General features: G+C 36.2%; 1 protein-coding gene across 2 annotated transcripts; it reads right to left on the bottom strand.

Moving 5' to 3' along the window:
* Window positions 1–97,731: 97,731 nt before the first annotated feature.
* Window positions 97,732–104,166, bottom strand: LOC146762748 (uncharacterized). 2 transcript variants are annotated; one of them, XM_085553157.1, is made up of 3 exons: window positions 101,498–104,166; window positions 98,918–100,699; window positions 97,732–98,076 (listed from the first exon to the last, which is right to left on the bottom strand). In XM_085553157.1, the coding sequence occupies exons 1-3, from the start codon at window positions 102,114–102,116 to the stop codon at window positions 97,754–97,756; spliced, it is 2,724 nt and encodes a 907-aa protein (XP_085409283.1). In that variant the 5' UTR covers window positions 102,117–104,166; the 3' UTR covers window positions 97,732–97,753. The 2 variants fall into 2 exon arrangements, with proteins under 2 accessions (XP_085409283.1, XP_085409279.1); XM_085553153.1 differs by having other exon boundaries at window positions 98,918–101,633.
* Between the last annotated feature and the right edge of the window lie 184,192 nt (window positions 104,167–288,358).

Genomic DNA, 288,358 nt, shown 5'->3' with positions numbered 1-288,358 from the left:
CTGTATGCCAAATAAGGAAGCAAAGGCAGGAAAGTTAAATTATTTCCTCATGTTTACCAAGAGATATGTTAAAATAATAACTACAAAGTAGGAGTTCTTTCGGAAAAAATCATGAAACTTTAGCAATCTACATAGCCTACATCTTATCCATTTAGGACTCAATTCAAATACTTAAGCTCAGGTTAACCAGTGACATTTGACATTACTTTGGATACTTATGGCATGCTCACATGGCAGTGATATCCAAGTCCTTCTGAAGGGCAACACACCATACTCTGTTATCTGAAAAGATAATTTATAAATATGCTTTAGTCTTCCTTTCTTTGTGCTTTTATCAAAGAATTACCTTGGATAGTAGACTACCTGATACATTTGTTTATGTAACACAGAGAAATATCTTAAAACACCTCTAGTGACCTTAGCAATTGCCAAGGTAATGATGCCACAATTTTGGAATATTCTGGAGTCCCGAGTACAAAATTGAAGTACCATTAACTGGACCTTCATAAATGCATTAGCGCACACCTACCCAGGCACAGATGAGCCCTGGATTCCCATTCTCCTGATTGTATATAAAGTACTGCTCTCCCTCATGAAACACATTTCTGTTTCTTTTCATTGTCACATACAGACAAGTAAGGAAAGGCTGAGCTGACATGTACCTGATTACTGTCTGTGTAGGATGCTGGGATATTGGTAAGCACCGCACACTAACATAAAATAATCTTGCCTGAATGATGTGACACAGACACAGCTACAACCAATTGAAGAAATCAGCTTTCTTATTCTTTCAGCAGTATTTGAACTAAACCAACAGAATTTACAATTATTGTATTTTCTGCAAACATTTCAAAAGCAGAAGAATGAACTAGAGACTTTAAAAAAGAAAAAAGGTAAAGCATTTGACATTTCTAGGAAACAGAAACAATAACTTAGTAATTCTCCTGGTTTGAGTCTGAGAAAGTAGTTCTTTTCAGCCTAACAACATTAAGGAAAACCATAACAACAAAAAAACTACCTACAAATCAAAGATTCATCCAGATCTGTATCATGCTATCAGTTATGAGAGACAACAGACACCATGGTAAGAACATGACAAAGCAATCATGTAAATGTATCCTGCAGTACATTCCCTGTCTAAAACTATCTTGGGTTCTACAAATAGATGACTTTTATACTGTGAAAGAAATATCTCAAAAAGAAAACCACACAGAAGTACACAGAGGCACTGTCTTTGTTTTTAATAGTTCTTGATAGATTCCTGTTCCCTCCCTCCTGTGAGAAGGACATCAACAGCAAAAACACACCTTATTTAAAGAATTACTTCCTTTTCGTTCTGAAACCAATCTCTTTAGTCCCCATGACACTGGAAAGTACTCTTCAGGGTATTTGTAGCACTGTTAATGAAGGAGATTTTAGGATAATCATTAACAAATGGTTAGTCTAAACTCATTTTACATAGGGAACTAAAATGTCTCTGTGTAGCAGTTGGTATCTACTGCGCCTGAGCTTTTGCTGGGAACAGAGAGGTGAAAGGCCCTTTATTCTGTTCTTACTAAGTCTCCCGAGCCACACAGCCCTCCAGGATACAGGGTTTAAACATTCAGTAAAATGATTTCCACAAATACGACAAAACTTTACATGGTTAAAGCCCAGCTGGAGAGTTGCACCTTTTATAGGAGTCGAACACTGTTATTACTAGCATCCTGAAAGCAATTTGTGACAATAAGAAAAGAAATAGGGGCTATCAATCAGACTGTCAGTTCCTGTTTCAGCCAGAACCCATTCAAACAACATATTGTAAACCCAGATCTTTCAGAGTTCCTGTTTAGGAAACCTTTTATTGCTGATTTGCAGCCTAAGGAAGAAGAACTTATTAGAAGCTGGTAGCATTCTCTCTCTTATGTTTTTTTTTTTTTTTTAAACTCGGTGTAAGTTCATAAAATAAATTACTCGGATAATTGGCTATGTCCTCAGTCCACGTGCACCCAGGCTGTATTTTTTTTTTTTTTTTTTTTCCATAGAGGCAAAACAGATTTACAGCTTAAAAGTAAGTGGAACAATGAAGGAATATGACTAGTAATAGGCTTGTGCCAGGTTTTATGATCAACTACAATAAATCAGGAGTTCGATAATGTGTTTTGTCAGATCCCACTCCCTGCTTCCTTGATCTTGATGGAAAACTGAAGACTAACATACAGAGTATTAATCTGATTCTTTCTACAAAATGGAGCACACAGGCAGTCTTGCCTGTGGCAGGGGTGCAGAAGCTTGATGATCCTTGAGGTCCTTTCCAGTCCAAGCCATTCTATGATTCCATGATTTTAGGATACACACAGTATTACTTTTTAAAAACAGTAATGAAAAAAAAAAAAAAAAAGCTGAAATTAAAAAGAGGTAAATCGTTTCTCAAACTTTATTTTACATCCTGTGTATTAGCCCTCTCAGCCAAATCTTGGATTTTCTTGTTTTCAAATTGAAGCCTATTCAGTCTGAAATTATATGCTGTAAACTATGTTGTTAATAGAACTTAACCTTTTGCAATCCAGCACATTGTACTGTAGAGGTATGACTATATTAACAATATTCTTGTCATATAAATGTATCATAAATAATACTTGGTCACTGATTAAAATTACAATGGGATAAAAATCAAGCTAGCAGAAACAACTATGCAAAAGACAAAATATCAACAATATAACAGAATGTATTGATCTAAACAGGGAAGCAAAGCTCAATTCACAAAGTAATATTATTTTAATTAAAAAAATGAAGAAATCTGTAAAAAACAAGTACATTTCTCATTACATTTTTTCCATGCTAAGAACAGCAGTTCTTAGTTCTTGAGAAATATTTTCTTCTCTGTATGAATGGCAATGCCTAATATCTTTAATTAGACAGATAGAGTTTAGAGCTTTCTCTCTCTCTCTCTCTCTCTCTTTTTTTTTTTAATTATAACTAGTGATACAGTAAAATAATTCATCTTTCTCTACTAATGTTGTTGCATTTGTACAAAGCAGTACATCGAAATGCACTGAATATTTTATCTGTTCATTACTAATTTTTATCTGTTCATTACTAAAGGATCTCCTGCTGAAGCTTGTGAAGTAACCACTGATTGGGATGGGATTCTCTGGGAACAGAATGTCTCCTGAATCATATAATCATAGACTCACCAGCATTGGAAAAGTCCTGTAAGATCATCCAGCCCAACTGTCAGGTGCACCTATCACTAACATTTCCCACAAAATCACCATGAGAAGAGGCCAACTCCCACCTCACTGCTGCATCCCTTCAGTTAGTTGTAGAGAGTGATAAGTTCTGCCTTGAGTCTCCTCTTCTCCAGACAGAACAATTCCAGTTCCTTCATTAAATTTGTGCTCCAGAACCATTACCAGCTTCACTGCCCTTCTCTGGACATGTTCCAGGGCCTCAATATCTTTTTTGTAGTGAGAGGCCCAAAACTGAGCACAGAATCTGAGGTGTGTCCAGGTGCCTCCCACAAGCAGCGCTACACTGCACTGCAGCAGAGGGACTTTAGGGACTTTCACTGCAGAAATGCACCTTGCATTTTCTGTTTTTCATTCAGACAGCTTGTCCTAAGGACCTCCAACTTTCTAAGCTATGAATTTGCATAATTTCACAGACCAACCTAAATAATGTTTTAGCCTGTTTTTCACAAGGATATACTTACAAGAGGGTTATTTTGTGTCACTACTGGCCAGACATTCATGGGAGTGATATACCTAGCATTTTGCTGTAAATGATCTGCTGTCTTACTTTACTGTCAAAAGTTTCAGGCCTGTAAATAATCTGAATTTAAAGAGAAGAAATGATTTCTTCAGAAAATTTGTATTGCAACAACTGAAATTAAAACAAAACAAAGCAAAAAACCCAACATCATAACTACACAACAACAAAAGCCTTCTGAAAAGCTACATTACATTCTATGAAGAATATAATGAATAATATAATAGCTCTTTCTCAGGTATGATAAAGGAAAGAAATTCTCAGCATTTCTGTCTTCAACCTTAAGTGAACTTTTTTTTTTTTTTCCTCCCACTAGCTTTATAGAGAACCTTCCTTTCTTTTACATTGAGTCTCAGCATTAGTCACATTACATTACATTCCCGCTTCCTACATTTATTTTACAAATTTGGCTGGGGTGTGACGGATCTTGCCACATTTGGCAGGACTTGTTTTGATGATGAATGGCTCTGCAAATCTTTGCTTGCAAAGCTGCGCAGTCCACATGCATATTCTTAGCTCTCGCACTATGTATTAATTTACTTATGTATGTTTTTACACATTTTTGTTTTGTATTATAATTAAGATCTGGATATCAAAAAGCACATTTCTTTGGAGTCTGAAAAGCAATATTTGTCAATTTCATTGAATTTGGAAGAGAAAAACAATTTTTCTTAAACAAAATCATTTTCTAGTCATTGATTTAGAAATCTATTGTCTTCCGAAGGAACAGATACCACATTATGTGATGTAAGCAGCTTAAAGAAAAAAAGCAACTGTTTTTGTGAATGAAAATCTAAGATTTATAAATTAATTGTTTATAAAACCTGATGTGTAGAGTCCTTGTTTTCATTTTGGTGAAAATCTGAACAACTGTATCATTGTCTGTAGTAGAATTTCTTACATATCAAAGCAGTTACCAGCATCAACAATCAATTCTAGGCAGTTCTTGTTAGTGGGAAGAAACAGTTTTCTTATTTGTTACAAACGACTGAACTAACATTGTTGCACGGAGCACTGATTTTTTTTTTTTTTTTCTTTAGACAGATAAGAAAGTGATGTATTTTCTTTACATACCATTTTCATCTTAACTAATTACAAGGAGCATTCTGAAATGAAAACAAGCTCCTCACTGAGCACTTATAATAATCTTTAAAAGAATAGCAGTCATTTTCCAAATTGAAAGTATTACATTTTCTTCTAATCTTCCCATACTCAAAGTGAATTACCTAGAATTTGAAACAAGCTATCTACCATCAAATTTGTTCTATGCTTCTGGGTCAAAATATTCACAGATAATTCATAAAATCAGGTAAAGATCTGGAACAATTATCTGTTATCAGTTTGACAGCAATATCAGCAGCTCCCCAAACAGCTCTGGGCAACAGCTGAAAGAATAATCACATTACCATGTGAGATTCAAGCTATCTGGGAAGGGAGCATTGAAATCACCAATACATTGCTCCAGTAAACTGGACCCTGAACGTTACAGAAACAAAACAGCAGAAACAGTAGAATTGGCAGCAGCTACATCATGTTAAATCTCATTAGAATGTATAATGTGAATTAATCACTGAACTAGAAATGAATACTTACCTAGCAGAATTAAGAATTGGTTTCATCTTTTATATATAGGCAAAAAGTGACCCAGGCTAATAATGCAAATACCTCTTCTGAATGTGAATTTCACAAAACTAAAAGCAACTGCTGGCACTACTGAGTAAAACAAATGAACAAACAAACAAAAATGCAAACCCCAATATTAATGCACTATTTGTTAGATCTTCATGCCTTAAAAGCCCAGGTTTATTATCACAAAACATAACTCCTTTTAACAAAAGATAGATTAAAAAAGGATAGCCAAGAAAAAAAAAAAAAATGGAAAAGAGAAACACGTAGAAGCTAAACATTAGAGACTGCAACTAAAAATACTGATATTGGATAAGGGAAGCTAAAGATACAAAAGTAAAAATAAATGCATGCCTCATTTGTGTAAGGAAATGAGAGAAGCCATTTATATTATTAGAAACAAACCTCTTCTATGTATAGGTCCTGTATGAGAGAAAAGCTACTGCAACTGTTCAGAAAAGGCAAAAATATTTCATAAAAGCAGTTCTCACACCTTTTCAATATAACAGATATACTCAGTAAAATTTTCCTATATTTGAAGTAAGAGCATTCCTACCTTGCAATGCTAATGAAGGACATCACATTTCACCTGTGTGTCAGATTGGGCAGACACTAAATGCCAAAAAAAGTGAAACATTTTTAGACCCAGTAAACTGGATACATTACAGCCAAGACTGTTAAAAGAATTTTCAAATGAACTCTCTAAAACATTCATATTGATTTTAAAGAAGCTGTAAAACATGAGGGGATTCCAGGAACCTGAAAAAAGGTAATGCTGTTCTAATGTTTTTAAAACAACTAATTTTTGACCTGATTGAGTATATGGCTCTGATACTGATTCTGAGCAAGAAGGTGAAGCAGTCACTAGGGAATTATAGGACACTCGCATAATCAATTCCAGTTAACCTTGAGAAACATGAGAAACACAGATCCTTTTTCAATGAGCAGCAAGCTTATTCAGCCTCAGTGGTCTGACAGACATTTATGTTTGTACTGTATTTGACTTTGTTTCATATGACATCTGAAAAGTTGCTCTGAAAGTAATGCCTCCTATTCACTTCTATGGAAATCACGGCAGATAGATAAGAGGAACACAATATCATTGTTTCTTTGAGCAAATTATAAACTACAAAACACTACTTTTCAGCACACTTCCCTCTTTTATCTGATTTGCAGCTAATCGAGAACTCTTAATTCTGTGGTGTGACAGCCGTGCATGATCATCTGGATGCATCATGTCTTTCAGCATTTCACCACTTCTGAAATGCACCAGCCACTGCCTCATTGTGCTCACATCCAATGTTTGGTCCCCATAAACATTCAGGAAGCATCAATGAATGTCAATGTGAGTCATTTTTTCCATGTGGGAGAATTCAGAGACATCTCTTTGCTTCATACACACTTCTATGTCAGATGCCATTTAGTCAGTTTGCCTCTCTGCTGCCATCAGTCACATGGCAACAAAATGTAATGGAAAACTGGCAAGGTTTAACCTCTACTGCCACATCACCAACATATGCTTCTGATGTCATGGACCAACATGATAAAATGGGAGGCATTACTGTCAGAGCAGTCCCCATAGTAAAATCAAGAAGGACAATATTAGGCACACTGAACTCTGATTAACGGATTACAGAATGTATCTTTAAGTATAGAGATATGTGTTTTTAAAGAGATGATACCAAGATATGTGTTTCTTTCAATTTGATGGCAACAAATTAAGAATATGATTAGTGATCTTAAAAAAGTACAGATTATTTTTGGCAAATGTAGATGGTGAAAAATAAAAAAAAAATAAATTAAAAAATCCTCAGTACATGATATGGTATTTCTTCTGTATAACACAAATACAGTAATTCAACTGGAAGAAACGGTAGTCTCCTTACTTCAAAAGGATTTTGAAAAATATGGAAAAAAATGAGAAGAACTGAGTTGTACAGTGGACCAGAAACCTCTTTTCACAAAATCTGTGCAAACACATTTACTAATTTTGTTTCTTTCTTCACAAAAATAAGAGTCTTCTTTTTCTTTAATATCCTCTGCTTCACGCAGTCTCACCATAGTTAAGGTATATATACAAGCACCTAATACTGCTGTTCTTTCACATTAGCAGAATTAGTGATACCTATGCGAGAATCTTTGGTAGGAGTGTTAAAGCACAGGAGTGGAAGTCAAGGTTCGTATCTAGGGACTTAAAAAAACGTACTGGAATTCAAAGAAAAGGAGAATTGGCTTTCAGCTTGGTCCATGAATAAGACCAATGCAACAAATGAAAACATATAAATTAATCTATTCATGTGTGTCAGGAAGGGACAAGAAGTAATGGACATGGCTACATAATCTTAGAAGTTTTGGAACCAATTTTTGTTTATAGTTGCAGTGTCCTTTCCCTGCCTACACATGGACCTCACTTGTACCCTAGCCTGCAGTGAGTGAGTTGGAACTCTAGTCAGGGAAAATCAGGTTTGCGGAGTGGGAGACAGGAGAGGGAGAGTAGAGTTTGCCCTTGGTCTTTGCCTCAGCAGACTGAATGGATGCAGCTAAATCAAGCCACATATTTGTGCAGACTCAACTTTGAACTCAAGTACAGCTACCAAAACAAGTTTTATTAACCCTAATTAGAAGTGGGTAAACATTTTATGTTTCAAATTCGTAACTACTCTACATCCCATATTATTCTTCTTTTCCCAATTGAACTGAGAAGAATTTCCTCCTAACTAACAGCTGCTCTCTATAGCCCAGCTGGTGGTCTTGTAAAGACAATGTTGGAGAAAACTGGTAAGTCTGTGCGCCTGGCACCTTTGAGCTGATATGTGCTAGGTTTGCAGAGATGAAATTCAGCTTTTCTATGGAGCTCATAGGTTTTTTTTTGTTTGTTTGTTTGGTTTTTTTTTCCCATCCACATCTCACTAGGAGATAAGTCCTTTGCTCTGGAGAGGAGTAAGTAGCGAATCTTACTTGCAGGTACTGCAGGTGAGACTCCAGCAAACTACATCTCTTCCCTAGGATTCTCAGGAGGAGAGACAACTGATATGACAGTATGCAAGCAAAAGATTCTTTCTCAAACATGTCAAGAAATGATGATCATTACACAATAGAGAAGCCTACCAGAACCCAAGGGAAGAGTTGTATTTAGTTATGTCAACACAAGGGGCTGAATGGTCACACAACACATACTTCAATTTTTGGCTGGCCTTTCTTTGCACCTTCACTTTCAGCCTCCCAACCAATTCCCCTCTCACTCTTCTGTTATCCAGCAAAATCTGCAAAGAAGTCATATAACCACATGGCAGTTCCAATAGCAGCTGTCTGCAAGACAGCCCTGGGAGTTCATGGCAATTCCTGTACTCTGCAGGGCTGTTCAGTGGTTTCATATGTGTCCCTGGCAGCTCTCCACTCTTAACTCCACCAGAACAAAGTTGTGTGCAATCTCTGCAAAAAAAAAAAAAAAAAAAAAAAGTATAAAGCAAAAATGGAAAGAAGAGGCCAGTGTGGCTCTTTGAATAAATTACCCATGTACAGGAGAGCTACTGCTTTTAATGTGACATAATTTCTTCTTATTTCCTTTGTCTTTATGTTTTGTTGTTGTTGTTGTTGTTGTTGTTGCTTGATTTTTTTCTTTATCTTTTTATTTTGTGTTAATACCTACCTGACACCCTTTTTGCATTCTTCTCTCTTTCCCTTTCTCTCTCCTTTTTTAGAATCAGATTTTTCTTGCTTTTAGAAATATTTATTACTTACCTCAACTTCCTTACCTATTTTATATCTGTCTCTTCTTCTGCTCTCTTCCTTCTTCCTTTGTCTGCCTTTGTTCTACTCTCTTCTGCACTGCTCCCTTCCCCCCAAATCCCCTCTCCATTGTTCCCCATCTCTAGCTGCAGGTGCTGCAGCTGCAGGAATCTGAGACACTCCCAGGGTGGGGGGAAAGCACCACATGTATCACTCCCACCCTGCAAGAGGGGAGGAGGGTGCTGCGTATGCAGGTCTTGGGACAATGGGTCTTGTCAACAGGATGTGGGAGTTTTGTTTAAATGTGGGAATGTCCCATGAAAATTAGGACATCTGGCACCCTTACATTCCATGTCTGACTTCAGCTTCATCTGCTGCTGTTATGAGTGTCATAAACATGGGTAATTTGACAAGCCTTAGGAGTCAGAGCACACAATAGATTGCACTGCAGACAGTATGCCTGTCCTTAAAAGGACTGGGTCTAGGAAAGTTAGAGAGATTTTGATTTGGCATATGCTGGAAAGAAAAACATAAGCTCAGGAACAACAGATTCCACCACTGTCATCATGTCAAACCCAGAAAGTTAAAAATATTGCAGGCATGCTTTACAGCCTGATTTAAACACAGAAAGGAAAGAGATAAACCATTCAAATTAAAAGGAAAGAAAACAACAGAGAAGCATTAGAATAAGGCATATCACACAGTATTGGACTTCATAACACTCCATACACTAAATTATAGGTTACTTATTTATATGCCTAAATCAGGAATTTCCCAACAGTCATTCTAGAATGATTGAAGAAAGTTAGGTATCTCAAGAAGACCATTTGGAGCAGACAGGCTTGTCTTCTGAGTTTGCCAGGATCCTTGATGGGAATGTCTCTCTTCTAGTATACCTTGTCTTTGCTTCTAGCTCAAGAACCTCTCTAACGTGATTTAAGTTAGTCATCCTCTTCCTTCTCATTTCAGTGGTTTACAATTCTTCATAATTTCCTGGATATTTTTTCCACTAGAAATAGGCAGATATTTTTCTGTATGTATTTGCAGTTCTGATCCTGTTGAGGGCTCTACAAGGTTCAAAGTGGTTTCCACTGTGTGAATCACAGAATCACAGAATCACAGAATCACAGAATTACCCGGGTTGGAAGGGACCTCAAGGATCATGTAGTTCCAACCCCCCTGCCTAGCAGGGCCACCAAACATACACCTTTACTAGATCGGGTCGCCCAGGGCCCCGTCCAACCTGGCCTTGAACACCTCCAAGGACGGGGCATCCACAACCTCACTGGGCAGCCTGTTCCAGGACCTAACCACTCTTCTAATAAAGAACTTTCCCCTAACATCCAACCTAAATCTTCCCTCCTTCAACTTGAAACCATTTCCCCTAGTCCTGCTATTATCAGCCCTTTCGAAGAGTTTACTCCCTTCCTGGGAGTAAGTTCCCTTCAGGTATTGAAAGGCTGCAATGAGGTCACCCCGCAACCTTCTCTTCTCCAGGCTGAACAAACCCAACTCCCTCAGCCTGTCCTCATAGGGGAGGTGCTCCAGCCCCCTGATCATCTTTGTGGCCCTCCTCTGGACCCTTTCCAAAATCTCCATATCTTTGTTGTACTGAGGGCTCCACACCTGGACACAGTACTCCAGATGGGGCCTCACATATATATGAATATGGTGATGGAGTGGCTTGCAGGTAACTGTCCAACTTCTAGCCTCAGTTATTTTTGATTTGTAGCCCCTCAACCAATGAGACAGCCAGCAAGGGAGCATAAATTAGCTCACCCTGTGCCTGTGAATGTTAGTGCTAGTGAAAAGAAATGGTTCTATGTAAATAGCAAAGAATGTTCATTTAACATTGATATGGCTAACACAATAGAGGAAATTTGCAAGAAAGATGAGACTAGAATCATAGAAACACAGAATCACAGAATCACAGAATCAAAGAATCATAGAATCACAAGGTTGGAAAGGACCTACAAGATCATCTAGTCCAACCATCCTCCCATTACCATTGCTACCACAAGGCACTAAACCATATCTCGTAGCTCCTCATCCAGATGCTTCTTGAACACTGCCAGGGATGGCAACTCTACCGCCTCCTTGGTCAGGCCATTCCAGCACCTGACCACCCTCTGAGAGAAAAAGTTTTTCCTTATGTCTAATCTAAACCTCCTCTGGTACAATTTGTGGCCATTTCCTCGGGTCCTGTTTGTTGCCTGGGAGAAGAGGCCATACCCCTCCTCATCACAGCATCCCTTCAGGAAGTTGTAGAGTGCAATGATGTCTCTCCTGAGCCTCCTCTTCTCCAGACTGAACAATCCCAGCTCCCTGAGCCGTTCCTCATAAGACTTGTGCTCCAGACCCCTCACTACTTGTATTGCCCTTCTCTGGCCTTCTCAGTGGTCACATTCCCCTTTGCATCAAGTACATTTTCCTTGGTTCTTCTCTTACCACTGATACATTTGTAAAAGGATTTCTTATTCTCTTTTACTGTATGAGAATATATATGAGCCATCAGTGTGCCCAGGCAGCCAAGAGGGCCAATGGCATCCTGGCTTGTATCAGGAATGGTGTGATGAGCAGGACTAGGGAAGTCATCCTGCCCCTGTACTTGGCATTGGTGAGGCCTCACCTCTAGTACTGTGTTCAGTTTTGGGCACCTCAGCACAGGAAAGACATGGAGGTACTGGAGCAGGTCCAGAGAAGGGCAACGAAGTTCGTGAAGGGCTCAGAGAATCAACAATATGAGGAGAGGCTAAGGAAGCTGGGGCTGTTTAGTATGGGGAAAAGGAGGCAGAGGGGAGACCTTATCGCCCTCTTCCAATACTTGAAAGGTGCTTACAGTGAGAGTGGAACAAGTCTCTTCTCACTGGTGATGTGACAGGACAAAGGGAAATAGCCTCAAGTTGTGCCAAGGTAAGCTTAGGTTGGATGTTAGGAAACACTTCTTTACAGAAAGGGTAGTTAAGTACTGGAATAGGCTCCCAAGGGAGGTGGTTGAATCACCATCCCTGAATGTGTTTAAGAGCCATTTGGATGTGGTGCTCAGGGATATGATTTAGCATAGGGTTTTATAGAGTTAGGGTACTATGATTAGGCTGTGGTTGTACTTGATAATCTTCAAGGTATTTTCCAACCTGAGTAATTCTATAATTCTATGTAGTGGCCAATCTGAGTTCAAGCTGGCCTTCTGCATTTCTAACTTTCTCTCTGCATACCTTAGCAACTTCCTTGTAATCTCCCCAAGTATCCTGACCCTTCTTCCTGCAGACATAGATTATCTTTTTCTTCCAGAGTCTCAATAATAGTTCTTGGTTCATCCACACTTGTCTTCTTCCCCTATGGAATGCCTTATGGCATTCAGGGACACTCTGTTCTTGTGCCTTTAAGATTTCCATCTTGAGGAGCATCTAGGCTTCCTGGACCCTTAAGGAGAAACTTCCAAGGGACCCCTGCAACAAGTGTCCTGAACAGGTCTAAGCCCACCCTCTGAAAGTTCAAGAGAGCAGTTTCACTAGTCACCCATCTGACATCTCCATGAATAGAGAATTCTACAATTTTATGGTCACTCTGCCCAAGACAGTCCCCAACCTTCACATCACCCACCAGTCCTTCACTGTTAGTGAAGAGCATGACTAGCAGGGCACCAGCCCTGGTAGGCTCACGTACCAGCCATGTAAGGAAGCTATCTTCCACACACTCTAGAAACCTCTTGGACTGCTTCCTCTGTGCTGTATTATATTCCCAACATATATCAGGGAAGTTGAAGTCTCTCAAGATAACAAGTGTTGTCAATTGTGTAACTTCCACAAGCTGTTCATAGAGTGCCTCATTCATCTCTTCATCCTGATTAGGCAGTCTGTAACAGACCCCCACCAAGATGTTACCCCTACAGGCCTTCTCCCTGACCCTTACCCACAGACCCTCAACTTATCATTCTCAAAACCAAGCTCTTCAACATCAAAACAGCATTTGATATAAAGGGTCACACCACCACCCTTCCTTCCTTATCTATCCCTTCTGATGATCTTGTAACCATCCATCACAGCACTCCAGTCACTGGAGTGGTACCACCATGCTTTGGCAGTAGCAACTAGGTTAGAGTTAACCTGCCTCACAATCACTTCCAGCTCCTCCTGCTTGTTGCCCAAGCTGCATGCATTGGTGTAAACATACTTCAGATGAGTCAACTGCCTCACTGCCAGCTCAAGCATTGTTCCCCTAGGCTCATCTCTTGTGAGCACTGTTTCAACCCTTTCCCCCACCACAGCTAGTTTAAAGCTCTTTTGATAAGCCTCATTAGCTCCTGTGCTAGAATCTGTTGACTCCTTTGAGATAGGCAGGTTCTATCAACGGTGTGGATGTGACAGTTGGAGAAAGTCAGTCACCAGGATCATACCATGACTGATTGATAGATCTGGAAGCACAGGTGTATATGAAACACTTCTGCCACTGATAAGAGAGATAGCAGGCTTCCTTTGGAGATCTACATTTCTTGTGGGTTTTCTGTGAAACTCGGGGTCACTATGACTTGTGGGGACCAATACTTACATTTATTTCAGAAGAAGGGAACTGATTAATTATTGTTTTCACTTATCTTGTTTGTTAGTCTCTAATGACTTCCTACAGAATAAATGTCCAGGGAATAATTTATTTTCCCTTGTTTTCACACATGATTACTTTGCATTACTCTTCTGCCCAGACAAACCCACTGGTGCTATAGTTCCTTTTGTTACTGTAAGACTTATGCAGTGAGGTAAAACAGTGAAAAAGCTTATCACTTACCACTTGCAAAAGGCAGTTTTCCATCTATCCCAGCTAGACAATCAGTGAAAACATAATAAATCAGTGTGTGAAACATTTTTCTAAGGTAGCAATTTTCCAACTGTGTAATGTGGGGAACTGCCTGGTAACATTGTGCTAACTCTACTTGTTTTCTGCTGCTAAATTGCATTAAGGACACTTTTCTAATATTTATTTTCCACATTTACTGTAATGACTACAGAGGTTTTCTGTGGGTTATGCATGGTTATGGCGGTACATGCCTGTGTGATTCTGATGTCCACGCAATTTTGACTGTCTTTACCACAGATATTTGAAAATCTGAAGTTCGTAGCACAGTTAGATTTCATAACAAGATTTTCCTTTTCCTTCCTATAACATGCTAATTTTAAAGACACTACCGTCTAGTGTTCTCTCCACCTTTCCCTGATATTTCCATGAAAACTAAGGATTTCTAAAAGAGGATTATTTTTTAAATGGAGAACTTGTAGTAATGTCATGAATACACAAGGAAATGAGTTTCATTATTTTAGAGAATTCAAATCTGAATTTATGCCCTTGAATGTGTATCACTATTTGGAACAGAGATTAAAAGACCTAAATAAAATCAACTTCTCCTTTCCATATATTATAAACGAATTCTGTAGCAATGGCTCCAATACACAGTACAGTACTGAACTGTACACATCATCTTTTTGTCACATGCACGTTAGAAACACACTTTCACCAAACATTCACCAATTGCAATATTGTTTATCAATATCTCCATTCAAATAAATAAAGCTAAAAAGGAATGCCAAATGCAATTAAAGAAGTGGGATGCGTTTCTCTTATGGCTGTGAAAATACTAGCTTAGACTGAAGTGAGGCAACAGATGTATAATTAAAGTATTTTCTGTTTTGCTTTGCTTTCAGGATCCTATCAGAGGAGAACAATCTAATCTGAAGGCTGCAGTGTCAGACTACTGTTTTTCAATATTTTTTTCAGTGCTGTTTGCAGAACTAAGGTTCAGGTTGAGCAGGTAGACCATGCTTCTTCTGACTACTGCTTGGTTTTATGATAGCTTATCTATCAGATACTGCAGGCTGAAAAAAGATTTGAATCCAGTGGCTTTCTGGGAAACTGCTCTCACTGTGAAGTTATTATGAAAGGAGTAGGAACCACATGCTATTCTGGCTACATTTTGAAGTGAGTACAATCCTTTTAATAAGTGCTGTCTGTGGTCTTAATATGGGAAAAACGATGTCCTTTCAGTGATAGAGACCTGTTTCATTTATGAGTTCAGAAAGCTGAGTAAGCACTCAACTGTTTGGATCAGAGAATAATATATTCTCTTTAGTTATGTTCAATAACAGGATACTTAGGCTTTGGAGTAAGTTCTTCTTGGGCTCTTGCCCAAGGCTTTTTGGAGGACGCTCTGGGACTTAGATGCCTGAAACCCATTGATGCTATACTGCATGGACTGTTATGAAGTGTTGGATTCTAGCTTTAACCATCTTTTCTTTTGTATCTTTTGATACAGTAATCTTTATCTGTATAACTTTACTACAGGAATAATGTCAAGCCTGAAGAGCTTCAAGAATCTCTCAGTGAACTCACAATGAAAAGCCTAAATTCAAGCAATCTGTGCAATCCCTGTGCCCTATGGAAAGTCAGGGGGCTTCAGGGAAGACTGTGGTCACTCACATCTTGATATTGGATGGGTGACGCTGTCATAAAAAGACATAGAATAAATACAGGCAATTGTATTGGAAATAACTGTCTATATTTTAAGTTTCCCTACATCTTGTTCAGACTGTTAATAAGGCTAAAACACAACCTTGTGCTTATTGCTGAATGAGTGCTTGAACAGGTAATCCATATGAAAAAGTGACTGCTCCTTCACTACAGTTAAAACATAGCAGTGAGGCTAACTGTACTTATTATTAGCCAGGACGTACTCTTGGGCCTGATATCTCAAATGGAAGTGAGGTGAAATTTTCAATACCCGAGCCCCAAATTAATTATTTTCAGGACATTTACCTTGGTCTTCAATTATAGTACGGCTGACTTAAAAATGTATTTCTGTATATTTTTTTATTCATTTTGAAACACTCTGGAAGCCTCACCATTATGATTTTCTCTGTTTATGTATTACACCATGAGAGGGAAATCTAGAGCAGATAAGAAATTAGTTCTGTGAACATTTATTAAAGAATAGGATGGTATAAAAGCAGAAAAATGTTTTCTGTGCAAAATCTGTATGGGAATTGGTTATGCTTACTGTAAAACACAATGATTTATGAGAAGAAGCATTTTATGTCCAAAACAATAAGCTAAATGTGTCCCTGTGTAGGAGAACACATCAATTTCTCAGCTGGATGAGTCTGCAGGGCCATCTGTATTTATTCCCCTGAATAAGTTAAAGCACCCCTCACTTACTCTTGCTTGTGGCTTTTAAACAGGAAGGAAGTATCATTTTCTTCTCTCCTAGCACAAAGAGAGCTCTAAGCATCTAATTACAGTTTCTGTGAGCAAATGGAACCAGAAAAGCATTTCCCTGTAGCTAAAATGCCCAAGCAGAGCTCTCACTCTCTGTTTTCCCAGACTAAGGTTGAAAATCTGGTCTCTAAATTATTTCATTGCTTTACAGAGGAAGTATTAATTACACAACTGCAAATGTAGATCAGGGTGGGATGTAATTACAGGGCTGGCTTTGTGTCTGTTGTCCAACAGAATTAGACAGGAAGTGTTTGCAATGCCAGCAGTTTCAGGTGTTTTGCAGCCTATTATATTTGCCAGTTCTCACCAGGTCTCACAGATGGATCAGGTGACTTTCTGCTGCCCGATTGTCTGGAAAGTCCACAAAGCTGCTATTACCGCAGGTTTTGATTTGTACAAGGCTGATGGTTTTAGATTTTTAGAGAAGGAGAAGAAAGTAAAAACCCATTCTGGATTTTCACGTCTTGCCAAATTTTGCCTTCTTCCTTTCTTCAAAGACATATTTGTTTTGTTTTCAAGTCTTTTAATTCTAGTCCTCTATTTCCTTTGGGAACTTCTTTCTTGCTGGGAGAGAAAACATGTGTGTGTGTGTGCTTGAAAGAACTCCAGCAGACAAAATCCTCACCTGGTGCTATGGATGAGAAGTGTGCTGCAGAAAGCTCTTGTCTTCCAGCTCAGCACAGCTTGGATTTTTTTTTTTTTTTTTTTTTTTTTTCTCCCTGGTTTATGTCTTTCAGGAAGACACCTCCATGTTTTCTGTTCTCATTGGGTGGTGGGAAGGAAATAGAATGTCTATGGTGCTTTCACCAGGTACTATTTTTGGCCACAGCTCAACATGAATTTCCCCCTCAAAAATTCATCAGGAGTTAACTCAGATGGAGGCCATTCTCTGTAGGTATCTTCATTGTGGATTCTTTGTGTGGATGCAAAAGAGTAATTGTACAGATAGAGGCTTTTCTGAGCCAGTAGTAGGTGAAATTTGATACTCCAGACATAGTTCCCTTATTCACATACAGACATAAGGAAGTTCCAATATAACTCGAGATCTGCAGAGAGGTGAACTGGAATACAAATAATGAATAGAAGCAACTTATGTTTAGGTGCTCTATTTGGACATCTTTGAGATGACAGTGTATCAAGAAATGACATTTTTAAAAGGGGATCTTATCCTATTTGGGTAATTTTTGATACATAAGAAACCTATTTGTACTAACTGCTGTGCACAAACACCACACTCTGTTACATTTTCCTCCTGTCACCAAATATTTACAATTAATTACTTCATGGTCACTACAGCCGAGATGGCTACCAAATGTCACTTCACCCACAAGACCTTTTCTGGTCACAAGAAACAGACCCAAGAGGGCACCTTTCCTCATCAGCTCCCATAGTACTTCTAACAGGAAGCTGTCATCAACAACCGAAGTGGGTTTACCTGCCTATGGGGAAAAACAGGACAGAAGGAAATGAACTGTGATTTTTAACTGGGACAACCAACACAATGGTAGCTGCAGAAAGAAAGAGTAAAGGCACTGCATCTGTATGTATTTCTGGCACTATTACTAGTTATTTTATTTAAAGGAACAAGTCCTAAAACCAACTTTCTGGTACTTTGGTTTTGTTCAGTTCTGTGAGATCCTAAGGTAAAGATCAAGCCTCATAAAACATTAATTATCTTGACTCTTAGTACAAACATAAGCACACTGTGTATACTCCAGGCCCACCCATTTCTCCTGTGGCATTCATCTTTAATAATGTAAACATTCAGAATTTGTGAACATCAATTTGTCACGGCAGTTACAAAGTTTTGCATATAGTTTTCAGTTTAAATGCTATGCTATCAAATGTAGAAGAAATATACTAGGTTTCTTTTAGTCCTTAAATTTAAATAATTACAAATGGTAATTAGATGCCAAAGCAACATGGGCCTTCAAAATTCCTAAAATAGATAGAATAGCTATTACGTATACACAGACTCAATGAATGCCAGCATTTAAGATGTATATTCATGCATATCCTGTACCTGGTGTAATGAAATGTGGAAAAAATGTATATTCATTCTTGAAGGAATGACTTTAATAATTCATTTTGGACTCCACCTATCTTGACTTACAGTTGCCTCACTTGTGGAATATTTTCCATATCTTGCAATGACCCTAATAAATTCTAATATTTTCCTAAGTTTGAATATAGTCAGTAGTTTATGATGTCACAGATTTGCAAACTCTTTTCATAATTGTGATTGTAGGACACATTTATTTCCTCTCTGTTCCCTGGTGTTTAACTATATTTTACATTTATTTCAGTGAGAACTCACTATTTAAAAATATTTATTTATTTATTTATTTTTACAGAGATGCGGTGTTTACTTCAAATGTTATTGCAATTAGCAGGGGAATTTGTATGGAAAATGACTATTTAAATAAGATATTAATGATAAGAGAATCAGGATGGGAGAATCCTGATTCTAAGGACTATTACAATATAGTTTTAGGCATTATTCCAAAGATGGCTTTTCTAATTTATCTGAAAAGTTATGTGTTTGGTATGAACTGGTTATGCTAATTACAGATCAGAATGTTATAATTCTGTAGACTTAATGAAGACATTATTTTATTTCTAAACTTTGAATATTACTGGAAGAAGTAAAAGGAATTCATTTTCTGACAGTTACCAAAAAATAAACACAAAAAACCCAAAAACCAAAAACAGAGAAAATCCCTCTGGAATGAGGCTTACATTTTAATTTTAAACTGAACTAAGTGAAACTTTACTTTGTCTGAATTTTAGTGGTTCAACGTGAAATTAAGCATCTGTGGGTGCTCATTTTCGAACATGTATTGGGTATGGGAATGCGGGACTCTGTGTGGCTGTCATTCAGGTGTGAATGCATGCGATTGCAAGCTAAGGACAGAGAAGGGTCAAGAAAAAGTGACACTGTATAAGGGAGTTCATCAAATGAGTAAATATGATATTCTGATTTGATCTATATAAATATGGTGCTGAGAAAAGGAGTGTGTGCTCCTATCCAAAGTCAGATTCTCATCTTGTTTCTGTAACTTACTGAAAGGCATCTACAGATGAGAGAATTTCAGTGTGTCATCTTTTTTGCATGCGAAAAGAAGTTATTTAAGAAGAGAATTTTCTGGCCACTATGCACACTTCTTTTGCACTCATATGGCTATTGATAAAGCTTAAATATTTGCTGAAAGTGGATTAGAAGCAGGCATACCAATTTCAGGTATGTCAGTGGAGTAAATACGTATAGCTATATTTTTAATCTCTGTATATTTACTTCCATTATGACAGTTCCACAGATTTGCATCTCTCTCTCTCTTTCCCTTCCCTTCCCTTCCCTTCCCTTCCCTTCCCTTCCCTTCCCTTCCCTTCCCTTCCCTTCCCTTCCCTTCCCTTCCCTTCCCTTCCCTTCCCTTCCCTTCCCTTCCCTTCCCTTCCCTTCCCTTCCCTTCCCTTCCCTTCCCTTCCCTTCCCTTCCCTTCCCTTCCCTTCCCTTCCCTTCCCTTCCCTTCCCTTCCCTTCCCTTCTCCTCTCCTCCCCTTACCTCCCATCCCTTCCCTTCTGTGTATTCCAGATGAGGCCTCACAAGTGCAGAGTAGAGGGGGACAACCACCACCCTCTCCCTGCAGGCCACTGCTCTTCTGCTGGTACCCAGGACATCATTGGCCTCTATGCTGCAAGCACACCCTGCTGGTTCATCAAGTTTTTCATCAACCAGGACCCCTAAGTCCTTCTCAGCAGGGCTACATTGAGATTTTCTCCCAGTTTGTATACATGTGTGCCCCGGTGGCGCAGTGGTAGGAATGCCGCGTTGCAATACCGGAGGCCCTGGGTTCGAATCCCCCCCTGTGGAGCAAGTGGTAGAAGTGCCGCTCTGCTACACAGGAGGCTCGAATCCCAGGGGGTTGGACTCGATGATCTCTAAGGTCCCTTCCAACCCGCACAAGACTATGATACTATGATACATATCTGGGATTACCTTGACTCAGTTGTAAAACCTTACACTTTGCTTTTTTGAACTTCCTTAGGCTCACAAGGGACCACCTTTCAAGTTTGTCAAGGTTACTCTGGATGGTATTCCTTCCTTCTGGTCTGTCAATCATACCACTAAGGTTGGTGTTATCAGCAAACTTGCAGAGAGTGCATTTAATTCCATCTTCTGTAATTGCTAAAGATGTTAAAGAGTACTGGTCCCAGTACAAATCCCTGAGAAACACCACTCATTACTGGACTCTACCTCGATGAAGAACCATTGATCACAAGCCTCTGGCTGTGACTGTTCAACCAGTTCCTCATCCACTGAATAGTCCACCTGTCAAATCCACATCTCTCCAACTTAGAGATAAGGATGTGGTGAGGGACCACATCAAAGACCTTGCAGATGTCCAAGTAGATGGTATTATTTGCCTTCCCTTTGTCCACCAATGCTGTCACTCCATCAGAGAAGGCCACCAGATTGGACAGGCACAACCTTCCCTTGGCAAAGCCATGCCAGTTGTCTCACTCACTCACCCCTCACGTGCATTAACATGCCTTCCAGGAGGATCTGTTCCATGGTCTTCCCCAGTATAGGTGAAGCTTTCTGACCTATAGTTCCCTGGGTCCTCCTTCCTCCCCTTTTTGTAAATGGGAGTGATGTTTCATTTTTCCAGTTCTGAGTTACTTCACCTGACAGTCACAAGTTTTCAAATATGATGGAGAGCAGCTCAGCAGCCACATAGCCAGCTCCCTTAGGACTCTGGGATGCCTTTCATCTGGCCCCATGCACTTGTACACATTCAGTCTCAAGAGACAGTCTCATACTTCCCTTCCTTCCCTTCTTTTCTCCTATTTTTTTTTCTTCCCAATCTTTCTCTCCATCTTCCTCATTCTCCCTTTCTTTTCTCTGTTTTTTTGTGGGGTTTTTTTTGTTTTTTTTTGTTGTTGTTGTTGTTTTTGTTTTCCTCTCTCTCTCCCCCTCCCATCTTGTCTCTTTTTCTCTTCTCTTTTATTACCTTCTCTCTCTTATTTTTTCCTCATAGAAGCAGGTATGCTGACTTTTTAGACAGAGTCAGTGACAGAGAAAGTTACCAGCCATTCTATAAACATGTACATGGCCCACTAATAGAATAGTACTGTATTAATAAGAAATAAATAAATAACTGGGAATGTCAGGGAAACGTGAAAAGACACATGTAACATGCAGGCTACTAAACAAAGACCATCTTGTGTAGAGTGTAAAAGAAACATAATGACTACAACCTGCCCTAGGGTTTGAAAACAATTTACTAAGAGGTCTTTGACAGTGGCCAGCTTTGGAGCCACTCCTAATTAGCTAGCAGGTAATTCAAAGTCTGTTTAAGTGTGCTTGATAAATTTCCTTCAGTGTTTCTGTGTTATAAATCTGTCAAGATGATTTTTTGGATCTTCAAGAATTAACAGATCCTAATCACAGAACTAAAACTCGGTTATATTTCATGCCAGTATGTTTCCTAGACTGATACGTTTCTTTAAGAAAACTCATCCAAACTACTAAACTACACCTGAAAGATATGCATACAGCAACATATTTTGGGAATGATTCACTTCTTGCAATTTGAATACTTACTTTGTGTCTTGATAGGAAAATACTAAAATTGCCAAAAAACTTTAATTTTAAGTATGCCTTTTGATTTTGCCTAAGGAAAATGTGATTTTTCTCAAAGCATCTGTGTATGCTATGTGAAAATAATTCAGATGATACTAGAAACCTACCTAAGTGATTCTAAATGAATGACATCCTCTGCATAATATCTGTTGCATGATTAGGTCATCTAAGTTAGCCTGGTTCCAGCTTTTAACCTTTCTTTTTCCTTTGACCTGGTACCTTGTAGAGAGTCAAAGAATCTCCAGTGCCTCCTCCATAAACTTTTAAATTAATTTTCTATAGGTAAAAATAAGTTGTAGGGACAGGCACTTGACACCTGTGTTCCTGACATATTTCAGAGCTTTTGGTACAGCATTACAGCACCATAATTCTACTATTACACTTCCTATCTAATCCTTTCCTGCCCTCACAAATACCACTATAATTATCTATAAGATCTTAGAGATGTTATAGAGGTCTTCCAGTATTTGAAGTGCAGCTACAAGAAAGTTTAAGAGGGACATTTTGTCGGGGACTGTTGTGATGTGACAGAGTAATGGCTTTAAACCATAAGTCAGATTTAGATTACGTATTATGAGGAAATTATTTACTACAAGGGTCCTGAGGCATTGGAATGGGTTGCCCAGAGAAATTGTGGATGTCCCCTCCCTGGAAGTTTTCAAGGCCAGATTGGATGGAGCTTTGAGCAGCTTGGTCCAATGTGAGGTGACCCTGCCCATGGTAGAGGAGTTGGAGCTAGATTCTTTAAGGCTCCTTCCAACCCAGAATGTTTTGTGATGATTCTGTGATTTTATTGTGATTTTATTTTAATATTAAATTACAAAAATTTGAATTTTAACTAATGGTGGCTGGGCCTGAAAGTGTTTCAATTAAATTTTATTACAAATTATAAGGTTGAAAACATATATACCTATCACTGTCTGAATGAAGATAACTGTCATTTGTCAAAGGGACAAGGTGGAGGTGGTGGAGTTTCCTTCTCTGGAGATGTTCAAGCCCCGCCTGGACGCCTACCTGTGTGACGTGGTGTAGGGAACTTGCTTTGGCAGAGGGGTTGGACTCCATGATCTCTAGAGGTCCCTTCCAACCCCTACAGTTCTGTGATTCTGTGATTCTGTGTGATTCTGTGATTCTGTGATATAAGAGCCAAGTAAAAAGATATAATTACAAAGTGGGAAATTGTTGTATTATGTTATTTATGCTTTGTAATATGTTTTCTCATATTTGAATGTTGTTGGATCCCTTCTTAAGTACACTACATTCACATGAACAGTAGTTTCTAAGTTTGAAAGTTAAAAGTTTTAGAATGTCATGGTCAATATTTCAGCTCTCCCATAATTTGGAAACATCCTGACAAATATGAGAAACAATATGATGTTATTGTCTTTGATACTGGAGTAATACAGCTGGGCTTTCCCTTTCAGTTCCATGTTGAAGACTCAGATGAAATGCCATCATAAGTGAGCACTATTTTAATGGATTATACTCTTATGCTAGTTGCTAATTTTACTCTCTGTGTTTACTGGCCAGCATGATTTTTTACCTCCCTTGCTGTAAACATTCATATTCCCTCCTTTATGATCCCAACCACTTTTAGAGGCCAAAAACTTACAAATCCTTCATTCATAGCCCAGCAGGATTCTTGATTTATTATAAAATAAATCAATGCGTTTTCATCAAGAGGGTAAAAACACGATAAAATTCTTTTTCCAGTCCCACTGACATAAAGCCAAATACTGTATTTTTCAAATTTTAAATTACATGTATTACTCATTAAAATGGATCCTCTCATTTTTCAGATGTTACTTAACATTTTTTTTCAGCTGTCTCTGGTAATAATAATCCATGAGATCTATTTAATAATCTCAGATTTCTCTAATTTTTTTTTTTTTAAATGTCGTAGAAAGTACATCTTATTAAAAAAGATATAATAATTCTGTTTTATTATCAGTGAAAAAATCACACATATGCATTAGAAGGAAGGAAGGAAGGAAGGAAGGAAGGAAGGAAGGAAGGAAGGAAGGAAGGAAGGAAGGAAGGAAGGAAGGAAGGAAGGAAGGAAGGAAGGAAGGAAGGAAGGAAGGAGGGAGGGAGGGAGGGAGGGAGGGAGGGAGGGAGGGAGGGAAGGAAGGAAGGAAGGAAGGAAGGAAGGAAGGAAGGAAGGAAGGAAGGAAGGAAGGAAGGAAGGAAGGAAGGAAGGAAGGAAGGAAGGAAGGAAGGAAGGAAGGAAGGAAGGAAGGAAGGAAGGAAGGAAGGAAGGAAGGAAGGAAGGAAGGAAGGAAGGAAGGAAGGGAAGGAAGGGAAGGAAGGGAAGGAAGGGAAGGAAGGGAAGGAAGGGAAGGAAGGGAAGGAAGGGAAGGAAGGGAAGGAAGGGAAGGAAGGGAAGGAAGGGAAGGAAGGGAAGGAAGGGAAGGAAGGGAAGGAAGGGAAGGAAGGGAAGGAAGGGAAGGAAGGGAAGGAAGGGAAGGAAGGGAAGGAAGGGAAGGAAGGGAAGGAAGGGAAGGAAGGGAAGGAAGGGAAGGAAGGGAAGGAAGGGAAGGAAGGGAAGGAAGGGAAGGAAGGGAAGGAAGGGAAGGAAGGGAAGGAAGGGAAGGAAGGGAAGGAAGGGAAGGAAGGGAAGGAAGGGAAGGAAGGGAAGGAAGGAAGGAAGGAAGGAAGGAAGGAAGGAAGGAAGGAAGGAAGGAAGGAAGGAAGGAAGGAAGGAAGGGAAGGAAGGAAGGAGGAAGGGAAGGAAGGGAGGAAGGGAGGAAGGGAGGGAAGGGAGGAAGGAAGGGAGGAAGGAAGGGAGGAAGGAAGGGAGGAAGGGAGGGAGGAAGGGAGGGAGGAAGGGAGGGAGGAAGGGAGGGAGGAAGGGAGGGAGGAAGGAAGGGAAGGAAGGAAGGGAAGGAAGGAAGGGAAGGAAGGGAAGGAAGGGAAGGAAGGGAAGGAAGGGAAGGAAGGAAGGAAGGAAGGAAGGAAGGAAGGAAGGAAGGAAGGAAGGAAGGAAGGAAGGAAGGAAGGAAGGAAGGAAGGAAGGAAGGAAGGAAGGAGGAAGGAAGGAAGGAAGAAGGAAGGAAGGAAGGAAGGAAGGAAGGAAGGAAGGAAGGAAGGAAGGAAGGAAGGAAGGAAGGAAGGAAGGAAGGAAGGAAGGAAGGAAGGAAGGAAGGAAGGAAGGAAGGAAGGAAGGGAGGGAGGGAGGGAGGGAGGGAGGGAGGGAGGGAGGGAAGGGAGGGAGGGAGGGAGGGAAGGGAGGGAGGGAGGGAGGGAAGGAAGGAGGGGAGGGAGGGAGGGAGGGAGGAAGAAAGGAAGAAAGAAAAAAGGAGGTATTACAGATTAACATCCACACAGACACACCAGCCAATGTGGGCCTTCTCCCTCCTCCAGGAAAGAGGTTGACCAAATTTACTCTATTCACCACGTTCACTGAAGTAGAGTTTATGCTGGCATAAAGATTAGAATCAAAGTGTGACAAATTAATATGCAACTTCTTATTGAGATTCTTAGGTTAGCCTATCACAAAATATTACTGATGATGCAGTCTCCCATTTTCTGGGCACAAAGGAAGCTCTGACATCATGGTTCTCTGTCATCCTGGAGCTGTTTGTAACCTATCCCCAGATATGTTACATCAAACTTATCTGCAGTAAGAGTGAAACACTCCAGAGTATTTACCTCACTACTGGTGAAAATGCTGTGTTCTGGGGTTTGAATTTTAAAGTATTTTTCCATCCTGTTTATGTGTATGTGTCTGCTCTTGAATATTAATATGAGATAGATGAGAAATATTATTGGAGGTCACGAACACGTGAGCTTGAACTACCAGGGCAACTGTTTTTGTGTACCAATGGCAGACTGTAAAGTGTGTTTGTCAGGAAGGATGCTAAGGAGGTCAAGTTAAGTAGCCAGTGTTGCAGTGTGTTCTCAGGAAAACAACAACAACAACAACAAAAAACAAACAAACAAACAAAAAAATCTTAGCTGAGGGCAGAGGAACTCAAATATATTAGTCTGGTGAATATCCACTAGAATTCTACAGCACAAAGGAAGCTAGAAGCAGAGATATTTACTACTTTTATATAGTTTTATTCTATTTTCTCCTGAACTATTTCTCTCACCAATCACTCAGGCCATAGGAGAAGCTTTTTATCAGCTGTGTGGATAATTTTTAAGTTGTGCTATATTTTTTAATGTTTATATCTCCCTGGGTAGATTGTACGTACTTAAAGCCTCTTTGGCAAGATTCATATAAATTTAGCTGCCCAAGAATTAAATATCATGCTCAAATCTAACTTCTCTTTGATCAGAGCCAAGACAACCAGCATCAAACAGAAGCCTGACTTTTTTTGACTCATGAGCTTTTTCAAGGCTCTGGAGGTGGATAATTTCCCTATGCTGATATAGTTGTAAACAGAGACTTGTCCTTTTGCTGAAGCTTAAGCATTACAGACTGAACTATAGTCATACTGCTGAGGAATGGAAAGCTGTATTATAGTCTTGTAGTCTGCTATTCAGAATGTTCTCAAAGACAAGGTAGTGAGCTAACTATGAGCAGTATGAATAATTAGGCACAATTTTTCTTCTCAGTCCTTTTTGTTAAGAAGTCTCAAAAGACCCACTCATCTGTGTGAAAAAATGATACTAATATGTTAAACAAAAGTACAGTAGGGTTGGGTCAGCAGTCACCTCAGTTTCTTTTCACAGACACAGCATGAAATAAAATAAATCTAAGGCACGGGAAGGAATGCAATGGTGAGTGAGTTATACCATTTTATCAACCTCTTTTAATCTTGTTGTGTTGTATGTGTTGTCATGAAGATAAAGTTTAAGACTAGACTAATTGGTTGGCATCAGTTTTGAGGAAGTTATCTTCTTCAAAAAGACACCAGTGGATATAAATGATGGTTACGTTTGGAAAATTAAAGTCAATATATAATGTTAATTTTGGAAAATTAAAGTCAATATATAATGTTAATTAGAGATCACAGAATGCAATATAAGGAAAATGCAATTTTAAAAGTCTTTTCCCTGGAGCATTAAGGATTGAATTTAATGATCCATATCTGAAGGACATGCTTGAGTCTGACAAGGTCAGAACTAATTTTACATGTGGTACACAGATTCAAAATAACTCTCCTGAACCATAGAATGAATGATCCATTCAACTCTCCTCAGAAGCAAGATTCAGTGAATAGCAGCAGATTTTCATGCTGTTTCAGGTGTAACTACAGAATCACACAGGTAGTATTCAGTCTTGCTGTAATTTAATAAAGCAAAAATTATTCATGTTGCCCAGACTTTCTTTGTAAAATTTGGTTGGAAAAATAAAAGCAAAAGCAAAACGCAACAAGTTCCTATTTTGTGGAGAAGGGATTATGTTTTGTGCTGTTTGTTTCTAAAGTTAGAAATTTTATGCAGACCAAAAAATAAAGGGTTAGTGCGTTACCTGGAGAAACTTGTTACGTTTGTGGTAAGTTATGAACATGCATGTGATCATATAGTCCTTTCTCATGATTTATTCAACATCACTTCAAGCAGGTTCTAAATTCTTACATTTTCTTCATGAATGCAAATGTCTGTTGCTTGTTCTTTAAAGCACCAGAGCTGTACCAAGCATGTCAGATATTCAGGAGAAAAAAAGAGATGATTTAGCTGGAAATAGGTTTATAGTGGTGGTTTTACCCTGATGTAAAAATTTTTTTGTACAAAGATTTTTATTTTTTTTTTGTCAATAAAAACATTTAAGAAGTTTGTATATTGTTTGATAATTACATATTGTTCATTTATTTACCTTCATTTATATAATATAACTTCTATACTGATAATTCTACCTGTATTACTTGTTTATGAATATATACACATGTTTTTATGGATGAATTTATCCTATCCTCAGTTTTATTTGTATTTATGCTTTACCTTCAGATCTCAGATCTTTGAGTAGTTTTTTCAGAAATACATGCTACAGGTTGTCCCTGGTATTTGGCAATGGTTACATGTCAGTGTTTTTTCCAGGAAAACAATGATGATCTGGCCTACACCCTCAGTTCTGCACAGCTTCAAGTTGGGAAGTAAGTTTAGATCATGAAACGTATATACCAGTGTTAACACAGTTTTGCAGTTGAACTAATAATCATATCTCTCAACAGGACTAATTAATGTAGGCTCAATAACATGCTGATGCAGCTATGTTGCCTTCCAGTTCTCAGATAAGATAAATGTGTGCCCCGGTGGCGCAGTGGTTAAAGACGCCGCCTTGCAACACTGGGGCCCGGAGTTCGAATCCCCCCTGTGGCGCAAGTGGTAGAAGTGCCGCTCTGCTACACAGAGGCTCGAATCCCGGGGGCTGGACTCGATGATCTCTAAGGTCCCTTCCAACCCGCACGAAACTATGAAACTATGAAATGTGGGCTAATTTGTAGGTTTTTAAACAGCAATCCATTGCTCTTAGTCAAATTCTACTAAATTGCAACATATTATTATCTTACAGATCTTAGAGTAGAACAGCAGAGCTTCTACTAAACAAATCATGTTTTTAATGTTGACTGGCTCTAAGATATTGAGTAAGTCACTTAACATGCTGTCTGGAATCTTGCAAGAAGAACCCAAGCTAGTCATGGTACACTGAAACACTAATTAGGTACATAAAGGTAGATAATTTCATAACTAACTGTTTTCTTAAGCTACATTTTGTGAAGATGCTCCAAGAATCAGCTGAAAATAAAGCTAAAAATAAATAAGGAGAAATAAAAGGTCAGAATAAAACCTGAAGGTATAATGTAAGTGGCATGAAGAACAACATATGGAATTGCTGGAGACAGCTGTAGCCAATGAATCTCTTTTCAAAAGTGACTTCAGATCTGATGACCCTTCGCTTTTTGCTACCTCATTCACAGACATAATTAAGTATTCCTCTGTAATAAGTAGTTCTAAGGCTATTCAAAAGAACAGTGGCTGGTTAGGATTCCTTGGAAGTTATTTTGCCTGCCAATGACTTCCTGAATAGACTCACCTCTGTGACCAGAGATGTGCATAGCAATGCAGTGTTAGAAAATAACAACAACAAAAAAACAACCTTGTGTTTTGTAAAACAGCTTTGACCAAGATTTTAAAGTTAAGCTGGCCTATGATGGCCTATGAAGACCTTCCCATCAGAGGAAACACTTAGCTGCCTAGTTGAAGGACTTTTGATGAATTTTGTGTTGCTAGAGTAGTGAAAACAGAGCCTCAGACCTCAGTATATAATTGTAGTAACTACACTTAACTGAAAAGATATCTCTTCCTTCCTCTGTGAAATAAAAAGTTGAAGGTCTGCCAAAAAAGTTGGAGTGCCAGAAATCCTGTCAGTGTGAGGGCATCTTTCCACCTTTAAATCAGCCACACATTTAAATTACTTCCTTTCATAATCTACTACAATAATTTTGGCACAGCTGTTCTCAGTGCAATGTTTATTGCATAATTTCATTTCTTGTCTTCAACTGTTATTATTAAATCTCAAATACTATTGAAGGAGGATTTGTATCTTATTCTGTGGATGACAAAAATGATTGGAAGCATATTTTAAAAGTTAAATTGAGATGATTATCCTCGTTATTTAACCCACTTGATGTGTTTACCATTCAGACATAACTGGAACAAGGCTCTTCATGCACAATTAGCTACTTTTTAAATGATAGTAAGGTTGTGCATGGAATTCCTTTGTCATTATTTCAAATTATATGGACCTGCTGTTCATCAGGAAATGCTGAGGCTTAGTCCAAAATCACTGAAACATCGCTCCTGAATTCACAGAAAGTAACAGAAAGCAAACAGAATAATTTTTGTATGTGCTTGAAGAGTTAGTTATGGAATTTATATAATACATTTTTATCTATCTCTTACATTGCTTTCAGGAAAAAAGATTTTAAAATGATCAGCCTATTAAGCCACAGTAGCAAGAGAATAATTCACAAAGTTGCACACAGTAGAAAAGAAGAAATGAAGCTACAATAACGTGTTCTGTAGGTTATTTGATTGATGAATGGAATGAATGAGTTCAGTGTTGGAACAAATGTACCTGTTTCCTCCTATAAGGTTTCAGTGTATAGTGAAGGATCCCTTTCTTTCTCTTCAAACTACAAGGACTGCTCTGGAAGAAATGAGTCCTATTTTACTATGTTCACCCACTACATCAGAGGTGGCACTGCAGTAGATGCTGAACCTTTCTGCCAATATTCTATTACATTTTGTCACAGTGTGACAGATGGCAACAGAAGGGCAGTCTGACAAAGGGGCATCTGACGTGACAGTGCATATGAAGCAAAGGTGTGTCACTGAATTCCTCACTGTAGAAAAAACTGTACCCATTGACATTCATTGGCACTATGTGAATGCTTATGGAGACCAAACACTGGATGTCAGCTCAATGAGGTGGTGGGTAATGAACTTCATTTCAGCAGTTGCAACTGCAATGTGAAAGACAAACCACATTCCAGAAGGCTGTGCACAGGATTCACACAACAAAAAAGATCATCTTTCCAGCACAAATCAGTGGATTATGACCATGGAATTGTTTACAGGGCTGAATATCATTTTCGGTTCTTTGGAAATGATGGTGGCAACGCTGGAAAAATCACAACATTTACATCAGGTGGTTCCCATGAATGCTTATGTAAGAACAGAAAGAACACTGTGTGTAAGTTTGTCAGGACCTGTGAAGATAAAAGGGACAGTTTCCTGGATCACATCGTTACTGGGGACATAGTGTCATTACTATGAGTCTGAATAAAAACAACAGAACATGGAGTGATAGCATGGCCATGGGAATTTCCCATCAAAAGAAAAATTAAAGACACAGCCCTTAGTAGGTGAAGTGATTTGCACCACCTTTTGGGATAGGAAAGGGGTGATTTTTTGGGATCCTTTTTAGATTTCCTGGAACTCAGCCAAACTCTGTCTGCTACATTGTAATACTGACTAAGCTGAAGGCTCAAACTTTCCATCAGGCCAGGAAAGGAGAACAGTCTTCCCCTTGCAACACAATAACACCAGGCTCTATATGAGTTTGAAGATGATGGAGTACATTACTAGTCTTGACTGGACTGTCCTACCACACCCACTGTATAATCTGGAATTGGAGCCTACTTTCATCTGTTTGAGCTGATGAAAGACGGACCACTTGGGCAATGTTTTCCTAGCAACAACACCGTAATAGCAGCTATGAATCATAGAATCATAGAATCACCAAGGCTAGAAAAGACCTAAAAGATCATCCAGTCCATCCGTTCACCTATTACCAATAGCTCCCACTAAACCATGTCCCTCAACACATCATCCAATTGTTCCTTGAACACCCCCAGGGTCAATGACTCCACCACCTCCCTGGGAAGTCCATTCCAGTACCTGACCACCCTTTCTGAGAAGTAATATTTCCTAATGTCCAGATGGAATCTCCCCTGCCACAGCTTGAAACCATTCCCTCTAGTCCTAAACAAACAATGGGGAAACAATGGGTAACCCCTGTTGGTGCAGATTTTTACAAGTGCGGAATGCAGGTTCTTGATCATAGTGGCAAAAATGCATAGCTAATGCTGGTGTCTATTTTGAAAAATAACATTTTGCAGTTGAGAATGTGTTGTATTGAACAGTGTTACTGAGCTCTTTGAATCTATTGTAGTTTTCCAGGAGATAAAAACAAGACATTGCTTCCAGAGTGTCCTACAGATATGGGCAGCTGACAAGAAGTAGGATTTTGTAATCCTTAACTGTAGGGCAGTGAGAAAGACTTATCAGAAATTTTATCATTTTATTTTATTTCATTTTACTTAGGAAAAGATTTTCAGAGTATTAAGGGATTCATCAAATCAGATGTAATCATCTTCATGTTATCTGTGGAAAGACACAGAAAACATCCAGTCAGTGAAGATGTACATTTTAGGAAATGATTGATCTCATCCAAAAATACAGAGATATCTGTCAGCTGAATCATTCAGTAGAGCATCTGTTTTACTGTGCTGTATGTAAGTAAATACAGAGTTACTGTACAACATACATAGTGTTCACTCATTTTTAGAGAGAAGGGATTTAATCTAAGTAAGGCAAGTCGCAGTCCTCATACTACTTTTGCTTGTAAACTTTTAAAAGCTTAGCATAGATTCCAACACAGTAGAAATTCTTTTTATAGCTTTATAAAAACAATAATAATTTAAAGTATTAAAATGAAAAAGAATAGTGGAAAAAAAAAATCAAAATTAACTAAGGACAGGATCTAATTACCTAAATACAGAAGTCCAGTGGCATATAAGATAAGATGTCATGGGATAAAAATTAGCAGTAGACTCTTAAATTTCCTGGCAACTGAAGTCAGGCAAATGAATAGATAGCAGAATGTAAGTAGATGGTTGTGTTTTGACAATTGGATCCTGCTCCAGAGATGAGATTCAGCCTGTGATTAAAGATATCTATATTTCAGTAAGTTTACACTCTCTTTATAGCCAATTGAGAGCTAGTAAAAAAAGCCATAAATTAAACACCACCAATGTAGCCTAGAAGACAATGCATCTTCTAGACTTCCTAGAATTTACTCACTAGATTTACTAGTCTGATTATTCTTATCTGTAAGTTTGACATTTCCTGTGTCTTATCCTATGCCAAGACATATGGATATCTTGGATGATATGGATCATTTCAACTGACATTAAACACCTAATGTAAAATTAGATTTGTTAGTCTGAGCTGCATCCTACCCTAAAGTGTCATTGATACCCAAATGGTCAAAGATGAAAAGATTCCTTCCAGCTGCACAAAATAAATAAATCTGAAATAACTGAAGCAAATGCTATAGCTGTGGTTTAACCTGGAAGGCAAGCAAGCAAGCACCAAATACCATTTACTCCCCTCAGTGGGATGAGGGAGAAAATAATAAAAAACAAATTAAACTCATAAGATTTTCATAAGACAGGAAAGAAACGTAAAATACTAGTAATAACATGTATGTGCATTATATGTTATAATTTTATTTATATATTTATACAAACAAGAATAAAACTGCACAGTGAAGTTGCTTACTACCTGCCGTCTGACGCACAGTCAGTTCCTGAGCAATAGCAACTCCCTTTGTTAACTCCTTCTAGTTTATTGTTCAGCAATATGTCATGTATCACAGGATAACCCTCTAGCCAGTTTGGGTCAGTTGTCCTGGTTCTGTCACCTCACAGCTACTTGTGAACCCTCTGCCCCTTGCTTTCAGAGCAGTGAGAGAAGCTGAAAACTCCTTGACTGAATGCAAGCACTACTCAGGAAAAACTAAAACACTGGTGTGTTATCAACATTATTCTCATTCTAATTCCAGAACATGACATCATACTAAACATCATAGAGAAAATTATCCCAGCTGAAACCAGGACATAGAATCAAATTATATTTTATGCCTTGTCCATGACAGAGTTATCCATGAATGTAGGTAAAAATAGAGATATAAATAAATAAATAAATAAATAAATGTACACAGATATCTGTATACAGTTAATTATTTAAGAGAGGTGGAGTGCAAAATTCTTCTTCAGGTACCATTAAAATCACATCCTAACTGTATTTTGTAACCAATAGAAGTATCCATATCAAACTCTTAGAAAAATAACTTCTTTAAAAGAATAAATCTTTTTTTTTGTATTTTTTTCCCCTTAATTATTTACTATGTTTCTAAATAATGTTAAAAAGTGATCCTGAATACCTCTAGCTATGGTTTCCTATTATTTTTTCCTATTACTTTTAATAATAAAATATTTAATAATATTTTTAATTCCATCAAGAAAAAAAAATGATTACTGCTATCAGTGAGATTGACTTTCAACCTGAATATTGAGTGAAGATAATATTTGTTAATAGAATATTAATGACAGAAAAAATAATAATAAAATATGGGTATGCAACTACAGCATCAGTGTCTAAAATGAATTATTAAATTATAAAATAGTATATTAATTAGACATATGTATATATTAATTAAAGGGATTTTTTGAAATGAAAAAGAAAATCATATGACTTTCAATGTTAAGTATTTTCTTCTGTACATGTACTGCATTTGTGATAGAGGAAGGTACAGTATAGCTGATCTGTTTGAAGGAAAATATCTCTGGTATTACATGGTCTTGGGAAAATGATTACATCTCTTTAGGGCAATGACCATTGAAAAAAGCCAAGTCTTTTATTCCTAAAATGCTTTTTCTTACTCTTGAGATTCACAGAAACTGGCTTAATGAAAAAGACTAGCTCCAACAGTGTTGAGCTCTCATTCAGATTCCAGTTCTGAATTGCTGAAGACAAACAAGATGCTGCGTAATGAAGACAAACATTTTATTTTCTTGTGCTTGAATACTTACCATTCATTCTGAACAGCTCAATTTCAGTGTAAGGCATGGAAAAACTGTACAGTATTGGCATGAAAGTCCACATTTGTAAGAAAGTAAAAGCTCAGAATAGAAATAAGAATATGCAGTTTAACTGATAGTAGCTTTCAAAATTCTTTGAAAGAACAGAGTGCCTGCACTGACTGAAAAGTAGACAGGAATTTGTAGTAATTTAATATGTGGTGATTTCCAGGTAGTAAGACACAATACTTGATGTTTGCACAGTAACATACAAAACTCTTATAAAAACATAAGTTTATACTCTTTAAAACATAGGGAACCTGACTGAAAAGTTTATGTTTTACCAATTTTGTTTCACTGTAATTGTACTGCCACTATGTAATTGGTGCTAACATACACTGATGTAAAAGAAGAATCAGTCCAAATAATTTTGATTTTAGCTTCTTGTTTTATATTAAGTATATTTGAACATCAACTGTAGTTACATAAATCTTTTAAATCATATAATCAGATCATTGTAATAATCTAATGAATTAGACATCTAAATATAAAAGAAATTCTCTTTGCTAGGTGAGTTAAAGCTGTTTTAATCATCACCTCTGCGCATAGCAAGGGAGTTGTACCAGATGACCTTTAAATATCCCTTCCAACTCAAACAATTCTATGAGCCTATATAAGGAATGAAGAACTAGAAAGGAATGTTTGTTTCTTTTTTTCTTAGCAGACTGCATCAGAAATTCTCAGTCTAGCTTTTCATTCAGCTCAAATTAGAAAAAATGAATGATGTTATGGGGTGGGGAGGGCATAGAATGAGGAGAGGTGAAATGTAAGAAGTGGAAACACTACCAAAAAGACCAGAAAGCTGCCAACAAGCATACTATAAAATATGAATTAAGTGAACCGGCCTCCTTGTTCCCCAGTGACCTGTGAACAAGCTAAATGTGAATCTAAGTTAGGAATTATAAAGATCTTTCCCCTTGTCTGCTTTTCAAATTGACACCCCTATTGATTCTGCTTAGATCTTTATACTTTATGTTCCAGTTATCTCTCTTTCCAATTGTGTAAGAGAGACATAAGCTCTTTCTACATGGCTAAATGTATCCACTCAGGGAATGATTCCTGGCTCCAAATTGGTACAAACTGCTTATATCTACCCTGTTTAAGGCTCTACTCTACAGAGCAGGTACACTAAGGCTGCACAACATAGCAGCTAGTGAGGCAGCCTCAGGGCTCTATAATGTTTTTCTTTATTTATTTTGACGTTAATTTTACTTTAAACTATCTGATATAATGTTATAAATATTCTCAGAAATATTTAATCTGAATGTCTGGATGAGTCTTAAGAGAAATGTATGAAGAAAACCCTTTCAGGAAAGAGCAATGGGAATAACTCAGCTTGATTCAGTCTTGTTTGTAAGCTCCTAAAGTGGACTATACTGAGGAATATATCTGGGTTTAGTTTCCAATAGGTTATCCAGTGTGGCACAAACAATATCCGAAGAATAGTACATATATTTTACATACTATACCCTGCAAAGCTAGGAGAGGTGTAATCGAAGACACCACAACAGCATAAGGAAAGAGCTTTACTTAAAGTAGTGACACACCTGGAATTTAACAGATATAAAAATCAATCCGTTAATTAATTGATTATTGACTGTTATTTCAGATGGACCATACTCTGCATTGAGATGAGGAGGAAGGGGCTAGATGATTGCTTGATGTCTTTTCTACCAGCAGTATCTCTAAAAATTTTGACTTCTCTTTGTTCCTGGTTAATAAGCTGGTCTTTTACCCAGAATCACAGAATGTTTTGGGTTAGAAGGGACCTTTAAGATCATCTTGTTCCAGCTCCCCTGCTATAGGCAGGGACACCTCCTTCTAGACCAGGTTGCTCAAAGCCCTCTTTTGCTTGCTTCTTCCATTTGTTTTGACAGCACATTTAGAATCTGAGAAGAAATCACTTCCTCTAATTCAGTGGTATATTTTGTTAGATGAATTTAACCTGTTCTGATTTTAGGCCAGTGGAAGTTTTACTTACACTGATTATAAAGAACGTTTTGCTCAGGATTGGGTATTTTAGGTCTCTGAACTTGGCGCTTCAGGACATAGGACACTTTATATATATATCTGTTTCTCTGAGTTCTATCCTAAAAACAAGCTGCAAATATTCTCCAAAACAAATATGTGAATAATATAATAGTTGACAGGAAAACAAAGAAACTATTATTTTAGAAGTATTACATAGTATTTCTGTTTTACTCTTTCTCATTTTGGAAGTTTTCTGATGCCTTCTTGTCCTTAGAGACATTTCTTTTTCATCTCCTCAATTTTCATTTAAGATTTGCCACTGGGGAAAGCTTTTTCTTCCTCTCAGCCAAACACCTGTTGTGTTTTTGTTTGTTTGTTTGTTTTTACTGAAGAGGTCAACATCATCTTTGGTAATGTTCCACATTTGCTCCCATCATCAGAAAAAAATAAAAATAAAAAATCCCACAGTCAGGCAACAAAAACCCAACTACCTTAAAAAATCATGTAAATTTCAAAAGGAAATGTGTCAAAAGGTCTATCTATATATATATTATAACTAAACCATGTTTAATCTTTGTCCCTATTCTTACCATACCACTGCCTCTTTATTTGGTCTTTTATTATTATTATTTTTTCTAATGTGTTTGTATATGTATGTGGCTAAAAATCTTTTACTACTTATTTTAATTTCATTTTCAAGGTCCACATCAGCTTGAGAGTTGGAAGGTCTCACTTTTCTTCTATGTGTTCTGACTTTCAAGACATAATTTCTGCTCAGTCAATCTGTTCATGCTACTGCTCATACACTCCAAGCTTACCTCTGTAAATCCTTTTTAACACTGACATGATGAATGTCAGTAATGGGTAAATGGACGTCTCATATGAGTAGTACAGTATTCACCCACATCTCAACAAGTGCTGTGAAACATCACACAGAGGAGTTTATTTTCTCCTCAACTGAGTAGAACATAATTCCCAGCATGAAGTGATTAGTCATTTAGTTAGATCCTGGGTATTTTCCTTTCAGTCATTTCTCATTTGCTTGTAGTACACACATCAGATTTTACATCTGTGATTTGAAGTAGTTCCAGTCTTCTTATTTTAAACTTTCTGAATGCACTAGTCTTTCACAGATTTCCTTTATTCTTTTCAGTTATTAAAATACACCTTCTTAATAATTTTGCTTTTAATTCATTTGCAGTGTAACTTTAAAGCGATCGGCTCATCATCACTTAATTCAAGATGATTATTCTTTATCCAATTTTCTTAGATTCTCATTACATCCTGGCAATGCACACTCAGATATTGTTTTCTGTAGCTTTGTTGTATAGAAAATATTTGCGTTACAAAATATTTTATTTATTTATTTTGGAATATAGTCTTCAGTCTATATATGGGATACCAACAATATATTAATCTATGTCTGTAATAGTATTAATTAGGTCTTTATCTATATTGAATTTGAATCCTGGTTGTTTAGAACAAATACTTAAGAAAGATCTTTCTCAAACTGTTTCGTACTTTTCTAAACTGTTTCAAAACCATTTTTGTTGAGTATTAATATTGTCCAAAAAAAAAAAAAAAAAAAGGAAATAAAACCTGAAAAATTGCATATTAAATAGCCTTCACTCAGCAGAGCTCCTGTGAGGCAGACTGTGTGTTCTATCAAATGGGGTTAAAGTCCCACTGCAAGAAAGTTCATATCATAGGTGCCAAAAGAAAGCGCTCAAAATGACTCCTGTGTTTACTAATTAGGGGATTAGAGATGTAAGTTGGGATGTTGTGAACAAATACATCTTTCAGCAAATAAAAAGCCAGAAAGCCAGACACTTAGAGTGTGTATAGCTATGGGTGATTCTCTTGCACCTCTCTAGGGAAACCTGCATCCTCTGTCCCTTTTATTTTCAGGAGTGGTTGTATATCAACACACATAGCATGGGGAATAAACAGAAACAACTGGAAACCTGTGTGTGGTCATGGAACCACGATCTCATTGCAGTCATGGAGAAATGGTGAGACAGCTCACATGACTGGAATGCTCTCATGGATGGCTATGTCCTTTTTAGAAAACAAGTGGGCAAGGTGAGGCAGGGGAGCTGCTCCTTGTGTGAGAGAACAACATGAGTGTATCATGCCTGGGGATGAATAGTGAATGAGTGGAGTGCTTACCAATGCATATTAAGGGGCAGGTCTACTATGGGTGACACAGTTGTCAGTGTTTACTACAGGCCACCTGATCAGGAAGAGGAAGTTGATGAGCTCTTCCACAGACAGCTGAAAGTAGACTCAGGATCACAGGCACTGATTCTCATGGTGGACTTGAACTACTCTAAGATTTGACGAGAAAAAAAACAATCAACAACAGTACAACACTTCCAGGCCCACACGGAACAGTGGAACAGGCTGTCCAGAGATACTGAAAGTGAAGATATTTAAAACCTTCCTGGATGCTTCCATGTGCAAACATATTCCAGGCAACATGCTGTATCAAGGAGTTAGACTAGTTGTCTTTGTAGGACCATTCCAAACTTTTTTTCTGTGGAAATTCCAGGTCTTTCTGTGGACACAGAACACAAGTAGAATGTCCTTGCTCAACCTGAGTTTATACCTAAAAAGGCAGGGCTATTTGGACATTTTCTCACATTTTCACAAGTATGAGCATGCTCAAGGTTATAGGAAAAGAATTTATATGTTAGGAACTTTTTTTTTTTTTCTTTTTTCTTTTTTTTTCTTTTTTTTTTTTTTTCCATAATTAGGCACATCACCTATCAATATATAAATGAGCAAAGAAAAAAATCTCAGACACTGGGAGAGTACAGTAACTTTTGAAGAAACACAAAATTGAAGAATCTAGAAACTATCTTGAGAATGTCTACAATTTAAATTAATCATATTTGCTTATCATAGCAGCATTTACTCTAAAAGTGTTATCAATAAGAGCAGTATGTAGCATTGAAAAGCAAGCAAACAGCAACAGAAACAAAAAAATAATTCTTTAACTGCATTGTTGCAAACAACTATTCAGAACACCGGAAAATCAGAAGAGAAATTTGCATCTGTCCACAAAAATTAGAGTAAAAGCTCTTTATTGATCTATGTTAACATTTGTGTTACTCGAAGTGAAAAAGAGCTCCTCACATGAGACTTGTTCAATGAACCTTTATGTTCATATTGCCAAGTACCACTCAATATGGTGTTTTTCCAAATAACTTAGTTAACCACATCAGATTCAGAAGGATTAAGCTGAATCTTCTTTTGATATCTAATGTGCTATACTTCCAAAGCAATTCAGTGGCGGAGACAAATAGTTAAAGTGCAGGAAATTCACATGCATCCCCAGTGGCAACTGATCTTCAGGGCAGTGAGCATGGGAAATAAAGAATTCTCATTTGTGTTTCTTCCAATTTCTTGCCATGTTTCCTCATCTCAGCCAGAATTGCATTGCTAAAGATTCCACAGTGGCCAGTGAAAGGATGAATGGAATTTAGTTCTCTTTTGTGAGTTGTGTGAGGAAAGAGAAAGGACACAGTAAAGCTTTTATTGACCCAACTCCAAATCCAGTGTGTCTAACTAGGAAATTGTTCATTCAGATGGAAGCCAAAAAAGCATCTGTGCTTCAATGTGGCTGAGACAGCAAAATCAATTCAGAAAACAACAGTCCTGTTTAGTAAGTATTAAAAGGAAGTACCTAAATCAATAAATAATGTACAGAATAAGGCATTTATACTGCATAATATTTTCTTAAAATGTTAAGAAATAGAAAATCTATCAGGCTCTGCAAATGCTGCCCTTTCATAAACAAAGAAGGGCCTAAGTAATTTTAAAAATTCAAAAAAAGTACTTTTAAGGTACAGAAATATTTATGCAATTTTTCATTGTCTTTCATTCAGGAAGATTTTCTTGTGTTCTTCAACTGTAACAAATACTTACAAAGTCCCAAATTCTAAAAGTGTTAAGAATTTTCAGATAACCTCTCTAATCACCTCCCTGGGAATTTTGTATCTTTTAACGTGAAAGCAAAGTACATCAATGATATTGATGATCAGCTGTGTAATATATGGCTGTATAACTGTCCTAGACAGTTTTGAAAGGTTTGTATTCTTAAACACAGAGACATAAGCTGGTCTTTAGATTATTTATTTAAAAATTAATTTATTACCATGGATGTTCACTAATTAAAACAAGTCAATTCATGGTTACTGCTATCTTCTCAGAAAGACAAAAAGACAAAATTGCAACCCATATTTACAAATTCTTATATTTCTAACAGTTTGTTTGGTTGTTTGTTTATAAGAGAGATTACATTTTATAAATATTTGGAAAGCAGGAATGTCCTACATTGTTTTCTTAAGCCTTCAGGCGAACTAAATGCAGGGCACACAGTGACCTGCTTTCATCTAAGGTTGGTGTAACCAAAACGTGTCAATTTTTTCCTCTCAGCTATAGGGAAGTCTTACACTGAAGGTAACACCTTTCTAAAGCATCTGAGTTGAGGAGATTGGTGTTAGAGAGGTATAAACTGTCTCAGTATTCATACCTGATTGTTGAGAATTTCTGTGTAAATATTGTTGCCTTTATCAGTCCTAAGTAGGATAGCAGAACATGAAGCTAACATAATTAGCCGTTAATTTAGGATGTAACTGCAAAATGCTTAGAAAATCCACCTTTTCCTCCACCGTAACAGTGATTACTGTGTAGGACATAGTGAATGAGAAGGTTGAAACAGTCCTCATGAAAAAGAGAAAGTGAAGAATAATGAACCTCTCCCTTGGCATTAGGCTCAGTTATCTCCTTACAGAAGGAACAAGATTTGTAGCTTGTCTTCTGCATTAATATTTATGCTCCTGTTCTACTACCTACCTGTGGCAGGGGTTATCTTAGGGATTTCCTTATCCTCTCATCTACTTATTTTTTCCTAGTCCTACATCTAATCATCCACTCTTTTTATCCTATTTATATATATGTCCAATTTTATCGTACTTACTTCAAATAAGTCATAGACTCTGTGATTGACATTAAATTGCATAGTAAGTTATATTGAAAGCAAGTATGGGTTATGTTAAAACAAATATCTTTTGTTCTTCTTGGAAAACAGGCTTTACTAATCACTGCATGTTCTTCTTTGAACCTTCTTTGGTTTGTAATCATCTTCCTTTAGATAGGTAAATGAGGTTTTACACAGTGATGTCCCTCCAGTTTTTCTGCATTAATGCTTTACAGGGAAATCTTTGTTAATAGGTCCCACAATCACACCTACTTTTTCTACAGTAAATGCAAAACAGCAATTCACATACACAAGATCTCTGATTTCTGAGTTTGTTTCAGCATTAATTGTCTCACTGGATCAATCACTTCATTTTTCAAATGCACCTAACCCTTGAAGGAAGGCTGTTTTAAAAGAACAATAACTCTACAGGTCTTTTGAGTAAGAAACAACAATATCCAGTTAAACTATTTGTTTATCAGGAGGCAAAGATCTGTGGTAGTGAGCAAGGTTTTGGTGGTTTCATTGTAACAATTTAAATCAAGACATAGAAATTAAATTAAAATTATATAATACCTTACCTAGAAAAATAAAAATGTTTTTAATATTTTTCCAAATATGTAAGGGAGATCATAAGTTTTAATGTAAATCAAACTGAAGATGCAGAGTACCGGGATTACAGGTTCTCTGGGAAATACAATTAGAAGTGAAATTATATGAAGGATCTGAACAGGAGTGACATGCCTACACACCAGCTGAAAAGTAAGGAAAGAGAAGGTGAGGGAAGGGAAATCACATTGTCTGAAACAAGAAGCATGTAATGAATGGGACTGAAGATCATGTTTTTTTTTGTTTTGTTTTGTTGTTTGTTTGTTTGTTTGTTTTTAACAGGATGTTTTTCCTATCAGTTTTGAGGGAAAAGAGGAAATGTAACAAAGAGAATATTTATAATGTCAGTTTCAACTTAGCTTCTGGAAATGAATTTCCTAGGAACTTCCTGATCATGAGTTGTATCCAGACCATGATGTAGTAGCCATTGATGGATCCATCCTCTATGAATTATTAAACTCTTTTTCAAACTCCTAATTTTAGTTGCCAGAACATCTTGTAATAAAGAGTCCCACAGACTATCCATCATACAAAATTGCTCCATATTTTGTTTAGCAGTGGTAATTCAGTCCCTGCCCACTCCTCCTCCTCCTTCTTCTTTAAACATTTTATATAGTGAATAACTGTTCTCTCTCTCCTCCAATTTGCCTTACTTACACCCATCATTTTCTTTCCCGTTACCTCTTATTCAGACTGAGAAGTCATGTTCTAATAAGTGTCTCCAAGGTTTTTATCCAAGCAATAGTGACTAGTTTAGAGCAAATTAATGTCAAAATTTATATAATTTATAGTCACTTTTTCCAGGTGACTTCAGTGATGAATATCATTTACCATTCTACTATCATTTCACATGAGATTATTTGAACACTTTCAGACAGTTTTGTACTTAACTGTTCTGTCTATCTGAAATAAACTCTGTACTGGGACATCACTAAATATACTGAAAAGTAAATAATTGAAGAATATACTAAAATTCTGCTTATTTTGTGGAAATGTTTCTAAATTTGTTCATCTTTCTATTCCAATTTCATGGTGTTTTTCCGCTGTAATTTTTTCCTTACTTTACGTTGCTGTGTAATCCAGTAGCATAGAGAGGGTCTCAAAGACAGAAAGACTCATCCATCAGTTCTGAAACCTGTCCTAGTTATACCTGTAGCCTTCCTACTTATCTTTTACTGTATTTTATTTATATTAAAAAGTGTGAGATTTTTATTTTGCACTGAAATCATCAACTTGTGCAATGACAAGTCCAGCCCTCATGTTTTCCTTTAGTACAGAGTCTGTAAATGTCTCATGATGCTCACAATGGATGTCTCCCTCTATGTCTCTCCTACGATCATTAATATCTCTTTCCTTTTTTTCTTGCCTGTGCTCTTTGCTCCAAGCTCCTCCAAATGTTGCTGACAATGACCTCACATAGAAGAAAGCTGAAACTTCTCCAGAAGAAGAATGTATCTCTGTCTAAGAGCTTGGTATATTTCATATAAAACAGCATGGAGATGTTTGCAATTCATATGACATCTAAAGGTGAAAGAATAGTGAACTCCAGAGAATGGTGTTCATACATGACACCACAGCAGGGCTCAGAGTATATGTCATTTCTAAATCCCATAGGCATTTAGGAAATGTCTATAAATACACACATGATCTTATTTTAGGTTTTTCAGCCTTTCGCTTCCCTCAAAATCTCCATTTGCTCATGAACATATATAGCAGCAAAATTAGGTTCATAAAAAGAAGTTCTGCAGTAAACAAAATGAACTTTCTTCCATAGGCAGATATCAGTTCATGCCCCATTTTGTGATTGTGGTGTCTGATTTCTGCAAGTGAGTACGTAAACGGTTTATAACATATAAACAGAGTATATAAAAATTAAGCTATTGTCATCTTCATATTTTCTGATATCCTGTCTTTAATTTACCTAAAACACAATTACATATCTGTATTGTGTACAGAAATGCAGAAGAATGTTTGAGTCTGAAGAACTGCTGTCAAAGCCACAATATGGTATCTGCAGATCATATAGGCCACTCACTTGAATGCTATTGCTTATTCTACTACAATGTACATTTGGTTTTTGTTGCAGCCTCCTAGCTTTCTTTATGCAACCTCTTGTCTATAAAAACTAATTTAAGCATCACTTCAGTTGAATACATTCTCTCTCCTTTCCAGTCAACTCTTTGCAACTTATAATCCAATGAATTAATTTCTACTGCTTTTTTTTTTTGCTTTTTTTTTTTTTTTTCTCAGATTCCATTATTTTTTCCTCCTGAGAAGTGAATAAATGAAGGTAAAGTGTTTTGTGATTACATGTACCATGGACTGTAAAAAACAACAGTTCTGTATTTTCAAAATGGCCATTCCAAACACTATTGTTCAAACACAACTGATATTTTTTTCTCACTAATAACAGTGCACTTCATCTTATGTTAGCAAGAACATTTTTTTAATCAAACAAATTATTCTTTAATGTGTATTAGCTTTTTGAGATCATAAAGTTATTCTTATAACATTGAATAAAAAGCTAAGATTGTGAGAACTAACTTTCACTTATTACCTATGTGAAATATAAATTTTTTGTTCTTTTTAATATTTCTTTGGTGTGAGGGAGGGGGGAAGGAATGTGAAGAGTTAAACTCTGGTAAGGGAAATAAACAAAATCTTTGTCAATTCAAGACATAATAATATGAGCTTCAGCTTTATTGAATGACTATTTTGGAATGCCTGAATTCATCTGAATGCTTTCTTTACACAGAGTTTGGTGTAATTATTTAATTAATGGAAATGAAGTATTGCAGCACTGAAGGGATTGAATAAGTGTTGAAGGACACTGTGGATAAGACCCATGGCTTGGCTGCAGCTTGTGGTAATTCACATATTTAAATAATGAAATAGTGAATTTTCATTGCTTGTCTTTCTGTTCCTTCTTTCAGCTTTGTATCATGATGGAACCAAAGAAATCTGTCCTCTGCCAGAAAACAAGAATCGAGGTTGCTGGGGTAACTAGTTGACTGCAAAAAAAACCAAAAAAAACAAACAAAAAAAACCCTTTAAAATAAGAGGTGGCTCATTTTCAAGTAACCATTTTTCAGGTTTTTTGTTTGTTTGTTTGTTTGTTTGTTTTTGTTTTGTTTTGTTTTGTTTTTCTTCATAAGAAAGACCCACCCTGGCAAGAATGCCTTGCAGGAGGTTTTATAATCAATAAACCTGTTGTTTGTAAAGGGGTTATGAAACAGAAATGAATGCTAAGCTGATGAGAAATGTGTACTAGTATTTCTCAACTTAAACAATATGAAAACCCATGGAAGAAGAACATGAAAAGTTTATGGAAGATATAAATAACCTATTAAGAAAGCATCTGCTTAACTAGGAACTGGTTGCTAGGATTTACAGAGATTGTCACAAACTTGTTCCAAAATCTACTTCACTGAAATGCCAACTAGCTAAAAAACATGTTCTTAATGTAAAAGAACAATTGTATAGGATTAAGCTGCACACTTCTCATTCAAACAGATGGAATTTGTGGTTAAATTTAAGTTAGTCCTTTTGAAACATTAATTATTCACTAACAGTACAGCAACTTTTCAAGTACAGAAGGGGAAAAAATTCTGTATTTCAGTAACAAAGGTATGAGTCAGAAAAAGAAGGAAAGGAAAAGAGAAAAGGAAAGGAAAAGGGAAAGGGAAAGGGAAAGGGAAGGAAAGGAAAGGGAAGAAGTGGAAGAGGAGGAAAGAAAAGAAAATAGAGGAGAGGAGAGGAGAGGAGAGGAGAGGAGAGGAGAGGAGAGGAGAGGAGAGGAGAGGAGAGGAGAGGAGAGGAGAGGAGAGGAGAAAGGAGAGGAGAGGAGAGGAGAGGAGAGGAGAGGAGAGGAGAGGAGAGGAGAGGAGAGGAGAGGAGAGGAGAGGAGAGGAGAGGAGAGGAGAGGAGAGGAGAGGAGAGGAGAGGAGAGGAGAGGAGAGGAGAGGAGAGGAGAGGAGAGGAGAGGAGAGGAGAGGAGAGGAGAGGAGAGGAGAGGAGAGGAGAGGAGAGGAGAGGAGAGGAGAGGAGAGGAGAGGGGGAAATAATGGGAGGGGAGAGGAAGGGAAGGGAAGGAGACCAGCATCTAGCTTCAAATGTATTATCCTCTTCTTACATAAGAACAACAAATTCCATTAACAGTAATGTCACAATGGTAAAGAATGTTCACAGAATGTAAAGCTCAATATGCTGAGGTGTTGACTAGTTTTCAGGTGTTTTTTGTTTGTTTGTTTGTTTGTTTGTTTGTTTTTGTTATAAAATGAATCTACAAAGACACTGTAAAAATTTTTGAGAATTAGATCTTTCTTGAATTACAACACATCACAATCTGACTGACTTTTCTGGACCTGATAAAGACCCAAGTCTGTATTGCAGCATGTATCCCATCTGATCTGGGTGCCTGTCTCTTTATTCAGTGCTGGAAAACAGATTGAAATGCTTGCAGAACATATTAACTTAAGGGCAGTTCAGAGCATTCATCCAAGGGCCAGTGATATATAGAAAAGAGCATGTGGTACTCAATCTTTTGCATATAGCGCAGAGGTTAGAGTGCTAATCTGAAGACATGGAGCCTGGGCTATATTGAAATTAAAGAAAATAAAAACTCACACTGTAGAATGAGGTAGCAGTCCTCATTGTAATCACGTGCATAACTCAGTGGAAATGGTGGACAAGACCAGACAGTGAGGGAAAAAAAATAAAAGACTTTAGAGTCATTTCCTGTTTTGGAGCCAAGAAAGTTCATACCACTGTGTAACAATCTGTGACAAACTGAGTTGATTTTTGTATGAATATGCTGATTATGAGGTTCAATCCTTCTGTGACATTGTGACTGACACATCTCACAAAGTCCTGCTATTTTCTGTGCAGCATGAACAAAATATACCCCAGAGTACAGCACAGTGGGATCCCTAACTCTGATGCAACATGTGCAAAGATTTAAAACTACAGAGATAGGTGCCAGAACAGTGGAAACAATTAGACACGTAAACAAAGGAGTTCAGCTGCAATACAGGATGGACTCTTGCCTATGTATTATGGTGTCTCATCTGCAGTCACATTCTAGTAATTTTTTTGCTTATGTTTAGTCAGCAAGATGAGCCTCTTCATCCCAGCAACATTTCCATGCATTCTTACCCACCCCTCAGTAGAAGAAACTCTCATGATCTCAAATGTTCACAGCAATTCTGCTACACCACTTTTATATAAAAGAACTCATATGAAAGCCAGGATTGGGGAAGAATGTGGCCTGCAAACAGGAAGACTGTCCAATTAGAATGACAACCTTGGGCTGAGGAAGAGAGAATGGCTGAGAAGGAAATAGTGGTGAAGATGTCACAGCTACGTCTGTGCTGCTTAATAACAGCAAGCCAGGTCTGATTCTTAGCCTTGATACCATCTTGGAATCCTTCAGGCATACACTGACTGTGTTTATGCTATGTTGCATAAACACCAATTCTCTGGACTTCTTATTTACAGGACACTTACCACTTTAGTGTCAGCCATACTGCCTTTTGGAAGTGTTCCTTGGAATGAGCAGTCTAGTTTGGTAGTGTGAGCAGTCAGGCATCTTTTTTTCCCTATTCTGCAGTACTTTTTCAATGTAGACATTGTTAGCAGGGATTGGAAGCATAGAAGTCGAACTTTTCAGTCTGTGTACATCAAGACAGGATGAAAGACTGGTACTGAACTGACATTAGGGCAAAAGTTTCTGTGTAGCATTGTCCAGTTTAGGCCTTGTGATACTGTTGTCATACTGGCATGTGGCACAGATACCATAAGAGCTAAGTGGGAAACTCAGACAAAAGCCCTAGTGGACTTTGTCTCTAACCAAAATTGATGTTGTTGTGTTAAGTGATAAAGTGTAAACAGTTTCATCATTCTGTTTAGTTTTTATTATTTTGCTTTTTCAGACATTTCTTAAACTAAAAGTTGCCACAAAAAAAAAAAGTTCATCCTTATTCATGTGTCAGAAATGTTTTCTTCTCCTTATGTTCCTATTATCTCTTTGAAATACTTTTGAAATATTATATTGTTTCTATAAATAATACTCTAATTTTAGAAATATTTTCTATAAATGGGACTATAAATTTCTATAAATCTAACTACAGTAAAGCTTTCTAACTTTTTTTTTTCTTTTTCTTTTTTTTTTTTTCTTTCCCCAAGATATATATATATATATATATATATAAAAATATCTCAGGAAGTGCTTCTTGAATGATTTTAAGTTGTTCTCTCCTTTCAGAACCACAGACAACTAACACTGCTAGTGTAAAGCATTTGGGCACACCTCATTGTTTTCTTCCTTCAGCAGACATGAATCTGTCCAAAGTAACTGAGGAAGAAAGAGAATTATATTGGTGACAGATAGATAAAAATATACTGAACTAGCTCTTTAGCTTTTATAGTTATCATAAGAGCTGGTTGCACTATTTCCCTAAATAATCATTTCTATATTTTGCAGTAAGTTGTATCTTCTAGGTAGAATTCTCTGTCAATTGATCTTAGCATCACAAGAGGAGTGTTGGTGTACAGTTTAGCTTTTCACCAGTGAAAAGGCGCTTATTTGTTTCTACTCTTTTAGAATGTGTTATCACAGTGCTATCACTGCATTGGTACAGGATATAGGTAACTGAAGGATTTGGGTGCAATTAGAATTCTAAGTTACACAGTTACATAGTGATAGAAACACAATGCAGAAGCATAATGCACACATAATGTGACACAGCAACTGAAAACCAGAAAGCATCAAAACCTCTATTAAACTGGTTGGGGTTCTAGGGTATAAATCTTACAATATTATCCATGCTGTAGTATCACTTTGTCTGTTGCACCATGGAATAGATTCCCCTGGGCTAGATTGGAAAATACGCATTCAAATATTTGGAATGGAAACTGCTAACATCTCATACTGGTTAACCAAAAATGAAGAAGTTTTTTAATGAATTTTATAGCAAGAAAACATGTAAAAGTGCTATAATATTAAGTTAGTGGGTAGATCTAATAGGAGTATTCATACTTCATAGCAGAACAGTATCAATACTGCTTAGTATGCTCAGAGAAAAAAAAAATCAATGCCATGAAATTTTAAGATTTTAATCTGTAAATTTGATGAAAAAATATTGTTTCTTGAAGTGTTCTAGTCTAGTGGATACACAATGAACAAAATTCTTGTCTTTCTTTTTTTATACACTTATTTGTTTAATCACACTTCTGTAACATCATGTGAAGAGTCTGCAATCAGGTCTTATACATAACTGTTACTCTATCTTTAGTTGTAATAAACTTCTCTGTGGAAGGCAGTTAAAACATTAACTTGGGTAAATTACACTTTGGGGTAGCATCTGTTTCCTTCATTTACTACATATGAAGTTAATAATAATCAGACTATGGTAGATTTCATCTGATAAAATGCCTTAGCTCTTCAGAGATGATTTCCTCCCATTGTAATGCAAAGATTTAAGATGTAACAGCGTAATAATTCTCTAAAAGTGCAATTTTTTTTTCTAGTGCCTGTAAAAATTTCCATTAAATATGACTGATCCGTGTGTAAGCACCTAATCTTTAATTGTCCAAAGTTAGGTGAGTTCAGTCTATCATTCTCTTCTCCAATTGAACATTTAAAATTACATGGCTTTAAAGCTTGTCTAAATTTTCTTTTTTTTTTCTTTTTTTTTTTTTATTTACACATTGTCATTTGGATAGAAATTGCTTTATATTTATTTCTGAAGTGAAGCAGATAGGATTAACATTAACATAGGTAAAGAAAGAATTTAAAGATTTCTATCTGAAGGAGAGGGATGAGGAAGAAGAAAAGGAAGAAGATGGGGAAGAAAAGAGAATAACAAAATAAACATTGGAATGAATTATGAATAATAATATTACATGAACAGTGTCCCATATTCTTTGCAGCTGTGTCCACAAATACTTCAGTCTGTCATTTTTATTTAAAAAAAACCAACAACAAACAAATTAATTATATATGAGATTTATGTTTTTCTTGAACTGTTCTCAGCAATGTATTAGTCTGATGTTTTGCTGCTTTCAGAACAATGAAAGCCAGAAAATGAAAACATATCTACAGATATCAGTGTGTTACGAAGCTGATATGCTTTCAGTCCTTTTAAGGGAAAAATGTATGATTATGGCATTTCAATGTACCAATAGGCACCATGAAGAAAACTTTTCCTTTACAGTATAATGCTTTCCTTTTTATCAGCCTATATTTCCACTTCTTGTCTCCTTTATCAAATGAGTGAACTCAATACATCTCAACATAAGCATAACATGCACTGAAATAATTTGTTTTATAGTTTAGGGATTGGGCCCATACTCCCAATCACTACACAATGAAGGGATTATACATTTAAAAAAAACCTTATGCAATCAAGAAGAAATTTTAATTAATCATAAATAGAGCAGGTTTTGTGGAAATAATTTGACCAGACAGTTCAAGTTTTGATCAGCACATCACAGAGATTAAGAAAACTTTTAATTTGAACAGACAGAGTCCCAGAGAGTCACTGCAGTTTGAAAAACGTTAGAAAAGCTAGTGTGTACAGATCACACAATGTCATTGTTTCTCTTAGTGCTTCCATTCCATTAGGAACCAATGTAGGACTCTTTTAACTTCCGAGAAACCCTACAATATCATGCTGTCCTGGTCAACACTGAAGCAACAGAGATTACAAGACATCAAACTACAACCTTTTATCCCGTGTTCTGTGTGTATAAAACAAGGAGTCAGCTTCTCTTTGAAGTACTAATTGACTGTCTGTATCAATCAGCACCTAATCCCTTTCCTGCATGCATTTAGGTCTCCACAGTAACTGAGCTGGCTTTCTCTGGGGTCTAGGCTGTGAAGCATTTACAGTAAACATGCAGTATGCAAAGGCAGTAATTGATCTAATTCTTAGAAAACCGTAAAAGGAACTAAAGCTCTTAATTTGTGCTTCAGTCTAAAAGCAAGAAGGCAAACATGACTTAAAAGAACACTAGAAAAGAGTACATTAATTAATAAATGCTGAAGAGGTAGCTGGCCTTATAGGTTTTTATTTATGTATCTATTTCCAGCACAGATTACCCAGGAACATGGTGGCACCATAAATTTACTGATTGTAACAGGTCTTTATATTTAAGGTTGGAGATATGGTCACAGATAATTTGCTTAATGTTGCCAGGCACAGCTTTAATCACTACTTTTTCATTACAAGAATTGTTAGTACAAGACCTTAAGGGTGCATTTCACCTATGGAAGCTGATCTTTCAAGGTTGATCACCTCACACTGTAGTGACCAGGCGCCTGAAGAAAGCTGCCCTACAATTTCTGCTCCTCCCATGGAATGCAGAACAAGGAGAAGTCCACTTGGAATGTCAGCTTGTAAAAGGAGAATGAAAGGAAGACAGTAAAGGGTGCTTGTCAGATTTTTGTCCCAGAAAATACTGGCTCTGTGGATTAGGAGAGAGAAAAGGGCTGAAGTAAATGAACAAAGATTTAGATCTTCAGGTGTTCTCCAATAAATAAATAAATAAATAAAATAATGACAACTTCTGGGTAGTAAAAGTTTAGATTTAATGAGCTCTGACTATAGAAAGAATGTTTTTGTTTTTTTTTAATAAATTGTTAGAAATATTTATATTTTAGAACTGAGATCAAAGTATAATAATTATTATTATTTTAAAAAGTTTTTTAAAAAGTGAATATTTCCCTAAGGAAATAATAAACTGGTAGTATTAATTCCTACCATACAGCATCTATAACCAGTACTTAACCCTTAATATAAAGTAAAAGGCAGTATTGTTTATTGTTTTTTTTGTTTGTTTGTTTTTTAAATAATGCTAAATTATTAATCTTTCAGATCCAAGATAGGGAGGTTTTATATTTGTTCAGACATCTGCTTAAGAGCAACCAAGCCTGCTCTTCGCAGTAATGTCACTGGAGAACTTGGTGTGGATCCATGATAGAACATTTTGAATACTGAATAGAAGCTTCAGAATAATCTTTACCTATTTAAGCATTTAGTTTTATAGCTTATGTCGATTTAATTTTCTATCATTTTCAGGCTTCATTTTGTTGGTTGAATTAAAATAAACATCAATTTTGTGTGCCTCAGGGTACCTGATTCATCATAGAATAACAAAAGATTTTGTTATTAGGAAATAGTGCTTTCTGGAAAGTCAGTTCTACTGCTCCTGTTTGAAAACCTCTTTCCAGCTTTTTGTTATATGGTCACACGAGATTCATTTACACTTTAACTGAAATATTGAATTAGGTTATTACTGGGCAATTATTTTCAAATGGATTGTGATGGTTCCACAACTGCTTTATTTTCATCTTTTCATAAATTCTTGCTCTTAGAGGTGAATTAGTTTTGCTGATCTCTTGGGTGGTCACTTAAAACAGGTTTCTGTATATGACCATAAAGACAGACCATATAGCTGCATAGTGAGGAGGTCAAGACAGAGAGGACTGTAGAAAAAACAAACAAATCAAGAAAAGAAAACAAACCCACTTGTGCTACAGCTGCTTAAACCTCAACAATGTATTTTCTCTGCAGCTCCTTGAGCAGCAATACTCAATACTAATCTATGTGACAGTTTCCTCCCCTTTCAGGAACTGTCTAAATGGATTGTTTTGAAAAGATGAAACCTGAAGCCACTCCACCCCCCTGTCATACCCACCTTGTTCTGACCCTGCTCTATTCAGATTTGTTAGTTTAGGGAGAGTACTTGTAGCTCAGCCTGTTTGGGCAGAGAAGGGCTCAGCTGAAGAAGGAGGGCCCATCCTGTAGAACAGAAAGGTCCCTGTGAGGATGGCTGGAAAAATTGGTACCTCTAGTCTGGTCACACTAACAACTAATTTATTTGTGGTTTCTGACAGACTTCTCTGAAAACTCTTGCTTTGTGAAGGAGATGATGCTGACTGGTGTTAATTTCATGGAGGTGTAGGAGAGGGAAAGAATGACCCAAATTATGTTCAGACAATGAGCACTACTGATTATTGTCCCTTCCTTGCCCATATAAAAATGGCATTTGGTGAGTCTTTGCTTCACTATCAACCTGCATCGTTTGGGAGTCTGAACGGATTCCTTATTTTTTCCCCTAGGGAACTGGATGAAGAAACTTTAGCTCCAGTTCAGCCATCTGAATTAGGTCTAGACTGTCAATCCTGGTGTGAGCTGAATATGACTACCTTCACACTTTCAAGGGCAGAAATTTTATATAAACAGAATCCTTGACATAAATATATTGAATCTGAAGATAATTCTAATTCTGATGATAGAATTAAAAGTATGTTATTGTGTTGACTTGCAACAATAACTATTAAAATTATATGGTAGATAGAATAGAAAGAATATATAAAATGGAACACTTCATAGTTCTGATCATAAGATGTGAGTGGCCCTAAGAATAGTCTGAAAAAAATGATGGATGTTAGGCAATGAATTACTTGTAATGTAAAGGTGATGGACAAATCTAAATAACCTTGAGCTAAAATGACTAGAGTTTTAATAGAAAAATAATATCTTAGTTCATGGCCTGAAGGGTTTGTTTTATAATTGTCATGGCAGATGGAAAACTCTGAGATTTTAAAGCCAGAAGTGCTCATTCTGGGTGACTTCCATAAGTATTCTTCTTACAGTTTTCACAAAGATTAAAGTACTGATTAACCAAGTGTAAGTAGGGAAAATGAGTTTCTTAGACAATCACACAAGACTAATTTATTTTGTACCTTGATGTTTTACTTCTTCATAGCAAACAAGTACTCAGCAGCATTTCACAAAGGTATTTTCATATTTACAACTTTGATTATTGCATGATATTCCTGTCCACTCAAACCATAGCTTAAAAAATCAATTTATCAAACCCAAAATGTACTTCAGTTTGGATCAGCTATGAAAGTAAATAGCTAAATTCCTCATACTTGGTTTGGAAACTGTAACATGCTTGTCTTCACTTTGCTGCAGTGCCAGAGATTGAAGACAAGTATTTATTATTGGTTTCTGCATGTTATTAATCTTGGTTTGAAATGGAGAAACTGACTTGTGTATGTATTGAGTGGTACAAAGGTTTCACTAATCAGTGCTTTATAAAATATCTGTAACTCACATGTTTTAAGAATGGATGCATTGTGTTTCAAGGAAATACACCCAATATTATCTTAGTAAGTTTCCATTCAATATTTTATCAGCAAGAAATTTTTCAAATCATCAAATGAATTCCAGCTGTTGGTGTCATGATGGATCACATGTGAGTGGTGTATTTCACAACAGATTGTAAGGAGGTAAGTTATTAAAGGGCCACAAAGACCACTTGGTCAAGAAGAAACTGTCTTTGAGAAGACACTAGAGCATTAATGATGGGTCACCAAGTAAGAGATTTATTCTGAGGTTGCTTTAAGAGAAAGATCAAGGAAATGGAGGATGTAGAGTTGGATCCTAAGGTGAACCTATGAAGGAGAGGTGGAAAACATATTCCAATGAGTCCATGACTGTGTTTTAGTTTCCTTCTCCCAATTTGCTGAGGAATGGTGAAGTGACAGACTATTTTTCACACATTAATCTCCTTCAAGGTGATCACAGTAGGGAATGATTCAACTGTGCGATGGGGAAGCCTCTTTAGAAAGCAACCATGTGAAAATTATGTGATACGAAGGATTAGCCAAGGGTATTACTGTCAGCAAGGGAGTGCTCTGAACATGCTTTTAGACTACTGTCAGGAAAATTGGGGCAAAAGCGTTAGGAGGTATACTTCTTATCTCACATGCTTCTGTATTCTTATCCATCACACACACACACACACAAACACACACACACATATATATACACATTAAATAAACCTTTTTCTAAAGGAGACATCCATCATTACATTGCATATAGAGATCAACAGGTTTTGCATTCCTTGTGTCGTTATCATGCCCTTTCATCACCTAACCAGATAATTTACACTACCACAGTCTTCCTGTTACAGATAGAAGGAAGAATTTGATGTAACTTGAAACACTAACTCAGTCACTACCCAGCAGAGGGTCACTCTGCTACAATACTGAAAGCAAAGAATGTAAAAGCACGTTAATGGAAACCTTTCCTGCAGCTGGAGAACATCATTCTGTTTAAATACTTCTTGGTAAACAGGCATTTTCCTAAACATAAACATTTGGTTTTTAAGTGAATATTTATTCTGTTTCACTCTACATTTATTTGTAAAAAGGAAATGTCTTTATAAATACATGATTAAGATCTAAAGAGCATATTACCAAAGATGGATTGAAGCTTTTTCCTGTTCGCTGTAGGAAAAAACATTCTGAACTTGAGATGGTCAAAGCAAACACATTATTTCAAGCTTCTTTTAGTACATTTGAAGTGGGAGAATGTATTTTTGCATGTTCAGAGCTTTAAGCACTTCTACCTTTTTATAATGCATAGGGCATGCACATAATCACAGAGCACAAGTTAGAATCATTTGCGAAGCTGTAGAGCTCATGCTTCCTCATAGTTGGCCTGGTAGATGGCAAGCAGAGAAGGAGAAAGAAGGTAAGAGTAGCCTACCTTGCATATCAGTCAGTGCCCTCAGTTACTGTTTTTGCTCTCCCTGAACATGTACAAAAAAGGGATATTCACTCATTTGCCAAGGTGTTTTTTATTACATTAACTACATGAACTCTCACACATTTGCTTTTTCATATGCTTATGGTGGTCTTTACTTTTAATATTTGATGGTAAGATGATGTTTCAACTAAGGAAATACCAAAGATTTTGCTCATTTCTGGCTTCTATGCAATGAAGACTTGTTACCAGTGAATAGTCTTGAGCTGACCATCAAACTGTATCACATAGTCCGAGAGTACAAGCAACAACTAAATCAGGTATCTGACCAATATAACCCACATTTGATTGATCCATTTATAGTCCATACAACTAAGCGCATGGGTAAACACAAGTAAATTATTTTTTAAAAAGTCCCCAGATATGCATTTACATGAAACTTTCAAAGAAGAAATATAAAATATCAAAATAATTGCTTTCATAAGGGGAAGGTACCCAGAAAGTGGGTTTATTTCTTCCTGTTGTAATTTTGGACTTGCTTCACTGTCTGGTAATTATCCACAGTCATGTGTATTGCAGGCTGGTCTAATAGCGTGAAGAACCTGTGTGGCTCTGTATGACTCCTGTCTAATTCTTCTTGCTGAGAAATTTCCATTACCCTCTTGAAGGAATTTAGGAATGCTTTGTAATACCACATGTAGAGCTTTTCAGAAGTTATTTTCAAATTCAAATGGAACTAAGAGTTCAATTAAGATTAAAATACCTAGGAAGAGTGGAGTTTTTCACAAGTCAAAATGCTTAACATATATTGTTTTATGGAGGTCTGTAGCTTGCTGAAGAAATAATTCAGAACATGCCCTTCTTACCTTATTGCTCTGTATTTTGCAAAATAAATGGAATTAAGGAGGGACTTCAAACAGCATTTTTGCCTTGATCCAATTTCTGTACAATACACATTTAACATCTTTCACTTGAGTCACCCTTTTATGTTAACCAATCAGAGTTTTTACAGAGACATTTGTAGGAAGGGATTGCTGTTGCGTTCTGTGTATATTTTATTTGTATCTATTAAATTGTTATAGTTCTTGAACTGTAACTGATGGATTAGTATCTGGAAAATAAATAAATAAATAAATAAATAAATTTGTTCAGTGTTCCAGTCTTAGATTTTGGTCATTCTCATCTGTTTTATTAAAGGCCATTTTAAACCAGAGCAAGCTCATAATGTTGTCTAAAAAAGTAAATGACATTCAAGGCCAAAATCATCTAAAAATAAAAGTTACCTTATGTGAGCGAACATTTAAATGTTTAATCTATTAACCTCTGCTGACTATGCATTTCTTCAGAATAATGTGAATTGTGTTAAAAATTATTTCCTTCCTTTGAATGCTTAAAAAAAAAGACAACAACGAAAAACTGATAATATTAATAGTAAAACTACTATATATTCCTCTGCTAATGGATAAATTTGGAGCAAATACACAGAAATGACAGCACACGTATCACGTTTTTTCAAACTCAGATATCACAGCAATCTGGGGATGAAAAGACATAGAAGATGCTGAGTTGAACCAAAGAGATAGTAGAAGTCATCTCATTGGCTATTTTCAAACTGTCATTCTGCAAAGTTCCAAAAAGCCTTCATATGCCATTTCTTGAGAAGGGAAGATGTTCCCCATAAGTCCACCTTTCATGTTGCTATAGTTATTAATTCTAAAATATTGAGGACACATCTATATTGCTAAGGGAAAAAAAGAAAAAAAGAAAAAAAAAAGCCACCTTGTTCTTCACACTACTAAATTATTAATTCTTTGCTCTACTTTGGGCTAATAAAACTCTCCTTTGCTCTGTTTGAGTTTAGAGTACCTTTGAGCTGTGAGTGTCATTTGAGCCAGTTGGTGTCATTTGGCCTAAGAACCTGGAGTTAACTCCTATTCCCTTTTACCTAGTGGAAAATACATGGGAACAGTGGATGTAAAATACATGTACAAACCAGGACTTGACAGCTTTCCAGATCTTGAACAAACAATTAACAGTAGAAGATCCTCATTAAAGCAATTTAAAATATAGATATAATTTAATCTGTTGATACAGTCTGAAGAACAAGACATAATATTTGGTCTGACAGGTAAAGCTATTTATAAACACCAGCTATATAGCAGTATATAATTTTAGTATGCTTCAGCCAAAAAAAACCAAAAACAAAACATTTTAAAGAGGGATTAAGAAAATTTATGTACTGCTAGACAATATTCTTGCTGTGTCTGATGAAAAACTATGAAGAATGATGAGTACAAAAATATTTTTATATTTTTTCCTACAGTTAAGGGGAGAAGATGAAAAACCTTAGAATTCTACAGAGAATAAACCTTTATTTCCTGATACTGAATTCAGCAGTGTAAGTTTAATACAGGAAGGGCTCTGAGGAGCAAAGACAAGATCATCACTCTTGACACCAGGGGGAGTAAAGAACGAGTCATGCAAAACATAGTGTGGTGATATTATTCAAGCCATACTTAAAGAAAGGTGAACAATTTTCATTTTATGTTAGCATTCCAGATGGGTATTATGTTACACTGAAAAGGGCTAGTTATAGCTAAGAGGTACTGACTAGGTAGATATACAGACCTATACATTCAATGTTAGTCCAAATAAGCTTTAACACTGCAACAGAAAAGAAAATAAGAATTATTAGTAGCAGCTGCACTAACGTTTATAGTCTGAATTAATATGTAAAAGTCTCATCAAATTAATTTCTGTTACATCAGAAAACTTACTAGTACCTACTCTTTGCATTTGTTGCCATATTCTTCCCAAACTTCTGGATTCTAGGGATGACAGCATTAGTAATCCTCAAGCAGGAAGGTGAGACATCCACAGCTCAGAACTAGAGTGCCAGTTCTCCCTGTTTAGGTCTCTGTATTTTTGTTTGTGAAATAGACAGATAGGCTTGAAACCTGTTCCACTGAAGATTTAAGATAATTTGCTTTATCTGATTTTTTTTTTTTTTTTTTTTTTTTCCTGACAGGCATATCCTATGCATACTTTAACATCTAGTTGCACATTCCCCAGAAGGTTAGCCATTTATTTAACAGTATATTAAATGCTAGCATTTTTTTTTTTAAACACTGTCAGCTTTTTGATGCTGTTCCATCGTAATGTATCATATGGCCTCAAGTTTCTAATCAGCTTTTTAAACTATTGGGTGATCTGTACATCAGTATCATGTTGTCTAAAACACTCGGGTTAGTACGGTTAGTCACGTACCTTTTTGAAGTGCAAATGTTTGTTTCATCTCCTACTTTAGCAGTTTTTATTTTTACACTCTCAAAAAAATCAAATGTGTTAAGTGTGACTCCTTAATAATCTGTACTTTTACCTGTATTTATTTTTTGATATTCCATTCTGCCTGGTTCTTGAAGATGTTAACTTTCAAATCTTTTGTACATTAGAAATGTAGTATTTTAATTTGTTACTCTTTGTTTTGAATGAGAAGTGGTGCCTTGGACATAGGAACTTACAGTAAACTCTGTCGCAGCTGGCTTGTTTCTGATAGTTTTCCCATCATCTATTTATTTATTTATTTATCTATTTATTTATTTATTTTCCATTAAAAAATCCCAAATTCTCAGCAGCTTTCATGTACAAGGAGCCTAATGGCAAATCCTTTAAGAGCAGGTAGAATTGCTTTTGAATATATAAATAAATAAATAAAATTAACTTTAATAGGATCTGTTTCTGTTAATGAAGTTAATTAGATTTTTCTCTACTCTGTATTTTTGCATTTTATTTTAATAAAATTATAAATTTTCCTCCATCCCACTAAATCTAAAAAAGGGAAAAACAAACAAAAAAAAAGTGTGAAACACAAATAATTTTACAGGAGCAAATTTAGGTTCTGCTTTTAAAAATAATAATTATTATTATTATTTAATTTAATTTAATTTTTTTTGCAGCAGAAACAATCTGTTTGAAATATGGTAAATCACTTCCTTCACTTGCATGTCTCTTTGCATGACTATATGTTCTCATTTTCTTCATGCTCTTTCACTTATGGAACAGATGTTGCTTGCTCCAACAGGAAAGGAAAGGTGCTAGCAGTCTCTCTCAGACTAGCTGGGTATGCAGAATACATTATACTCCTGCAACAGTGTATTTTCCTTGTGACTGACTTATTGTTTTCTACTTTGTATGCAAAACTTCCTGTAGCCAGAGAAAATTTAACCTTGAAAAATTTATGTTTATAGGATCAGAGTGCTAAATTTAGCTCTTTTCTAATCTCAAAGTATTTCTCTCCTAAAATATCATCCATTTTAAAATTTGAAGTCATGCAAAAGACTTTGTAATGAAAATCGTGGCATGGACAAGAACTTTTAACTATGATTTTCTGTAGGTCATTTCGTTAATCTTTAAATTAGCAGACTGAAAATCTTTTCCATGGATATTTTTTTGAGGTTGTGTCTGAATTTACTTAAATGAAATGAATGTCAGCATAACACTGTAGATAAGCATTATCTCAAGGCAACCTCCATATAGCTAGTGACTAAGTATTGGAGCTGAATATCACTTCAGAAATTAAAAGTTCTATGAAGTAAGGATCAGACCTGGATTTACATTCTCCACTGTCTGCACAAAGGAAAACTGAGGAAAGAGCTTCATAATTTGTTTAGACCAAATACGTGAACAAATATTTGATTTTTATCTGGTTGTTAAAGATTTCCCCAAGATTGTCTGACTCAACAGCTAAAGAAAATCAGAATATTTTGGTAAATCTTTCTTACATAATTTTGACAATATTATCCTAGACATTAAATTAAATATCTTTGCTTTGCTGAGCAAGTCTTCTTTTCTGGTGGACATGAAGGATGGACAGTGTTTCTGAATTGTGCTATTTCCTGGGTTGTTTTTGCACAATTGCTAGTAACAGAAACATGACTAAAACTACCTAAAAATTACTCACATGGGCTATATGAAATGCCAATTAGCATTCTGATGCTGCTCCTGAAAATTCCATACCACCTTCAATATGGCCATAAATAATAATTGGGCAGGTAGCACCAACCAGAGTCTAAGATACATTGTATTTAGAGGGACAAAAACATTTTATGTTGTTATGTACTTTTTTTTTCCTCTACATGTTTTAAAAGAAGTAGAACATTGACTGAAGGAAAAAATTAAAAATCTTCCTACCTTCCATGTTTACATGTTACATTACAGTTTGTATTATGATTTCCACATAAGAACCACATGGAATCTAAACAAATGCATATAAATATGGGAAGATGTATTTCCTTTTCTTTAGTACTTACGTAAATAGGTAAAATAAAATATGCTCTAGAATTATTCAGTTAAACCTTAACATATATTTGATGTTAGAAATATATTTTCCATGTTTGATTCTTTGAAATCCATTCAGAACTTCAGAACAGGAAAGTTTGTTGAAATTTATAGTGCATAGAATTGCTATTCATACAAAAAAAACCTTGAATTTCCAAAAATACACTTATTAAAGAAGAAAATGAGAGAAAACCTGTTTATATAATATCTGTTTGACTGTGTGTAAGTGGTTGCATCTGCATGAAATTTTGTTTATGTGTTTGATAGCAAAGAGCTGGTGTAGGAGCTTTAAATGCTCTTAAGCATTGTTAAGAGGCCATGACAGCATCAGAAAAAGAAGTATAAAATAAAAAAAACACATACAAAGAATAGGAATCAAATTACTTTGACTCCCTGAAGGGGGGTATATATATATTTTTCACTTAATGCAGGGAAATAAATAAATGGAATGTGCATACTAGGAATATTCTCTTGTTACCCTGAGACTATCGCCTTTGGTAGGAAAATTATTTAGCTTTGAAAATAAAATGGAAATTAATTTCAAAGTAATTTCCTCACGTAATTTATTAAGTGCCTTTTTGAATACTTTCAGCACATCTCCGAAGGAGAGCAATGAACTCTTGCAGTTCTCAGTGATCAGTGCACAACTTTCATATGAAATAAGCAGGAGCAGAAAGAGGCTGATGCAGAAATGGATGTGTTTCCCAGTTGCAGCTTTCTGTGACTCATCCTGAAAGGTCAGGATTGTATAGTAGTCCTTTGACTTTATCATACTGGGTAGCTTCCTCCTCATGTCACAAATGCAGGCAGAAAACCTCTCCAGAGAGATTACCTGGGTGGCAAATCAGTGCCTCAGTGTCCTTCAGTACAGAGTCCCAAGCTACTAAAACCCTTCATCTTTTTTTGGCAGCATTGTTTCTAACTTGAATTCTTGCTTAGATCATCTTGATGTGGTTGTCCCTTTCTGTGTCTGCATCATTATCTACATCCTCTTGTCTTTCCATTCCCAAAGCTTTCTATCTGTTGTTAAGAGATGCTGCAGTGGCAAGAAGGAGACTTCTGTTCCTGGCAGAGACAAAGATTCAGTAGTCTTCCTCATCTTGCATGTTATTGCAGTTCATCTGTTCAAGTTGGGAAGCAAGATTCTTCTTGCAGGGATCTAAGACAGGACAGTCAGTCTGCCCATGTCACAGTACAATACCATGCATCAATATCTCTCTCAGATTTCTGGGTACTGTGCTGCATGCTAATTTCCTCATACAACTTAGCCCCTTTCTTGAAAAGCTTGTCCACCTGAGCACACTTGCACCCATGACACCCTCCTCAGCCCTCAGACCTCTTGGGGACTTCTAGATTCTGGGATTTCCCACCACTGAAGTTCTGGGCAGCTCTTTCTGTCCTTGGGAGATCTGTCTGAGTGCATGCATTTGTCTGGAAAAGTTTTGGCCTGCCAGTCTGTGTTTCCACTTGAGCCCAGCCACTGTGTTGTGTGGTCACCATGACTGTTTCAATAGAAGGCAGCACCCTGCTGCTCGCAGAAAAGTGAAAGCAGTCTGCTTCCCGCCCTCCTTCCGCATGCTACTGCTCTCTTGACTGCTGCACAAACTGGTGCCACTGATGTGTCACACCCTGTTTGCCCATCCTACTCACCTGCTATCTTCTAAATCAGATTACCCTTATTATTTGCCCATGTTAATGAGTGCAGCTCCATTAGCCTTGTTGAATCATGCCAAGTTTTTCATGATAAGATCTCTCTCTGTTCAGCAGGGCTATATTGTAAAACTGTGGTATAACTTTCATTCAAACTCATAAAAGTTGGCAATAAAGAAAACTGGGCAGACAAACAACTGAAAAAAAACACCCCAAAAGACACCCAACTTTGCCTGTGGACATTATTACAAAGCAAAAATCACAAGACGTGATTTAAGTAACCTCAGTTTGTGGCCCCATATGTTTGGATAACTACAAAGATCAAAGGTAGAAAATAATAGGAAATCATTTCCATTAGAAGAAAACACTACTTGCCTGTAGCATGGGGTGAAATGAGGCCTGGATTTTTATCAAGACTACAATGAAACAAGTGGAGTAATTGATTTTTATGATACGGAACATCAGTGTGGAGGATTAATTGAATCTGGATTTTATTTCATCATCCTTTGCCAATAATACAACTGTTAACTATGGGAAGCACATTTCTGTGTTAAGAGATTAAAAACATTCTGACTGAAAGCAGCTGCCAACTGCTGGCAAATTATATCTTTCATAGCTGCATTAATTTTGTTTGAAATACTGGTGACATTTCTGAAGCATTTATCATTAAAATAAATGACTGTTTTATTAAAAAATAAATAAATATATATATATAAATAAATTATGTTATTGCAAAACTAATGAGTGTACTGGAACACTGGCTACTTCTCCAGCTTGTAATAGAACATCTTGTCACTAGGTTGGATTTTCATGACCATATCAAACCTGCCTTCTAAGGAACAGCTTAACAATCTACTTCATGATGAATTTAACACAGACTCTATTGGGAAAACATACACATACAGAAAAAAACCCATTCTACAAAAGAGATAAGCTGTGGAGTAAAACATATTTTCTCAGTGCTTATCACAGATTTTGGGATGAGTTCCTGCAAAACAAAGGACTACAGTAGTGCTCACTGTGATCGGATGATATTTGAGGTCCTTTTCAACACAGACCATTCTATAACTTTTGGTTTTAAATACTTCACAGAATTTCATTTTCAGTTATTTTTTCTTTAAACCTGCCACTGTGCATCTGGCCCATATATCCACTCTCTTCTCCAGGCTTGATTAGGAGAACACAAAACTGTTTCATATCTCATTACATTGATTCATATGCAGGGAATTAATTTTTTTGTTTATTGTTTGTTTTTTGCTTGTTTTTGTCTGCTTCTTGCATTTTATTGGGCATGGTTTTCATCTTAATATTAGATACCTACTAAAATATAGACAATACACCTCAATAAGCTGAACATAATAGTGATTACTTGAAGAGGATGATCTATAAATTGCATTATTAGAATGTTTTTCTGTGTTTCAGGGAAAGGCAGATTTCATTACTGATGTTTACTTCCACATTAACTTGACAGCATTCATCTAATGAATACAAATTAACTAAGAGTAAAAGTAATGTGATATTCAGATACTAAATAGAAGATACGAGACTTAGTTTTTGCTTTTCATTAAACCAGTAAAATGTTAGTGTCAGCAGAGTTGCACTACCTTACTATTATTCTAAACTAATAGTAGTTCCTACTGTATTCATCCAGTCATATAATGAAACACTCTGTCTGACCTAAAAGTATTTCTATTGAAATTAACTATGGTATTAGCAGAGCACAGGAAGGATGCATTTCACAGAAATATCACCTGAGAAGAAGTGAGCTGTCTAATATATATCCATCATTTTACAGCATGTAAGCATGTTGTATCACTTGAGACAACACTTGTTACCTAGACATCAACATTTAGCCAACAGATATGACAAACACGTGTTCTTCCAAAAAAGCAGTTGGATGCCAGAGATAACACCTGAAAGTGTCTCAGTGACACTACATACTTAAGTCTGAAGTTGCACAAATTAAAATCTCTCTTGCTGTGAAGACCCCCTAATTTTAAGGGAATTATTCATCCAAGCTAAAGATCCTTTATCCCTACACTAACTATAGGGGAACCAAGAGGGATGTGGTGGACAAGATGTCCAAGTCTGAAACACTGAAATTAAACAAGATTGTTCTTACATTAGTTGAGATAACATAACTTAATAGTGATAAGCACAAGTGAATGCTGCAAAGATAAAATGATATACCTTGCACTTTTTTTTTGTTTGTTTAGAAATGTGTTTTGAACTAAAGAATGGATCAAATTGACAGTATCCTTAAATTGAATTAGGAACAAATCATACCATAATATTAGAGACAAAGGGAAAGTAGATGAAAGATGAAAAGGCCTTTTTTCCTCTCTTTAAAGTAGTGTGAATTAACAATACCATGTCTCATACTGAATTCCTAGTGAATTCAGTGATGACTCTACCACAGCTTTGTTGATGATTTAATCTCAGTTATTTGGGCAAAATACAGTTGGCTATTTGAAGTTATATAATAGGAAAGTTCAGTAAAAATAGAAAGAAGCCTTTCTACCTTAAAACAGCTACAGCTCCTTCAGTTTATCTGACAGAACACCTGAATTAAGGAAAAAAAAAAAAAAAAAGAAAAAAAAAAAAGAAGGAGATGGCGAGAGAGAAAAAAGGGTCTGGTCTTAATCTCCAGGCCTGTCATTTATTTCTTTCACACAAAAAGTATGGGACACAGGTGTCTGAATGTCAAAGATCGTACTCTGTCTCCATGCTTCATAAGGCATGGACGTAAGGACAAATATATGAAACAGGCTGGGTGAACAGAAAAAAATCACAAGTGGGTGCAGTTTCAGTGACCCAGGTCAAAGGTTGCATTGCTTTTGGTGTTTTACAAATGTTTGACAGATTAAATGCTCACCTCCCATGGTTAGCAAATAAGCCATGCAAGTTAGAGTATTCATAAGAAATAAAACTTCTTTCAGTGCCCTTGTTGTGTGGGATCAGGGTCAATTAGCATAAGTAGCACATGTATGCTCTGTGTACACACACACGCTCCTGGATTATCCTGGATTTTGAAAAATACATCTTAAAATATGTTGGTAATTGTAAAATAAATCCCTCTTGAAAAAAGGTTAGAAGTAGGCAAATAGGTTGCTTACATACCATTACTGGGGAGGTGATAATTGTATAAGTTCCTGTGTATGTATTTATATCATTTATATCCTTTCTGATTAAAAGCCAAGTTAATGCCATTTCTGTTTTGTGTGGAAATGGAAATTGCTAAAAAAAATACGCAAATTTCAATATATTATAGTCTGCAGACTACTTGCCATATTTTTCAGATTAGTCCTTGTTTGGTTCACGTTGTATTCAGGCTTCTTCTCAATGGTCGTAATTTTGACAGTCAAGGTGAAACTCTGTGATTATTTGAAAGAACATATTTTCATGTAGTGACAACACATGAAGTTCTTGGTAGGCCCAGGAGAATACTGTAAATGCACTTGTGAATCAGTGAACTGTATAGACAACTGTTTGTACAAGTGTTGATCCTTATGCATTTTAGTACCGTGGCAATGAATCATTCCTGAACAGTTGGCCTTATTCCTTCAAATAATGCCATAGGTGCTATTACAGAGACTCTGGCATTTGTGGTTATCTATGCCAGTCTATTATTTTCTTTCTGCTTTTTGGCAATGACTCAAAGTATAAAATATCTGCTTTAGTTTTGGATTTTTGCCTCCATAGTGCATGAAAATCTACTGGTATTATCTTCTCCAAGAAAGTTTGCTTGTTCAGAAGCAATGGTTATGGAATCATAGTATCACAGAATACTTAAGAGTTTGAAGGGACCTCTGAAGGCCACCTGGTCCAACTCTCCTGCAGTGAACAGGGACACTACAGCTGAATGGCCCTCACTTTTAAAATGTTTCTTAAAGAAATCTGAATGTATCCTTTTCTGTTCTTTCCTTCTCTCCTTATATCAAGTAAGTAAAGTCTAGATCTACAATCTGAAAAACTATAGCCGTTTTCAATTAAACTGAACATACAGGAGAGTTCTAACAGATGAAAGTGTTTCTTTAAGAAATACAGTTAAAATAATAAAAAATAGCATTAGAAACACTGATGAACTGTGAGCAATATATTGACTACAGTTAATTCTGCAACAAATAAATAATTGGAGTGTTTTTGATAGGTTTATTCACATAATGTGTATCCATGTTTATGTCTATCCTACAAAGAATCACAGAATTTCTTGGGTTGGAACATCAAGGTACACCATGTTCCAACCCCCCTAACACAGGCAGGGTTGCCAGCTGCTAGATCAAGTACTAGATCAGATTACCCAGGATCTCATCCACCCAGGCCTTAAACACCTCCAGGGACTGGTCATTAGCAACCTCTCTGGGCAGCCTGTTCCAGCATCAAGAAGAGAGAAAAAGAAAAAGAAAAAGAAAAAGGAAAAGAAAAAGAAAAAGAAAAAGAAAAAGAAAAAGAAAAAGAAAAAGAAAAAGAAAAAGAAAAAGAAAAAGAAAAAGAAAAAGAAAAAGAAAAAGAAAAAGAAAAAGAAAAAGAAAAAGAAGAAGAAAAAGAAAAAGAAAAAGAAAAAGAAAAAGAAAAAGAAAAAGAAAAAGAAAAAGAAAAAGAAAAAGAAAAAGAAAAAGAAAAAGAAAAGAAAAAGAAAAAGAAAAGAGAAAGAAGAAGAAAGGAGAAAGAAAATAAAAGAAAAAGAAAAAGAAAAGAAAAGAAAAGAAAAGAAAAGAAAAGAAAAGAAAAGAAAAGAAAAGAAAAGAAAAGAAAAGAAAAGAAAAGAAAAGAAAAGAAAAGAAAAGAAAAGAAAAGAAAAGAAAAGAAAAGAAAAGGGAAGAGAAGAGAAGAGAAGAGAAGAGAAGAGAAGAGAAGAGAAGAGAAGAGAAGAGAAGAGAAGAGAAGAGAAGAGAAGAGAAGAGAAGAGAAGAGAAGAGAAGAGAAGAGAGAAAAGAAAAGAAAAGAAAAGAAAAGAAAAGAAAAGAAAAGAAAAGAAAAGAAAAGAAAAGAAAAGAAAAGAAAAGAAAAGAAAAGAAAAGAAAAGAAAAGAAAAGAAAAGAAAAGAAAAGAAAAGAAAAGAAAAGAAAAGAAAAGAAAAGAGTGGGATGAGGTTTCTTTGATACTTTCCAAATATAAAATAAGAAAAAAATCCTGAGGTAAAAGACTTCTGTGAAGGGTTATGGCAGAATACAATATTATTTCCTCTGAAATTATACATGTAAAAGCAAAATCTTTTCAAGTGAGTCCTTTTTAAATGGGCCTCTCAATTTCAGAAGCAGTGTATGTAGCTCAGTGCATGCAAAGAAGTGTTGCCAATATAAACATTTTTTTTTTTTTCCACTGATATAAAAAGCCAGAAAGAACATTATTGACATAAAACCCATATAAATAATCGGTGTTCACATATACTACTGAGCTTGAGAGGTTCATTCTTCTTCAGAAATTTTTATATGTTCAGGTACGTATCTATTTGAACGTATACTCATATGTGCTCCTGCACATCTGAAAGTAACGAGAATATCTGTTTGCATTCATGTCTGAGTGGTAGTGAAACAAAGGTACTGAACCATGAACTAAGAACTTTGCATTTCAGTCAACTGGTAATAGATCAGAAATTTATACCACTCTTAAGCCCACATACACTTATATATATAATAAAATATAATAATAATAATAAATATAAAAATTAATATGTCTGTATATAAATACAAAATATATATGTATATATATTCAGAATTATTTAAGGCAAATATCTGGGGAGGAAAAAAAAAATAAAAAAATTCATCTCTTTTAATCATTAAAACAACAACAACAACCAACCAACCAACCAAACAAACAAACAATCAGAAACTCAAACAACTGAAAGAAGAAGTATCTCTCATATGCTTGGGTACTCAAGCAGCAGGATGCTGATTCAAGATTCACTTCACTCTGCATGAATGGTTTCAAATTCACATCTTGTTCTTCTAAATGCTCACCCAGAACTTTAAACTAACTTAACAGGGCTTTCTCAGTGTCTCACATTGACACTGTTCTACAGTGTATAATTATTAAAATATTTACGAGCAAGCAGCAGTCCACATGCTTCCATCTCCTGGGAGAGTGTCCTAGCTAGAAGGCAGGAGAAACACTCTAGTTCTTCATCTCAATAACATTTGGAGAATTTTATCTAAAGTGGAACAGTATCAAAAGGAATGGTTTAAGCATCCTAAGAACATCCTGCTAATTGTTCATATCTTTGTCTAATATAGAATGGGTACTAAAACATCAAAAGTAACCTCTCAGGTAAGTTACCTAATATTCATCAGTATTTTGAAATGTCTTCTTTAATGTCTCTTTCTGAAGTAACTTTTAAAAAAATTACTTGTATGTAAATTGATCTGTAATAGAATGACCCTGTTAACTGATAATTGAAATGTGTGGCAAACTAAGAGACACTTATTCAAATCTATTTGGGCAAAGGTAGAATTGAGATGCTGAGCAGAACATTTTATAGTGTACATTTTATCACAGTTAAGAAAAAAAATAGATATTAAATTTCTTTTGAAATAAATTCCTCGTTAGGAAAATAAATTATCATTTATAAACCATGTGCTCCCTGAAAAAAACAGATTTTGTCATATATTTACTGTCAGAACATAAACCTGTCATATAAATGTTTTTCTATAGGTGTAAGTGCCTCATAACCAGTTACCTCACATCATGAAGTTAGATTTACTCTCCCTCACAAAAGCAGCTAGAACTGTATTGCTTAACCAGAAATAATTTCAGTTTTGATCTCAAACTGGCATATTAGAGCGTCTTCGGGATTAATAGCCTTGAAAATTGAATGATTACAGGAGATTCTGAAAAGGAAACAAACCTCCAAGAGAAAATGCATCTCTTGTGTACTCTATCATTTTTGAAAAAGGCCTTGGAGTTTTCCATGCCTCATGTTATTAGCAGTACCAGGTTGGTGGTTTTGTCTGTGAGCCAGACTATAAATCATCATCAGTGTTAGGCATGATATTCACTATTAATGCCTTGTTTTTGCTACTGAAATGTCTTTTTGTGCTTATTTTCTCTTGATCCTTGGCATTCTGCTCACCATCAATCAAAAGAAGTTGGACATTCCTCTCTTTTTTGCCTCAGTGAACTCCTGATTTTCTTGACCATTAACCACTCTCTGGAATGTAAATTTCCTGTGTGCATCTTTAGCACCCGTATTCTCTTCTCCCAGCTACATTGCCTTCCTGGCACTGGGTTTCATAGCTGTATTTCCCATATACTGAATGCAGAGCATGTCATAGGATGTTCGATATGGTCTGGGAGCCCACAGAAAACCATTGATGCACAACTCACTTTTATTCCACAAGCCTATGGGAGCCCAGAGGAATAAGAAGTCTTTCTGCTAGGCCAAACACACTGCTTCACTCACACAAAACAAATATTCCTGCCTCTACTGCTTGAAAGGTCTCATATTCATGGAGGGGGAAAAAAAAAGGAAGAAAAAAAAAAAAAAAAGGGGGGGGGGAGGGAAATAAAAAGATTGTAGTTCAGTGTTTATCTGAAGATGTATCCTGAGAGAAGTTTCCTTGAAATGTATGAGTAAGCTTGATTTCATGCACCAGCTGTTTTCTTTCTTTTCAAAAATGCAGTGTTTACTGGGCTGAGAAACAGTCTACATTCATTATTCAGGAGCAAGGAAGTTTTGACTGTTTCTTGAGCCTCTGAAGAGCCCTTAAAAGGAAAGGAAAAGGAAACTGGCTCGACGTAACTTCAGTTATATGGTTGAATAATTTATCATGGTATTTCCCTAAAGGTTGCTAAAGATTTTCTTTTATATAAGAGATCTGTCAATAACCTTTTTTTTTTTTTTTTTTTTTTTTTTTCTTAATTGGACTGCTTGGTTTTCATGGCTTGAAAACTAATACATATCTTTTTCTATATTACTTCAAGAATAGTCTATCAGTCTGCAAGCAGGATCTTAATCATGTTCATTGATGAAACAGATAATTGACTGTTCCAAGTGCGAGGCCAAGAAAAGTTTCAGAGGTTTGTTGTTCAAAACAGTTTAACATTTTTTTTTTTAATAGATGTTAAAACTTGACATAATTCAGTGTTTCTGATGAAGACTTGAGGATTAATTCTAAATGTAGTCTACATGATTTTAAAGGTTTTTTTTTTTTTTTTTTTTTTTACAACATTGGATACTAAGGAATGGTCCTTCTTTTATAATTGATTTGGAAGTATACAGGTAACAATATTACCCAATCCAGTACTAGTCCAGGCTTGATACTTTTCTTGCTCAGAAATGTAACTTCTCTAGCTATCCAGTCAAATGCACCTTAGTTAAACAAAAAAAACCCTTTAATCACATTCAAACAACATTTTGAATCAATTACAAATAAGAACTGCAATCACTTTTTAGTCAGCTGCCAGTGCTACAGAGGGAGGTTGGCTGAATTACCACTACCAGTATTGTGGCTTATATATCCACTGCCTGCTTAACTGTTATAGCCATAACTTCTTAATACTTTGTGCCACATCAGCAATACAGAACATTCATAAAACTGCCTTAAATAACACTTAAAGTGAAGTTTCTGACTGCTTTTAATTGCAGAAACTCTAAGCAGCATCTGCCATGTAACTCTGAGCTTGAACTTTGCCACTCATGTTTTGTAATTTATAGAAACAGTGGAAGTGTGTGTGGAATTCTTAGAGAAATCTTACACATACTTGCAGGTGTTAAAAAGTCATTCTTAAATTAGCCCATACACAAAAGTCCATGTTTCTATAGTGGAATGCCTAAGCATTGAAGATAGAGCTCATCTGCCTATGTACCCTTTGTCGAGACTGGAAAGAAACAAGCAAGAGTTGATTTTACATCTTTAAAACTCTCTTTTAGGATGAATTGAACTGCCTTTTGGAGTTACCTATTACAGAGAACATTCTGAATTAGACTTACACTTCTAACTTTTTGGTGTGCGAATTATAGGTTCTTATCCTCATATTGTTAACACTTGCACCTTTACTGAACAGCAGTGGTTGAACAGCGAGCATTAGATGAGTCAGCTATGAGGATCTTCTACAAGAGAAAATGTTATATGTAATGAGATTTGTCTGTTTGCTTCTCTTTGTTCCTTACTGAGCATGTTTTATCAATAGATTTAAAAAAAAATTAAAAAAAATTTATTTATTTATTAATAATATCTGAGGGCTTGCTGGAATAATGTTCTTTAATTAAGTGGAAGATATATTGTGTGTTTTACAGAATGATATGAGAACAGCTGGGGTGCTGGAGTGCAAAAAAAACTACTAAGGATGATGAGTGCTGTAGGAGAGGTGGAAAACTCCCTTTCTCTTCTCAAAGGTAGTCTGGAGATTAGTCTTTTCCAGAACAAGATAACTCTTTCTTTCATCCTAGAGAAAGTTATTGTTTTTCTTTCTGAGAGAGACCAGGGATTGAGTTGTCAGTATAATAAAGATGATATAGGAACAAGGATCTGAGCTGGAATAAACTGGAAGTAAACTATAGAGGTAAGTTATGGGACTTTCTAGACAAAATTGCTACTCTCCACCTAGGAAAGTAAAGAGTTTTGATCCTGAATGTTACAGGTCTTAAAGGAGCTCCAGATAATTGTTATTCCTCAGTTGATTTCTATGCTTATGCTCCTGAGATTGGATTTACCCTACTTGATATTTTCACCACATTTCTCCATATAATTCTTACTTTACTCCTCTTTTCTATCCTCCTCGTTACCCTGAAAACATTCACTGCAGTTTGTGAATCACAGATTCACAAAAAATCCCAAGTTGGAAGGGACCCACAAGGATCATCAAGTCCAATTCCTGGCTCCACACACGACTACCTAAAAGTTAAACCATATGTCTGAGAGTGCTGTCCAAACACTTCTTGAGCTCCAGCAGGCTTGGTGCCATGACCACTTCCCTGGGGAGCCTCTTCCAGTGCCAGACCACCCTCTCAGAGGAGAACCATTTCCTAGTACCCAACCTGACCCTTCCCTGACACAGCTCTGTTCTGTTCCCGCGGGTCCTGTCACTGTCACTACAGAGCAGAGATCAGTGCTGCCCCTCCACGCAGTGTGAGGTGCTGCAGACGACATAAAGCCTCCCTTCAGCTGATTTGCTCTGGGCTGAACAAACCAAGTGAACTCAGGCTGATCTTCACACATCTTCCCTTCTAGACCTTTCACCTTTTTTGTTGCTCTTCTTTGCTCCTCACCTCTCTTATAGTAACAAACTTCTTCATTATATCCAATCTAAATCTCCCCTCTTTTCATTTGAAACCATTTCCCCTTGTTCTGTCACCAAAGACCCTGCTAAAGAGTCTGTCCACTTCTTTCTTATAGCTTTCACTTTAGATACTGAAAGGCTGTTATGAGGTCTCTCTGGAGCCTTTTCCAGGATGAACAGCCCCAACTCTCTCTGCCCATCTCTTAGGAGAGATGTTCCATCCCTTATATCATTTTTCTGGCTCTCCTCTGGATGTGCTTTAACAGGTTCACATCCCTTCTGTACTGAGGACTCCATATCTGGATGCAATACTCCAGGTGAGGTCTCACCAGTGCAGAGTAGAGGGGCAGAGTCACTTCCCTCAACCTGTTTACCATGCTGCTTTTGATGCAGCCCAGGATATGGTTTGCTTTCTGGGCTGTGAGGGAGCATTTCTGGTCCATGTCCAGCGTCCCATCCACCATTATCCCCAAGTCCTTTCTGACAGTGCTGTTCTCCATTACACTTACATTCCTCTAACTTGCACTGACAGAAGGAGTTGCCATAAACCATGTGAAAGGTCTTGTACTTGGAGTTGTTATTAAACCTCATGATGTTACCCTGATCCCACTTCTCAAGCCTATGTAGGTGCCTATGGATGGTGTCCCACCCTTCAGGAGTGTCAACCACACCACACAGCTTACTGTCATCTGCAAATTTGCTGTGGGTCAGTCACATTGTCAGTAACACCTATGCAGACGTTGAAGAGAATTTGCCCCAGTACTGACTGACCCCTGAGGGTCACCACTCATCACTGATTTCCATTCAGACATTGACCCATTTACCACTACTTTCTGGGTATGATCTTGCAACTAATTCCTTGTCTATTGAACTATCCATCCATCAAATCTCTATCTCTCCAATTTAGATAGCAGAATGTTATGGGGGACCGTGTTAGAGGCCTTACTGAATTAGGATATATGACATCAGTGGCTCTCCATTTGAACACTGATGCAGTTATGGCATCACAGAAAGTGACAAGGTTGGTCAGGCAGGATCTAACCTTGGTGAAGCCATGTTTATCATCCTGTATCATGTCCCTCACTTTTGTATGCCTTAGTATAGTTTCCAGGAATAAATACACTATGATCTTCCCTGGAACAGAGGTGCAGTTGACAGATCAGTAGTTCCCTGGGTCATTTCTACCCTTCTTAAAAATGGATGTGACACGGGTGTTTTTGTTTTTGTTTTTGTTTTTGTTTTGTTTTGTTTTTTTTCCCCAGACACCAGGGACTTCACCTGATCACCATTACTTTTCAAATATCATTGAGAGTGGCTTGGTTACTAAGTCAGCCAATTCCATGAGGACTCTTGGTGTGTCTCATTGGAACCCATGGATTTATAGATGTCTAGTTTCCTCTGGCAGTTATGATATTGATCTTCACTTACAGGAGGAGAGGCATCGCTCCCCCAGTTCCCACCTTCCGTGTCACCTGCTCAAAGGCTGTGTGTAGAACAGTTGCCAGTGAAGACTGAGGCAAAAAAGTTGAATAACTCAGTCTTCTCCTTGACTTCTGTTGCTAGCCTGCCTGTGATGCCCATTAGGGAATGTACATCCTCCTGGACTTTCCTTTTCCAGTTGATGGACCTACAGAAGACTTCCTTATCATTTGCTCCCCTTGTCAAGTCCCGTTCCAGCTGGGTCTTGGTCTTCCTGACCCCATCTCTATACAGCCTAGTAGCATCCCAATACTTGTCCTAGATTACCTGTCCCTGCTTCCACTGCCTGTGCATTTTCTTCTTGCTCTCCAGTTTGATGAGCAGGTCCCAGCACAGTCATACCACTTTCTTGCCTTCCTTTCCTGACTTCATCCACATGGGGATGGAGAACTCTTGTAATTTAAGGAAAGCTGCAAAGATCTGCCATCTCTGCTCTTCACCCTTGACCTCGAGGACAGATTCTCAGGGGGTTCTGTTGACTAACTCCCTGAAGAGCTGGAATTTGGCTTTCTTAAAATTGAGCTTCCTGATTTTATTCTTTGTAGGTACAGTATCCCTCAGGATCCCTTAAGATCCTTTTTTTAAAAATAATTTTCCATAGAAAAATGTGGAACGTTTCTAGTAAATAATTCACTTAATGCATCCCTTTTTATTTTTATTTTTTTCTCATTTCTACTGGAATAGGAAGTAAACCAACCACTGGCAGTGAGCAGACAAATATTGGTTGTATCTGTGTTGATGGAACTAAACTGTTAATCATAAATGATAAGAAATAATTTTGGAAGGATCCGATGGAAGGTTGTTTTCTGCTCATACTGGAGCACTGAATGTTAAAAGTTAGAAATATTTATATGCTTTTAAAATCTTTAAAATTAATGGGATCCTGAGGTAATAAAAGTCTACAAAAGTGAAAAATTTAAGATTAATAAAAGGTGGCCTTAGTCTTGATGACATGTAATCCCCTAATAATTGGATGAGATGTTCATTATTTGAGTACTTACCATTTGCCAGTGCATTCTTGGCAGACTTTTTAGTAATATCAGCAGGAAAAAAGGAAATGAGCTGGACAGCATAAAAAATAATATTTAGGCATTTGATCCTCTTACGAACTTCACAATGAGCTATTAAAATGTACTCTCTAAATTCTTTAAAAAAAAAAAAAGAAAAAAACCAAGTAACATGTTGTACCAAGAAGAGAGGATTTAAATGTGATTGAATAGCTTTAAACAGACAAAATCTTTTTCTTAAGGAATTTACTTTTGAAAAAGTCAAAAACATGCCATTCAGATTTTCCACTGTATTATGTTCAAGCAAGTCATTTATGGATGCAGTAGCATTTAACAACCACTTCCCTTCCCCTCCCGCTCCCTCCCCATTTTATTTATTTATTTTTGTGGCTGCATTGCTAATTAATTGGGGACAGTAATTGTTTCTTTGTCTCTTATGACATAGCGCTTTTAAGACTCAGCAAGGCAAACAGTTCTCATCACCTATTAGATGTCACCGCTCCAGAGGTGACATCCAGATGTCACTCACCAGAGCAATCCCATAAAGAAGTCCCATGACCTTCCTATTTATTTGCCTGTGCTCATGCCCTGGAGAGCATTCTGTTGCTTAAAATCTTGTTCTGAACAAAAGAAGAAACATATAAAAAGCCAAGAGATTGTATAACTGAAATCTTAACAGTTTTGTTACAGAATTACTGTTAGTCCAGATCTAAATATTACATGAAAAAAAAGAAAATCCTATTATACAGAAAATATATTAATAAAAATACATTCACAATAGTCATACAGTTAAAATTATCATATGCACACTTCCTAGATTCTGGTTCTTCTGTTGGTGTATTGTTTTCTTCTCCTTGTGTAATGATAACTTTGGACTTTGGCGGAACACAAGAAGTCAAGCACTATTCTAAGTATTTTACTAGGAGGACCCTGATGTTGATCTTTTCAACATCACTCTAGGGTCCACTTTTTGTATGCTTGTTAACATACAATATATTATAGTTTGCTCTTTCTCCACCTCTCTACAATTCTGTTATGAATCTTTTTATACAGTACACATTTACTGTATATGGTGCATTTACATAATTATATACTTGCTCCTTGTTATGTGTTAGCACTGAAGCCAGTTTTGTTCAGAACCAGATACGCATTTCTTTTAGTGACTGCTGGAGGGTTCAGAGCTAAAGGGTTTCCAGAGTCAGACTGTGCCCATACTCTAATCACTCTAATCTGTGCTCCTCTGTCCTCTACCCTACTTCTTATGTCCTCGTTTCTCAAGTATCTGCATCCATACAAGGCCTATATTTCTGTATGTTTCTCTATATGTCTGTTAAACTCATAAATAACTTTTCCTGTACAGAAAAGCTACCAGTTATTTTTATATATATAAAATTTTGGCTATACCATATGAAAAGCAAAATATACAAATTAGGCATAGCCAACTCATCATTAGAGAAACCTGCTGTTACAGCTAAGCCAAGTGCAAACAGAGTTCCAGTCAGGACAGGAAATTTTGGATAAAGCAAACCTAACAAGTTGCAGTCCTGAGGCCTGGCAATGTACTTTCTGTTGGGTTGCAGATTACAGTGACAAAGCTGAGTTCAAGCCTCTTAAGAAAGTCAAGACTGCCACCTCCAGCAGGCAGCTTATTTCTTAGGTGCTAAAGCCTGGATTAATTTTGGTGTGGTAATTAAATTTTTAAGATAAACAAAGTGAGTACAGGCCTTTATGCTTACTTAGTGCCAATGTGATGATTACAGGAAATGAATAGCAGGGGATTAAAAAAAGAGACAAAATCTGATGGATTATACAAATAAATAGTAGGTTGTTTTTCCAGGATGTAGCTGGGACGTGACTCTCCTTAAGGCTGAGTTCCCTTATTCCTAAGCTACTGGGCATAGAATAATTGGCACTCTGCTGAATCAGCTTCTAGTGCAATAGAATTTAGCAAGATGCAATGAAAATACAACAGTACAGCAAACTTGAAAGTGCTCATCTTCCAACTGTTATCTGTATAACTATCATTCATTGTAGAAACAACATTCAGCTGGCTACTCAGCAATAATCAGTTTCACAGTCCCTGGGTGGATGAATTGGGCAGGTCTTGTGACACCTGAAAGGCTAAATATTTAGAAGAATGACAAAAATTGTGTTTACTTCCACTTAGAAGTTCCTTGATACAGCAGGTTAACAGTTCTATAATATAAATAATTACTATTGTCTCTTCTATGCAATCTTTTCTTTCTATAAATAAAGCTATTAAATAGCATTGCATTGACTTCAGTGGAACTAATATTAACCAGATTGTATCTAGGAACTTCAACTGTTACTTTTTTTACAGTAGAAGTTGCACACCAAAAAGTGAATAACAGCCATTCCTTTTTCTTTTTTCTTTCCATTCATTTCTTGTTCTTGTTCTTCTTTAAAACAAGTTCCCCTACATACTTGCTTTTCAGTTACAGTTTTCCTTTCTCACTGATGTTTCCTACTTAAAATTGCAATATATATACGATTAAAGCAGTGTTTTACCAATTTCTATGAATGTGCCTATAGTCAGGGGTAATCCCATTTATTCTAAAATAAGAGTTGAATCTTTCTTCCCACCTGACCCCTGTAACCCCAAGGGACCCATCCCCTCATGTCCTAGTAAGACAGCATTTATTTGCTCATCTTCCCTAAACATCTATATGGCAGTTTAATGTGAGAAAATTAAGAATTTGTGTTGCAAGCTACAACAGAATTCAGAACCTTCTGAGGTTGAAGTTAAATTTATCTCTGGCAAATGTTCAAGCATTCTCTATGAAAATATAGAACATACCTTTTAGCTGTCTTAAGAATAAAGCAATAATTATATCCAAATAAACATCTTTATTGGTGGCTTGCCTAAATCCCCTACAATGTTAAACAGACAAACAAATAGCAGATTTTAGTAGATATGTCTTACATGAAAAACAATGGTTTAAATGATGCAAAATCATATTTTTGAAAATAGATCAAATTTCTTCATTCTTCTGTTGCACAACAGATTTTTTTACTTTTTTCTTCTGTTATAAATACTTTTTGCTGTTCTGTGTCTCTTAATCAATATATTTGTCTTGGTTATCTGTGGTAGAAATCTCAACAGGGAACTGAGCTAAGAGAATGGAACAAGAACAAGAAAGTAACACCTTCAGTGAGCTGTAACAATATTTCGAATCACAACAGGCCTTTTTTTCTCTTACAAAAAACATTGTACTAATTGTCTAAAAAGTGAATAATTTATTTTTCACATAATTTTTGGAGATTTTTTTTTCCTCTAAAGAAGGCAAAATCAGAAGATATAATTACTCTGATAAAAGTAACAGATAAGAAGTTAGCTTTGCTATTGTTATTCGCATCTTCACTGTATTACAAGACTGTTTGTAAGAAAGATTATCCACTGCTTTTCCATGTCCCTAGGCCCTGCCAGAAATGCAAAGGTTGTTTCTCAGTGGAGTGCTGAGGTTAACTATGTTAATAAAACAGAAATAAAAGGAAAATATCCAGACAGAGGGAAAACTGCATAGTGTTGGGAAAAAAGTGACATTTTCCTATTCTTTTTATTTCCCCTTTTAGGACTATCTTCAACTTATGTGTGCTATGTATGTTTCAAAGTGAACAGTTCATCATACTTCTGTAAGGTCTAGTTCCATATCAACACATGTATACCTACCTTTTGCTATTTAAGCCTTTTTAAGTTGCTTAATACTATACTGAAAGGAGTAGTGGCAACCCATTGTACTTGCATAACTAACTAACAATGAGAAATTAAATTAGAATTCATTATTATAATTCTAGTCATGACAAGATAAAATTGTATTAAACTGTACATAATTGTCATTTAACACTGAACAGTGTCCGACACTGCCAGTTATATCTGTATATAGATCTAAAACCAGATTTAAAAAAACAAACAAAGAGTTTTTACTAATTTAAATAAATAGTTTTCTCTAGTCCAATTTGCCAGCCTGCCTAGTCTGTCATGTTTGCTCTACAAGAGTCCCATATTCATCTTGTCTTTGCATATATACTGTACCTGCCAGTTTTACCATTTGATTCCTTTCTAAAACCTAGAAAGTGTTCAGCCTGTCATTAAAAAAGTGTTTGTTTATATGTTCATTTATTTTTTGCTGTGGTCAATACCTCTTCTAACCTTACACTCTTAGTATGCAAGGTGTACAGAAAGGGAGTGACTAGCCTAGATGCAAACACTTGCACTGAATCTCCCCATTCTATAGGTAGACTGAATCCTAACCAGTAGGCCTAAAAGAGCACTTACCATCAGTAATTTAATTGTTGTTCTAAACATTACCCCTACAGACCCGACCAACAGAATTAAATGTCAAGGTTCTGGAGTTTCAAGATTCCTTTACTACTGAATTCTATCAGCTGTGCAATTTCTAACAATTGGTAAAAGCACCTCCATTATACATGTATTTCATAAAGAAAAAGGAACAAGTTAAACTATTTTGTTGTTGTTGTTATTGTTTTGTTTGTTTATATTTAAAAGCTGAATTGCAAACCCATAACAAATTTAAAATTTGAGCTTCTTGTCCTCATTTCTGTACTTGAACAAGATTTAAGGATTGAAATAGATAAATGTAAGAAAAATAATACAGGCACCCATCTTACTAAAGGATCAGTTCCTAATTGGTGAACATTTGCATATTGTTCTTCAAATTATTACTCATTCATAATTACAGCTTTTATTCAGAGAAGTATTACTTGCCTTGCTCCTTCCAGATGAATTATTGAACATGTAAAATTAAAGTATTTGGAACAATATTTTTTCCTTTCCTGATTTCTTTATGAAAAACTCAGTGGAAAAAAATGTTTTGTCTGACTTTTGCATGTTTGAAACAATACCCAGAGCTGCTTGTTTCATCCCCCATCAACTTGGTGAGACTCTTAAAAACTGAAGCAAAAAAAAAGATACTAATTTCCTCAGACATAACTGTTAGGAGTTTCAAACATGCTTTATAAATTGCACATAATTTGAAAGCCTTACTGGGATGACACGCACCTGCAAATTGTTAGCTAACACCCACAGACACATTTTATGGCTCACGTTCTGGTCTTTTAACAACTCACAGTTCAGGCTGGAAAAGTCACAGAATGGTGAATGCCTGAAATTTGTCCTAAGTGGTGTTGACATTGCAGTGACTGAAAGAAACGATCCTCTCCCTTACTCCCCTGACAGGATTTTTATTTATTTATTTATTTATTTATTGAGAAACATCCTATCTCATCCAACAGAAAAACAAAAACAGACTAAGCAGTATCTCTGGGACTGCAAATCATAGCCAACAATACAGCTGCAAAGTTATGAAACAACCCCAGAAGTACAGATGATTATCAGTGTCTGGAATTTTTCCAGGCTTAATGGCCTCCTCCTCATTGGTAAAAATGCTAAAACATTCCACAAGTCATTCTTTTTGTATATCTCTAATGCACTTGTGTGAATGAGAATACTGAAGCTGTGGAGTTGTTGAGTATGAACCACGGACTTATACTGCAATATGAAAAAGACTGAGCTACATGTTAGTCCTTATTTGTTTTTAAATGAGAGGATGGGGAAAAAAATAAAAAAAAAATAAAATAATTCTGTTGGCAAAAAGAATACCAAATCAACAATCTCCTATTTATACAGCCTGGACAAAAAGATGTGCAAATACTACCTAGGATCAGAGTGCTTTTAGAAAATTAAATTCCCTCTCTATAGTTCATTAGTATAATGGATCCCACGGGTTCCTTTTTCTTCCATCTGAAATACAGTAAATACATAAATATTTACATGGTAGCTGTTCTGTTTTTTTTTTACTAATCTGTATATAATCAGTAGCTGAGCAGACTGGAAAACTCCCATGGAGTTATTTTTCATGTAAGTTAAATGTGTATTTTCAGTACATAGTCATTCCATACGTACAAGATTTTCAAACAATAAATATGATCATAGAAAAGTTTTCTTGATCTTAATAGAATTAGGACAACTTGTTTTCAAGTTGTTTTCAAAAATTTAAATAGAAGTCCCTTTTCATTTTCCAGATTTAGAACTTCTAACCTCTTCATAAAAATGTTAAAATAACATCTAGTAATTGAAAGAGAAATATATTACTCTTCCTGCATGTTATTATTTTACAGATGCTACAGAATATGGCAATTCTTTGCAGAAAATATGTTTTTGTTCAAGGGATTTATTTATTTATTTATTTATTTATTTTAATCTCAAAAGATGATTCAGAAAAGAGAACACTGAATAGACTATAACCACTTCAAAATCCTAGAATAGATATTCTATATTAATCTATCCAAATTGTCTGATACAGAGCAGAGAAAGAGGCGGGGAATTGAGATGATGACAGATTTGCTGTTCTGATTAAATTTTGAAAGAGCACTGTATATATGCATTTTACTCTGTGGCAAGAGTATTAATGTGCCAAACACACTGATAATTAAATCTCCTGTATCCACCCTACATGTGACACTTCCATCACTGAGAACATGTTATGCCATTATTACTTCCAAATGAAAATAAAGTAAGAACCTTTATTTTAGTTCCAGCATGCCTTATATGCTCTCAGTTTGTCATGTAGTATAGCATAGTTTTGTAGCTTAAACAGGCTTGGCAAGTCCTCTTGTATTTATTCAAATTTCCCTCACCCACTACAGACGTAGGTAACTAACACTGAGCAAATACTTCCAACTGTCTTCATAATGGGGCAGAGGTCATTCCAGTCGGAAAACAGGGGCTTCAGATGGTATTTCCTCTACTCCAGCTAATTACAACCATATGTTTTCTCTATCAGAAAAGGAGGTATGCAAGTATCAGACCTATTGGCCAAGTTAACTGCTCATTCTACAGCTGATACTCTGTGGCTAGCTTTTGTCTAATAGTTTAGTGCAGTCAGTGCTGTCTGGTTTTAATTATTTTGCTGTTGTTTCTGCCCTGTTTCATTTATTGCCAGTAATGGTTTGCCAGAAGGTATTCAGGTATTTTTGCTTGATACGATAGTTTACCCTGAATTTTGCAGATCACTTTTAGTTGTTTTCTATGTTAGGATGGACAATTTGGAGTATAAACAGCAGAGAATCCAGGATGGTGATAGGAAAGATAAAATACATATGCAACTTTTTGTGTGATAAAGAATTTCACAGTTCTTGGCTATAATTCCCCTCAACTCAGTAGATAAATACAACCACTAGTTTAGATGATCACTTTGGTGTAGTTAATGCACATTTGAAGAAAATCCCTTGGTGTCCAAGAAAACAAAAGTGATCTTCATGAGAACCACAGTGAACTCCAACTTTAGATTGCCTATTTTATTCTTTTCCCTGAAGTTATAGAATCTGGAGAGGCTGAACTTCTCCATTTTCTGAATCACAGATCCCAGGGAGGATCCATATGATCAAGGTAAACATGACTTGATCTACACCAGTAGCTTTCTGCACTGGCTGTAATATATTCTTAACATTGTCTTCTGCCACCTGTACTCAGCATGTTGTCACACAGTCATTAACTTAGAAAATTAACATGAGACAAACAGAAACCCCTGGAATTAATGATTTGCTATAAGAAAACAATTTCAAAGTCACCTGTTGTGAATCTAACATGGGTAAAGAGACCACCTAAGATTAGCTAAAGTTGATGTGTTTTTTTTTTTCTTTCTTTTTTTTTTTTTTCTCCTCTTCTCAAGCATGCTATTTACGATTAAAGTGAATGAATATAGGTAGTGAATTTTGAAGGACTAGAATGATGACATCATCTAAAATGTTTTCACTCTCTGGATACTACACAGTGATATATTACTATTGTTTTTAACAAACCAAAAAGTAGAAGTAGATAATAATGTCTTCTTATTTTTTAAGTGTCTCTTTATTTTTAATCTAACCCAGAAAAGAAGAATTCTTTTGAGAATTTGTACTCAGAGAGAAAAACTATAACTATGGGCTATAAAAATGAAATGAAATGACGACTTGAAGGGAGACTCGTCTTGAAGCATACTTGTCTAAGAATCAGTGAGGCCAGGAAGAGCTAAACAGTGGGATGGAAAAGTGAGAGGGTGAGAAAAGTGAAAAGGTGAGTGATCTGAATCCTGAAACACACAGAAGAACAAGGGGTAAGACTGTTTCTACATGCAATATGATCACAGTGGTCATGAAGGATGATGGGGACAGGCTGCTAATGGGAAGCCTGGTAATAGTGAACGGAGTCGGGAGTGGGGAGGGCTGAGCTAGTTTCAGTGAGTCACTAAAGAAGGGACATAGATAAATCTAGATAACTCCGTGACACCAAGCCAAAGAAAATGCTTGAACTGCAGGCAAATATAAACAGGTACAGAGAAACTAAGCACTATGCTGTAGAGTGCAAGGTAAATAAATTTCTAGCAGAATTAGAAACTAGGTTTAGTTCTTTGGCCATTGACAGTTTTTATGCAGCTCTGGGTTTCCCTTAATTTCTCAAGAAAAATACTGGGAGAGTTGTAATGGATATAGGTAAGTTAAAGGGAAGAAAAAAAAAAAAAAAAAAAAAAGGAAATAAGAAAGAAAAAAAGAAAATGTACTTTCTCTTTGATAGAAAGAACTTTATATAGGTGAGCAGTTTAGAAGGTTTCACTGAAGAACTTAAACATGAATATTTGTATTTCTTTATTATTCATCTAAAAATCGATGTCCCTACATATTTTTGACCACTTCACTTCTAAGAAATTTTATCTCAGTCAGAGGCCACAATTTTTAACAGCCTTTGAGTCAAAGTTCCATGATCAACTCAGGTGGTGGTATGATTACTGTCATTTTATTTAAATGAAGATGCAGACAGTAACAGGCTCCCTTGTGTTAGCTGAAGATCCAGTATAGGATGTTTCTATGTCTGTTATTTCTCTACTAAAAATATTTCCTTTTCCTTAGTGGTTTAAATTCACTAGATATATTCTATTTGAATTGAAGTGGGCTGAGGAGAGACTTGCTTTGCCGCTGGCAAGGTTTAATGTCATTCCCAGATGCAGATGGGCCAAACACCGAATCTTGTATCCAAATCTCTGAAATGTCAGGGAGAACGGATAAGACATAAACACTCAGTTCTAAACCCATCACTGCAGCTTTGATCCCTGGTCAAATCCAAAATTAGAAGGGGCCTCTTTTATAGCTCCAATTTGGATGCAACCAAAATGTTTTCATCAGATTGTGCTCCAAGAAGGAAGAAAGTGTATGTGAGTTTGCCACTGCTATGTATAAAGGCAAGCATGAAATCCAACCTTAATTTTGCCTCAAAGTCAAACTTTAAGCTGTACACCAAATTAATGCATATTTGAGTCTGATTTCCTTATTCTACCTGAAACCATTTTTCATAAAAATGTGTTTCTGAAAAATAACTTTTTTGTAATGCACTACGTTATATCTAATTGCAAATACTTGCTAAAAACAAACAAACAAACAAAAACAAACAAACAAAAAAAAAAAACAAACAAAAAAACCCAAAAAAAACCACACGTTGGAATGCTGCACAAGATGCATGTATGGTAAAGTTCATTCTTACTCATCTGTAAGGTACTCAGTTTGAACAGTGATTATGTAACTAAAACCAAAATAATAAGTAAAAAACAAGAATAATAGACATTTAAGTTTTCCCCATTTTGCTGGGAGAACTCCAGAAACCAAAAATAAATGAGGGAGAAGCAGCAGCAGAGACCACCGGCAAACAGCAGCTGTGATGCAAAGCATCAGGACAAAACTACTCACAAGAAGAAAAAGACCTGCTCCTCTGTAGCAGAAGTTTGTGTAAACATGAAAGCAAAGACAACAAGCAAACATTTCCAGTAAAAGAAAGGTTCAATTCAAAAGCATTGAATAACTAAAAAGATTAAGGAAAATCTAGCTTTGTGACAGAAATGACCAGCAATGATTCATATAACTTTTTGGAAGGTTAGGTCTAGCAGGAGGTAGGAGGGTAAAATGAATATCTTTCAATCACACTGAGGCATTGTACAGATAAACATTTTAGTATTATTTCCCACTGAGAATACTTTCCATGGCCTAGAAGAAAGCTGAGCTAGTCAGGCTTTTTTTCCTCGAGGTGATAAATAAAAATAGTAATGTCAGTGCAATCTAATGGGGGACATTTATCCAGTAATGCCTCTTTTTCTGGAGAAAAGTTAATAACCGCAATACAAAAATATTTTTATAAGTCATATATGAACCAATTGATATGTAAGCATTATAAAGGATGAACTAGGAAGAAGAATCTCTTACAGCTGGTGGAAACTGAGGGTAGCTACTAGAAAGCCAAAATGTTGGTCTTGTCTTGCCTTTTCTTTCTATTTTTAAGAGCATACAATTAATTGATAGATTAAAAGGACATTATTAACGATATATGCATTAAGACCATAGAAAGATGAATTTGTACAAAATGATTCTGCAAAAAATAAATTGCCTTCTAATGAAACTCACTCTGCCTTTTCCTAGGCCAAGTTCTGAACTGAGCAATTATCTTTTGTAATGACATCTACAGCATCTGAAGGTCAAAAAAGAAAAAAGTTTGGAAGACTTCATGAAGTTCTGCTAAGTTCCACAGTTAGTACAAATGTTATTTGGAATGTTTGTATAATGGAAGATCTTGTAGCATTTTCTGATTAAAAATAATCACTTATTTATCATTTGGCAGACTGTAGTTTCCCTTCCAGCTATACCTTATGAAATAAATAAATGATCACTATGACCTCAAATTCACTTACCATCAAAATTTCTCTGAAAAAATAAATGAATAAGATTAAAATGTAAATAAATTAAAATATGTTAAAATAGCATACGTTTATTGTTGTTGTTGTTTCTGTTTTGCTGTTGTAATATTCAGGACTGCTCTCTTTTACTTACCTTATTTAATTCAGAAACGATTTCTTTGGGCATTTTTACTACAGCACTTGTTACTTACACTGTGCCTCATTTCAAATTTGGCTTTGGGTTCTGATGCACTTTCTTCCTTGACTGCTGTGACCCTATACACTTAGCCTTGCTGGATGTCATGTGATTGGATCTAGCTTATTCAGATATCTCTGCAAAGACTTCCTACCCTCAAGCATATCAGCAGTCCCACCTTACTTGGATTTGTCTTCAAACTTACTGAGTAAACACTTGATCCCTTTATCTTCTTACTGAGAAAAAAGTTGAACAAAACTGGCCTTTCCAGTGATTGATTAGCAGCTAGTTAAAAACCATTCCTGATGATTCTTTGAAGCAAGCTATCCAGCCAGCTTCACCCAGCAAACTGTTCAACTGTCCAGGCTATGAGCAGGTTCTGATATTCATGTACCTATGCCTCTTCTTATTACTCAGTTGCCCCATATGTTCTGTGTGATGACTTGCAATAACTTTCCCTTGGACCAAGGTCAGACTGACAGGCCTGTAACTCTCTGGAGTTCTCTCGGATCCTCACTCTTGCTTATTTTTTGGAGTCACATTCATTACAGCCAGTCAGCTGGGACATCCACAGTTAGCTGGTAAATTATTCAGAGTGGCTTAGTGAGCACTCACAGCAGCCTTTGTCTTCCTCTATGTATTCAGATGATACAGCAGGTCACCTACAGTTTCCCATTGGATTACAGATGCTTCATCTTGCTCTCTGTCACTGTCTTCCAACTCAGAGGCCTAGACACCCTGGAAACAACTGGACTTACTAATGAAGACAGAATATATATAAAGAATTAAGTAACTCAGTCTTATCCTCATCTTCCATCACTACATTTTCCCTCACATCCAATAAAGGCTGAACATTCACTTTAATCCTTTTTCTTTTGATGTATTCATAAAAGCTTTTTTTACTGTCTTTTACTGCACTAGACAAACTGAGTTCCAGTTGGACTTTAGCCTTCATAATTTTTTTCCTGAACAACTTAACAGCATCTCCATTGCCCTCATATGTTGCCTCCCCATTCTTCCTGAGCTGATAACTCTATTCCAAATGAAGGTCTCTGGTCAGCCAAGAAGATGAGAGTTCTTGAAGAAGTTCCAGCCTCCTTTGACTCCTTTGTCAAAGATAAAAAATGTCATTTTTTGTTTGTTCTGCCTGAGAAAATCTCTATCACATTACCATTAAGTTATTGTCTGGTTGTAAACAACAGGTGGGACACTGTTCACAGTTTATATATATATATGTGTGTGTGTTTATGTAAAGCACTAATCACTTTGTTGATAAACATTCTTTGGAACTGTTCTGTTTGCAGGGGTAAGAACAGGTGTCAGCCTGCTTTAATCTCAGTATCTCTTCTAACCAATTAAAAAAATAAAAAATAAAAAAAAATCCACAAGACTTTGCTACCAGCCTGGCTTGTTGGTGCTTAATAGAGCTACTCTGTCAGGGTTGGAGGGAGACCTATATTGTCTAGCAACAGCTTGAACTGTTAATTCTACAACTGTTCTGCAGAACTGGGTCTTCTACCAACTTCTCTCATTTTTTGGCACATGAGGATGGTCTGCTCCTGAACATTTAAGGTTTCATTCTTGAAGAAGTTCCAGCCTTCCTTGACTCCTTCCCCAAAGATCAAAATGTGTCCCTCTGCGATTGCTCTGCCTGAGAGAACCTCTGACCAACACATCACCCATGAGATCTTCTCTGTTAGCAAACAACAGGTGGGGCACTGCCCCATGTTAGGTCCCTCACCACCTGTGTGTCAGAAAGTTGTCCTCCACACACTGCAAGATTATCTTGGCATATTTCCTCTGTGCTATATTGTACTTCTAGTAGATACACAGGAAATTTAAATCCCCTGTTACTACAGGGGTTAGCAATTATGAGACTTCTAGTTGTCTACCAAACATTTCATCTATCCCCTTTCTTGTCAGGTAGTATATAACAGATTCCTATTATAATATCAACCTTTTTATCCTTTCCATGACTTAGTCAGCAAATCTCAACCATTTAATCACTGTTGTGCCAGCTCCATACAGTTAAGGCAGTCACTAATATAAGGACTACATTTCTTTCTCTCCTTCCCCGTCTCTCTGTCTTGAAGAGCATAAAGCAAGCTATCACAACATTCCAGGCATGCAGTTTGTCCCACTGTGACTTACTGAGGTAATAGCACAATAGACAATTTGAGGTCTACAGTACAGCTTCCCCCTTCAGCAGCTGTTTGGCTGGAAATGTCTGACAGCTCTGGGTTAGGTGAAAGATGGATCCCAGATGGAGAGTCAACCTTTACTTTGAGTGCTCATCTGGACCAAGTGTCCAGTCAATTATTACTGGAGCTTGCAGTGTCAATTAGCAGTGTGCACCCCTTCTCTTTCAAACCCTGGTTTGAAACAAGGTACGGTGCCCTCCCTGTGCCTTCTTTTGCATCCTGATTATTAGCACTACCCAATGCTGCCATTTGTACAATTAGGTTTGGCTGACTCTGCCTTGTCAGTCTCTCCTGTAGAAGCTGCTGGCTCCAGGTTGGCTGGTCTGCTATCATGGAGTTTCCCTGGTTCAGAAACAACCCCATGGTCCATCATTCATGTGTTGACCTGACCAGCTATGACAGAGTGTGCCTCAAATTGTGGAAGGGGCAGTTCTTAGTGGGTCAGACATAGCCATCAGGCTATTGTGTATCCTCTTGTTCAAAGATGGGCACCTGCATTACTCCAGATATCACAGGATCGATTATTATACTGTTCCATAAATACTCCAGTTATAACTGTTTGTATGTACCTCATGGCTGCCCTCTCCTACTGTGTGCATATTTTTTCTTCTCCATTTCTCATTTTTATCATCAGGGAAGTAATTAGAGCTATAATACATAAAAATGAGTGAGAGAGGATTACAAAGGTTTCTTTCTCACTGCTGTTTTCCTTTATTCTTTTCATCTATTTCATCTAATTCCTGTTATCCTCCAGGCATCTCTAAATTGTTTAGAATTGTAATTAATGATGAAAAACCTTCCAGTTGTTACATGCATGTGGTCATGCATACACACTTCAGTGCTCTTCAAAGGAAGAGCTCTGATACAAATATGTATATACACACAGAAATAAATTTGACCAGCTTTTCTACTGTGACTGATAATAGTTTTTTAAAAACTCTTTTATTTGCTAAGAGCAATTCAAATACATGTAACAGAACCTACCATACAAGGATATGATATAAAGTAGCAGGATAAAGTGGCAATCAGAAGAGGAAATGTTATAACCCCGTGTAGCTCAAGGGCAGATGGCTCTCCCACATTGCTTCCTTCAGGACTGTTTCGAGTTTTGGTTTCCTAAAAGGGGGTTTCCGTATGGAAATTCAGCAAAGAATAAAGCAAAACTAGCCAAAACAGCAAGAAGTGTATGAAGTGTCAAAGTGTAGGTGAACATAATAACAAGACAATAGATATACACTCTTTTAAGTGGGGGCCATTTATCTTAAGTCCTGTATTTATCAGTAATCAGTAAGTAATATGTTCTCAGTTGATAGCATTTTGTCCTTTCTTGTGATTGCTTAAAACGTGCAATAAAAAAATCTATGGGATACTGGAAATAAAATAAAATTTTACTTCCTCAAAAAATGTGACAGACAAATAACTTCTCATTACATCTCCTATGAAAATGAGGCACTGGGACCAGCTGAGACAGGCTGATGAGTGTTTAGCTGCAGGGAACTGTGATTTCCTGGGATGTGTCCACTGCAAGAAATATCACAAGTTATTTTTCAAGCTATGGAATTAACAGTCTGATGGCTTAGTGGGGGGCTGTGCAATGGCAAGGATAGGCCTTAGAGGTCCTCCTCTGGCTTTATATGACCCACTGCATGGGGCAGTCACTGCTGTCTTTTGACCTAGAGACCCTGACATCTGTAGGCTTAGTAGCAAGTCACAGGAGGGTTTATGAGTCAGATTTATGCTTAAATAACGTGCTCATGAGTATTTTTTTATAACTACCAGGATTCCTCTCTCATACCTGGTAAAATATAAAGTAATAAAATATTAAAAGAAACTGCAATCAGCCAACCAGATCTTTGTACCATGGACTGCCTCATAAGCATCCAAAAATATCTGATTATGCAGAGACTTCACAAAAATTTCACTATTAACATCTGCTACTGCACCGACTACCAAAACCGGATGTTAGCTCTCTATATCTGGAGTAATAATTATTTCAGGACACAATATATGCATAGAAATATATATTTATTGTTCCTTTTTGAATTTACTGATAATATTCTGATCCTCAGGCAGGCAAATACACAGATCTTTCCTGATTTATATGCAGCCGGTGTGTCTATATGTATGTGTGCATGTCTAGAGAATGTACCTTCAGCCGAAACATCTAGTAGTGTGTAGAGCTTTTACTACTTACAGTGCTAAGGCCTGTGACTGTAGGAAACACATAGGTTGCTCTGAAAGTTTGTTACTTCATATATGGGACCAGAACTACGAAATTAAAAAAATCTGTGGTTACATTCATTACCGTTTTCCTTTATCTTACCAAAGTATATATTGGATGTAGGTAACTATTTATCCCTATTAGTAATGTGAATGGCTGAAATTAGTAATCTGAACGGCTGAAAAGGGACAGCTGTGAAAATTCAGATGGCCATCAATACAAACTCTTCCTTCTATATCTTATCTTCCTAAATCCCATCTGGCCAAAATGACAGTTATAACAATTTATTATTGTTAATCACAGTTATTTGGCCCAAACTTGTCACTTTTAGGATTCATATAACATCAGTGCTGGCAGTGCCTAAACTCTTAGTGAAAGTAAGAAGAAGAAAATCCCCATGTGTCATTACATATTTCATTCTCTTACTCTTGAATGAAGTTTGGCTTTGACTGTGCACAAATTTCTATAAACTCTGCTAAAAAAAAAAAAGCTATTTCATAAGAATTTGTTCTTGTGCAAAATCACAGGAGGTTTCCATTTGGATTCAAGGATGTTTACACAGAACTGTACTCTACCCTGGAACTGAAGCTTCAAGAGTTTTACTTCAATTCTGCACTATTTCCATTTCTAACTTAGAAACCACATACAGTTGGTAGGAGCTCTTTCCTTCCTTTCCCCTCCATTCCACACTGAGGTCAAAATTCTGAATGCATCAGCAATGCCTGGACCATGGAATATAATCCCCTTCTGTGGAATATTCTGTAGGAACAAAATTCACAAAAATTGTCTGTAGCAGGTGATAGGAAAGTGGCCACACATTGTTTTACTTGTTCCATCACACATCAAGCTGGAACTGTGCAGAATAAAAGGGGTGGCTTACACTGGTTGAAATTAAGTAAAGATGAGTTTATGTACATTGTCTGATTTTTTTTCTAGCAACAAATAAGGATCTTATAAATTTCAGAATCAGTTATCTAGCAGAAGAAATGGCAACTATTATCTTTTACAAATTCAGAAAAGGTACGAGATAAATTGCCATTTGTTCCTTGACAGAATTTAGAGAATACCAGATGAATAGTAAATCCTTTAGAAGTCCTTCTCTACTCATTTGTAGATATGATCACTCAGATTAGCCAGCAGTGAAAAGGTGAATGCTCAGCAGCTTGCATGATCAGGTCCTTTATGAGAAGACAGAACTGAAAATTGTGACTGCAGAATTCTTTCTTAATGGATATTGGTTAGGATATCCATTAAGACATTTAAAACAAACAAACAAGCAAACAAACAACAACAAAAACAGATAGGTTTCTGTGAAGATTTGTTCTCTTTAAAACAATTGCTGTCTTACAGCTAATTGCAATTTGATGACATATGTTACCACGTGTATCATCAGATGTTTTTTATTCATTATAATAAAAATAAAATCTTATATTTCATGAAATCTCAAATAAAGAGAACAAAGACTTGAGTACTCGATACCTGTAATACTAAGCTATTTATTTTCCTTCTTCTTAACAAAGGATGCTCTCACTAACATAAAACAAAGCACAGTTTAATACACATTTTCATTTTTTATTTTAAGGAAAATGTTTTTAGATGATAGTGCTTTGTCTGTTACTCTTTGCTATTTCTTTAGGATTCAGCTGGACTTGAACATTTTGACTTCTAAATTCTCTATTTGGTCATAACTTGATGAGTCACTTGTTTGATTAATTCCAGTCTTCCAATATTTTTTTTTTCTCATATTTCTTTCTGACAGTGTAATTATCAGTTACATTACAGATGAATATGAATGGTTATATTTTTCAGATTGGAATGAGAAAAATATATAGGCTTACAATAATGGTAATATGGCTTCTGCTATATTTTGTGAACATATCTCTTGATTTATTCTGTTTTTCAAACTACAGTGATAACATTCTTGGAAGTAAACATAGTGAGGTTTTGTTACTCTCAGTGTCATTCTAAAGACATATTTGAGTTTGCTGGAGCCTGTGGCTGCAGCTGTCTCTACTTCATTACACCACTTCTAGCACCTGCAGCTTTATGAAATAACTAAGATTTCCAGTTGACAACTTCTAGGCATTTATTTATGCTGCAACTTAAAATGATATAATCTGTATGCTAGAAGGAAGTGCTCTTTTGTTAAGGGTAGAAATCGATGAGAAGAAAATATAACCTGTAAATGAAAAGCAATCATTTATATCACCCTACACAGGAAGAAAAGTGAGGCTAAACTAATGTTAATCTAACAAGCAGACAAAGATAATGATTATCTCATATTTATATAGCCATTCTTCTTTATTTTTCCCTTTGCAATTTAGGGGATTCTTAGGAATATAGCTATAACATACCACACTGCTTGTTTTTAAATACAAGATAATAAATTAGAAGTGTTGGCACAGTCTTTAATTAAAGATCTATTTTCTTTTGGCATTTGAATTCTTCTTTAAAGAAATGCTCTTTCTGACCTTTCATCAATATTACATTAAGATTATTCATTCTTTTAGCTTTTCGAATATGAATAGTCAAACTGGTGCTGTCTGCACCATTCCTAAAGTCAAGCCAAATTTAAGGTGTAGTTGGGACGGAGGATCCAAGAAATACAACCATGTTCTACTGTCTTTGGGGATATAATGAAAGGGGATTCAGCAGGGAATCAATCTCTATTATATCAAGTATTTAATAAATATTGTAACAATTTTAGCAAACATTCAAATTCACTTTAGTTCTTTACATTATAACATGAAGTGTATTCTTAAAGAAGCACATTAGCATAATTACTTTTCTCTGTTAGTGTAGTGCAAAGATGAGTTTCAAAGATCTCCCTGGTAATCTCTGTTTAAAATTATATTAACTGAAAATAACATGTTTTGTTACAAGGAATCCACTGAGCCATTGGAGAACAAAAACCTCATTGAAAACTTGAGAAAAAGTATTTTAAATATGTAGTGACAACAGTATTTGCAAACATTAGGTGTAAGATAAGCTCCTATCAAAATTGAATAAATTTTTAAAATCTGAAAATCTTAATGTATTTTTGATATTACCCAATTTCACTCAACAGGGGGCTCTTCATAAGTCTTGTTCTCCAGACTCCTCACCAGTTTCAGGTGTATTGTCATTCTCAAAGGATATTTAGTCCTTGGGAATAGTTAAGTATTATGATTTCTTTGTGATATCTCAGTTTTCACTACTGAGGATGAAAAATAACTGTGGTGACTCAGATATTATCCCACAAAAGCCATAGATAATCATTTTCTGTTTCATAAACAATTAGAAGTAATCAGAATGTATATTGTTTTGGGGGAGTGGATTTCCTGGAAGGCATGCAGGTGCCTTGGACCCTTCTGCAGCAATTATCTGTATGAAAATAAACATAATATTTGGTCAGAACATTCGTAATGTATCAATTACTAACTTATGTCATTTTGAGCAGAATAGAAGCAGGAAGTAATATTCTGAAAAGTACATAAAGAAGGAGAAAGACGTCTATTTTTTATATTGTTTCATGTATAATTGACATTGTTAGAAATCTTGGAAAATTAATCACAGATCACAGAATCACAGAATTACCCGGGTTGGAAGGGACCTCAAGGATCATGTAGTTCCAACCCCCCTGCCTAGCAGGGCCACCAAACATACACCTAATCCTCTATGTGAAAGTCATTGTTTTGGATATGCTCTCTTGGTTCCTTTACAGAGTAGGAGAGTAAATGTCTCATTATGTGAAATATATGCACAAAATTAGAATCTGTAGATATTCCCTCAATACAGTAAACCTTGTATAACTTGAAGAGATGAAAGACAGAATAGAGTGTACAGTTTTAAAATAGATTTTGTTATTTTTCCAAGCCACATTTTGATGAGAGGAAAAAGGAAGCAGAGAGTGGGAAAGCTCAACCATTTAGAAAAATAATTTTGAGAACAGTTTTGCACTTAATGTTTATATTTATAAGCATAGTATTTTGTAAGATTTTAAAGACAATGACAAGAACAAGGAGAAACATAAATAATAATTGTAATGCATGATTTCTTCTTTGAAAGTATTTGGAAACATTTTATAAAATATTTTGTAATTTCATTGCATAGATAGAGGATAACAGGAATTACAGACGTTGCTAGAAAGGAACTGTGTGTCATAAGAGATCACAAACTGAACATAATCAACAAAATATGTTTATTGCACAGACTGCATACAGAAAAGACAAACACAATAATGAAACATAAACACAGTATACAATGTTTAAATTATATATGAAGTAGCTTGTAAATTCTGTTTGGCCAAGAAAGTTACAAAACTATTGGATTAAGTCCAAAAGAAAGTAAGAGGAATGATTATAGGTTTAGAAAACATAACCTTTGAAGAAAAAAATGAAGGAATTAGTCTTGTTTAGTCTAGACCTCAGATGGAAGGGAATTATGACAGCAGGTTAAAAGGGGCAAAAATAGGAGATGATAGGAATAAATATTTTACCATATCCAGTGTGAACGGCAGCAATGTAAAACAAAATTAAAGCAAAGGCTAAACATTAGTAAAACATTTTCAGCAGCTCATCTAATTGAGCTATATATAGGGCTGAAAAGGGAGAGTCTGAAGCAGTGCCGTCTTACACAGAAGCAGGCAAAAAAATATGTTTCAGGAACTGTACCTGAATACTGTATCTTTACAGAACAAATAGGTTTCATATCTCCTTGTGATTCTCTCTAGCTCCAGTTATTACATTATCTGATTTCTTCTTTTATATACTTTTTATAATTACACTGTATCACATATTGAACACCTAGAAAGGAGAACAATGGCTGGTAGAGGAGAGCTATCAGCCAGTCACTGGTCCATCTCCATGAGCACAAAAGAATACAAAGGTCCAGAAACATGTGGAAATCCAACTTATAGACTCAAAGGAAACAAAAACCTGTCCAGATAACTCCCAGATCTGCTGCAGGAGATCCTCAGCTCCATTTTCCAGGAATAAAACCCACATAGATGAGATGATGGTAGAGCTGATTTAGAACTGAGTAGAGTCCTTCTTGGGGATTTGGAACTCGTAGTGACACCCAGAGGAAGAGCATTTTGGGATTATTATTTAATCTTTCTATGGCATGGTTAAGGAAAGAACAAAGGGTGGGAAAAGGAATAGTTTTAGATGATTTGGGGAGGAACTGAGTATAAGAGGCCTTGCTTTTGCACTATTGTCTCAAAGTTTGCTGAGGATGGACAAGTCCAAGCAAGTCCTGGGCAAGGGTTGAGAAATCCTTTGTCTGAGGGACACAGATGGACGAGGCCAGGGGCAACGAGAGAGGGATAAGCTGCAGATGAATGTCTGTGAAGTGGTCTTTTATGTGGGCTTATCTCAAGGAAGATGGCCATCTGTTGTGCTGCACATGACTCTTACCCAAGCACCCAGGAATGTCACGTAGGCAGGAAAAAGGAGGATAAAAGAGGCATGCTGCTCTGCTGCTGCTAATGGACTCTCGTGGGCCTGCTGTGTGAGACCCTGCTGCTTCTTCCACCACCTGCTCTGAGCTGACTGGCTTGCTGCTTGTGGCCAGCCACTCTTCTGATGCTCCCTTATGCTGCTGCTCTCCCCTGTGCCTTGGACCAACAGAACAATATGTGATGGGATGCTGCTGCATCCAGGTGATGACTATCCCTGCTTTATGCAATTCTTGCTTCCTTCCTACCTTTCCTATTGCCTGCTTTCCCCTCCCCATCACCCTCATTCTCAGTAGCCGCCTCTCTCCCTTCCCCATCTTCTTGGTTGATTATTATTTGTATTAAACTGGTCAGAACAACAGACCTTCAAGCATGAAGCTGCATCACCTCCATCAGGCTACTGGACTGGACTTCAGCTGCCAGCGACCTTGTTATGTCAGTCTGTTTTATGTGCTTTCTTGTCTTCTGCATTGATAAAAAGCATATAGATATTCACTGTATTACATTTTCTAAACTCTTGAGAAAACACCAATGCACCTTTCTTGTCCGGTTATCTCTATCATCCTTGTTTTTCACACATCCCCTTTTATATTTTCTTGATAATGGTGACTTTCTGTAGAACAATATTGGGCCTTCTGTGATGATGATGACAGTGATGACAGTTTAGAACTCTGTTGCCTTCAGCACACACTGTTAGTTTCCTCAGAGACTAGTTTAAGTGTTTCTGTTGCAAACACATCTTTTCTATATTTAATAATTCCTTACACCTGGAAATTAATTTCTTTGAAGAAAAAAGTGGAATAACCTACTTTTTATAGGTTACAGTGGAGTGGATGTTTGTGTTGCAGTATGTTTTCTATGTATTACATGATGGTAATAATAGTATAATATAATAAAAAGAAACTGACAGTACAAAGACCTGACAGTCTCAGAATCTCTTCTCAATACACTTTCAAGATTTACTTATATTTTCCTGTTGTAGACACTTTTCTGAAGAGCGAATGCTTTGAAATGGAAGAAAAGCCTGATATTACATCAGACATACTTTTCCTGTACTTTGAAGATACCAATGTATTGCATTATGTGTATATTCTTATTTGTAGTTTATCTTGTCTGTTTGCTCCAAACTCCTTCTGCCTCTTCCCTCACAGCTGCACCATTTCAACCTCACTTGAGCTGGCCTCCCTATATGCATTCGTTTCATCTTATTCCCCTTTCATTGTTTCCATGATACTCTCTCAACTCCCAACAAAGTCACAGAAGCATAGAATGGCCTGGGTTGAAAAGGACCACAATGACCATTTTGTTTCAACCCCCCTGCTGTGTGCAGGGTCTCCAACCACTAGACCAGGAGCTGTTGAACTGAAATATTTCATGTGCAGGAATGCTGCCTTTCATTCTATGAGAATTCTCAATAGTGCTGAGATTTGTACCAGACAAAGCTTATCATAGAATCATAGGAGTCAACAAAGACAAAGCAAAACAAATAGAGAGGAGCTAATATGACAACTGCAAAACATTAATGAACCTTCTGTCTTCTATGTTACTTCTCTTCCCTCTTAACCCTTTATTTATTTACCTATTTATAAACTGTTTAAAGACTATCCCTTCCTCTTTGTCATTGTCACGGGTTACTTAGATTTACCTATGCCCGTGACAGGGGAAGCCACCCCACGCCCCCCCCCCGGGGCCCGGAAAGGAGGGGGAAAAGGGGAGTGGGATAAAACAGTGACAATCTAAGGAGGAAAAACTTATTTTACTAAATATGATATCGAAATACAAGATAACACAATATAATATAATTAAGGCTAACAAAATCGAACGAAACAGAGAGAGAGAGAGAGTCTCCGAAAACCGAGAGGCCTACTGTGAACTCTAGGCGACACGGCTGGAACGCTTCCCACTCTCCGAGAAGTTCGAGAGAAGAAGGAGGGCACTCCAGCCTGGGAACGAGATTATATAGAGTCCTGGTCCCGTGACTTATTGTTACTCCTGTTGTTCTCTGGGATATGTAGTCTTCTTCTGTGGACTGCACATTCAACAGAAGTATCCATACTTGACATGATGTTATGATGTGGAATACTGATAGCAAAATTACAAAATTACAAAACCATGACATTCCACCCCTTATTCTACATTATTACATCATGGTTAATATATACATATATATACATATATATACACGTATGTAAAATTGTGATAGCTAAATAGTAGAATTGCATGTAACATAACTAAATGTACAACTATAATAACTAAAATACACTACACATGCAAACATATATATATATATATATAGATACATAAAATTATTGACTGCACTCCCCCAGCATCAAATTCCCTTGTGGCACACATTGAACATCCCCATCCTTCTGCATTACCCACCAAGTGCACCCAGGTCCCTGGGCAAAGACAGTTCCACGGATAGGTTTGCCCTTTCCAGAAGCTGGAAGGACCCAAACAGCTTTTCCCAACATGTTCTTTACATGTATAACAGGGACCTTATCTCCTTCTACAGTGTGTAGGGGGCTAGATTGACTAGGACCATCACGATTGACAGATCCTCTAGTATTCACCAACCAAGTGGCTTCTGCCAGATTCTTCTCCCAGTGCTTAAATGTTCCACCACCCATTGCTTTCAACATAGTTTTCAACAACCCATTATATCGTTCAATTTTACCAGAAGCTGGTGCATGGTAGGGAATATGATAAATCCACTCAATGCCATGATCTTTGGCCCAAGTATTTATAAGAGAATTTTTGAAATGTGTCCCATTATCAGATTCAATTCTTTCTGGGGTGCCATGTCGCCACAAGACTTGTTTCTCAAGACCTAATATGGTGTTTCGAGCAGTTGCATGGGGTACTGCGTATGTTTCAAGCCACCCAGTGGTTGCCTCTACCATAGTGAGTACATAACACTTACCACTGCGAGATCGTGGCAAGGTGATATAATCAACCTGCCACGCCTCCCCATATTTATACTTTTGCCATCGCCCTTCCTCCCAGAGAGGTTTCATCCTTCTGGCTTGTTTAATTATGGCACATGTTTCACAATCATGAATAATCTGCGCAATAGCGTCCATGGTTAAGTCCACCCCTCGGTCTCTGGCCCACTTATATGTTGCGTCTCTTCCTTGATGGCCTGAGGTCTCATGAGCCCATCGAGCTAGAAATAATTCACCCTTATTCTGCCAGTCCAAGTCAATTTGAGCCACCTCAATTTTGGCAGCTTTATCTACCTGATGGTTGTTTTGTTGCTCTTCAGTAGCCCGACTTTTGGGCACATGTGCATCCACATGACGCACCTTTACAACCATATTCTTTGTTCGGGAAGCAATGTCCTTCCATAGTTCAGCGGCCCAAACAGATTTTCCCCTCCGTTGCCAGTTATTTTGTTCCCACCGCTGTAACCACCCCCATAAGGCATTTGCCACCATCCATGAGTCAGTATAAAGATACAGCATTGGCCACCTCTCCCGTTCAGCAACATCTAAGGCCAGCTGGACAGCTTTTACCTCTGCAAACTGACTTGATTCTCCCTTACCTTCAGTGGCCTCTGCAACCTGTCGTGTGGGGCTCCACACAGCAGCTTTCCATTTGCGATGCTTCCCTACAATGCGACATGATCCGTCAGTGAATAGGGCATATTTCTTTTCATTTTCTGGTAATTCGTTGTATGGTGGGGCCTCTTCAGCACGTGATACCTCTTCTGCTGGTGATGTTCCAAACTTTTTATCTTCAGGCCAGTCCATGATTACCTCTAGGATTCCTGGACGATTGAGGTTTCCCATTCGCGCTCGCTGTGTAATCAGCGTAATCCACTTGCTCCAGGTGACATCGGTAGCATGATGGGTGGAGGGAACCTGTCCTTTGAACATCCAGTTCAGCACTGGCAGTCGAGGTGCCAAAAGGAGCTGTGTTTCAGTCCCGACTACTTCGGAAGCAGCCCGAACCCCCTCATACGCGGCTAAGATCTCCTTCTCAGTTGGAGTGTAGCACTCTTCAGACCCCTTATATGATCGACTCCAGAATCCCAGGGGTCGGCCTCGGGTCTCTCCTGAGGCTCTTTGCCACAAACTCCAAGTGGGGCCTTTCTCTCCAGCAGCAGTATAGAGGATGTTCTTTACATCCTGTCCAGTCCGTACTGGCCCCAGGGCTACAGCACGGGCTATCTCTTGTTTAATCTGTTCAAAAGCCTGCTGCTGCTCAGGGCCCCATGCAAAATCATTCTTCTTCCGCGTTACCTGATAAAGGGGGCTTACAATGAGGCTGTAGTTTGGAATGTGCATCCTCCAAAAGCCCACTGCACCCAGGAAAGATTGTGTCTCTTTCTTGCTAGTTGGTGGAGACATGGCAGTGATTTTGTCGATCACATCTGCTGGGATGTGACGACGTCCATCCTGCCACTTTATACCTAAGAACTGAATTTCCTGGGCAGGTCCTTTTACTTTGCTTCGCTTAATAGCAAAGCCAGCTTGTAGAAGAATCCGGATTATCTGCTCTCCTTTTGTGAAAACTTCTTCTGCTGTATCACCCCACACAACAATGTCATCAATGTACTGCAGGTGTTCAGGAGCACCACCCTGTTCCAGTACAGTTTGGACCAACCCATGGCAAATGGTTGGGCTGTGTTTCCACCCCTGGGGCAAACGGTTCCAAGTATACTGAATGCCCCTCCAGGTGAAGGCAAACTGTGGCTTGCATTCTGTGGCCAAAGGAATAGAAAAGAAGGCATTGGCAATGTCAATGGTGGCATACCATTTGGCTGCTTTTGACTCCAGCTCGTACTGGAGTTCCAACATGTCCGGCACAGCAGCGCTCAATGGGGGTGTGACCTCATTCAGGCCACGGTAGTCTACTGTCAGCCTCCATTCTCCACTGGCTTTACGCACTGGCCATATGGGGCTGTTAAAAGGTGAGTGAGTTTTACTGATCACTCCCTGATTCTCCAGCTGGCGAATCAAATCATGAATGGGGAGCAAGGAATCCCTGTTGGTGCGATACTGCCGTCTGTGCACTGTCTTTGTAGCAATCGGTACCTGCTGCTCTTTTACTCGTAGCAGCCCCACAACAGACGGGTCCTCTGACAGGCCAGGCAAAACAGACAGCTGCTTAATGTTGTCCATGTCTACAGCAGCTATCCCAAAGGCCCATCGATACCCCTTAGGATCCTTGAAATGCCCCCTTCTGAGGTAATCAATACCCAGTATACATGGAGCCCCTGGGCCAGTCACAATAGGATGTTTTTGCCAGTCTTTGCCAGTGAGGCTTATTTCAGCCTCCAGCACAGTCAATTCTTGAGAGCCCCCAGTCACTCCAGAAATATGGATTGATTCTGTCCCTTCATGACTGGAGGGCATTAGGGTGCACTGTGCACCGGTATCCACCAGCGCCTTATATTCCTGTGGTTCTGATGTGCCAGGCCATCGAATCCACACAGTCCAATAAACTCTATTATCCCTTTCCCTCCCCTGACTGAGGGCAGGGCCCCTCTATTGGTTACCTGTGATGACTGGAGCAACTCCACTGGTGGTTGGTATGTCTAGTAGTTCTTTCACCCGTGCTCGTAGTGCAGACGTGGGCTGATCATGCCACTTCCTCATGTCTTCTCCACGGTCACGTAGGTAGCGCCACATGGAAACACGCGGTGCAATCGTACTGTTGTTCTTTGCTCGAGCTGGGAAGCGTGTGCATTTAACAGCTGAGACTTTTGATGATGCAGGTGGGGAGTAGGACTGGACTAGTTTGATCAGATCCTTCATTAGACCTGGTGGCCCGCACGAGGATTGACCTTCATCAGTTGTTTCTGATACTATTACGGGATCATTACAATTAGTTGATGGAAACAATTTCTTGCACATTTCATCTACTCGGTTTTCTAGCCGTGAGATGGCAGAAACTGCGGCATGCAGTTGGGGGAGCTGCTGATCGATGGTTTGAAGCATTATAATCAGCTCAACAACTCGGGGCCATCTGTCCACGAATCCTTTAGATCCTGATACCAATGACTGTGCAATTCTCTCTGGTGCTGTACTTGTGATTTTCTGCCACATGTCAGGATCGGCCCTCACTCTCTCAGGGTCAAGTTCGCTTGGATCAGGGCTGTACAACATTTTCGCCATGGCCAATTCCCTCAGGCGCTGAATACCTTTTTGGACGGTATTCCAACTATCAAATTTAGGCTTCAAAGCATCCTTATAGGGGTACCTTTCTCTCACGGCTTCTAACAGCCGCAACCAGAGAGTAGCAGCTCCATCCGAACATCTGCTAATCCCTCTGTCGATACCTGCATCTTGGGCAATGCTTCCTAGTTGGCGAGCTTCATTACCATCTAGAGACAAGCTGTTGGCCCCGTTGTCCCAGCAGCGAAGCAACCAAGCAAGGATACCTTCATCTTGACGCCGTGTAAACTCCTTTCTTGAGCCTTGGATTTCAGTCAGCTTCAGAGGTCGACAATAGGTGATTTCCTCCTCATCATCAGTCTCTTCTTCATGCCTCTTGGTTTTTGCCTTTGCTTTTTTCGGTACTGCTCCATGCCCGGCACCTGGGTCTTCTGCTGCCCCCCCCCTGTGCTTCTCCTTCTTTTCGTTCTAGACGCGTGGACACCCGTTTCCATTTCTTGCCTTCCACAGGGGCAACTGATATTGCTACTGATGCCTCCTGTGACTGATCAGAATTAACTTGGGCTTGAATCTCAGATCGGAAACTCTCTCTCTCCAGAATAGTATGATACAAAGCACGGTATGCATAAGCCAAACCCCACATAAGGTTTACCTCCTTAGATCTCTGACCCAAATACTCACTTAATTTCTTAGGGTCCCTTAGGTGTTCAAGAGTGAAATCCCATGACACTGCGGGTCCCCATGCTTCTAAGACTTTTCCTAAACCTTTCCATATTCCCTGCCAGTCATCATTCTCTGGTTCTGGAGGAGACTTCCGCATAGAACGAATGCATAGGAACATATATGCATGCATTGATAGTGATAACATGAATGCAAGTATGAACCCTATCTCAGTTATTGAAAAGCGTGTGGAAATCTGAGAGTACAACCTAAATAAAAAGGGTTTTTTTAGCCTGTACAATGAATTAAACATGGTGGTGTTTGTAAAATTGCCTGTTCCATCTGGGATGCAAGTATTTGTAAAATTGCCTGTTCCATCTGGGATGCAAGTGTTAGTAAGATTCACAATTGCATCTGAGGTGTAGATGCCAAAATTCTGACCATACCACATCTCGTAAAAGTACCAGGCAGGTGTCTCCATCAGTATCCACCTTATTAGGCTATATATCTGCACAATTCCACAACACCAAATTATGGTGTTAATAGTTGACCAATACTTTAAGAAGATCATAATTGCTTTCAATCCCTTAAACAGAGCAACTGGGATGAAGAGTGGATTCATAGCTGGCAGGCTCTGTAAAAGTCAGAGCTAGCTAGCTTTGCTCTAAGGGAGAAAGAAATCCCTTTGTTTTCTACACAAAAGTTAGATAGCAATGCTGAGAATGTGCAGCAGCCCTTAATGTTGACAATTTGTCTGGTATTTCAAGGTCACGTTCTCCGTAAGCAGCTACGGAAAGATAACACTCCCAACACTCCCGTAACGAAGCTCTTTAAGAGCAAAGAGAGAGTTGTTCTAAAAGCTAAAAAGCTCTATGCCCGCATTCTCCACCAAAAAATCTGTCACGGGTTACTTAGATTTACCTATGCCCGTGACAGGGGAAGCCACCCCACGCCCCCCCCCCCGGGGCCCGGAAAGGAGGGGGAAAAGGGGAGTGGGATAAAACAGTGACAATCTAAGGAGGAAAAACTTATTTTACTAAATATGATATCGAAATACAAGATAACACAATATAATATAATTAAGGCTAACAAAATCGAACGAAACAGAGAGAGAGAGAGAGTCTCCGAAAACCGAGAGGCCTACTGTGAACTCTAGGCGACACGGCTGGAACGCTTCCCACTCTCCGAGAAGTTCGAGAGAAGAAGGAGGGCACTCCAGCCTGGGAACGAGATTATATAGAGTCCTGGTCCCGTGACTTATTGTTACTCCTGTTGTTCTCTGGGATATGTAGTCTTCTTCTGTGGACTGCACATTCAACAGAAGTATCCATACTTGACATGATGTTATGATGTGGAATACTGATAGCAAAATTACAAAATTACAAAACCATGACAGTCATCAAGGTTAGTGCCATGGCCCTTTGCTGGAGTGGAATATCTATGCTTTTCTTTAACACAGACTGTGCCAATATCAGTGTTTGACTGAAATGAGAAATAAACCTGCATTTTAATTGAATGAAGGTCTTGCTTTGTGCAACAAATAAATACTATATTTTATCTGAACTTGCTGCTCTAGGTAGATATTGTGTTCTGTATTGTTCCTTGCTGATGTCAACTACTATTTTTACATCAGGTTTTATATCAAGATTGTTAAGAATTTCATATTTACATGATTATGTATCTTAACTTAAATGCAGGACTCTTATGTTTCTTGATTCAATTCACACCTCATGAATAGTCATTAATATGGCATTCAGAGTACCGCCTTGATATTATCTTTGTCTGTGCAAGATACCTCTGATATTCTTACAGTGTACAGAATGATACATTGAGAATCTGTTGAAATGAACACTCACTTCCTGTATTCACACTCTCTAAACACTCTAATGTAACTTTTGAAATGTCAGTATAAAGGTCTGGACTTCTCTGTTCATATGAAGGTTTTGGGATTAAAAACTGAAGTTATACCAGGAAGTTCACAGGGATTTTGAATGGGTAAAAGACAGAAACATACTGCTGTCTTGTTGAGTGCTATGTTGACATTTGACTCTGCTCTAACCTGCTGAGGCTACACCTGGAGTATTGCGTTCAGCTCTGAACTCCACAGTTCAAAAAAGACAGGGATCTCTTGTCCAGAACAGAGCCACAAAGATGATTAAGAGGTTGGAACCCAACATTTCCTCATTAGGAAATATTGAGAGACCTGGCATAGTTCAGATTGGAGAAGTGATTGCTGAAAGTGTGTCTCATAACTGTTTATCTGAAGTGCAGGAATCAAGTCAATGGGACAGACTTTTTTCAGTGGCATGCAGCAATAGAACAAGAGGCAATGGGCAGAAACTGGAACACAGGAAATTTCATACAAACACAAGGAAGAATTTCTTTACTGTCAGAGTGACAGAGCCCTGGAATAGGCTTCTCAAAGAGGTTGTGGAATCTCCTTCTCTGGAGATATTCAAGACCTGTCTGGATGTCTATTTGTGCAACTCGTAATTCTGTGTGATTCTGTGTACATAAAATCTCAATAAATATTAATGAAAAAAAAATAGTAAGTTTCAATTTGCCACACGATTCTTATTTCATTAATTCAGTATTTTTGAAAATAATGTCAAATGGAAAACTCAATTTATTTTACTAATCTCCTAAAAAGTTTTGGAAGAATGTTCAAGCAAAAAAAGGTTTACTTATTTGATTAATGATGGCAAGCATTAAACCTATCTATTTGCTGGTGCTGATCAGATGCCCACAAAAAACAGAATTCTTCCTCTCTCCACATTGATGTGATTTATTAGTTTACTGACACATTCAAGACTTAGATGGTTGCTTACCACTGTTATGACTTGAATTGACTTTAGCAATAAATACCATGTACAATTAAGGCTATTGTGTGGTTCCAAGTCATAGCCTGTTTGTTTACATTAGAATAAGAATTGTATATATTCCATTCAGTAAACTTATTTGTGAAAATCTTAGTGGTTTAGCCATGTTAATCCCAAAGGAGTAGTGAGGATATAAGAATTGTCTACATCCTTACATTGCATTAAACAGTAGACCACACTATATAAACACCACAAATCTCATTTGAAACTCATTTTTACTCATGTTTGGGTTACAAAAAGTCTTAAAATCTTTCAAGTATCTCTTAACCTAAATGAGTGCATATATAAGACTTATAAATGAGTGTTCTGTACATTAATGTCTTGTACATCCCCTGTATGAAACAGATGGGATTTTTATTTCCTATTTAAATGGTCTAACTTTATTTGTTTCTCTCTGGAAGAAAATAGGTTCTGAGTTCATGTTTCAAAAAATACATGAAATACATTACCTATCTGCTTAAAAATTAGAAAAACGGGTTACTTGTATAAAACTCTGAAGATGAAATTACAGACTCAAAGTACTGTTCTTAGCCTCAGTAGATTAAAATATCTTTATAGTGAGGGGAAAAAAGAAAATAACATGTTGAAAAGGGGAGGGAAAATTATTTTGAAATGAACAAAAATGAAATGAAGAACAGGGAAAGGAAAGATGAGTACACAATAAAACAGGTCTAAAGCAACTAATTGATGTGAGATTGAAATCAGCAGTATTATAAATTTTTATACTTATTTCTTCTACTTTGGTTAAATCTATGTCCAAAATGAAACTGTAGTCATATGTTTTCATAGAATTATAGAATCCTTACAGTTGGACCTTTAATGGTTATCTAGCCCAACTACCCTGCAGTAAAGAGGGACATGTGGGCAACAATCTTGCTACCTCTCATTTCACTGTTTTGAGTTTATTCCTCAAAAGTTTAATTTTTTTTGCAATTACATTCATGTGTTTTATTGCTAGTTTGATAAGAAGCTCTTTTGTAGCTACTGATGCCAATAAAAATAAGTGATACACCCCAGGCTGCAGGGGCTTAACCTGCTTCATCACACTTCATCACAGTCCCACAGGGAACGTTCTGATCCAGTGCCCGGAACATCTCCTTCTTCACTGAGCTTGGTGTCTTCATGACTGTTTCTCTCCATATTTTCTCCCTCCTCTCTCAAAACTTCTGTTTGTTTTTATCCTATCATCTTAAATACTTTACCGCAGAGGTGCAACTCATTAACTCAGATTTGGCCAGCAGCTGGTCCTTTTTGGAGACATCTGGGAGTGGATTAATACCAGTTAATTATTGAGACAGGGTTAATACCTCTAAGTCAATGAAAAAGAAAATATAAAAATGGAGAGAGATTTAAAAAAAGGAACAAACGTAACTATGTTCAGGGGGAGGAAGCTGAATTAATAGCAGTACAAAGTGTTTTCCTTTTGGTTCCTTGTAGAGTATAGTAGTCTTGGGAAGTTTTGAGAAATCCCTAACCTTCATTTACTGACATTAGTATTTATCTGAAGAGGACTTATTTCCTCCAATGAATATAAAACTCAGGAGAAATTGTAACAGTCTTATGAATATGAGGTAGTTACACTAATTCAGGTGTAATTTCACTACCTCTTGCCCAGCCAAAATATTCATATTGCTCCAAGGCTTTTCAACTGATGTTTAAAGGGAACTCATTGCCTCAATTTGAACATGACATTTGAGCAAGCTATTTCAAATTATCTTCACACAGTATTTCTAAGCCAGTTTAAAGAAAGAGAGATATATATCTTCATGTATTTTCTGATTAGCATAGAGGTAGAAAGAGATTGAGAAATGACGAGACAAAAACTAGAAGACTGCAAAAGACAAAAGCATAGATGCAAAGAATTAGTCTGTCACAAATTCAGGGGTCAGGACAAAACTATGTGCTTTACAGTTATGTATCTCTATCTATAGAATCTTTCATCACTTAGTGACACAAGAAGAACTTTACTGAAAAAAAGAGTGAACAAAAAGGGAAAAATAAAAAAGGTTAGTGCCTTCGTAACAGTCTGGGCAGCAGAGTATGATGGAAAAAAGACATACACATGAGCCATTCTGAAACCAGGTATCCCCATCTGGAGCTTTCCAGCTGTTCTGTGTGAAGGAAATAGATCAGGGTATATTGGGATTGGTGTTTAGTTATGAGTGAGGTGGTTCTGTTCTCTCAGGCCCAAATAAATTTTGAACATAGATGTCTAAAAATCATAATAAATTGTGTCCAGAACACTAACAGTTTATATATACTTTATATTTTAAAATACATTTCTATATACAAATCCACTGTTTGCATAACTTCACTTTGTAGCCGCTGAGATCATTATAACATTTCATACTATTAAAATGTTAATAAATTGAAAGTTGGTAAGGGAATTCTATAGCAACTTATTTTGTAGTACAATATAGCTACTTTTTAATGCAATTGGTACATAGAACATTAAGAATATGACTTGAAAATAATTCCTAAAATGACTCACCATTTCTAACCTATTCACACACACACACACAAAAAATCTTCAGCCACCAAACTGGTTTACAAATCTTTGTGTATTTTACAACCTGTCTAATTGTGTGCAAATCTGTTAGAGGAACATGGCTAAGGTTCCAGGCTCTGGAAGCTCTTTCTACTGATGTTTTCATACTATTCACTTAGAATGAACATGATCTTACAAAATAAATATTCTCCAGCTGTTTGTAAATTCTCGAACTGTCACTAGTAAATTGTTGTATCTTCAAATCAATGGAAAGCTTTTTTATTATTATTATTTTTTCAATATTTTTCCCTTCCCTCCTTCTCCAAATCCCTCTACTCATCTTCTCCCTTTTATTTCTTCATTACTTTTGGCAAAGTGTTTAAGTAACTGGCAGAAACTTGCTAAACATTGTATGATCAATTGCAAACAATACTCAAAGGACTTCTGAAGTAATTACAGACTGTCTTCTAGATATTCTTTAATGGTTTGCAGAAGTGTACTGATTTGGTTGGATATTAAAGAATGTGAAACTAGATCAAATAGTTTGTAGTTTTAGATAAATTGTTCATGGAATTCTAATATTCAGACATATAAATTCAGACAAAACTCTCAATAAGTTTGTGTTACATTCTGCAGCATGCACACTGCTTCCCCATATCTTAGACACATTTTTTCACTCCTCTGTAGGAGGTATTTGGTATTGTTCATGCTAACCTTGAATTTCTAACACATATACTTTTTTCTTGTAAAATATAAGCACTATGTGTCCTAATAGTAGCTTAAGTAATCTTACATGTTATTTGAATTATGAATCTTTATTCTTATTCAGTTTTCTAGACAAATTACTTTCAGAATTTATATTTTGTGCTTCCATTTTTCTATCATCTCAGTAGTTTTGGTTTAGAAGGACTAAGTTGTCTGATTTCTGGCTTACATTTTTTAAAATTTAAATTCTGGTTAGGAAATCATAGAGAGGGAGTTCATGCTGTTTTTCCTATTCACTTTCAAAACAGTCTTTTAGATTTTAACATTTGCAGAACAGCTTATGTTTTCTAATTGTAGAATTTCACATCTGATCAGGCCTGTAAGAGACTATTTCTGCATCTTTGTCTCAAAGCTGGCTGTTAGACAGATGAACAAGTCAAGGCAAGTACTGGAAATGTCCAAGACAGTCTTTACCCTCACCTCAAAGCTTGCTATTGGTCAGCTTCAACAGCTGGACAAGAAATCTTTTATCTGAAGACTAGCAGGGCAGGGATGACCAGAGAAAAGCAGCTGTTGAATGGACGATGAACAGCCTTGTGTAGGCAAATCTCAAGAGAGATAACCATCCAGAGAACCTTTATGCCCACAGGTGCTGCAGATGACTCACTGAATCATAGAATCACAGCATCACAAGGTTGGAAGGACCAACAAGATCATCTAGTCCAACCGTCCTACCATTACTGTAGCTACAGCAAACCACTAAACCATATCTCGTAGTTCCTCATCCAGACACCTCTTGAACACTGCCAGGGATGGTGACTCCACTTCCTACCTGGGCAGCCATTCCATTGCCTGACCACTCTCTGAGAAAAAGAGTTCCTTCGTACGTCCAGTCTAAACCTCTTCTGATACAACTTGTGGCCATTTCCTCCTGTTTGTTGCCTGGGAGAAGTGGCCAAGCCCCTCCTCAACACAGCCTCCCTTCAGAAAGTTGTAGAGAGCAATGAGGTCTCCCCCGAGCCTCCTCTTTTCCCAGCTCCCTGAGCCGCTCCTCATAAGACTTGTGCTCTAGACCCCTCACAAGTTTTGTTGCCCTTCTCTGGATATGTTCCAGGGCCTCAATGTCATTCTTGTAGTGAAGAGCCCCAAAACTGAACACAATCCTTGAGATACAGACACACTAGAGCTGACTCTAACCCAAGTTCTCAGGAATGCTGCACAGGCAGGAGATAAGGATAAAAAGAGGCACCTATAACCAAGGAGAATTGTGCCTGATTTCATGATGCTTCATGACCTGATATTTGCCTGCTGCCTGATTCTCCTGGGACTGCTACCTAAGACGTGTTTCTCCTGGACCCACTGTTGATTGCCTACTTCTTACCCGCTGGCTAAGACCAGCCATTCTGCCACTACCTTCTTCTGTGCCTTTACTTCTGCATCTGTCTTGGACCATCAGCTGGTGCGCAAAGGATGCCCCTGGGTCCTTGGTGGTGACTCTATCCCTGCTTTACATAATTCTTGCTCTTTTCCTGTCTTTCCTGTTGCTTGCCTTCCCTTCCCCATCAACCTAATTTGTAATAATCACCAACCTTTCCCTTCTCCATCACTTTAATTGTTAATAAACCAGGTGGACAGCATTTGATTTTGCTTGGGTCTCAGTCTCACTCTAGGTATATCAAAGAATCTCCCCTCTCACTGATAATTGGAGTGTCACACCTGGTAAGGCCACATCTGGAGTAGTGTGTCCAGTGCTGGGTTCTTCAAGAAAACAGGGGACTTTTAGTGGGAGTTCAGCAGAGAGCCACAAAGATGACTAGGGTACTAGACCATCTCCTTTATGAGGAAAGGTTGAGAGGCCTGGGATTCAGGAGGGATCTCAACAGCATGCATGAAAATCTAAAGGATAGGTTTCAAGTGGATGGGTCCAGGATCCTTTCAGTGGTGCTCAGCAACAGAATACAGGTTAATTGGCACAAATTAAAACACAGGAAGTTTCATAGAAACATGAGGGAAAATATTTCTGTGACAGAGCACTACAACAGGCTGCCTAAAAAGTTTGTGAAGTCTCCTCTGGAGAACTTCAAGATCTGACTGAATGCTTTCCTGCATTACCTGCCAAATGGCCAAGAAGGCTGGTAGCATTCTGCTTGTATTAAAAATAGTGTCGCCAACAGGAGCAAGGAAGTGATCATCCCTCTCTACTCAGCACTGATGAGGCTGCATCTCAAGTACTGTGTTCAGTTTTTGGCTCCTCACTACAGAAGAGATGTCTAGGCCACGGAGCATGTTCAAAGAACAGCAACAAAGCTGGCAAATGGTCTGAAGCACAAGCCTTATGGGGAGGGGCTGAGATCTGAGATTGTTTCATCTGGAGAAGAAGAGGTCCAGGGGTGAACTTATAACTCCCTACAACTACCTGAAAGAAGGTTGTGGTAAGATGGAGGCTGGCCTCTTCTCCCATGTAACTACCAGTACGACAACAGGGAATGGCCTCAAGTTGAGCCAGGTAATATTCAGGTTGGATGTCAGGAAATACTTCTTCTCCAAGAGATTGGTCAGGCATTCGAACAGGCTGCCCAGGGATGTGGTTAAGTGGGAAATATTGGTGATAGGTGAACGGTTGGACTGGATGATCTTAGAGGTCTTTTCCAACCTTGATGATTCTATGGTTCTATGAATGAAGGAATGAACAGATAGAGGGCAAGAGGCTTAGAAAAATGTTTTGCGGGATGTAGAGGAACTCATTTTAACATGAAGTCATGTGAAAGGATTTTAAAGAGAAAAAGATATATGCTTGCACATTCATTGCAGTTAAGAAAAAATAATGGATTTAAATTGCTTTAAGGAAGATTTTGCCTAGATATAATAAGAGAGAATTCAAACAGAAAATGAAACAAAACAAAGCAAAACAAAACAACAAAAATCTAGGATAGATTGCCTGGAGATAATGCAAAGTTTCCACAACCCGGAGATTAGATTTCTGCAGCTGAAACAATTCCCAGCCCTGTTATTTCTAGGTGAGCCCAGACTTTGTGGAACATATACTGTAAAAGGGTGTTATGTATCTATGTTTTATTTAGAAAGATAATTCAGAAATGTTTTTGCTTGTTTTTTTTTTTTTTACTAATATTTGGAGGTAAGTAACAAGAGCATATGTACAGTTCTTGACAAAATCAGTTACTTGGTTTTCATTGTATAAACATTGCTGAGGCTCCATAATTTTCTTGCCAGTTTTGTGGATCCCAATTTGACAGCTTGTCTATGAGAATTAGAGTTTGATTCCAACCCCAAGATAAGTTACTGCTTAGCCACTTTTCTGGACCTGTAGACAAGAGTATCAATGGATACCAAATGTGACTGTGGTTTATGCAAACTAGATATTGATTGAGACCAGTACTTCATTTACTTCCAGTAGGCTGGAAAACTGATTCCAGATAGTAATACACTACGATGGACCAGAATCATAACTGAAAATAATCTACATCTTGTTACAAATCTTTTGAATAAACTTTCCCCTTAATTTCTATTCTATTCTATTCTATTCTATTCTATTCTATTCTATTCTATTCTATTCTATTCTATTCTATTCTATTCTATTCTATTCTATTCTATTCTATTCTATTTAAATATATTCTATATAAATACAAGGCATATCCCTTGGAACAGCAATTTCTTTTTTTTTTCCCCCCACATAATTTGGTGGTAATTCTAGATAAAATCTTTAGAATTCTGTAGAAATAAAACAAAACCTGCTAACATAATTTTGTGGCTGGACGAAGCTTAGTTTCAAGTTTCTGGTTATAATTTAGAAATATGCATCAGAGAAACAAAGTATGTTGTTTATAGCTGCCGACATTTTTTTCTGCTTAAGATTTTAATGACAGCTCAGTATTTGAAAGACACAGGAAGCCAGTCACATCATGCTTTAAAGTATTTTACACTAGGAAAATGACCTACTTTTTATATTTCTTTTTCAGTTGAGAGCATACATCGGCCAACATACAGTGAGTTATACAAGAAACTCTAGAAAGAAGTATCAAATTTATCTTTTGAGTTTGACCTGTGTAAGCTTATAAATTATGCTCACTTGACAGGCTTTCTCCTAAGGACTTTATTTCTGTCACAATATATCAGCTATAAAACATAGAGTTTCATCCAGCAGTCAGGACTCCTTCCTATTCAGAAGTACATTATTTCACCTATTTAATTAGTATATCAAAGGGAATGTGACAAATCACCACCTTCCTACATTTTTTTAAAATTGTTTATTATTACATTAAATTGAGAAGGAAAAATCTAGTTATTTTATGTGTACAGCATTATATTATATACAAATTTTCAAAGGCTATGTTATTTTAGGAATGTAAAACAAAAACTGTAGTGGTCAGGTCATGTTTCCTATCCCACAGCATTCTGTATGTGGTAGCAGGCATTTAAGAGAGGAAAAGTGAAATGAAATAACCTTTACAGCCTATCTTCTCAACCTTAGAAATCTTCAGGTTAGGATCTTGCTGATCTGAAGCCTGGAAATGTGAGTACATTATCAGTAACCCCAAGTTAACCTATAAATAAGGATTTTCTCTGATTACACAGGTTGTTCTGAACGTAATGCTTCCCATTTATTACTATGGGAACTACAACAGATACAAAGAGCATCAGAACACTATTTGTAGAGCAAATTCTTAGCTACAAAAACAACTTTTTCTATTTGTTGCCATGAATAGCTTTGTCTTTCACCAGTGACAAGAGCCTGCATACTGCATTCATAAAAGTCAGCACCAATAGAGATGACTCACTTCTTCATAGCTGCTATGATGGCTTCAGTGCTAGGAAAATGTTTCTGTTTTTAATCAGCCTGAACACATGGAAGTCAGAAGGTATGAAATCAGGACTAGACAGCGGATGTGGTAGGACTGTTCAACCAAGAGTGTTCCACACTCAGTGTCTTCAAACTGACACATAGCCCTGTATTATTGTGTCACAAGAGAAAGGTTGACTTTGTCCTTAGTCTGCAGTTTGTCCTGACTGTTCACCTTCATCAGCATGGCAACAAAATGTAGCAGATTATTGGTGTGAAGGTTCAGCCTCTACTGTCATACCACCAACATCTGCCTCTGACATCGTGGGCCAACATACTAAATAGGAGCCATTACTTTCGGAGCAATCTTTGCAGTTTATGTATAAAAATATGCTTCTGGTTACTAGAGCAAATTTAAGTTCTACTGCTTAACTATATGCTAAATCAGATCTTGCACAGTGTAGGGGATGAGGAACATATATCCTGGATTTGATCTGCTCTACAGCTCAATTTTCATGATTTCTGAGAACATCTGTGGTTATCTCGTTTGGCTACAATATAACATGGCTCATAGACAGAATCTGCAAACATTTGGGGTTTGCTTAGTCTAAAAAACCGCAAATACTTTGTCTTGAGTGTACCATGAGCATATTTAGTAATAGAAAGGATATAGTCTTAGTAATAGAAAGGATAAGGTCTTAGGAAAACAGTAGCAAGTTTACTTCAAAATACATAAATACTTAAAGGTATGGAAAAAAAAAAAAAAAAAGATGATGCTGTTATCAAATATTGTCAGAATTAACTTACAGAATGAAAATACTGCTTTCCAACCAAAACAAAACAAAGCAAAACAGACAAACAAAAAAAGTAGGCCTAATATCACAGCTTTTACCATGATCATGGGAAGTCTTAAAGGCAATGAAATACTGTCTCTGAATTTAATCATTACCATTTTGTTTGTAGGAATAGCACACATGCTCTATATCCCATATTGCTAGTCTGTATTTATATATACGCAGTCATATATACATATTCACACACACATATATATATATACTAGTCTGTATCTATATATATAAAGAATATAAGAAAGACTGAAAAATTAATGCAACTTTCTGCAGCTTCAGATATGACTTAAAGAATATTGATCAATTAATTGTTCAGGGTTTAACACAGTGGTCTTGATTAGGTCTAGAACAGAAAATAGTAAAAATATTTTTTCCAGTTTCAGATAATATTAGCTGGTGTTCCTATTTTTAAAGGATCATTTTTTTGTGCCTCTGTATGACAACAAACGGAAAGAACACTTAAGATCAGAGATAAGTTATTAAGGTCTATTTAAGTTAAAAATCTAACATTTATTTGTCTAAAGATAATATTCATATTTCTTTAAAATAAAGACAGTGGAGAAGAATTATTTAAATCACATAATGAAAATATGTGGAGATTTTAACAGTTTGCCTTATTATTCTGTCTTTCACTGGATACATTTATTTGAAATCTACTTCAAAACAATATAATTAAAATGCAAAATAGTTACGTGATTTCTAAATCCTGTGGAATTATACTGATTCGTCTAAATTTTACATAGTAATAATTAATCTAAACTGCTAAAAGTTGGAAAGATAATAATAATAATAATAATAATAATAATAAAGCAGTAATGTTAAATTATAACATTAAATCCAAATAATGGATTCTGTCAAACGCTTGCAAAATTTAACTATGATGAACAAAGGAATAAGAAAACTATATAAACTTCATTTTTAGAGTTTTGCTTTTCTTCTCCACCTGTTCTCTCAAAGCTAATAATGGAATGAAGGATGTGTGGGCTTGGGCAACACAAATTTTATGTGGATGAAAATGTTATCGATAAAGACAGACTATAAATATTAACAACATTTATTTCATTGATGAAAAATTAAAAAGAATCTCCTATTTGAAAGTTACATTGAGTATTGTAATTGTTTGCTTTTAAGAGGAAAGTATTTTTTAAAATGGATTGTATTCACAACATTCGGAGTGACTAGAGTGTAAAACTTCAAAGTATTTTGAATTGATATTGGTATGTATGTAAATATTAGGGGAATATCCTAATGAATAGAAAAAAATATGTTTTTTCCTATATTTTATTTTAAGAAGGCTTGTTCTGGCTATATTTCCCTTTGTGTATAAATATGTTGTATATGACAGTGTTAATTGAACAGTAAACTTTTACAAATTTAACATTGTTTTTTTTCAATGGCATTTTTACTTAGACATTTTAAAAAAGAAAAAAAGGAATAGCTTTCTTAAAATGAAAAAAACTAGATCTTTCCCATCTCTAGTTCCTTATATTCTCAACATAACATCAAAGATAGTTTTAGGTGAGATGAAAAAGTTATTAATTTGAAAAATAATTCATCAGGATTTTCCAGGATAAATTAGTCACTGTCTGTCTTATTCCACAAAACATCCTTGTTTATAGCTGTTCCAAAAATCTGCTCTCTCTTTAATATCTTATACTTTATCACAGAAAAGTTAACTTTTAGATTCTTCACATACCCATTTTTCATTCTAAGCAAGTTTGCTATTTTCAATTGTTTTTACAGTGTTGTCCAGACAGGGTATGTTTAAATTGATAAGTAGTGAAGATCCACAGTTATTTTCCTAATGATTTAGGAAAGCTTCCAAGAAAACAAATAAAAAATAAATCTTCAATTACTAATTTTACCTGGTTAAAGTAAAACAAGTTTATTTTTATTTATTTTTTTTATTTCAATATTCTTCATCAAAAGCTGACTATTTTTGAACAACAGCAACAAAAAAATCAATACAGAAATTCAAGGAAATTAGTAAGCCTTTTTGGCAAAGCCAATCACATGCAATGATGTGTTGATCAGTTACTCAGTGTGTTTTTTGGAGGTATAAATTATAGGTGGACATAAAGCTGGAAATGTGCTTCACCTTCCATGGATGATAGATGAACACCTTTTTGTGCAACTAACACAGGGATTGTGATCAGCTGGTTTTGTTTCTTTGCCAACTCAAGGACTAAAATTTCTCTCTGAATATGAGATGCCTGCTTACTATGCATTGGCAATTTTAAACGTAACTGTTTTTGTCTTATCTTGCTTGTATTCACTCTGCTAGGGAAGATGCGATGATACAGTCTGTGTGGCCCTGTAGGCCTTGCGTGCACATGAATACAGCAAAAAATATATAATTATCTTTCTATGAACTCCAACTTGCACGCCAAGATTCTTCTCCAGCGCATGAAATCTTACGTATTCCAATTAACTACCATTTTTTCCTAACACAGGAGGACAACCAGACTTGAGAAGTGTTAATTTCTCCCATCTCTAAGGAGTATATATTCCAGTAATAGTCTGCTTTTGTTGAGGAACGTTCTCACCAAGTTTTGATTGCATAAAAGAATGGTTCTGTAACATCACAGCTGTACACAGTCAGTAATCTAAATAGCATGCTGACATTTAATGGGATTTCTTACATCAGAGTGCAAAGCAAACAAAGTGATTAGGGATGGTTTAGATTAGAAACAACAACTTTATATTTTTACAATGTATTTCCTAATAAAGACAGTCTTGCTGTTAAACATATATAATCTGTCATGTGATAGAATGCTTGACATCTTTTCTCTGTAAATTTTTATTAAGATTTCTGAATTTAAAAAAAAAAAAAAGACCTAAAAATCAATGTTATCAGTGTGACTGTTAGTTATTTGTGAGTAGCATAGCATCAGTGAAATTTTGATTACTCAGCATAGCAAGTACTGCTAACATCTTATTCAGTTCTCATAATCAGAACATGGCCTTAAATGGCTACAGAACTTCTAAACTTTTAGGTAAAGCATGCTGAAACTTATGTATATCTGACAGGCATATACTGCTATGAAGCAATCAGTATTTTGTGACTTATGTGTTTCTTCTTTTATTTGCCTGCAAATTGGAAAATTAAGTTTAAAACATATCACTAATGTCTTTACATATTAATACATTTTGGAAAGATTTTAAGTCATGTTACTGTGTACTCAACTCTCATAAAACTTGTGCAGTATAAAGTCATGAAACATAAAACAGCTTTTGTAGTTCATAGGAAATAGACTGGAAGCTCTGTAAACACTGAAACCTAAGTTAAAACCGAAGTGATTCTGTTCAGTACTGTAGGGCACTTATCAATTACATATGCAAACAGAAAATCTTTTTACAGAACTCACTTCTAAATGAGCTTCTGTTTTTGGTTGAAAATGAAATCTTTGTAGGCATCCATATTGCAGAAATCAGAGAGTAAGATGATATTTTTGTGCTTAAATCATTAGTGCTTTAATCTTCTCTTACCTTTTGCCACTCCAACTGGTTTGCTTTATCAACTACTTCTTCATGTGAGGGGTCAGTTCTTCAGGGTCTTATTGTGGGGTTCTATTTCCTACCTCCCTCATTGTGTTTATAGTGAATGCACTGTTTGTATATAGAGAGAGGACATCAGAAACTCCACAACTTACTGGAGTTTAGTCTATGAAGAGCTGGTTGTAAACAAAAATGAGAAAAGACCAATTTGCTTTGCACAGGAATGCTGTGTGCTGCATAGATTTGTTGTTTTTTTTCCTTTTTATTTTTGGCTTTAAATATTCTTCTTGCAGTCTGTTACTGGTTATTTTAACCATTCAAACAACCCATAAATACTATCTGTATGAAATATGATGGATTATAAGTAATCACATATATTTTTATATTCCATTGTGTTTTAATTAGAAAGAAAACTTTCTGTAAGTACACTTCCTGCAGTCATACCTTCTTGTCTCAGCACAGAAGCTCAAAAGACTACAACATAACCTAACTACTCCAAAAAAAAATCTACTCTGTGCTTACAGCTTGTAACTATTATACAAATTCTCAACTGAAAATTCTGAACACAGATACGCATCTTTAGGACAGATCTGTCCCTGACTACATTTCACTTATTATTTCAAAACTGCTGTTGCAGCAGACTGTATTGCTGAAGAAAAGTAACACAGTTTAGAAGAATAAAGAACTTAGTACAGAAAATTATGATTCATTCAGCATTCTTAAAAGGGGCATCCAAGATGCATTAATTGTAATTCTCACAAACTAAGTATTAGTGTTTGCTAATTGTGGAGCTTATAATCTTCTATAAGATATATTTATCTGATATAGTTTTTGTTTGCTTGTTTTTGAGTTACTAGCACGCTTAGCAAAAATCACCAGGATACACAGACAATATGCTTTATGGCATGTAGCCTCAGTGTAAGACTCAGACATAGCTGGTCTATCTGAGACCTTAATGTATGTGGTCTACTCTGACTTGCTTTGTACAGTTTATGGACCATACTAGGAGCTGCCTGCAAAACTCTAAGATGGATGAGGCTTTCCTGTCAGCAACAGCAGCCTCCTCTCCACCTCTATCTTCAGATATTTTTGAAATCATGCAGCTACTTCTTGCATATGTTCTCCATGTGTTCAATGGAACTGCTCTGTGCATGATCAGGAAGCAAGAGACTACTTAGCAAGTGGTCTTCCTGTTCATTTGATCAGGGTATGTCTTAAAACATGTTCAGACAACCTGGAAAATGCAGTAATGTCTGAAGATGTGCAGAAAGAACACAACTTATTTTCCACATTTTCCCTCCTAAATATTTTATTTCTATTGAAAAAGTTTATAGTAAAACTTCCTAATTTCCAAAGGCCCCTCTTTGGAAGAGGTGTGTTTTGATGTATGGATGTAGTAATAAAGAACAGTGATACTGTTGGGAAATTCCAGGGGATTTTTGCTGAACAGCTCATTATAGGAAGACATAATTATCTCAACTTGACCCATCCAAAAATTCAAAAAATAAAAAAAAGAAAAAATTCACAGAACCAATAGGGGTTACAGATATGCTGATATATTTTAAAAGGGCCCATTAAGATAATATGGAAAAGATTTATTATCAGACTTTTAGGAAAATCCAAAATGTCTGTATTTTTTACCTTTGGGAGTTTATCTTATCTGTAGAACTGTGCCTAGCCCTTTCTGAGGAAAGAAATTACAGATAAGTGTAATAAAATAGTTTAATTTCAGTCACATTGTCAGCTATGAAGAGAAGCTATGGCTCAGTATTTCCAGTGTATAATTTTAACAAATAGTTTATAGATTTAAAAGTCTGTAGAAGTCAATTAGAAAAGCTCAGAGACCTTTTTTCTTTAAGAGATGATCTCTCTGGATTTAGACATACACATACACACAGCTGTAAGAACACACACATGTCAACACCACACAGTTTTCTAACTGTGCTAATAGAAAAAGTTCAGTTTTTAAGATGAGGAATTTTAAGATGAGGAATTTGAGATGATGATGCAAATTAAATAAAGGGTAGTTTCTTTGATTGCCAGGGAGTACCGATGTCTGATTTTCCATAAAACAGATTGATAATTTGAAATACCTGCAGAGCTGGAAGGATGTAAAACAAGAGATTGAAGGAGAGATAGTAATGAAGAAGAAAAATTAGTAATTACTAGGCATGAAGACAGACATGCAAGAAATGCTAAGTTACTCCAGGCATCTGTGAGAAATAAAATAATGCTAAGGAAAGTTTCCTTTGCATACTATTATGTAATGGGGGTTTGGGCATTCTCATTTATATTTGTTCACAGACTTCTGTCCAAATAGGTCCGTGATTTGCCTTAACAAAAATGTTTAAGCTTCTACAATTCAGAGAATCACAGAATCACAGAATCGTAGGGATTGGAAGGGACCTCCAGAGATCATCAAGTCCAACCCCCCTGCCAATGCAGGTTCCCTACACCAGGTCACACAGGTAGACATCCAGGCAGGTCTTGAATATCTCCAGAAAAGGAGACTCCACAACCCCCACTGGGCAGCCTGTTCTAGTTCTCCGTCACCCTCACTGTAAAGAAGTTCTTCCGCACATTCGTGTGGCATTTCCCATGCTCTAGTTTCTGGCCATTTCCCCTTGTCCTGTCTCCACACACTGCTGAAAAGAGTCTGGCCTCACTACTTTGCCCCCTATACCTTAGATATCTATAGACCTGGATCAGGCCCCCTCTCAGTCTTCTTTTCTCAAGGCTAAACTCACCCAGTTCATTTAGCCTTTCTTCACAGGGGAGATGCTCAAGGCCCTTCACCATCTTTGTGGCTCTCTGCTGGACACTCTCCAAGAGATCCCTGTCTTTTTTGTACTCCACATGAGGCTTTACCAGGGCAGAGCAGAGGGGGAGCTCTGCCCTCCCTAGAGCTGCTGGCTGCGCTCTTTTTAATGCACCCCAGAATGCCATTGGCCTTTCTGGCCATGAAGGTACACTGCTAGCTCATGGCCAACCTGTCATCCACCAGGACACCCAGGTCCCTCTCAGCAGAGCTCCTCTCCATCAGGTCATCCCCCAACCTGTACTGGTGCATACAATTATTCCTCCCTAGGTGCAAGACTCTACACTTGCTTTTGTTAAACCTCATCTGGTTTCTTACCACCCAGCTCTCCAGTCTGTCCAGGTCTCGCTGAATGGCAGCACAGCCTTCACGCATGTCAGTCAATTCTCCCAACTCCATATCATCAAACTTGCTGAAGGTGGCCACTATCCCTTCGTCAAGGTCATTGATGAAGATGTTGAACAAGACCAGCCAGTGACAACATCATAGAAGGCTACAAGGTTGGTCGAGCATGACCTTCCCTTGATGAATCCATGCTGACTACTCCCAGTAACCTCCTTTTCTTCCAATTGTCTGGAGATGGCATCCAGCACAAGCTGTTCCATCACCTTTCCAGGGACAGAGGTGAGGTTGACTGGCCTGTAGTTACCTCGATCTTCCTTCTTGCCCTTTTTGAAGACCGGAGTGACACTGGCTATCCTCTAGTCTTCAGGCACCTCCCCCATTTTCCAAGACCTCTCAAAGATGATGAGAACAGTTCAGCAATCACCTCTGCCAGCTCTCTCTGAACCCGTTTATGCACCCCATTGGGTCTCATGGATTTATCAACATTCTAGGCGCTCAGGAACCACCTCTTCCCTGACTAAGGGGAAGTCTTCCATTCTCCAGACTATCTCATTGACCTCCAGGGTCTGGAGGTATGACTTCTGTTTGCAAAGCTGAGACAAGAGTTATTAGAATCACAGAGATGAAAGGAGGATTATTAGCTTATTTCAGAGTCAACAAACAGGTAAAGAAGATCCTTCTAGCTATTTCCTTTCCTTCTGGAATCAAAAATGAATTGTATATGTGACATATCTACATCCAAAAAGCTGTAACTAATTTTGACAAATATGATCAGATGCTTCCTTTTAAGCTCTCGCTGCTTAGCTATTTCTTTGAAGTCATTCATGCTACAGGTAGTGAAAGCTGAGTGCATGTTATTTTAACTATTCCTCTTTCCCAAACAGGAAGCAATTATTTTATAATGTGCATTTTTTATCATCTGATTTGTAGGTTCTGTTGGTTTTACCATTTTGTACTTCTTTCTTTGCAGAGCAAAAATATTTCTATGACATATCTTTATTTAAGTTGCTTCCTATTTTTTTACAAGATCTGCAAAGCTTTTTTCTTTTTTCTTTTTTTTTCCAAAAAAAACCCCACCATATTTCATTGAACTACAAACTATAAACTACTTATTTCACCTTTGAAACAGCTATTTTTACAAATAAGGGAAATATATCTCTAATAATAAAATAACAAGCTATTTTGTTTGTTTGTTTTGGTCATTTAAATAAAGATTTCATATTCTCAGAAGAAATGTACATTACCTTGTGGCTATATATGTATAGCCCACATTTGATTTCTTCTAAGTTATTAAAAAAAATCTCAAATAACATAACATGCATTCTAAAACATCTGTTATCGATGGTGTCTTCTAGGGGAGAAGATAGGTTAACAGCCTTTGGTTGAAGAGAACTTAGTGTGGAAAAAACTGTATAGCAGATGTATTTTGGTTACTGCCTCTTCCTTGGTAACAGGAAATGATCACATAATGACTTAATCTGTCTAAATCCATATTCCATATAAATTTAAATGTGTCTTGTATCCACAGTGCTTCTCAGAAGAGTAATTGAAGGCACACATTTTATTCTGGTTTTAAATGTGTTCTTTTTTTTTTTTTTTTTTTTTTTTTTTTTTTTCTGGCCAGAATTTGAAACAGGGAAACAGGTTTACAGTTTAATAACTGTCATATATGGGACTATCATGGTCCAATACTAATGTTTGATAAATCAGTGAGGTTACAATATTTTCTTTTCAGAATTTTCTGTGCCAAATTAATAGATGAAATTTGTATGTAGTTATTTCGTGTCAACAAGTGCAGTTGCAAACTACATCTGAATTCAGCAATTTTTGATTCACCAAAAAGTTCTGAAAGTGTCAGTATACTTGCTATCTTATACACAAGGCAATAAAAGTATATGTAGCATGGGCACAGAAGTATGATATAAGTTCTAAAAACTTCCATTCTATTTACAGAATGAATATCATGCATCAGCATTTGCTTCATCTACCATGCCTAAGAAATTCAGTAAGGACATCCATACAATAAATAATTTTAAATAAATTTTAGTGTTAACAAGGTAAGTTAAGAACACCTTAAAGAAAACAACAACAGCAACAAAACAAAACAAAGAAACAAAAACTGCCACGCTTCTTACAGAGTAACTACTTCTACGTACATTTTCTATGTCCATTTCACCAGTACAGTTTGGGGACCACCAGTACAGGCTGGGGGATGACCTGCTGGAGAGGAGCTCTGCAGAGAGGGACCAGGGATATTAACAAGGAAGATTCCAAAATTAGCTCTGGATCAGGATTCTGTAGTTCTGAGCAGTCATTAATGCTGAAGTGTATTGCAACTATTACAGTGTCGGAGATGTGTATTTATGTGCACTGCTTATGAAAATCCCAAACAACACTAATTCTGTTTTATTTGAAAGCCTTTGATGTTAATGATGGATAGGCTTATGCCAACTCTGGCACATCAGAGTTTGAATTGTATAAAGGCAGCAGCCACGGCAGCTTTGTTCTGCATGAAGGCTTACAAGTCAAGAGAAAGATTGTGCTTACAGTTGCGAACAGGGCAAAAACATTTTCAAGATCTGTAATGCTGTTTCATGTCAGTTGTTAGTTGAACAGGGCTGACCATCAACCAGCTGACCATTTTCAAACTAGTGGGAAATGAAGAAAAGGATTGTTAACACTTTATGCTGGAAACACCAGTTAGTTATATCCTGACACAGAGAGAGCTATTTGAAACTGTTGTTATATGGTCTACTTAGGGATAAATATTCACAGCCTGAATATAAGCCTGAGCTTATATTCCAAATGAATATATAAAAAATATGTATTTTTGAAGAAGAGAATAATAGGAAACATAGCCATATCTGTGAAATATTTCAACCATTTACAAGTATAATTTGTCCAAGACCTTTAAGGATATCAGTTAATGCTATATATATTTATACAGACATACATAAATATGCATACACAATAAATATAAAACATAAAAGAATACCATCTTGAAAGTCATCATTTAACTTTATCAGTGTTGCAAGGATCATTTCATAACAAAGAATTTCCATTTTCAGATAAATTTAAACTTCTGTAATTTTTAGAGTCAACATCACTGTAAATTTATCTAAGTTTAGGCATCGAAAAATTAGTGGTCAGCGCAAAGTAACCTGGCATTATTTTCAATGGAAATCTATGGCATGATTCATTTGCTAGTTCACTAACATCCATAAACATTGAAAACATCTCTGGATACAGAGGATAGCTGCATAAGGCTGGCGGGCAGGCACAGTACAAAACCTATGGAAGACCCACACATTTGGAGGCTTTTCTGAAACCAACATCATAGCTTCAGAGGTGGGCAGCTGAATTGAACTGAGAGAGTATCCAAATGAGCTACACAGAATATGTACCTCTTTCTAAATTCTCTTTTTCTTCACAGAAAAGGTGTCTACAGGAATAGGCCCAGCTTGACTTCCCTGAGCTAGCATAATGAAAGTACCACTTTTTCTTTTTTTTTTTTTTTTTTAGCAAAGTTTAAATACTTGGCAGTTTTTAATCCAATAGCGTTGACATGGTCTCTCCATTCTGCCTTTTATTTCTGGGATTCTGCTCTCTTGAATGTCACCTTAAAAAATATTTCTTCCTACGACTGCATTTGAAGTCCATGTCAAAGACTACTGTCTCCAGTGGTTGAGTACAAGATCTCTTTATCCATGTCATACCGATATGTTGAGAGTGCCACAGCATATGCCACACACAAGGGTGGGTTCAATCTTTGGAAAATATTAGGGGAAGATTTGGGTAACAGTGCATTCTCAGGCACACCTACACCTGAACTCTAAGCAGGATGAGTGAGTACTGAACAAACGAGATAAGGAAGTTTCACACCAGCACAAGGAAGAGTTTCTTTTTTGTGAGAGGGACAGAAAACTAAAACAAGATCCCCAGAGATGATGTGGAAGCTGTGGAAGCTCTTTCTCTGTTAAAAAAAAAACAAAACATGGACACTTTCTTATGCAACCTGCTGCAGGAAAGCTGTTTTAGCAAGGGATTGGACCAGATGACCTCCAGAGACCCCTTCCAACACCCAGAACACTGTGATTCTGTGATTTCGTACTTTAAATTTCTACCCAGAAGCGGTTTTCACACCTACACTTTGAACTGGTGACTACATTCATTAAATTTGAGAGACACAATATATTCACTTCTGGATAAAGAATGGTTTTCAGAGTGTCATCATTAGTACATGTATATTCTTCTCGGAATAATTAATAGAAGCAGGAAATCTGATAATGCTTAGAGTGGATAAATGAGGTTATTGATGGAATTTCATTCCTAAAAATGCAGCATTTAAGAAAAGATATATTTACAGTATCTGAAAAGACTGTAAAATAATTCAGACTGCATATTATAATAAGGAACAAGATATACAGTTTAGATTAATTCTTAACTTTAACTCTATTTCATTTGTATTCACTCATTCTTCTCAGACCTGACAGCAAAAATGCTGTGCTTGTTCCAATTCAAGTGATTAAAAAGTCTAGCTCATAGTGCTAGGGATAGGCAAGTTAGGAGGGGTAGGGGAGCTGCCCTCTATGTTAGGCAATGAATAGATTGTGATGATCTATGAGAAACAGCCATGATCAGGTTGAGAGCTTGTGGGTTAAAATCAAGGACTGGCCCAGTAATGGGCATCTAGATGTTGGTGTCTGCTACAGGCCACCTGATCAGAGGAAGCCTGTTGGTGACGCTTTCTTGCTTCAGCTACAGGAAGTGTTGTGCCCACAGGCTCTTGTCCTGATGGGAATTTTCTGGATATCTGCTGGGATAGCAGCACAGCAAGTGGAAGACAATCCAGGAGATTACTGGAGATTGTTGATGATAAATTCCTAGTCCAGGTATTAGATGGACCCACCTGAGGTGAAGCCTTACTGGACCTGATGCTCACTGATGTGGAGGAGAGTAATAGAGAGGTTCAGATCGGAGACAGCTTGGGCTGTAGTGACCATGCCCTGGTGCAGTTTGTGATCTTGAAGAATGTGGGCCTAGCAAAAAGAAGAGTCAGGGCTCTGAGCTTCAAGAGAGCAAAATTCTGGCTGCTCAAGGAATTGCTGAATGGGATTCCCCTGGGAAACTGTCCTTTATTTAGGGCTCTGATTTTTAAGGACACCCTTCTGAGAGGGCAATAGCTCTCCATCCCCCAGCAGAAGAAATTGAGCAGGGGAAGCAGGTACTGATGCTCATGTGGCTGAGCAAGGACCTGCAGTTTAAACTGGGAGAAAAAAGGGAAGCATTCAGGAAGTGGAAACAGGGTTGTGTAGCCTGGGAGGAATACAGGGCTGTTGTCTGTGTGCGTAGAGATAGATAGGATTCTGAAAGCAAAGGGACAGATGGAGCTGAACTTGGTGAGGGATGTGAAAAATAAAAAGAAGGGGTTCTACAAGTACATGGGCAGGAGGAGTCAAGCCAAGGAGAGTGTTCCCCCTCTGGTAAATAAGAACAGAGGGCTGGTTTCCTCAGACATAGAAAATGGGCAGCATTAATAGAGGAGTGGCCAGCAGGGAGAGAGAGGTGATTGTCCACTTCTACTCAGCTCTTCCTGGAATTAGTTTGTCTTTTAAGTAAGTCTCTCTTTTAAAAATATCTTCTGCCACTTCCTCCACTTCTGTCTTAGTCGCGGGAGGGTGGTGTGAATTTACTGATGGAAAAATCAAGCTTTGATTTATCATAGAAACTGATACAGCAGAAACCATTACCTTACAAGCTGTTTCTCCTACCTGGGAAATACTGATGGGAGTAATTGATTTTGAATACAAACCTCACTAGTCCAAGCACTGATGCAGAGACCTGCCTTTCAGGACTGCTTTCTACAATTGAAAAATTGTATTTTTAAGACTGCTTTTGAAATCTTAAAATGAAGGCAGAGTAACTTTTGATACTCTATCTATCTGAGATGATAAATCTCTTTGAGGCTATGTCTTTGCTTTAAATATAGTTCTGTATGTTCATGGTTTTGTAATTTTGCAATTGGTATTCCACATCATAATATCATATAAAACACAAGTAATTAAAGAGTTAATACTCCAGTTTTGTGGACTGACATCTGAAAATGAAAAATGATTAGCTGAAGATCTCATGCTCTACTTTCCTCTTTCCAGACACAGGAAGAGACTCTATACAGATGGTATCAAACCATTGTCCTATGTTTAATTTGCTTCTACTCATGTATTTTTGACAGAATTAACAGAGATGAATACAAATATGAAGGTTTTCCATACAAAAATTCAATTTATGGAAGTAACATTTTAGCTCCTAGTTTCCTATGTATTCTTCCCTCTCAGATGTACAGCTAATAGAAGCCAATAGTTTCTACCTTGCAAATTGCAGATTCACCCATGAAGTAAATAATGAACATTAATTACTGCTTATGCTCTTTTTCTCTGCCATCTGTTTCATTGAATGTAATTGTAAATGAAAATTAAGCTAAAATAGAAGAGAAAGCTCATCCAGGCTTTTTGTCGATTCTTATATTTTTGAAGCTACTTCCTTTAAACTTTTTTTCCCCAAGCCTAAATCATTGTTATACCATTAGAAGTTTCCAGAAGGTCAGATGTTGTATGTGGCGTTAACATGTCTTAAAGGTCCAAATACAGACAGAGCACTTATCTGTAGATTGTGCCGAATGCTTTCTGTTGTAAAGGATTTACAAAAATTCATGTTCCACTAAAACCCTTGAATTTTGAATAAGAACTTCTATTTATGATAAAGCATTATTTTTTTTTTTTTCCACAAATTTTGTTGTAAATGTGAACTTTTTTTTTTTTTTCCCCAAAAACATCTGTGAAGCACATACTGATTTTCATTTTTCCAGAAACTCATGAAAATTCTGCCAGAATACAGAGGGAGCTCATGTCAGGGTTGGATGACAGAATGTTTTCTTGCTGTGCTTAGATCAGAATTTCCAAGAACTTCACGATGCTGAACAACGCTCAGTTTAAATGCAGGATATTGAAAAGGATGTGATGTGTTCTCTCTCTCTTCCTCTCTTTCTCACATACACACATACAGATGCTTATTGAATATTACAGAAGAAGTTCTCTTAGGACTCACAAAACTTCATCTGATCTCATCTGGCTTTGGGTTTTTGCCTGTCCAAACAAGGAATATGGGAAATTCTACAGAATATAAAGAACAGAACTCCTGAAAACAGGAGCCTAAATTATCTTTTTACAATCATCAATTTTTTTTTCCTCACTTTTTTTTTTTTTTTTTTTTTTTTTTTCCTCAGAGCAGTTCCAGAAGTGGAAGTTTTACTGCTTGAAGTCTCCCCCCACATGCTTCACCACACATGAACGCCCCTAAAGATGGTGTTCACTGAGAGTTATGCTTCAACATTCAGAGCACTCACAAGTTCCAGAGACAAGAATATGACTGTATTTTTTGACTTTTTATTTATTTATTTATTTATTTATTTATTAATATACTAATTTATCACAGAGGAAAACAACTCAGAGAAGCCCAAACTGTTGTATAATTTCTTCGGTAAGAAAGTTAACAAGTCCTTTTCACAGACTTCTTTATATTTCTTGAGAAAGAATTACCATTTCTAATTTTAAATGACTTTTGAAAAACAGGACAGATGCACTATCTTTGGTGCTCGTTCTCTAGTCTTGCATTTACTAAGCTAATTACCCAACAGAGCTGAGAGTATTCAGCATTAGGACCTTTCCCAGGCTCTGGGCTGCACTCTTTCAATGTACACTGCCAGTCTATCAGCTGTATGCTGGGCCCTGAACAACAGCTGCCAGCAACTGCAAACATCCGGCCTCTACTGAGAGGCATAAAGAACCAATTGATAGGATCAAAATTCAGGATGCATAGGAATGCCTCCACAGTTACAGATTCATTCTTTGAACTTTAACAGCCTTAACGGAATGAGAGAAGGAAAAGGAGGGGGAGGGGGGAGGAAAAAAAAGAAACTGATGTAAAGCTAAGTGACTAAGTGTGAGAGTGTGGTATGTTGGCACAATGATGTTTCTGGTTGCTCTGAGATGATCATGATTTTTCAACATTTCTGGTACTTTTTCTTATGCATCTAGCATTGGATGCAAGTTTCTGCAGCACTCTGATAAGCTGCTTAGCCAAACATCATTTGGCTCTTACACTGGGCTGATTTGTTTCTTTGTCAAAGGAGTGTTAAACAAGTTAAACTGACTCCAAAGTATCAGGTGATAGACTACAGTCTTTCATGACTGTGAACCAGTGCCCCTTCCAAACTGGCTCCCTTGTACTACAATTACTAATTTTAAAAATGACTTCATGACAGCTTAGGCATCTGAGCAAATGAGCATTGCTTTGTCAGAAGAGATCTCTGCTGACTAGTTAGGAGTGCCAGATCAGATAGAATCAGAATAGTAAAATGTTTCCATAGTAAATCTCTTTTTTAAAAAAATGAACATGAAAAAAGATTAAAAAAAATAAAAATAAAAACCCTATTAGTTCCATGCTGCTAGGTTTCATGAAATGGCTAATGTTATGATATTGTGAAAAAGTGGCTTGTCCTATAGCTAATGCAACATTAGCCATTATATGCCAGGCATTCATCAATGGGATATTTTCAAATAGAGGAAATGCACATTTCATTGGTTAGGAACTCCAAAGGACAAAACCAAGACAATTCAGACAATATGGCTCTCTCCAATGCCTGTAAGAAACCTGAGACAGTAACAATATGAGCTTGTAATGGAATGTCATCGTTAACTGAATATCCTAGTAACCTTATTTTTTTTTAGGTTTGAAATTAGTTTGGTCTTCATTAGTGAATGAGTCCAACCAATTACTCTTAGCCCCATATGGGCTCTTGGCAGACAACATAACATTTTCTTGCTTTGGATCTGGAGACGAGGAGAAATAAACAAGATCAATACTCCCAGCAGGGCACAAACCCTAACCTTATGCAAGCTGCCTATCCAGGGGCAGAAAGGCACTTGAAGGCCAAGACTGCTGTAGGGACAGAAAATCTATGTTGAAAAATGATTTCCACCCTATCCCTCTGTATGTAGGGATGACAAAGTCACGCAGCAGTTATTTTAGATGCCAGTTTTTGGTGGATTCTTTACAACAGATTTTCTCCTTCCCTTTTCCAGCAGCTTACTTGACTGTATCTTGCCATAGGTTGACTGTTAATGTAATCTGTTTTATAAAGCAGTTGGTGTCTACCTCTTATTAATTATAGTTCAGACTGTTTCTAATCTAACTCTGCCCCCCCTTTAAGCAGGAAAATATTTCAAAACTGTCTCTTTCATTGATCCAAGCTTTAATTATTATGAGGATAAAATTCAGTATCTGTTCTCAAATTTTTCACATGATTGGTAAAAGAATTGTTTAGAACTTCATTGATTGTTTTTCTGTTCAGTTAAAATGAACAAAATGAATTTCTCAGAACACTGCTCTGTGCAGGCAAACCTCCCCCTGAAACAGAAGGCATTGTTTCTAAATTGATTTTCTGTATCTGTACTGCAGATATTTCCATCTGAGTAGCCATTTAGCCAACTTTTCATTCAACAGAAGGAAATAGGTCCTCCCATGCTATGAGCTACTGAACTTTGCTTGTGTAGCTAACCTAAGATGAATTTCTGCTCAATATTCCTTAATATTTTCATTACCTATGAAAGGAACCCAGACAAATAGCTAACATGGATAATTTCACATTGTAGAAGGGTAAGATCTTTGCTTGTAAAAGGGGACCTGGAAGCAGATAGAATTGATAGAGACCCTTTAGCATGCTAACCACAAAACTCCAATAGAATTGGGTTGTATTTTTGTCTCTAGTATGGAAACTTTATTTCATGCACCAGTGGGAGCTGAAGAAATTCAGCCTCCTCAAAGACCTGGTGGAAAGACTATGATAGTTTTTATAAGTTTTCTGGGGCAGGTTTCTGCTTGTCTTTTTCTCTGTTTACTCCACACATTCTAGTTCTTGCTATTAACATTAAGGCATTTCATCCAATGATTGTTTAATGAAGAAAGTATAAGATCTCTGAATCAGGAAATGGAGCCTAAAACCTCCTATTGGAGGGGGGTCTGCAGGTGTATTAACCACTGGGCAATGAGTAAGCTTCCTTGTTTTTCTCACCAATCTAATTTTGTGCAGAAGCTCAATATTTAGTAAGAGAATCTTCCCACTGTAATCTCCACTTTGCACTCATAATAGTAGTTAGGAACTCCTTCTGGAAGAAGAAATGAACACAAACAGCCCAGGGCAAACCCTCATCCTCTTTCCATCAGTACTTTGAAATGGCTACCCACGCAATAGTTATGTAGTTGTGCTTTATTTGGTGCTGTGAATGTGCTCTCTTCTCTCTCACTTCTCCCTCCAACATAAGCACTTCAGGAGAGGTAGGCAGAGAAAAATCTCTTGTGCTTCACCCAGATAGCTTGAAGCTGGAGACACACAAGATCTTTGGCTCAAACGCAACGTCACTATCTCTAAATATGTATCTGATTATGAGAACGCTTCTGAATTGATTCCATGCCTGTGGTCAATGACATTTTAGGCAGCTGATATCAGTCATGTTTTCTGAGCACAGATTAGTTTTCTAGCTGTATTTTGTTGCTGTTGCTCTTGTTGTTTTATTTGTTTAATTTTTTGTTTCATTCTAAGTCATAAAACTAATGACATTTAGCAATTTTTAGCAAAATCCTTTAATGTTTAGGAAATAGATTACAGTTACGGTTGAAACGTGCATAAATGTATTTGGCTTGAAAGGAATAACATATATTTTACAAATACAAAGGAAGAATGCTGCAGCTTTTTTATTATTTATTATTATCACTTTTTAAAATTTAGCTTCTTACTTTAGTTTGACCAATTGAGCTTCCTAAATGGGGGCTTTCTGGTATTTGGCATCTGTTCTTCTGTTCTTTTGATAAGTACCTAAACAGGATGTCCTTGCAAATTAAATGAAAAACAGCACTGGAAGTTTTCCTCCCTCAGGAATAAGTATTAAGATTGGCAGATGGTTTAAGTAGAAATACACAGGAATTCACTTCAGCCAGTACTTGATAATTGTTCCAGCAGATATTACTGAGGTAAATTCATGAAGCGCCATCAGACATCCTTCTGTGTGGAATCAGTTTTTAATGGCCTCAAGCAAGAAATTTATACTATCTACATTCTTGCAAAGCAGCCTTGCTCTAAATAGAAAAGCATATAAATAACCTAAAAAAAAAAATTATTTTCAGATAATTTTATACTTTAGGAATGTCTTTACCATTTCTTGGTAGAAAGGCAATGAATAACGCTATAAGTAATAATCATCTCTGAAAAACTAATGCAAGCTTTCTTAAGTCTTCACAGAAACTTACAATTGAGTTCAAATGCATGTGTGCACATGTGGTCATTCATACAAGCACCAAATTTAGCATAATACTGTGTGTGGAGAAGGTGTCTGTGCAATAAACTGCCTACACTGGATTCTTACTCGTTTACTCTGGCATTTCTGATTCCCTCACCAGAATTGTGCACTTCATATCTATATTTCATAAGAATTTGTTTAGGTTATCTGTGCAGTTTCCAGTGACAAGCAAGAAAAACAAAGCAATGCCAATCTGACAGAAATAGTACTTGCTCTTTACTTGCTCCATATTCTTCCATTGTTAGTGTATAATCAGCAAGTTAAAGAAACCTAATATTTACTGGCCCTCTAGTAGTGAAAGAAGCGTGGTTTTTGTTTTTGTTTTTTTTTTTTTTTGTTGTTGTTGTTGTTGTTGTTGTTTTGAAGATAGGAATTTCACTGAGAAGAAAATACAGACCACCTAATTATGGAAGAAGATAAGATAAAATATGATAATATATTTTTATATATACAGTGTATGTAGGTACAGGAAGATGGTAGTCATAGCTAGATTTGGTCATATTTACAGACTTACTGGATTGAATCTTAGATGGTTTGAGGATCACTGTGTTCTACTGCCCTGTACTGACAAGTTTAATGATAGTACTGTCATTGTTTTCATAATGAATATGGCCAGGACTTCCTTGGTTGAACCATAAAAACAACAGTGCTAAACAGTGTAACAATGGAAATAAATTTATAAATAAAGAAAAAACCTGACTAATTTTATTTAATATATGCAATTAAGCAAAGAGATGTATATCTGTTTCTTTCTAGCAAAGAGGGAAGGTATGATGGTAGAGTTTGGAATTTTTGGCCATCATCTTGTGAAACTTCTTTTGATCCATAGTGATTAACTTACAGAGGTAAGCAAAGAGGTGGGAAACTCTTGTTTGCCTCTGCAATTCTATAATATGAAAAGGATATTCCCAGCCTGTTAGTGAGCAATTGTGCTTTCTGCTTCATGTTACTGAAGGTATTTCTTTTATTGAGTGCAACTAGTGACAATATGATGAGACACTGTGCAATGAATTCCAAGGTGTTTCTCTGCTGTAAATGAGACTGAGTTGCTGTGTCATCAGCTCCATGCCATCTGGAAACTGTGATGTGAAATAAAACAGCATGCACAGGTGCTAAAATTTGCAGCTTAATTGCTACCATACAGCAGGATATATGAAGGAGAGAACATTAACTATTAAATGTTTTTAAATGTTACGAATACAGTTCAAAAGGTAAATTTGACAACACTGTGAATGCAAATACTCATGGAAAAAATGACAGTAGACTTAATCTTATGGTTGTGCTAGGATTTTCATTTTCAGCTAGTCAGAGGGTCACATTCCTTTCCAAAACTGTTTTACATAGGACATATTCCGACTTCCATTTTATGAAGAGGAAAATTCTAACCAGTTCTGTTGACAATAAGATAGAAACTGTACTTATGCAGTGTTTTTCATCATGTCTCCCTTATATAAAATCTATACACTTACTTAAACTTTATGAAAATTTAGTAGAAAATATTAACTGTTAAAGATTATATTTTTTGCATGCACACAACAGTGTAGTCAAATAATTCAATTTATACTACATTCTTGAAAATATCTCTGGTTGATACACTAGTTCATCTGCTTCAACAGAATACATAAAAAGCATTAAAAATATGGCAATGACAGTTATAAAATTATAGTTAAATTTTGAATTAATTAAAATAAGAAAAAAAGTATATCATTGTCCTTTTGTATCTCACTGTGTCTTTGGGCTGCTTCTGTGATTTTTAAGCTACTGAATTATTTTATTTCATAGTGACCTTGAAATTCTGAGGACTACAGAAAAAAAAATGCATGTAGGTTTTACATTGCTGAGATCTGTACTTGAAATTTTTGCTGCTTACATTTTAAGCTTATTTGAAATTCACAAGCAAATTATCATTACTATCTGATCCTTATTCAAGTTTTCAGAAATATATACTTCAAACAGGATTTCAATGAGGAAAGCAAAGCTGAAACACCACTGTGATAAAGGTGAAATGAAATGTTATTAAATCTAGAATAGAGAAAATTTATTTTGAGGAACAAATTTCTGTGAAAGGACAATACTTCTGCTTTCCCCCTTCAAGTGAGAACAGGATGGTTAGCTCTGTTAATCAATTTCATTACATGATATATTTTCCTAAGGAAGGTAAGCCTTATTACAACTATGCAATCATTCTAACTGTAACAAAAGATCTTAATAGCATTTAATTTTTTTCCTGGTCAACATTATCCTCACTTCTATGACATTGGGATGAGCCGCTGGTGTAATGGAAATTAGCTTATTGTTGGAGGGGGACATTTTTATGTGTAGAAGGAAACCCAAGTAATTCCATCAAGTTTAAGTTATAAGAGAGATTTCTGTATCTGTTCACATGCTTCTGTTCATGTACTTTCTCAAAAACATTACAATACCAAGGGTAATCAAATACTCTGTCAGGACAAGTAATTTTACAGTGTCATGCAGGAATAATATTGTAAAAACTTCTAATTCTCTTCAAATTCATGAGTGGAACATTTTCCTCATTATTTTAGACTTGTATAAATTAAACACTTCAGTCCAAGCTCATCATAGTAGTTTTCCTTATAATCAGTGGAGAGTAACAGGCAACTGAACTGAACAGACTCAGAAATTAGTTCTGGTTATAAGACAAACTGTTTTTCTCTACTGATAATCAGTTGAGCATGTTATTGTTGGTGATGTCCAATCTTAAACATTTAAACAAATATGAGCTTAGTGATACCCCTGAAGGCCCAACTTCTAATGTGTTCACCTAAGGAAAAAAAAAATAAAAAATGTATCTCTGTACATCTCTTGATCTATTGTTAAATTTATATTTATTTCTATATTTATTTTGCACTGATAGGCTCATACAGCAACAAATGCCAAGTCATTCAGTACTTTGTATTAAAGATTCTTTTTATTACCTCACATACCCCCCTTATACATAAAAAAAAACAAGAACAAAAACAAACACCTGCAACATTCTACTGCTTCCCTGATGCCTTTTTTATTTTTTCCTTTTCCCCTAGTTAAAAAAGACATTGCTCAATTCTCCGCTCAGTTCATGATCATTTTTGATTCACGTTATTTTTGTTTGATCAAATGTTATATGAACACTTAGCTTCAAAGATATTGCTTAAATAAACAATACAAATTAGACAATTATCCATATTTTGAGTTTTCATGGTGTTTTATTGCCAATTTTACTGTCCATTTAAAACAGAAAATATCCTGAGCTTAGCTGAATTTGCTTCCTGTTGTTTGAAATTTCATCACTGTGAACAACTGCCAAGATACCAAAATATCATATGATGTACATAATGACTAAACTGCCACAGGGTACTGTTTACTGGTAAATGCCTTGCTCTTTGAAAAGTTTCTTATCGGAAGTCTGAAGATGTTGTGAAGTTCAGTGTCCCATTAGGATTCAACAAACTGTCCAGAGCAAGCAACCAACAGAACTGAAGCCTTTCTACAAATCACTGAAATGCTGAGAAAAAAGAATTGTTAAATGAAGCTGAAGATTTCAGTGAATTCTGGATTTAATACATAATAATAATAATAAGAAAACAAGCAAAAATGAATGAATTTGCAGGTAGAACTATTTTTATTCTGTGAGATCTGAAATGATGATTGCATAAGCAATTTAAATAACTTTCCAATTTCTTAACTATAAAATGTGTGTAATGATTCTTCAGAACATAAGGAGTTTTATGTTCTACATAATAAACCAGGAACTTAGATGAGAGCAAATATGCAAAAAATATCTCAGTGATAGAGACATAGTATTCTTTTCAAACTGAAGGTGTTGCATGATCATGATGAACTTGCTATGATTAAACAATATTGAAATATGACGGTTTTTAAATATTTATCCTGTAATGTTATTTCTCCTATAGATTGATTCTGTTGTTTGCACTTACTTTCAAAACCATTTCCTAGAAGGAGACAAAACTACAGTTTTGATTAAAAACTATACAGTGCTTAAAACCCATGTATAGTAGCCTTGTGACATTTCATTATTCCACCAAATAGATTATATATGGAACTACAGAACATACACTGAAGGTCATATAGCTTATCAGTGGCAAGGACTGACATGCATATGAAGATGTAAAGAGAAAAGAAAACTTTAGCAAGAAACACGTACACGATAGATACAACAGAGGTCTTTAAAATCCTAACTGAATGGGAACATGATCAACAATGATTGTCAAACTGAATAATTGGACCAGAGTCCAAAATACTGTTAACATACGGAAATTAAAGGAGAATTGAGAGTGATATCTAATAATCATAAATCAAAAATAATTAACTGAACAAATGCAAGCTGAGAAAAACTGTTTTAGAACAATCCCTATTGGGATTGTTTACAGCAATCCCTGTTTATAGCAGACCCTATTGGGCCTGCTGGCAACACTGTTTCTGTTGCAAGCCAGGATGCCCTTGGCCTTCTTGGCCACTTGGGCACACTGTTGGCTCATGTTCAGCCAAGCATCAATCAGTATCCCCAGGTCCATTCCCTCTACACAGTCTCCCAGCCACTCCGCCCCAAGTGTTGCCTGGAGTTGTTGTAGCTGAAGTGCAGGATGCAGCATTTGGTCTTGTGGAACCTCATCCCATTGGCTTCAGCTCATCTCTCCAGTCTGTCCAGATCCCTCTGCAGGGCCTTGCTACCCCCAGGCAGTTCCACACTTCCAGCCAATTTGGTGTCATCTGCAAACTTACTGAGGGTGCACTCGATGCCATCATCCAGGTTATCAATAAAGATATTGAAGAGGACAGGCCCCAGCACCAACCCCTGGAGAACACCACTTGTGACCAGTCGCCAGCTGTATTTAACTCTATTCACCACCACTCTCTGAGCTCGGTCCTCCAGCCAGCTACTTACCCAACCAAGAGTGTACCCATCCAAGCCACGGGCTGCCAGCTTCTGCAGGAGAACACTGCGGGAGACAGTGTCAAAGGCTTTGCTGAAGTCTAGGTAGACCACATAAACAGCCTTTCCCTCATCCACCAGATTGGTCACCAGATCATAGAAGGAGATCAGGTTGTTCAAACAGGACCTGCCTTTCATGAACCCGTGCTGGCTAGGCAGAATCCCTTGGTCGTCCTTCATATACCGCGTGATCTCCTTCAAGGCAATCTGCACCATAACCTTCCCTGGCACCGAGGTCAGGCTAACAGGCCTGTAGTTCCCTGGATCCTCCTTACAACCTTTCTTGTAAATGGGAGTCACACTGGCAAGCCTCCGGTCTTCTGGAACCTCACCAGTCAACAAGGTACTGGTAGACAACAAGACACCAGTTCTTCAACAAGAACTGGTAGATGATAGAAAGCAGATTGGCTATCACCTCCACCAGAACCCTCAGCACACTCAGGTGAATCTCATCTGGATAATGATGATCTCCTGCTCTTTAGAGTTGTTTCTGAAGTGTAAGAACAGTGGAAATTTGTTTTAGATACCAGTGAGCTCTATTGGTGTGGCACAGTGCCACAATGTGTATACCTCTTGTTATTCTCATCCAGACAGATAAATACAGTTGTCAGGTTCAACAGAAACAATGGGAGGCAAAAATATCTTCCAAGTTTAATGACAAGAGCTCCCCATTTTTAGGCCAGGTAGCAGAGCAAATAAAAGAGATCATGTCTTTTTGTGCACATAGTACTCTGTGTAAACAAACATCTTGCCTTTCTCCAGTGTGCAGAAAGGAGCACTATTATTCACTATTATTATTCATACCAGTTAATATATTGCTATACTATTCTTGTACATTTTTGTTCGGATAAAATTCATTGTAAAATAAATCATGAAAACATTAATCACTTTCTGTGATTCCTACATAATCCTTTCCTACACAAAAAAACCTAGATAATTGTCTTACTCTAGATGCACATTTTCTTGACTGTCCCATATGACATTAGGTAAATTAACCTTACTCTGTAAGTGTGAGATTTTAGCTTTCTTCAGCATGGTTGGTTGGTTGGTTATTTTTTCTTTACTGTTTATTTTGAAATTACATTTACCTATTCATTTCAGGAAGAATGAGTTGCTTTGTGAAACTCAATTTCCTTTTTCTGCACTAACAGGACTACTTGTAAGCCACTGATACAGTAAAGTCTCTGTCAACTCAGAAATAAAGAAGAGGTGGTAACACTAAACAGAACTGGTCTAAGGACTATTTGCTACTCTGCAGTTGCTCACATATTACATCAGCACAGCATGAGTAGGACACTGTGACCTGCAGAGGTGAAGGACTTGGTAAGTCAACACTGTATGCATTTTAGAAGATTTCACTGACTGGATTGGTTCCATGGGTTGAATGTCCGTGAGTGGCTACAGAAAATTACGTTTCCTCCTGAAGCGTGTCTTCCATTTTAATTTTGGCAAAACAAATCCACTGAGGACTATTTAAGACTCCATTGTGAGGAGATGACCATAACAATCAAGTAACATAGTTTCAAAAGCGCATTTCTAATCTGATCTCAAACTCAACTGTAGTTACACCCAGGGTATTTTGCAATACCCAACAGGGACAGGCATCTTGACATACACTTTGTGGAATTTGAACATTAAACTTTTTAAAAGCTGACTAAAATTAAACTCTACCAAGGTCAAAGATCTAGCCAGTTGGGTGAAAGATCTGTATTTGTCAGTACTCTACATAAAATTCAATTGAAAATTCAGGAATTCAAACAGGAGTGTTTGTATGAGCATTATACACAGATGCTTCATCTATCTAAGTGCACATTAATTTGTGTCTGTTTAATCCACTAAACTCCATTCCCAAATAAATTAAAAATAATAACAATAAAAATAATAAATAGAAAAATAAGGAAAGGGGAGGAAAAAAGGGAAGGCAAAGGGGAAGTGAAAAGAAAAAGGAGAGGAAAAACATATAAATAATAGATGTTTTGTAATGCTGTCTCAAATATTTTTAAAGATTTTTTAAATTTGAATTTTATTTTTTAACTGCCGATTGTGGAATTGCTTTTTGAATTATTTTTCTTCCATTTCTTTTGTTTTCTGCATTTTCTACATTAACATGTGATGGCTCCTCATGCACATGTACAATAATTCACTTTTGCAGGGGAGATCCGACAATGACCTTCTATACCAAAAAGATTTGCTGGACAGTTGGCTGAAGGCATCTGCTTCTAGCTGCAAATAACTTTTTTTCTTAAATCTCTTTGGGAATAGTGGAGGAAGAACAGGAATTAAGGGAGGGCTGTTACAAATAAAGCTATAGACCTCCTCCATATGGCTGTAAACAGGTTTCCCTTGGCTTGGCCTTGAACAGTCCAATCCCCTGTGAGGCAAGTTCAAGGAAGTGCAATGGCCCTCTATTAGCAGTCTGTGTTTTCTAACACCTGGGTGATTAATAGAGTTTCTAAATAGTAATTAGACACCTCTTGCAGGCATCAGAAGAGTCCCTTTTTGTACATTGTTTTCAAAGGTGGGGGTGGGATGGGGTACTTAGAGAGAAAAAGGCTTCCTGTATGGTGTTTCATGTTAGCTTACACTCCATCAGGAAAAAAAAGCCCAGGGACTGAAGTTAGTTTCATATTAAATTTCATAAGGTGACAGTCCTGCTGTATTCTTGACTGATTTTTCAGTTTCTTAAAACTCAATATCATGTTACAGGTGTTGAAAATAAATATGTTTTGCAGACTAATGGGTAATGAGCCACTTAAGAGAAATCCCTGGATCCCTCCATGTCTCTAGAGCCCAGAGAAGTTAGTATTCATTGACAGCTCCACGGGGATTTATTTAAGCCTAAAATAAGTATTTCTTTGGACTTAATTATAGGAAGTACTTAAGCTGCTGAGTTCAAATACCAAAAGGGATTCATTTAGTCTGAAGTGAATCTTTTCCTGTTCTGAAATTAAACCTTTCAGAAATGTTAGAAATTAGCAAGGGAAAGAAGAAAAGTAGCAGTTAACACTGTGCCTATTTTTGAGGTCCACATTTTATCCTCATTTGCTTAACAAGCATTCTCTGGGAAGGAGTTTGAATTCACCTCCTGATGACTTATGAAATTGATATGACTTCTTTTAGTTGCAATGATAAGTAGTAAACAACTGAAAGTTCAGATAATTTCTTTAAAAAATAGTTTTCTTATGACTATGTTGTGTTTCTGTGTGTATGAGTCCTGTGATTAATACTGAATGATTGCTATATTAGTTGTTAAATTGCATCTTTATTTTAGTTTCTCAAATAACTTGCATATCAGAAATACTGAAAAAGTTCTGTTTCAGGGCGTGCAATGAAAACCTCTGGCACTGGGTATCTGGCCCTGATCTCTTAAAAGAAAGAAAGTTGATTTGGATTATAATCTAAAGATTTGCCTATGTGGAGAATTTATATTTGTAACTGTTTCCATTTCTAACCAGTGTGATTACATTAAAAGATAATTGGTATTAATTTTTCTCAAAGCAGTTTGTGTAGAAATTTGGGACTTATGCCTTTTTTTTTTTCCTTTTTTTTTTTCTTTTTTCCCCTGCAAGTGAATGTGTCCTCAGTGGAATCAGCTAAATGAACTACCCTTTCTGCACTTTTATGGCAGAATCACAGAATTGTAAGGGTTGGTAGAGACCTCTATAGATCATCAAGTTCAACCCCCCATATGCCACTGCCAGGCATGAATTTAGAGAAGAGAGGACAATGATAAGGTAGGGAGTTTTACAGTGAAGTTAGGCCTCAAATCCTTCTTGTCAGCCACCCTGACAAGAGGGGTGCTCATCTCACTTTTCTCACCTGAGAAAGTGAGATGAGCACTATGCCACAAAGAATAGTAAAGCGATCTTCATGTGGTTTTACACTAGTTCTGTGTATGGGTTATTGCTAGCTAGTTTAGAAAAAGCACATACACCCTTTGTTAATTTGACTGGAAATCCAGGGTTAGAAGTGAGCCAGCAATGTGCCCTTGCAGCCCAGAAAGCTAACTGTATCCTGGGCTGCACAAGTAGAAGCATGGCCAGCAGATCAAGGGAGGTGATCCTTCACCTCTTTTCTGCACTGATGAGGCCTCATTTGGAGTATTGTGTCCAGATGTGGAGTCCTCAGTACAGGAAAGATGTGGGCTCGTTGGAGCAGGACCAGAGGAGGACCACAAAAATGATCCAAGAAATGGAAATTCTTCCCTTCAAGGACAGACTGTGAGAGCTGAAGCTGTTCAGCCTGGAGAAGTGAAGACTCGGAGGAGACCTGGTAGCAGCCTTTCAATATTTACAGGGAAGCTGTAAGGAGGAAGGGGACAGACTATTTAGCAGATACATGGGGAAATGGTTTCAAACTAGAAGAGAGAAGATTTAGACTGGAGATGAGAAGTTTTCTTATACTCAGAGTGATGACGCACTGGAATAGGTTGCCCAAAGAGGTGGTGGATGTCCCATCCTTAGAGACATTCAAGGTCAGGCTGGACCAAGCTCTGAGCAACCTGATATAGCTGTAGATGCCCCTGTTCATTGCAGAGGTGTTGGATCAGATGACCTTTAAAGGTCCCTTCCAATTCAAAAGATTCTGTGATTCTATGATAAGGAAGAACTGATCATTTTTCATAGAAATATTTGTATCTATCATTAGAGCAGAAAGCATTTGTCAAAGGGGTATTTAAATATTACTTGTGAGACACAAAAATCTCAGTATGTCGTACTGCATTATGTATCCATCTCAAATGCCTTGTTATATTTGATCCAGAATTTTCATTGCTAACAATAATAAGAAGATCATCCTGCCTGAAGCACTTCTAGATCATTTTGGACAGCAAGGAAAACCTAAGACAATTTTCTTATTCACACAATTTCAATACAGTGTAGAAATATTAATGCATCTGCCCTGTAATGTTTAGTTCAGATAATTGCCAGTTCTTTATACTACGTTTATCAAGTCAATGTGCTTTTGAACTTCTTAGCAAATGATTTGTTTAGCTATACAGCTTTAAATCCAACTGATCTCTTTCTTCATTGCTGGTGGCGATATGTTTTATTTCTTTTTTGCTTTTAATTTTGGAATTCTAATAGTTTACTTTTAGTAAATTCTCCTTCAGATGTTTTTTTTTTTTTTTTCAATTAACTTCCCCCCGTCTATATACTACACATATATATAACTATATATGTACTCAAAAAAAAAAAAATACAGACATTAATTTCATATATTTTATGAAATTGAATAGATGTTACTGTACATTACAAAAAAAATTGTTCAGGAGGCAATATTTAGGCATTTATGTGGTCAGTGGTGTGAGTTTTCAATGGGAGACAAAGCCTTAATTAAATATCAGCATTGTTTACAGTTATGACATTAATTACTGTAACTACTTAGTATCATAAATACCTTTACAAGTGCAAGTGTTATATATTTATATTAGTTACAGTTTTTAGAACTGAGGCAAAAATACATAGGCAACCATTTTTTAAAGTGAATTCGATTTATTGCTGCATTTTTTTCTTTCTGGTATGATGTGACTTTAATTTTACTTTTGTACTGTATGCCTAAAATAGGACATTTCTTAAACTTCTTTATTTTATTTTATTTTATTTTATTTTATTTTATTTTATTTTATTTTGCTTTTTTATTTTCTTTAGAAGTAAAACAGCATCATGAAAAAACTATGAATTTCATGGACCAGAAGAAGGAAATAAGCATATGAAGTTAGATTAGAGTAAACTTGTAGATAAGGGTAAACATGAGTGCATTTTTGAAAAGACTGCTGTTCTGTTGAGAACGTCAGGAACAAAAAAGATCTGTTATTTCAAGATCTGAAATACATTAGTTTGCATGTTTGATATAGATAAGATCACTTGTGTGAAGCAGTATACAACTGACTTTGTTTTTCCTTACTTTTGACAAATCAAATTATTAGCACTTACGCTGGAGGATTATAAATGAGTAGAAATGTATGACTCTCATTGTTTTGTTGCCTTTCTTTTTTAGATAGAACTGCTGATATTATTCTCAGGCATTCCTTTTCTCCTATTGAGGACTCATATTTAATAATTTGATATAATCTGGAATTAGAAGTGGAATCAACATCAGGAAAAGCAGAGGCACAAATAAGGGGAACACCTTGGAAGAATACCACAACAGCTGCACACTGTGTAAATGCATTTGTAAAATATGTAAAAGATCACTCAAATGTTCTTTGGTGCTGTTTGCAAAATGCAGTATGCACTGTTTCAGTAACAGGGTGCAGATATACATCTTAAAATAAATTTGACCCTACTGGTTCAAGGAGTCTACAGCAAACCCTTTATGGAATTCATGTTTAAAATTCAGTATAGAATGCATGTTCTAATATAGGCATATTTCTATTTCCGTACCTACTGTTTTAAATAAACTGATCTAATTGGATCACAATACCACTTATAGAAATGAACTAAGTTGATTTAATAATAATAATGATGATGATGATGAATATTACCAAATTATTCAGTTAATAATGAGTAAATTTATATTCATAAAACACAGATATAAGTAGAGTCTCAACTTTCATTTGAGTAAGAGTAGTATTTGTCTAATTCTTTGAAATATGTTTGTGTGTGTGTGTGTGTGTCACTCCTTGATCTCCAGCCTCAGACTTAACATCTGTAGACGTGTTGAGTTTTCTTAACTGAAATACAACTTACAAAAGATGAAGCATGACTTTTTGTGTTCCTCAAAGCACATGCAAGATCAGGAGGTGGTTCACGACAACCAGCACAGCTTTAGCAAAGGATGATCTGGTCACCTTCTACAGTGGAGTGACAATATCAATGGACAAAAGAAAAGTGATTGATGTAGTCAACTTGGACTTCTGCAAGGCCTTAGATATGGTACTGCACCAAAATCTTATCTCTAAACTGAAGAGATTTAGATTTGAAAAGCTGACTACAGAGTGGATGAAGAAGTAGTTGGATGGTTTCAGACAGGACTGTGGTCAACAGATCTACATAAAGGTTGGTGATAAGTGGTATCCCTCAAGGCTTCAGCTTGCAACTGGTGATCTTTAACATCATTATCAATGGCATGCATAGTGTGATTTAGTGCACCCTCAGAACATGAGTGATGACACTAACTTGAGTGGTGCAGTTGATATGACAGAGTGAAGGGATGCCATCCAAAGAGCCCTGGTTAAGCTTGAAAATTGAGATCAGTGTGAACCTAGTGATGTTCAACAAGGCCAAATGAAAGATGTTGCACTTGAGTCAGGGCAATCCCAGACCGTTGTACAGACTGGGAGAAGAAATCTTTGAAAAAAGCCCTGCAGAGTAGTACTTGGGGTTTCTGGTGAACTAAAATCTTGACGAGAGCCAGTATTGTATTTTTGCAGCCCAGAAGAGTAACTGCATTGCGGGCTGCATCAGAAGTTCAGCCAGCAGAGTGAGGAAGGTTATTGTTTCCCTCTGCTCTGCCCTTGTGAGGCCACATCTGGAGTACTGTATTCAGATCTCGGATCTCAGCACAAAAAAGATGTGGAGCTGTTGGAGCAGGTACAGAGGAAGGCCACGAGGATGATCAAAGGGCTGAACCAGCTTTCCTACAAGAAGGATTGAAAGAATTGGACTTGTTCATCCCACAGAAGAAAAAGCTTAGGGGAGAGAATAAAAATGGACAAAATGCAAGTACAAATAATTTTAGACAGCTATTTGAAAAAATATATATACATATGAATATCTGTAGCCATCTTTTTGAGCCATGTTTATTTAGGTACGATCACTTGATCACACACCTGTGTTTTTCTGGCTTTTATTCCTATTTTTTTTTTTCTTAATTTGCTTTTATTTATTCTTATGCAGAGTAATGGTTTTAGAATTTCCCACAAGAAGCCTGAGACAAAAAAAAAAAAAAGATACATCAGGAAATGAAAACTTGAATGTCCCCAAGGAAAACACATTTCATTTAGGGATTTGAAGCAGATATTTACATTTTTGCTGGGTTAGATGAGTAACATGTGTTAGTTGCATTGATATGTTTATTAAATACTGATACAGAGTGAGATACTACTACACCTGTAGTTCATAATGAGAAACAAAACAGCGATCGAGATACTGAAAAAAAGAAATAATTTGGAAGAAATAAAAAATATTTCTTGAAGTTACTTTTTTTTTTTTTTTTTTGAGAATAGACCTTACTTAGTAAATAATCCCTTTATAACCAGTTTATTTATGTGTATATCTATATATCTCTCAACATATGCCTATGAATATACCTATAAATAGATAATATATATAAATTAAGCACTTGTATATGTATAGATATATACTACATATATACAAGTGTGTGTCTAGTAAAGCCTAGAAAAATTTTCATGAGCTTTGCTGATTGTATCATCAGGGATGGAGATTTACCTCCTCACTGAACAGACATCTGTGAACTCCTGGTACCAGGTCAACGACTGAAGCAAGCTTTTACACACACTATCTGCATGTCAAACACCATTGTTTCAATTCTATCTTTTGCTGCAATTATTGTTAAATACTTACTTTATCATAAACTTATACTAATTTTGAAGAACCTTTACATATCTCTTGTGATAACAACAAACATAGAATACAGTGACGAAGGTACCATAAGCTTTCCTGATGCCTCTTTTCTTACTTATGAATGTTTACCCAGAGATAGCTCTGGAAAGGCCAAAGTACTATATGCTGCACAGATGCATAACTCTGTCCTCCCTTCCTCTGTGGAAATGGCTGTTTATATGATGGAAGTACTCAGGCCTTCTCATCTTATTTTGTTGTTTCCCATTATGTTAAGTTAGTATCTTATTTTTCTGCCATTCATAACTATAGGACCACCATCAGGTCTAGTGCAATCTCTTGGCCTTCATTATCTGCATTGTAGGTTATCCCTCCTGAAAAGTCTTCCTTTTTTGACTTATTCTGTGTCACTTCATGGGTTAAGTACCTTAGAAAACAGGCAATTTTAAAGAAGTAGATTATCCATTTACTACTGCTTGCATGCTTTTCCCCCCTCCCTTCTGTTCCTTTCTTTGCCTTTTCAACGTAAAATGGAAAAGAACAAAGAGATTTGAAGGAAAGTCAAGCTAATCAGGTTGAATCCCCTTCATCTCAGATATGCAGGAGTTAAATTCTGCAGCTCAGGCTCTGAAGCTGTTCAATAAATTGAGAAGCGTATGTTGGGGAAAAGGGGGAGGAGATATAGGGAAGCCAAGGGGAACATTCTTTTATGGTGTTTTGTAGACTCTGGGAAAGGAAATCACTGCTCTTTCAGAAGAGACAGATTAGTGCTTTCCTTCAGGCACCTCATCTGGAGAAACTTTTCCATGGCCAAATATAATCACCGTCATCTGGAAAGGGAGGGAAATTCTGTTTTTGTAATGATCTATATGATTAATTTGGAGCTGTCCAGCAGGTGATCTTATTGCAAGCTTATTGCAGCCCCTATTCCTTCAGTAATAAACCACTTGTGAGAGTTGTGAGGGAAGACAATTGTTAGTGCTGTGTGGTTTATGTAAAATATGAATAAATCGAAGATAAGATTGCTACATCAATTCAAAAGCCTTTGTTTCTAAGGGTTTATGTTACACTGTGTTTGTGGTTTTAGGCATAGAAGCAGATCCACTGAATTAATCCTGCCTATTCATCTGTTGGAAATGTTTTAATGTACTTAATTACTGTTTCGGGTTTTGCTTTTATTATTATTTTTCCTCAGCTATTAGTTTTATGAACAACCTAAAGGACTCGATTGACTAAATTTTCTGGAAATCTCCATAGCATGAACCCAACTAATTCCGTTCTCTTCATCAGTGGCATAGTAAGAACAGAGGAACAGTAAAAAATAATTCTGTTTTTCAAGCAAATCAGGATCAGATTTTTTGTCTTTGCACACAGAGAATATCTTCCACCAAAATTTCCCAAGAAATAAATAATGTATAGTTTGTGCAGCAACATTGCTATATGTTTAATATCCTTTTTTTCTGAAAATAAACATAATCTTGAATTATACATCCAGAAGCATTTCAATGGATCTGGTATTCTGTAATAGCAGCAGTTAATTATTCTCTATGGTATAATGACACACATCAACTATCATCTAAATATACCATTTTCAAGATCGTTTTTAGTGATTCATAAAGTATTACAAAAAAAGCAACTAATTTGATATTCCATAGGCTGGGAACTTTGACAAGGACAATATACTGTTATAATAAAAAATGAATTTTTGCTCTGATTATTTTAATATACACATGCACAACTGTTATATTCGGAACTACAGTGATCACCATTTGTGAGCTCTTTCTTAACATCTTAGTCTGTATTGCATCACATTGCTCTACATTTGCTTTTGAAGGATTGGTCCTGAATGGACATTTAGGATAGTAGCAGTGTATCTAAACTGAATTTTTTGACATGTAAAGAAAACTTATTTTTGACTATAACCATTTTTTCATATTGATAAAAATTTCCTGAAATTTCCAAATCAGAATTTCTGTATTTTAACTTTGTAAACTAGAAATGTATGGAAGTGACTAGGGCACAGTCTTTTATTCCTTATCTTTTCTTTATTGTGTTTTTTGTTTGTTTGTTTCAAAAGATATAATTGCCTGGGTTGTTTGTTGTATTTGTATCCCTATATTCAGTCTTTATATTTCTTCTTTAAAATATTCTCATTATGTTATTAGAAGATTAACCTGTTAGTAAATGGTTCATGGTGCCATTTTGTGTAATAAATTCTTTACCTCCTTTTTCTATATAAGGGTAACTAAGATTATGTCAAAACTGTGATTTTTTAATTTCTTCTTCTTCTTCTTCTTCTTCTTCTTCTTCTTATTATTATTATTATTATTATTATTATTATTATTATTATTATTATTATTTAATACAGTATATTATTACATGAATAGCCACAAGGACACTCACATTCCTGAAATCTGAGGCTGTTCTTTCATTCAATTACTGTATTCTGGGGGGGGGAGGGGGGGAGCGGGGGAGATGGGGAGGGGGAGTGAAAAGGCACAGATTCTAAACCTATAACCTATGCCTTTAGATTTGGAAAAGATTTTCTGGCAAGTCTGGAAATCTGGAAAGCGCTACAAAAAGAGACAAACTGTGCTAAGATCTCCTAGGGCTATTCTGTTATTTATTTAAATCTGAAACAACTCCCATTGTAATTCTTCTGAGAGTAATCATTTTCAGTGTGCAAATCAGATAATAATAAATCTACCAGTTCTTCATATAGAGGTCCCTAAAATAGCAATGTGGGTCACATAGAAATTATTCTGTTGAAGTCAGGTTCCAATAAAAGAGATAAGACCAGAGAAAATACTGCACTTCTAATTAGATTGAACTAAGTGTCTTCAATTATCCAGACTGCAAGATTTCACAAAGTTGTGAATTATCTACAGTTTTTTCTGTCTTAGGTCACTGACTTCATGCTACTCATGAAAACACATAACTGCATTCTTCTATTAGTCTCATAACATTTTTGCTCATTAATGCCAATTTTTCTGTTTATCACTTCAAGGCATATTCAGCTGCAGCTTATTTAACTTAATGTTAAGCAAACAATGCACAGAATATATTCAATAAAATAAAAATAAATAATGCAAACTTTTTTGCAGATATGTATTTCTAAATTATCTTTTTAAAAACTTTTGTTGTCAGTAATGCTGAGAGAAAAAAGAGGTAGAATCCTCATAACAGATGTGTTCTTGGCTCCAGCTAACTATTCACAAAGGAGAAATATATTTTCATTTTAAATACAGGATATTAGACTGTTTCTACTTAAGGTACATTTAGGATTTAAGTATTTGCAGGATTCTCTTCAGCTGCATTTTGCCTCAGCAATTGTTAGTGGCTGTGTTCTCAGCAGCAGTGAATGATGAAAACTAATTCATTCTACAGAAAAATCATATGAGACATGAGAAAGTTGAATTTGGGGATTAATTTGTACAAAATTGCTAAATCCATATAAAACTGTATGTGTATATTTATTTTTTAATGGCATCCATTAATAAGGGGCATTTAGAATTTGACACAAAATAACTATATCTTATTGTATGGAATAGATTTCAGAGATATTTCAGTTCGTTACTGTGTTGCAGATTCTTCACGTACATTGAAACATTACTCTAAATGTGGTATAGCCTGCAAAATGGAGTTTCCATGCCAGAATGATTGCAGTATTTCATAAAACTGAGGTAAGATGCTGTGTGCTATTGCTTGTGTGCCCAGGGAATTTACTGTGGCAAAAACAAGATGGCCTTCCAGTCCTTGAAGAGAGCTTATAAACAGGAGGGGGCACAACTGTTTACATGGGTTGATAGTAATAGGAAAAGGTAATGGTTTTAAATTAAGACATGGGAGGTTTATGTTAGACTTCAGGAGGAATTTTTTTTCACTCAGAGAGTACTGATGCACTGGAACAGGTTGCCCAGAGACGTTGTAGATGCCCAGTCCCTGGAGGCATTCTAGGCCTCTTGGATGGGGCTCTGGGATGCCTTGTCTAGTTGTTGGTGACCCTGCACATAGATTGGGGGTTGAAACTAGATGATCATTATGACCCTTTTCAACCCAAGTCATTCCATGATTCTATGATTCTATGATATTTGCATTTTCACTAAATACTCAGGTACTGCAAATACTAAAGAGTTTTAGGACTCCTTTGGAAATTTTACCCCAACTCAATACCATGAGATACACTGTTCATTTCTCAGCTACATTCAGTCTGTTATTTGACGGTGAGTTTCACTAACTACTTAAAAATCAAATCCCAAAAGATGTGTGAGAGTCCTCTTTGTGGACTTGAGGACTCTTTATTAACTTAGTTTATGTTTATACTAGTAATAGTAATAAGAAGGCATTTGGGCAGCTCAACAGTAGCAACTGCGGATTCCATGTTCCTTCAGTCTTCAAGACTTCATTCTCCTCTTGCAATTGTGGGTACCAGCTGGAGGAATAAGTCAAGAAATACTATTTTACATAATGTAAATATGGTTTTATTTACATTCAAATGCAACAAAGTTGTTGCACACAGGTTAGTAGTGTTTCATAATATATTTGGAGGATGTAGAAATTTCGTAAGAGTTACATGAGATTTATTCTTTGTACTGCAGTGATATTTTGAATGTTGCCTATAAGCTTCTTTGAGGTTAAGAAAAAATAACACATTTTTAAATAATACAGCAGTGTTATTTAACTACTGCAGTAGTTAATCTTCTCTGGTATTTGATATGCATTTAAGCAGCCAAAAATTAAACAATCAAGTAGACAAACAGAAACAAAAATAGAATAAGGAAACTAATAAAATATCTTCCCCTCCCCCCCCAATTAATTTATGACTTTTTATATTACTCTCTTGTAAGAGATATATATAGGGTATTACTTATGTTCAAAATGTCATCCACCAGCTCTCCTTGTGATTTCTTAAATGTGTATGTTTTCTGGCTTACTTACTGTTATAACAATTATGAAAGCTTTTGAGACTCAGGATTGAAAAAGAGTATTGCATTAAGATCTTGGCTATCACAGTTAAACTCATTATATAATTCTATTAATAAATGTATTCATCTTCATCTGGAAGAAGTTTTGTTCCTTGTCTCCACCATATCTTGCTGACAACTTTTTCCAGAATCCTGTTATTCTAATGGTTAGAATCTTTATTCCTATTCCAAGCCACAAGTTAGCTATGGCTTGTTAGTACTAATTTACTCTACTTCTACACTTATCCCTTTACCCTGATATATCCAGCGAGATTAAAAATGTCATTTCTCAAATTGTTCTCCATTCTATTATTGTTATATATCCTTCAAGCTGAGTCATTTTGCATAACCATCGCAACTCATTCAAGAAGGCACAGATCGTGCATTGTTTTAACAGTGGCACAGGTTCCTAAAATGTCCATCTCCTTTCTATCTATTTTTTGTTTGTTTATTTATTTATTTATTTATCTGTCTATTTATTTATTTTAAATGATGTCAGTAAATGTAAACTGAGTAGAAATGTAATTTGACCAACACAATATCAAAGTTGTACACTATATAAACATTATAGTTATTTGTTAAACACAGTTATATAAGACAGTGAAGAACATAACACAGTATTCTTCACGAAGAAAGATAGAACCCATTCCCTCCCTCCTCCCTTACCCCTTCCCTTCCTTCTTTTCCATTTTCCCTTTCCCTTCTCTTTCTATTTTTTTCCACAATATTTCATGTTCCTTCTTTGGGATTATTAAAAACTTTTGAGACATACATAAATAGACAAAATAGGAACTAGAATAGACTTCCAACTTAACCTGCAAAGTATGAATAAAACACACTAAGCCTTTAATCTAATCTCATTGCCTGCAGTCAACTTCACATATGTACAACTAGAGTTTGCTTTCCAATTGCAAATTTTTAAAGAAAATTTCAACAGGAGTCATTCTGATTTTTAGTAGAGACTAGAAAGAAATGCAGTTCATATACTTCATGCTCTTCTCTCTTAGTGAATATCTTTGAGGTCTCAAATTTCTTATAGTAAGTTTCAATATTTTATTTTGCTATAATTTAGGTGCTATAATTTAGGTGCAACTATTTTGCATCTCATTCAGCTGGCATGTTGACATTATATGTTAAAGAATGACAAGTTCCTAAAAGTATCTAACATATTTTCAGGAATTTAAGCAAAATGCAGATTTTAATATTATCAGAAAATAGTTCTACGTCAATTTTGTTTGTCATGAAAAAGCTTGACTGCTTTGGAGAATTTTTATGTGCCTCTTTAAAGTGAAAAATGATACGATTTTACCTACATGTTTCCAGGAGCTATCCAGTATTTCTCAAGATCTGGTTTCTGTGACTGAGTTTTTTGCCCATTTTCAAGACACACATATTCTCTTAGGTGAAGTGCTTCCTCATAAACTGACGCTTGTTTTTCCTCAGATTTAAATAATTACTCCTTGAAAAGCTTTAGAAGATTTTCTGCTCTGGTCAGATGCCCTTCCGATGTTTTATGGAAACAAATGAAGTCATCTAAATATGTGCGGATGACTTAAACTATCAAAATACATCTGAGATCATTTAGTGCCTTTTGAAAATCCCTCATGAACTCACCTCTTAAAGGACTGAGATAATTGACAGTCTGTTGTAAATGTGTATTTTTTTCCTCCTTGATATTAATCTACTTTTAAATTTTTTTTATATGATTTTTTTATTTTTAATTTGAGGATATACATATTCTCAGTCAAAAGCAGTAAGTTACTTTTTTACTGATACGTTATCCTTGAAATCCAGCATACAAGAAAGTCAGTAAATATTCTGAGTTATTTATACATTCTGTTTTGCTTTGTTATTAAGATTGCTGGATTTTTTTTTATTTTTAATTTTTATAATTATTTATTTTCAAAGCAATCAAAATTAACTAATCGTAACATCTGCATCATGGAATTTAAGTTTTTCAGTACTCTCTGATATATCAAAGGAGTTAGAGTTCCGCATAGATACAGATCTTTGTATTATTTATCCTATAAGATGCTGATAGCTAACCTTATGTATAAACAACTTCCGGTTCCTCTTATGTGACACCGTCTTGGTGGGAGATTGCATTTACAGTGTCTTTTGTCCTCCTATCACCTACAAAAAAAAAAAAATTAAAAAGTAAAAAATCTTACAAATTGTGAAATGAAATTTCATGATTATTCATGATATAACTTATGTCATGGAACCTATGAAGGGGAGCAGAGGGGAAGGCACAGACCACCGGTAACAGGAACTCAGAAACTGAAGTGGAGATGCATCAGGGAATGGGATGGTGATGGTTAGGTGGGAGAAGGAATTTCATCAAAAGGATGACTGGACACTAAAGTAAGCTCTTCTGGACAGTGGTCAGAGCATCAAGCCTATGGGAATTCAAGAAGCGATTGAGCAATACTCTCAAGCATATGGTTTGATTTTTTGGTGGTCTTGTTTAGAACAGAAGTTGAACTCATTGTTCTTTGTGATTCTAATCCAACTCAGGATATTCTGTGTTTCTATGAATATAATCTAGTCAAATATTTTCCAAATAGTGTATTCACTATCATACAGTTCCAAATAATTGTTGTATGTGCTCTTTGTTCTGCTTTCCAAAATTTTACATAATATAATGCTGTGAAGCTTACTTGAAAAATCTGATGGTTAATAACTACTGTTATTAATAATAACTAATAATATAGTAATAAATAATATCATTAACATTATAAGTACTAATAAATATAATAATACTCTTACCATCCATAGCTGTTGATTAGTCTGATTTCTAATCAAGAAGTATTACTTCTCGGAAAGGGTAGTCAGGCATTGGAATGCAGTGCCCAGGGAGGTGATGGAGTCACCTACTATGGGAGTGTTCAAGAAAAGTTTGGATGATGTATTGAGGAATATGATTTAGCTGGGAAGCATTGGCAATGGTTGGACTAGATGATCTTCTAGGTCTTTTCCAACCTTGACAATTCTGTGATTCTGTAATCATCATATTATTATTTATATGTTAATGAAGTAACAATTAACTTACTCCATTGTTTCTGTGGGTTCTAGAACTGGGCTGACGTTAGCTAAATTTGATGATTCTTTGCACTTATTTGAAAGGATTTTTAATTTTTTTTTTTTTTTTAACATTCTTTAAAATCAATTAATTCTTACTTAGCACAGAATAGATCTAATATTCTGAAGACTGTGTGTAGTCTTTTCTTAGTGCCACAGGATGAATTTCTCCATTTCTAGCTTACAGAGAAGGCACTAAGTTTTCTAAATACTCTACAATGTTCTCTAAATATTCTACGACCCATTTTATTTCCAATAAGTCGCTTGTTTGTAACTTACTTTGAGATTTCGCCCTTTTTTAAACTCCTCCAATTCTCAGTTTTGAATGAGAAAATTGAAAGCAATCTAACGTCATACACCGTATTCTTCTGAAGTACCTTGCAGTGTAGAATATTCAGTGGGAATTTAGGAAGAGATATCAATAATGAAAAGTATTTACCATGATCAGTGAAGGGTTCTTGGGTCCAAATGAAGTGCTAACACGATTTTCTGCTACAAAATTTGTATCTAGATGGTAGGAAAAGTCTTCCAGAAGTATAAATCAGCAGAGCTCCATAAAGGTCCATGTTTGTTCACTGGCTCTGGTGAAAAAGTATTGATTTAAGCCAGGTGAGAACTTGGATCACTGTGTTTAGAATCGAAGCCAATTGCAAACTTTGCTAAAAAGTTTCAAGTCATCATGAAATTAAGGGTAGGCACACAAGCAGTTAGATATATGATCATACAACTGACAGACTAGATTTATCATTATTTTGATATACTAGGTCTTGAAAACGTATCAAGGGAGGCAGATTATCTAATTTTAATGATTCTAGACTGGAGTATGTTTAAAATATTTGTAGTGCATTAATAATTTTGAGACACTTTTGCTGTTAAACTGGTTGTACTCAGAAATCTGGTGATTTCCAAATGAAATAATTTAGGACACTTTAGCCTGCATGTCATAGCATTAGTAGTATATAGTCTTTTACAGTTAGAAAAAACAGGTTATGTTCTTTAAAAATATTTTTACCAATTTTAGCATAACAAAATTTTATATATAATTCAAAAGATTTTATCATTTTCCCTAGGCCTTCTCTAAATGAAAATTTCTTTCACTTCAGATTTGTTCTAAATGTAAGAGAGTACCTTCTGAGAGCTTCTCAAATGCTGGCATGCATTTCAAATCTGAAAAAGAAAACCAAATGATGCACTGTTTTTAAATTTTCATTCAATTTATTTAAATCCACAGAAATATAATAAAATGCAGCAAAACATAACATTTTCTTTGTACATTCTTTCATCCCTACGCCATTTACTTTATGTGTTTTGTGTAAGTCTATAAAAGTGTTTTGGCATGGTCTTATTATTTTGGTTTGAGATTCTGTGCAAAAATAATCTCTAAAACTAGGCATATAAAAACATTTGACTTACTTTCACAAATATTTTGTATGTACAACTCAAAAAAATTGAAACATCTACATCTGTAATTTAATAGACTTAAAATATGGAATAATATTATATATCCTTCTATCAGAGAAATGCTGATAGTTTAAAACTTTCGTATAGTGAAAGTTTAACGTGCTGAATAATTTCTCTACTTTAAATAGTACCAAGTCAAAAACACGCTTAATATTTTTACCTTCTTGCCTACATTTATATGCTAACCTATTTAGAAACTTCTACATAATAACAGGGCAAGAGAACCCCCTAGTGCATAAAGTTTGAATTAAACATGAAATTTACTTGAAACTTGGTCCATCGAAGGTATATATGTAAGCTAGGTTTAGTAGTACTACTGTGATATATTTTTTGTGAGTCAGCTTGTGTTAGTGCTATAATCCAGTGAGGAAGACATCAAAATTATTCCTGTGGATAATTTCAAATGTTGAACAAATTCACTATGAAAGCTGCAAGTGTACATTTTTGCTAATGAACATCTCTGTATGTTTCTCACAATTGTTGATTTCAGCAGGTATCGAATGATTGCAAGTCCTGATGTGAGTCCTTACCTTTTCTAGGACATCCCTATTTCAGATGTTTATTTCATTCCTTGTGCTCTTTGATCCCTTTAGTAACACTTCTTTTTTCTCTAGCATTTTCTTCTAGATAAGTCCTCAGTTGGGAAAAAAAACAAAAACAAAAAAAACAATAGTATATACCAATGATACTAATGTACCAAAAACTTCTCTGGAATCACAGAATCATAGAATCACAAGGTTGGAAAGGATCTACAGGATCATCTAGTCCAACTGTCCTCCGATTACTGTTGCTACCTTAAGCCAGTAAACTATATCTCATAGTTCCTCATCCATATGCCAATCATCATCAAACACTATTCTGTCCTTAAAAATGAGTGAAGATGTTTAACTTAATATACGCACTTTATATATGACATGGACAGCTGTCAGAGACTTCTCAAGTTTCCAGCACTGGAGAATTATTAATCTCTATTATAGCTATTAGATTACTTTGTTTTACCTTTCCACTCCAGTTCTGTACTGTCTGTACTGAGACTTTTTTACTGACAGGTTTTTTTTTTTTGTTTTTTTTTTTTTTTGTTTTTTTTTTTAATAGCCACTGATCGCAAATTCAGGGTCTGATATTCAGGAGCTTTTGCCACTTACTAAGTCAACTTTAAGTGAACTCGGAGCTATGACATTAACTAGTGTATATTATAACATAGGAAAATCTTAAAGGAAATGTATTTCATCTGACTTATTTTTTTTTAATATGCATGAGTTTCTGTTGTTGTTGTTTGTTTATTTGCTTGTTTGTTTTATAGTTTTAACATTAGCTTCCTGGTCTTCACTCATATACTCATAGACACTGTAATTTTTTGTTGTTTATTTGTTTACTTGTTTTTTGTTTTTTTTTTTCCATATCTGAATCTCTGTTTTTATATCACTTCTTCCTTCCTCATCCATCAGCTGTTTGTCTTTCTTCTCAAAATTTTCAAAGCCCAGAAAGGCTGATACTATATACTGTTACTGCCACATTTGAGTGCTTAGTCCGTTAAGAATAATGCATTCTTTTCTCAATATGTTCATTCAGCCCTTTGGCTGCTCTCTGTCAAGGGACATGCTGCGCAGGAGCTGAAATAAATAATTAGACTCAGTCATCAGTTTGGAAAACAGAACTAGGGGAAAGATTTAGAAATAGGTCTTCTGTCCACTCAGCAGTTAGAGAAAAGAATATTGTAAAGCATCAAGGAAAGATGAAACAGAGAGAAAAACACAGGGCAGATAGCCAAGACAATGCAGTGATAAAGGAGGCCAACCAGAGAGTCTAAGGAAAGCCTGAGTATCCAGCCAGAAACCATGAGTTAAGCAATTCTTGTGGGAAAGCGTGACTGTGGGATCAGAGCACTCATCAGGAGTCCAACAAGAAGTAAAGACAGGTGTAGGACTCTGAACCTCGTAAGTCATTCTGTAACCACAGTCCAAAGAAAATAAAAACCTCATTAGTACTGGAAAGTTTGACTTTGGCTGTTCTCACTTGACCAAGTTAAATACTCATACCAAAAGTATCAAGCTGTACTGGTCAAATGTATTACATAACCTCATTTTCTGTCAGGTCTCCATTCACGTAAGCCTTGAAAACCATCTTAACTCCATAGAAGTTTTATTTATACAAGCCAACTGAAATTCAGATCTCAAAACAAAAAAAAAAATAATTGATTTATTACCTTTAAAAGCATGCTCATAGCAATAGGTTTAAAATAAATAAATAAATAAATAAGCTGTAAAAAGTAAATTATGTAACTACACGACTGAAGAAATGTATTTTTAGTATGTATGAGCAGTCACCTACAAAGTGTTTCATTAATGACCATTACTAAAGGTGATTATTAAGAGTACAAATGAATGGCTTCTTCACAGAGGTGTGCCTGGCCCTGTCAGTGCTGAAATTCTTGCAACATTGAAAGACTTTAGCTCCTGTTAACATGAACTTTAAATTTAAAACAATATTTAAACATCACAGAGGGTGGTATTAATGTCACAGGACTTCAGGGATTTAATTCATTTATCTAATCATGGTTATTTGAAGCCAGTTGGGACTTCAGGAATCAGTCTGGCTTCAAATCATTGCTTCAGAAAGGCATGGGTTCCCTGTGGATTCTGTGATATCTGCCATCCTTAGACAAGTGTCTCTAACTCAGATCTCTAACCTCTTAAATTTCAGTAAACATCTGTGCTGATAACTAACTAAAGCCCTTTGTGTCTAGGCCATAGATGTCTACATCTGAGCTTGTGATCTTCCACTTTTCTCATAGATAGTAAACAGAAATCAATGTCTTTGCACCTCAACAACAATGTTGAACTGCATATGTCCTGTTCAGAATGACTGCATCAAATACATGCTGGTTTAGTCTCCAGTGACTATAAAGGGATACAAAGGCAATCATCTTAGATTACATGGTTATTGCTATCTAGCACCACAGTGTTCTTTCTAGAAGAATACAAAACCAAGTCCTCTTCTGTATCTTCCCTTATCTCTGTTCTCTTTCTTGTCACTGTAAAGTTTATGTTGTTCACAGAACCATTATACCAATACCAGCTTCTATATGCTCTCCTGGTAAGATAAACTGCTTTTTTTCCCCTCAGCTTTAGAATGATCAGCCTGTGAGCTACCTATTGCCTTTACTTTCATGGTAATGGAAAAGCTTTACAGATTTCAGCTATTTAGTTCCATATAGGACACAGTAATATAGGAAAAGTATTCAATTTGATTCTCACTGCAACTGGATCTCATTCTCATCATAGTTATCTTCTTTTGCAAGTAAATGTAATCATCTTTTCATAATAAATGTTGCTAACCATGTTGTTTAGTATGAAGGCTAAATAACGCCTATTTATTACATTGGCCTACAGTGTCAGAGGATATTGGTGATATGTCAGTAGAGAATGAATCTTCTCTCCAACATTCTGTACATTTTATTGCTGTGCAACAGATGGCAACAGAGGGCCAGTCTGACAAACTGACATCTGATATGGAAGTGCATATGAAACAAAGGTGTCTCATTAAATTCCACCATGCAGAAGAAAATTGCATTCATTGACATTCATTGATGCTTGCTGAACATTTATGGAGACCAAACACTGGATGTGAGCACAGTGACACAGGGAGCAATGCATTTCAGCAGTGGTGACAGTGATATGAAAGACAAGCCACATTATAAACAGCCATATATAGATATAACACTGTGAAATGAAAAGCATCTCAGCTCCTTCACGTGCATCAGCGTGTGTGACAACACATCAGTGTGGTGACTACACTGAATAAAACTGTTTCATAGAGGAGAGTTTGTTCAGTCAAAGATTGTTACTGTTCTCTTTCTAGCTGTTGAAGTTTCCATGGAAATAAATAGGAGGAATTTTTGAGTGACACACATAAATTAGCTTTCTGAGGGACAAACGAAGGGTCAGAACAGCTTGAGCTGTTTGCCAGAGAATACATCTGTTGGCTTTCTTAATAATGTCTTTAGTTGAACATCTGCAAACCTCCTGTGACCATTGACTGATTGTGTCTTCCAACCTCTCACAAGAGAGAAAACAATGAAACAATACGCCAGTGTTTTTCACCTTGGAAAAATCAGTTTCATTTCATCTATAAGAAAACAAAGGATAGAGCTGGAACAAACATTTTGTTTAGCTAAATTGGATTTTTCTTTTGAATAATTAGTTTGTATCCAATACAACTAAAAACGTGAAGGAATGTTAATATTTAAAATGATGAGGGTACAGAAAAGTGTGAACATGCACACATAAAAATGCATACCGATATTTCTCTTTTTGATTTGTATGTTTAATAATATTTGTTCTAATTTTTAAAGTGTATTTACAGGTAAATAAAATAATGTCCATTGTTTTTGATAAAATTTACTTGCTGCCAGATGATAAACACTGAGAGATTCCACATACTGAGACTGTGTGGAAAGTTAACACATATAGAATTTCTTAGCACTACAGTATATTATTCAGTGTATTATTATTACCTATATATTTCTGCACCATACTTACTAAATTCAAAATCTTGACCTCCTGAAGGAACAGGGCACTTTTCTTCCCAATAAAGATGAAATATTATTTAGTAATAAATTAGATTATTTCTAAATTGTAAATGCTTTATTACAGGAATTATTTTTAAAAAATAAAAACGAAAAAACAAAGCAGTAATTCAGATCAGGGAGAGGAAATCCTCTGTAGGAAATGTTAAAATGAGTCAATATTCTACACAATATTTAAAATGTAAGGCCTATTTGTGATGAGGAGCTAGATAATCGGATAAAAATATAGAGTAGGCAGATACAAAGGCTGCTCTAAAAATTATGCCTATTTTACTGTTTGTTCATGGCATCAGGGGAGGAAGTGGGTGATACAGTACTAGAGAATGAGTCTTCCCTCCAACATTCTGTTGGATTACACTGCTGTGCAACAGATGGCAGGAGAGGGCCAGTCTGAAAAAAAAAAATGGCATCCGACACAAAAATGCATATGAAGCAAAGGTATGTCACTGAATTCATCTATGCAGAAACAATGGCGCCCACTCACATTCACTGATGTTTGTAGAACATTCATAGAGACTGAGCACTGGATGTGACCACAGTGAGGCAGAGGGTGAGTGGCGACAGTGACAGTAGGTCACTTCCACTGGTGCAAGGGGCAGCATGCTGGCTTTTGTTCATCAGTGGCAAAAATGCAAAGCTAATAGTGGTAACTGTTGAAAAAAAGGGTTTTGTATCTGAGAATTTGCTCAACCAAACAGTGTTATTCTGCTCTTCTGTTTCCATGAAAATAAATAGGAGGCATTACTTTCCAAACAACATCATAAATATTTTCTGAATCAGTTTAAATAAGTTAGGAATATTCCAAAATGGTGTACCTGATAACAATGTTAAATAAAGTAACACACACACACACACATGTATATATCTGCAATAAAAGGGAAAGGTAAGAAAGATATTTTGTTCCTGCTACAGCAGAAAATTTGATATTGTCCTCTTTTCTTTTTCTTAAGAATTTCTCATTTTTATTAACATTTCTAAAGTAAATCTATTGGTATATTTAGTTGCGCTAGGGACCCACTCACAACTTATCAACCCTTTGTAATAATTATGGTAGTCCAGCTAATGTTGGAATAAGAAATAATCAATCATTTACATCAGAATAATGACAACATTCACTGTTCATGAATTATGAAACATCAGAATCATTATATAAATTTATAAATATCAAAACTTATGCTAGAAAAAAAAGTGCTTTTGAAATTTATTATATACTTGACATGCACTGATATTTCTTCTAGGGGAAAAAAGCAACAAACAAACATACATAGTAGTTTCAAATTTCAGTATCTCTGATTAAACTCATTCAGATTTCTAATTCTCCCTGTTATTCCTCATTATGTACATCGGTATACAGGCACTTCAGAGAAGGAAAAGGAGGAGAGGTTCTGGGTTTCCATGGAGGAGTTCAAGGATCCCCCATAGCTATACACACACTGAGGTGGATGGCTTTCTGGCTCTTGTCATGGGTGGCAGCTTAGGAACATTTGCCACTGTTCTGGTTGGCCTGGCTTAATCCTTTGTTGGCTGCAATGATCTAAACATTGTTACTTTGGACTCTATTCCCTATGTCCTTCAGCCTAAAGCTCATCTATTTGTACTATCTAAAATACATCCTTGCAGCCTGAACTTTTTGCCTGTACTCTACAGTAAATGGAGAGAGACGTGAGTCTACAAAGAAAGTTTAATCACTTCTGGGTATTTATTTCAAGAAAAAAATGAATTTTTCTTGAGAGGTGTCTATTTCTAATGACAATAAAGGGGAATCGAAATGATTAGCATAGCACTTATTTTTAGACACTTGATACTAGATTAAATGTGACCCATCTCAGATAACTGCCTGGTTGAAAACTAATGGATTTATGACATAAACTTATATAAAAAAGTTGGACTTGTAAGTCAAAAATTGTATGTTTACAATTATTATTCTTTCGCCTTGGTTAATAATGAGAAATACTGATATTTGTCAAACTGTAATTCTAACAATAGAAATTATTTCCCTGTGTACAATATAAATTATATAAAAGTAAAGAAGGCAACACTCATTAAAACCCTGTCTGATTAAGTGTTTTAAAAAGTAGAATTTTAAAAATCCAAAGAGCATATCATTACATTTCTTGTAAATTAAGATGAATAGTTTCAGGTGGTGAGTTCTAACTCTTTATTCAGTGTACTCTGTCATTAACATATTCGCATAAAGATGAAGTCTTGCATTAGTAAAAAATCTTAAGGATGAGGCTGTCAAAGTTGAAAAAGGTAAGTTGACATCTGAGTTCTGTTATGAGAGTTTGCATGCAGAAGTTTTGCATCTCTGTGACAGACTTCTCTTTGGAAATCTCTAAATGTAAAATAAACTCCTCAGTACAGCTATGAAAGAAACAGTAAACAGTTGGAATTGACATGAAAAACTGTTACTTGGAAATTGCATATATTTGTTAAATGTCTGATACTTTTAAAGATCTTTTCGTTACAAGAGTCAGCATTACTGCTGCATGAATCTACCTGTTCTAAATGAGCAATTAAGCTATGAGGTAAAATGGATTAAGATGCTGAAATATATTTCTTTGCTTCTCCCCACCCAAATTTTTATTTTCTTTCCCAGTTTAAGCAAGTAACCTGTTCCTCAGAGTCACAAAAGTGAACAGATGACAAAGTTGACAAGTGAGTCCAATCAAAAACTTAATCACATCTAATCAAACTATGTTCACTTTAAAAAAAAAAAAAAATTATTTATTCATTTATTTATTTATTTATTAAACAGTGGCTTTGGTCACATGAAGAAGTCTGGCCTTAAAGACTATAAGTAATTTTTCACTGTACTATTCCATTTGAAAATACAGTTGAAGAAATTTTCATCCATTATTTTCATTTTATCACAAAAAAAAAAAAAAAAAAAAAGAAAGAAAGAAAAAAAAGAAAAAAAAGAAAAAGTCAAAACCAAAACAAAAAACAGACTTAAATTAAAACAGAATCTGTGGTTTTGTTTAGCTTACTTGGTACAATTTGTATGATCTCCCATTATTTGATTAGTTTCCTTTTTATTATTTTTCTTTTTTAAGTTCTTACTCCAGTAAAATACGTATTTTGTTGCCACTTACTCTATTTTACTATGTTTTGTTTTGCAGTTGACTTATAATCTATTTTAAAGTGCTATTTTTGTTGTTTTTATTTTATTTTTTATTCCAAACAATAGGTTTGCAAATGCAGAATTAGGATTCATCCAACTGTAGCTCATTTATTTTCCTGGGACTTTCATAGCCTCCAGGCTAAACATCTGTGAAGACTACACCCTCTTCTAAGGAGTTACTTCCTTTTCAGAAGCAGCCACATAACACTGAGTTTACATTATACTACACAGCCTTTGAAGCATGCACCATTGCCAGAAGTGAAATCAGAACTCCACCCAACAGTATACTTCCACAGCTTGGAAGTGTTAGTTCACAGAGGCACCTTAGAATGGTATTTTGTGTTAATATAGTAGTTACAAACCTCCCTAAGTACTGATATACGGTTACTTCAGTAGAGATTGCAAAACATTTAATGAGTGTGTTTTAAATTATTAAAAGCTTCTTGAAGCTATCCATGAATGTGAATGAGACTCTAAAGAATGAACGTATTTTAAAATTCACTTAGCAAAATTGAACTTCTTTGCATTTTTTATTTTTGTATGGATTCTTTATGCGACTGTTTTAATCAGTGGAACCAAACATGTCACAATGCTTAATGTACTCAATAAAACAAACTTCATCCTCTTCATACACAGGACCACAGTAATATTCATTAATAAAATTATATAGCCTGCATATTTAAATGAACTTCTAAAAACAGGAAAAAAATTTTAAAATAACATGAGCAGATAGTAAAATATTTAATATATGTGTGTTATTAGTACCCATGACTCCTAGAAATATGAGTAATTATTTTTATTGTTGTTGAAAGTGGTGAAAAATAACATTCCACACAAAGGACTCCCTTGTTATTCAAAATCTACAGTCCAGGAACATCTAAAAACGTACTGTCTTCCAAATAATGACAAAGCAGCACCATCAATTAAATGCACAAATTATGGAACTATGTGAAACTGCAAAATTTGTAAGGTTAGATGAAGGAAAAATAATGAATTAAGTGGTAGAACAAGATGGCCTTTTAAATCCTATCTACCTATTCCTCATTTTTATCAGTTAAGAGATGCTGAGAATTAGTGTTTTCCTGGAACCTTAATCAGTGTCAGAAGGTATTAATTAAAGGGGTAGAATGGGCAGCAGCAGGGAAGAAATAGCAGTAAGCCAATAAATTTTAGTCAAGAAAAACAGAATAAATGAGAAAATGACAGAAAATAATAGAAACAGATTAGAAGAATTAAGTAATTGAACAGTGTAACAGTATAGAAGAAAACTGATTTGAATGCTACATGTAGTCAAAGAGCTGTTGTTTGGTTTTTTGCTTTTAACACAGACGTTTCCTGACACACAATTAAAGTAGATTTGGTGGATTAAGAAATAAATGTCTCAGAGCCTGTGGGAATAGAGTTGTTAGATCTAGTATCTTGGCCATGATCCAGTTTGGATATTGCCCTAATTTTTTAAGGCTGCTTATGATAACTTTTTGTACTTCCCATCCTAAACTGCCAATCTCATTTTATATTGTCAAACAGATACTTATTCTTAAGTAGTTTATGTGTCTTTCTTATGAAAAATGGTATATTAGTCTGCAGTTGGACCTGATGATCTTCAAGGTCCTTTCCAGCCTGGGTAATTCTATGATTCTTTGATTCTATGCAATAGTCTGGGACAAATAAATACCTTAGAGTTGCCAATAGGAACTTTTCTGTGGAAAACGCCATAGAGGTAAAAACTTCCCAGGACTCCTCCTACAGTAATCTGTCCATGGAAGACAAATAACACAAGTAGGAACATATCTGAACATTTTGCTTCTGGGAATTGGACTTCTATATTTGTACTGGATGCATTTAATGAACTCCTCTTAGAGAAAAGGGATTTGGAGTCTTTCTGGTGAGTTCAAGAGATGGCATTCATATATATTGTGGGAGTGGATTTTGATAGAGCTACTTTCCTCTAATCAACAGAGTAAGAATTCTGATTTTATACATCTAAACAAATAAATATTTACATATAAATTTTATTTCTGAGACAGATAATTGACCTCCTTCAGTCTTGCTGGGCAACGAACTGGGCAATGGATTGTGATATCATCCTTACAATTGTCATTAATGAGAAATTAATCCTTCCCTTAGGAAATAAGACCATTAGTCAAAGTTAATATACTCACTTGCCAGGACAGATTTCTTCTGGCTATTCTTGTACAAGCACAGACAGACATTCTGGCTTTTGTAACTGCTTGGCCAGTGCAATAATACGTAGTTATAATCTCAGTAAGTAAAAGGGAGGAAAGAGTCATAAAATAATTACTCCATTTTTGTTTATGCCAAAGGCCCTTTTGAAGTTTATTTCCTGTGTTTAGCAACGTTTCCACTATGATGGTTTTTAGATTCATTATTTCAGCGCTTTATTTATTTATTTATGTTAGTGAAGTGAAAACATATCCTACCAAGAATTCTGTTGCAAACCCTGCTTTCATTGTAATTTTTGTTCTTGCCTAATGGATCTTTCTGCTGTCTTTCTACTTGGTAGGTTGATAAGTGTTACAACATATATTTTTGACGGTTACTGGGTGGAGGTAAAGCTCAGGCAGGATACCTACTGAATGACCCTCAGTGACAGCTGTCAGTGGAACAAACTGTTCTAATACAGAGTTCAGCCTTACAATGGCCTGCTTCACCATTTGGGGACTCAGGGAAGGGGGAATAACCTTTCTTAGCTGAAGAGATTTTGCTGGTAAGCAGCTTGCAATTCATGTGCTAATGGTTAATTTTAATGGATGGGTGGCGCAGTGGTAGGAATGCCGCTTGCAACACCAGAGGCCCGGGTTCAAATCCCCCTGTGGCGCAAGTGGTAGAAGTGCTGCTCTGCTACACAGGAGGCTTGAATCCCGGGGGTTGGACTTGATGATCTCTAAGGTCCCTTCCAACGTGCACAAGACTGTGATACTGTGACTGTGATTATTCTGTAAGTTAGAATAACATTTTTACAGTCTCAGGTATTATAAGAAGACCTAATGTAACAAGACACTCCAGAAGAAAAGGAACTTTATCTGACTACATTTGGTATACAGAAATAAAGAATTAGTTTGCATTCTTTGTAGTTTGCATTTATTACATACATTTAAATAGTTTTTATAAAATAAATGGTACATAATTCTATAGCCAAGGTCTAACACAATTTAAAGTTAGAGAGAAACTAGTTAGAATACTTATTCCCTTTACACATGGCTGCTGAATGACATGCAAATTCTAGCACCCTCTAAGATGCTCTAAGTAAATATATTCTTTTTTGCTCCTTCAATTGTTTTTCTTGGTTGTAATAAATATTGAAATTGAAAGTGATTATTCATACCTGATTTTTTTTAATCAAGATGGAAGTATGAGATTATTTGAAAACTGCATGAAAATGTCAAAGCATCACTTCTGATGTCAGCCCCACTGAGATTATAGCAATTTGTGTGGATTTTTTCTAGTGAAGAATATAAAATACCATGACGTATGTTCAACAAAAAATGTGTGCAACTGAAGCACAGATTGAAATGAGAGGGCAGTCTTATTTAATATTTTAGTAGGAAGCACTGTGAATGAAAAAAACGCAAAAAACAGCTGGTTTCTTCTCTTCTCTTCTCTTCTCTTCTCTTCTCTTCTCTTCTCTTCTCTTCTCTTCTCTTCTCTTCTCTTCTCTTCTCTTCTCTTCTCTTCTCTTCTCTTCTCTTCTCTTCTCTTCTCTTCTCTTCTCTTCTCTTCTCTTCTCTTCTCTTCTCTTCTCTTCTCTTCTCTTCTCTTCTCTTCTCTTCTCTTCTCTTTTCTTTCTCCCCTCTTCTCCCCTCTTCTCCCCTCTTCTCCCCTCTTCTCCCCTCTTCTCCCCTCTTCTCCCCTCTTCTCCCCTCTTCTCCCCTCCCCTCCCCTCCCCTCCCCTCCCCTCCCTTCCCCTCCCCTCCCCTTATGACAGAAGTGGAATTGTTTGGATGACTTATTTTGATGTCTACACATATTTTGATGTTTTTCAACAGATACTGTAGAATACATCACATCAGTGTAAACTTATTTCTGTTAGTCATTGCAGTCTGTTAATGCTAATCTGTACTCCACTCTAGCTTTAGTTTGCAACCATTATGCAGGGATTGTCCGAACAGGGTACGCACTCCACTTGCATTGAACTGTAAATGTAGAAATACAAAAACTGAATCAGAAAAAGTACTTTTAACACATTTACTGAATACATTTACAAGTAATATAAGCATGTTTGGGGGAGCTGTATAATCACTTCTTAGATTACTAGAAGACCACACTATCATTTCATACAGGCAGGAATGCAAAGGAAATATACTTAAGAAGCATATGCTGTTTGGTGATCTAAGTTGCTGAGGAGGTGATGAATGCCAGTCATAAAGGAACAATTGCTATGACTTGTTTTCTCATTACATGGGTTATATTTAGTGCAGTGTCTAAACAGCTGCTGTGGTGAGTGCATTTAACAAGTCTGTCAGCTTTTAGAGTAATTAACCCCGCAGAAAATCCATTCCCAGACAGCTACTACAAAGAATCAACTTTGTTGAAGCAATGACAGGTAAGATACTTAGAATGAAAATGTGTGTAAACATCCCTCTCTTTTATAAAATAAAACAAAATAAAGTAAGATAAACATTTTCTTGAAATTTATGGTATTAAACATAGGAACAGGGGCTCTTGAGGGGCAGGGAGAGGGGGCCAGTTGACCTCCATAGCTCTCTTCCAAGCTTAACCACTTTGTGAACAGATGTACTAGTTCAGTCCATAGAGTCATCTAGACTAAAGTACCTCCTTTAGTGGTAAAAGGCAAATACTCAGGAAAAAACAAACAATCAAACAACACACAAAGTCAGACAAAAAGCAAAAAACATTCAGAATAGGCATATGGTTTTCTAATATACTACCAAAATCCAGCTGATTTCATCTAAGGGATTTAATGGAGTCCCATGTGTGTTCTTTCCTCAATCAGCTTCTGATTCTTTCAGGTGTCCATCCAGCCTTCTCTTGAGCCTTGTCAAATCTCCGCAACCACAATGTCCTTTGGCAAGGAGTTCTGTAGCTTTAGTTTATACTGAATGAAGAACTATCTGGCTTTCTTTGCTCTGAACCTACAGCCTTTCGGAAAACTTGAGGATCTATCCTATCCCTTCTTCTGATGTTCATGAGTATAAACATGACTTTTATATCCCAAGATCTGTCTGTCCCGCTCTTATTTGAATATTCAACACATGAAAGCTATTCACAGCCATTTTTGTGTGTTTTGTTTTTCTTTGAAACCAGTTACTGGATAAAGTCATATTTGGTTGAATTAGATCAATAATCACAACCTATTCTTTGCTTACTTTATAGCTTATATTGTCATGGTTTTGTAATTTTGTAATTTTGTAATTTTGCTATCAGTATTCCACATCATAACATCATGTAAAGTATGGATACTTCTATTGAATGTGCAGTCCACAGAAGAAGACTACATATCCCAGAGAACAACGGGAGTAACAATAAGTCACGGGACCAGGACTCTATATAATCTCGTTTCCAGGCTGGAGTGCCCTCCTTCTTCTCTCGAACTTCTCGGAGAGTGGGAAGCGTTCCAGCCGTGTCGCCTAGAGTTCACAGTAGGCCTCTCGGTTTTCGGGGACTCTCTCTCTCTGTTTCGTTCGATTTGTTAGCCTCAATTATATTATATTGTGTTATCCTGTATTTCGGTATCATATTTAGTAAAATAAGTTTTTCCTCCTTAGATTGTCGCTGTTTTATCCCACTCCCTTTTTCCCCCTCCTTTCCAGGCCCCGGGGGGGGGGCCCACGGGGTGGCTTCCCCTGTCACGGGCATAGGTAAATCTAAGTAACCCGTGACATATATAAACTAGCTTACTTAGTAGATGAACCAGGACAGTGTGATATGCTGAGTATGAATGATCTTTTCGCCATTAATTATAGTGAAGATGAAAAAAATAAATAAATTCAAATAGCTACATATAATCCTTCCCTGTTAATTCAGTCCAAATTACTTCACCACAGAGTCTGCTTAAACTGCATTACTATGGTGCTATGAAGAAATATAATCATTATTTAGATTGGCTAAGAGCAAGAGAGTGTCCAAAGACTATGCATTAACTTATTTTGCAAGCTGTCAGATGTACAAACAGTAATACTGAAGCAGAACTGGAAGCATTCACATACCAAATAACAAACAAACATAGTTAACTGAATGAAGAATTTAATATAATTCTTCAAATAAGTGCTTATTCTAGCTACACTACCAGGAAGCTGGAAAACAGGAATTCTTACAGATGATTTGATGAATGAAACATATTGCTGCTGGTAGAAACCCGTGGCAAGAGGTGCAGAATTAAAGACCTTCATTGTAGGTGCTTATAAACTTTTATACCTGTGCAACATCAGCTGGTCACATGTAGGAACCAGGCACTTTGCTAATCTTTTTTACTCATTAGCAAGATAATGACTTTCTTTATCCCACAGAAACTAATGGGTGGAATATAGAGGAAATCAGACAATTTGGAAGGAAGTTCAAAGAATTTTTAATACCTACACTGTTTCATTCACTATCCAATAGTTTGTCTGAAGATATTTACACCTTCTATTCTTTATAAGGCAACTCTCATATTTCAAACAAAAGTGAGTATATCATTTTATATAGTCATAAAAATGGAGACAGCAAGCATGAAGCAAAAATTAGATATCTAAAGGAGTATACAAAATTGTTTGTAATAAGAGTTTAAATGTTTTCATAAAGAGTTTTTCATAAAGCATCTCCTCAATGGGTAAGTGAAACCTTCACAGTTCTAACAAGCATGTACTGACCACATTATTCATTTTATTTAGTGTGTTGTCTTCTGCTTACTTAAATTTCAATATGTATACAAATAAATAAATAAATAAATAAATAAATCATTTATATGTTATTAATGAACAAATTAATGCTTCAGATAAACATTCCCTGTTACAAATTAGACATAACTAACAGTTTCATTTGGATCAATAAGGTATGCATACTTGGACCTCTGAATTTTTAAGATTTTTTGAAAGAAAATCTTTTAAAAAGGGGTTGTGGGCTTTTTTTTCCCCTTCTGTTTTAAATGAGTTTTTATGTATTATATTTGCCCTTTTTGTCACAAAAAATACAACTACATTAATATTTTCACTGGAAAACTTGCATTAACAAATTAAAGTTCTCTTGCATACTTACTTTTAATTTCAATATGACTAATATATCTCTGAGCCAAATAGTAAAAATATAAATTCATCTTATAACAGTCCTTAAGTAGCATTTATTTATTGTTTAGTATTGGCTTATGTTTCATTATTGAAGCAAAGTGCAGGTAATAATATAATACTGGTTATAACCAGTAAATTAAAATTCAGGCCATTTTTTACTCAGGATTTGTTTTTATTGTCATTACTTCTTGATACTTCATATTGTGTGTGACAATTGATAAGTACCTGTAAATATATTCACACTGAGGAAAGATACTGATGTGTAGAAACACTAGTAAACATCAAATACTTAAATTACATGACCTTGCCAAATGAGTGAATGTTCTGTAAGAATTTAATAACTATTGCTTATATTATCAATATAAAACATTATTTCACCAGAAAAATATATTTTAAGAATTATCAACTAAGTGAGTGAAATTCCTATAAGTCAAATCTATATGTCAACTTTTGGGCTCATTACTATGAGAAAGATGTTGAGTTGCTGAAACGTATTCAGAGAAGAGCAAAGGGGCAAGGGATTAGAAAACAAGACATGCGAGGAGTAGCTGAGGGAATAGGGGCTATTTTATCTTGAGAAAAGGAGGATGAGACCTCATCTCTCTGTAATTATCTGTGAGGAGGCTGTAATGAGCAGAGTGTCAGTCTCTTTTTTCATGTGTCGAGTGCTTAGACACAAGGAAGCAGACTCAAGTTGCACCAGAAGAGGCTTTTATTAGATGTCAGGAAGAATTTGTTCACTGAAACAGTGGTTAGGCATTGAAACATGGCTCCTAGTGAAGTGAGAGAGTTACAGTGCCTGCAAGTATTTAAGAGATGTGTGGATGTGGCACTTGTGAACATGGTTTAATGGGAGTCTTGATAACACTGTCAAGGTGGACAGCTGAATTTTGTGATTTCATGAGTCTCATGAGTCTTTTTCAAGCTAAATGAATCTATGATTATAGGGAAGAAGGCTTGTGTTAAAACACTATTTGGAAGGAAGCACACTCTGCACTCCTTGTGCTTCACAGATTTTACCATCAAGCTCGGCCTTACAATGCTCATTTTCTTGAAAATCGCTCCAGTTCTTGTAAAAGAATGCAGTGAAACACAGAAGGCCAAAGGCTTGAAAGTGGGATAGGTGTTATTCCAGTTTGCAGTAACCGTTGTTACAAAGGGGCTGATTTCTAAGGAAACACATTGTAAATTCTTCTTAGTTTTCCCTTATACCTCAGAAAATGGTCTAAACCAATAAAAGATACTATCCTATATACTATAATATTAAATACTGAAAAACCTAACTTTTTGGTTCTAACCCATAGCTACATCTGTACTTCAGTTTAGGTGCATAAGCTGCCATTACAACGTAGAAAGAGAATCAGATGCCTCAGAAAACCTCAGTTTTGATCCAAAACTATCAACATGCAAGAAAAATAGTTTTGGGCCTCAGGCTTTAGGCAGAAACATTAAACTACATGTTTTACAGAATGTTAGGCAACTTTCATATACTATATTATATATATATATATATATATTATTGTGACATCAGGAACAGATCAGAATCTAGATATTTGACGGTCTTCTGCCAAGTAAACTCACTTTGTGCTGAATCACAACTAACTGTGCTCCATTTCTGAATAAAGAGAAAAACAAGATACATAGCTATCTACATGTAGAAAGTGTCTAAGAGGAGTCTTAAAGCATTTATGAACAGAAAATAAGGATACTGAATGAGAACACATTATTTTCTCCTGAGTCCGTAGTCTATTTTAATACACATTACCTAACAGCTAGTGCAGAAATGAAGCAGAAAGTCTTATAAGACTCTATATCATCCTGCTGGCCTGACATTTCTGACTAAAAAGTAGGAAATGAAACGTCATTACATTCTGTGTGTAAAAAGTACTTTAGGACTCTGGAGTCCTGATTTATTATATTCTCTGGAGACTTTGTTTTCCTACTCATTTTTCCATTAGCAGTTCAGCCACTTTTGGAGAAACTTTCTCATGCTATGTGTGTATTGACTACTGCTATACATGAAAAATATCTTTTTTTTTTTTCTTTTTTTTCTGTTACCACCTTATCCTTTTATGCTAGGCAGTCTTTAACAAGTTGTATTCCATTTCTCTTTTCTGATTTATGTTTTGTCATGTTTTGTGCACACTTTTTCTCATTGCATTCTTTTTTTACTTGTTTAAATAATAAGTTTGGGACTGTCTGTATTAGTTCTTCAGGCACTCATAAACAATTAAATGAATTACCTGTTTTTTGTTTTTTTTTTTTTTGTTTCAGATCATCATGCTAGAGTCCATTTCACTAAAAATCATTTAACTCAGTCTCCCTTTGTTTCTCTAATGCCAACATATCAAGAAGGTGTAGTCTCTGAGGGTAAATTGAGTAGAGATTCATGATGAGAGAGAAAACAAGATTTATGATTCTGTTATGAATGAAAAAAGAGTGCGCTGGAGGAAAAACTGACTGCTAAGTGCAACACTTAGCTATGAAACTCTTACAAGAGTTAAGTTCCTTGTTAATTTGTTTCTCTGCTGCTTGAAGGGGGTTTACAGGAATTTTGGAAGGAAATTACCTGTAAAAATGCCCCAGGTAACAGAGCAATTTGGAAATCTGAAGAAAAAATCCTGGAAAAAAACAATGCAAAACAAAACACAACAAACAACAGTAAACCCAAGAGTAACACCAAAACAAACACACAAATAGAAACCATCCAACCAAACAAACAAAGAAACCCACCAACGATATTCAGAGATGGCATACCAAGTAGGATGCTTTGGGAAAAACCTTTGGAACCCAAGTATTCAGAAATACAAAATATTATTGCACTTCTACCATTGGCACAATCTATTAGGTGAAAATGAGGGAGCTGCTGCTGTTTGCTGTTGAACAAACTACTGACTCAGAGCATGAGACAGAGATCTTTTGTTATTATTATTACTATTTTTAAAAAATCAACTTTAACTAAGCTTTTTTTCTGAGGGAAAAACAAAACACAACAAAACAAAACAAAAAAACACTTGCAAACCTGTGTCAGTGCTCTATCACCCATACATTAAAGAAGCCTTTCCTAACATTTAGACAACACACACTGAGTTCTGATTTCTGTCTGTCTGGTGCTGAGTTATTCTTATCAGACATTTTTCCACCTGGTTAGTGGCTTCTGCTTCATAATAAACACTAAACAATATATACATATTTCTGGTGAGGTAAATTTAAATAAATAAAATAAAATAAAATAAAATAAAATAAATAAAATAAAATAAAATAAAATAAAATAAAATAAAATAAAATAAAATAAAATAAAATAAAATAAAATAAATAAAGAGGTGCAATGTAAAGTGAAATTGCTTGGTTATTGTGAAAAATAATGAAGGCCCTCAGAAATGCACTCAAATAAAGCACTTATTTAGATTTCTGATCATTTAGATTTATCTACATGCAAATACCAGGCCTGAAAGCTAAACTTATAACTCTGATTAATATGCAAGGAGGAAGAATTCTGTAAGAATTTTTTGTGAAATAGAGAATATGAACATGAAGATGGTATAGAAACAGCATTAGTCACACACACACACAAACAAACAAACAAAACAAATCTGCAATCATCCCATGAAACTGGAGACAAGAGACTATTGTGTTTTCTACTTAACAAGGTTTTTTTAATAGAGGAGAACTGCAGCCTCTGAGAGAAGGCCAGGGGCTAACACGACATACACAGTTGCTTCCAGGTTCCAGCTGGCTCCAATGGACCTTCTACAGAACACAGCTAAGCCTAGCAGACAGGTAGATGGTCTGGTGAGGTTGTAGTTGGACTTTATGATCTTGAAGGTCTTTTCCAACCTGAGCAATTTCATGATTCTATAGTGTCTCTGTGGAAACATTGCAGAAAGGGTGGAAAACACTGGAAGAGGGGGATGAGGTGCTTCAGACACGAAAGCAGATAGACATTCTCCTGCAACCCTGAAGGAAGAGGAGGTGTTCAGGCACCAGAGCAGATATTATCTTGCAGCTCCTGGAGAATTTGCATTGGAGATGATTTTTCTGAAGGACTGCAGTCTGTAGAGAACCCACATGATAATAAAAGTTTGAGAAGAAGAGGTGGAAAGGAATGTTATATAGTACCTCTCTGGGCAACCTGTTCCAGTGCTCTGTCATCTCCACTGTAAAGATCTTCCACATGCTTGCGTGGAACTTCATATGTTCCATTTTATGGCCATTTCTCCTTGTCCACACACTACTGAAAAAAGTCTGTCCTTGTCCAATTGCCTCCTGTAGTTATTATAAACACTTATCAGATCCCCACTCAGACTTCTTTAGGTCAAACAGACCCAAGGTTTTCAGCCTTTCCTTGTATGAGACACTGCAGGCATTTTATCATCTTTGTTGCTGGAGACCACTGAAGTCCTTATGTGATAACTCTCTTTTTTGAGCTGAGGAGCCCAGAACTGGACACAGTATTCCAGATGTGGGTTCACCAAGACAGAGTAAAGGGTGAGGATCGCCAAATTAATTTGCCATTCTTGTCTCTTCATCTTATGACTAATATATAATAGGACTGGAAAAGGCCCTTAGAAAGGCAAAGCAGATGAAATGAGGATAAAGTAGCTTCCATTCTACTGGCTGGGATATATTATCATGGGAAAATAATGTTTTGGGAGGGATACAGTAGTGACTTATGTATGCTTGTGAGTATTAGGAAGAGAAGGAATATGATCTGGCAGATCCTCATCTCTTCCTACTGAAACAGATTGGATATAGGTTCAGAGAAAAGAAAGGGAGGTGGTTCTTCATGTAATGGGAAGTAGAGTTGTGGAACTCCTTACTGAAGGACATCGTGGTTACAAAGACTTGATAAGGCTTAAGAGAAGATAGGATGGCCATCTGGAATAGTAATGATGAGGAGGTGATTAAGCAGAGAATCAGCTGGAATTCCTTGTATTGAATCAATTGGATTCTAGAAGCATGTTAGGAAGTTGTATGTCAGTCCTGTCCATCTTTCTCACTGCCTACTTGCTTATGACTGCTGCTGGATGCAGGTTAATTAGTTTTTGTCAGTAATTCAAGCAAGAAACACAAAAAAATAGCTCTAAAAGTCTTAATATAATACAGAATCATTTAAAAGCAAAAAGGTTCACAGCAACAAGTTATTATGGAAAAAGTTTACAACATTAAAAAAAAACACAACAACACACTTAAAAAAGATAATATTGCGTAATAAGGAATAGATTAACATAGAAGTCTAAAATTGAATTGGACTCAAGACTCATAAAAAAATTATCAGTACTTGAATTATTATATCTTTATAATAATTTTTAGAAATGTTAAGCAATGTTAAATAGGTATGTGTCATGGGTTACCTAGATTTACTTATGCCCTTGACAGGGGGAAACCACCCCATAGGGCCCCTCTGGTCCTGGAAAGGAAGGGAAAAAGGGGAATGGGATAAAAACAGCAGCAATCTAAGGAGGAAAACTTATTTTACTAAATATGATATCAGAATACATGATAACACAATATAATATAATATAATATAATATAATATAATATAATATAATATAATATAATATAATATAATATGAGGCTAATAAATCGAATGAAATAGAGAGAGAGAGTCCCTGAAAACCGAGAGGCTTACTGTGAACACTTCCCACTCTCCGAGAAGTCCGAGAGAGAGAGAACTCCAGCCTGGGAGAGAGATTATATAGTGTCCTGGTCCCATGACTTATCCCTGACCGTGATGTTCTATGGGATATGTAGTCTTCTTCTGTGAACTGCACATTCGGCAAAATCATCCATACTTTACTGTAAGAGGCCATGCTTTTTACATTACTGTCTCAAAGTTTGCTGAAATGGACAAGTTCAGGCAAGTCCTGGCCAAGGTTCCAGAATTCCCTTAGTCTGAGACACACAGAAGAAGCCCAGGAAAGCCTTAGCCAAGGTTCAAGAAATCCCTTTGTCTGAGACACACAGGAACCAAGGTTCGAGAAATCCCTTTGTTTAAGAGATGTGTGTGCCCCGGTGGCGCAGTCGTAGGAATGCCGCGTTGCAACACCAGAGGCCCTGGGTTCGAATCCCCCTGTGGCGCAAGTGGTAGAAGTGCCGCTCTGCTACACAGGAGGCTCGAATCCCGGGGGGTTGGACTCGATGATCTCAAAGGCAATTTTTGCCTCTTTTCCTACTTTTTCTATCACCCACTTTCCCGTCCCCATCACCCTAATTTTGGTATTCGCCGCTCTCCCTTCCCCGTCCCCTCTGCTGTCTATCATTTCTAATAAACTGGTCAGATCAACATTTGAATGCTTTTCTTCTTAATCTCACGCCGGGCATAACATATCAAAAGAACCTTGCCTCACTCCTAAATTGGAGCAAGACATTTACATGATGCTATTATGTGGAATACTGATAGCAAAATTACAAAATTACAAAACCATGACAGTACTGTTTATCATACCCGCATCAGAAAATTAAAATATTTGAAAAATAGCTACTTAGATTCATAAATAGAATGTACTGAAATATTTCCCAACTTTACTATGTCTGTGCATTTGCAAGGGACTACCAACCTCCACCTGGTATCCTCCACTGTACAAATGGAATATAGTCAGACTGGAGTAGTCGAATTGTCTTGACACTACAGATTCTCAAAGATAATAATAAGTGACTCTGGCATTTCTGTGATACATTCTTTCTTCCTTCAATTGAATTTTATTAGACAGTATTTTGAAGCAATCTAGCCATTACTATATCAACACCAGTGTCAGAACTGAAGGAGGAAAAATTGTCTCTAACACTTCATTTGAATATTTTGCATAGCTCTTTGATAATCACAGGACCTATGAAACAAGGTGAGACTTTGCAACCTCGGAACTTTTTCATTCTTCAGTGAGCACTGAAGGCATGAGAAACTTGGGGTCACTGTATTCACAGTGCAGCTGGAACTGGGAGACTCTGAGACAAATGTTGCAGTTCATCATCCAGCTTGCCTCTGGGGTGCAGTTTCACAATCAGCTTCAGTCAGTTTAAACTACATCATTGTGAATAGAAATAATTTAGCCCTGACCCTGCATGTCTCTTGGGAGAAAGAGCAAGACTTCTGTTTTAGGGGGGGGGAAAAAGAAAAAAAAAAAAAAAAAAAAAAAGTGATATGAGATTGACTTGAACTGACTAAGCCATACACAAGGAAAGAGCACCCAAAACACCATGATGATTAATGAAATAATTATTCCTGGATTCCTTTAAAAATACTGAATGCAGACGTCCCTCATACTCACTTTCTTTTAGGTGCCGGTAAAACAGGCAGCTGCATGCTCTCTTACCTGTAGACATATTAATGCTCAGTTATTAATGTGGCAGTACAACAATAGCTGGCATAGAAATGTCAGAGGAAATCTTCTGGATATGGCAGAAAATATCCACTAGAAGAGAATGCCATGATGTATCCCACCAAAGTCAGAGAATGCTCATTTGGTAAACAGATTCCCTAGGCTGAAATTATGACGTGTTTAATTTACGATGAGCACAATGACATGTGGATTTGAAAGGTGATGAGATAAACATCTGTTATGAACTTCTGTGAAGAAAAGACAGGGATAAATTAATATTTTATTATCAAATCATTAATCTTTATGTATCATAATACATAATGCCATCAGATTATATAATAACAAAGTAGATATACTTTTCTTTTCTGAAATGAATGCATCAGTACATGAAGGGAGCCAAACAACCTGGATGGCAGCTTTCCTAAAAAAGGACCCAGTAGTCTCAGGGGACACCAAGTGCAATGTGAACCAGCAATACTCCCTTTCCACAAGGAACAGTAGTGGTATCCCAAGCTGTATTCAGAGGAACATTACCAGAATGCCAAGGGAGATGATCCTTCCCCTCTATTCGAGAGTTGTAAGACTGCACTTGGAACACCATGTCATGTTCTGGGCTCCCCATTACAAGAAGGATATGGACTCATTGGAGAGATTTCAATGGACGGTCACAAAGATGATGAAGGGACTGAAGCCCCTCTGCTATAAGAGAAAGCTGAAAGAAGGATCTTATCAGTTCATATAAATACCTGAAAGGAGGGTACAAAGAAGTCTGAGGCATTTTTCTCAGCGGTGCTCAGTAAAGGGAGTGCTGCCAGTATTTTATCTTAAAGAAAATAAATCTCCCAGAAAATAGAGGAATTAGTTATGCAGGGTGAGTCACTCAAAAGTGTCTCAGTGCGTGGTTAATTGGTCTTCTGCTTTTCAAATTTAGTTTGCACTAAATAGACCCTAATATTTCATGCAGAGCTTTCAAAATAGTACTGCTCAATTCCCATTCATTTAAATTATTTATAACAATTTGAACACTGTTGGATAGAGTTAGTTGGAAACGAATATCAGTATGCTAGGTGTTCATTAATAATTCTACGAACGGACAGGAGGACAATACTGCTCAGCTGTAGGTGGGGGCAATCGTTTTTCCGCAGCGTGTTTCTAGCTCTGCCTACTGATGTGCCGCTTGCAACATGCTTCCACTAGATGGCACTCTGTGCTTCAAAATAGATTCTGTTTTTCTTTATTATTATTTTTATTATTTTTTTTTTTTTATTTTTAACACTGCGTAACCAGGCTTGAGAGTTTTTATTTTGGCTTGTTTGTTTTTCGTTTTTATGAATCCCTCTCATTTTAAAGACTTGGAGTAGCAGAAAGAAGATAGGATCACATTTATAACTGATCATTAGCAAATCGGCTGTAGAATATTGCTGTTGATATTGCTTAAGTTTACACAGATGTGCTGATGCTGAATCATTCTAACTCTGTACGACTTTTGTACTGAGGTAGTAGTACCATGGAACACAGTGAGTTAAGACTTGTACTATTCTGCTGCTGCAGTAGTGTCAAAGACTTATCAAGAAATTGTTAGCACTGACCTATTTAGATCTCATTCATTTACCTTTATGTAAAATGACATGCATAGAAACCCAAACAAACCCACAAATATGCAATTCCTCTGACTAATATATGCTGAACATGCATATCACTGCGTTCCTGAACTTCTTTTGTCCAATTATTTTTTTTTTTTCTTTCCTATATAATTAAGAGCTACTAAATCTAATTCATTTTTATACTGGTCAAATATGATAGATTGCTTTTCTACTAAATCTGAAGATAAGATTTTGCTTTCTCGTTAGTATTGGAGCCCAAATCACTACTGCTTAACATCTTATTATTTAAGTTATATAAACATATCATTGCTTTAAAAGAGCTGATTGCTGCCTTGCTCTTGTGCAGTAAGTTTAAGCATTTCTTATAGGTAAGAGACAGTGGTGCTGGAAGAACTTGTGAGGCACAATTCCCTCACTTGGAGGATTCTTCAGCACAGCAAGGGATTGATCGGATAAATTGTAACATGGGAAAAAGAGAATAAGGCTTAAATCAAACTCTTGATTTAGGAAAATAATGGCTGTGAAAGACAGAATATATGTGTTAGAAGAAAGAACTGCACAGCAACCACAAAAGAAAGGAAGGAAGGGAAGGATTTTCCTTTGATTAAAGTATATGGGAATGAATAAGTGTGAAAGAAGGAAATCTGAGGACTGAAAAATCAAATATTAAAGTAGAAACCCAATAACAATAACAACAACAACAAGTACTAAACCAGATTATTTTGAGGTGAAATTAAGTTATATTAAATGCTTCTCAGGTTACTGAGTTATGTGACAGTAGGTGCTTCCTGAGCTTCCTTTAGAATCTATGCATTTCCTTTTTGTTTCCTTGGTTATTCTGATGCTGCCTTTGAAGTTAGTCACAATTTTAGCTCAGGTTTATTCTTGCAAAAGGTAAACTCATGAAGAGTACAAAATATCTGATATTATGTTCCTTTTTAAATGGGTTTCTTCTTAAAAATAAATAATAAAATCAGAAAAAAACCAACAAAACACAAACAAACAAAAACCAAACACGCTGATTTCTAAATGAAGTTCAGTTAGTTTTCTGGAACAAAAACAATCTGGCCTTGAAAGTGCAATTGGAACTTTAAGCATCGTTGGCTTGATTTTCCCTTTTTCTTTTCTGCCACAGCCAGTGATGGGTACTTAAAGTTGGACAGAAACTTAAGTTGTATTCACCCTGGAGTGTCATTTGTATAATTCTACTGGATTTGTTTTCTGTTTGTTTTTACATAGATATTTTGAATTCACCCTCCATGAAAAATTTGGTTCTAAAAGTGAATGGGATTCTGAGAGCAATGTGTAAGTGCTGGTCAGCAGTAAGGAGGAAAGTAAGGACTTGACTCTCTAATTAGATCACTGTTATTGTTCATCTGCATTCTTTCTTGTTTGCGGAAATCAATATAATCTCATTCAGCATAGTTCTTCCTTTAAAGAATAAATACGACTATCTCAGAACACTGAAACACATGGTGTTTCATATGAACATGAGAAAAACCCTCTTTACAGTGAGGGTGGCAGAGCACTGGAACAGGCTGCCCAGAGAGGTTGTGGCGTCTCCTCTGGAGATATCAGGATCTACCTGGATTCTTTTGTGCATTATCTTTTGTGGGAAACTTGCTTTAGCAAGGAGTTGTACTAGTCTCTTCCCTATGATTCTGTGATTCAGTGATTATGTAAAATGTACTGCAAGCATGTCCTGAATGAAAATGAATGGACAAAAGAAAAACAAGAAACAAGTAAACACTTGAACAAGGTTCTTAAGAGCCTTTAAAGGGGTTCCTGATTTCCTAGTGTTCAAGGGGCATTTGGACTATGCTCTCAGTAACATGCTTTCATTTTTTATTAGCCCTGAAAAGATTAACCAGTTGGACTACATGATCTTTGCAGGTCTCTTGTAACTCTGCTGTTCTGTTCTAGCTGAACAACATCAAAAACATAACAGTTTACATATTTTAACATATCTTTCTCCTCTTCTTTTTCAGCATCTTAAATCTGTAATAATTCAGTGTACCTGTCAGGTTGGATTTATTTTTTTATTTTTTTAATTGCATTGACTGCAATCTCATTCATGTGTTTCTTAAGTAATAACTTTTCCAAATTTGATTTTTATAGTAACAGGTTCTGATTTATCCATTTTAGAATAAATCTGCATTTTCATTAGACTGCTTTATGGATTCTAGTCTATTTAGTAAGCTCCAGGTTACTGCTGGCACCACACTCTCCAGAGTATTTTAGATTTTATAAGACCAGTAGACCCTAAATGTACACCATCATCCAGCATCTTATTACACCAAGCCTGTTTCCTAAGACGATTTCTCCAGTTGTCAGTGATCCTGTTAGCTGTTCACTGAACAGTGAAGGAATAGTCTTACTCCACCTTGAAATGCCTAAACGATGCTTTAGTGATTGTAGCATGGATATCCTTGGTTGAATTGTCAAGGTAATTGAAATCCCACTGGTCAAGAAGTCTTTCTCTTTTCCTCAAAGGGCTTTACTACTTCTTTGGAATTGCTTTTCACTTTGTATATCTTTCCTCTCAACAACTTTGTATGTTCTGCTACATTTCATTGTCACTGTTTTTCTGGGTAGGATTTTCTGATTTTCTTACTCAAACCCTGTTTCTCTTACAACATGTATGCTATACAATAGCAGCTTACTCAGAATAAATGCATATTTAATGTTAAAACTAATCTTTTATTCTGATTGCTTAGCTATGCTGGATATTTAATCTACATTTTTAAGGTAACTGAGAAGTTGTTAAATACTTCTTTCTTGATTTTAAATATGAATATGTTTTTGATAACTTTTTTTATTATTTTTATTTTTTAATTTGGTGAAGGGCCTGGAGCATCTCCCCTATGAGGAGAGACTTAGGGAACTGGGTCTGTTTAGCCTTGAAAAAAGAAGGCTGAGAGGGGACTTGATCCAGGTTTATAAATACCTGAGGTGTGGGAGCCATAGTGGTGAGTCTGGTCTCTTTTCAGTAGTGCGTGGGGATAGGACTAGGGGTAATGGGATGAAAGTAAAGCATAGGAAGTTCTGCACGAATGTGCAGAAGAACTTCTTTACGGTGAGGGTGACAGAGCACTGGAACAGGCTGCCCAGGGAGGTGGTGGAGTCTCCTTGTCTGGAGATATTTAAGACCCGCCTGGACGCCTACCTGTGTGACATGGTGTAGGGAGCCTGCTTTGGCAGGGGGTTGGACTTGATGATCTCTAGAGGTCCCTTCCAACCCCTACAATTCTGTGATTCTGTGTAATTGAAGCTTTGTGATTAAGAACAAAATCCATTTTTTCAAGTCCTGGTTTTTTCAGTTATAAAGGAATAATGAACACACTCCTGAACTAACTCCCAGAACATCAGACATCTTATACTATCTTATTATTTGAACAAATAACCATGTAGTCAGAAAAGTATTTCTTACTGAAAAAAAAATTGTGAATGGTGTAAATTATAAAAAATATGAGTAAGGACTATATCGTCAAGATGAAGCATTCTGAGTCAAATTTGAGATTGAAATATTTTTTTCATAATTGGATGGAAAAATCATTCTACAAGATAAATGAACATCCACAGACCTTATGGTCAAGGATTTAGGTAGAGAGGAATACCAGTACGTGAGTTAATGTTTCTTGCCCAGCTTCCATTAGAACTAGCATAGCTTATTTATTTCATATGGATGGGTGGAGATGCAATGAATATTTGAGGAGAAAGAAAGGATGGGGAAAGAAGAGGGTTTCAAATAAACCTATTTATCACATAGATGACAACAGAGATGAGTGATGTTGTACACACAGAATTCCAAGAATACTAGGACCTCATCTTTCAGTATAAATCTGATTAATCAGCCTGAGTATGATTAAAAAAAAAAAAATTAAAAAGTCTTCATTTTATTTATTCCATCCATAACTTTGAACTTAATGGAAAAGAATGCTCATAAAAAGTCAGATTCTCCCCTCTCCTCTGAATTTTCTGATATGCTGACTAAGTGATCAATACTAAAAGATACATATTATCAAGTAAATATTTTACATTTACTTCTACTATTTTAAAAATTATTTTTATTACTCCTTGTTGTTGTTAATTTCAATATACAGTGTAAACAACATTTGAAGAGGAGAATAAACAAATTTCAAATCTGCTCTTGAATTTTCAAGTGAATTTTGAAGTGAATTAGCAATATATCCATAAGATTTGTTTTCTTTGAAAGAGAGAAAGAGAAGGCAGATGTAGAGATGTTTTTATATTAAAGAATAGTTCAGAAGCGGGCTGTATGAAAAGAATAAACTGAAATCAGAAATAATCTACCTGCAATTAAAGCTATTTGTCATAAAAATGAATGCTCATACTAGTGTATCCATGGCTGAATTTCTTTTTTTTTTTTTTTTTCCATTCACTCAGAAACCATATTACTTAAGAAATACAGAAATAGCTTTCACTACACAGCTGAAGTTTACTTTACAGACATTCAAAAACATCTGCCTTTCTTCTCTGAAGCTGGTTGGAATTTTATGAAATTGTCTCACATCAAACTTTTGACATGACAGTATCTAAAATTTAAATAGACTGTATCATAGCTAGCATTGGTATTTTACAGTCTTCAAATCCTATGCTTTCTTCGGTATTCTAAATATACCTTCTAGAAACCACAGGGAAAATAATGGATTCTTTTTCTCCTGTGTAAAATAATGCTTTTCTTTAAAGTGACGGTGAATTTGGCATGGATCAGTAAATCCTTTTCTAAGTCACTGACTTTCTTCAGTTGAAATATTCTCACATTAGTGTTGGTTCCTTTACTTTTACCCTTGAAAGTAAACTCCACTGAATGATAATTTGGAACTTTTTTTTATCCATAGAAATTTTTGCTTAGCCTTCTATCTGTTAAGGACTTGTTTGCTTTCAAAGTATGATAGAATTATTGAAGACTGCCTAGTCTAACATTCATGTTCAGACCACAATCAATGAGAATATGTTGTTCAACATCATTTTTGATCAACTTCTAAATATCTCCAGGGATGAAGACACCACAGCCTCTCTGAACAACTTTTTCCAGTGTTTGACCATCATGACAGTAACAAGAGTGGTTTAGGTTTTTCTTTGTTTTGTTTTGATTTGATTTGGTTTTTTGTATGTTAAAGTGGAATTTGTGACCATTTCACATTGTCTTATCACTAGATACCACTGCGTAAAGTCTGACTCCATCTTCTGTAGCTTCTGCTGTCAGATAGATATTTGTATACATTCATCAGATAGAATCATTAAGGTTGGAAAAGACCACTAAGATTCCCCTGAGCCTTCTCTTTGCCAGACTGAACAGTCCCACTTTTCTCAGTTTCTCCTCACAGGAGAGATGCTACAGTCCTTCAGTCAACTTTGTCCATTTGTGAACTTGCTTTACCTCACTTATTTAGTGTTGTTGCTAATGATGTACAAAAGACAAAATAAATTCTTTCCCCATCCACTATTTTTTTTTCTTTTTTTTTTCCCCCTTTTTTTTCTTTCTTTTTTTTTTTTCTTCTTTTCCATACAATCCTTTCAGGTTAGTCAGGCACGATTATTCCTTCTTTTCCTTTCTAAAATTATGCTGACTTCTGCCAATTATCTGCTTGTCCTTGATGCCTATGTAAATGATTTCCAGAATGATTTCCTTCACCGCTTTCCTGGGGACTGAGATGAGGCTAGCTGGCCCTAAATTTTCCTGTAATTTTCCAGATAACTTTTCATGACTGTAAAGTGACATTTGTTTTCTTTCAATCCTCAAAAATCTGTCCCAATTCCCATGATATTTCAAAAATAATCCAAAGCCGTCTTGCAGTAATGTCAGTCAGGACACTCAGAAGTATTTCTTATATCTTACCAGATTCAGTAGAGGGTGAATATGTGATTTGTTTAGGTATTTGGCTAGCATGGTCCTCCTCTACTGAGGGTAAGTCTTCCTTACTCCATACTTTCCCTCTGATTTCAGGGACTTAGGATTCCTAAAGGCCAATCTTATCAAGAAAGACCAAGACCAAAACAGTATTGAATACTTTATTCATATTCTTAGTCATGCTAAGCAACCCCGGCTCCTCTGATCTATGTTTTGCTGCTTATTTATTTATTTTTCCTTTCTCGAACTTCTAAGAAAAAATACTTTGTGTACATCTTCATTGGTAACATGCATCCTGTTATGCACTTCTATCATGGAGTTATCTAGATCAATCTATGTCCGTGACAGGAGACAGGGCCTGTGGGCCCCCTGATCCCAAAGAATGGGAAGGGAAAAGGGGAAGTGGTAGGGAGATGGGAGCTGGGCTAAAGGAAACAGAGCAGCGGCAACAATCTAAGGAGGAAAACTTATTTTCCTGACTTTGATATTGGAATGCAAGATAACACAATGTAATACAATCTAACTGAAACTGAGGCTAATAAGTCAAGTAAAATAAGAGAGAGAGAGTTTTCTGAAGACCGAGAAGCCTACTTTGATATTGAAGGTGCACAGCTTGGAAGCACACCCATACCCCCTGCCAGGCAGTGAGCGAGAGAGCATGTGTACAAAACACACAGCCATGTATAGCTTCAACTTTGTGCAGAAGGTAAAGAATTCCCTATGTTTAGCAACACTGTGACATGTATAATCTAGTGCAGGCATACTGATCAGAGTGTTACCTAATAATCATGCAGATGTACTCACTGCTGTTGCTGCTTTGTCATCCATAGCATGCCAGCCATGGTAGACTATCCTGGGGTTTTGCCTGCTGGGAAATATTGGAGGACTACATCAAACACACCATACCAAAGAAACTTATTTTCATTTTTGTTTGGTGACAGTTCAGTATATGATTTTGTTTACTACAGTTCCTCAAATTTTGTCTATGTGTTGTGTAAAGTGAATGTTGTAATAGGCCCAAACCATGCCAATGAACATAATTTAAAAGCAAGCATTCTAAAAGTTTTTACATGAGAGGAATAGATTACACTGAATGTATGTTTTCTCAAAAAATGTTCTGAATGAAGGTTAACTCAAACAATTCTCTTGATAATTTGAGATAGTTTTAAAATTTCTGATTAAGTAGTTAAATCTTACAATACCATTTCAGATTCATCTTATCTTGTATGTTTTTCAGCATCTTAATAAGTATTTTAGTACAGAACAATTGCATTCTCATCTGAACATATTGCAAGGAATAAAATTCAGAGGAAAGCAAATTCAAATGTAAAGAGAGCAAAATCTTAATTTCAAGGCACATTTGCATGAAAAGGAATGCATTTACTCTGAAACACGTATTTGTAATATTCAGTTATTAGTCCCTAGATGGACTAATAGGGACATACAGTATCCAAAATAGAGTTCCAGTTCAATACTCCTTGCACAACCTTATTTTCTCTTAATGAGAGCTACTATTGAGGTTGTATTTATTTCACAATTGATAACAGAAGATTACAGTACAGAATCAAGAATGTTAACTCTGAGTTAGCTCTGCGTTCTGTCATACATGAGTTCACCATGTCTCCTTCCAAAGTAGAAAAATAACTGTGGTTGATCACTTTGTCAAACGCCCTTTAAATACATATGTTTTAAAAGAAGTGAAAAACCTTTCCACTTAGTTATCAATCCCAGCTTCAGTACTCTTTTTCTTTTATTCTGTACTCTCTAATACATGTTCTCTTATCAAATAGGAAGTTGTATAGGTAGAATAATGACTTAAAAGGACCTTTCCTTTCAATTTCATCACAGCCCCTTATCTGTAATTTTTAATTTTTTTTTAACTCAACTCTAACAAAGATTAATGCATATTTTAACACTTGAGCAGAACAGTCAAGTGGAAAATAAAGCACAGACACAAAGCAGCGAGATTTCAAAGTTCAGAAAATTTGAAACTTCTGAATTTTGCATACTTCACATTCATGTGTTTTTTCTTAAACTAAGATATTAGTTTGTATATAGTGTTAACTGTTTTCACCATAAGACATAGTTGTATTTTGCATGATCTTATTAGCCAGGCTTGACTGCTTCTTCAACAAGATGTCTTCGTATAACAGATGAGTGTTACAGGGTTCCTATGACTAGGATTTTTAAACTATATAGGAATGTAAAGTTATACAACTTGTTTCAGATCTTCCCAGAAAACAGCCAATTTCTGCCATACCTTTCACAATAACAGAAGAGGCAGATAATGGCAGAAGTAGAGCTGTGAGCTTGGATAGTATCCTTTCCTGCTTCCAGATGTAACAAGATGGGTAGCAAATGGGAACAATAGAGATGTAGGCTGCTGCTGTTCACAGGAGTATTCACCCAGAAATACTATTCTCTTCTTCTATTTTATAGTGTCTGCTCAGACTTTAGGACCAAGTAAGTGACAAAACTGTTTCCCTGATACTGGAAATATATGTAGTTGGCTAATGTCTTCTACGTCTAGGAGTAGCCATGTATGAAGTAATGAAGCCAATGTAAAGATTGAACAAATTATGATGAGGGAAGAAACTACAGAGTGATGTCCTGCGTTTTATGTAGATTACAGGAGAGACAAAAAAAAATAAAAATAGTATCAGTTCTCATCTTTTTAGACAGTAAATTATTGTCAAAGTGTATATAGTAAAGAGGTTATGCTATTACATTAAGTGCTGATGTAATTATTGGTCTTTAAGTGTTCTGTCTTTTAGTCTTGTAATTTACTCATATTGTGACTGACTCCTGGAAGAAACAGATTATCAAATGACCATGTTTGTGATTATACATTTCACCCAAATACTGAAATATTCACAGTTCTGTCCTGTAGTTCCCATCTTTTTGGGAAGAAAATTCCATTCTCCCTTTATCATTTTTATGTTTCTTCATCTTGGCTGTTTGCTGTATGGCACAATAAAAATAATTAATCTTGAGACATATACATCTGCCTCAAGTCATGATACTTAGTGCACTTTTTTAGTAATCAAACCACAGCTTAGTGAAGGTGTGTCTTAAAGCTTTTAGTTTGGCTTACACTGTTTAATGAGTCCATCCTCCTTAGATGCAAAATAAACAAATAAATTCTAATTGTTCATTTTGATGTTCTAACTCTACCACTTACATACAACAAGAAAGTAATTAACTAATCTGTAAAGTCTGTAGGCATTCTGCTATTATTATTAATGTGGAGATACTAAACTGCTAGCTTATGTAATGAATAAGTTGCCACTCTTACCCTATGAGGCTTAGAGTTCACAAAATCTGCTTGATTTCAAATATAAGGATTTTAATCACATATTAGTTGTGTACAGATGAAAATAGATGAGTGCTGGCATGGTTATTGCTCAGTTATGGACACAGGAAATAGAATTAATATTAAAATTCCTTTTAACTGACAAGGTACTACCAAACTGTGCTTTAAATAAGTATGATTATCCCTTTAGATTAATTTTATTGCCTCTTAAGTTGATTTATAAGTTTTCAGTGTTCTTTTACAAACTTTTATCAAGTTTTTATGCTTTCTGTGAAAAAATCTACCTCTTCAGAAAGGAGGATAAACTTGCAGTTTTCTTTTTCTGTGAACTCATTCTTAAAGAAAAGCTAGCAGAAAAGCAAAGAATTTCTGAAATTGAGAAAAACATAGGAGAGAAATAATAGAATTTACTACAATATACCAACTGTAATTGCTGTACAAGAAAGAGATTGCATTTATGTTAAGGTTCAGAATAATCAAAGTTGTACCACAGATGTGTAGATGGAAAATATATGATGAAATATCTCACACATAAATATTTTAATTTATTTTAATTTTCACTTGTTAATATGTATGTGACAATTAGTTTTAGTGTTATATGAGACAAAACTACTGCTAAATTGCTGTAATTACTTCTTTTAAAACAGTAATTAGGATTTCCTAGTGGGCAAGGAATTAGCATGTTCAGCAGGCCATCTGGCACGGACTATATGAGCTACAAATACTTCTTTTTCTTTTTTTTCCCCCCCTACCTCTCTTACCAACCCTGTGCATATGACACCAGTACTTATCTAAAACCGTACAAAAGATTATTCTTTATTTCTCTCCACACTCATAGTCTCAGACTATATGGGTTTCTTGATTCCTAATTTCTTGTAATGAGATATCATAGAAAATAAGCCTGTAAGAGATTTGAAGTCAGAAAATACACTTTCAGTAAAATATACTATTCCCAAGCAATCCTATACAATTTTGCTAATAGGAAATTCAGAGTCTAGATGTGATTTCTACATGGGAATAAATAAATAAATAAATAAATGAAATAACTAGAACCTCTTTAAACTTCTGAAATACTGCACTCATTATTAAATGTCCTAACCAAATATTTTAAGTAACAGTGTATTTTGCATCTATCTTTTCAGTATTTGAGGATTTGTATTTCATATTTCTCTTTTGTGGAACATGCTGGAACAGATTTGTTGTTGTTGCTGCTGTTGTTGTTGTTTTATAGACCCATCTAGTTTTGTATTCTGGACTTTCCTTCTTTCATATTTTTGGAAAGGAATGGGAAGAAGAATTGGAATTTGTTGTAAATTAGTTGTACCTTCCTAGCTACAATACACTCTTTTTTTTTTTTCTTTTTTTTTTTTTCTTTTTTTTTTCTTTTCTTAATTTCAGTTCCTTCATTTCCCAAATGGATTGAAGGTTTATTGTATTTTCCTATGTACTTGTAAGTCTGAAGAAATCCTTTTCAGTGTTAGCTCAGTGTGTATGTCTCATTGAGATTACATCCATAATAGAACATTTTTTCTCTATGATTCCTTTGTTTCACCTGCAACTTTTAAGTCCTTATTCCCAGGTTCATTCCTGCTATTATGGAGCTGTATTTCAATACCACTCACAGAACTATAGCAAGAAGTAGATTTCAGTAATTTAAGCCTTTACTCATTTTCCAATAACCAGTTAGCCTAGCTCTCATATTGATGACTACTGATGTATACATGATGGTGCAATATGGCCTCCACATGAGTGTTAGTGGTTCCAGGACAGGATCTGACATCCAAAACCTGTCCTGTTGTTCTGGTCAGGGAACAGAGCAACTGGAAACTGCTGGAGGTAACTAAGGTCTTCCCCAGCCCTGGGCACTGATTTCCTTCTCAAAAACATGGAAAGACTGAGGACATTATCCTAAAAATCGGTGAGCTAGCTGCAACAACACAGGGACTAAACTTCAGGCCCGTCCCAGTATAGTGTATATTATATATACTATATGCTATGTTTATATAATTATGTAATATATATATATATATATATATATATATATTATATTCCATACATATTATAATGTATATATAACACATACAATATAAAATATTGATATATATAATCAACATATATCTATATAGTATTGATTGGTGCTCAGCTGAACATGAGGCAGCAGCGTGCCTGGTGGCCAAGAAGGCCAATTGCATCCTGGCTTGCATCAGAAACAGTGTTGCCAGCAGGAACAGGGAAGTAATTGTTCCACTGTACTCAGCCCTGGTGAGACCACACCTGGAGTACTGTGTCCAGTTCTGGGCCCATCACTGCAAGATAGAAATTGAGGCCTTGAGGCGTGTTCAAAGAAGGGCAACAAAGCTGGTGAGGGGTCTGGATTACAGGCCATATGAGGAGCAGCTGAGGGTGCTGGACAATCATTCATTCTGGAGGAGGCTCAGGTGAGACCTCATTGATCTCAGAGGGAGGTTGTTGTAAGCTGGAGTTGACCTCTTGTCTTGTGTAACTAGTGATAGGACTAAAGGGAATGGCTTCAAGCTGCGCCAGGGGAGGTTCAGTATGGACATTAGGAAACACTACTTCTCTGAAAGAATGGCCAGGCAGTGGAATGGGCTGCTGATGGATGTTGTGGACCCTGGAGGTATTCAAGGAATGTTTGGACCTTCTGTTGAAGGACATGGATAGTGAAAACTATTGGTGATGGGTGGATGGTTGGACTGGGTGATCCTGTGGGTCTTTTCCAACCTTGATGTTTCTGTGATTCTATGATTCTATGATTCATTCAGTGAAACCTGAAGATAAAAGTCAGCTCTTACCTGTACAATCTGGTATTTGTGGTATTCTAATTTGTTGGAAATATGCACATGGACCTGAAGAATATATTCACGATCATGGGAGCTAATGACAGTTTTGGATGAAGAGATGAAAGTCAGGAATAATAGAATAATGTAGCTTTTCCAAAATTATGTTCATGTTTAGTGCACTGAACTGTACCATGGAGAGCAATACAGTCATCCAAATACAGGGGTAAATCAGAGCTAAGTAGGTTTAGATTTATGAACTCTTTAACAGCTATATTTATGCATTTGAACTTATGAATATGTATCTGGAACTGAATCTTATCTAAGCAGTATGAAGACAAAATAACTAGAGCCCTTTTTTAGACTTTAGACCAACTTCCTTGGAAGAGAGCTGCACTATGTGTTCCAACATATTCAGTTGGAATTCAGGAATTCTTAGTTTGCTGGCTGTCGTGGTTTTGTTATTTCTGTTATCAGTATTCCACATCATGTAGCACACTGGGAGTTAAATGGTTAACGCTCCAGTTCCATGGATTGTCTGTATTTCCAGGTAGCTGCTTCTCAGAAGAGAGGAAGAACTACATCTCTCAGAAGACTTTCACTATTTCCTTTCTGTTTTCCATTCAGAGAGAAAGATAAAACGGCTTGGGACTCATGAGACTGCCCTTCTTTTACTGCTTGACTCTGCAGTGTGTGCTCCCTAGCAATTTAGCCTTCAGCATTGGAGTAAGGCCTTCAGATTTGGACACTCTCATTTATATATTAGCTTTAATTCCAATTATATTATATTGTATTGTGTTATCTCACATAGATATTATTTAGAATAATATTAGTGTTTACGTTTTGAAACTTTTTTTTTTTTAATCATTAGTAAAGACTCATTGCACTCACACAGTATTGTTAGATGTAAGATTAGTATGCGGACGTTAATTCACAGAATGTGTACAATACAGTGAGCGATTCAGAAAGAGAAATGTGTTACAGCTATTATTTTATGAGTATTAATATTCAGTTACTTCAGATGAGTGAACATTTTTTATGGATTATTTTATCTTTCAAGAGGAGAACATAATTTATAGTAAATGTGTGTACTCACTGAACAGATTTAACAATATTGTTATTTTGTTTTCTGTAAGTAGAGTATCAGGTAGCATACATTGTTTATACCCTATATATTTGCCTCCCCATCAGTAACATACGAGTGTTTGACAGGCCATTTCACATACTGATGTGAAAGGAGATCAATTAAAGTCGTTAACTGAAAACTGGATAAGTAATAACAAACAGTTTGTTCCTGATATGATTAAGAGATTAACAGTTTAACTTGAAATAGCTTATAGAATAAAAGCAAGATTTTTAACCCTTTGATAAATGTAAATGACCAACATATTTTTCAGTGTGTAATGTTAAATACTTAATGTAGTAGATTACTTCTTTTTCAAGAGAGATGAAAGTCAGCCCTTGTGAGTTGGATATTTCAAAATATGTAAGAAATACTAATTCAAAGACTGTGTCTGTATGTTGAAGAATTTGCTAAAAAATCAACTTGAAATTGTACCTGAAATGAATAACAAATGTTGTCAATTCTCATTAGTTGTTAGTATTATTCATTGTCTCAACATCAACATGTTTTTCGTTTGTTTATTTGTTTTTTTAAGTGAAGAGGGAAATACTGCCTTATCTGTTCCCATCCACTGTCATAAGTTTAATTACGAGTCTTTGTCTCGAAGTGAGCGATTACCTTAAACAGAATGTCAGATTCTATTAAAGTAGGACCATTCACTAATCAGTTATCTTAGTAGGTTTTATCTAATCTTTCTAGAGTCATAAAATAATAAAATAACTCTGGTTGGACGAGACCCTAAAGATAATCTAGTTCCAGTCCCCCTGCCATGGACAGGGTTGCCACCCACTGTCTGCTCAAGGCCCCATTCAACCTGACCTTGAACACCTCCACAGATGGGGCATCTACAACCTCTCTGGACAGCCTGTGCCTTTAGTGCCTCACCAACTTCTGAGTAAAAAACTTCTACCTAACATTTAACATAAATCTCACCTCTTTTAGATTAAAGCTATTTCCCCTTGTCCTATCAATATCTGCCCATGTAAAAAGTCAGTCTCCCTCCTGTTATAAACTCCCGTCAAATACGAGAAAGCTGCAATGTGGTCTTCCTAGAGCCTTCTCTTATCCAAACTAAATAAGCCCAGTTTCCTCAATCATCCTTCCTAGGAGACGTGCCTCAATCCTTTGATCATCTTCTTGGCCCTCCTCTGGACCTACTCCAAAAGCTGCCCATCTTTCTGATGCTTTGGCCCCAGGTCCAGACACAATATTCCAGATGGGACCTCACAAAGGCAGAGTAGAGGGGGACAATTCCCTCTCTGTTCTTATGGACCACGTGTCTTTTGATGCAGCCAAGGATATAGTTGGCCTTCTGGTCTGCACACATATGCTGCTGGCTCATGGCCAGCTTTTCATCCATCAGGATACTTGAGACCTTCTCCACAGGGTTGTTCTCAATGAGTTCTTCTCCCAGTCATACCTGGAATCGTCCCGACACCTGTTGCACTTGGCCTTGTTGTGTCTCATTAGGTTCTTGTGTGCCAAATTTCCAAAGCTCTCCCTCTGGAAATTTACAATGTGAAACCTGTAAAAATAAAGAATAAGGGATACAACAGACAAATAGTTCAGAACTTTTTAAACATTTTTAGTTCTAAATTCATATTACATGTAGAGCAGGAACCATTAAAATCTTGACATTTACTGCTGATGGTAGTTAAACTTCATGTGGTATTTGCAGTGCTCCCCATTCCAAGCATAGGGGAACAGCAAATGCTTCACTGATGGTAAATACCATAGGGTGTTAAATGTCAAGACTTTAATGCTTCACTGTAATCATTATGGGGTAGATTCTTATAACTTTGCTCAAAATAAGTAGCATCTTGCTCCTTGAAGAATCTCACTGACTTTGGCAGTACTATTTGTGATAATGTTTGGCAAAAGAAATAACTCATCTTTTGAGGCCTGCTATTGTATGTGTTTGAATTTAGAATAATGGTTCCATATTATGTCCTTTTATATGCCATTTCATTATACAAACATGCAGCCAGCTATTCAACAAATACAATGAGATACAGAACGTAAAAGATTTATCTGTACAAAATAATGGTTGACATTTAGCACACACAAAAGTCAGTAAAGTCAAAGTTATGGTTCCCAAAGAAACCATATCTCCCTTGCATAAACATATTCTTTAATGTATGTGCACAAATTGGCTGAATTATGGTTTCTATGGGAACAGTATCTCTGGATATACAGATTTGTCATTTCTCAATAAGAGAAAAAGCACTCAATAAGAGAAAAAGCACTCAATAAGAAATTGCCTTTGTTAATAACCATGGTTTCTTGGACCCTAGCAATGCATCTATAAAAGCTGCATGAACACCGTGAACACAGACCCCAGAAATAATTTTCTTCATATTCATATTTACTATTTCTTTTACTGACAGTGTGAATTTTTCCCTTTGGTCTTAACCAGTGATATTTACTGCATTTCATGGAAACTGCCTACCATCCGGCAGGTGTTTATATTGCTCAAATGTTCAAAGATTTCATTGTTAAGTGCATGGTTTCAGTAATGGGTGCAATAGGCTAGATATGTGCTTAGGGCTTTTTATTAATTTGCATGTAAAATATATCTTTAAGATAGCTGTATGTAAAATATTTGTCAAGGGACAGATCACAACAGGATGATAATCTTAGAGATTTAATTTGAAAAACAAGGTGGCCTAATCTTTCGTGGATTTCACAATCCAATCAGCAGCTTGTACAGCAGCATGAAGATAGAGAACACTTTTAGACTGAATTTTGTACCCAAGTTCAGTCATTTTTATGTTGAATATTTATATTGAAACAATTATTTTGTAAGTGGGATTGTCACAATCATATGCAGATTTCCACATATTCAATATTATTTTCATTTTCTTGAATAAGAGTAGGAATCTGGAGGACAAAATTTATCTAACCATAACTAAAATATTCAAAGTTTCAAGTAAGTTGTTTTCTAGAAGTATATCTCCTATTTGTCTACACCACCCAGAAACAGTGTACAGTTAATAGTTTGTCTTCAGGTGTGGGTGACCTATATGCCTCCTAAGCCAGGTAAAACTGATCCTGTTCTGTATGTTTCTTGGTTTTCTTTCCTTATAATTACCTTTCCAAAATCAGAAGAGTAATCAAGAATGTCGTGTTTCTTTTGGTTGGTTAGCTGTTGTTTTTGCTTATTAATTTACATTAATTACATTAATTTACTTTAAATCTCTTTGTGTTTAGTTAATTGGCACTGCCATCCTTGAAAAAGTAAGAGAAGTCTTAATAGAAGAGATATTGTGTATTTTGTATATATATATTAACTTTCTATGATGAGTATTTTAAAATATTAGTAAAACGGTCATGTAAACAGAAAAGAAATATGTTCCAGAAAAATTCTGAAATTTCTGGATTAAACATTCTCTGTAAAGAAACAGTGTAAGATTATAAAGGTAGTAATCTATTTTTATAGAGAAAGACTAATTTGTGATGTTCAAACACAATAACTGTATTAGAAAATATTCTACTTCAATAACTTCAATATCTTTTTTTTTTCCAGTTGAATGTACATAGACAAATTCCCAATTTTTAGTGATAATGTGACATTTGATTTGAAGAAACAAGCTATCAATTCTATATACAACACCCTGCAATAAAGGAGTATCTGTTTAAAAGACATTGGAGAAGGTACAGAAGGCACAAATCCTTTATATAACTCAGTGTTTTGAAATTGGCAGCTCTACCAATTTTGTGAAAGTTGCTAGTCACAGAAAATGCCTTTTTATCATAATCAAATGAAAAGATAAAATGCATCCCAGAAAATCAACATAAACACTCTTTACTTTAGCACAATTGCTTACATAATTTAGGGAGATGGTAGAAAGGTTGACAGCAAATTGATACTTAGACAAATCTCTTTCATACAAGTGCAGTTAATCAAGTTGTCCTCTGAATGTGTTGAATGGAATGTTAGTTGATACAATCCCTGAAGAAATTAAGAAAATAGAGTTATTTGAAATAATGCTTGTCCATGACACGCAACCTCTTCCAAATGTTGCTTGACTGATTACTGAAACTGAATAATCTTACCTCTAAATATCCTGTAACAATAATTTAGTCTGTCTTCCACTCAATTTGAAGGAAAATGCATCGCACTTATCTATCTGTTCTGACTTTTCATTCTAATTTTTCTATTTTTGGAGTAATCTGCCTTAAAAGTGTCTATTAAAGTCCCAGGGTCTTTCTAATTAAAAAGAAAAATCACTGGTTCAAAGTTTTGTAGAAGATAAAAAACTTTCTTGATGCTCTTTTCTGTTAATAAACTTCTCATTACATTCTGCTAATGCTATCTGGGCACAAATATTATATATGTATGTAATATATATATGAGAATATCTGTAGCTCTGAGCACAAAAACGTCATAAAGTAATGCATTGCTCTGTCTTTTTCAATTAAATGAGTATTTCTGAAAGCACATACAAATCTTAGAACATCACATAAGAATCTGGATGCTAATCTCCAATACTGCATTTGAACAATATTTTAAATGATGTTTTACATTGTAATTTTGAAAGAAATAAAAACACAAATTTAAAAAAAAAACAGTTTGGCAGCTTGTAAAAAGTGGAGATCACAGAGTCACAGAATACCCAAATCAGAAGGAACCTGTAAGAATTATCCATCCCAACTCCTGGCATTATCAGGTCTATTCAATAATCAAACCATATGTTTAAGGGCATTGTCCAAACACTTCTTGAGCTCTGTCATACTCAGTGTCATGACCTGGGAGCCTGTTTCAGCAGCTGGCTACACTCTGATGAAGAACTTTTTCCTAATCCTCAACTTGACTATTCCCTGACACAGCTCCATGACATTCCCTCACATTCATATAATCATCATCATAGAATGGCCTGGGTTGAAAAGGATCACGGTGATCATCTATTTTCAACCACCTGCTATGCTCACGTCCTGTTGCTGTCACTGGAGAGGAGAGATCAGCATCTAATTCTCTACTCCTTGTGCGAGGAAGCTCTAGTCTGCTGTGAGATTGGAGTTCGTGACCACTGTATAACACAAAGCTTATACTGAAATATATTTCTGTTTAAGATAAGGAACTCAGTATTAATTGTCTATTAAGGAAGTAATATATGCTAATCCAAGTATTTTAAAGTAGAAAAATTAGCAGTATTACTTTAGTATATAGTCCCTTTTTTTTTGTTGTTCTTCAAATTCAGCGGTTATACAAGTATGTTGTTTGTTCAGTTTCACTAGAATATATAAAGAAGTCCAATTATGAGATATATAGGGTGAAATATCAGACATTCCAGAGTCATTTTTCCATGGCTTTGGAACACTATGCGAAAAATAAGTGTTCTAAGAAGTAAATGTTTGTGTAGCAGATCTGTGTTTGGCAGTTAATGTAGGTTTTGATGCTTGAATTCTAATTGCAGTAAAAAGATATCACTGGTAGTTTTTAATTCCTGAAGAGAAACTATTCAGTTCTGAACAGGATCCCATCTGTAACATACTGATCAGGAATTTGGCAAGTGTCTTGATGGTTAAAATATAGAACCCGAATGGGAGAGATTTGTATTTGCTTTTCCCTATCAGTAGATATGAATCCATGTATTACGGAAATGTCCTAAGCTATAGTACAAATAAATATGATATTCTAAAATATGTTCCTGTCTTACTGTGCCCCCAAGGCTCTAGACATCTGGAAGGGAACAGAAGGTGGTAAGGGAAAGGCCTGAACTGAGACTTTGCACCTCTGCTCTCTGAACTCCCTGAAATATGTATATTTTTTTCTCTGTGCCCACACTCCCCCCCTACACCTTTCTAGATTGCACAATCATTGCTGAAAAATAAAAATAAAGAAATTGAGCAAGTTCCAAATTTACTTTCTCTGGTAAAATTGATATTTCTCTAATCCAGTTAATTCTGACTTATTTATTTATTTATTTTTAGTAAAAATCAACAGTCTGGAGAATGTAGTTCTTCTTACATCGGAAACATATTTACTTTATTAGCTAACCTGCCCTATAGACAAAATTATCTGATCATCTGCCTGAGATCGTTTCACATCAATATCCATATTTTGATTACATTCATGAAGACAGGCAGATCATTACCTATAGGATGAAGTCCAGATTTTCTTGGACCATTTCAGCAAGCATGTAAGCCTACTGAACAAACTTCTAAAGCAACTGCAGTCAAAGCATTGTGTGATTATATGATACGTCATTTTCAAGTGCCAGTAATCCATAATTACAGTGCATTGAATGATCAGAGAACTTTAATGTAAAACATATTGACACACAAATGGCATAATAACAAAATCTGGCAATCTTGAACATTTGCTTTTGGGTCCCCAAATCTTCTTGAAATAACTCTGGCTTTAGCCTTTGATATTTCTTGGCAAGGGAGAGCTTTTGACTAGACACAAAACATCAGTCAGTGCTATGTGCATGCAAACAGGCCAATTTAATGCTGCTTCAAAAGTCTTATAAAAATAATTTCTGCTTTCCTTTTCTTCTTTGTAGGCACAGATCTGGATCTGTCTGAGTACTGTGGCACAATTTGTCTCAGAAACTTTAAGGAATGGAATGACTACTAATACTGCTAGCTCTTTTTCAGGTATCCCTGATTTCAGATGCAGAGCAATATAGAAAATTCTCTTACTAAATTGGCTTAGGAAAAGGTGGCTCTTAAACGAGTAAATAAATTGTTAGACTAGAGCTCTAAAAGAAATAATAAAAAATAAGGTCATATGAGGAACATAAGTAAAATTTTCATGTCAGATTCAGTAGCAAAATTATGATAATTCTTGAAAAGAAAATAGATAAATCACTCAGCTGAAAACAAAAACAAACAACAACAAAAAATTTAAAAAAACTGTGCACAACATATTTGATTTGAGATGTAATTTACAGCTATTGCCTTAACTCGTGTAGTAACTTGTTTGAAATGAGCAGTACAGTTATTATCTCCATTATGTATTCTCAATCGTGTTTTTTGAAGTTTTCTAAAATTTCACATATTCTTTCTTAACTGGATCAGCAGCTGGTCTTCTTTAGCCAGAAAATAATGTTAATCTCTATTCATTTCCTTATTTTCCAAATTGCACCCTTCCAGAAACTGGCTACAATAAAAGGATTAACTGAAATGAAGCCAACTCAACAGATGAAAACTGCAAGAATGCTGGCAGAAATGCTATCCAACTTCCATATTTTAATGACATAAATAATGTTAACTGCTATGCAAAATTTGTCATGAAACTGCTCTTTATTCTATAAAAAATCTGTACAATTTGTGAAGGTAGCAGCTGGCAGACATAGTTAAAACTATTGAAAACTATATTGGGAACATTAAGATAACACAGACTTAATGTATGCGCTGATTAGTGGATTAAATTTTTTGCTTTTTTCCCTCAAACATGTATAACCTGATATTGAATAAAGTGCCACTTAGTTTTCTGGAAAAACACCTCAAATATTTGGAAACTGAAATATTATAAGCCTCAGTGTACACTGCAATAACACATTATCACATATTTACTCTTGATAATGATGGACTCATTAATATGTTTTAGGCAAAATTGTAACAGGTTAAATGGTTAAACTATCCCAGTAAATTGTCTGAACTTGAGGAAGGCATATTCACTCATCTCTTTATTTTGTTAATGGCGTATTTTGTAATAGAGGAATATTCATCTGTCTTACTTCTCCATTCAATTACATCAGCTTTCGAGGTATTACTTGAATCATTTCTGAACTGTGTGGTTGGCTGTGTGCTTATATATTTTTATAACTATGACTGTATCAATATTTACGCACTTATGTGCATATATGTTTATACATGTTTGTGTGCCTTCTGGGAATACAATGTTGGTTTCACTACTGGTTGGACGTGGGGACATTGAGCTGTGGCAGACTTGTCTCTCCTGAGCTAGGGGATTCTGAATTATATATTTTCCTCCAAAATAAATATATTTATATTTGCTTCATGTCTCTCAGTTTCAGTCAAGCAAGTGCATACTTGTACTTTTTTAATACCATATTATATATTTCAAATGACAAAGATACACTTCCTTCTTATCCCCTCCTCCCTTCTTTTTTTTTAAAATAGAAATATTGTCCATATCATACTTGAAGAATTTTCAAATACCATTTAATTTGATAAATTGGTATTTCAGATTAAAAAGTATTATTATTTTTTTAATTGCAATTGTCTCTTACCTAAAATCTAATTTCCAAATCTAAAGCATAAAAAGAATCAGATTTACACAGAATTTTATCAATATTTAGAATTAAAAATTAAAGAATCTCTATTTTTTAATATATTATCTAAGATATATTAATGAAACCATAATAAAAGACAAGAAAAGACAAATAATAAAAGACAAACAAACAAACAAACAAACAAACAAAAAACCAAACAGGAAAGAACACTTTCTGATTATGTCCATTCAAAGACTTCCTTTAAATACATGACTGTGTAGATAAGATATTACTAGTTCTCCTCCAAAACACAGGATCACAGAATCAAAGGGTTTGATAGGGTGATCTGGAAAACATCTGGTCCAATCCCAGTCCAACCTTTAAACCAGTTTCCATACACTGGGTTGCCAAGGAAAGTGTCCAGGCCATTTTTCAAAATCTCTGGAGAAGGAACCTAAAAGCCTCTCTTGGTAGCTTGTTCCAGGGCTCTGTCAACCTCAAAGAAGGGAAGTTCTTTCTCATGTTCACATGGGACTTTCTGTTTTACAGTTTGTGCACGTAGCCACTTGTTCCGTTGCTGGACACTACCAAAGACAGCTTGTCCCTATTGTCTTGACTCCCATCCCCTCTAAGCCTTCTCCATGCTGAACAGTCCAGGACACTCAGACCAAGCATCTTTGTGGGCCTCTCTCTTGCACTCTGTCTAGAAATTTGCTGTTGTTCTTGAACTGAGCAGCCAAGAAATGGACACAGTAGTCCACTTGACCTCACCAGGGCAGAGTAGAATAAGAGCATAACTTCCCTCAACTTTCTGGCCACACTTCTTTTATGGTACCCCAAGGATATCATTGACATTTTTGGCCACAGGGGCACACTGCTGGCTCATGGTGAACCTGCTGTCCCCTAGAACATCCACATCCCTTTTCTCCGAGCTCCTCTCTAGCCTCTAACCTGTAACGATGCATACAGTTATTTCTTCCCAGATGCAGGACTCACCCTGGTTGAACCTCATAAGATTCCTCACAACCCAGCTCTGCAGTCTGTCTGTGTCTCACTAAATGGCAGCACAGACTTTCAGCATATAAGCCACTACTCCCAGCTTCATATCAGCAGCAAGCAAGCCCAGACTTAGCACTGATACTTAGAGAACACTGCTAGCTACAGGCCTTCAACTAGTCTGTGGGCCACACAGCACTTTGATCTCTTCCTGTCAGCTAATTCACAATTCACGTCACTATCCACTCATCTATCCCACACATCTCAAGCTTATCTGTGAGGACATTATGGGAGACAGCATCAAAAGCCTTGCAGAAGTCAAGGTCCAAAGCATCCAATGTTCTCTCCTCATCTACCCAGCCAGTTATGACATCATAGAAGGCTACAAGGTTGGTCAAGCATGATTTCCCCTTGGTGAATCCACAGTGACTATTCCCAAACATCTTCTCTTCCACTCACCTGGGGAAGACATTGAGAATTTCATATTATAGATAAGAGGTATGTTGGGCTCAAAGTAAATCCTGTATGTAATGCCAATCTGGTGCTTTAAGTCTGTCATTGTTTTCTTCAATTAAATGCTTTTCCTAGGGTAGCTGGGAACCTGGCTTCTTTATATAAAATGTGATAACTAAGATGTCTTTGAATATACCCTTATATACAAGGTATTTATTTCTTACTTACCTATTTTTTTGGAAGCCATTAGAGTTCATTATAAGTTTTAATCTGCATGCTTTATTATTTGTGAACATACTGTCTATAATCTTCAAGTCTTACTCATTCTTGAACAATTTTCTCACCTTATATTTGACACTATACAGCTTGCCTGCATATAACCACTGTTTTTACAGGAAATAAATGTTTTTGGTAGCAAACTCTCCATTTGTTACAATACTGTGCCAAGAATAAATAAAAGAAAGCTAAAGCAATCAAGTGACTTGGTTTTGTTGCCAGCATTTCTGAACAAGGGGAAATTGTTTCTTTCCAAGTGTAAAGGAAGAGACAGAGAGATATACTTATCGTCCTCAGGCAGAATAGAGGCCAAAGAGTTTTTCACGAATATTTTAACTTCTAGTAGTTCTAGGCAGATAGCTATTACCCTTTTATAGTCAATACTGTACAGGAAATTGATGAGTTGATCTCTCTGGAAAAGATTTCAATTAACACGTTTAGAATTAGAATCTAAGAATTTAGCTTTTAAGTGACAAAAGTGATTTCATGTTTTCAATTACAAATGCATTTGAGGACAATTATTTAATATACATTATATTGTCCTTTATTCTGATGCTGTTATTTGTATACCTCCAGTGTTTCATTTCCAAGATGAACTGGGTTAAATAGCACACTTTCAATAGCAGAATTTTTGACAGGAACAAGTAGAAAATAGGCACAGAGGAAAATTTTAAGTAGTGTATGTAAAAATAATCTTTTGTTGGTAGATTTTAAATAGCATGCAAGGATAACTTTTTGCACAGAAGGGATGAAATGTAGGTGTTAGAGCAGCAAAAGTCAACTTCAGTCTTGGTTCTACTATGAACATAGCAACATGACTACCAGGAATGGCTGTTAGCTTAACCAAACACTTCTAAAAACTGGTCATGAGTAGCAGAATAATAGTACACAAGAAGACTTGAAACCTATTCTGCTGTTGAAAACAGCTGTAAATTTCTGCAAGTGCTTATACAGCAGCTTTTATATAAAATTTCATAGCAATCAGCAGAAACACCACTAGTAGAGTAAAAATTGATGGTGGAATGGATAGTTTATTTATGTTTTTTAAACTGAACTTGAATTTTAATAATAAAATTGTCATATGAGACAAGGAATGTGGGAATACTATATTAAAAAAACAATTTTCTAAAGAGATATTTTAAAGAAAAATGAGAAGATTATCAGCCCCTGATATAAATTATTACCTTAAAATAAATGGCATTCATTTAAACTCTGGAACAAAACCTTTCTTATTATTTTTTAATAATTATTATTTTTTTATAATTTGTTTTAAATAGTTTTCATAAACATTGTGTTGTATTTTTAATTTTTCTTTTTAAATACAAAAGATTTATATTGCAAGATTTTTGCAGTAACACACCGCATAATTTTCTTATAGCGTGAAGATGACAAATTGAATTATACAATGTATGTAACATAGAATCACAGAATCACAGAATTGTAGGGGTTGGAAGTGACCTCTAGAAATCATTGAGTCCAATCCCCCTGCCAAAGCAGGTTCCCTACACCACGTCGCACAGGTAGGTGTCCAGGTGGGTTTCGAATACAGAATCACAGAACATGAAAACTAACACATAAGAATTAAAACATAATTCCACTTATATATGCTTATTAAAGATCAACTATCAGAAGGTAAAGTCATAGAATCATAGACCTGTTTAGTTTGAACGGGAGCATAAAAATCATCTAGTTCCACTAACACTCAAAGTTGTTACCCACTAGATCAGGCTGCCCAGGGCCCCATCCAATTTGGCCTTGAACACCTCCAGGGTGTCCGGGGCTGTGGCGCCCACAGATTTGCTGGCAACCTCTACCAGGGCCTCACCATACCTACTTCTTCCTAATATCTAATATGAAGTTACTTTTTTCTAGTTTAAAGATACTAGTCTTTGTCCTTTCACTAGACTGCTTAATAACGAGTCCCTCAGCCTTCTTGTAGGTTTCCTCTAGGTACTGAAAGAAAAATAAAATAAAGTGTTTTTATTTGAAGAATGTGTTATCTTTATAATCAGTTTTAAGAAAGGAAATTACATTTATAGAATCGTGGAATCATAGAATAGAATCATAGAAAAAAATTAATTACTATCTGCACAAAACAAATAACATTTAAAAACATGTCATTAAATTTTTCCTGTCTTATTTCAATAAAAATCTTTTTGAGCAGAAATGTATTTATTTGAGAAGCAATGAAATAGAGTTTCAGAATGTCTTTAAAATGTAATTAGTGCAATTGCAAATGCAGTATCACAATTAGGTAGTGAGACAATATGGTTGATACTCATTATACTTAATTAGATGTTACCTAGATATCTACATTTTCATTTAGGAATTATATTTGTCATTAATAACCTTTCAAAAATTCTAACAACAAAATTCTTAGTAGGAACTTTATATGACTACAAATTTTGGATCTCATGAGATAATTCATGAGAGATGTTTTCTTATGTCAGAGGAAATTTAAAGATACATCTCTTCTGCCTTCCAGTATATGGCTATCGCAGTCTATGCCATTATAGCTACTGATATGGTGAACAGAGGAAAATATATGCACATCCAGAAGACGATTCACTCCAGCAATCTAGGATGTGTTATTAAGAGGAGATATTGCTGGTTATTTCAGAGGTACTCTAGAAATTTTTACCAATTAAGTTTGTACATGGATTGCCCCAACTATTCCAAAATAAACTGAATATGGATAAAAGACTGAGTGATTTTAACAGTGATGGTGAAAGATATCATTAACAGATATATCTGTAAATTCACATGCAGAACTGTGTACCCATTTAAATATTTTCTAAGACACAGGTGGAATGAACCAATGGTTATACTGTGACTTTTGTTAATTTTCTAGCAGGATGAACAGGTCTTCTAAGTAATGCATGGAAGCCTGAGGCAACTGAAATCTTTGAAAACTTATTGAGGAACAAAAGTCAGGTGATTCCCAGGGGAGCTGAGGAAGTAAAAGCAGGGCAATAAGCTACTGCCAGAATGTGAAACAAAGCAATTAAGTGGAGGCAGTCAGACTAGATGTTAACTGTGATCTTTTTCGTCTTGAAAGTGATGAATTAGGTAAAGACTGGGTCAGACATCCACTCAGTGTTCAACATACTTCTGAGATTAAAAGGGTTTGTGTTTATTTAATGGGAGAAAATGTTTTCAAAATTAGAATGGATCAGACATCACTGTGCAATAACTCAACATTAAAAAAATGGTCAATTTTTGTGCTTTTGAATGTCTTACAGAGAAATGTGGAAAAGGTGCATTCATAACATTTAAACAATTATCAAATATGCAACAAAAAATAATAGATTTGTGTCTAAACAGGAGCTACAAGAAAAAAATGGGACAGATTCTTTATCGGGTCTGTGGTGATACAAGGGGAAATGGTTTCAAACTAAAAGAGGGCAGATTTAGGTTGGATATATGAGAAAGCATTTTACAGTGAGTTTGGTGAGGCACTGGAACAGGTTGTCCAGAGATGTGGTGGATGTCCTGTCCCTAGAGACTTCCAAGGTGAGGCTGGATCAGGCCCTGGGCAATGTGATCTAGCTGTGCATGTCCCTGTTCATTGGAGATGAGTTGGACTAAATGTATTCTAGTGGTCCCTTCCAACTCTAAATATTCTATCATTCTATGAAAATTATAAGAAAACCATATTCATTCTAAAAACTAGAAGGAAGGAAAGGGAAGGAAAGGGAAGTATGATGTTAGAAGTGGGGAAAACATTACTGCTACAGAATGACTGTTGCTGATGTCTTTGGTCTAACAGTAGATCAGCTGCTTCCTTGCTCATTTTCCCAGTTTATGATATGATATGTATGGTATCTCTGGGTTTGAGCAAACACTGGCTGTGTTACTTCACATCATTTTACAGCAGAACTTCACTAACTGGTGAAAAAGAGCAAGAAAGAAAATTTAGAGATAGGAAGGAACACACAGATATAAGGGAGAACAAAGGTGCAACTCATTATTTCCTAGGCTGATTCTCATGGTTGGTGAATGAGTAGTTGTCAGTTACTCCCAAGCACAAAGGTCAGTTCATCACAGCAAGAGTAACACTGCATAAATAGAGAATTCTCTTTTCACTCCTCCTGGAATTTTCAATCCTCCATCTTCCATTTTTCCTTTATTGAGAATCCCCAAAGGCATAGGAACAATAGGAACACACCTTTCTTTCTCTCTCTCTCTCTCTCTCTCTCTCTTTTTTTTTTTCCCTCCCCACCCCCCAGCACAAAATAGATCTAAGTTTTGGTCTGTTTACTTTTGGAGACTCCCTTTTGGAGCTACAAGTTTCTTATGAACATTATATGCTGTTGTGAAAATTTAAAGAGGTTTTTTTTTGTTGTTGTTGTTTATACAGCACACTGATTCTGCATTAACGCAACAGTGAACTACATCCATCTCTCTCTCTGAAAGGTACTGACAAAGTTTCATATTCTGTTTCTTCACACATAAAAGAAAATATAGTTCATTGCTCAGGTGGTTTTAATCTATTTCCAACCCTGGACCTTTTTAAAAATTCCTTTAAACAGCAGGTTAAAGGAATCAGCAAGCTAAGACTGCAACTGAGAAAGTACCAGGATTAATTGCGTTCTTTGGGGAAGGTCCTAGCTGAACTAAATCCAAGTGCTTTCACAGTCCAGTAATGCTCAGATGAATAAAAGCATTCTAGCTCTTCTTCTCAAGCTTTCAAGTACTGTATTACTTTTAACAGTCAACTAACTTCTTTACTGAATAAAATAACTACATCCCACTGACCCATGTCCTTAGTGAAACTTACAGATCGCTAATTTTTTTCAGTGACTGTACTGTCCAGAATAGCAATCTGACATACAGCATCAGTATTTATTCAGAGTCTCATTTACAATCAGTAACAGAAGCCTAAAGGAAGACTAAAGGACGTTGTGTTTCCTTTCCAAAAGAGTAGGAAGAGTAGGAAGCCTGACAGGCTGACAGGAAGATGATAAGTGTCTTGACATTTAGTGAAAACAAGATAGTTGAAATGTGGTAATTAGTCGGTTCACATTTTTTTCTTTTTTAATTATGTTAAAGATGCAATTCATCCAATAAACTTATCCTAGGTTGATCAGAGTGCATAGTAGTCTGTACCAATTAAATATTCTTGTATGTGCAGTGATAGATTTCTAATCCTAGGCAATATCTTTTAGAACTGGACTGTAGAATCTTTAAACAGAATGAAACTAGGAGACTGCCAAAAAGACACTAATATTCTGTGAAGTGTTAGAAGTTATTTAATAATCTTTCTAGTGCAGGAATGCTGATGCTTTATGTTACATAAACTCTGCCTAAATAGAGGCTGCTTGCAGGGCAGCAATGGAATGGGTAGCAAAAAAAAAGCAGCACACAAGACAAAATCTATGGCTACAATAGCAAGACTTAACAACCACAATATGTAAGTCAAGTGTCAAAGCAAGAGAAAGAAAGCAACCAGCTGGTTCAGAATTATCTCACTAAAGGAAACTTGTTCTGTTATTTCGTTTGTCTGTCTTTCTACTTTTATTTTTCTGTCTCTTTCCATGAAATGCTGTTTCCTTATAAAACTTACTGGTTTTAGAAATAGGAGAAAACTGAGCATCACAAAATAAAGCTTTATCACTTGTTGTTTTTGTGTAGAGGCATGAAATAATACTTTATCCAAATTACATGCATCCTGCCTTCATTGCTGCCAAGTCTTGACAGAAGGATTACAATTATAAAATAGACAACAAGATGAAGCTCAGTTGATTTCATTCCACTTCTAATTATTAGACATCTTTTTATAAAGACCAAGGAGAGTGCGGCCATATGGGAACAAACAAACAAATAAATAAATAAAATATAAGACTGCTGATAACCCATGCTTGTAAAAATACCTTTAGCAACATTCTTAATGATCAATTCATTATTAATTCATATATAAAAAGTAACAATCTCTGTTGCAAGCAACAGATTGCCAGAGATGTGAAAAAAATATAGGACTAAAAATATAAACAATAAATAATATATATATATAGGCTGTGCAAAATACATGATAAACAGAATAGGATCAGACCAGATACTTGCCCTCTCTTTTTATAGGAAATGGCAGTGGTGATTTGATCAGAAAGAAGGAACAGGTTTTAAATGAGAGGACACACAGATGGTGAAATGATTAATGGTGGATCTAAACAGTATAGGTGTCTGGCACTTGTTGAAATGCCCAGGAAAGAAATGTGATATTTGTGTTCACTGACAGGAAGAGGAAAATCCAATGCTTGATTCTCTTTCTCAACAAATGAAGTGTTGAGTAAACTGTTCTGATTTATTATAGGGCTATCAGTTCAGACACCTACTGAAAAATATTTCCATCAGTATTTTCTGTATAAGCCACTATTTCAAGAATCTCCTTTCTAATCATGAACATTGATATATATTCAATATATGTTCAATATGCTACAGTAATTTTTATAGTGCAGATACACAGGGAGAAAATTCTATAACAACTGGTATTGTTCTCTACTTATGTATTTATGCAAAGCAAAATAATGTTCAAAAGCTTGAATATTTTCTCATTATGTTTTTGTAATCATTTGACCTAGTCAATCTTGAACTTGTCTCTCTGTTGCACTTTTGTTGCATTAACATTTATTTTATTTTATTTTACTTTATTTTATTTTATTTTATTTTATTTTATTTTATTTTATTTTATTTTATTTTAGTTCAGTCTATACCTATCCGCTAATTACTTTTATCAGTGAGTAGTTGAACATAAGAAATTGTTTTGTCATACTGCTTCTAGAATTTGGTCACGTGGAATTCTATTCTATCCACATCAGTTTCTGAATGGAGAGCAGGAATCTTTTATCCCTGCTTTATCACAAGAGAAGGCAAATAAAATATAAGTTGTTTTGAGATTAATAAGCTTCTACTGAGGAAGTGAGGAAGTGAGATGTCAAAAGAAAATATATAGTATTGAAAAATTTTACATATCATTTTTAGATGTAGTACTTTCTTCTGATACATTATTGTGAAAGTTCTAATTTTGTCATCTGCGGATCAAAAATTAAATACAAACTCAAACGAGGAGAGACAATTTTACTCTATCTGGTAATTCTTTTGAGCTACTGAACACTTAGGCTAAGAAAACCACAAGATAATTGGAAAATAGCAGGGGAGGGAAGAGCTATTCATAAACTTTAGAGGAGAAATACAACAGAAGATCGTAGTCTACAGAAATAAAGAAATTGCTTACACTGACATTTTTTTTCTAACAGCATTTTATAAATTCAGCATAGATTCATAGACTGCTCTGGGTTGGAAGGCAGCCCCAAGGCTCATCAAGTCCAGCTTCCCACAAGTCCAAAAAGTCAAACCCCACACCTGAAAGTAGTGTCCAAACACTTCACGAAGACCAGCAGTTTGATGACATGACCACTGTCCTGGAGAGCCTGCTTCTGACCCTCTCCTGGTCCAGTGCCATGACTCTTCCTCAGGTTCTGTCACTCTCACCAGAGAAATCAGCACCAGCCTCACTGCTCCCCTTGTAAAGAAGCTCTAGGACACCTCTCCTCAGCCTCATCTTCTCTGGGCTGATCTAATACAATGACCTCTATCTATTTTCATACCTCTTGCCCTCTAGACTCTTCCCTGCATCTGTAGTTCCCCTCTGTACACTCTATATTAGTTTTATATCCTTCTTACACTGTGGCATCCAACCCCACCCCAGTGCTGGATGTGAGGCTGCACAGAGCAGAACAGAGACACCACCTCCCATCACCCTTTGGCAGCACCAGGCATGGTGCATCCCAGGGTATGTTTGGCTCTTTGGGCTTCCAGGACACTGCTGGCTCACATTCAAGTTGCCATCAACCAGAACTTCCAGATACCTTTATGTGGAGCTGCTCTCCATAATCCCAATGTGTACATGTAGCCAGGATTTCCCTGTCCCAGATGCAGAACACAACACTTGCTTTTTTTTAAAGTTCATGTGGTCGTTGATTGCTCAGCCCTCTAATTTGTCAAGATCTCTCTGAAATGCCTATCTCTGCTCTGCCTTTCAAGACAATGCTTGTATGTAAATGCTGTTTCATTGGCTATCTTTTGATATCTAATATTTAATTACCTTAGATTTCTGTTTTTATGACTTATTGAATGAAATTTATCTTTGCAAAACTTTATGCCTCTTAAAATATTTTTTAAAATGAAATAATTGAACCCATGGCACAACTCCTTCCGTGTGAGTTATGATGCAGTTATGTGAGCAGTGTTAGGCACAACATTCATTGGGGTTTCCTCTGATTTGATTAAAATTGCTTATAGTTATTATGCTTAATTAATGCATGAGCAAAACAGTGCCAGATAGAACATATGAGGGTCACTGCAAAAGGAATGTCTCCTATATATTTCCATGGAAATTACAACAAAATACACATTAACACCAATTGAAAGGGCAAATTCTTAGCCACAAAACACTATTTTTTTCTAGTCACCACCATTATCTATGCATTTTCATCAGCGATGTACAAATCTACATGGCCATCTGGGATGATGATCAGAGAACTGGTGTGTCACCACTATTAGGACAGGCTGAGAGAGCTAGAGCTCTTCAACCTAGAGAAGAGAAAGCTCAGGGGGGACCTTATAGCCACCTCTTCTAGACAGGTGCCTGGAAATGGAGCATTATCACTTTAACTCCCAGTGCACTACATGATGTTATGATGTGGAATGCTGATAACCAAAAATCATAAAACCATGACATTCCACCCCTTATTCTACACCACTGTGTCATGTTTAATTTATACAAACCATAATTACCAAAACAGACACACACATATACATATACATGGAATTACTAACTGCAGTCCCCTAACATCAAATTCCCTTGTGGTACAGATTGAATATCTCCATTTTTCTGCATCACCCACCAAGTGGAACCAGGTCCCTGGGTGGAAACAGATCAACAGGGAAGTTTGCACTTTCCAGAAGCTGAAAAGACCGGAACTGCTTTTCCCAACATGTTCTTTATATGTACTACAGGGACCTTATCTCTCTTGATAGTATGTAGGGAGCTGGCAGGACCATCATGATTGATAGACCCTTGAGAGTTGACCAGACACATGGCTTCTGCCAAATGCTTCTCCCAATGCTTAAATTTTCCACCACCCATTGTTTTCATCAACCCATTGTATTTTTTGATCTTACCAGAGGCTGGTGCATGATAGGGGATATATAATACAACAATACAATATAATTAGAATTGAAGTAAGGAAATCAAATATAATAAGACACAAACTGTCTGAAGTCTGAAGGTCTCACCATAATGCTGAGGTGAGATGTGCAGTCTGATCAAGCAGCAAGGAGGAGAGCCAAATTAAAAAGGGTAGGTCAGGTGACCTATGAAAGCTTATATCCCCTCTCTGAGAGCAAAGTCTTCTGGGTTATGTAGTTCTTCTTATCTTCCAGACAGGTGCCTGGAACAAGATCATTAACAATTTAACTCCCAGTGCACTACACGGTATTATGATAATAACAAATAATCACAAAACCAGGACAGGTGTAAAATTTTTAGAAAACTTTATGTAGACTGTATGTCTTTAAATAAATAAATAAATAAATAAATAAATAGATAAATGTTTTCACCAAAACAAAGTAGCTACATCCTTATAAACATAATGATTTATTATTATTATTATTATTGTATTTTATTTTTTTGCAGGAGAGTGTTCTAAGGCAATTAATGTTATTCCAAGGTGTCATGGTTGTGTAATTTTGCTATCGGTATTCCACATCATAACATCATGTAAAGCACAGGTAATTAAAGAGTTAATACTCCAGTTCCACAGACTGACCTTCCGGATACCTAGTTCTCAGAAGAGAAGAACTACATATCCTGGGGGACTTCATGGTCAGAGAGGAAGATAAGTCATAGGAGGAAGGAAGTTATAGGATCTTGCTCTCGTACTTGAGCTCTCTCTTGCTTGCTGTGTGGCACTGTAGGTGGCTATGCTTCCAAGCTGTGCGTCTTCAGTTCAAAGTAGGCCTTTAGTTTTTGGAAACTCTCTCTCTTATTATATTTGATTTATTAGCCTGAATTTCAATTAGCTCATATTATATTGTGTTATCTTCCATTCTGATATCACAGTTTTACTGTGTTTGCCATCACAGCCACTGGGTTTTGTGTATCTCATCCATTTCTCTAAAATATATTGAAATAAAGGAAAAAAGATGTAAAAAAAAAAGTTAAAAAAAAGGTGTAATGCCACCTCCTTCTTCTTCTATAGAGATCTCTATCAGTGTTGAATTTTTGAAGTACCGTGCTATGTACTCCTTGTTTAGAGCAATCCTGCGAAATAACACAGTGTCATGTATTTATAAGGATGATGAAATTATCATCCTGTTATATAATTATATAATCTATAAGTAGGAAGCTCTTCACAATGTTTCTGTTGTTAGTCTGATTAAAACTCATCGTTGAAGTCCTTTAAGTATAATGATTGACAAATGAAAGCTGTTGTGAGAATATCATAGATGCCAACAGGACTTTCAGTTAATATCACTGTGTAAGGTTACTGCAGCATCTTCTCAGTCCCCTTATATACCTTTACTCCACCAATACCATCTCAGTCCTCTTATGACCCACTTACTTTGTTGTCATTTACCCTAGTTCCTTGTTTTTTGTAACAAAGTTAACTCACCCTTCTTCCAACCCACAGAGCAGATGGTCTCACTATAGCTTTGTCTAACATTTTCAGTGTAAAATCCAAACATTTTATAAAAAAAAAGTCTATGTCTTTCATTGATGGCTTGATGCAGAAGTAGCACAAGACAGAAAATCTTTTTCTATGAATACTTCCTACAAAATTTCTTATACACAGAGATATAAGATATTCTTGCATATAAAAAAAGGACTCAGTGCTTACCGACAGGCATAAAAACAAGTGGCACTTCCAGTCATGCTTGATCGCCAACAATACTTTCAAACTTATAGTTGCATTATCTAAATCAATTCCAAATTTGTTCTCAGCCTTTCTGAGAGATTTGAGAAGCCGTGTAGCCAGATTAATCCCACCCAACCTCACGTACTCAGAATCCTGACTGTGATCACAGTCTGCCTTCACAGCCCACATTAAAATATGAGTACTTAATTGAAGGATCAAGAAAGTTTCTGAAAGTTTGCCTGCTTGATTACAGAATTTATTGGGGTATATTCAAACCTTATTTTAATAAGCAAGATACGCTATGAGATTGTATACAATACTCTCTTTGAAAGTTATAAATGCATATTCTCCACCTACTCCCTGTGATGTCATGACTGTCTGGGTAGATGAGGAGAAAGCAGTGAATGCTGTGGACCTTGACTTCCACAAGACTTTTGACAATGTCTCTCATAATATCCTCCTAAGTAAGCTTAGGAAGTGTGGGATAGATGAGTGGAGTGAAGTGGATGGTAACCTAGTTGACTCACAAAGCTCAGACTGTCATGATCAGTGGTGTGCAAATTAGTTGGGAAGCCTGTAGCTAGCAGTGCTTCCAGTGTTGAGTCTGGCTTTGTTCAACATCATCAATGACCTGGACAAAGAGATAGAACACACCCTCCGTAACTTTGTTGATGATGCAAAGCTGAGAGTAGAGGCTGATACACCAGAAGGCTGTGTTGCCATTCAAGCGAGACCTATGCAGACTGGAGAGCTGGGTTGTGAGGAATCTTATGAGGTTCAACCAGGGTAAGTGTAAAGTCCTACATCTAAGAAGGAATAACAGTATGCATCATTACAGTTTAGAGGCTGATCTGCTAGAGAGAAGCTCTGAGAAGATGGACTTGTGATTTTATGATGACTCTATGATGATGATGACTTGGATGTTCTAGTGGACAGCAGGTTGACCATGAGCCAGCAGTGTGCCCCTGTGGCCAAAAACGTCAATGATATACTTGGGGTACAATAAAAGAAGTGTGGCCAGAAAGTTGAGGGAAGTTATGCTCTTATTCTACTCTGCCCTGGAGAGACCATGTCTGGACCTGTGGAAATGTGTCCAGTTCTGGGCTCCTCAGTTCAAGAACAACAGCAGAGGGCCACAGTGATTTTTAGTGTCCTGGAACTTCTCTCTTGTGGGGAAAGTTGTTGCAATTGGACTGAAGTAATTGCAGACAGGAGCACAGACTGTCAGAAGAACTCACTGAGAGCAGCTCAGGATTTGGGGATCATGATGAATGAAAAGCTGGACATGAGCCAGCAGCATGCTCTTGCAGCCCAGAAGTCCAACTATATTGTGTATCAGCAGAGGGGTGGAGAGGGAGGGGATTGTCTTCCTCTACACTGCCTTTGTAATGTCCCATCTGGAATACTGTGTGTATGTCTGGGGCCCCTGGTACAAAAATAATGCAGGGCTGTTGGTGTGGGTCCAGAGGATGACCATGAAGATGACCTGAGGTCTGGAGTATCTCTCCTGTGAAGAAAGCTTGAGGGAGTTGGGATTATTTTGCTTGAGGAAGAGAGGGTTGTGGGGAGATCTCATTACAGTCTTCCAGTACCTGAAGGGATATAACAGCAGTCTCCTTTCACATTCTGATAGTCACAAGACAAGGGGGAATGCCTTGAAACTAAGTGAGGGTAGATTTAAGTGAGCTTCTGGGAAGAAATTTTTCACTCAGAGTATTATGAGGTGTTGGAACATGTTGCTGAGAAAGGTTGTGGCTGCCCCATCCCTGGAGGCATTCAAGGCCAGACTGGCTGCTGTCCTGGGTAACCTTATCTGGTGGTTGTCAAGGCTGCCAACCTAAGCCCTCCTCCCTAAGCCATTCTATGATGCTATGATCATATGAAAGGCTGAGAGACCTAGTACTGTTAAGCCTGAATAAGAAAAGACTGAGGGAGGATCTTGTCAATGCAAAATACCTACAGGGCAGAAGTCAAGTGGATGGGGCAAGGCTTCTTTTGGTGATGCCCAGTGACAGGACAATGAGCAATGGGCATAAACTAGAACACAGGAAGTTCCATTTGAACATGAGAAAGAGCATCTCTTCTTTTAGGGTGACAGAGCAAAGAAAAACTGCCTAGATAAGTTTTGGAGCCTCCTTCTATAGAGATATTCAGAACTCTCCCAGATGCTTTCCTGTGTAATTACCTCCAGGCAACATGCTGTAGTGGAGGTGTTGATCTAGATTGTCTCCAAAGATCCCTTCTAACCCCTATGGTTCTGTGATTTTGAGATTTTTAGGTGTTGGCAAAGTACTATTAGTGAAGGATAAATTTTCATAGTGAGAATTCTGGAAAGCTGGAGCAAGTTATTGAGAATGTATTTTCTTTATATAAAATAGTTAAAAGACCCTTATCTTTTAAATCATTGTTGCATGACAGTCACTGTACAGTGATTTAAATAAATATGACTAACTGCACTATTACCCACACAATTGGAGGTACAATTCCTCCATCATATATTCTAGCTCAAAGGTTGGTGTGCAGAATAAACTTCGCCAGCTACAAATATAAATCTGGAGCATGACCTTGTGTGACTGAGGTGAAGACTACATCATTCTTTGATTATCCTTGCATCAGAAATAGTAACTTCAGGAAATTCTGTAAGGCTGAGAGATAGCAATGATAATTTGTTTAACAACCTTCATAAGATTCAGCAGAGCTGGTCTGCAAGATCATCAAAATGCATAAATAAGTGATAACCTCCCCCTGAGGAACTACAGCTTATGAATAACTGACTAACTCACACTGATGCAGGGAGAAAATAGGGGAGTGTGAGGAAATCGGTCTTGTTTAATTAAAAAAAAAAAAAAAAAAAAAAAGGTGGGGGGAGTGTGAGGAAATAGGTCTTGTTTAATACTTTTGACATTTCATAAGGGTGTATATCAACAGGATGAAGGGAAAGGACTGTAAACTGGAAGAGGGTAGATTTAGACTAGTTATAAGGAAGAAATTCTTCACTGTGAGGGTAATGAGACAAGGGAACAGGTTGCTCAGAGAGATGGGTGTCCCCTCCCAGGACGTGTTCAAGGCCAAGCTAGATGGGACTTTGAGCAACCTGGTCTAGCAGGGTTGGAACAAGATGATCTCTGAGGTCCCTTCCAACACAAACCATTCTGTGATTCTATTTAAATTAGTAATTATGTTTTTATTTTACTTGTCAATTTTCCCCAGGTCAAGATGTTTTGCCTGCAATAGTAGTTGTTAAGCAATCTACCTGTCTTAATCTTGATCCTTCTTGTTCTTTCTGCTTACTAATCCCATCCTACTGAGGGAGAGATTGAGAAAGCAGCTAAGTAAGCATTTGGCTGTTGGCCAAGGCTAACCCGTCTTGTTGCTCCAAGAATTTCTGCCTTGTTTTTGCCTCCTAAATATTTAGTCATCACATATTTACTATGATAGTTAAAAAAAAAATAAAAAAAAAAATGAAATAAGAGTAAGAGAGAGAAAAAAGTAACCAAATGTAGAAACAATGACCCCGTGAACCTTCTTGAAAATAGTAATACAACAGATGAAGAGCTCCAGTTTACACCTTAGACATGTAAATATTCCTGCAAAGTTCAACTAATATTGTAAATAAGTGTAAATAAGTTCTAAGTGATCTTGAAAATTTAAACTTGAAGGTTCTTTTAAACAGTAGGTAGGCTAGGCTATGCTCTATGCTTGCCTAGAAGATTTTGTCAGGATTTAGAAACATTAGAGACACTTAATCCATTTTCTCCTTTCTGTGACACACTTTAGTTTTCATCATGTATAAAATGGAACAGAAATCATCAACAGTACTAAAATGAATGTCTGTCTAAGAGTTACCATTTCTGATACAGTTGATGTAGCATATGCAAAAATATATTTTGCTTTGGTCTAATGGAAATGTGCATCTGATTTGGAATATTTTGTCTTGCTACTTGAGCAAACAAAATGTAATTAAGTTGCCTATAACAGCTAAGAATAATAGCATCTCATTAATATTGTTACCTGGGTGTTAAAAAACCTAAAACAAGGCAAATATAATGAATTTAGCAAGTTAACAGAACGTCCTTTTTATAGCAATCTGTTCATGCCACTGTACTTGAGATGGTGTCAGCATTGCTATTATAAATAATTTACGCATTTATAACTCAGTAAGAAAAGAGCACTAGTTTAGTCACATTCTAAATGAGTTATTTGCTCAATATGTCTTCAAAGCTTAAGGGAACATAAGATAAAACTTACATTTTCCTCTAGGGGCATTAGTAATTAAGCTAGATATTCAACTTTAACCAGACAATTAAAAAAAGGTTCCTCAGTGCTACTTTGGATGCAAAGTTTGTCTAAACACGATGTACTTACATGCAGGATAGGATGATCTGGGAGGTATTCCAAGAATAGAAACAGCAGTGACTATCACTGTTTGTCAAATAATGAATAATAAGAGTTGTCCTACAGAGGACAAGTGAGAGGTCACAGGAAGGAGAAGATGGGCTTTTTTCTTTTGTTAACAGATGGTCCAAAAATTCAGTGTTACCATTCAGATGGAGAAAATATAAGATACTGTTCTAGGCCTCTGTCCAAAAAAGCACTTATATTTTCATTTGTGTGGTAGTGAGCAGTCTTGCTGATTACATATGACCTATTCACATGGCTAAACTGAAGCACACACAGAATGGTTGGATTGTTGCTGAGACTTAGGAAGCAAAAGAGCAGTAGTTAGGTTGAAATTACTAACAATATCCATTGATTTAGTCACAACACTAGCATCATTCTAATGATGCATAAATGCATCATTTTTCAACATTCTCTTCTCTTTCTGAAGGACTGGAAACAAATAGGAGGTAATAATCAGAACAAAGTGGAGAATGAATGAAGTAGTAATATTTTAAGTGTGGTTCACCTGATCTATTTTTTAATAAAATGAGTCAAGAAGTAGAAGTTCTTATTCTTTTATGACTATATGGTTACCCACAGTTTAGTAATACAAATCTTATAATTTTTTGCATTCTCACTTTCTTGTGTCAAAGTATAAGTTTTGGAATAGATTTAACAGAGTTGGAATTCACATGAGAATTTGTTAATTGTAATGATACAAATAATGAGCTGGGCAGGCTTGAGAAGTGGGTCCATGTTAACCTAATGTGGTTCAACAAGGCCAAGATTAAGGTGTTGCACTTGGGCCAGGGCAAACCCATACTGGGGGAAGACCTCTTTGAGAGCAGCCCCATAGAGAAGGACTTTGTGGGTCCTGGTGGATGAGGAACTAGACATGAACCAGTAATATGTGCATGCAACCCAGAAGGCCAACAATGTTTGAGGCTGCATTAAAAAAGGAGTGGCCAGCAGGAACAGGGAGGTAATTGTCCCCCTCTACTCAGCTCTTCTTTCTGAACCCTTCTTTGTTTTTGGCTCAAAGTTTACTTTCTGAGGCAATTCTTGTGACAAGACTCTGACTTATCTAGAAGATGAGAGGTGCTGTGTTTTTTCTATAAAGACCCCTTGCTTTTATTTTTTGTCTTTTATATTGCCCATTTTCCCTTCCCCATCTCCCTAAATGACTAAGATTTGTAATATGCTGGTCAGGCTAACATTTAACCTGCTGTGTCTTAATCTTGCCATTGGATATACATATGCTAAAAGAACTTCCTTTCCCTCCTATAAATAATAGCAAGACAGAGGCCCCATCTGGAGTACTGTGCCCCCATCACAAGAAAGATGCAGAGCTCTTTGAATGGATCCAGAGGGAGGCCACTAAGATAATCAGAAGGCTGGAGCACCCTTCCTATGAAGAAAAGTTGAGGGAACTGGGCTTGTTTAATTTGGAGAAGAGAAGTCTATGGGGTGACCTCATTGTGGCATACCAGTATGTAAAGGGAGAGTATAAACAGGAGGGGGTACAACTGTTTACATGGGTTGATACCGATAGGACAAGGGCAATAGTTTTAAACTAAGACAGGGGAGATTTAGGTTAGATATTTGGAGGAAATTTTTCACTCAGAGGGTAGTGGTGCACTGGAACAGCTTGCCCAAAGATGTGGATGCCTCATCTCTGGAGGCATTCAAGGCAAGGCTAGATGTGCCTCTGATGTAGTTGTTGATGACCCTGCCCATGGCATGGGGGTTGAAACTAGATTATCTTTGAGGTCCTTTTCAACCTAGGCCATTCTATGAGTCTATGTTTTGCAGTGGATGAGTTACTGGTGACCAATTTCTACATGTATCATTATTAAAAAAATTTACACAGATTATATCACAACATTCACAGTCTTTCTTGACAGTCTTTTTTCTTGCTGTTGGCAGAGGAGTAATTATTACATTAAGACATGTATATAGGAGCAGAGAACACTTTAAGTAACTTTGATATGAAGTAAATACAAGGGAAAAAAAAAAGAAAAATAAAAGAAAAAGAAAAAGAAGAAGAAGATTTGTGTTGGGGAATAAGGTCAATCAGGAGATGGGCCTGAGTAAAGAACTGTTAAGGTAACAACAGCTGAAGCAGCTGAAGTGGAACCATGGAAGAGGGATATGAAGAAGTGCTTTGCCGGATGCCCTGTGATGACATGATTTATATAAGGGAAGACTCTGGGAGTAGAGTCGTGTGTACGTGGAGTTGCATAGGGGGTGTAGGGACATACATGAGTGGAAGCCATGCTGGTATATAAGTTGTGTGACGCAGCAGTAAAGTGAGAGAAGACTCCATGGCATCCAGGCTGTGTTTCTCTACCCAGACTGTCGAGGTTTCAGGATGACTGGGTTATTTGACAGCAATGTCAGTTTGTAATAAGCACATCTGATAATTCACAAAACCCATACTTTCTTCCTTTTTTCCTCCCCCTTCTAATGAGGATTTGAATAAAATCATTTAAAAATGATCCTTTCTTTTGTGATAAAGCATAAGGAGCTTCTTCTATTGCATGTCCATATCACTTGAAGTACTACTCTAGATATTCAAATGATTCCAATCCCTTGAAATCAGCATGAGCAGATAGTAGGCAAACCTGATGAAGAGCTCATTAGGCAATCTCAGAAAAGATTTTGAAGTGATAAACTATTTTTGCTGTTTTCACAAATTTTGAGATATAAAGTTCCAAGTTCTGTTTCAGATAGAGCAGACGAATCACCTGGGAAGCTGATGCCCTTTGATGAAGAGAAAGCCTCTAAGACTTTCTTTAACTCTGCATCAATTCATAGGAAAGAAGTTTTGAAACTGTGGCTCATAGAGCTTTTAACCTTTTGTGGAGACTGCCTGATGAGGTTCTGCAGAGATGCTTTTACGGAAAAGGGTGACAATCCCCATCCGTATCCAATTAATCTTTCAGAAATAGCTGCTGAAGCCACTTTCTTTTTTCGCAGTTGTATTTTTGACCCATTGTAGAGCGGAGCTTCTGAAAGATCTTCTCTACTGATTTTAAGAATCTCTAGCCATAGTTTTTGTTTATAAGGTACTCATTTTTGACCTAGTCAGGATTTTAATTCAGCACGTTGCTCAGGTAAAGCTATTTGACTGAAATGTATCTTGTTGCTAATCATAGTACATAAAACTTTAATTCACAGATCTATTTTCCATACAGGGAGATTACAGTACTAGATGTACTACAGTACTGTTAATTTGTCATTACTGTTGAACTTTAAATGTCTCGAGAAAGGCTGGAATAATTTTCATGAGACAGGACAGTAGTTATAAAAACCAACAGAATAAAGCCATCTTACAGAGGCACTGTCATGGTTTTGGATGGCATTGTGTTAAATTTATTCATGGAGGTTTAGATAATGCTTGTTTGGGAATTTTGATAAGAATAATGTTGATAACACACTGATGTTTTACTTGTTGTAGAGAAGGAAATTCTCTCTATCAGAGAGAAGGACATTTCAGTTTCTGGTGTTACCCTGACAGTGAGGAGATGGGGGGCATAAATGAGCTGAGGTGGGACAGAACCAGGACAGCTCATCCAAAATGGCCAAAGGAATATCCCATACCATATGACACCATAGTTCTGAACAATAAAACTGGGATAAAGAAGGTGGAAGGGAAAGACATCTGGAGTGTTTGTCTTCTTAAAAAATTGACATAAGAAATTGTTAAATGTGATGATCAGGGCTATCCTGGGAATGGCTGAACATCTGCTTAATGATGGGAAGTAGTGAATGAATTACTTGTTTTGTTTATTTTGCATGCATAGCTTTTCATTTATCTATTAACCTGCCTTTATTTCAGCTCATGAGTTCTTGTACTTTTACTGTTCTGGTTCTCTCCCCCACCCCACTGCAGAGACTGAGTTAGCTGTGTGATGCTGAGTTGCCTGCCAGGGTTAAACCACAGCAGTTCTGCACCCAACACAGAGCTGGAAGAGTTTGAGGTTATGACAGATTTGACTGGAGTATGGAGTGCGCTAGACCAAATGCATAGTTTTACAGCTTTTCAGCTGCTAATTGGTATGCTCCTGCAGTTTTCATAGGTCTTGCTTGCCTTGCTGTATTTTAGAGTCCACAGTCTGTTAGAAGATGTTTTTGTTCTGTCTTTCCTCTCCACTTTCCACTCTCCCATCCCCTGAAAAAACAAACAAACAACAAACAACAACGACAACAACAAATAACAACAAAAAACCTTCAACAAACCAAACCAAAACCAAACCAAAACAATAGTAACAACAACAACAAAAGAGGTTTTTAATCAGTAGATGGCAGTAAGAGCTAGCAAGAAGCCTGAAGGGTATTCTCACAGACCTACACATTAATCATACATATAGCAAATTCCACAAAGTACAAGCCGACAAAGACCCTGCTTTACCACAATCAATCTTTATTCACCACTAGATTACAGTGGTTAGATATATTTGATTGCCACAGGTCCAAGAAAAAGCTTATAAATTACTATAAATGTAATCGGCTTAAATTTTTGCCATTGTATTTTTGGTTTTATTTTTATTGTAGTCTGAGATTGGGGTGCAATATCTGTTTATTCTCAGATTTGTTGCTTGACCACCCAGTCCATCTGTCACCTTGACTTTGAAGCTGTAATTTTAATGTTTGGCTCTGTGTTTAAGGTATGATTATATTATTTACAAAGGGAAAGATACTACTAACGGTGCAGCTGAAATAAGACTGTCTCAGCTCACTTGTCTTTAAGACTTTCACTGCTGTGTGTCTGTGTTTTAAGCTGAAATGATATCACAGCAGTGGAGTAATGCTGCATTGTACTGCAGGATCCATTTTGGACAGCTCTTTTCTCTAGCCTGTGTTGCTTTCCAAAAATTCACATTGCACAAAGGATGTTCTCTTTATTCACTTGGGAAAGGTATGGATTCATGTATTTTTCTAACATGCACTCAGCAATAAAAGCTGTATAAGTATACTAAAACACACACACACACACACATGCACAAAAAAAAAATAAAAAAAAAAAAAAAGAAAGAAAAAGAAACCACAACAGAAAACAGAATAATAATGTGGTTTACTTTCCATCTCACTATCTATATATACTTATAAATATATATTTAGTTTTCACTAAATTTGCAAGCTTCTTTACCTGTGTAACATATATAAAATTTGAAATCTGCACTGTATTTCTCCGTTTGACTCTATTTCTTTAAGCTATGTATTTGTGTACCAATCAGATCTAAGGTATTTTTGTTTAACTTCACAGCTCTTTTTCTGTGAAAGAAAACTGCCCTTTTTCTGCTTCCCATTCAGTAGTACAGATGTGCACGAATTTTGTAACAACCTTAAATTTTCTTGCTTAATAAAAAATATTTTCACAGCATAACACTGAAATAACATCATGTAAGACCAAAAGAAAAAAGAGAAACACAAAATTGAAGATAAGTTTGTGGCCTGTAGTTAAAAATATAGAGGTATTTATGGAGGCCACAGCTCTGAAAGTTCTGAAAGAAGTTTGACACAACAAAGCATTATTTCCATAGGAAGTGAGTAGGGCCAGGACACTGGTGCTGAACAGTGCCATAAACTTTTGAAAGACGTTGTTAACAATTAACAAAAAAACAGGAAGACAGATTAAGAAGAGTGTACGTATGTGCATAGATATGTACATTATATATAAATATGTTATATAGTTAGAGACATTTATAGGATAATTAATTTCTAGTTGGTCAATATTAGGAACCACTATACAACATACTAGTTGCATTTGGTGTGGGGTGCTGCCATTAAGAAATTCAGATACTGTGGATCAAACATATATACACCAATGAACTGAACTCAGTAAGTGTCCTCTTCCCCTCTATAGAGTACACTGATATTTTATATTCTGTTGAAATCAGTTGAAGTGTATCAAATCGGCATCCAAAGAAAACAACAGGTGGTGATTTCAGATTTCCCTGGTGAGGACTGCAATCAGTTGATCAAACTACAATTGCTTTTTACTCTGGAGTAAATACAAATATGCATGGATTGTTCTTTGTGGTCATGCTTCAGTGGTATCCAGCTAGCTTCTGACATCACCAGCTTAAACTACATCTCCTTTACAGGCAGATAATTTCATCTTTTTGCCAAGGACAGACACTTTAGTCACAGCATTTTTTATCTGCCTTAGCTTCAGGAGAGTCATCTCTTTTAACACATTCAGAAACAAATATATTTTACTGACAACTTCTCCATTCTAGCATTTTTGTATCACTTGTAATTCTTTTTTCTTTTATGTGCCCCCCTTATATTAAAGCTAAACCAGAGCATTCCTTCACAAACAAACAAATAAATAAATAATCCTAGCTTATTGAGTGCCAAAGGCTGCACAATAGACTTCACTGAAAGCTGAGATTTATTCATTGCAAACATAAAGCATTTGAGTACTGTGCAATTTAATCTTTTTTTCCCTTCCCCCCCTCCCCCCCTTTTATCAAGCAATTGGTAGGCTGTAGAGAGTCCTAGCAATTTTCTGGAATAATTCAGTACAATATTACCTTCAGTTCTCTATCAGTATGAAGGTTATTAAAACAATAGCATTTATGACATAGAAGGTATCTCAAAAAGGAGAAAAGAATACTAAATATGTATTCTATTTTTTGACAAAACTGTCAATGCAGAATGGAAAAGGAGTAAAAAAATACTGCTTTGATATTAACACTTTGTGGGATGACACTGTCATCTTTTTACTTTAATGTTTTGTTTGTTTTTCATTGTTTTTACACTGGTGGAATATCTGGAGCCCCGTATAAATTTTTAAAAGTCAGAAATTCACTAATACTTTATGTCATGTTCACAGTTTGAATGTGAATGGAATTTCATAGAAGGTCAGAGTGAACTTTGTATGTTTTATGTGAATAAATACACCCATTGGGATCAAAACCTATTCCACTTTATTCATTCAAAATAAAATTAAATAAATATGGGCTTACCAGCTTCTCTCTTTAACCCCAAATTCAAAAAGCTCATGTGAATTTTCCTTCCTACTGTGGAAATAATGAGAAGCAACTTCCTCTCCATTGCAAGTTTCATACTGGAATCAATGCACTAATATTGTCCGTCTTGGGAAACATGCGTTTACAATGTTAATTCAGTCCTCATCAGCATCATAACGTTAGAGCTAATGACAAAATGATGTAACGAGATAGTGGAGTCTGAAGGTGAACAATAAAAAGCATGTTCCACTCCCCAGTCCAGACAAGTTATTTATTTATTTTTTAGAAATTAGGGATATGGAACAATGTAATGACAATCTGACAAGTCACTCAGTATTTGAGAAAAAGGAGAAATACAGAGTAAAAGAGAGTGTTGAAGACAGAAAAGTGCAGTGGGAGGAAAAAAACACAGAAGCAATTTTCGTGTCACAGTCTGTATTAAGAAATCAACCTCAGTTTTTCTCCTCACTTCAAAATATTAATATTTAAAGCAAAATGGTTTTATTCAAAATGATTTTATTCAAAAAGTTCCAGTACCAGCAGTATTAAATAATAAAAATATTTTTATTAAATTAAACAGAAAAATATTGACCCCTTTTATTAAACAGTTTAATCACAGAATCAATCATAGAACCACATGGTTGGAAAGGACCTAGATCATCTAGACCAACTGTCATCCCTTTACCACACCTACAGAAAACCACTAAGCCATATCTCATAGCCCCTTATCCAGATGCCTCTTGAACACTGCCAGCGAAGTATACAGAAACTACCATGACTTGACTTACTAGATTATTACAAGATTTAGAGGAATAAAGTAATGTGCTTTGAGACTAATTGTTTTTGTTTGTGGCTTTAATCATATTCTGTACATCAACAGGCTTCCTGTTTGAAAAACAGTTCACTTTTAAATGGCTTCATGCTCTGTTATCCAAGATACTATAAATTTGGTATAGGATATAAGTGCATTGTGAAGTGAGTGGAAAATTGACTAAATTCAAAGGGTCAGAAGTGCAAAGTCCAGCTGGTGGTCAGTTGCTAGTGGTGCCTCTCAGAATTCATAGGGTCAGTACCATTAAACAGTTTTATTAACAGCTTCAGTAATGAGGTAGCATGCACCCTCAATGAACTGACTGAAAAATATCAAGCTAGGAGAAGGTGCTGGATGCACTGGGTGGACAGGGCTGCTAACCAGGAGAAATGAACTGACAGAAAAATCCTGAAAATCAAATGTAAATGCGAAGTCCTGCATGAGACAAGGAAGAATCCCACGTGACAGCATAGACTGAGGATTGACTATCTGGAAAGCATCTTTCCTGAAGAACTTCTGGGGTTAAGAAAATGAAATGTGCCTTCACAATAAAGAAAGTCAGCTATGCCTTAATAGCAAAGCAGTATCTAGCAAGTTAAAGAAAGCCATTATTCTCTTCTAACATCAATTAGAGACTGTCTGGAGTGATGAGTCCGCCTTTGGTTATTTCTCAGCTTGGACATATAATCATTCATACATTAAAAAATGCTGCTACTGTGAACAAGAACATGTTTCTGTTGTGCTGAGACAATATATTTGTGAACTGTAAGTGGCCCAGTGGGTCATAGCATATTTTGAGTTTACTTTAAGTAGTTGACTGTGAAATTCACATTATTCCTACTAAAATGCATTTTTAATAACTACATCAGAGTGAGTCTCTTGGCATTTACAGTTATTGCAAATATTCTCAGTCTTACCTAAAGCAGTGTCATGTCTACACATCTGATCTTCTGCTTGATATGATAGTTGTTTTTTTTAAAAAAAAAAACTAGTCTATGCATAACTCCAGATCCATGTGGCAATACAGTTTCAAAGAAGTTGTCCAGCACATGAAGTTCTACCCGGAACATGAGTTGAATAAACAGTTATGAAATATGATAGCATGATGTTTTACTCATTGTTTTTGAAAGTCCAATCCAGACAGAAGTCAACAGTTTTTGCTCTGATGAAGTTTTCACTCATTTATTAATGATTTGGAACAATGAAGATTCATTCAGTGTAATTGATTTTTATTTCATTTTATTTAAAAGGGGAAGAAAAAACACACTGAATGTTTTTTTGGATTTATTATTATTATTATTATTACTATTATTATTATTATTATTTTAAGTATCAGAATCAATTTATGCTTACAAATTGTATATTTAAAAATTCAGAATACATCATGATGAGTAAATTCTTCCACACGTGCTCACTATGCATTTTTAGTTGTGGATTACATATTTCCATTTCCTGGAACAGATTTATTTCCTCTCCTCCTCAGCCCTCCTGAAAGTCCTTTTAATGGAACTCTGAAAGAGGTCTTAGCTTTTCCATTATCTATTTCAGACACTGCAATTTTAATCAGATTTATATCTTTATTTGACATCAGCTTACAGGAAAAATGTTTATTAGTGTGAATCATTTTAGCTTAAAATACACAGAAAGCATTTTTAAGTGGCCTTGTTTCTATGGCAATGGACTTGCAGATTGCCACTGAAATCAAAGGCAGACTATAATATTAGAAGTAAAAGCTACCTTCATAGAGAACCTTTTTACTTTTCTTTTGCTATGCTGATATTCATTTTATAAATTATTTTCTCAAGTAGGTCAAGTCTTTGCATTACTGCTGGGTCCAGCTTTGCCCAGAAGTGGGGCCAAAATGCTTCCAATTGGAACTGACTTCATCTGGCACAGGGCAGCCCTGGCTTTGCCTTGCAGAAGCTGCCCTGCAGCCAGTGCCTTATCACCTCCACCAAAAACTTTCTGGTAAATGCCTTGTCAGTTATTGGGCACTCAACAGAAGGTTCTTTAATAAACTTTACAAGTACAATGTTGGGCTGTGAAGGCTCCTTATGTGTGTAACAAGTCTGTTTTATAGTTTGTGGATTTTTCTACTAGACACCAAAATGTTTCTTGTTGATTTGAGCTTAAGTCCATAAAATTCTTTATTCCTAACAAGTGATGTCGTCCTCTGGGAACTGGTAAAAAAATTTCAAACACCAATAGAATCATAAAACATGGGAAATTATGTCTACTTGTTGAATCTACCTCAGTCTTCAGGTTCTCCAGTGTACAGATAATGAAGTGACAGATTTTTCAGAAATCCATTCTTACAGACATACAAACACTTGGGAAATAGGAATTCTAGTTTAAAGTGCTACAAATATGCCCCAGATGAAAATACAGTGAGTCTCTAGATCTTCTATAGAAAACAGATATCTGCTTAGGATTCTGTAAATGTCACAGAAAAGTATAAATGTTTTCTTTTTCTCTGCCTTATATGTTCATTTTGAATTGTATGAAATGTTGATTTGATGCAATAAGTAGCTTTCTAAAGGTTAAGTCATAGAATCATAGAATCACAGAATCACCAGGGTTGGAAAAGACCTAGAAGATCATCCAGTCCAACCATTCACGTATTACCAATAGCTCCCATTAAACCATGTCCCTCAACACAACATCTAGTTGTTCCTTGAACACCCCCAGGGCTGATGAAATTGACCATCTTCCTGGACAGTCCATTCCAGAGTCTGACTACTCTTTCTGAGAAGTAATATTTCTTAATGTCCAGCCTGAATCTCTCCTGCCACAGATTGAAACCATTCCCTCTAAAGTAAAACTTGTCTCTTCTGATATTCAGAGTATACTGACAAAATTTCTAAGGGCTTTTCTGTGTAGATATATTTGCATTATCATGTAGTCTTTCTAGATGGTTATGGACCTGAGTATCTATGAAGCAGATCTATGTGTACTCTGCCCTCCCTTTGGCAAATTTTGCATTTGGACTGCCCTTTATGCTATCTACTTTTTGTCAGATTATGCAATTGCAATTTAATTTGCAAAACAAGTTACTCACCCCAGAATGACATCCCAATGAGTATGCAAAATTGGAGTTGTAATTTTGGATGTGATTTCCTCACAGTTTTTTGTTTGTTTGTTTGTTTTGTTTTGTTTTCTTCTTCTTTTTCTTTTTGAACAACAAATTTAAATTCTACACTTTCTCTAAGTACCAGCTATAATTTCTTCTTTTGAAAACTAGCTGACAAATTACCAGTAAGAGTGTCATATACCTCAGAGCACACATGCCATTTATTAAAATTCATAAGAACTTCGCAGCAGTCACAGATCAAGTCTTTCATCTATGAAGTGCTCTGTACAATTTTCATCAGGCATAAAGAAAAGTGCTTATTCTCCTCTCAGTACATATGCTTTCTACAGAAATTCTGGGAAGTGATCTTGTATGAGTTGATGTGACGTGTTATAAAGTTCAGTGGGGATGTGAGCCACAAATTACATTCATGACATGCTCTGTGCTCCTAATGGGCTAGCATGTACAGCCCATGATCTTATCAACATGTTCTTATCTGGTTCTAGATTAATCAGTGTACATGTTGATATTCTATACTGACCTGTCAACTTAGCATCTGACTGGTGCTTTCACCTTCCATTGCAATAATCTAATCTAGAAGTACAAAAGAATAAAAGACTGGTGAAAACTCTTACACAAATGGAACCCTCAATAGGATTTTGCACAATGAAAAAATAAAATACAGTAGCTGGGAGAGTGTGTTCCAAAATAATGCATCAGTAAAAAGCTACCCTATTAACTTTTCTGCGGTATTGTTGATGTCTCCTTTGGTGGTTTTTATAAATCTGCTAGCATAAGCTCTGCCTGGTATCATGAAGACAACAGATAAATCATTTTTTTCTAGTCTCACAAAACTTTTTCTAGTGTTATAAGTTTATCTCTAGGAGGAATACTTTATTATCTATGTCAGCATAAATTTCAGTGCAGGGCACTGCAGCTGTGTTTTATTCAGTCAATGCTTAATTTCTGAAAAATATAATTATTTTCTCTATTGAAAGTTGTAGGAAATAGAGATTTCAGTATTTTCTACAATATTTTTTATTCCATTATTTGTAACATATGACAGGTGACACTTGCATGTTTTTGCTTGCTCAGTACAATTTGGGTGAGAACATTTAGTCAGCAATGGTATGAAATTATAGAACCATTCATTCCCACACTTGCTTTTTCTCTCCCTCTTCTTCTTTTCTTTTAGTAACATGTCGTGTCTAACTAGTAATGGTTTTCTTCTGTTTGGGATAATTAGGATGTTTTTACACACATATTTTTAAAAATATTATATTTACTTTCATCAACTATGGTTTCAACTTCATCAGTGTAGGGGCTTGTTTACTTGTTTTTTCAGAGAGAGTCCATTTTCTCAATTGATATTTAATTTGCCTCCCAGAATCTTATTTTATTTAGTTTTATTTGTATTTTAATTGCTTGCTTTTCTTTGTAATTGATCAGGGATAGGATTTTAATGAAATTATTGTGATTTATTCCCTATTAAAATTCTTCCGTATTCTTTTCTTCTTATGAAAGAGAAGAAATTAAGGCCTGTTGAAAGAGAGCTAAAGAGTATAAGGATGCCATTTAGACATCATTTTAATATATATTTGTGAACAAAACTGTGAAATTAATTCTATGGTGAATAACATCACTTCAGAAACAAAACAAAACAAATCATACGAACAAACAAACAGAAAAACACACATGAGCCTGTGCTGGACTACCCTGTTACACACTGTGGGATAAACAAGAAAGAAGTTTATTTAATGAAAAAGGAACTCTGATGGAAAAATCAGTGATTTATCAACAGAGAATTACTTTTCTTAGCATTCACATATTTTTTTCTCAAAATGCAGGTCAAGTTAAAAATGATAATTGTAAAATCTGTCCTTTTCGATCTTTGCAAATAAATAATGAGAAATTAAGGCAAATATGTATTTGCTACCTTCTGAATCCTTATTGGATATTTTCCAGAGAGAGACAAATTTAGGCTATTTTAAATTTTAAAATAAATTATGAGAAAAATTCTGGCTAGGAAAATTTGATTTGATATAAAAAAACATATCTGGAGACAAAATGTTACTGAGCAAGAAAAAAAAGAAATTAATGGAAAAAAGGATTTATGGTTGTCTAGTGATAAAGACCTAAGGAATTCCAGATCGATTATTTTTAAGCGAATTGAAGCACTGTATTGCCAAGGAATTAAATACTGCTGAAACCCAGCATTAATTGTACATACTTTTACTGATGTTAGCAGTCACAACCAAAAGAAAGTGTATATTTAGTACAAGTTTGACCTTATATCTGTGAGAATATAATTTATATAGCCAAAGCGTCCCTTTTTAATAATAATCTAATAAATAAAAATATTATAGCTATTACATACAATTTTAACCAAACTTTACAAATTGTTTCAGGAAAAAGTTATAAAATTATCCTTCTGTTTGATACAGTGAACTGTTGTATGCTTTACAACCATACAGAAGCAAACAAAGTAAGTACCAACATATAACTAAGATAAAATGAATTATCAACACTCACAGAAAAACAGATTGGAAAGAACGTTTATAAAGAGGGTAGACCAACCTCCTGCTTGAAGATTGGCTAATTCAAAGCTGCGTAATGTTTCTGAAAGCCATGTCTTGTTTGGGTCTGAAAATCTGTGGGCAACCTGCTTCTAGTGATTTTCATTCTAACTTTTATTTATTTATTTATTTATTTTATATACATACCTATTGCAACTTTCCTTGTTGTAACTATGACCCTTTTATTTTGTTCTTTTAGTGTTAACCTCTGAAAATAATCTGACCCAATAGCACTGGCCTAGGGAGTTTGTGGAGTTGCCATCCCTGGCACTGTTCAAAAGGCATCTGGATAAGGAGCTAGGAGATATGGCTTAGTGGTTTGCTGTAGGTATGATAAGGGTGGACGGTTGGACTAGATGATCTTATAGGTCCCTTCCAAACTTGTGATTCTATGATTTGTTTCCCAGACTGTGTGTTGTGTCCAGGAACTTGAAACAGGCACCTGACACCCTGTTATTTTCAGGTTAAACAGAGATTCTTTTTGTGGTCCTCTTCCAGATGTATTTTAGCCTATAATTTTCTCTTTCTTATCTTACTTATGAATATATCATCAAGTGTTGAAACTAATGTTATCAGGTGCTATTCCAAAGCATAATAAAATCTTGCAGTAGTGAAAACATATAAATAAATAAATAAATACTTTAAAAAATCCTATTGGTTTACAGCAAATTGAGTATTAAATCTTCTGTTTAAAGTTAAAAAGAATATTCTACATATCATATCTTTGTCTATGTATTTAACTAAGGCACAGAAACACAGACACCTGACAGTCATTGAAGAGATGATGTGGGACATAACAAGATCCATTTTACTGTAAGAATTCAGAGAAAAAAAAGAGGCATTTACAGAGACAAAGAATATGAAGAGAGCCTTTGAAGTTCAGTTGCCTTTTCTGAGGACAAAAATATCTGAATAAAGTCTCAGATGCTTTTTTTTTTTAATATTTATTAATATATAAAATATAATACAAAATAAGATCAAGTAATATCATCCATCTAGTAATCTCCTTGACTTAAAGAGGATATCAAGTAACAGCAACACAATAAAAACTACACTTTATGTTCAACCTAGACAACACAAATAATAAGGTTCTTAGTCATCCTCTCATAGGAAATTGTTTTAAAAGTCTGTGCTGTTGGTAACACTGCATTGACCTTTTCAGCACTTTCTAAACATAAAGAGCAGAAGATGATTCTTGTTTCTTAAGCTCAACCTGAAAACTTTTTTAAAATGCAATCTCCTGTGCAATGAAAGAAAAAATATGGTAACAGGCAGAGGAGGCAGAATGAATTTCATGTCAGTAGTAAGAGACTTTTTGAATTTCCTGCAGATAATACTATTCTTAACTCATGTAACCACTTGTTGGAGAATGCAATTTGCGTGAAGCAATAATACAAATAGCCTAACTAGCCTTTGATAGATAGGATTTCAAATTCCTTGACTCATTGCACCCAGTTCAAGAAGAATATACGTTAACAAGCTTTTTAAAAATTGGGCAGTTATTTCCTATTTTAAAGTAAAACATTTGATATTTCTCAACAGTGTAGTTACTATCTATTAATCTTTAAACCTCTAAATTTTGACAGAGTTAAACAGTGAAGTTTTATCTTTCTTGTAACAGTTAACAATTTTCACATGGAAAAAACCCAACATATTTAGCATAGAATTATTTAATCATTTCAGTTACCAATGTATAAGCTGCTTTCTTACATTTTAAATGATAAATGTCTACACAAAGAAAGAAAGAAAAAAACAATAGTACATTAAAATTTATTTCTGGTTCTTAATGTATAGATGCTTCCACTTTTGCCTAACTTTCAAGGATTTTTGGATAAGATTGTTATTTTTCTTAATTCATACATTGAGAACTTAAAAAGTTTCAAAAGAGATAATAGAAAAATTAAAACCTTATTACTAAATCAGTGAACTATTTAACTCACCTTCAATAGTATTAAAGGTATACATTCACAGAGTCCATCCCCTCTCAAACCAAAGATTCTAAGGAAACAATATTTTGAGGGAGTAAGATGACTATCTTTAATATTTGTAAATAAAATCTTCTAGAAAAAGTTATGTTGTAGCAAATGTACTCAATTAAAGTTGCATACGAATCTGAAACTGAGTACAATTCTGTATGTGCAAAGTTTATGCATTTTTTATAAAGTTATCTTTAATATTTCAAACTTGCTTCATTATGATACTGCATAAGTACAGCTACCAGATATGATAAAAAACAAGTTTTGTTTAATTGATGATTTGCCAGTAATTGGACAAAATCAGTCTGGTTTCCTTCACTTTATTGTTTAACTTGCTAGAGAAAGGAGAGGGCTTATACACAGGACTGAGACTGTCTCCCTAGCAAATGCCTTCCTCTTTTAATTAACAGTGTGGAATTTTACTGTTAATGCTTTTTTAATCTTTATTTTATTTTATTTTATTTTATTTTATTTTATTTTATTTTATTTTATTTTATTTTATTTTATTTTATTTTATTTTTATTTATTATTATTTTTTTTAATTATCCACTTAGATGCTCAAATGTAGTCTAATGCAAATCATATGAATATAACTTCCCAGAACGGATGCAGCCCTGCCAAAGACTAATTAATGTCGTTCCCATCTGGGGATAATTGCACAGACTGCTTATAGGCTCAACAACAACTTTGGGGGAAAGGCTCAAGCTTATTTGAAAGTTCTGACTTCATTTTCTTCCATGTAAGCCTGGGACTATTTCTAAAACAAGTTTATTCTTTTTTATTCAAAATCGCATACATTTCTACTGTAGGAATATAAGAGCAAACATTAGTTCTGGTTGCTGTAGCATTTAGTGTGACTAAGCAAAGTGCTACCTGGAAAACTTGCTCTGTTGTGATTGAGTACTAATTAATAAATAATCATAAAACTTATTTGTACAGTAACAATAAGTACTTTAAGGATTTTGGCGTTAGCCTATCTCCTACTTCTATTTGCTTACTTATTTTATTATTATTATTATTTTTTAATTTGGTAAAGCTTTTGCTGTAACACCTAACACCAACCAATCTATAATCTCATTTGGGACTGATAATAGCTTTTATTGCATGATACCAATAATAAAAGATTAAAGATTTGACTTAGTAATTCTCTCTCTAATTGTTTGCAAGTTGCATAATGTCCTATACCCATATTTCCAATTTCTTCTTCTGAGTCACTTTAATAGAATGAATAAATAATGGCAATTCAAAGCCTGACTTTCAGTTTTAGCTACTGCTACATTTCTTAGCCCTGATAATCTTTAATAGTGTTAGTGCTCAAATATTCTACTGATGTTAGCAGCCTGAACAGAAAAGAATGTCACCATTCATGGTGCCTACTTTCACTGCACTGATAGTGCTTTCTTTTGTAATCAGAAAACTTGGATAATTCATATCAGGCATAGATGAACACTGAATTTTTTAAACCCTATGGTAATTCAGCTACCAATGTCTTTGAAGTCCACCCATCACTGCTGGGACTTAAGCAGTTTGTTTCACAGTCTGTCGATTGCTTATATTAATATAACCAAGTCATTAGTTGCACTGTCTGTGTAAGGGGTTTCCAGTTTAATCCATGCTATGTTTTCTGCATGAATGGTGTTGACTTTGAAAACTGACTATTCAGCTAGGAGTTGGGAGAAGGGTTATCCTTCTGAATGGGATAATAGAAAAGAAACTGTCTGGATTTAACCTACTACACAGAGATTTATACATTCCCATATTCGCATTTTTCATGTCAACTTTCTTTTGAAGTGACTTTAACAGTGGAGGTAGAAAACTTAGAAGAGTTGAGCCCTTTGATCCCAGATATAGGGGTTAAATGATCAAATTAGTAAATATTCAATATATATTCCTTCATCTTACTTATACTATTTCTAAAACTGCATTTGACATTATGAACAGTTGAGTTTCATTTATCTTTTATAGCCTTTAGATCTTTCCAGAAATTTCTAGACTATACACCTGCATCTCTAAATTTCAGAGTAAATATAGTGGGAATACAGATCTCAGTTCTTAACTTATATGTTAAATCTTATGAGTATATTCTGATGGCCAAAATGAGAGCAACAGCAGTTGCGCATAATGATTTCCAAACTATGAATTTCTGAAAGGTTTTTAAATCCTTTCTATTAGACTAATACCATTCTAGATCTAAAAATTCCAAATCTACTTCTACAAGTACAGGGTGTAAAAACATTTCTGTTTTCTTCTTTATATTGTATCTAAACTTCTACAGTTAACCCATAAGAAATACCTATTAGTTATGTAATTAAAAATGGGAATATAGTCACTGCAGCAAAGAAAACTCATTTCAATAGAAGGATGAGAGTGACAGAGGGAATTTGCTAATCAACTCAAATTTTTCCAATAAATGGAGACACCGGACTGCATTTTAAATTGTCGTCAATATCCATTGTGACCTTGTTATATAATCAACAATGAATGCTCTGAGTCTAGGACAAAGAACAGGGTGAAAGTGATGTAAAAATATATATATAAATAAAAGGTTTAACTTTATTTTATTTATTTATTTATTTATTTTTACACTGTTGCTGTTGTTCTGTTTTTGTTGTTTGCTTTCTCCTAAAAGGAAAGACTGACCCTGTAAATATTTTTAGGCTTCCTTCGATACCCAAATAAAAAGAAGGATCATAAGGCACAAAATAAAATTTTTTACAATTCACAGTTTTACAATTTTTACAGCTTTTAAATTCTTGTCCAATTATATTATATTAGTCAATAAATAACACATACCTGAGGACACTAGAATCCAGGATGCTGAAGATGGTCGTCTCTTTTTTTTTTTTTTTTATTATAATTATTCTGCTTGTTGTGTTGCATACATGAATAGAAATAAGTGGCTGAAATGGAGATTACTAGAACCTTAATCAAGACTAATACTGTAACTGCTACAAATAGTATATTCTATTACTATGCTGATGACAATATTAATAGTTGATGTAGCTGATATTAAAAGTTTCTGTTTCTGTTTGTTTTTGTTAATTGAACAACAGTACAAACAGCATGAAGCTTTTGATCTGCAGATGTTTTTCTTCTGGCTCTCTGAAAAATGGCAGAAATCTACAGTTAACAGACACTAATATTTACAAAGGTGTTGCACAGATAAGTGCCTTTCTGTAGTTTGTATTGCAGCTATTGCAGCCAATACATTATAATTAGCTTCAGACCCCAACTTTCAATAAAAATCTAAATGATATCAAAAAGGAAGCATCTTTCTTTTGTCATTACAGATTTCAGACTATTAATATCTTTTGTGGAGTGCCAGTGTAAGCATCATAAAAGTGATGGAATTATGGAGAAGCAGATTACTCAGTATCAATCTTGAATGACTCCATGAAGTCAGCCATGACATAAAAGGTTAAATTTATTAAAAGTAAGGATTACATTTTAACTTTAAGGAATAAGAGAGTAAAATGAGGACTTAGACTATATAGATTATTCAAATAATTGAAAGAACTGCTGCCTGTAAACATGCATTGCTTTTCAATGTAAACATGCATGCATTTCAATTAAAATTAATGTGTTCTTGGTTAAAATAGTCTTATTTTCATAAACAATATCTTCTTAAGTCCGTCTTATCTACCTCAATTTTATATTTGTTTACCCTTTCTCTTGTTCCCACTCCTCAGAAACTCTCCAGGGATTTTCATAGTCATTATTCCACTTTCTTCAAAGATAACTAATGCCCAGAAATCCTGAAAGTCAATGAGAGATGAAAAAGGGGAACTAGTCACTTCTTCACACACACACACACACACACACACACACATATATATATATTTCTCTCTTTAGAGAGAAAATTTAGGAAAATAAGAGCATTAGGACCTGGGCATCTTCTTCCAGCTTTGTCTTCATTGTGTCCAAAAACGTTTGACTGTCTCAGGGAATGTCTATAAAGAAAGATGCAAACAAACTCAAGATCATCTACCCCAAAACCATCTACCCCAAACCTCATTTTCAGGCAGTGAAGGATCTATTTGTAGGTAGGAAACATATTGGTATGGCTACTAAATATTGTATCTTCTGGTCCAATCAGTAGCTCTTCTCTGGCTAGGTTGGTACACATACAAATTTCATATGTTCATGCACCTATTCATCTTGCATGAAGCTCTGGTTTATCTTGCTTACTCTATAAGAAATGCTCTTCACCACCTCAATACTGACTTCAGTTCTTTAACCAATTTTGAGCACAGATGCCTAATAACTCCTTTTGAGATAATATAATAATATATATTATAATAATTATATAGATATATATTTTCCTCCATGAATTTGTATTATTATATATATATATAATGTCATGGAAACTTTGTTGTCTTTTTTAATTAGGATTACTTAATCTTGATATTACAATAAGAAAAATTAGAAGCCAATCTGCTATTAAAAGAACCTTAAGTTCATTTTTTTTTTCTTTTTTTTCCTTCAATTAACCTAAAATGTAGCCTCAGCAGATCCAAACCAACATGATTTAAAGAGAATCAAAAGACAGCAAATGTTGCTTATCCATGGGTATAATTTATAGAGTCATTTTCCAAACTGTTGGTGCAAGCTTGAACTTGCCTGTGAAGGAGTAAGTAGACTAATTTGTTATCTCTTTCTGTACAGGACTTAGCATTATACTGTTCACTAAACAGGGTAATTACAACTCCATTCTTAGCAATATGCATATGCTGTAAGTCTATTTTGAAAAAATGATTTGATGTTCGTATTTTAAATAAATATTAATGATCTTCAGTTAATAGAAAACCTTTTTTTTTTCTTATAAACAGACAATCCTTTTCATCATGTGTATCAAGAGGGCTCCCTTGCACCTTTAATACTTCAAGGCCAGAAGAAATTGCAGAACAAACTTGTTTGTGCTTTAAATATCTAGCTATTACAGATAATAATTTAAAGACAGAAAATGAGCATTAATTGAGCATTTGTTTTATTCATGTAGATATAAAAGCAGACTAAAAAAATGCAGTAGTGCTTGTATGTGGTCCTCCTGGTGCCTGCTGCCTTTTATCAGGGGATGGATACTGAACAACCTTTAAGACCCCTTCTAATTCAAGCCATTCTATGATTCTATAACTCTGTATGTTTAATAAAGAGCATCTGGCAAATTCTCTCTTGGTGTACAAAAAATGAAATATCTTCTTGTTGTATACAGCTGGCATTTTTCTACTGTCCTTCAACTTATAAAGAACTGCCCTGTGGAGCTCCCGCAAAAACTCCACCATCAAAATAAGAGAAACCTTGGGCTGATTTTTCATTTTCTGATGAAATCTATGGGTTTGTGCAGAATGTGGAACCATCTCTTCCAGAGATTATTTATTTATAGAGTTTCAATATAATTGCCCTTGAAGAGAAAACTGTGTGCCTGTTGGATAGGGCCAAACTGTATCAAAGGGCGGGATAATACACCTATCTCCAGATATATTACCGTGACACTGCTTCCATTTTCTTGACAGTGTGGCTTGTTATTGTATTATTGTTGATATAATTTCTGTGATATCATTCACAATTTTCTAATATTTTTAGATGGATTTTTCTGTGTTCAGTTTTGTGCCCATTGCCAAATGGCACAAACCCCTTTCTCACTGACCCCAGTGAGAAGAATTTGTCCGCATCATCTTTGGAGCACCCTCTCCCATTATATTTAAGCACATAATGTACATCAACCTCTCTAGTCCTTGGTCATCTTTGTAGCTTTTCTTTGGAACCCTGTCATTATGACTGTATCTCCCTTGTACTGGGCAAACAAAGACTGGAACCTTCAATCCAGATGAATCTCAAACAGTGCTGAGTAGAGGATAGGGATAACCTCTTTCAGATTGATGGCAGTGTTCTTCATAACCCAGGTAAGGAAGCTCCAAGATTTTATTTTATTTTATTTTATTTTATTTTATTTTATTTTATTTTATTTATTTCTTTTTTTCAGGGACAGACTGGTGGCTTGTTGGCAATTTGGTGTCCACCAGGATGCTAGGTCTTCCATTGCTTCATTTCCAGCAACTCAAAGCAGCTTTTCATTCAGTTCATTCCCAGTCTGTATCAGTACATGGAGTAACTCTTCCACGGTGAGATTTGGCATTTCTCACTGCTGATCCTCACAGGATTCCTCCTGGCACAATTCTTCAGCCTGATGATACTCTTCTGAATGACAACACACCCATCTATCCTGTTGGTTGGGCTATCAGCCACTACATAAAATTTTGTATTGTCTGTGATCTTGCTAAGGGTGTACTCTGTCCTGTCATTCTGCTCATTAATGAAGGTGTTTAACAGTGTTTTATCCAATGCTGGCACCTGGGGTGCATCACCAGTGACTAGTGTCCAACTGGAGTTGAACCTGTTGATCATAATCCTCTGAGCCTCAGTTTGGACAGTTTTCAATCGACCTCAGTGCCTATTCATCTAATGCACATTTTTCCAATTTGTTTATGAGGATTTTATGGAGCCAAGTATCAAAAACTGTGCTCGAGCCAGGAAAAACAATTTCCAGTGTTCCCAATGTAGTGATTCTGGCTGAGATTATGATGATTTTCTTCAGAGAAGCACACAGAGTGCTAAGGTGAATGAAAGTGTTGATGACACATCAGTGTTTGAGGTACTGTTGAGCAGTGCTTGCGGAGTATCACAGCTTTCTGTTTCTTAATCTGTCCCCTACAGAATAGGCTAGGAGTGCTCAGGAGGCTGGGGAGAGGACGGAGTTGGGACGGGTGACCCAAAATTACTAAAGAAATGTTCTGGAACATATGACATGTTCAGTATTACAAGTTTGAGAAAGGTGGAGAGCGTTTCTGCAATAACTGCTGCTCAGGAACTGGATGAATATTGATCTGCTGAATAGTATTCAGTGGCTTTTGCATCACTTATTGGTTTGGTTGTTGTTTCTTTTTTCTTTTTTAGTTTGAACCACCAACTTTATCACTATGGTTTTTACAATTCTCTTTTCCAAATCAGATCCCACTAAGGATGATGGGAAGAAGTGAGAAAATTCTCCATAGCGCATAATTGCCCCCTGGGCTTAACTCATGGGGGCTTCACTCAGCAAGTCATTTTGTTGTAGAAAGACACCAGTTTGATTATACATGATTTCCTTTTTGGCAATGCTGATTACTCCTGATTACTGTCTTGCTCTTGATATTCTTGGAAACTTTCTCAGGATTATTTCCTTCACAGTGATCCAGTAATCCTCTTTCTTAACTTTTAGCTTTCTCAGTAATTACTGATTTCTAATTAATATTAAAAAAAAAAAAAAAAGAAAGAAAAAAGAAAAGAAAAAAAAGAAAAAGAAAAAGAAAAAGGAAAAGTGTTATTCCAGCCATAAATTGACACCAGTTGGCTGCTCTGCTCTGTCCTCCTTTATTGTCTTGAGAATATATTGTTTTGACAGTGAGTCACTACTAGCTAGAATACTGTTCATAAATCACATTTTCCTTAGTTTCTTTGCATATCTTGAGGTTGGAATATTGCTTGCTTGTTCTTGCTAAGTGGTAAGGTTAAGAGGACAAGGAAAAAAAGAAGGATACAGAAAAAAAAGTGTTTTTATTATTATTATTGTTTTGGCTGATATTTTATTTTATTTTATTTTATTTTATTTTATTTTATTTTATTTTATTTTATTTTATTTTATTTTATTTTATTTTATTTTATTTTATTTTATTTATCTTATTTCCTAAGCAGGTGGGGAATGTTTTCTGTAGGCAGTAGAAAATTATTATGAATTACAGAATGTCTTGACACATTATAACAGTTTTCAGACCATTTTTAACTTCAGAAGAGGGCTAGGAGTTGGTTGAGGGGGCAGCAAGAAGTAAGAAGTGGTGAATATGTGATACTTAGCATCCAGAAGACTTGCAAGTGAGAGTGGAGGATGCAATTAGTGTAATCAGGTTTGAGAGATTATGACTTTGAGTATTCCCAAAGCATAAAGAATCACAGAAAGATAAGTCTGGAAGAATGTTAATGAACTCACTTATCCCAGTCATGTACAAAATATAAGATATAATCTCAGTGTCTTTGTCTTGCATATTTTAAAAGACCAGATACACATTTCACAGATATAGAGTCAGGAGACCTAGTCAGAGTAGGACACAGTAGTTTACCTGATATATAGGCCTTATTAGCAAGAACTGTAGGAATTACAGTGACTGTAATTTAGCTCCTTGACTAAAAATACTACAGAAATGTCTTTTAAACATATAGTTTAAAGAACAACAAGAAATTCAGCTCATGTAAATCAATATTCTGCCATTGACTTCAATAGAACTAAGTCGATTTACAGCAGATGAGAGTCTAGCTCCAAATTTCATGGTTCAAACTCACCATAAGCTGGTGAGGAGAAATTTAAAAAGGCAAACAACACACAAAATTAAATTGATCTGCAAATATGAAGTACTTCTTACCACAAATTAATTTGTCAGTAGATACTGGTTTCTATCACATACTGTCAAGAATCACATTTAGCAGTGAAGGAGCTAAAGTGACAGTTGTAGTTTGTACATTTTACCTTTTAAAATCTCCTGTACAAATGGCTGAAAATTGTTTTTCTAATGGAGAGCCTGCAAAATCCCCATAACAACAGCAGTAAAAAGAGATTCAACTACAATAAAACAACATAAAGCAAATTTACTAGAATAATATGGGGCAATTCATCATCACAACTGTAACATTTTAAATAATGGGATGTCTGCTCCCTGGGCATGCCACAATTAGAATGAGTTTGCAATAAATGTGTTCATTAAGTTGAATCACTAGGTTGTAAAAAGAGTCATCAAACAGATGACTTCAATGTAGTTAGCTTTGTTTGTTTCTTTGTTTCTTTTCTTTTTTTCCTCTATATTTGAAAGGAAGAAAATTTTCATTTATAGACACCCACTTCATATGCCAAATCATGGCCATTCCATTGTTTTTTCCTACATAACTTTTACATGGGAATCTGCATTTCTCTTATTAAAGTTCAGATTTCTTATTCATTGGACTATATTATATAAAGAGCATAAGAGTTAACTGTATCTCACATCAGTTGCTTTATGGTAGCTGCATTTTTTCCAGACATGAGTGATGTTTTTTGCAAGCTGTATGATAGAATTTCATTACTCCGAGAATGAAAAATGTATCACAGGCTTTTAAAATCTGTTTAGAGAATCTGATTAATCTAACAAGGAAGCAAATGAGATATCCCTTCTTTCTTTCTTTGTTTCTTTCTCTCTCTTCCTTTGCTTTATCTGCTCACTTGCTATTGGATTATATTGTGGTAATTTATCTAGATGTTGCAGACCTGAAGGGGAATATGGAGGAAGTGCCTCTTTGTGTAGTTAATAGGTACACTATGGTATGAATAGTTGTTTCGGGTTACAGAAAGAGTGATGAAACTGATACAGCATGTAGTAAATGAACTCATTTGACCTGACTCTATTCTCACTGATAAATGATGCAAATCGGGAATAGCTCTGAGCACACATATAAAACTAGTGGAGGTTTGCTGAAAATCAGGAGCAGATGCTATCCAAATAATAAGCCATAGAATGAAATATCTTTCTTTTTTTTTTTTTTTCCTTCCCCACCCTCCTACACACACACACACACACACTCTCTTGAAAAGGAATCCAGTCAGTTTGTGGAAGCTGTAATTCTTTAATATTAATTGTTTTGGAGATCCAACAACCATTAACAATGAAACAGCCATTTCAGAAGAAACACGAAGTACACAGTTTCTGAAAGAATACTGCTGGAAAAAACATCAAAAGTTTTAAAAGTGACTGAAACTGTACACATTTTTGGATATCTAAACTGAGACACATTTAGAGATACTTTACACTTTCCCAGTAGTTTGATCAAAAGTATCTGGATACCTTTGCTTGAGTATCTGAGACAGACCTGAGTGAATCTGTTCACAAATCTACTTCTATGTCCTAATTTTAATTGTCAGGAAAGTAAAAACAGAAAAGGAACAAAAAAGCAGAACAGAAAGTTTAGTGCACTTTGATCAAATTTTAGGTGGAGTTGCTATTCAGAAGTCTCAAATTTATATGTTACAGGGAAGAAAAAAGAAAGATTTTCCTCAGGAGATGTGTAGTACATTAAATTTCTGTTTAACCTAAACACTCACTGGGCTGTTACAGTTCTGTCACTGTCAATACTCAGAGAAGCTTCCTGGTCCTTCCTTCCCATCCAACTGCCTTGAATGATTAAAGCGATGGGGCATCCACAGCTTCTCTGGACAGGCTGTTCCTGTGCCTCACCACTCTCATAAGAGATAATTTCTTTCTAATATCTAATCTAAACATATTTTATTTAAGTTTACAGCTGTTGTGCCTTGTCATATCACTCTTTAATAGACATTCCCTTCCCATTTTTCCTGGAGGCCCCTTTTAAGTGCTGATAGATTGCTATAAAGTCTCCCAAGAGCCTTCCTGTCTCGAGGCTAACTCAAAACTACCTAAATAACTTTCAGCTTCTCTTTATAAGAGAGTTGCACCAGACCTCTGATCATTTTAGCAGCTGATTTCAGTTGGGATAGAGTTAATTTTCCTCCTAGTAGCTAGTATGGTGCTGTGCTATGAATTTAGGCTGACAATAATGTGTATAATACACCACTGTTATAGTTCTTGCTGAGCAGTACTTACACAGAGACAAGGAATTTTCATCTTCTCATGCTGAAGGAAACAGAATGAGGAGAGTTGTCTCAAACTGGCCAAAGAAATAACCCATACTATATAGTGTTATGCTGATCAATAAAACTGGGGAGAGTTGGTGGGAGGGATGCCACTGCTCTGGGACTGGATGGGCACTGGTCAGCAGGTGATGATCAGTTTTACTGTGCATCACTTGTTCTGTATATTTTCTAATTATTTTTCCTTACTTTTCTGTTAAAATGTATCTCAACCCATGGGTCTTGCCATTTTCCAGTTCTTTTCATCATCTTACTGGGGACTGGAGAGTGAGTGAGTGACTATGTAGTGCTTATCAGCCTGTATGGTTAAACTACAAGAGTGGCCCTCCACTGGGCAGCTCCAGCAGACCCACCTTTTCTTGTTCTGTCTTGTGTGTCTTGTTTCCAGACCAGGATGCAGTACTCCAGGTGGGACCTCACAAGGGCAGAATCACCTCCATTGCTCTGCTGGGATCCTTATTTTGATGTTGTCCAGGATAAAATTGGCCTTTAGGGAACCACAAAACAGCTAGGAATCACATCTGAGCATACTGCAGGCAGTTTATATAATTTCAAGCAGTTTAGTCATTCTTCATCACACTTTTGAGATGTGGCTATCCTTGGACTATTCTTAACAGGATTTTCTTTGAGCATCCAAGATAGATATAAGCCTCTGCTTACAGCACTGAGTACATATTCTTACAAGTCTTTGTGTTTAGGGTTTTTTTGATTACTCTAGGCTGGTTTCTTTCTCAGCACTTCATGTTATTTTTAATCATTACTCTAAAGAATCAATCCCATTCTACACTGTTAAAGAAACCACATGGTGTTTGCAATTTCACTTTAGGGACAACTTGCTTTATAGTTAGAATTTGGACTACCTAACTTATGGGAAAACAGTTATGTAATTGGATAGATATGTTTAACTTAATGTTGGACAATGAAGAATGGAATACTAAGTCCACAGTCAGGTTATGGAGTCCTATTGTTTCTGAATGCTAAAACCTAACATATCATAGTATCATAGTCTCGTGCAGGTTGGAAGGGACCTTAGAGATCATTGAGTCCAACCCCCGGGATTCGAGCCTCTGTGTAGCAGAGCGGCACTTCTACCACTTGCACCACAGGTGGGATTCGAACTCTGGGCCCCAGTGTTGCAAGGTGGCATTCCTACCACTGCGCCACCGGGGCACACATCTTTGAGTGATTTCCAAATCAAACAGTGCACTGGACATATTGAAATAACAACAGCACTCTTTGAAATAGTAAATCCTGTCCCTTGATATGTCATGAGTTTTAGTGAAGAATATCTAGCCATTTGTGATTTATATGTGAGATCCTTTCACTGAAAACATGTAACATGCCACTTCTTTTACTTTCTTTCTCTCACAGTTAGATAAGAATTAGGGTAAAGTAGTGAGAAAGTTTGCTTTCTCTTGTGACTGCCAGACTTAATCACAGCTTCTGCTATGCTAAAGCAGGCACAACCTCTAATTGTATGCTGGTTTTTATGAGAGAGCATTTATCTCCTGTTGTGGAAGTTACCTCAATATGCAAAAAGAATCCTACTGTTTCTTGACTTTTGTCATCACAACACCTGTTCAGCAATGATGATTGCTGAATTCTGACCTCCGCTTCAAAAGCTGTTTCCCTGTGTAAGACAGTATATTCCATATTAGCATCTACCCAAAACTCTCAGCCTTATCTTCAGTCTCCTGAGTGCAATGAAGATTAACTTAACATTAAAGGATGATATTGTTTGCTGAGCTATAAATAGAACATTACAAAACAATAAATAAATAGATCACCAGATGTCGTATACAGAGTGGGTAGCTAAAACATATATATACCTATATATATACATATGTGTGTGTGTGCATATGTATATATATGTTCAGAGAGAGAATTTATTTATTTATTATCCTGTATCTCTGTTGACAGCTGAATATTGAAATAGATGCAATGCAACATTGTTAAGACAAAGCATAGCATATGGTGATGCATGTAGCTGACAAGTTAATCTATTCCAGAATTAAGAGCACAATCATAGAATCATCTGCGTTGGAAAAGACCTTGAAGTTCATTAAGTTCAGTCATCAGATTGTTATGACCTAAGTGCAGAACCAAGTGTGTACCTTTCTGAAAATAATGTGTTTGCACTTGGTCCACCAAGGCTTTCCAGATTTGTTTGCAAAGCCTTCTCACCTTCAAGTAAGTCAAGCCTAACTTGATATCACTTGTAAACTTGCTGAGGGGACATTCAATCCCCTTATCAACCTTACTGATAAGAATGTTAAACAAATTCGGCTTCAGCAATGAGCCCTGAGAATTTCCACTAGTGAATGAAAACCAGCTGTACTGAACTCCATTCACTATGACCCTTTGAGTCCAGTCATCCAGTCAGTTCTTCTACCAGCAAAATGTATACCTGATAAGCCATAAGAAGTCAGAATTCAGTTTCTCCAGGAGAATACTGTTGGAGAGGATGTCAAAAGGTTTACTAAAATCCAGGTAAACATTATCCACAGCCTTCACAGTCACATCTTAAGTTGTTAAACATGTCTTCTTTGAATGTGACTGGCAACTGCACTCTATATCATTTGCACATGAAAGACACCTCTCCACTAATTGTATTTGTTACTCTGTATTTGGCTTACTTGGGAAAGATCTGGTAGTGACAATGGTATAGTGGTGGCATTTCTGAGATGAGCCGAGCAGCTACCCCATGTCAGATGAGAGCCAGTTCCAGCAGTATCAAAAGGGACAATTGTCTAGAGCTGAACCGTGATCAGTGCTGGCTGTGACTCTGGGAGACTAGATAAAGGAAAGATCTGCTATAGAACAGCAGATGAGAGAGAGAAGTGAGAAAATGCAAGACAAACAGCCCTGCAAACATCAAGGTCAGAGCAGAAGGAGGGCAGGAGGTGCTCCAAGAATGGAGCAGAAGCTCCCTGTAGCTCAGGAGAGGCCCATGGAGGACCAGACTGTCCCGTTGCAGCTCATGGGCACTACACAGAGCAGATCTACACAGGCAGCTGTGGTGGAGCCCATGGTACAGCAGAGCATGTGGCCCAAAGGAGGTATAGCTTATGGAGATCCCCCCCAGGAGCAGCCCTGATATGGAGCTGCAGACCACAGAGAGAAGTCTGCAGTGTGGCAGGAGGGCTGGGGTAAATGCCACTTGTGTGGGACCTGTGTGGAGCAGTTGCTGAAGGGTGGGTCCTATGGTATGATGCCATACATAGAAGAGCTGAAGCCCACAGAGAATCATTCTGGAAAGGACAACATCTTGTGGAAGGGATCACAAGTGTACCCACTCCCCTGTACTCCTAGGTGATTTTTATTTTTTTTAGTTCCTCTAGTCTGTTAATAATAGGCTATACATCAGTGTCCCTATGTTGACGGAGTTTTGCTATTTACAGTACTTGGTGAGTGATCTCCCTGTCTTTTTCCCTGTTCTTGACACCTTTCACATTGCATTTTCTCCCCCAGTTCCTTTGATGAAGTGGGGTGAAAAGCAGTGTGGTGAGGTTTTGTTATCCATTAGGGAGAAGCCACCACAAACTCCCATCCTTCACACACTGTCCTATGTTCCCCAGGGACATGTCCTGTGAAGAGAAGAGGAAAGATAGGAAGGGGGAGATAGGCACCAGAAGCAGAATATATCAAAATAAAAAATGACAGATCCTGAGGATAAGGCTGAAAGAGGAAAGACAGTGAGCAGGTTACCATATAATGAAAAGGCTAAAATTCTGAGTAACTTCTTAGACCCAGTTTTTACAAGGAAGACTGGCCTTCAAGAATCCCAGGTCCCAGAGACTATGCTAATAGGCTGAAACAGGGACAATGTACTTTTAGTGGAAGATGACTAAGATGAACACTTGACTAAACACAGATAAGATCAGGGACACTGAATAGATGCATCCACAAGTGCTGAAGGAGTAAAGAAATGTAACTGCAAGTTCACTCTCTATAATCTTTGGCCAGTCATTGCAAATGTCCAAAGACTGGAGGAAATTCAATGTCATTCCTATCTTCAGTAAGGGTAAGAAGGAGAACCTGGAAAACTACAGGCCTGCAAGCCTCACTTCAATCCCTGGAAGAGTGATGAAACTGGAAACTGTTTCTGTGCTCAAAATGGAAAAGAAAACCATTAGGAACAGTCGTTATGAATTCACCAAAGGGAATTCATCCTTGAACATACTGATAAGCTTCAATAGTTAAAGGACCAGTCTTGAGGATCAGAGACAGTGACAATAAGTCAACAACGTGCAAATTAAATGTTGTTTGCTAGTCTTGTGCTTCTGCTTGGATGTACTTCCTCAAAAACTGAGACTAAAACTGTGTGTCTGTTCCGATAGTTACAACATGAAGAGCTGTAAAAACATCTCTCTTCATATATAATTGCATATAACAGTACTTTCATCTCACATAATTCAATATAAAATAGTGATAATGTTTCACAGTTACATCTGAATAGCAGAATATAAACTTTGTCTGCTACATAAAAATAATTGTGACACTGAAATCGCAGTTTTGCAAATCAAACTCTGTACAAACAATCCCAGTTAAGGGAGAAAGATTAAAAAAAAATAAATAATAAAAATGCCTAAAGAAAGCAGCTGAAGCTTACTTCCTTACTGTATCTGCAGTACTAAGCAAGAAAGTTATGTAAGTATCTAAATAAATAAGTGAAAACAACAGCAAATTATAGTTTAGCTTTATCAGCGGCTGATAAAGATTAACTTTGCGTTTGGAAAATGTAGTTGAATGCTGCTGGGATGAAGATTGAATTCCATATTGTGATGTTTAAAACAGATCCCCTTACAAAGGCTTCTATCTATCACTAACATATAAAAACATCAATTAGCCCAAGCATACATGAAGGGATTATTTAACTGCCTCTCTCTGCTCATTTCCAGTGATTAAAGGATAAAATACTTTGTGATGTGTTAAATAAAAGAATAGTGAAGAACAAACTGTGTATTTGGAGTGAGTTTAGAGATTTATGAGGCATCTTACTTCAATAACTACCAGCTCCAGTTAGTAAAGTTTGATTTATTAATGAGAATAAATCAAAGATTGATAAGCTTTACAGAGGACCATAGAATTTGGAAGAAGTTTCAGATGATATTCTGCTTTACTTGTTTTCAAAAAAAGTCATAATTATCTAGAAAATATTTAGGCCTGATTGTGGAAGTGAAGCTGGATTTGATTTTGTATGTGAAAAATTGTAATGATGAAGGCAAGAAAAACACTTAGAACATGTCAAGATTTCCTTTCCTTTTCCCCTTCCCTTTCTCTTTCCCTTTCCCTTTCCCATTCCCTTTCCCTTTTCCATCTCCTTCCCCTTTCCCTCCCCTTTCCACTTTCCCCTTTTTCGTCTCTTTCCCCTTTTTCGTCTCTTTCCCCTTTTTTGTCTTTCCCTTTTCATTTCCTTTCCATTTTCCCTTCCCTTCCCTTCCCTTCCCTTCCCTTCCCTTCCCTTCCCTTCCCTTCCCTTCCCTTCCCTTCCCTTCCCTTCCCTTCCCTTCCCTTCCCTTCCCTTCCCTTCCCCATCCTCCCCTCTCCTCTCCTTCTTGAGATCTTTGAAGATATAAAAGTGATATGTAGTACCGATCATGGAAAACCACAGCCGTGCATTACACCACAAAATAGACTAGAAACAAAAGCCAGAAAAGTAAATCTTAGGCTCTGTTTTTCCTCTTTTCTTAAGTAATCACCAATCACAAGAAAAAAATTGTGTCCAAAATAACCTATATTCCTTGAACATTTCCACTGTGTAGAACACTTTGAACAGCGTTTTGTTTTGTTTTCCCATTCTATTAGTTTTTGCTTATACTATATGGAATTTTATATGCAAATATGCATTTCATTTTACATGGCCCAGATTTTTAAAATAAGGTATAATTTAAAAAGTACAGTCTGAGACCCTTCAAATGTCCAATATGCTTAACAACATTATTGTTGTGTTAGAGATTCTCTTCTTATAAAGAAAATACAACTACTGCCCCCCCTGCTGCCAGCAGGCAGTTAACTCGTCAAAAAGTGGAAGGAATACCAAGTGAGTTTGTAATTACATAGTGCACATTAAGAAAAAAAAAAAAACAAAAACAACACTTATTTGTTCTGAATCTAGGTTTGAAAAAGTATACTTTGGGCCTCTTTCCATTAACTGTTTGACAGATTTTTTGTTTTGTTTTGTTACTTTGTCAGACTGTCATGCTCAAAGGGATAATTATTAGTCATGCTACTCTGTTTGATGAAGTCAATGAATTATAGTAAAGTAAATCTATAGAAGAGAATAATCCTGGGAAGTAGCATTCACTAAAGTACAAATAATGAAAGAACAAAAACTATTAAGACTGTAGAGAACGTTTTGTCACTCCAAAATGCTTTTTACTTCTCAGAACAGTAATTGTTGTTTGTTTACTTTGCATTTGGAAACAGGTAATGAGAATCTGCATTTATTTAGTCCTCTTTATTTTACCACATACTAGAGATAGTCATCTCCACATGGTGGATTTGTTGTTTTGTGTTCAATACTGTGACTGAAAAGATCCTGGTTAAAAATAAATAAATAATTAAATAACATACCAAAGAACCAAACCCTCAATCTCATCTGTTCCCAGTTAAAATATATTAATCAAATGTGACTATGTACTTCACACTCACTATTCCCAACCCTTGACAATGTGACCTATTCATATGTGACTAATAGTATACTTTGTATACTATTTGATGTAGTATAATATATATATAATAATATACTACTAATGGTATTCTTTGTATAACATTTGACTGCAAAAACAGAATCTTAAAGGAAAGTCTGATCAGAGTTTTAGTCTGCAGACAACAGAGTCAAAGGTCTACTGTTCCCACCACACTATTAGGGTATCTTGAGATCCACACAGTCCATCTTGGCATATCATCATCACTGCATCAACTCTGCTTAATGCCCAAAAAGGTGCAAGAAACCTTTACAATCTTTGAAGCCCTCTCCTCTCCTCTCCTCTCCTCTCCTCTCCTCTCCTCTCCTCTCCTCTCCTCTCCTCTCCTCTCCTCTCCTCTCCTCTCCTCTCCTCTCCTCTCCTCTCCTCTCCTCTCCTCTCCTCTCCTCTCCTCTCCTCTCCTCTCCTCTCCTCTCCTCTCCTCTCCTCTCCTCTCCTCTCCTCTCCTCTCCTCTCCTCTCCTCTCCTCTCCTCTCCTCTCCTCTCCTCTCCTCTCCTTTTCTCTCCTCCAAACATTTTTATTTCCTTTTTTTTTTTTTTTTTTTAATAGACATTGTTAGCAGAGAATTGAAAGTTTTATTCCTGAGTGTCATATATATATGCCTGCAAGAACTCCATATAGCCTAATATTTGGAGTGGAAGTAGTAAAGCCTTTCTGAAGAAGACATTTATAATATAAACAATTCATATATGATTTCTTCCCTAGCATAACTGTGAAAAAAAATGCTACACTTCAAGGCCTTTATTGGCTCCTTAGGGAATTTTATCTTCCCTTATGAATATCACTCAGTCACTTACCTGATTTACTCTGTAATCTTGTGTAGCTTCTTTAAGACTTTTAAAATGAAGTTTCTTCTTATGGATACAATTTTCTAAAATTTAAACAACAGCTTTACAACATAGTTTGTTCATATTTAATTTCTATTCAAGAGTAGCCAGAATCCTTCACTACATATACTACTTAAAAAGCAATGCATTTATCTACAGTTACCAGTAATATTACACAAAATTTATATATATATATATATATATATATGTATATTTTGGAGAAGTAGAAAAGGAGAGATATTATATTTGCATTCTGAAAAAAATATATTCTTATAAAGCTTAAACAAAATTAAATGTAGTCCTTCTAAGACTGGTAATTTCATTTTGTCTGATAGTATTCTGGCAAAGTTTAGTACACCTTTGGTGATATACGCCTCTGTTCACTGTTATTCTGCTTCTTTTGTGAGGACAATATCACCACATTTTCATCTTAATAGATTTGTAGATTCTGTTTTATGTCCATACACATAAAATGCAATATATGTATAGATTCTGTGTATATAGTATATAAACAATTATGAAAAGCTAAAAAATGAAATTGGTTATTGGCTATTTTTCTATTTTAGAAGTACAAATACATTGTAAATATTTTCGAATTTTTCTTCTAGAATGGTACATTTAACCTGGAATCTGGTAACTCCTATTTGTAATTTGGCTGCTTGAAAAGTTTTGACACTTGTATATTTTTTTCAGATTTCTTTTAAGCAAACAGTAATTTGAGGTAAAACCAAAACAAAATAAAACTTATTGTGACTTTTATTTTTCTTTTTTAAAACAAACAAATGTAGATTTCTTTTTAGCATTTAAAAACGACTGAAAATGAACATGATTTCAAAAAATATAGTACTCATCAAAGATAGTTCTAATTTTTAATTAAGGGTATGCATATAAAGTTCTTTATTGAAGACATTCTTCCAGTTTAGTGCTTTAGGGCTTTGCTGATTGAACTTGTCCACCTTTACATCTCATAAACATTTGTTTCCTGAGTTTGTGTATTTCACATACATTTATTAAGATTTGAAGAGATTATATTTCTGAAGGACAGAGAATTCACTCTCTGTGGCATTTTGTGGTTCTTTGATCTGTCTCCTCTCTTTTAAGAGATTGAGTGCAGATAATACGTGATCTGTATTCCTGCAGGTGATTATATATCCAGTTACACTTTTTTTTTAACAGTCTGTATAATCAACAGAAAAGTTTTTCCATCCGTATCCTATTTGTCATTTACTAGAGATTATCACAATGTATTTTTACCTTTCTGTTGTCATTTTCCTTATGAGGAAGGTAAATTGTGGTAGTAAATAGCAAAGATTCTTATCCAATTCTGGGAAGTGTGAATCTTTAGAATGACAAAGTTGTTGTCATCAAAAGCTCTGATGCAAAAACTATTGAAGTCAATGAATATTAGAATCAAGGTAATTTATTCTAAGAGCATAGACTTGTCAAGAAACAGCAAATACTTCCAGTAACAGTGCAGTGTTAACAACTCAGTGTTACACAATACAAATATTTCAATATGATATTCATTTTCTTATAAAGTTGTATTATAATTCTTAAAATCACCTTTTCCAGTAATAAACTGCCTAACATATTTCCATTATTTCCTTCACAGTCTTCAAGCCAGATTGATCCTTTTGAACTATTGCTGAAAATGATTAAATAGTTATGAAGTTTGTCTGTGTGCTATTTGAATACATATAATTTTTGTTAAGTTCTGTTACTGTATTTAATTTTCTATATGTTATAAAAAATCAGAGAGAAAAGAGCATTCAGCTAAATCTTCTACTTATGTTTTATATATATATTTTTTTCCCCAGTGTACAGTAGCTAGCATTTTTGCTGCTTTGGAAATTCTGCTTAATTACTTCTTATTAGGATTCATATTTATTTACTCAATTCAAACAGGTTATTTCCTCCTAAAAAGATGCCATGATTAGACCAAAATGTATCATACATATAGCATATCTTAATTTGTTCAAATTTCAACCTGTAGTAGAAAATAATTCAAATAATTTAAGCATCTAGCAAAATTTTATCTGTCTGAGAGGTATGGTCTAAGACAGGCATTTTAGTTTTCTTTATAGTCAGTGAAGACAGGTATCACTAATTTTCAATTAATTTTTAAGATGTCATGAAGTGTCATCTGGATGTAATTATATTCTACTATCGACTACTAGGAGTACAGACATTTCTCCTACTTTATCATTCACGATAAATCCCATCCACAGAACTGTATATAAAATACAATTTAAAAACTAACAATATACAATGTTGATTACATTCTGATACTCTAGTCTCACTTTTTCACATTCTTTAGCTGTGTAGTTTTATTAAATGATTTCAGTAGACAGACTCATAATCTAAATAAATTAGCTATCTTTATGTAGAAGACATTCTGAATAACTTATATGCGTAATCTTAGTATGTTTAAATGTGTGAATGCATGTAAGCATGTCTGAGTACATGCAATTACATATATAAACTTAAATAGAAATAGAAAAATAAAATACTATCATAGAATCACACAATTGCTGAAGTGGAAATGGAATTTTGGTGATAATTTAATTCAGCTCCACTGCTCAGTACAGGGTCAGATGGACAGGTTGCTCAGTACCATATCCACGCAAGCTTAGAATCTCCAAAGATGGAAAAGCCTAAGCAACCTGATCAACTGTTTAACCATCTACAACACAGTAAGACTTTTCATGCTCAAGTTGTTCTTTTTTGCATTTCAGTTTGTGCCCACTGCTTTTAGTCTTTCCACTGGGTACTGCTGAAAAGAGTCTGGCTTCATCATCTTTACTCCTTACCAAAAGGTATACGAGTGCAGCCTAGTGTCATGGGTGGAACTATGCACTTCATTTGTAAAAGAGAAACCAGAATATATTTATTGATATAAAATAGTGACTTAACAAAGCTTAACCATGAATAAGACAGCAACTTAACAAGTTATAAGAAGACAAGGTACACTTGATTTTTTACTACAGTGGACAGAAGTAAACACATTCATCCAGGAGACCCTCACGTTGAACCAAAAGATTCAGTCAACTCCTTTGGTTTCTGAGCTCCTTGAACCACAAAATTAAGGAGACTATATGTGGTTGAATCCACTCCTAATCCCAGACTTTGTCAAAGGTTTATGTCTAAAGGATTAAGTGTGCTAAGATATAAACTTTGTGAGGTTCCAAAAGTTTAACAAACTATTTGTCACTTACAGAGGATCTCTACTGATACAGTGTCTTGACATTAAGGAGTAAAGAATTTCTGCAGTAAGTGCAACCTCAAGTAGCATCCCTACTCAAGGGAAGACACTAATTGTACAGCCCAGTGTTGTACAGGAGAGATCAAATGGTCTTAGGCTGTTTAACATTTATTGGATAGCATGATTTGCTCATAGTCATATTGGATACCAAATGAGATATTGACCCAGATGTTAGTTCCCACAGTGTTTAGCACTGTGGTTGTTTTGCTGTGGGGTTCACCTAGTTCTCAGCTGTGAAGCAAGATGTTAGTTTCTCCATCAGATAGCCTGGGCTGGGAAGTAGCCATTATTGTGGTTATGCCCAACATGAGAAAGGCTGATAACAAAATGGTCAGGCAGGTGAGAGGGAAACACATTGTCACACCCAGCACTAACAATATCCCCAGTATGTCCATGTCTGTACACTACTGTGGATCCCTGAAATGCATTCAGCAATTAAGACAACAGAGCTGAAAAAAGAAAAAGGATCACCTTCCTCAGCTTACTACCAACACTCTACCTAACAAAGCCCATTAGGCTGTTCCAACTCTTTTCCATGAAGGTCCATTGATAGTTTGGTGGATGTGAGATCTCAGGGTCTTCTCTTTTCAGTAAATGAAAGCTGCTTTCCATCAAGTTCATCTACTGCATGTCATAATTTTATGATTTTTGGTTATCAATATTCCACATCATAACATCATGTAGGACATTAGGAGTTAAAGAGTTAACGCTCCAGTTCCATAGGTCATGGATAGTTCCGGGTACCTGATTCTCAGTAGAGAAGAACTACATACCCCATGGGATCTTCAGTTATTTTGTTTCTATTTTCCATTCAGAGGGAAAGATGAAACTGTTCACAGATCAAGAGATGTCTTATTAATTAATTGATTAATTAATTAATTAATTTTGCATCTCTGCTTGTCCCAGCTAGACATCTTGCTTTCAGCATTAGAGCAAGACCTTCGGTTTTCAGACATTCTCTCTCATTTTACTTGATTTACTATCTTCAATTCCATGTATATTGTATTATGTTGTACTATATTGTGTTATCCTGCATTATCTTTTTAGTAAATTAGGTTTCCTCCTCAGATCATTGCCCAAGTTTTATTTTTAGGCCCACCTCTCTACTTTTTACCATTTTTCTGTTTCCCCTCTCCCAGGGTGTGGGTACCCCTGTCCACAGAATTTTACGGAACTGGGCTGAGCCAGCCCGTAAAACAGAGGCACTGTACCAGTGCATGGGGTTATTCTTCTTCCCAGGCAGGACTTGGCATTTCTCTTTTCTGAACTTCATGAGATTGCTGTTGGCACATTTCTTCAGCCTGCTGACATTCCTCTGAAAGGCAACACCCATCAGCTGTATCAACCCCTACTCTGAGTTTTGTATTGTCTGTGAACTTTCTGAGGTTACAGCTGATCTTGTCCCTGAGGTTGCAAATGAAGATGTTAAATAATGCTGAGTCCAGTACTGGTGCTTAGGACTCTTCACTAGTGACTGGCGCCCAGTAGACTTGATGCTTATCATTATCCTCTAAGCCTAGGACTTTGGGTAGCATTCAGTCAATCTCTTTGTCCATTTTTGTATTGTGAAATCACTTGTGGCCTCCTAGCTAGAATCATTTAATTCTGTGTCTGTTAGGGACAACAGTTTAGTTGCTAGAAACTGCTCTTAGCTTATGGGGGATACAGTTCAGCTGGATCTAATTGGCATAGTGAAAATAAAAACAAAATGGAAGGAAGATAAATACGGATCAGAAATGTTATATTTCTTTTTGGTTCTTTGCAAGGATTCTATTGTCAAGATTTACAAATTGTTGTCAGTTACACTGGCTGTAAGATTTTAAGGTCATCTCAAGAAGATTTTCCAGAGTAAAAAAAATAAAAATAAAAATACTGATAAACACTGCTCTCTGACTCTTCTTCTTTTGAATGATATGAAAAGACTAAGCCAAGTAAAACTGCCTAACAATAATTGCATCTAATTTTAAAATATTTTTGCATCAGCTTTTGTATGTGGCTCCCTGTCCATTTTGTTCTCATTAAAATGCCCTAGGGAATCAGTTTTGAATAACATTAACCAAATAACAAAGCCATACTTGAGATTAATCCTCTTTTTTGAAGAAACGTTTAATAAGCCTGCACATACAAAATCTATTTAGTCTGCCCACAATAATAATTGTGATCCTTGTTAAGAATAAGAGAACAAAAAGGTATGAAACTTAGTTTGCATTTTACATTTCATAAATTACCCTGAAGTATAATGAGCTATGAAGCTATTTCAAAGACAAGTTTGAATACACTGAGCTTTACTGCTGGCAGTAAAACAATTTGAAAGTTCATTCAGTACTTTCAGAAATTCTGCACTTTCCCATTATTGTGGATTTGATTTCAGCCCCATAGGCATTTATTTGCCTCTTTCATTTTATTGATAGTTTAAAGCCATTATTATTCTAATATTTGAGTGTCCGTATACTTGTTTCAAAAGATTTTTTAAAATACATAGTTTTATTCAAAAGTGGCATATATATATTCACAATACATACACATGTACTCTCGTAGAAATATGCTCTCTCCTGATACACCCTGACTTCACAGCAATTGTGGTGCTTGCACTGCCTAGTCATTTTGCTGAAATCTATGTTGCTTCTTGGCCTAGTTTAGTGTTAGTGATAGGCATAGCAAAGTAAGCCCGTTATGGTAGAAAATTTGATGTATGGATGGAAATGCAGTCTGGATGATTACTGAAATGTGGGATTTAATGAGGAAAAGTGAGTGCAAATGCACCAACATTAGTGGGGTACCTTGATTTAATATTTTAATGTAGAATTGTAGAATCATCATAGAATGGTTTGGGTTGATGGAAACATTTAAGATCACCTAGATCCAATCCCCCTGCTATAGACATGGACATCTCCTTCCAGAACCGGTTGCTTAATGCCCAATATATTTCCACGTTGCCTGATAAATGGGACTTTACAGGGGGCCATGGCCTGGCCCTGAATTCTTCCAGGAAGGGGCATTCACAGCCTTGCTGGGCAATCTGTTCCAGTGTTCCAGTCTCACTAGCCTCACAGTAAATAATTTCTTCCAGATATCTAGTCTAAATATCACAGAATCACAGAATCACAGAATCACAGAATCACAGAATCACAGAATCACAGAATCACAGAATCACAGAATCACAGAATCACAGAACTGTAGGGGTTGGAAGGGACCTCTAGAGATCATTGAGTCCAACCCCCCTGCCAAAGCAGGCTCCCTACACCATGTCACACAGGTAGGCGTCCAGGCGGATCTTAAATATTTCCAGAGAAGGAGACTCCACCACCTCCCTGGGTAGCCTGTTCCAGTGCTCCGTCACCCTCACTTAAAGAAGTTCTTCCGCACATTTGTAAATATACCCTCTTCCAGTTTAAAACCATTTCCCCTTGTCCTGTTGCTACATGCTCTTGTAATAAATCTCTCCTCAACTTTCCTGTAGGCCCTCTTAAGGTACTGGAAGGCCACTATAAGATCACCCCAGAACCTTCTCTTTTCCAGGCTGAGAAGCTCCAGCTCTCTCAGCCTGTTCTCATTTGGTATGTGCTCCAGCCCTCTGATCATCTTTGTGGCCCTCCTCTGGACCTGCTCTAACAACTTAGTGTCCTTGTATTGGGGGCCCCACAACTGGATGTGGTACTCCAGGTGGGGTCTCATGAGAGCAGAGTAAAGGGGCAGAATCACCTCCCTCAACTTGCTGGTCACACTTCTCTTGATGCAACCCAGAATACGATTGGCCATACCATCAACCAATACTCACAAATCCTCCTCCTCAGGGATGCTCTCAAGCTATTCTCACCAACCTGTATCTGTGGTTGAGGTTGATTTGAACCAGTTCAAACTGATCTTGAAAATGTGTACTGTATACCTCTTAGGACTCCAGTGGCCAGTATTCTGATAACTCTGATAATAAAACTTGGACATAGTAAGCAGTTAAATCTTACCTCTAATGTTAAATTTACAGTTAAATTTACAGAAATCTTAAATTGCGCTTAAGGTTGCAAAGAGAGTTTGGAAAGGGAGGTTTCTTTGTCATAGAAGTATATAGAGATTACATGACATTCCACTGTGGTTATTTTGATAGGTGATAAATCCAGGCAGTACTGAACTCATGGCATTTTCCTAGACAAGCCTGGCATCTAGTTCTTGGACCAGTATTACTCTGTTTTGAAGCATATGTCCCTTTACATCTCAGCTGCTTTCAATCTGAATTCTGTTGCAAAGCCATCATGCTTTACAATTCATTGTTCTTCAAAGAGACCCCAAAAGTTCAAAACTGGATTCAGCATTCATGCAGAACATATTTAAGAGAGATTGCAAATTGTTTGAAACTTCACTTCAATTTCCAAGGGAACCTTTTTTATGAACAGAAACATTTAATAATAATAATAATAATAATAATAATAATAATAATAATAATAATAATAATAATAATAATAATAATAATAATAATAAAAGAATACTATGCTACTATGCTCTGACTTTACCTCTTTGATATATACAAGGATCTAAATTCCAAAGTAGATTTAAGAATCTTTTTTGGACATTAGATTCTTACAAATAGGTAAAATACAACCCAAAGAACTCAAATTGTGTACCAGTTAGTAAAGATACAGTATTATAGGATAAGTAACATTGCAAGACTGAGGATACCCTGACATTCACGGAAAGTCTTTGATTGTTGGATTTTGTGCTGTATTCTGTGAGTGGGAGGTGGGAAGAAGGGATTGATGTTCATACCAAGTTATTTGTGAAAATTAAACTGATGTAATTATAGAAAAAGAAGACATATAGGAGATACTATAGAATGGTGCAAAAGTTCTGCAGAAACCAATGTACAGAGATGGAGGCATATTTTTCTGCAGAGCAATAATGCTTACAACTGTGTTATCACTGATCAAATACTGACCTAAATGCTGTGTAGTCACTGAGGAGCTTTTCTCCAAAAGTAAATCTGCAAGCCTTACCTGAAAACATAAATTAAGCTATTTCTGACATTGTTTCTTTACTACATATTTTTTACTTTGCTTTTTAAAGTAGAGAGGTAATAGAGATGTCTTACAAGTTTTTTATTGTCCATTTACTACCTTTAAACATATTCTACATTTTAGTTATGACCAAAAACCTGGAACAACATACAAACAGAAAAAGAGAAGCGAGAATGAGTCAAGATTGATGAATTTTACTCTCATACCCTTTAGTGTTTGACACAACTAAATCTGAGTGATTCTCCTCATCCACCCATAAAGTGCCTATGACAGTTACAAGATTTCTTATTAGCTTGGTTTGCTCAGACACCTAAGTAACACTCTGTGAAGATAAACTTGTCTAAACACCTTTTTACTTCACCCAAAGCCCACTGGATTTCATCTGTGATCAAAGTTGCATTCACATTCTTGCCTATCTTTTCACAGTATGTGCAGAGGTGAGGTATTCCTCTGAAAACTGAGGCTTGGTATGTGGTAGAAAACAGTTTCTTGCTCATTCTATAGTTTGCTAGCCTAGACTGAAGAACATCAATGGGACAACTACTGCTTAAAACTGATTTGATAGATCTGCAAATTTGTGAAAATTCTTAACAGAATAGTTACAGAGACTGTGATCAGAACCTATAAAGGCAAATTCTGATGGTATTTATTCATTTATGTACATTGCTTCCTACTGCTCTGAATGCTGTAGGATTTGAATGCTGAATTTGAAAATACTATGCTTTCAGTGCATACTTGCTATAAGAACAAGGATTTATTTAGTAGACTCTGAAGAAATTCATTCCAGAATTTATTTATAAGCAGTCTTAAATACAAAATTAAATGCTGGTTGCTCTTTATATTCAAAATGACTTTTTCATAAATTATGATTGAATCAGAACTACTTTAATACTTGGTTCTAACACTTGACGGGAGAGCATGTTTATGGAAATCACTAGGAACAGAAAAAGAAAATAATCTGCAAAGTTAGCTGAAGTCTACATAAGAATGTGGAATAGAAAACAACGTAAGATACTATAATTTTGTATCAGTCCTTTAGAAGTGAAGAGCCATTACCTGAAATTCTTCTACAGTTTCCCTTACCTTTCAACTCACACTCTTGTAGAACACTGAACAGCTAATGTAATGTGAGAACTGTTTGAGCTGGAAAGTGCACAGTGAATTAAGTCCAGGACATTCCTCACTGAATCAAAGAGGACGTGTCCTTTGTGAAACCCAGATACACTGTTCAGCAAGAAGGAAAAAATAAGCTAGGCAGTTCAAACTTCATTCACCCTGCCTTAATTGAGCATCAGCTGATGGTCTTAATTGACTAGCCTAGCTCATTTATGTTCTCCTGTACTCACAAAAGAGAGGAGTCTCCAGAGAAAAATTAAAATTTGAAATTTTAATCACTTTCTGGAAAACAAACAACAACAACAACGAACAGTATAAAGTGACGCTATTCCTTAGTTAGATATTTTGGATATATGCTTAAGACTTCTTCAATTTTCTTTTTCTGCAGTATCTTCAAAAGACTTAGTGAGTATATTATAAGCACTGGAATCATTATTATTATTACTATTATCTTAACAGTAAAAAGTATAGATAAGTAGTTTCTCTTAATTATATCTTAAATTAGTTCTCATTTCATATCAAAACTATTCAGAAATAGAAATACAAAACTCATGTAATTTCAGCACTTTCAGTACTCATACACATATGGTTTGCTCTCATTCTTGATCATATAGCTAGATTTACATTTCCTTGGACACATAAATTAGTTTCAGGACTTGGCTTATAAATACTTATTAAGAAAGAAAAAAAATATATTTTCATTGCCACCCTTATAGGAAGTAGGTAGAAAGCTCATGTCCAACCTACTATTTTTATATTAAGTTCAGTGATTTACATATGTTATAGATTTTATATATTGTATATTCAACCCAAGACAGTTCCTTTTCACTCAGTACAGCACAGGCAAGCCTAATGGTTGTACCTTCAACATTTTAGGTTGGTTTCAGTTTTGGCTCTATATTTACCAGTACTGAGGAATGATTTGCATGCTAATGTATAACTTGGAGTTACTATCAAATCCTACTAGGTTAAGTGCTTGCTGACATAGAGCGTGAAATATATTGTAATTAATCTACTAATGTATGTCCGTGAATCAATGATTATGTCAATAAAGTTGTTATTTGCATGTGAGAATACATTTTATGTGCTTTGCTGAAACTGTCTATTCTGCTTCATTTGCAACCAAAAGTTGTGCTTGAATCAGCTATTCATCAGATGCAGACATCCTGAAATGAAACATACACAGCTACTTTGCAGATTGCAGCAGGACAGCAATGCCTCCTTCTCTGATATTATCTCTTCAGGATGTTATTTGCACCAAGTGATAAGCCACTGAGGAAGTGAGAGTGCAACCCCAATATTCCTCCTAATACAGCTTTTACAATCACTCTCTTGATTGTGTAAAGGAAGTTAACTTTGCTATGGCTTGCTGTGGAGATGAGTCCAGATTTATTTTCCTCTGCTGTTGGCACTGCTGCATATTTGTGGTGGGAGTTGTGAAAATGCAGTTTAAATTAGGAAATATAAACTTCCATAAGATACTCACTCAGACCAACAATAAAGGATATAGTGTTTTCATGCAGGTGGGCAGCTAAACTCCACCACTGCTGCTCTCACTCCCCCTCAAAGGATCTGGGGGAGAAAATACAATGAAAGAGTTGAGATAAGGACAGGAAGATCAATCATCAATTACTGTCACAGGCAAAACAGACTAAATGTATGAAGATTAATATAGTGTATTCCCTATTTCTAGTAGATCTGAACAGTGTGAAACTAAAAGCAAATGAAAAAAATGCCTCCCTCAAATTCACCTTCTGTAAGAAGCCATGCTTTTTACATTACTGTCTCAAAGTTTGCTGAAATGGACAAGTTCAGGCAAGTCCTGGCCAAGGTTCCAGGACTGCCTTTGTCTGAGACACACAGGAGATGGACAAGTCCGGGAGCTACGAAAGAGAGATAAGATACTGATCAATGGCCCTTAAGTGGTCTTTCCTTTTGGCCCATCTCAAGGAAGATTGACATCTCTGAGGAAGTCACAAGACTCTGACCCGAGCCGTCCCGAAATCTCTGGAAGGCTGGAAAGAAGGATAAAAAGGGCACGGACAAACCACGGTTTTGTGGGCATCTAGGCATCCGACCTCAGATTCCTCCACCGTTGTCCTACTGCTGCCTATTATCTCTTCTGGGATCGCTGCTCGAGACTCTGCTCCGAGGGACCTCGCTGCCCGAGACTCCACTTCCTGAGACCTCTCTACTCTGACCATCTTTTCTGTGATTCACCGATCTGCTGTTTGCAGCCTGCTACTCCGTTGCTGCTCTCCCCTACGCTTATTTTGCCCCGGACCAACGTTAACAACGTGCTACGGGACGCTGCTGCATCCAGGAGGTGACTATTCCCCGCTTTAACGTAATTCTTGCTCTTTTCTACCTTTTTTTATCGCCTACTTTCCCTTCCCCATCACCCTAATTTTGGCATTCGCCGCTCTCCTTTCCCCATCCCCTCAATTGTCTATTATTTCCAATAAACTGGTCGGATCAACATTTGAATGCTCTTCTTCTTAATCTCATGCCGGGCATAACATTATTAAAAGAACCTTTGCCTCACTCCTAAATTGGAGCGAGACATTTTTTATTGGTGTAGTCGGCAGGATAACCGTCGTGAGAGTGTTATCCTTCCAGTTTCTCTAAAACTTTTCTGTCTGTTTCTCCTGGAGTTGCAAGGAGCGATTGTTTTGATAACTTAATTTGACGTGTGCACTTCTCCAGGAAGACCGCTCCACATTCTGAAACTTTCTTTCTTACGTGTCTACCTCTCGGGGACGAGTGAATTAATTTTGACTGTTTGCTTTTGTTTTACACGTGTGTGCCTCCCTGGGAAGACTATTTTGCATTGTGGTGGTTTTAAGTATCTTGTGACGTACCTTTGGTTTTAAAGTTTTGTGTGCGCGCCTCTTGTGGAAGTGGTGTGTGCTTCTCCAAGAAGTTTATTACTTTTGAGAAACTTAGAAGTTATTTCTAACTTTTTTTTGCTTGGAGGTTGAAGTTTTTCATTGTGGCTTGCCAGAATAGCCAGAATAGCTTGCCAGAATAGCCGATTGAGGTGTTTACACTTTCTTTGGAAGTGTTGATTGAGTCATTTGGTCTTTTGTGTAAAGGAGTGTTTTGAGTAGTTGTTGGTTTTGTTCAGTGTTTGCCTCTCTGAGGAGATAAGGAATCGCCTCCTCCCTCAGCGTAGATTTCGTTACCTGTAGATTTTTGGTTGTGAGTAAAATTATATCTGATATGGAAGGTGAAAATATGTTGTTTGATATCCTTGAAAAGCACGCGTCTCGGACATCGTCATCAGGGATGGACTGGGCACGTGAAAATTGGTATAACTTGCAGGCTGTTTCTGACCGCATTTGCGTTTTACAACATGGGGCTCGTACCCGAGCTGGGAAAGGCAAATCATTTATTTGTGCAGTACTCGGTGCTGCTTTAAAAGCAGCCGTGGAGTTCCGAGACCAGCAGTTTGAGGCGGAAAACCAGACTATACAGTCGTTACAAGAAACAGTTAAAGCAACCCAGGAACTTGTGAAAGCTTTGCAAAACCAAATTGGAAATCTAGAAGTACAATTGGAAAGAGAGAGACATAATTCGGCCTTGTTACAAATGGCTTTTAAGGAAATTTTAACATATAAAGATGCGGGTGACACTGATATTCATGGTGCACCACAAGAAAAACTGTATCCTCAGGAAGAACTAAAAGAAGCGAAAGAAAAGTTTGAAACCCCAATAGCCCCTCTGCGCCCTCTAATAAAAACAGAATATACCTTTGATAACGGAGAGGACCTGGATCCTCAAATGAATGTTAAAGAAATTCCCTTTTCTGCCACTGAATTAGCAAAACTGAAAAAAGATTTTAGCCGTTCTCCAAAGGAATCAGAAACAGAATATGTATGGAGAGTCAGCTTAACTGGTGGAGACCAAATTATGTTAACCGAAAAGGAGGCTGAGGGTTATTGGGGGCCAGGAGTATTTTTGACTACTGGTGATAACCGTGCTCCCTGGTCCCTAACACAGAGGGCTGCTTACTGGGCTGGTGGTCTCAACCCTTTAGAAAGGGGAGACCCTCTTGCCATTAATGGGACAGTTGACCAATTGGTTGAAAGTGTCCAAAAGGCCGCTTGCCTGCAAATGATGTATGACAGGAAATTGCAGCCACGGCACGAATCACCTTTGATGATGCCTGTTGATCCTGAACGGATGACTCCATTAATCAGGGGACTTCCAGAATCGCTGAAACCCATAGGTATACAACTGCAGGGAAAAATACAAGCTATGCCTCAGGGAGAAAGAACCCGGCCAGAATTAGAAAGAAATGGCACCTCAGGCCATTTGCAATCAGGGTATAAGGTATGGACATGGGGGGAGGTTGCCCAAGAGTTGATTAATTATGAAAGGAAATATGGGCCTGTGGCTTCTTCCAGTAAATCTGAGCCAAGGGAAGTAAGGCTCGCAGCAACCACCCTTGCTCCTAGGCCACCTAGCCCAAAACTCTGTGGAACTGGAAGGGTCTCATTGCCAGTAAGAACAGGTAGGAGAAATATTGATCATAAACGTAATAGTCTCTGGACACTGGGCTGGCAAAAGGGCGTTCCACGAGATTTGATGAATGGATTACCAACAGTCAGGCTAGAGAAATTAGTTAACTTGTGGCCAGAACAAAAGCCCAAGGAAAGTTGATACTTTCGCCCCCTCCCCCAGATGAGAGGGAGGTGGGGGGGGGGGGGTGAAGGATGGATGTTTGTTAGGAGGCTCACGACTAAAAGGAGAAGATAATTGTATTAACAAAGCCCCCAAAGGGCGAGTTGTCTTGTTTTCTTTTACAGAAGATCCCCGCAGGACCTTCACGGAACTGAATGGCTTGTAGCTGATTTTAACCATTTGTGTTTTGTGACAGAAAAATTGAAGATGTGATCATGCTAGAATACTGATATACCTCTTTATTTCATATTTTGGTTGCAATAGTATTATGTTTTGTTTGCTGTACTTATGAGTTGTGATTGGTATCAGTCTTTGGATCTGTTTAAACTTCACAATTGGGTTCCAACTTTGAGTCACGGGGTGGTGTAAGAAGCCATGCTTTTTACATTACTGTCTCAAAGTTTGCTGAAATGGACAAGTTCAGGCAAGTCCTGGCCAAGGTTCCAGGACTGCCTTTGTCTGAGACACACAGGAGATGGACAAGTCCGGGAGCTACGAAAGGGAGATAAGATACTGATCAATGGCCCTTAAGTGGTCTTTCCTGTTGGCCCATCTCAAGGAAGATTGACATCTCTGAGGAAGTCACAAGACTCTGACCCGAGCCGTCCCGAAATCTCTGGAAGGCTGGAAAGAAGGATAAAAAGGGCACGGACAAACCACGGTTTTGTGGGCATCTAGGTATCTGACCTCAGATCCCTCCACCGTTGTCCTACTGCTGCCTATTCTCTCTTCTGGATTGCTGCTCGAGACTCTGCTCCGAGGGACCTCGCTGCCCGAGACTCCACTTCCTGAGACCTCGCTACTCTGACCATCTTTTCTGCGATTCACCGATCTGCTGTTTGCAGCCTGCTACTCCGTTGCTGCTCTCCCCTACGCTTATTTTGCCCCGGACCAACGTTAACAACGTGCTACGGGACGCTGCTGCATCCAGGAGGTGACTATTCCCCGCTTTAACGTAATTCTTGCTCTTTTCTACCTTTTTCTATCGCCTACTTTCCCTTCCCCATCACCCTAATTTTGGCATTCGCCGCTCTCCTTTCCCCATCCCCTCAATTGTCTATTATTTCCAATAAACTGGTCGGATCAACATTTGAATGCTCTTCTTCTTAATCTCACGCCGGGCATAACATTATTAAAAGAACCTTTGCCTCACTCCTAAATTGGAGCGAGACACCTTCTTCTGTCTACTCCCAAACAGCAAAGGTAAATAGAAAGTGAGTGCTGCAGTCAGCCCAAAATGCTTACTCTTTGTTGCTCCTTCATGGTCTCACTCTTCTCCTGCACCAGCATAGGGTTTCTCCCACAGAATGGAGTCCTTCCCAAATTGATCCTTCGTGGGTCTCCCACAGCACTTTTCAAGCACTGCTCCAGCATAGCTCTCTACCATGGGGCCAAAAATTTGTGAATAATTGCACTGCTTCATTGCAGGCTGCTCTTCACAGGCTGCAACTCTGTCCTGGAGTGCTCCTGTGGGGGCTCTACATGGAATGCACCTCCTTCAAGCCTCATCTGCTGCACTGTGGGTTCCTCCATGGAGATCTGCTCCATCTGGTGCCCATGGGCTACAAGGGGACAGCCTGTTCCTCCATGGCCTCTCCTGGCCTCTCCTGGGCCTGTGTCCATGGGGCTGTTTGTCTCACACTTCTCACTCCACTCCCAGCTGCTCTTGCACCCTAGTTTTTCCTTTTTTTTTTTTTTTTTTTTTTTTCAAATCATTGCTCAATGGTTCAGTTCTGCCAACACTGGGTCCTTTTTGGGCAGCTAAAGCTGGCTCCTACCTGACATGTGGCAGCCACTAGGCTCTACTTACCAAGTTGATGCCTGCAGCTTCCCCCTGATACTAAAATCTTGGCACATAAATCCAGTAAAAATGTGAAAAAAAATCACTTAAATATCTAACTGATCACTTCCCCATAAGCTTTCTTAGCAATTTTATAATGATTGTTGAACTTTTTTTTTTTTCTTTATTTCCTGCTTCAAATGTTTTGCTAATATAGTTACACACCATGCAAATAATCTCTTGTAGTTCTTTTGTTTTCTTTTAATTGGCTTTCCAGCAGTTGTTTCAGGACTGACAGTTTTCAGGCCAAGTCTATTTCAAAAAGAGCTGATTTAGTAAATTATGAAAAATTGTACTTACAGTAAAATTATGACAAAAATATAGCAAAGCAGAAGGCGCACTTCGAAGATAAGAATATCCAGCAGCTTCTTTTCTTTTTCTTTCTTTCTTTCTATTTTTTTTTTTCCCCCCCACACACCTATTGTAGCTGCTAACCCTTTAGAAGCTTAAGCAAGAAATCAGAATGCAAATAAGAATGCAGTAGATTGTTCTCAAAACCTGACTCTGAACATAAATAATGGCTATGATCGATTAGTTAACCCTGGGGGAAAAACAAACAAACAAACAAACAAACAAACAAATAAATATCTTCATTTTAAATAAAATATGGATTTAGGATGATGAAAAAAAAAAAAAAAGTTAGTAACACGTAGATGTCTTAGTTATTGCTGAGCAGTACTTACACAAACTCAGTGACTTCTCAGCTTCTTCTGCTACACTGCCAGCAAGGAGCTGGGAGGGTACAAGGAGCTGTGATGGGAGAGAACTAGGACAGATGATCCAGACTACCTTTAGTTTCCCTGTTGCTATCATCATAAGATGCAGCAGGTTGAGGGTCCGCACTAACATTTTGTGCTTCTAACTTAGCTATGCTATCCTGTACCTTGTCATGGGCAGGCTCAATATCATCCCCTGCCCCCCTCAAAGCTAGTTTAAAGCCCTGTCAATTAGCCTAGACAGTTCCTAGCCCATAATTCTTTTCTCTCAGTGATCTAGGTGGACCCCATCTATAGCCGTCAGGCCAGGTGCAGAGTACATCCAACATTTGGTCTGAAAAAGCCCAAATTTCTGAGGCGACATCAGCCTCTTAGCCATGCATTTATCAGATGTGTTTTCCTCATCCTCTCAGTATCCCTCCCTACCACTGAAGGTATAGAGACACATTTCTGGGTAGTCTGTGTTCTGTTTCTAAAGGTAGATGACTTATTTGATTTACTTGGGATGAAAAAAAAGGCTGTTATGTCAAGAAAGAAGTATTGCCTAATCGGTAAGGACAGTCATTTAAAAAATACAATCGATATAAGATGTTATAATTCTATTGATTTGTCACACTCAATACCTGTCAAGTTAGTTAAGGGATTGTGTATATATATATGTATTTTTGTTAAGTAAGATGGTACTTGCATAAGAACTGTACTATGCTTCACATTCAGAAATTATCTATCTTCTTGAAAACTTGCTGTCACCTAACTTTTCTGAAATTCACACAGCAGAAGAACATGACCGCAGAGATCTGGATTTGCCCTCCCATCAAAATTATAGTCAGCTGCTCTCCTTTGCCATTGTAGAGGAGTTGGCATAAACGATATGTGAGGAAAGGATTAAACTAGTGAGGAATTATTTTCCAGCATGGAGGAGATAACTATGACTATAGCAGTTACAATTGGAATGAATAGGGAGAAAAAAGAAAGCTCAAAACCGAATAACAGTTTTGTTAAAACAAACAAACAAACAACAACAAAACGTAAAGCAAAACAAACAAAAAAACCCAAACAAAAACAAACAAACAAGCAAACAAAACCATCCTTTCTAGAAACTGAGACAAGTCCTCATTGGATTTATCTTATGGACAAATTATATAGTAGCAGAGAGTGTATTTTTTTCTTACTTATTTGAGTCCAATTATGCAACGCTCAAACTCGCTTAGAATTTTACACAAGGAGATACTTGCCTGTTATGTTCCATTTGTTCCTTGGTCCTCTAGACTTGATAGTTTATAAGAAAAATCACTTCCTGATCTGAGGGCGATTATTTTGATAATCTACTTGGGAATATATAGTTGTGTGTTTCTTTAATTTTAAGTAATACAATTGAAATACGTATTTTAATTAATGTCTTGATCTTTAAAATACATATTATTAATATATAATGTAAATAAATCAGCAGATGAGATTTTATGAAATTATTAGAACTAATTTAATGTATCATGCATATTGCAAAAGTTTTAAATTTCATTTTAATTAAAAAACAACAACTAGAATCCTTTATTGATTTATTTTTCCTGTGCACAATTGTTTTCATGTGACAGTTTTAACCTTACTGTTCAAAGAATCTGAGGATATATGTAGCTTTTTAGAGTTCTCCTTCATCTGGTCAAGTTGATGAACAGTCTACAGTAATAGCAGAATTATGAAGTGAAAGGAAAAAATAAAAACCAGATAAAACCTCACAATAAACACCTTTCTGTTTAGTCTTTTGTTTGAACAGACAAAAAAAAAAAAGGTAATGGAAGGGAATAAAGAGATAAATGTCTTCATAGTAGTCCAAAACATCCTCAATATTACAGAAAATTTTGTTGTTATATTTTCTTTTAACTAAAAACAAGCAAACAAACAAACAAAAACACAAACAAAAACACACATCTAAATAGTAAGAAATATCATTTTCTGATGGCATATTTGCATTGTCAAAAAGTAGTTCAGGCTTCCTCAGGTGCATTTCAAGTTATCATTCAAGAATATCAGGCTTATTGGTACACAGTTTGGGAACCTCTGATAAACCACACTGACTGTTTTATAAAGGATAGTAAAGCAGAGTTTAGGTATAATTCTCCTGCAGATACTTGACAACGTTTTTCTGTACAGTTGCTTATTGAAAATAGCAAACTTGGTTCATACTAACGTGAACAAATAATATGTATATAAGCAAACTGAATTTTTAGGAGTTTTATTTATTTTTCTAAGCTTTATCTATTTTAAAGAAAAAATGCAAAAGCTTCAGAAAAATGACTGTAGCATTCAAAAGATTTTTAGCTAAATTTGAAGTAATGATGGCATGCTTCTCTGTACACTACAGGATGTACAGTAAAGACATCAGTGCATGCTAACCTTGCATACAAACACTGTCTTAAACAGACTGAGAAGGTCTTGTCAATATCAAACTATTTGTAGCATAATATTTTTCTAATAAGAACCAAAGAAGAGCTGAATCTGTGTCCTTTGGTTAAATATGCCATTGTAATTCTATTCTAAAAAGTAGACATTATGCTGTTCTGTACTTTAAAGTGTTCTTGCATATTCTCTGTGGTTTAAGCAATTTGTACTAGCCATTTTCTCACAGAATTAAAACCTAAGCCTAGAGAGTACGAAGACAAATTACAAATTACTGGTGAAGACTAGCTGTAGAGAAAAAGGATTATAAAGAAGAAAATAGCAATAATGATGTAAAATTCACAGTCTGTGTAATCCATTTATAACAATGCAATATCTTGCTATTAAAATACTTTTCAATAATTAAGATTATTATTATTGTGATGCATATTGAATTCTAAGTTCAACAACTTTATTTTCTAGAGTTCAGATGCATTATGCACTTCAAAGAAGATTTAACTGTAACATTAATTTCTTTTATTTTATGGAGCTTATTAACAATAAGATTATTAGCAAGTAAAAAAGAATTGAAATGTGCTTGAAACATTTCACTGAGGGTGTGTTATAAATCACAATATAGGGTGTTTTTTTTGTTTGTTTGGTTGGTTTTTTTTTCCCCAGTGATACAACAGTACTCTAAGAAAGTGTATCTAAGAAACAAGACAGGATAGTCAGCTCTGACCATCTAACTGTTAAACTCCTGTGCTTAGGTTGTGGATGAATGCCTCCAAGGATGGGGCATTCACAGCTTCTCTAAGCAACCTGTTCCTGTGTATCACCACCCTCTGAGTGAAAAACCTCCTCCTCATATCTTACCTAAAGCTCCCCTGTCTTAGTTGAAAACCATTCTCCCTTGTCCTATCAATACCCACCCTTGTAAACAGCCATTCTCCCTCCTGCTTATACACTCCAAATACTGGAAGGACACAATGAGGTCTACTGGGAGCCTTCTCTTTTCCAAGCTAAAGAAACCCAGTTTCCTCAACCTTTCTTCATAGTAGATATTCCATATGTCTTATCTACCATGGTAGTATATAAATCATTTCATAGGAAATCATAAAGAGAGAATTATAAACACTCCTCCTCCTATGCACTGTGGTATATTCAGTCTATTCAGAATAATATATCTGTATATCATGGATGTGCTTAGATTAGGGAGGAAAAGAAAGTATTGAGTATCTGGAAGTAAAGATATTTTTGAAAATCCAAGGCCATTAACCATTTAGTTGTGGTTTTAATAAATCTGTCTGGAGAGCCCTTACTTTCATGAGGAACATAGGAAATATCTTCAGTATACAAATCTTAAAAAAGGAAATGTTTTCTTTATTTTCAAGAAGAAATGAGAAAAGCTTCATACAAATGGAAATGTTTTTCATCTTGAAATTGATACAAACTATCCGTATACTAATGTACCAGTAAATATGTGTATTACATACATAAGTCTTCACATAGATCAAGCCATTAAAAATTGCTTCTTTCTGGTACTTCTTTCACATGAGAAGCCTGCAGTGTGCTAGTGTACTCTTTCTGTCTTATCAAAGGTGCAGCATATGCACCAGTTTTTTAGTCTACAGTCAGAAAAGTTCAGCCTGAAGTTCAGAAGACAGTAAAAAACAAGCTAAACTAGGGAAAAAAATGAATATAGGAAGTGGAATGAAATAGTACTCTAAAGGAAAAATAAGTAGCATAAAACAATTAGAAAAAAATGTACCAAAAGGAGGCTTAATTAAAATTTTCTAAATATAAAGTTTGAAATGAGCAATGTTCTGTGAATACATATATTTTTCTTTTCTCTCCATGTGGTTTCACCCTGATAGCTAAATTCCACCATGCTGCTCTCTCAGTTCCCCTTCTCAAAAGAACTGGGACAGAAAATGCAATGAATAAGGACTCAGAAGTTGAGGAAAGGTCAGGGTGATCACACACCAGTTATGGTCATAGGCAAAACAGACTCGGTGTAGGGAGACTGATATAGTCAAACAAAGTAGGGCAGTGAAAATTAAAGCAAGCTGAAAACACCTTCCCCAAGTGCAAAGAAGCAGAATGTACTTTTATGAACTCAACAATGTGTTAATTGCAGTCTTCATTAGTGTTATCTGCAGTTATCTTAGTGATGGTTTACCAAGGTGATTATTATTTTATAATTTACTTGCTTTTAACACTAGCATTTCTGATTCTAGCTCCATATTCCCTGAGCCAGAATGGAAGTATGTCGTCAAGATTGGGAAAGTCATGTGACAAATAATTCTTCCCTTTTTCCTCTGATATTCTCAAATCAAATGGTGGTTGTCAGGAATTTCTGTTCAGCTTTTAGGCAAACATAAAACCCATCGTATTATATATAGTTTCTTTTATTTTTATTTTTGTTTTTTACATATTACTTGTTAAAGCTTCCAGCGCAGTGTAACTAGAACTAAAGCCCGGATTACGGGGAGAACACTGTTTATGCCCAACTTCTAAATCTGGCAGAAAAAACAAACAAACTTAAGTTGATGTAGTAGTATATGCAGAAATTGGGTTCGTTTCTCACAAAAGCTTTCTGAAAATGATCTTGATTTTCTGCATTAAGTTCAACTTTAAATTTCAATAATATCAATGACACTTGAATATTATTTTTATATTAAACAGAGCAGATGACTTTTGTAATTGTTTGCTTGTTTTTAAGAAGAATGGGAGCTGTTAAACTGAATTGAAGACTCCTACCTGATTCTTTATATTTCCTCTTCTTCACTGGCGTATCTCTTATGATAATATGAAATAAATGAATGAAATTGTACTGCATTTAATGCACTGACATGTTTTGAACAAGATAAATCCCATTCATTTGAGCCATAAACTGGATGAGTTATTTTTATATTTGGGAGTTCTTTGGATATAGGATTGAGATCAGATTCAAGGTCATGACTTTGAAATTCAGGCACCTTTTCATTAAGTGGATAAAATTTCCATTAACAGTGGAAGTATTGTCAATACAATCAGTGGGAGTCACAAAATAAATAGCACATTAGCACATAAGTGATAAAACTTGCTGAGATGCACCAGGGTATGTGAGAGATTGTAAGAGGCCATGCTTTTGCACTATTGCTGAGGATGGACAAGTCCAATCAAGTCCTGTACAAGGGTTGAGAAATTCTTTGTCTGAGGGACACAGATGGACAAGGCCAGGGGCAACGAGAGAGAGATAAGCTGCAGATGAATGGCTGTGGTCTTTTGTGTGGGCTTATCTGAAGGAAAATGGCCATCTCAGGGGGTGCTGCACATGGCTCTTAACCAAGCACCCAGGAACGTCACATAGGCAGGAAAAAGGATGATAAAAGAAGGATCAGCAACCATGAAGTTAGGTTTTCTGACATCAGATTCCTCACAATGTAGGCAAGGAGGTTTTCTGACATCAGATTCTTCACTACCTGACACCTGCATGCTGAAGAAGACGCCTGCATGATGAAGGACAAGATTGGTATCTGGCTTCAGATCCCTCGATGCTTCTCTGCTGCTGCTAATGGACTCTCCAGGGCCTGCTGCTTGAGACCCTGCTGCTTTCTCCAGCACCTCCTCTGTGCTGCACCGGATTACTGCTTGTGGCCAGACATTCTGCTGCTGCTCCCTTCTGCTGCTGCTCTCCCCTATGCTTTTACCTTGGACCAACGGAACACAGTGTAATGGGATGCTGATGCATCTAAATAGTGACTATTCCCATTTTACGCAATTCTTGATTTCTTCCTACCTTCCCTATCGCCCGCTTTCTCCTCCCATCACCCTCATTCTCAGTAATCGCCACTCTCCCTTCCCCATCTTCTCAGTTGGTTATTATTTGTAGTAAACTGGTCGGACCAACATTTGAACTGTTTTCTTAATCTCACACCAGGTATAATATATCAGAGAACCTTGACTCTCTCCTATAAACTGGAGTGAGACAGAGATCTGCACTGGATTATCTGAAGACCCACATTATTGTAGAATGACAACTGAAGTCCAGGCAGAATCTGTTAGGACACTGCACATACTCTAGGACAGCTCTGCTGAGGCATATGAAAAGTCCAGCAAAGAGTCCAGAGAAGACTTAAGAGTTGACAAAGCTGAATTTTAAAATTCATTAAGTGGTTCCTGTGAGACTTAAAGGCAATTTTCATCATATAAAATTTTTATTGATCAGCATGACTGGACATCAGAAAGGAACAAAACACAACAGAGATGTAAAGATATAGGTACACAACAAATGTTCTTGAACAGTGAATAACAGTAGCTCATGTAGTGATTCACATCTTCAGAACTTTATGGTGGATTAATCATGCTTAGTATAACTGTTATTTTCAATACTCAGATAGAATAGAGTGTGTAGAATAGACTGACAGTTCTATGATGCAAAGATAGTTCATCAAAATGAGATACCAAACTCTTTCAAAAAATATGCCTTAGCTTAAATGCCTGTAGGTACAAAAAGCTCTTTAGAGAGATAAAACTAAGACAATAAAAATAAAAATTAAAAAAAAATCTTAAATATTATAGGAGCTTAACATTTTGTTATCTCATTGGAAAGACATAAAAAATCAGTATTTAATTCAATCCAGCATAATATGTGTTGATGATAAAGTTATAGAATTTCAGACATATGCTAAAATATGAATCAAACTGTAGTACTTAGTTACATATTTACAGTTTTTTTCTTTGCATATTAACTTGGCAAAGATATCAGGACAAATAGTTATTTGTTGTAATATTTTGCTTCAGTAATTTTATTTAATTTGGCCTTTTTTCATGGTAATATAAAGATTATGGTTTTGATAGTAGCTTTCTTTGATACAGGTATAGTAATTCTGAGGCAGCTATGTATAAAAGGTGTACTGTTCTGCTACGTGAGACAAACTTTGACATGATAACTTTAAATGTTCCAGTCATTTACTGACAGAGAAACCACCAAAACATACTGTATAATTTAATCTTCTCATTACACTGAAGAAAAGCTAATTCATCTGATTTCTATTTTTCAATGTTTACCATTTTACTGAAAATCATCTTCCCATGCATCATTATTTATTATCAGAGCATATGGAAGCATTAATCTGCATACAGACATACTTACATGTAAAAAGCAACATACGTACATACCGAAGAGTATTTCTTTGATATCAAATAATTAGCTCTCCAGCTTGTTTCTTGGTTGTGGTTTTCTGTCTTTCTTTTGAAAGGACAAATATACAAACAAAAAACCCCACAGTCTTTTCTAACCTCTCTTTGGGAGCCAGTTTCCTTTGAAATAAAACCTGCTTGCAGTTTTGGATGTCGTCTTGTATAGGAACTATTCTCAAAATGCATGTAGGTATGACTGCACTGATTTCCTCATTCCTGCAGAGTTCCCCAGCCATCTCTGATGTCTTCATCAAGACATCCCTTTGAAATTATTATCTCCCCAGCTATTTCCAAGATGTGATCATGATAAAAATTAAAGCTTTCTTTTCGTAAGTCAGCACACACACTCAAACATTTTAGATGATTCTCTTACTGATAGATTCTTCTGAAGCTGTTTCTTTTTGTCTGTGTAATATTTTGACTTCTGTTTTGTTTGTGTAAAACACATTTCTTTCTTGGCATCCATTGCTTAAGTCCATTGCTAGAGTTTTTTATTGATATGTCTACATACTTGGATGTTTCTCTGCTTTGTTCTATGTAGAAATTCAGAAGTCCTGGTACAGCCCTTTGAGAATCAATGGCATATGAACTGGTTAGGAATTAGGTATGTATTTCATATTGCAGACTAGCACACAACAGAAGAAAACTAATGGCAGTCAGGACAGGTGAAAGCAATATCATGTTTTGTAGGATGTGAATGTCAGACAGCATAAAGGTTGAACTGCAGGTCAGATGCGAATCACATCATAGAGGTGTTTTTTTGTTTGTTTGTTTTTTGGTTTTTTTTACTGCTCAGTTTTGGAACAATAACACTGCCAAAATGAGAATGGAATTGCAGTTTGGGAACTCACACTGTGAAGAGCATTTATGTTTGTATTACTAGTGCTAGCTACAAATTGGACACAGAAGGCCACTCAAATTAGCAGAATTAGGATTTCTTTAGAAACATTTCTGTTGCAGGAATGTTTCTAAATATCACCACTACTTCATGCACATTCAGTACATAATTTGTTCATGAAAGGATAACAAATTTTAAATAGGCAAAGCAGTATAGGGTTAGAGAAAAAGCAAAGATATCATCTGACAAGCAGCATTCAGAAATAGTATATTGACTATGGAAACCCAACATCTGTCTGAGGTACTGTGTAGATCTCTTATTTGACTGGTAGGGAGAGTACTCATAGTTATTACACTGAAAAAAAGCATTGCTTGATGCTGTGTTTTTAAAATGAAACATGAAAAAAAACAATGTTTCAGGTGCTAAAGTGCTAATAAATGTTTTAAAATCCTAAATTGCTTCAGAATAAAGCCTTGGCAGGGAGCCATCAAGCTAACTATGACAACATTTTTTTTTTTTTTAATTTATTATTTTTATTTTTATTTCTTTGGCAAATATTCATACTGTTTTAATAGATCAGGTTGTTATTTGATGTAAGCTGTTTTAACTCCATTGACTTCATTGTATTGAAGCAACTGAGGACTTGGTCTGATGTTAGTGTGAAAAAAAAAGAAAGAAGGAAAGAAACCAAAACACATTACTGATGACTTTCTTTTGTTGTCCAAAATGTAACAGATGAATGCAGCAATGAATAACAAAATTATGCATACATTCTAATTACTTATTACTTATTACTCTATTTTTGCTATTCAGTTGTGAGTTATGTTTTTTAAATTTTTTTTTTTTTTTTATTTGTCGTAATTATAGGACACAACAGATGGTAAAGGCTTACTCTGTATTGAAATCTCAGCTGCCCACTGACTATACATTTTAAGTAACAGACATTTCATAATAACAGAGCTAAATGTTCAGCCAAATGCTTAGGATCTTCTATAGAAATTCATATACTCGGAGAATCATTGAATGGTTTAAATTGGAAGGGAACTTAAAGATCATCTAATTCCAGTGCTCCTGCCACTAGCAGGATACCATTTCCACCATATCATACTGCTCAGCACTCCCTTTGAAGTGGTCATGAACATCTCCAGGGGACAGGGCATCCACAGTTTCTCTGTACCACTTGTTTCAGCCCCTCACCATCATGAATGGTTAGTAAAAATGTCATTTCAAGCTATGTAGCTTCTTCATATTTTTCCCCTCTAACTTCATGTCATTATTTCATTCAATATTTTACCCAGTGAGTACAAAAAATAAAAACAAAAATGTTAGATTGTTGTGTTAAAATAAAGAAGATAGAAGTTTTGTTTATTGAGTATGTGTAAAAAGGAGATGAGATTGCAAGGGAAACCTACCTTTCACAATCAGAATCAGAAGCTGCAGTGAGATTGCTCTGCTGTACACATATATCAATTCAACAAAAAAAAAATAAGCAAAATGGCAGAGAAAGAAATGTACATCTCCTAACCATAGTATCTTGTAATGTCATCGACTAAGACAATGTTTAATATTTATTCCTCTCACTGCACGTTTCCTGAGATAGTAAGGGGGGTACATGGAATGCAAAACAGTGAAAAATAGCAATAATAGTAAAATAATAATAAAAACATGCAATCACTTAAATTTTCTGCTTCTCCTGAATATTTGAGATAGCCATTTCACAGTTCTATATGCTTCCAGCCTGGGAGAACCTGTGTTAATTTGTTGTAACCTCTTCAAAACAAGACTTAGAGTATCCATGTAATCTGTAGGGGACAGTTTATTATTCTATGCGGTACTGTGCACCATCATAATAATGTGCATTTACTCACAATGCAGAATTTACGGCTTCATGCAAAAATTATTGGACGACAGTTTTCCTTCTGTGTTAGAGGACGTACCGAATGGCTTAAATATCAGGTTAGTAATTATTCTTTCAGATTTGAAAATTGTTGAATAAATCTGTAATACAAAAGTTTGGAGGGGAGGTGGGGGGATGGAAGAAAACAAAATCAACCATCTAACCAAAAAAACAACCAATCAACCAATCACTCAGATATCACCATCACAATAAAACAAAAGAAAAACAAACAAAAAGTCTATCTGGAGGTCTGTTGGGATGCTAAGTAGAAACTGTCTGGTGCGCTTGTATCAGGCATGGAACAAAGAGATGCATTTCTGCTCCTAGATCTCAGTGAATCTAGTAGCTGTGTCACAACAGTTAATAGGCAATATATGAAACTGTATTGATAACATAATGTAGTAGGATTCATTTAAAAGAAATTCTTTATATATGGACTAGAGTCCATGTATCCTGATGTCTCAGTCCAAATAAGAAAATGATACACTATGGCACTCACTCACCTCAAAAATAGGAGACTTGATTTTAAAACAATTTAAATGCATTTCACAACTAGTTTTCTAATATCTCAGTGTCCTTATGGTGCAATATTTCAGCAACACCTGAATTAGTCCTATGTGAAAGTAATCGCACAGTCGTTCACACCGAGGATTTCTTTAATTGTCCACACCCACCATGCATATTGAACAAGCAATTAAGACAAAACTTGTCTTTAACTTCTATGTTCAACAATATGTCTTTTCAGGAAGGGATTATGTCTTCCTCTAAAAGCTCCTAAAAACTATGTAAAAAATTTATTCACAAAATGCGCACAAATTAACTGATGTAGAATGGAAACAGAAAAACACTAGTCCTTTAATGTAACGATCACCCTCTCTTAAATTTATATTCAATCACTGTGTTGCATCTGGCTTTGTTTACCATTTTATTCTCTGTAACAAAATGACTCTAATAGTTATGTGGCTTTGAGTGATATAAAAATGCAGAAATCAATTATGAGAAAGAATGATTTTTAAATTTCAGCTTTGTGGTAAAGTGTGAGTAGCAGTAACTATAAATGACATCTGCATTAGCATTATTTTAATTATATGTTGTAGTGTGGTGCTGCTGCTTAATAATCAGTAAAGAATACACTGGAGTACTACAGAATATTAAAATGTTTGTGGGCCACCATTTCAGACATCAGTACAGTAAAAAAAGCAATAATTCAATATGCACATCAAGCGAAACGTATGCCATTAACACATGTTGCATATTACCCTGAAATAGAGATTGTAAGAAGGAGAATAAAAATGTGGTTTTATTTTTCCGTCTTGAGAAGTTCTGAAAGACAACTGTGAAAATTGCAAAAACACTTTCAATGGAACAACAAAGAAAACAGGTTGCTTTGGTTTGTTTCTTTTGAATATTAAATCAGCCCTGTCTCGTGAGATTGTCCAGAAATTAAATGTAGGCTTCAGTTATTATAATGGTGTACACAGTCAAACACAGCTCCATGGCTAAATGAGGGGCTGAAAACCTCTGATTTTCTCTTAAAAAATACAAGCACAAAATTTGTAGCTAAAAAGAGTAGTAGATAATGAAAGTCAATCAATAGAGATCAAGCCCTCAAGCCCATAACGATGCTATTCTTCTTTATGTTAAGCAAGCAAAAGTTATTGAAGTGTTTTCTTCATGCTGAGCATATACTAGAGCTTTTGGAAAGCTTGTGCTGATTTTCTTAACTGACAAATAACATTTTTCAAATATACTTCAGAGGACAATATTCCATGGTTTGTTTTCTGAAGAAAATGAGGTTGCAAATGCAAATTCAGAACAAAAACATCCATATACCAGCATTTGTCACTCAGCAGTTAGAATTGATTCAAATATGCTAATACACTCTAATATTTCCCTACAGAGCAGTAGAAAAATGCTTTAACAAATTACTTCCCCTCCCCCTCCCTGCTTTTTCATATTGGAGCTACAGACTATTTTCACTATCATAATTTGCTTGTTTTCCTCATCTACAGGAAATGTTATTGCTCAGATTCTCTGCATGTACAAAAAGTGTAGCAGTGTTGAACACAGTGGGGTGCTGGAAAAGAAAAAAAACAACAGCAATATTGGATATGCAAACCTCCTGAGATCTGGTCCTAAACCAACAGATTCATTATTCTTATCTTTACCTCATTAGCACCTAGTGATGTGAAGCACCATAGGTGTTGTGTGAGCAGTTAGCTGCAGGTGTGCACATCCAATTTGTGACAGCAGTTCCCCAGTGAGATGGGATTCCTGTTGTTTATAACTGTGATCATTAGAAACTAAATTACAGAAGTAGGGATTATAACTGAAAGGAGCACATAAATCTCTATGAAATCTACAGTGTAGCACAAATCTTAAAATCTGAAAATCACTGATATGCATGGAAGATTATACTAGTTCAATGAAAATAGCAGGGTGCTGTTCTACTGCTGCTAAAGAAACCTCAGAAAGAAAAGCTGACACAGTATCTGCTTTAAATATTGGCTAAGTTAAACTGATATGCATATTGCTTAGGTAGTTATTTAAAGCAATGGTCTATATTCAGCCAGGGCTGCTACTCTATGGATTGATGGCTATTTAACCACTGTTTATATATGGAGCTACCAGTTTCTCAAATGGCTAAGCAAAGGCCCTCTCTGCCAGCCTATATTTACCTCATCTTAAACAAGCAACTGTACTCTAATGTAGAAATACCAGGGCTTTCATTCAGAATCCAGTTTTTCTTAGTTGCACTAAAACGATCTATAACTGATGTCACTGATTTCAGATGAATAAATGAGTTTGAATGAAGGTCCACATAAGGCAGATGCAGTACGCTCTGAAACAGATCCAAACAAATAGCTAACAGATGTACCTCCTGCTAGGAATTAAAGTTTGTGATTATCAAGATACTGTGCTCCTGAAAAAAAAGCTATTACTTGAGAACAAAAAGTATCTAGACAGGATAAGGGTGGGCTTTAATAGGAAGATAGCTGAGTTGTGTTCCTAAATCCGTTTTTGACATGTTGGTTAATAAGTAAAATTTTCTCAGCATTCAAAGAATTTAGGTACCATGACCTTGTCAAAAACACTGCAATTATTTGGTATACCACAATTGATTTGACTTGGTAGTCTCGGCTGGTGAGCAGACTGAACACCCTGTGATTCTTGAAGAAGTGGTCAGGGAATTAGTGCTCCAACTGGACTGTTACAAGTCCATGAGTCCGGATGAGATTCACCCAAGAGTGCTGAAGGAACTGGTGGAGGTGATCGCTGAACCACTTTCCATTATCTTTCAGCGCTCCCTGTTAACAGGTGAGGTCCCGGAAGACTGGAGGCTTGCCAACGTGACTCCCATTTACAAGAAAGGTTGTAAGGAGGATCCGGAGAACTACAGGCCTGTTAGCCTGACCTCAGTGCCAGGGAAGGTAATGGAATGGATTGTCTTGAGGGAGATCACGAGGCAGGTATGGGATGACCAGGAGATCAGACCTAGCCAGCATGGGTTTGTGAAGGGCAGGTCCTGCTTGACCAATCTGATCTCCTTCTACGATCCTGTGACCCTTCTGATGGATGAAGGAAAGGCTGTTGATGTGGTCTACTTAGACTTCAGCAAAGCTTTGACGCTGTCTCCCATGCTATTCTCCTGCAAAAGCTGGCAGCCTGTGGCTTGGATGGATACACTCTCGGCTGGGTAAGGAGCTGGCTGGAGGGCCGGGCCCAGAGAGTGGTGGTAAATGGAGTTAAATCCAATTGGAGACCAGTCATGAATGGTGTTCCCCAGTGGTCAGTGCTGGGACCTGTCCTCTTCAACATCTTTATTGATGACTTGGATGAGGGCACTGAGTGCACCCTCAGTAAGTTTGCGGATGACACCAAATTGGCAGGGAGTGTCGATCTGCCTGAGGGTAGTGAGGCCCTGCAGAGGGATCTGGATAGGCTGGAGAGCTGGCATGAAGCCAGCGGGATGAGGTTCAACAAGACCAAATGCCAGGTCCTGCACTTTGGCCACGACAACCCCAGGCAGTGCTATAGGCTTGGGGTGGAGTGGCTGGAGAACTGTGTTGAGGAAACTGACTTGGGGGTACTGATTGATGCTCAGCTGAACGTGAACCAACAGTGTGCTCGGGTGCCCAAGAAGGCCAACAGCATCCTGGCTTGCATCTAAAACAGTGTTACTAGCAGGAACAAGGAGGTAATTGTCCCCCATGTACTTGGCATTGGTGCAGCCTCACCTCAAGTACTGTGTTCAGTTTTGGGCCCCTCACTGCAAGAAAGACATTGAGGCCCTGGAACATGTTCAGAGGAGGGCTACAAAGCTGGTGAGGGGTCTGGAGCACAGGCCTTATGAGGAGCAGCTGAGAGAGCTGGGATTGTTCAGTCTGGAGAAGAGGAGGCTCAGGGGAGATATTATTGCTCTCTATAACTTCCTGAAGGGAGGTTGTAGTGAGCTGGGGGTTGGCCTCTTCTCATGTGTAATCAGTGATAGAACTAGAGGGAATGGTTTTAAGCTGCGCCAGAGGAGATTCAGGGTGGACATTAGGAAGTATTACTTCTCAGAATGGGTAGTCAGACATTGGAATGCACTGCCCAGGGAGGTGGTGGAGTCACCGACCATGGGAGTGTTCAAGAAACGTTTGGATGTTGTGTTGATGAATGTGATTTAGCTGGGAAGTATTGGTAATGGTTGGACTAGATGATCTTCTAGGTCTTTTCCAACCTTGACAGTTCTGTGATTCTGTGATTACAAAGAGACAGAGATGAACAAAATGTAAATGCAGCATTTGATGCTTCAATGTAAATAATTATAGTTTCCATATTTCTAGACCAGAAGCTTTCACAGTCTTTTGTTCCACATTTGGATGTGCTCTCAGTTACATGAATTTGGGGCCCTATTTTTCAGCTATACATTTTGGTTGGTTGGTTGGTTTTTCTGCACAATGAAGATGTACATACAATATAGCATTCAGGACCTAGCAGTCTGAAAACCACACTCAGCTGTGTAAAAGTCTTGGTTTGTGAGTAGATGGGCAGAGAGACAGAGTGACAGAAACAGAAATAAAAATACACCTACAACTTTGTTAGTATTGTAGCAATTTCAATTATATTCATGTTCTCTGACACCAGAGCTATCAAACTATCAGTGACTTAGAATTTTCATTATAAGTATTTCTTTATCATAGAATCATAGAATAGTTTGGATTGGAAGTGACCTTGAAAATCATCTAGCTCCACCCTCTCTGCCATGCTGCTGTGGGCAGAACTGCCAGCCAAAATATCAGGCTGCCCAGGGCCCATCCAGCCTGGCGTTTAGCAACTTCAGGGATGAAGCATCCACAACTTTTTTGGGCAACCTGTAGCACTATATAATCAGCAAAATTATTGTACCTTCTTGCTCTTTTAGCTATCTAAAAAAATTCAGTTTTTGTAATTCAACCTGTGTTCTCCTGTCTCCTTGAAGCATTTCCCTTTCCTTCTCTTACTTTAGGGGTAATACTTAAAAGAATATAAACATTCATATAATGATGAAGAAAAAAAGCATTAAAAGAATTTTAAAGTATTTTTGAGCTTAAAGTTATTCTTAGAAGACAAACATGAAGTTTCTAGTAAAAATATCTGACACGACAGAACTTCTCTCTAATATCTGTCTTAAGTATTAGTGTAGTACTAACTCTTTATACAAGTTTATATGCTTAGCTAGCCTTCCTCTTTGAAATATCTGTGTTATTTACAAAGATACATACAAAGCTGTGGGGAAAAAGTGAATATCTTTCTAAGTTTTTGTTAAGAAGTAGTTTATTTTGGATAGAATGTAATCTTGCTTGCCAGTATCTGCCTCTTGCAATGGAATATTGCACGTTATACAAAAGACAGTTAGCATATAGAGCATTACTTTTAAAGAAGAACAAGCCTTTGTTAGCAATAAATCATTCAGAGAAGATCCTCTGAATAATAAAAAGTAGGAAATAATACCTTTTTTGGTTGATAACTTAAGTGAAGTTGAGAAAGTTGTCTTTCTGACATTCCTATTTGCTTCCGTTAACTGCAGTATGCATGCATGATCAGATTCAACTAATATCCCTGCAAAGGTTTCTATTGATTTCAACAGAAACAGATCTTTTGTCATAAGTGAAATTAAGCCATTTCAAAAGAACATGGAAAATTCACAGAGCAGGATATTACAAATCATAGAGAAGTGAGTGGTACATCAATTTCAGAGAACTGCGAGCATTTTTATGATAGTTGTGAACTATGTTAGTATACACATGAGCTTTTTTATGCCACCAGATTCACATGACAATAATCCACTAATGAAGTATGAGGATGACATAATCCACCTCAAATCCAATATTACTAGTCAGATATATAATTTTAATTAAAAATATTTTTCCTTTATTTACAGAAAATTGAAATAAAATACAATTTTTTTTTTTCTGTTAAAAGTAAGGAGACTAGATTTAAAATAACAGCAAAATACAAGGAAGTCTATTTTATTCTTTTTAAAATACATTTCAGTTATGTTGGCTGGTTGACCTATAATGAATTTGAGTTGGTAAGCACAGATGGATTTATTTCTGTACATTTCTGTTTCCATACTTTATTATCCCAATGCATTTGTGATATTAGAATGTAAACTCAGCACTCTTTGAAGTGGCTTTGTAAATACCTATTGTTAAGGATGGGCTAAATTTTCATGTTGCGTGATGTCGTTGTGGTATCTTCACATACAGATTATTGATACTATTAGTACTCTATTTGTGTCATTCAATTTACGGTAAGATTATTGTATTTTAAAAGTTCCATAACATTTTTATTACCAGTTCTCTGAAACAGAAGAAAATCAGTGATGAAACACTCTCCCTCAATTAGCTCTTTATTTTATAGCTAGCTACCATTCTTTCTCATCCATATAATTAATGAAAAAGTAATAGTTGTAAAATCCTGTAACATTTTACCATTCTCCTTTCTATTATTTTATCTAGGGCATAACAGTCCTGTTTATCTTTTTCCTGTAGACCATCATTCAGAAAGATTAGTTACTACACAGAACTGCCAGATTTACTGTACAATATTTCATATTAATCTCTAAACAACTTGCTAGTCATTAATAATTCAGCTCATAGCATCTGGACAGAGTCCCTTGTTCTACATTTTGTCCTTATATCTCTATTATTTTGTATATATATATATTGTATATATATATATATATATATCTTATAAATGAGATCATCTTGATCTCACAAATTATGTTTATTTTCTTCACAACCATTCTAGACAAAATACATCTAAGTTACTACCATTTAGTGAATTAAAAAAAAAAAAAGTAAAAAAATCAGTTCATTTTGTGTTTCTCTTCTTTCAGTTTGCCCTCACCATCTGTCCACAGAATAATCAAATTCTCAGAGCACTTCTCTTTAATCCTGTCACTTCCTTCCTATAGAATTCCATTCAGATTTCTATGACCAGTCTTTATCTAATTTTCTACTGCAGCAGAATACTTAAAAACAACAGCAAAAAAAGAGAAGCTTATATGTTGAATATATTAATGCAATGAACTTTGTTAAGAGATTTATTAATGTATTAAGTTTCAATATCAGCTCTTTTCCTTACCATAGGCACCCTTGACTCCTCTCTTCTAGTTAGCAACATCTTTGTCTTCTTTGTATGAAGATCTATACATATTCTGTGTATGTATTAGAAAAAGTTCTCCACTGAGAGAAGGATCAGGCACGGAGTCTTCCCATGGCAGTGGTCACTTTGGCCAGTTTGCCAGTGATCAAGAAATGTTTGGACAATTCTTTTAGGCATATGGTTTAATTTTTGGGTGGTTCTGTTTTTGTTTGTTTTGTTTTTTGTTTGTTTTTTTGTCATGAGCAAAACAAACTCAATGTAGGGAAATTAATATACTGTATTCCCCATTACTAACATACAGGAGCAGTGAGAAACTAAAAGCAAACTAAAATCACTCTCTCTGCATCCCATCCACTCTCTTCTACTTTCTCCCCTCAGGTAGTGTAGAGAAATGAGGAATGGGGGATGCAGTCAATCTATAATGCTTCATTTCCGTCACTCCTTCATGATCACGCTGCCACTACTCCAGAATGGGGCTCCTCCCATGAGGTCCTTCCCAAACTGATCCTATGTGTTCTTCTCACAGATTGCAGCTCTCCAAACTCTGCTTTAACTTGGCTCTGTACCAGAGTACAGCTTTGGGCTACAGAGCTTCTGCTCTGCGCATGGAGCACCTCCTGCCCTTTTTCTGCACTGACCTGGGTGGTGGCAGGGTTGTTTATTTCACACTTTCAAAGGACATAGAGGAGAGAAGAAGAAAAAGATGCATCTTATCTAATAATTTTAATTGCAAATGACACAAAACTGGGAGAAGTAGTTGGTAAACTAGATGATCGCAGTGCAGTTCAGAGGTACCTTGACAGTTCAAAACTGTGCTGGCAGATACCTCCTTAAGTTCTTAAAAGGAAAATTCTAATTCATGCATCTGGAAATGTAGGAAACAACTCCACACACCAGGACAAGCTGGGGGCCTACCTGCTGGAAAGCATTTTGTCTTAAAAGGCGGTGAGAAATGATTATAAGCCAGCAATGCACCCCTGCACAGAAAGAGGCCAAGAGCTTCTTGGACTGTGTTATAAAAAGCATATATATTTCTTTGGGGCTTCTGGTATAAGTACTCTTTTGTTACAAATTTGACTTTTCTTATACATTCTATACCTTTATGTCATAGTATCATAGTATCATAGTCTCGTGCGGGTTGGAATGGACCTTAGAGATCATCGATCATGTTGTCCTGAACAACATTTTTTATTCCATCTCTTATCCCACTGTATTTACTGATCTCATCAACAATTTCAGTACTCCCTTTCCATAGAGTTTTGTTGTTGTTGTTGTTTTTCCCCCGTGCTCTATATAACAATAAAAGCTATTCATTTATTTCTTCTACCTGCCAATTTGGTTACTCACACCTTTAGAAAGTTGTTTTTCTGCAATTTTTTTTTTTTTTTTTTTGACAGTCTTCTGCACATCGTGCTAAAACTCTCATTAAATTACTTGATTTCCACATTCTTTTTCTTCTGCCAAGAATCTGTTGGTGATGTGTGTTTGTAATCGGGATGGATAGCTCATGATAGTTGCTAAATGAAGTGGTTTCTGTGACCTGCAGTTTCTAATTCTATATGTTTAGATCTGTTCATTCTAAGAAGGGCATAATTTTTAGTACACAGACTGGAGACTTGATATCAGATATATCAGTTAGAGGCTACTAAATAATTTACCTAGTAATACTTTGGCAAGTGCTTCAGTTTCTAAATTACATAGGTCAATCTGAGTAAACACCATCAGGATTTGAGAAAATTTAATCTCAGAAAAATGCAAGGAAAAGCTATTTCCCTATCATTATAAACCACATAATATGTGAATATACATATATTTGAATCATTTCTTCTTCTTTCCTTCAACTCCTTGGCACATAACGGAGACTGAAAAATATAATTTGATAAATACTAATGCGCCAAAACCCTGTATCTCTGAGATACTAAAATGTTCATTAGCTTGACTGTAACATAATTAGTGAGTCTTAGGTGAACACAAAAGATGAAATGCTGGAATCTCATTTTTCATTACAAAGATTTTTATTTTATTTATTTTTATTTTTTTTTTTTACTTTTAGCTTATTACAGATGACAAGAAAGACAAAATTACAGCTTCAAATATTCTGAAAGGAAAAACAGTTTACTTCACAGTATTCCAGTGTGGGTCAAAATAAGAATTCATTGCTATGAATATGAGTGCTTCTTATTGACTAATTGTGCTAACAAAGGTCTGACTGGGAACTGTATCAAAATAGCAGCATGTCTCATACCATAGCCATTAGCAGTTGGAAAAGAAAAATCAGAATTTGTGTTATCCTTTTGCAATGCTGAAAGTCCATATTAACATTCACCAAGGGGGGGGGGGGGGGGGGGGGGGGGTGAAGGAAAAAAAAAAGAAGAAGAAGAAGAAGAA

The sequence above is a fragment of the Coturnix japonica genome, chromosome 1 (assembly GCF_054131305.1).
Source record: "Coturnix japonica strain WE chromosome 1, WE-NBRP24, whole genome shotgun sequence".
Lineage (NCBI taxonomy): Eukaryota > Metazoa > Chordata > Aves > Galliformes > Phasianidae > Coturnix > Coturnix japonica.
Note: the sequence above shows the minus strand (reverse complement) of the source record. Positions and strands in the feature narration are given on the sequence as shown.

Bases quoted from the DNA above. Each gene is read 5' to 3' on its own strand.
- LOC146762748 (XM_085553153.1), bottom strand. From the start codon at position 101,354: ATGCCCTCCAGTCATGAAGGGACAGAATCAATCCATATTTCTGGAGTG. The intron at 98,077-98,917 runs GTAAGTGTTATG...TTTTGCTATCAG, and splicing joins CTTGCCACGATCTCGCAGTG to TATTCCACATCATAACATCA.